Source organism: Phalacrocorax aristotelis, chromosome 1 (assembly GCF_949628215.1).
Source record: "Phalacrocorax aristotelis chromosome 1, bGulAri2.1, whole genome shotgun sequence".
In the NCBI taxonomy this organism is placed as follows: domain Eukaryota; kingdom Metazoa; phylum Chordata; class Aves; order Suliformes; family Phalacrocoracidae; genus Phalacrocorax; species Phalacrocorax aristotelis.
Genome location: NC_134276.1, coordinates 131,820,757 through 132,109,114, shown reverse-complemented (window position 1 = coordinate 132,109,114; position 288,358 = coordinate 131,820,757). Strand labels below are relative to the sequence as shown.

Genomic DNA, 288,358 nt, shown 5'->3' with positions numbered 1-288,358 from the left:
TGTTTTTCTTTACATCAGTTGAAATCAGCCCATAAAGAAAATTCAGTGCAGAGAAGCCTTTAGGTACTAAAAAGAAAATTTTAAGAGTTTTTTCATTCCTCTTAAAAATGCTAAAAACATTTTGCAAAAATTGTCTTTAGAAGTTGGGCTGGCTGGGCAAATAATTAAAACTCAAAAGGATTATTTTAATATTTCATATGTTCTCATACTGATCCTTATTTTGTTTGGATTTTATAGTACTGACACTGTTGAAAATAATTGCTTTGACCAAATTTTTTCCTGTTTTTACAAACACTTTTTTTCATAATTTCCCTTTTAAGAGTAAATGTATACTTTAAATTATTAACATTTTCCCAGAGAGGAAAACTGCTTTCTGTCAACTGCAGTTCTCACCTGCAGGGTTTAAAAGTTTCATGAAAAAAGAACTTCTCCCCTTAGAGAGTCTCTGTCCCTATCTCTGATGTGTTATCATCCAGATTGTCAGCTGTCTGTATGAATTCCATTCTCCCTGTTGCATTCAGTTGTCTGAAAACCTTTTCACTTTCAAACACACCTTATAATTAATTCCCCCTCTTTTATAAACCTCAATTGTGTTGTAACATGGCTTCTTTTTTTCCCAGACTGCCTTACAGATCTGTTCATGTGAATAATTTTCCTTTTTTTCTTTGTCTTCTGAGTACCTTCTAGTTTCACATGAAAAGTTCCCAAAACATGAGCAGAACAAATTGCAAAGAATTTGTTGAGAGTGGGCTAGACTTGTGGGATTGGTCATGAGCCAGGCCTGAGAAGAGGAGAAAAAACCACAAGAAAACCACAATGCAACATTAAAAAGTGGCAGAGTGAATGCATGTATTCTCAATACCGCATCTCCAAAAGTGCTAGCTGCCACTGGGGAAAAGACAAATCTATCCCACCAGTACAGAGAAAGGCCTGGCAAGATGGTCTCTATCCATGTAACTCGTGATAGGAGAGCACCCTGGCAGCAAACAAGGCTGATGGTATCCAGGGCTGCACAGACAGCAGCGTGACCAGGTGAGGGGAGCAACGCTACCCCTTTTTACTCAGCACTCTTAAACCACGTCTAAATAGCGTGTCCAATTCTGGGCTCCCCAGCGCAAGAAAGATGTGAATAAATTGGGGCAAGTTCGGTGGGAGACCCCCAGGTGGTGATGGGCCTGGAGCACTTGCACTGTGAGGCTGTGGGGGGCTCGCTTTGTTTGGCCCAGAGAAGTGATACCGAATTGCATCTTTCCAACACCTATGAGGAGGCTGTTGAGAAGTTGGAGCCAAGCTGTCCACAGCAGTGCGTGGTGGGAGGATGAGAGATGACAGCCAGAAACTGAAAGAAGAGCACTTCAGGCTGGGTGTAAGGAAAAACTTTTTCTCTGTGAGGACAGTCAAGCAGTAGACCAAGTCTCCCCCCGAGCGAAGCTGTGCAGTTTCCATCCTTGGAGGTTTTCAAGACCTGACTGTAGGAAGCCCCGAGCACCTCAGTCCTGCCTCAGAGCCGACCCCTTTTGGAGCGGGGGGGGCACCGAGGACCTCCCGACGTCGCTTGGTCGTGAGGCGAGGGGAGCCGCCAGGGGGCAGGCGAGGCGCGCGCATGGCACCGCCGCCCAACGGCTGCCGGGGCGGAGCGGGGCGGCCGCCGGGGCGCGAGCGGCGAGGGCGGAAGAACATTGATGTGGCATCGAAAAGGTAGCGGGGTGTCAGTGCAGCCGGTGAGCACCGGCGTCCTTTCCCTGAGCAAAGGCCGTAGGTCGTAGCTCGGGTCACCTCTAGGCGCTCCCTGCTTCAGGGAGGCTTGATGGGCGGGAGGAAGCTTTTCGGGGAAGCAAAGGAGAAGAAAGAGGAAATAAAGAGCCAAGTCCGGTGGCCTGACTAGGGACCGTCATTGTAAGACATGACTACGTTTTTCCTGCGGGTGTTCGTGTTGGGTTTTAGAGGGGCTAGTCACAGTCAGCCTCCCGAAACTCCCCTGCAGATGAATGTCCAGGATGTGATAACCCTGAATCCGGTTTTCTGCTCAGTTTTTGCCAATGAGAAGAAGCGAAGGAGTTGTAAAAACTGTCATGAGAAGATAAGTGTGTGCTATGGTTCCTAACTCTGGTTTCTGGGAATCAAAGAGCTGCTCTGCATTACTTTAGGGGAAGCTGGATTTCGATGTATCAGTGTGTTATGCTGATAGAGCATTTAGGTATTTTGCTGGATAAAGCCTACTCTGCTCCTGTACTGCAGTTGTTTTTATACAGTTTCTGCTCTGGGTGTGTGCATAATATTGAAGGACTTAGCCACTGACCCAATTTAAAAAAGCCTTCCTAGTGCTTACAGTCTAACTGAATTTCTATAAAGGCATAGGTCTGCAATCTAGTTTTCACTCCTGAGCACTTCTAACCCACTCCTCTATGATTTAAAAGATGTTACGCAATACCTTTGCCTTTAAGTATATTGATTAGCTTTAAATGTGGTTGACTTAAAGCAGAAGAAGGAATTGGTTGTTACTGAGATGTTCATTATTTAAAATCATCTTTTCCAATATATCTGGACAAAGATGACTAGCCATATGATCTGTAGTTATCCATCACAGCATAATTCTGCCAGTTTCAGCAAATCCAATCTCACCAAACGCTATCTGAGACACTCTCCACACAGTAGTTAGAGAGTGGATCTTGTATCCCAGACATAGAAAGAAAATATCTGAAGAAGGAAGATCTCAGAGGTTCAGAGTCCTTCTCTCCTGGATGTCTGATCTGATAGGAAAAGCTTGATTTCTACTTCATTCACATGCTTTGTTGCCATAGGCAACTTGAGTAGTGGAAGCTGTGACCACTGATAATTCTGTCAAGAAGCTATCTAGTGATGAGGGAATATGCTACTGAGCATCTTTTCTTTCCTTGGGTTTGTCTTGGCTTTTCTTCCCACATCGAGTCTCTTGCTAGGTGTCATAATTTTTCTTCCTCTAATATATTTTTTTTTTAAATTGGTCCCTTTTTTTTCCACAGTACAAACCCTTATTATATGCTGGCTCTTTCAGATATGTTCCAGAAACCTGCTTGCTCTGCCTTTTTTAACTCAACTTCCTTGTCTCCTTTCCATGCAGCAGCATGTGCTGGGAGCTGACAAGCTGGAAAGCAGCTTTGCAGAAAAAGATCTGGGGGTCCTGGTGGACACCAAGCTGAACACTAGCTAGCAACATGTCCTTGTGGCAAAGAGGCTAATGGTATCCTGGGCTGCATTAGGAGTGTTGCTAGCAGGTTATGGGATGTGGTTCTTCCTCTCTACTCAGCACTGGTGAGGCCACACCTGTAGTACTGTCTCCAGTTCTGGGCTCCCCAGTACAAGAGTCACTCAGCAGGAAGGTTCTCTCACATCTTCCTTATCTAACTGGTCATTCTAAGTGTTGGAATGCCAGACAGAAGCATCAGGTCCTTTATCCATCCATTTTTTTAATCGTCTGCATAGGTTGAACTCCATAAACTTCACATTGTAAACTTGCATTCTAGAGCCTTAGTCACTTTTTATCGCTTCTTTTCTATTTCTGATATTTTAACATCTTTTTTGAAATATGACTTATGGATCTGGATACAGTAATGCATCTAATAGTGCAAGGTAAAGAAGTAATCTCTCCTCTGCTTCTCTGTCATAGTCCCATTCCCATACCCGCAGTGACTGCATTAGCCCTCTCAGCTGTGAAACAGACTGCAGTTCTGGCAAACTGAAAGCTGTATGGTGCGTCCTAAGACCCGTGAGAAAAGTCTCTCTCAGACTGTGGATTCTGTAATACTTGTAGGACAGAGGGAGGGAAAAGATGAGAAAGGGTGTAAGAAGAAGTTATTAAGGTGGTAGAGAGGTTCTGAGTTTTGAACATTCTGAAAACGGAGAAGTTTCTCTTGCTAACAGCAATAGAATTAGGCTAAGGAAAGCTTTAGGATATTATTCCGAAACAAACTAGTTATGCTTTTGATTTAACTTCTGTGTTTCAGAAGAGGGTGGGCAATATACATAGTTCACAGCTGTCCATGCATGTATGTAACTGCAATTTGAGCTGTTCTCACATCATCTTTCCATTTTTTTCCTATTTCTATGCCCTTCTGAAATAATAAGCGCTGCTTATTAGGAATGGGTGGCTAGGCATAATTTTAATGAGTTTGTGTATGCAGGTCTCAGCATCAAGCCCACACCACACAAGTGCAGGAAAACTTGATCTTGCATATCTGCCGTAAAATTCACAAGTATGTAAGGGGGCATGGCAAGTCAAGAACTGTGAGAATATTCGGGATTTCAGGACTTCTGTGCAGAAGCTGTCCTCGCTATTGGCAATGGCAGACAGCTGCCAGAACCTATTACTTTGTGGCATATGTGACGCAGGGGGTTGTGCCTAGGCTCTCTACTTGATGCATGTGCATTTCCTGTTGCAATCCAGCCTGGCGTGTCACTCTTCCTTACACTTCCTCAGCCCTCCTTCATTTCTTCTCCCCACTTTCTTTTCTTTCACCAGCTTTCCTGCCTAATTTTATTTTTTCTCTTGAGAACCTTCTGGTAGCCAGCCTGAGATCAGAAAACATCTTCTATAGACCCTTCCCTGCCCCACTATTATGGCCCTTCCAGTGCTGAAGATGGGAAAGTGAAGAGAGACCAGTTATTAATTTTGACAGCCCAGCATTTCATCCAGTGTAGATAAGTATTTAATACCCATTTTTTTTTTCTTTTTTCCTTCTGAGTTTGGAAAGGAGGGAGAAAGATAATTTGAAACCGAAACTTAGAGGTAGTACACACAAGAACTAGATTTCTTTAATAGAATTGCAATATTTCTGTTGTCAAATGTAACCTCCAGTAGCAAATAATTCACCTGAAGAGGAAAAAGCCCACTAAGGGACGTTTGCCATGAGATGGTTTGTTAATGGCAATCCCCTCAGAAGTGACCATGGAATATTCTGGAAATGCAACACTTCACTGTCGCCTTGTCTGTTAACCACAGGAAAGTATTGCTTGTTGCAGTAGTGCTGGCTGACATTAAGAAATCTGCAATAAAACTAACTGACTTTCCTCTTCACTAATGTCCTGGATGATGGGAGCAAGTGTACCCTTAGCAAGTTTAAAGATGATAAAAAACTGGGAAGGGTGGCACACCAGAGGGTTGTGCTGCCATCCAGAGGGATCTCAAGAGGCTGGAGAAATGGGTAGAGAGGAACCTCAGCACAGGGAAATTCAAAGTCCTGCACCTTGGGAGGAATAATCCCGTGCACCAGTAGAGGCTGGGGCAAACCATCAGAAAAACAGCTTTGCAGAAAGGGACGTGAATGGCCTGGTGGACAACTTGAAGATGAGGCAGCAGTGCGCCCTCGTGGCAAAGGCAGCCAACAATATCTGGGCTGCATCAGGGAAAGCATTGCCAGCAGGCTGAGAGGTGATCCGTCCCCTCTACTTAGCACTGGTGAGGCTCCACCTGGAGTCCTGTGTCCAGTTCTGGGCTCCCCAGTACAAGAGAGATATCAACATACTGGAGAGAGTCCAGTGAAGCACCACAAAGATGATTATGGGACCGGAGCATCCCGCATTCTGAGGAAAGGCTGAGTGAGCTGGCACTGTTCAGCCTGGAGAATAGAAGCCTCAGGGAGATCTCATCAATGTGAATAAATGCCTGGGGAGGATGCAAGAAAGACCGAGTCGGGCTCTTTTCAGTGTAGCACAATGACAGGCCCAGAGGCAATGGGCACAAACTGACACCCAGGAGGTTCCCTCTGAACATAAGGAAACTTTATTTTACTGTGAAGGGTGACTGAGCCCTGGAGCAGGTTGCCCAGAGAGATCATGGAGTTTTCCTCCTTGGAGGTATTCACAGGCTGTCTGGACATGGACCTGGGCACCTTGCTCCAGGTGACCCTGCTTGAGCAGGGGTGTTGAACTAGCCAATCTCCCTAGGTCCATTCCAACCTCAACTATTTTGTGATTCAGTGCTGGTTAATCAGTGAACCTGAAACAATCTGTCACAACAATCTTTCAAGTCTGATGACAGGATTTTACCTTAGGGCATTGGATACTAGGTTAACACACCGTTTCCATTTCTTTGTTAGCATTTTCTGAAATTTGTAATGTTACGTCTAAAAATAAAGGAATGGTGTTTTTAAGTTAAGCTGTTATATGCCATGGTATGTAGCGGATATATGCTCATTTGTTTGCTTGCTATGTTTATAGAGTCACTAAATGACTGAAAGCATGCTGTCAAAGAAAAAACTACAAAGTGGGTGAGAAGATAGCCTGGAAATCTGAATGTATTCATATGGAGAACAAAAGTGCTGGCACATCAGCTATGCTTTTCGTGTGCCTTGCTACTGTGCTCATTACATTTGCTAGCGCAGAGGATTAATGCATTTGCACAGACAGATACAAACTAAGATTTTTCCCTGGAGCCCATCTGCTTTTTGTCACCTTACCTGTCTTTAATTGCAGGAGGGAATTAGAGTTGATTTTAAGAGCAAGAAAAGAAAAAGTAGAGAACTTGATGAGGTAATAGAAGGAGGTTGGCAGCCTAAAGTAGAGGGATGGCAAGGCAGGAAAACAAAGAATTCACTGATTAGGAACGAATTAAGGATGGAAGGGAGCTGTGGAAAGATAAATCTAACCCACCATGTGACTACTTCTACTAGCTACAGCTGCTGATAGTGATAGTAGACAGTGGATTGGGGTGAAAAGCCCCCTCAGAGGTACTAAGACTTGTTGCAAAAACTGATTAATTTCCAAGGGCTAGGAATTTATTTTTTTTTGTGCTAAGTGAATGTGCTAGAGAAGAACTCTGGAGTCCTAGCATAGGATTTCCAGATACCTTACCCATTGTGGACAAACTAGTTGTTATTTTTTTCCTAGGGACAAACATGAAAAGTAGTAATGTTTTTTTTTCCCCAGTGCATAAAGCTGACCAGATAAACAGCACATAGGGATTTAGGGACTAGTAAGAGAGTTCTGAGACTGAGAGTTCAAGAGTGTGTGTGTACATGTGTGAATCTAGTCATGTGGAAGACAAAAGACCCACAAGGCTTGTTGTTTGGGTAGGAGCAAAGTAGGGTTTAGCTATTGTTCTGATGACCTCAATGTGGGTATTTGAGGTGGATGACTTGAGTAGAAAGGGAAAATGTTGAAAAAATTAACTGAATTACAGCATATGTTTAAGAAAAGCAAGAGACCACATAAATCTAGCTAATGTCTACCTGATTGAGTATACCTGATAGTTTAACCCGTGCTTTATTTAAGGAACCAAATGTTAATCAAGATTTAGAGAAGATTGTGACCCACCTGTGATGTATTTGACAACCTGCAGCATAGAATCAGAAGGCCAAATTTTCAGACTGGAATTTTGTATGTACACTTTGAGGTGTATAGGTCAATAAACCAAGGAGGTATGCATACCCAGAGTTGTGCACATAAATCCAGCTCCATGAATGAACACATGAAACCTTCAGTTGTGCCATTCTTGGTCACTGCAGCAATATTGTTTTTATTAATTTGCTTCCAAGAAATAATTCTGGGAGTGTTTCCTCCCTAAGAACACCAAATGTTGGTATTCCCCAATATACTGCTTTAATGGCAAGAGAATAAAACACCAACACAGAAAAAGACATGTATTTTAATAAGTCATTAAATAAGTTTGCTAGCAAATATAAACTTTTACATTAAAAATAAAACCTTTAACTTTTAATAACATTTGAATGATATTAATCTGACTGAAAATATTTGGAATGTTAGTGTAATAGCTTAATAAACTGACTCCAAAATGGTTTAGCTAACTCAAAAGGACACACACATTCTCTCATGTACTTGAAAATGGAGTAAAAATGGAGGTGGAATCTAGTGACTCACAACATAATTTAACAGAAAAGAATATTTGTACCCAGCAGTAATCATAGAGAATTTATGTCCCCAGACTGCAACTCTGAGCTGAAATTTGTCTTGAGATTGTGATGCTAATGTCCCTGCTCTTGCTAAAAATGTCAGACCTACAAACACAATCAAGACCTCAGAAGAACTTTGTCTTAATTCTGCTGCATTCTTCCTCCTGAAAGATGTCAATGCTGTTGAAGAATATAAAGTGCAGAGATTGTTCAATATTGAAGAACTGGCACATTTTGAGTGAAAAGGAGAAAATTTTCTGAAAGGTAAAACTAATTCTACAGCTGAGCATACCATAGCATATGGATTGCTCTATCTTCAAGGTTTGAAGCAAAATTAAGAAAGGGAGAACGCAGTCAACCAAACTGGAATGTGACCTACTTATATAATATTTTTTCATCATCTGCTTAGCTTAATTCTGTATATTTAGATTTATACACACAAGTGATACATCATGCTTTCATTTTCTATCCCTGCATCCACCTGAACAACTAGTATAGCATCCAGTCAGAATACAGAGGAACAAAATGGGAGGTAATAATTGTCTAGTCATATTAAGCTCAGATGGTAGTAAAAAAACACGTTAAGCCAACCAGAAATTATGTTTAAAGCAAGTCTTTCCTCCAGGTGATTTCTAGTTTCAGATACCTGATAGGGATTGCACAGCTTTTCTCAGAAGGTGGGCAAGTGCCCTGAAGTTCCTCTTTCTGCTGTGGAGCTTTACAAGTAAGTTACTGGTACAAAGCCACACTGGCTCTGCTGAAAGCATTTGTGGCTCACGATTAATAGCCTGTCTCTGGTCGCGTTTCCAGGGATGGTTATGATTCACAGATTGTGGACTAACTCTTTCAATTTCTGAGACATTCCCTTCTATAACCCTTGTAGCTCTGCTTTCTTCATTGACTCAGGATTTTACAATGTCACAGTGCGTACTGCAAGATACAGCAAAAAGACAGCCATGTAGACAGGCAAAGTATCACATTTACTACCATTCTGGAGCAAAAATAAAAGCAGAGAACACTGGACAGTGGATTTCAGCCATCAGACAAAAATGTTGCATGTTGTTCTGCAGGATATCTGGGGAGGATTCTTGTGCTGGCAGAGCATCTAAGAGTATGGGACCTCAGGCCTTGCTATGTGCAGAGGTGGTTCCCAGTCAGCAGTCTGGCTGATGGCCTCAGTTTCAAGCTGGAAAGCTTCTAGACTGCTAGACTGACACCTAAAATAGATTAATATGTGATTTACAGGAACATGAGAAATAAAAGTTGAAAAAGAGTTGATAGTAAATGTCCAGTTATCTTAGGATTCAGAAAAAGAATGAGGTGGGGCTCAAGACCCTTGGCTGTCTAAGGAAACAGGACTGACTGTGAGGAATGCGTTTCCCTGTTGCTACAAGGAATGATAGATTCTGATGTCAGCATCAGGATCCTTTCAGTGCAGAATACACCTTGGACCGCTGAGACCTAGTCTTGGAACAAACTAGAGAAATGCAATGCAAAGATTGAATTCTGTTCCTAATACAAGATGATTCTTCTAGTCCAGTGTTGTGCCCTGTGGTGGAACAATGCCTTGATCCTTCAGCTCTGTGTTGACGGAGATACTTGCACCTGACATCTCATCCCACCCCCAGCTCCACCTTTCTTATAAATGGTGATGGACAAGGAGGACTTATAGAGTTCAATGATTTTAGGAGCTAAATCTACCAAAAAAACCCCACTCAAACCCAGAAAAAAAGGATGAAACTGCAGGAAAAAGAGGTAAGCTGGTGCCATGGCAGTCTCACAGAGCACAAAGAAGAGGGAGAAGTGGATCCTAGGACAAGACAGAGGATAAATGTTTTGACTTGCTGCTGGATGGACGAAGTTTTTGCAGGAACTAAATTGTCCAAGGAAGTTTAGCTTAAGTCCAGCGTGAAACCTAACTTTCTGACAGTGGCCTGAATGTAGGTAAAGGGATGATTACAAAGAGCAAAGCCTGTGACTTGAGGGATGGTATAGCTTAATTGGAAGTAATAACTTACTCTGGTTGGTAGATGAGATATTTCTGTTCTTCTTCAATATCACCAAACCCAGAAGAAATGTGATCAGTACAATCACAGCTATAAGTGGGCCAAAGAAATTTATCTTCGCTTGCTCCATTTCTTCCCTCTGTATCTCTAAATAAGAAAACAGAGGAGATACACACAGCAAATATTTAATTTGGTGACAATTAGCTTAAATAATCTATCCCAAAGTTATGTGAATTAGAAGTTTAGGGAAAGGCCCTCAGCATCCTTTGCTTTTACGCTGCTTTAATAGAGTCAGTAAGTCACTATCCACATTGCTTTATTTCTATTTCCAATAACTAGCAAAACTCCCAGGTCTTAATGGCCACTTCAGCAACAGCAGGGCAAAGTACTCTTTCTGAAGTTTGGGTAACATGTGAGAGATCAGCAACTTAATTAATACAAGAGCCTACGAGGCAGCTATTGTGCTAATGCTACTCTGTGCTACTGTGCAAGTTTGAAGAGCCTGAGATATGTTACTACTTGGTGTCTGTTGGAAATGATGTTCAAAGCCTAATGAAATGCTGTAAGGGATATGAAAATAGTAGGGAATGCAAAGGAGTTTCCCCTTATTTCTGGTTATTGTGCTTTTGAGATTCTGGGTGCTAGGGTTAGCAACTGATAGAGCGTCAGTTACCGCCAAACAAAATTTTTGTTTATGTGGAGTTCTTAGCTTCTTACCCACCATCGCTGCTTATCAGGTGGCTACTTTCATAAAGCCAGGGAGGAAAGAGGAGGATGCAGCACTATAGCTAATATAGCCATGTTAACATTCATGAGCAACGTGTAGAGCTGTGCAAACCTCAGAAGACTTCTGTATTGCATTTTAGTATCATTTAAAAATCCCAGAATGTAAGGACATCAGAGGCAGTTTGCCGTATCTAACATTGATGACTTAACCCTTTAGCTAAATTTATATGAAGAAAACTGCACTGTGGAACTTTTTTCAGAATGAGTGGCAAGCTTCTTTTACATCTGCAGTAGTAAGGTGCATGCCTGTACTACCCTAGTAGGCTTTCCTGCAATGCTACCATTCCCTCTTGGCTCCCTGTTCTGTCAGTTGAAGCACAGCTCTCCATCTTCAATGTTGTCTAATGGAGACATGGGCAAGCCAAACAAACTTGTGACCAAAATGGGAATTGTCTTTATTTTGATGTGCTTGTGCCATAGCTTATGAATAAAAGTATATCAAAGGTTTTCCTGTCCCAGGAGGTAAATAAAGTACAGCTTCAGTTTAAAGAAAGGATCAGTCATGTGGAACCCTGACATAATCCAGCAGTAAAGTCTTTAAAGTCTAATTGGAACTCAGGTCCCCAGCTGTTTCTTGCAAGAGGTATCTAAAAAAAGACGCAATCTCAGAAGAAAAAAATCCCCAAATAGTCATTTTGGAATGCATACTTCATTCTGCCAAATGATATGAAAACCACCAGGAGTGCCTCTAAGACTAGTCAAAGTTTCATGGCCTTTACACTTAAACTCAGCACAGTCTATTTGGCAGTTTGTGAGCCAAATCTGGTCCAAGGGACTATTCTTTCTAGCCTTCTACATTTCTGTGAGGAGTCATTAAGAATAGCAGCTCAGCACTTAGACGTCAGAAAAAAAAATTTTACTGTCAGGGTGGTCACACACTGGAACAGTTTGCTGAGAGGTTGTGGGAGATATTTAGAAGTCAACTGGATAAGGTCTTGCACTACCTATTGACCCTGCTTTGAGCAGAGCAGTTGAACTATATGATCTCCAGATGCCTGTTCCAACCTCAACAGTTCTCTGATTCTGTGAAGTGGCAAGCTCTTTTAACAGCTGTCACCTCCAGATACTGGTTGCTGCCTAATCCAGGCATCCAGGTTGCTTTGTTGCTACTGCAGCAGCATCTAGGGAGGGGATGAACAGGGCTGTGTTCTGGATTGTGTAGCAGTAACCTTCCTTCTCTGTGCCCTCTCCTGGCTCTAATAAGACTTCCCATATGAAAGGAGTGGGAATTTGGTGGCCGTGGCTGTTGGTGAACAGGATGGAGAACATACAGCCCTTGTAACCAACCCCTACTGCTACTTCAGTTTTATTCCCTGCCTTGACTATGCTGCTATCTGTGATCAGCTCTACTGCAACGTGCTTTGCTCCTACCCATGCAAAAATTGGAATGGGCAAATGGAGACTCACCTATGGCTAGCGGCACTGAGACAAGGCTCCCCAGCTGCTCTCCAAGGTGAAGCAAGCAGCTAATATTAGTGAGAGTGTTCATAGTAACTGGGATATTCAGCTTGCTAGTAACATTGTACAGCTTTGTTACAGCATCCTGTGAAACATTCATTTGAGACATAAGCCTGGATGTTGTGTTTTCCTGTGAAATTAGCCAAGTCATCTGCTTGGGCTCTGGATAACCTCCGCTGGAAGAACAGGAAAGATTCAAGTATTCGTTGGGCTTTAGTTCCCCAGTGTGCAGCCTTGCTATCTCAGGTTGACTATAGTTGGCTGAAATAGACCAAAGAGAAAGCATTATGAGTCAGACATACCACATCTCATGACAGTTCCTGCCAATTATTTAAGATTTTGAGGCAGAAGCAAGTCTAAACAATTTTCTTAGGAAAACAATGGGAGTCCCAAGAAGGGTTTGTTGTGGTTTTGGTGTACATATAGACCTGCTGCTCCTTGTCCTCAAGGTATTTCAAAAGCATAAGTTTGATCAGCTAGACAATGGACCTCTGTCTCTCCCACCTCCTTTCGATCCATTGACACCTCAAAATAATCAAACCTGGCCTGCTTGCAGGTCAGTGCTTAAGCACAAAATGGGAATGGGACACAGTGCTGCCTACTCTTGACCTCTTGATTAGGTAAGGGGAACACCACAAACTTATAACTGTGAAATGTAGAGAAAGACATAATCTGAGGGACTTCAGATGGGGTAGGTTGGAGGTCCAGTGCTGTCATAAGTAGAAATATCCTTGGTGTCTATCAGTATTATGAGTAAACATTTTGCAGTAATTCACTCAACTTTATGGTAGGCCTCCCTTAGCTCGGCTTTTTATGTGGAAGTGACTACAGTACAAGTTTTTTACTTTGTGTCATTGGATACTCATCTCAGTCAATGAAAACCAGACCTGTTGCTTTAAGAAGTCAAGTTTCCCCGTCAAGAAATAGTTAGTGAAACAGGATTGGAAAGAGTTATTTAAACATAAAATATGAATGATAAATGCAAGCTTTTAACAAATACTCTCTGTTAAATAATCTCCCAAATATTCTCAACCAGGATTTGTTTGGTTGAAAGATTATAGTAGAAATAGTAGACTATAATGGAAAAGGAGAAGGGGAGTATGTAGTCATAATACTGACTGCACACTGGCATACATCAAGGTAAAAAACAAACAAAAAAACCCCAAGAAACAGACTGAAGACTTCACCGAAAATGCTTCATTATTTTAGTGCCAATAAGAGTAAAGACAATATGGAGAAGTATTGGAGAAGGGGGAAAGGATTCTTAGAAAAATACGAGCCTAAGAGGGTCTAGCTCTTTTGCACACACACTCAATGTGTTGGATCCAGGCTCTAATCCTTGGCCTAGTGAATTCTTAATATGGATGGATGAAGAAATATGATGTTGCTTTTATTTGCTCTATCCCAACACACAGAGAGTAGGATTTGCTTAGTCACTTAAATCCCCAAGAGAGTCCCTGGCTGTGAATTCAAAATGGAAAAAAGCCCCACCTTTTTTATACCCCAAAATTTAGTTAAGTTGTGCCTCAGAAGAGCTCAAGCTTCCACTTTGTCCTCAAGATATGACTTGCTTAGCTGACTGCTCACTCCAGCTTTTGGTCTGCAGTATTTATTCTCTCCTCGGCATTTTATAGGGAGGGCAGAAATGAAATCTATGGCTGTGAAACTTGCCACATCTTCCAAGTGATTTAAGAGTTTCAATCTTACTGACAGTAAACAAGTGGAAATAGTGGAATATACCCTGATCAAAGCACTTCTGTTTTATGGCTTCTGGAACCTCAATTTACTGAAAAGTGATGTTGGTTGCATGCAGAATGTGGGCTACGTATATGTGAGCTTTGGACTGTCAACAGGAAAACATGGTTCAGGAAGTCTTTTGTATTTAAAGATAACATTACTTCCAAAAAGGCTTTGGGCTTAGATTTAAATACCTCAAGAGACAGTAATCCATCAAGCCCTTAATATTTTTCTCATTGGCTTAATCACTCTATCTGGTTTTGTTCTATATTCTAAACTGACAATGTGCCTTACTTCTCACTTGCTTCCAGCCACTGATTGTTTTTATATCTTCACTGAATTAATTAGCCATTTTTAAAAATATCTAGAATTCTATGTGTATTTCAGGTTCCCACAATCTGAAAACAAGACTCTTCTGAGTCTTCTGTATTATAAAGTAATCAGACTGATGTTTTAATGGCTCTAGTTGGACTGTATTTTTTTCCAGCCTTTGGATAACTCTAGTAGAGCTTTTCTTCATGCTTTTAACTTTTTCAACATCCCCTTTAGAATGAGGACTCAAACTGTTAAGTCTCTATTCTGACATCAGTTTCATTCACAAGAGTTTGAACAGCACATATTTTGAAATAGCTTCCCTAGTCTCACCTACTTCCCTTATTGATCCATCCAAAGGAAGCACTAGAGATGTTATAGCAGCAGAATTTCCAGTTAAACTGTTTGGCCCCATGGTCCCTACCTTGCTGTTTTAAGAGCCAAAGCTTTCTGTTGTGAAGCCCTCTGTTCTTTCTGGAGAAGGATCTGTGTTCATCATTCTCATATAAATCATCCTGTCTGTACACAATACATATAATACAAGTATATCTATTTATATATTGTCCTATTGTAATACATATAAATAACACATATAAACTGTATTAGAAGGTACTTCAGTATTTCTGAATGGGCTTAGTCACCAAGTGATCTAGATAGCTTTGTGTAAATGCCCTATCATTCTTGTACAGCACTCAATCTTTCCTATGTACATTTTAAGTGTGACACACCATACTACAAAAAACCCTCTATGTATGATATGAAATTCTAATTAAGAAACAGTAGGTAAGCACAGGTACATGTCAGCATTTGTATTTTTCTTCTGATTATATTATGATTTTTTAAAAAATATGATTTTATACTGTTCCTTCCTTTGGGAGCTTATGGAACAGAGAGCCATTTGGAACACAGCAGCACATAGTTTAAAACAGTCTTCCTAAGTTAAACCTTAAAAGATCTAGGAGAGTTTTATTGCCTAAGTATGAGACTTCAATAGCATGTTGCTCAGATGTTGGCTAAGCTGATAACTGATTTAACTGCTTAAAACAACTGAACAGTTGATGCTAAACATCTCCTAAATTGGAGGCCTTGATACTGAGTGCACATTATGAGTATCTGAGTTCTAAAACTTTTCTGAAGATACTTATCAAGTAGATTCTGGGAGTATCAAGATTAACAATCTAGGTTTTCTTTCTGTGGATCCAGGGAACACTTGCTGGTAGCACAAAGCTAAATAGGCTCAGACATCCTGGTACTTCATTTTTGGCTGCTGTTACACATGGCCTGTTCTCTTTTGAAGCAGTATGCTGAAGCCTGAAAACACCAGTGGAAGTTAGAAGCTGTTATTATTAATGACTAGCATTATCATAATGGCAGAGAGAACACAGGCATATGGACAAAGCATTACTAACAGAACAGTTTAAAATAGAAAAAACATTAGGAAAATATACTGGGAATTAATAAAAATATTAGAAAATATTAGGAAAAGATTGTTTCCTCACTTTCCTTTCCCTGTTAAAAGATTTGCTGCCTTTTCCTCTGATAACCTGCAAGAAACCAGATTGAATATCATCAACACATGTGTTTTTTCCTTCAGAGGTATTTTCAGTCTTTCTTTAGCTGAACATATGAATTTCTAATCTTTGACATGTGACTTGCTCTTTTCTTTATTTTCCTTGTGATTTATATGATCATAAAGTAGCTGGGTGTTTGCAGAAATCTTGTTATGTTTCAATTGTAATTTACCACCAATGATGATAACTACTGCTAGTTTTAATAGAAGGTAGTGCATCAGATGCAAATAAAGAAGTATATTTTCCAGAGTCCTAAAAGCCATAAAACTTGCAGGAGACAAGAGGAAGAAGGCAAAACGGTTTTCACTATAAAGTATGACAGGGTGGGAATAGGAATGATGCAATATTGAGCAAATTATTGCCTTATTTTCTTCTACTTCTGATTGCTTCCATATGAGCACTTTCCATTCAGAGCTGAGGATTTTCTATGGAGAATGCTTTTATCCATCTTTAGAAATTGTGCTCCAGTGCAGGTACATCTTCAGTGGCTTGGGGACAGCACCACACATTTCTGGACTAAAGAAAGTGGCAGAAAACCCCCCAGAACTCTCCGACCAGATGACAGTTAGAGGAGATTACTTACCAATGATGTGCAGTAAGCACTCAGATGTGTGTATGACCTTTGATGATCCTTTATCTTTCTGCTGTATAATACATGTATAATGTCCCTCGTCCACAATTCCTGCATTTAACAATTGCAAGGTCCATTTGTCTATATCCATCTTGGTGCGATTTATGTATTTAGGACTAAGGTTATCGTGTTTTTCTTGGCCATGGTATACTTCATGCACCACTTCCACAGAGTCTTTTTGCCAAAAAACTCTTAAATCCTTTATTTCAATTTCCTGAGAGTTTGGAAAATAGCAGGATAGGTATGCAGTGTGATTGAGAAATGACTTCACTTGATGCACACTGGCAGCAATACCTTAAACAAAGAGAGAGAAGAAATTAAGGTTTCCATCAGCTACAAAAGAATACCAAGTATTTGCACTCACAGAGGCAATACTTAACAACAATAGCAATAAGAACATCAGCCTTTAGACACAAATTCTCCCACTAGGTATGCCAGGACACATAGTTCTTCAAACTGACTCACTTAGTCTTGTGGAGTTCAGTCATAAAACTGTTTCTTATTTTTCTTCCTATATTTTACTTTCCAAGGAAGGCCTACGACACAGAGGTTGCAGGTGTCTGTATTTTAGAAGACTTATCTGCAGGGAAAAGGTCCAAACCATTCTTGTAGGTAGTATCCTGAGTTTAACAAGTCTTCCACAAAGGAGATAGTTGCACAATTTCTTTTAAAAAAGTTGAGTTCATTCTCCTAATAAAATAACACGGCATTGCAGTTTTGAAGAAAATGTGCAGTGCATGCTGTGTGGTAAATGTTGGTGACCAGACAGTCAGAAATAGGTGAACACTTTCAGTCTCACTGAAGAATTAATCTAAAATTTAATGACAAATTAAATGTCAGATTTAACTGTTCTGTAATTAATCTAGAGTTTAATGACAGATTAAATGTCAGGTTTAACTGTTCTGTTGCTGATCTGTGTCAATAAACACAGTTATGCCTTCATGCAAAGAAAGCATGAACTGTATTACACAAGGGATGATTTTTCTCCTGCTTTCATCAGTGCATGTATCCATTATTATGGGTGGCAATGGGCCGGGAGGACTGTCTTTTATTGGAATGAGAAATGCAGTCCTCTGTCCCAGAAGGTACAAACACCTCTGCTGTGTTCAAAAGGAGGAGGAGATTTACAGTCTCTCCTGGCGCAAAGATTTGACTGCTCTTCCAGAGCACCAGACTGCAAAATGATCTTTGCAGCTGCCTAAAACTCCAGTTGTCCCATATCAAACTGTCAGTTTTCAATTTAATACTGCTCTTCTCTGTAATATACAGAGGTGATATACACACATTTTAAAGATAGATTTAAATCGAAAATTTAAGAGCAACATAAAATACGTGTAATGTAAAGATATAAAGTTGAAGAGAGAAAGTACTTACTACATATTTTATAGAGTCCCTACACACAATTTAAATACATGTCACATAGGCTATATGACCTTGATTGCTCAACAGAAATTATTAATTACTGCTCAGGAATGAGATTCTTAGTGGATGAGAAAGTATCACACAGCAGGACACAAATAATCAAAACAGTTTTTACAATTAAAAAATGAGCCGTTTACCTGGGAGAAGTATCATAGCATAAAGGAAGAATATGCAGACCTCCATGACGCTGTGAGAAGGAAGAGTGAAAGAAATATGTTAGAGGTTGAAAATGCTCCAGTAACTTCTCCAGTGCCTTCTCCAGTACTCCCAAAGAAGTGGTAAAACAAGAAGTAGTTTGAGTGCAAGAGAGATGATTGAGAAAGTTAATCTCACCTTTTCACATGGACTGGTGCAAGGACTTCTGTGTGCTTCACAGCCTTTAGCAACAAGAAGCAAGCGATGACAGATGTCTGGTTTACAGAGAAGGTGATGTGGCACAAGAGTACTGCAGACAGGGTATGCCATGGGAAGAACACAGAGCCCCCGGGGTGCACAGGACAGGATGAGTACCCAAAAAGTCTAGTGCGGAGGAAAGAGGAATGGGGAGCATGCTTGGCCCAGCACTGTGGGGAAGAAGATGGGGGAATTGAAAGTAGAGGGGGAGGAGAGGGTGACACAGAAGGAGGAGGTGGGGGAGATGGCATGATGTCGTCAGCTACCAGAAGTGTGTGATGAAGTGTGTGACCTTCAGTTTTGTAACAGGAACCTATCCTTCAAAACAGTAAAAGATAACTGAGAGAAATCCTATATGGTTTAAAGAGTTGAGGCTAAACAGCACATAATTTATGTTCAAGAAAAACTGGTATCTGTTCAGAAAAAAAGAGAAGAAACTGTATGACTCATCTCATAAGCAAAACACTTCTATGGCTGCTTGGGTTCATGTGGTACAAGGGTTTATAATCCTGGTGAACACCCAAATGTAATTCCCATGACATTCCCATTTCCCACTGGTGAGAGAATAACACCTGCATCTGACTGGCCTGAGGTTGCTGTTTTGCATTTTAGCAGCACCTTTGTGTTTTTCCTGTGCCTTTTCCATATATTTTGAGAAGCCTCCACACCACCCCTGCCAAGGTCCTTCACTCTCCTCTTTTAAACAGCTCCAAATTTTATTGGAGCAGATGTAAAAGCTCTTCAGAGCTCTTCAGCTCTCATACTATTTTTAAACCAGTAAGATTGCTGTCTGCTGTCCTGACTACTAGTACAGCTTTCTGATGGTTTCCCATTTTTTGTCATGTTTTATTTTAAGCTGGTACACTTGGGGCTTTGCCTTTACTCCAGGTCTTTGGGAGCAAAAGTCTCTTCTGTTTAATACAGAATTCCCCTCAGTCCACTGATGTGTTTTTTGTGTGTGTATTGTAACACACAGAACTGTGATAGATGTTTTTTCCAGATCAGATTCATCCTGCCTTTTCTTAGGAAAGGGAAGAAAGAAGTCCAAATGTCTTAGAGGATATAGATAATTTTCTTTGTGATCCACCTGCTGTAGCAGAAGAGGAGGGAGGGCTTGTGGAGACTCCATAGTTGTAGAGGTCATTCGCTTTCTGCTTCTCCCACCCTACTACATGGTGAACAAGGGGTTTTCCTCCTAGGCTGGGCCCCACTGAATTAAACCACACAACTGATTGCCTAAATAAAATTGCCCATGCCAAGCCACCAAAAACTACAGAAACCCCTTCTCAGCAGTCATATATCCCTCCTGTGAATAAGAATTTTTTCTTCCAGTCAAGTAAAAAAACCAAAAGATAGCCTTATTTTTTTGATCCAGTGCGGGTTTGTAAGAGGAGAAATTAAAACAATTTAGCAACTGGAAACATAAGTGAAATAGAGAGATTGTACTGCAATAGCTAGGCATGTTTTGCATTGACTGCCTCAGCAGCAAAGACCAAAACCGGAACTGAAAGTAAGAGTGAGAGAGAGAAATAAAACCGAGGCAAAAATACCAGATAACACTGCTTGCCTTTCTTTATGGGTTGGATTTGGATCTGTGAGGACAGAAGTCTCAAAGATCCTACATGGTTTCCTGGCTGCAGTCTTCCAGGAGAAGGCATGTTGCTGGGGATGGCTGCATGAAGAAGCATCCTGTGACTCTGCAGAGGGGTGTACACCCACATTCCCTACTGGGGGAGGTAATTGAGTATGGCAAGCTGCTTCTCTTCCGTGAGATGCTTTATAGAGAGTTGCTGAATCATTAATTGGGCCACTAAAACTTCAGTGCTGCAAGCAGCTTCTCTTCCCCTTTTTTACAAGATGCGTTTAACCAGCAAATGCAAATCCTTGGAGCCCATGTCCAGAAGTCTGAGGGGAGGAAGGAGAATTGCACAGTCTCTGTGTTGGCTATTTACACCATTTCTTTGGCATATTCAATACAAATTCTGTGCTCAGTTCTTTTTTTTATCTGCAGGCCATTGAAATTCTGGTTATGTCCCAGAATTGTTTAGCAGTCAAAGGGGAACAGGTAAGAGAGGAAAGATAGACTTTGCTTCAGTGTACAGCCCACTGCTGGCAAATCGTGCAGACCAAACTGCCCTCTTCGTGGCCATGGCCCAGTTCATGAGCACTCTGCCCCACTTCAGAGCATTGTGGGTCTGTGTGTGTTTGTGCAGTTTTTCTGTTCACATGCTGGCAGCATCCAGCTGTGGAAATGGCACTTTTTCATTATGACAGTGATAACTGATGAGATGGGAGTGGTTTGAAGACCCAGGGCTTAAAAATTATCTCTGACATCCAGAATTATGGGAGGTCAGTCCATGGGGAGGTAACTGTTTTCCCTTGCTAAATAAGGCTAGGACTATGTGACGTGTCTTTCTCGCCTTTTGGGGCTTTGTCATCCATTTCTGGAGATGTCCCCATGACTCACAATTACAAATCATGTGTGGATGACAGAGATGAAAAATGGAGAAGTATATTAATTGAAAGGATGTCAGTATCCAGTCAGTAGTCACACTCAACCCTTTATTTACTATGTCTGCAGTCCAATCACTGAAAGGAGAAGAAACCATATGAGTATATGCACTTTACTGGCCCTATTCATGCCTGCTTTGGTTTGGCCCAAACCAGTCTGAGAAGAGTCATGAGGCAGTTCCCCCTTGGCTGAATACAGGGGGATTCCTTCCCTGAAGAACTCTAAGATCGGTATTCAGGAAAAAAGAGGCAACATCACTTCCTTTACTTTTGAGGGCAATTGCCAGGAAGCCCTGTGCAACTTATTTTGAGATTGGCTTGTGCTTTCTGTCTCTCATTCCTCCCAATCCAGCATGTGAATCCAGCATGTGAAAACCCAATACGCACAGTGAAGTGTGAAGGTCTTGGAGTAAACAAGAGCTTTCTATCTGGTATGCTTGCCTGGGTTTTCATTTGCTCTCTTTTTTCCTGTTTTCATTTTTGGATGTAGTCATCACCTTTTGAAAGACACTGTCAAATCTGTGCTCTTTGTCTCCTAAGTTCCTTCACTGCCCTTCAGTTCCTTTCAAAATGTTCCTTTCTTACACATTCTTACATGTAATTAGTTTATTTTCTTACATCGGGTACATATCTTCTATGGGAAGACTCTCCTCCCCCATGTTTCACAATGAACTCAAAACAAAACTGGCCACTGAACTAATAACCTACTCTTTTGACTTTTCTGGTGTAGGGAATTTTGCTAAAATTTCCACCCTGTGCAACACTGAATAGCTCCCTGAGCAGTGCTGTCAGCCTCCTGGAGACAGGACATCTGTGACTAAGACTTTCCACTCCTGACCTGAAAGCTATCCTAGAGAGTTTTAAATGAAATTCTGCTAAAAATACATTTACCAGCCTTTTCCCATGTTGTAAACACAGGTTGATTTGAACAAGTGTTATCAAAGGAAATCACAACTTAAGAAAATTCCCTTAACGTGGCAAGGTCAGAGAATTCTAGGATGCCCTCCACCCAAATACTAAGCCATACAACCACACAAATATGCAACAAGGGACACATTTTAAAAACATACCACTACCCGGGCCACTTGTATTTTCTATGTGCTTCTCCAGTTAGGAAGGGGAACTGATTTAATCAATTGCTAAACTTTTTCTATTGCTCATTTTTTTAGAACAATATTTTACTCCAAGTTACATTTAAAAATTCTGGGCTTGTTGTTTAATTACGTTGTTATTACATGAAGAAACCCCCTCTGTCTCCTTCATTTTTGATTTCTGAATGCATTTTGTATTCCTTCCCACCATCCCCTCTTTCAGTAACGTCTTTTTATTATATCTAAGATCTTCAGGAGAACTAGGACTGTCATTCTGGGATCGCTTTGCTCTAAAATTCAGAAAATCCTCTTTTAATAACAATTATACATCACCAATTATTTAAATAATACCTTTGGTCCAAAGATCATGGAGCATTCCACTGCCTCTGCAAGCAGGATTCTTCATCCACAGCTAAAAGGCAGGTATCTCTGAAAGAGAGCACAGCGACTGCCTAACGATGCACAGTCCCGCAGCACAGATGACAGGACAGGAACATGTACTCCACGCAAGTGAAACTGTGGGGGAAATTCAGAGGGGAAGAATGTCATTAACCAGAATGAGACATTTGTGGGGATTAGCTGTGGTGTTTATTCTGAGTTCCACCTAAAGGACAGGTCACGTTGACATATTTTCCACACTCTAAACTACACCTGGCCATGGAATTGGCAAGCTGGTTGAACCACATCTGCATCACAGGTACCACATCAGGTGATGCCTGTCCTCCTTCCCCAGCCCTCATGCTTGCCTCAAGGTTAGTCAAGCAAACTTGTCAGCTGGGAAGTAGCGATTGCCAGATTCACTTCTCAGCAGATCACTCTAACCTGTTTGACTTTGCAATGAAACAGAGAAGCAGTGTACCCCTGTTCCCACACAGGTGGCAATTTAGAGATGCCAGCTGATTAACAGATCAGTCATTTGCTGGAGTTTCCTCAAGGGTCATTGTACAAAAGAGGGAATTCAAATGACCACTCCCAGGTTGTCCCTCTTCTGAGCCTCCTACTTCTGCACAGGACACTGCCTGGAAATGGCAGCATGGCTACACAATGCAGTACAGGCTTAACCTCAAATAGCAGTTTACAGGGCACGTCTGATGGCAAGATATGTACTGTCCACAAAAGGGTGAATCTGTAGTTGATTCCAAATCTATACCCAAACACACCTAACAAGGATTAGCAGCCATGCTATATATGTTTAGTCCACATTCTTTATTTTCAATAAGTGTCTTTCAAAACCAGCTGGGCATGTGACACAAACCTCATACTGCTTCTTAAAGAGGAGGGTCACTTATCAGGGGCTACTTTTTCTTGTGAAAAATTGATCTCAATTATTAAATTAAGATATGATACTCAGAAGTGCAGTTAAATGAGCCAAGCCCTCCTGCTCTCAGTTCTAGTGCAGAAATCACTCTGGGGACACATACTGATTTTCTCAGTGTTTCTCATGGCACATTAACTGATTTACAAAGCTAAAGGAAGAGGTTTTGCCTTTTGGTTTTGGCTCCTCTCTTCAACCACCAGAATTACAGCAGTTTAGAAGAAGGGACCTGATTCTTCTACCTACTGGTGTAAATTAAGACCACCATCCTTATAACATGCATAATCAGAAAATGCCCTGCAGATCCACTTTGGTTCTTTTACCCAGTTCCTGAGTATAAATGTCCTGCTCCAGGAATTCAGGAAATAATTGTGCTGATGCCACTATAGAATGGGTCCCGGCTCATTCTGCTATAGATTGGTCAACTTGCTCCAGGGAATAAGGGATGTGTGTGAAGCTGGTACAATTAGCAGCTGTGGAGTCACTTTACTAATAGCAATTGCATTTTTAAAAATGTATGCTCCTAGTTGTTTATAGGAGCATTGTAAAGGCGTGGCTCAGTAACTGCTCAGATCATTATCAGACAAATAAAAAAAGCAAAACCATTCAATTGAAAGCATTATTACAATACTAGGGAGTACCTTATTTTTCTCTCCAGGCTTCCTGTCTCAGAGGCAGCAAAATACTCCAGTCTTGATCTTGACAACAGAAATGTTCATTCTTTCCTCTGTCCTCAGTGCCTGTCCTCCACCATATACAGAAAGCTCAGATCACAGAAAATAACCTCTTTCCTATCACAAATCCTTATGTGCTTCTTACAGCAAGCACTCTCTGTCCAAAATAAACTTCCTCATTTTAAGTTGAAATTCCCCTTCTTTCAAAGCAAATTTAACTCTCTCACAAGTCAGTGTTATTCACAGTGTCCCTGAACTGCTGTGTACCCTGGTCTTCAAGAAAACCTTTGCTTGGATTTTGCCTGAAGGAAATAACCCTCTTTGAATAGGCTTAGTTTTCATGGCTGGCAAATTCCATTTACTTTTGTCTGCTTAAATAGGTCTTATATTAATAGAATGGGAAATAGATTCATGGGCAAGGGCTGAATTTTCTCCAATGAGACTAGACAAAACTGTCTGTCCTTCCCCAATACTCTGCTGCTGAAAGTCACCAAGTTAATTTAAGATCTGATGACACAATAAAAATACAGCTGAATGGATTGTTATATAAGAATGGTGATATCAGGACTGATTCCATAACATTTATGGGAAATTAGAGAAATGTAAGTCTATACCTTTACCACAGCTGCCACGCTTGTCGTGTTCTAATTGATTTTTCTATATGACTGAGTAAAGAAGTTGTGCTTATGTGTTTGACTATTTGCATGTATAATTCTTTGATAAACTGATAACTTCGTTTTCCTGTACTGTCAATTTGTTTACATGGAATCTGATTTCTCCTGTAACCTCATTTTGATTCCACCAGCTTAGTAAAACCTGCAACTTTATCATCCATTAAGATTTGTTTTAAGTTGGCTTACGAGCATGCAGTGAGCCTCATAAAAGCCCAGCTTAATGACTGCAGTTGTGCTTGCCAGCCATAGATCAAACACTATTCACACCTGAGTTGTCTTTGTCTGAACCACACTCTGTACAAGGCATTCAAAAAGGAGCTGTCTGTGGAGAAAAATCCATTCTGCATCTATTAACTATTAAACATTACTAGAAATTAATTCCAAATTGGTTTCTCTACACATGTCTGTCTTTGCCCAGGACAAACTACTCCACAGCTCTGATTAAAAATGGAGAAGTAAGCTGCTATGAGTGAAAAAGGGGAAGTTTTTTCTCCAGTCTGTAGTAATCAGAAAGCTACAATTTGCTTTTAACTCAAGTTTCCTGTGAAAGCAGCCAAAAGAATAATTTCTTCAACTAGATTGATTAAAAACTAATTGGATCTAATTAAGTGTTTTCGAAACATGTTCAGCAAAATCTAAAACCTAGGAGCTTTTACAGGCTTCAGTTTTTTTACTTGCCTGCAACTTAGTCTTGTTGTTAACAATAAAAACAGGAGAGATGCATAGACTTTTCAGAGATGATAGAGTATCTTCCCCCCACTCTAAGATGTTACCAAAAGTATTGATGGATAAGACCTAAACATTGTACTGGAAGTAATCAAATTGGAAATGCTGAATATTCTTTGTTTTTCTGCCTACAGTGTCTCACATTTATACTGAATGTCACACAATTTTATTGAGTTCAGTTTTCATCTAAGTCAAATCACCAGTCAGCCGGGCTGGTTGCCATTGGATGAGGAGGTAGTGCCTTTTGTATGAGCCTGAGTAACTTTTGACGTGGTGGGATTTGGTTCCTTGCTCATGGTGAAAGTTTTGCTGTGCATTTATATGTTAGATTTGCCTATACTATTACTGATAATAACAGATATTTGATGCTGATATCTTAGTTTGCAAGGTATTGCCTGTGATTCTCTCTTATAAACTTGTTGAGCGGCATCTGAAATAGGAAACCAATGTGGCTAAATCAGAAGAGAATCTAAAAGGTTTGGAGCAAGACAGAGACAGTGTGTAGGCAAGGAAAGAGAAACTAGATCAGGCTTTAATTGAAACACGTAAAAATTACATAAGAAGACCACAAAGAGGCAGGGATTTTGTAGAATAGAATTAGGAGTTAGCAGCAGATAAGAAGGTTTTTAAGATGAGGTTAGTGAGACCATCCTCTAAGAGTTCTAGGGGGAAAAAAAATACTTGATAGTAAATCATGAACCAAAGGTAAGCAATTATTCAGAAAGACCATCTGAACTTGAAAGCCCAGGTTTAAAAGTGAATTTTCAGCAACTATTCAGCCACTTTTATGTCTGTTGCTGAAAGAAAAACCTTGAAATTGGAGAAACAATATGAAAATACAAAGTAAGGATTGAAAATAGATCTCCAAGGTAGCATACATAAAAAGAGCAAACACATTCTTTGTTGAAATAGGTCACAGTAAACATTGTATATATTTCTAATAGAGCACAAACCTAAAAGCTGACAAGTATCTGGAAGGATGCTTCCTTGCAGCCTAGATTCCACCTCTGTAGAGGCTTCCCCTGGAGACATGTAACAGCAAGGACAGGATGCTATAGACTGCACAGAGCCTTGCTGAAATTCACACCTGTGCAGCAGGGGTGCATTTGCCAACGTGGAGCTGCTTGTGATGCTGCAAGACACTTACATTATGACAAGATGATGTGCAAGAGATTAACTGAAGCATAGGTGGACATATGCCTGCCACCCACAACACAGGTGCGAATGCTGTGAGCAGCTCAGACTGCATCCCCAGAGGGCCAAAGTGCGGATGGCTGAAATCTTTATTATCATACACATAGGTACTACTTACCAGCTTAGTGTTATAAGCAGATTTTACTTATGGTAGGCAGATGTTTTGTAGATACTTGCCAGAGTGGGAAAAGTATCAGATAAAACGGTCAAAGGTAAGCAAATCTGGCGTACTGAATCATGTGAGGCTGTTGAGAGGTTTTCTCAGGAAGCTAGTCTTGGGTTTTACTGGGAGGGAGGTAAAGGACATGTGGAAGGCAGGGATCTTAGTGCCCTAGGAAATTATGTGGCCTGCAAGTAAGTGCTGCCTTCCTTGGGAACCCCAGAAAGCTTCCAGGGGAACTGTGTGATCCATTGCCTAAGGCTGAAGTAGCCACCAGGGAGGCAGGTGAGAAATCGCGAGCAGCCCAAATCCAGGGTGATGGCAACTGTGGCAAAGAGAACAACCCAGTTTATGGTGAAAGAAACCCCTCTGCCCTGTGCAGTATCTCAGTTTTCTGTTAAAGGCTTAAAGACATTCTTCATTAGCCACAGAATATTAAATGTTGATGTAGAAATGATGCTTGACTGATTTAAAAGTAAGATGAACTCCTGACAAAGGTATGTTACAGTAAAAAACAGGGAATTACCCAAGGTATTGTTAGGAGGTATCTGGAGACTCTGCAGTATGATTACGAAATATTTTCAGCACAGTCCCTTTAGAGTCTCTGGGTACCACTAAGACCAAAACCTCTGCTAAGCGGCCTGAGGGTACAAAGTACAAAAAGATTGAGAAACTAAACTCTATTGCTTATACTGCCTCAGTCACAGCTCATTCAGACAAATGAAAAGAACCCAGGCATAGAGTATTCCCCAAATGGCTCATATGGGACAAATTTTAAAATCTAGGAAAGGTGGTAATACATACTTTGCCATAAAAGGATAAGACAAGTTTTGTAGACAGAGAAATATCTTTTATTAGATCCAAATACTGATAGAGAAAACAGGAAGAGCTTGAAAATGCTTGAAAAAGGCCTGGCAGCCTGCTTTCTTTTTCCTGTTATTTGAGTTGCTCCAATGGAAAACATAATCTCTCTACAGATCTTGCTTCACTTAGACTATCCTGGCTACAGCAAGACTGCTATTGTAATGAAAGCTTTCCATGCCCACATCCAGAAAACAAGAGATGCTAAACAACAGAGTTTGCACAGCTCGTGGGGAGAATACAGTGCCTCAGAACAGAAATTTTGACAATTAGCATACTGAGGAGGGAGCCACCTTATGGGAAAAAACAGCACAAATACGTCTTCAGTCTGACCACTCTCTAGGATGTGGCTTTCTTATTCTGTGCTAATAGGTACCTGCTTTCCCTCAGGATTCACTGTCTAGAAGCTCCTTCTGCTAATAGGCACCTTCATCACCTCCTTTTAAAAAGAAGGATACATCACTCTATCAGAAGAGCGCAGGCAAATCCCGTTTCTCTTCTTTAGGATCCAAGCCACTCACTCAGGACACAGGAGGCCCAGGTTCATGGTCCTCATGAGAAGATTCTGACTGACTTTTTCACACTGCAGGACTTCTCTATGTACCAAGCTAAAGGCAGTCCTCGAGTAGGGCCGAATCACTTCTGAACCGGTTCCACTTTGCACAGAAGAATTACAAAGTCTCTGGGTCAGAGAAGGAGAAGGAGCAGAATGCCCTCCATTTTCTAGTGCTTCATTGGACACATGGGAGCTCTAGATTCATATTGCTTCTCCCAGGACTGTATTAAGTGTATCGCATTAATATTATTATGCCAAATTCTGTGGTGGCTTGGGGCTGAGAAGACCAAGGATGACCCCTGCTGTGAGAGTGCTCTCATCTACAGCTAAAGCAATATTCCCTCTTCCTACTTCACAGGTTCAGGAGAAGTTGAGAATTGCCATCTACCAGGGAATAGCTGTCTACAGTGCTATTCCATAATGTGAGAGGTGGAAGCATACAGACATCCCACAGGCAAGACTGGGAATTGGCCTGCACTCTCTCTACCTCTGCATGAGGGCTCTAACCAGTAATCAGCTGTAAAAATAGCCCAATCTAATAGGCAGAGAGAGACATCAGCCGAACCATATTTCAAAAGGAATAAGAGCGTGTAATCCAATTCTGTGCAGAGACTGACTCAATAAATATGTTCTGAGACAAACAACTATGTCAAGTCCATCAAACAAGACAAAGAGAGGAAAGGCTTTCACCTGGGTCTTGGCTGGGACTGGGTCTTGCTAGGGCCTGAATTAGTAAACCCTCTCAAAGCATCTCAAGTTTTGTCACCTGGAAACCTGAAACCCTGAAGGCCTATAGAATTTAGCTTAAGTAATGGCTGAGAAGGGCTTTCATGTTTGTCATTCTGTGTTTGGATGCCTTAAATCCAGCTCAGGAGCCATCTTAAGTACTGAGAAACTTTGGAGGATTTGGCCCTAACTGGACAGATTTTCTCCCTCCTCTGCCAGGGGCAGTTCCTGCATTGCTTTTGGTTAGGTCTTCGGTCGCTGGGGATTACCAATGCCTACTGAAAACACATCCTACACCTTCTTGTCTCATAGTATGGCAAGAACTTCTGGTGATTAAAGGAAATCTTATAGAAGGCACTTACTGCAGTTTCTAGGAGCAATGGCCAGTGGGGCCTGGCAAAATGCTGTAGCCCTCAGAAAAGACTGAGATTTAAAATTCTGCTGGTCCCAGGGCCCATTTCGGAAAGTCCTAACAGTTGCCCAAGAATGAGACCTGCATTAGAGCTCTCAGGCACACCCTGTTTTAGTTTTGATTCAGAGAAAGAAGCAGTTGCTATTATGGGGCAGGGGAAACTACATTTAAACTTCAGCCTTTAACACTATTTAATTGGCTGTGTCCTACAGAATGTTCCAGTTAAACTGGGAGCAAGGTTTATTTACTATACAATGCCTGAGTTCGTGAGATGAAGATTAAAGTATCCAGTGCATTTGGAGAGGATTTCTTTCTCATGGCTTCTGGTTTAGCAACTTGTTTAAACAAAATGTGAGTCTTTGATGTGGAAGTGGTGGTAACATACAAGGGAATTAAATATACCAAATTTAAATTCAGGTAATGAGCTTACAAACACTTAACCCTGTATACATGCTGATGTACTGAAGTGCTCCTGCCCATGCATCCTATAGACGCACTCACTCTTTCTATATTGTGCTAACTGAAAGAATTATGACATTTGAGACTGGAGCAGAGAGCATGTCCTTTTAAACTCAAGTCCTCCCAGAGCATAAGAGATTCTGGCATCCTCCTAATAAAAAATAAAAACTGGCTGAAAATGGAAGAATATGATTGTAGTCTGTTCTGCAGTGCAAGTCCACTGTGTAGAAAAGTTATCAAAAGAGAACTGATGTGAAACAGAAGACTTTGCTCTTAAATTATTTGCTTTTTATATGTAACAAAACAAACTAATTGCTGAAAAATAGAAATAATTATATAAAAGGTTAAGCTGACAAGTTACAATCACTTTTGTCTGTTTTTTTTAATAAGTATTGAGAATAACTAGTTGATCTTTGAAGCCATCGTTTGCAGGCAGCAGCAAAAATGTGAAATAAATAAGCCCCTTTGAACAAGGCTTGGGTGTTTAAACCTCTCTTTCCGTAATCTCCTATGCCATACCCTGCTAATGCTGTTTTTCTTTGCTTAACTAAATTTCTTACTAATGGAACTACAGACAATCCCCCAGGGGCAACCTTCCTCTAGCTAGGGTGAACAAAATTACTTTATTTCCCTGACCCTTAGCTGCTAATAGGACCAAGAATTATTGAAGAATTGTGGAGAGAGTACAACATATCAACAGGTGCACTGGGAGTATCAAAGAAGTCAGAGAAAATATTGGTGAATTAGGTCACCAATGAAACTAAGCAGCCAGAGGAAATGAGAGAAACTGGCATGATCATCAACTCATCTCTTGTCCTATATGGGATTTGATAAAAGAGCTGTGTGATAATGTCTTCCTTATCTGGAAAGCTTCATATTTTGAGACCCTTTTATCATTGCTTTAAAAGAGGATGCCAATATGCAAACTTCCAGCACAAGAGTTCAATTTTCAGGGTTTGACATGGGCTAAATTGAAGATAATCCCCAGAAGTCAAAAGGGACGGCAAAATGGGAGGAAACAGCGTATTTCAGAGATGTGAGATGTGACATCCCTGAATGCATTGGGGAGTTACAGAGAAATAAGGATCCCATCCACAAAGGTAAGCAGCATGCGTAGTTTCCTCTTGGACCAACAGGATGCAGACTACTGCTGTCCCGAGCCTCATCCAAAGCAGGCGACAGCTCAAGACTCTGCAAACAAGCCTATAAATTGCTTGCCTACTGGTGAGTAATTTTTGTAGCCTTTACAAACTGTGATTAAGTGTGTGCATGGTAGCTTGTACACATCCATATGTAGAAATTGCTGTCTTAAATCATCTTGCATTGTGAGGGTTGGAAATTCTGTTTGTAGGGTGTTAGTTTGCCAAAACGGGAAGCAGAGGGTTTTATGCCATTTTGAGCAAAACGAGAGAAATTAAGTTGAATAATGGAAAATTGCATAAGTTGCTCAATAAACAGCAATTTTGATAAGTCTAGCAGCTGCCTCAAAGAGACTGAAAGAAGGTTATGTTTTTTATATTACCGTTATTATGCATTTTTATGGCTCAGATGATAGGTAATTTCTCAATCTGAAACCCACTTGTTTTCATCCGAAGTGCAGTTGTTGACTTCATACAATATCTTAAAAATATATTAATTCACTTTATTCCAGTTGTAATGTTAATTTTGAGCATTATCTTGCTTGATTTTAGTTAGCTTGGTTGGAAATACTGTTTTATTAGGATATGAAAGAATTCTAAGCTTGTTTGTTTATTAATAGGTAATAATCCTTGTAAAATGCTCTCAGACATAGAAATGCAGTAAGGTTATAAAACATACAGTCACTCTGCTGGTAAATATTTGTCTCTACCTCTTGATGTGTACCCACGTTCTTCACAGTACATTATACACTTCCGTGTAAGACATTTGCTTACCTTATCTTTTAAGACCATTACATTAGATGCTTATATTTATCTGTGTGTGAGTGCGTACTATATTAACAGTGTATGAACCATGAAAAAAATTTAGTTATTTCTAATTGTATATAACTTCAGGAGGTTTGATGGACTGTTTGTGTAGTTACGGTCTCCTAAAAATCTATTTGGTCCACACTGCAGTTCCCGGTGTATTTTGTCATCCCTCATCATTAGGCTCCACTACTGTAACTCCTAGAACTCAAAGTACTTCACCCTGAAATTGCATTACATATACGAGCCAATGGATCTTGAAATATTCTTCAAGGTTATTTAATGTACTTCTGTTATCTCGTTACAATTCTGGCAAACTCAGGCGAAAAGCTGTGGACCTTATTAGCAATGCTCTGAAATATTTAGTCCACCAGAATGTACCAAAAAAGGATTATATAATCCACAAACATATTTTTTAATACATTCTAGATTTACATTTATATTGCAAAGGCAAGCTCTTCAAAGCTCAGAAACGCCTGCATACATTATAGGGCTCCACCTGCCTTGCCCAGTGCATTCATTTATGTGTGCCTGAAGGAGAAATGTACCAAAACTAGTATTGTTCAAGACTGGTATGGTCATAAAATCATAGAATCATAGAATGGTTTAGGTTGGAAGTGACCTTTAGAGGTCATCTAGTCCAACCCCCCTGCAGTGAGCAGGGGTGTCTTTAACTAGATCAGGTCGCTCAGAGCCCCATCCAACCTGACATTGAATGTCCCTAGGGATGGGGCCTCTACAGCCTCTCTGGGCAACCCGTTCCAGCGCTTTACCAGCCTCATTGTAAAAACTTTTTTCCTTAAATTCAGTCTAAATCTACCCTCCTTTAGTTTAAAACCATTACCCCTTGTCCTTTCACAAAAGGCCTTGCTAAAGAGACTGTCATCCTTCCTATAGTCCCCCATTAATTACTGAAAGGCTACAATAAGGTCTCCCTGCTGCCTTCTCTTCTCCAGGCTGAACAACCCAAACTCTCTCAGCCTGTCCTCATAGGAGAGGTGCTCCAGCCCTTGGGTCATTTTTGTGACCCTTCTCTGGACCTTCTCCGAAAGTTCCATGTCCTTGTGTTGAGGGCTCCAGAGCTGGACGCAGCACTCCAGGTGGGGTCTCACCAGAGCGGAGCAGAGGGGCAGAATCACCTCCCTCGACCTGCTGGCCATGCTTCCTTTGATGCACCCCAGGATACGGTTGGCCTTCTGGGCTGCAAGCAGACATTGTTGGCGCATGTCCAGCTTTTCATCCACTAGTACCCCCAAGTCCTTCTCTGCTGGGCTGCTCTTAATCCCTTCATCCCCCAGCCTGTATTGATATTGGTGGTTGCCCCAAACCAGGTGCAGGACCTTGCACTTCGCCTTGTTGAACCTCATGAGGTTCTCACAGGCCCACCTCTCCAGCTTGTCCAGGTCTCTCTGGATGATATCCTGTCCTTCAGGTGTGTCAACTGCACCACTCCGCTTGGTGTCATCTGCAAACTTGCTGAGGGTGGACACGATCCTGTTGTCATTGATGAAGATGTTAAACAGTACTGGTCCCAGTATGGACCCCTGAGGGACACCACTCATCACTGGTCTCCATCTGGACATTGAGCCACTGACCACTAGCCTCTGGGTGCAACCATCCAACCAATTTCTCATCCACCAAACAGTCCACCTATCAAATCTGTATCTCCCCAATTTAGAGAGAAAACCTTAAAACATCTTTAACTGAGACAGATATATCTGCCTATGTGTAGTACCATTCAAACACCTCCTTCAATGGAATATTTCTGTTACGTACTATTTTTATCCTACAAAAAGTAATTAGCTGCATTACAGTACTTCAGTACTATGGCATACTAACATTTGAAATAAGACATGTTTTGAAAGACTTTGTTTTTATGAAGCATTGGGTTTCAGTCTGGTGAGGAAAAGACCTGAAGAAATGGAACACCCTTAATAAAAACACATTTTAATTTCACTGACTTTATCAATGACATTGACCTGCACAGATGTTGATGGCATGTATGTAAATACCTCTGTTTACAATGTGGTTAAGAAGGATAGAGAGGAAAAACAGAGTTTCAGAGGTAGGACTATACAGGGAAGATACAACTACCTTAGTTTAGGCCTGTAGATCATAGAACCACGATATGGTCCAGTCGGCCAGATATGCTGACTGGACCCATCCCATAGGGAAGTCTGCTGCCTCCCTGGGGCAAGGATAAGAGACATTACCAGGAAGCTCCCTAGGCTGGTAAAAGCATCTGATTATTATCCACTAGTGGTTGTTCAGGTCAGCAGTGACAAGGTAGCTGAGAGAAGTGCAAAGACAATTAAAAGGGACTTTAGAGACTGGGGCGATTGCTTGAAGGATCAGGAGCACAGGCAGTGTTTTCCTCCATCCGATCGGTAGCTGGGAGACATACAGAAAGGAATAGGAAGTCCCACCTCATTAACACGTGGCTCAGAGGCTGGTGCCAGTGATAGAATTTTGGGTTTTTTGATCGTAGGGCAGTTTACATGGCCCCAGGCCTGCTGGAGACAGATGGGGTTCACCTGTCACAAAGGGGGAAAAGGATTCTGGCTCAGGAGTTAGCAGGCCTCGTTGAGAGAGCTTTAAACTAGATATGAAGGGGGGAGGGGATAAAACCAGGCTTGCTAGGAATGAGCCTAGGGGTGGCATGCCTGTGTTGGAGAAGAGATCAATAGATCAACTGAGTGCATTTACACCAATGCACACAGCATGGGCAATAAACAGGAGGAGCTGGAAGCCACTGTGCGCCAGGGAAACTATGATGTGGGCGCCATCATGGAAACATGGTGGGATGCCTCACACAACTGGCGCACTGCAGTGGATGGCTACAAGCTCTTTAGAAGAGACAGGCAAGGAAGGAGAGGTGGAAGGGTAGCCTTGTATGTCAGAGAGTGTTTTTACTGTCTAGAACTCAACGATGGTAATGAAAAGGTTGAGTGCTTATGGGTAAGGGTCAGGGGGAAGGCCAGTAAGGCAGATATCCTGGTGGGAGTCTGTTATAGACCACCCAACCAAGATGAGGAGACAGAAGTAGTACTCTACAAGCGGTTGGCTGAAGTCTCACAATCTCTAGCCCTTGTTCTCATGGGAGATTTCAACTTACGAGATATCTGCTGGAAATACAACACAGCAGAGAGAAAGCAGTCTCGGAGGTTCCTGGAGTGTGTGGGAGATAACTTCCTGACACAGCCGGTAAGCGAGCCAACCAGGGGAGGTGCCCCGCTGGACCTGCTGTTTACAAACAGAGAAGGCCTGGTGGGTGACGTGGTGGTCAGAGGCTGTCTTGGGCTCAGAGACCATGACATGATAAGGTTTTCGATTCTTGGAGAAGTAAGGAAGGGGGTCAGCAAAACCGCTACCCTGAACTTTAGAAGGGCAGACTTTGGATTGTTAAGGAGTCTGGTTAACAGAGTCCCTTGGGAAGCAGTCCTGAAGGGCAAAGGAGTCCAGGAAGGCTGGATGTTATTAAAGAAGGAAGCCTCAAAGGCGCAGGAGCAGGCCGTCCCCATGTGCCGTTAAGTTGAGCAGGTGGGGGAGAAGACCAGATTGGCTGAATAGTGAGCTTTGGCTGGAACTCAAGAAAAAAAGGAGAGCTTACTGCCTTTGGAAGAAGGGGCAGGTGACTCAGAAGGACTACAAGGATGTTGTGAGGTTATGCAGGGAAAAGATTAGGAAGGCGAAGGCCCAGCTGGAACTTAAACTGGCCGCTGCCGTTAAAGATAACAAAAACTGGTTTTATAAATATATCAGTGACAAAAGGAGGGCCAGGGAGAATCTCCCTCCTTTGTTAGATGCGGAAGGTAACTTTGCCACGAAAGATGAGGAGAAGGCTGAGGTACTTAATGCTTTCTTTGCCTAAGTCTTTAATAATCACACTGGTTATCCTTGCGGTTGTCAGGCCCCTGTGCTGGGAGATGGAGATACTATGTGGAATGAGGTCCCAGTTGTTGAAGAGGTGGCAGTCACTGACCTGCTCCTTCACCTGGATGTTCACAAGTCCATGGGGCCAGATGGGATCCACCCGAGGATACTGAGGGAGCTGGCAGAGGAGCTCACCAAGCCACTCTCCATCCTTTATCAGCAGTCCTGGTCAACCGGGGAGGACCTAGGTAACTGGAAACTAGCAAATGTGACGCCCCTCTACAAGAAGGGTTGGAAGGAGGATCTGGGGAACTACAGGCCTGTCAGCCTGACCTCAGCACCAGGAAAGGTCATGGAGCAGATCATCTTGAATGCCATTACGCAGCACATGCGGGACACCCAGGGGATCGGGCTCAGCCAGCGTGGGTTTATGAAAGGGAGGTCCTGCCTCACTAACCTGGTCTCCTTCTATGATAGGGTGACCCGCTTAGTGGATAGGGTGACCCGCTTAGTGGATGAGGGGAAGGCTGTGGACATTGTCTACTTGGACTTTAGTAAGGCCTTTGACACTGTCTCCCACAGCATTCTCCTGGAGAAGCTGGCTGCTCACGGCTTGGACAAGTGCACTCTGCACTGGGTTAAAAACTGGCTGGAAGGCCGAGCCCAGAGAGTGGTGGTGAATGGAGTCAAATCCAGCTGGCGGCCAGTTGCGAGTGGTGTTCCCAAGGGCTCAGTGTTGGGGCTGGTCCTGTCCAGTGTCTTCATTGATGATCTGGATGAGGGGATTGAGTGCACCCTTAGTAAGTTTGCAGATGACACCAAGCTGGGTGGAAGTGTCGATCTACTGGAGGGCAGGAAGGCCCTACAGAGGGACCTGGACAGGCTGGAACATTGGGCCAGAGCCAATGGTATGAGATTCAACAAGACTAAGTGCCAGGTCCTGCACTTGGGTCACAACAACCCCATGCAATGCTACAGGCTTGGGCAGGAGAGGCAGGAGAGCTGTCTGGAGGAAAAGGACCTTGGGGTGTTGGTTGACAGCTGCCTGAACATGAGCCGGCAGTGTGCCCAGGTGGCCAAGAAGGCCAATGGCATCCTGGCTTGTATCAGGAATAGTGTGGCCAGCAAGACCAGGGAGGTGATAGTGCCCCTGTACTTGGCACTGGTGAGGCCATGCCTCAAATACTGTGTTCAGTTTTGGGCCCCTCACTACAAGAAGGACATCGAGGTGCTGGAGCGTGTCCAGAGAAGGGCAACATAGTTGGTGAAGGGTCTAGAGCACAAGTCTTATGAGGAGCGGCTGAGGGAATTGGGGTTGTTTAGCCTGGAGAAGAGGAGGCTGAGGGGAGACCTTATCGCTCTCTACAACTACCTGAAAGGAGGTTGTAGCGAGGCAGGGGTTGGTCTCTTCTCCCTAGTAACAAGTGATAGGATGAGAGGAAATGGCCTCAAGCTGTGCCAGGGGAAGTTTAAGTTGGATATTAGGAATAACGTCTTTACTGAAAGGGTTGTCAAACATTGGAACAGGCTGCCCAGGGTGGTGGTTGTGTCTCCATCCCTGGAGGTATTTAAAAGAAGGGTAGATGTGGTGCTTGAGGATATGGTTTAGTGGTGGGCTTGGCAGTGATAGGTTAGCGGTTTGACTCGATGATCTTAAGGGTCTTTTCCAACCTTAACAATTCTAAGATTCTATGAATAATTTAGGCTGGAAGGGACCTCTGGGGATCATCTAGTGGAACCTACCTGCTCGGAGTAGGTCTAATTAGATCAGGTTGCTCAAGGCCATGTCCAGCTGTGTCTTGCTCACTTCCTGGGAAGGAGGCCCTCTAAGCTCTCTGGGCAACCTCTTCCAGTATCTGAACACTCTCAAGGCAAAAGCAGCCCAAACCAAACCAAAACAAAAAAACTGATGTATAATTGGAATTTCTCATGTTCTAACTTGTGTGTTTTCATTCTTGTATTATAGCTTTGTACCTGCAAGAAGCGATAAATCAGAATTGAAGGTTCCTAAATGCCTATTGACCAGTGTGCCAACTAATACTGTCTAGGAAAATACAACTAAGGTAGCAGGGTGGAAGGAGAGAGTAAGAGGAATATGAAAAGGGGAAACCTTTTATCTTAGAAGGGTTAAAAAACTAGTAATTACATTGATGAGTTACACCTGAGCAGGTTTCCACATGGGAAGAGTTTAAACCTGCATTGTTACAGGGATATTAAAAAATAGAAGATTTGCAGTTACCAATTAAACATCAATAGAGTTTCCTTTTTTGTTCAGAGACCTTCAGACTCTCTGGCCAGAAGGGACCTCCCTACCTACCTAGGCTGACCCTCCCTGTGCAGAGGCTGGATAATGTTTTTTCAGAACTAGATCAAAGAATGTCTTTTAAAAAGAGATCTAATCCTATCTTCTGCATTCAAAGGGATGGTGACCTAACCACTTTTTCAAAAAAGTTGGTAAAATGTCAATTACATAACTTAAAAGCCTTACCAGCATAAGGTAAATATTTTGGACTTCACTACAAGAAATAAAGATTAAATTTGCTGAATTGGAAGCTGGTGGTTACCAAGAGACCAGTGTTCATGGCCTGATTGTGTTTAGTGTAGCAAACCACAGGAGAGTCCCAAACACAGACAGCTTCAAAAGCTTGAATTTATCAAATCTCAAAAAAGTTTTAAGCAGAATCCATTGTGGAAATATATCCAGGCAGAACAATGTAAATGGAAGATGGTAACTCTTGAGGAGGGTTTATTTGCTGTCCAAAAGTCACTATGAAAGAAAAGAACGTTGGCCATACCGTTTTCAGTTGCTAAGGGAAAGCCTCAATTAGAAATAAATAAATAACTTATAACAAATGGAAAAATTGGAAAGAGGTCATAAGAATGACAAATGATGAATGAAGAGCCACAAATCCTGGAAAACTGATATGGGAAGATAAGACTGCCAAAGGAGGTCTCTGGCTAGAAGGTCAAAGGACAATATCAAGTTATTTCAAAGCAGTAGTATTATAAAAAACCCCAGAAATGTTTGGCCATAGCTAGATGCAGCTGATAAAGCTCCTTCTAATGGTGCAGAAAAGTCAGAATAATAATTTCTTTACTATGTTTGGAAGAAAGCAGTGCGATATATGTATGTCAAATTAGACTGATGAACTAATTTCTGATCCCTAATTATTGACATGTTAAGTAACAGCTGCTAACATTGTTAAATCTTCAGGCCCAAATTATTTGCTCCTAAGAGTCATAAAATAAGAGTCTGAATTGATTTCTGCACCTCTGATAATTTTTAACAAATCTTGGAATGATGGAAAAACACCAGAAAAACAATTCTCTGTTATAATATATTGTCAATATTCAAAGAGAATGAGAATGATACTCCTAATTATAAGTTAGTTAGCCTGATTCAGTCATGGTAAAATAAGGGAAAAGTGGTTAAGGGATTATCTGAAAAAGACCTGAAGGGTAAGATTATAATTAATGTCAGCGTATTTTTAGGGAAATTAGTCAGCTCAAACAGTTGTGCTGGGAAGACAGCAAGTTACACTGATAAAGACAACAATGTTGATATAGTATATATGGATGTTTATAAGGCAGTTGATTTAGTACCTCATTACACTGATCAAAGAGTTTGCACAGTGCAATGAGAAGAGAGCCCACATTAACTGGATTAATAACTGGCTAAATGACAGCTCCCAGCATCTATTTGCAAAGCAGAAGCTGTCACTGAGCATTTCATTACTCAGAAGTGAGAGCATCAGCTGGCAGTGGGCTTCTCAGGTGGTGTATGGTGCCGGTTCCTTCAAATCTGCTTTTGGGCAGCTGCACTGTGATTAAGAACGTGCTGGTAGGTGGGTTTGTGCTCAACAGGATTGTGTTGTGCTACAGCTCCATGCATGATGTGAGCAATTTTGAAGAGCCTGAAGACTCTCACCGTGATAACTTTAGCTCAAAACCATAGGTAAAATGGACCACAGCTTCCCCCAGGTGCTTTTGAAAGGAAACACCCACTTCCTTAGCGAAAGAGTGGAAGACTTTGGCTGATAGTCTGTGCTCACAGGCAAGTAGCTCAGGGGAACCTGGTGCAAATCAGGACAGAGGGTCTGATAACCATAAGCTGGCTTTTCTTGGGTGGGAAAGCCATCTTGAATAAATCCTGGCTGTGGCAAAAATGCCCTGACTACATGTGTCTAGCAAGACATTTTCAAAGTGTTGTCACTTAATTAAGTCAGAACTTTTCTTTTTCAACACATTGTTCAGGTTTGAGACGCTTTGGAGATAAGATTGTAACAAAACAGGAATTCCCCCCACTTTCCTGATGAAAAAGGCTGAGACTGTTTTTGCTTAAACTTAACAGTAGAAAATTCAGCAACTGAATAAACCAGGCATGGGAAATTTTTGTCAGAAGACAATTATGGGTAATTGCAAACAAGGGATTAGAATTTAAACCCTTATGCAGCCTAACCAACATAAGCATTACTGATTCAATGAAACTATATTGTAGATGATATATCTTCTGATTAATGTCAACTTTTCAACCTTTTTCCTTTTTTTCCAAAACAGGGCTCAGTGTAGGCACATATTTCTCTGCTTCCCACAACCTCTGTCCTGGAACACTGAGCAAAGGCCAACTAAAGGGAATTTTTGAAGGATTTTTCAAAATGAATCTTGGGTGCTTTCTTCTTAGGTGCATTTCTCTTTTAGTAATGATAAAGAAGTCCCACAGTGGAACATTTATTCTGTCCTGTGGGGAATGTGTCATGATTTGTTTCCTGCCTGAAGACTGATGAAGCTGCTAGCATATGAAATGCTAGTTGTTGGCCATGCTGACAAAAAAAGCATTTGTAGTTTTTAAGAACTGTCATTAATCATACCTCTTGTCAGGGAGTGAAGAGTGCAGCAGTGCCAGCACATTTCTAAGAAAAGAAGGAGCTGACGAAAAGGGAAGTGGGACTAAAGGATTGTCTGTGGCTGGCTGTGTGGCTATTTGGTGCCGTGTCCTGGAGGCAGAGTGGACTGGTGAGATAGGTAATGGAGGTGAGAATCTGAGCTGCTAATTCGGAGGGTAACTTTCACAATGCACATGCCTTTGGGAGAGGTGTGGAAGGTGAAGTAGGTTGCTTCCCCTAACTTTTCATTCCTTTGCTTCCAAGGGTCCATGCCAAGACTATTATGTACCTGTGTACCATGAAATTATTTTTAAAGTGTGTCAAATTAGTTTCCTAATACATTTCATTTGTTAAACAATGTCTGTGAGGGATATGAAATGTAGCTGATGTCAGAGAACATCTAAGATTTATGTGCTGTCAGCACTTCATGTAGATGAAGTTTAGTGCTATAAGCTGTACTTAAAAGCCTTCTATCTAATGTAAACAGTACGTTTCTTCTACCTCCTGGTAATTAGGTAAATATACATTAAAAAACCATGAAGTAGCATAAGCAGAACTATACCAGGCACAGATCTACACCACATTACAGATATTTGCATTATTTATTATGGGATATCCATGAGCAAGCTCTGTATCTCTGCCTTTGAGAAAAATTCAGCCAAAACTAAATTTCAAAGTCTTCCTAAAAAGAAATAATAAAACCTGAATGTGAATGCTGGTACTTTAACAGTAGCCGTTGAGCAAAAATGAATGGCTATAAATTAGTCCAACCAATTTTAAAAGAGATGCTACAAGATTTTAATCACTGAAGAATGAATTTCTGAGACATCCTTGCACACTGAAATGTAGGTGCAACCCAGGTTGAGTCAAATATAGCACAAAGGAGGCAGAAGATGTGGGCATGGGATGTCATAAACTCATAAAAATGTTGCTGATAAATTAAGAAGCTGATAAACCTAATGATAGGAGAATGATGGGTTGGAGAAGGTGTCAGTTTAGCCACAGGCTTTCTGCCAGAATTGCTTCTCTATGCAAAAGCAGGCAGAGTCGGAGTAAGTGTTAAGTAGAAACCAGGCCTGGAAATAGCCAGAGAAGTCTTTGTGTCTGCACAGAAATGTCACTGCCACAGAGCACACTATGAAAGAGTTTCATGAGGCAACATCTATCAAACACATCAGAAGAACAAGTCTTTAGTATTGTAAAAAATCTGCAAGTTATTCTTTTGTCTCTGAGAGGCATCTCTTTCCTGCGAGTACAACTTTGTGTGATGCAACTGGCTGCCTCAGATCTGGATAAGGTTTGTTAAGGAAGTTGATTTTCTGTAGTTGCATATACCTAGTTTAGGCCAAATACATGTGTTCCTCCTGGGATTTTGTCTGGGTATATTGCTGCACCCTTATTCCACCATTTTGCTTTTTCTTCAAATTGATGCTGCCCAGTTACTCAGGCGTGGAATTTCTCCCGCAGCATGGCATTTTACTCTTTGACATTTCAAACTTGTTCTGTGTGTAAATAATTTTACTTCAGATATTACAGTTTCTGCTTTCACTTTCCCTGATGATGTTCTGTCTGTTTTATACGTTACAGTATGAACCATTTGTGCCTGTTTCTATCAGGTATTCTCAGAAATTGCACATTCTTCCTCTATCCTGCTCAGGAGAAGCTTATTCCAAGTCATTCCGTCTTTAACCCTATTATTTTCCTGCCTTGTGTGAATATTTTTGTGAACTAGTTGGACTCACCACTACAGCTGCTGGGATTTTGCTTGGCATTTGAATATTTTCTATTACACCTGCCAGCTGCTGACTTGCTGACATTGTTTGGCATGTTTATTTCCTTTGCAATTTCATTTTCTCTAGTCTTTACTGTAACAGTTTAAAATGGGTTGCTTGGTATCACATAATCTGTGCCTTTTAAAGGCCTTTGGGATTTTGATTTGTGGTCTTTCAGATATTCCCTTCTTTAACGAATCACAAATTTTCTGATTAATGAATAGTCCTGATTTAAAAACAACAACAAAAAAACCCCAATCGAAACCACAACAAACAGCAAAACTCTGAAGAGGGTGGGTGGGGAAAAAAATCCTGCTTCCTCATTTTTTTTCTGAACTCTTACTGAGAAAATGGGTATCATTTCTTCCTGTGGAAACAATGTTCTTCCTACCTTTGCATTAGCATTTCAAGAAAATATTCCCCTTTATCTCCCTACACAAAATGCAACCAATACTCCCCAAAACAGTGCCATTCTTTCAGTTGTCATCTGTTTTACTAGCCCTAATGATTTGCATGTACAATAGAAAGTGCTGGTTGAATCTGAACTTTTTCAAGGTTTCATCAGCATCTCTCATAATTTTTAAAGCTGCCAGACCATTTACACAATGCCACCCCAGAGACTTTGGAACTTTGTTTTTATTTTGATTTTTTCTGTACTGAGGTTAGTAATTTTCATCCAACATCTTAGAATCATAGAATCATTTAGGTTGGAAAAGACCCTTAAGCACTGCCAAGTCCACTACTAAACCATGTCCCTAAGCACTACATCTACATGTCTTTTGAACACCTCCTGGGATGGAGACTCAACCACTTCCCTATGAAGCCTGTTCCAATGCCTGACAACCCTTTCGGTGAAGAAATTTTTCCTAGTATCCAATCTAAACCTTCCCTGATGCAACTTGAGGCCATTTTCTGTCATCCTATTGCTTGTTACTTGGGAGAAGGGACCAACACCGACCTCGCTACAACCTCCTTTCAGGTAGTTGTAGAGAGCAATAATGTCTCCCCTCGGCCTCCTCTTCTCCAGGATAAACAACCCCAGTTCCCTCAGCTGCTCCTCATAAGATTGTTCTCCAGACCCTTCACCAGCTTTGTTGCCCTTCTCTGGATGTACTCCAGCACCTCAATGTCCTTCTTGTACTGTGGGGCCCAAAACGGAACACCATATTCAAGGTGTGGCCTCACCAGTGCTGAGTACAGGGGCACGATTGCTTCCTTAGTCCTGCTGGCCTCGCTATTCCTGATACAAGTCAGGATGCTGATGGCTTCTTGGCCACCTGGGCACACTGCTGGCTCGTGTTCAGCTGGCCGTCAACCAACACACCCAGGTCCTTTTCCACTGGGCAGCTTTCCAGCCACTCTTCCCCAAGCCTGTAGCATTGCATGGGACTGTTGTGACCCAGTGCAGCTCTTTTTTCCATATTTATTGGGACTTGTGCTTTCCACTTTAAGGACTCCATTGCATTCCTGTCCTATTAAATGCAAATTTTAGGTAGTGAAAAGAAAAACATAAACAGTAAGCACAGCATTCATGCTGCTATCTTTCAGCCTGACTTTAGTCTCTGCCTCTATCTATGAAGGAGCATGTGAAAATCTAGTGAGGGTACAAAACAATAACCTGCCAGCGGTTATTTAACTATTGGATGGAACATAAACTTCTGTCACAGCATTTATAGGGAGGCTGGATAGGCTCTCTGAGGCATGAAGAGACTAGCTGTAGAATTCTGAAGACGTTCAGGTAAGATCAGCAGATTTTTATTCATACTTGAGAGAGAAGGGATGAAGCTGGCTTCATTCCTCCTGAGGGGAGATGGCTCAGTGTTCTTACTTGTCAGAGTGCATGCATGTGTGTGTTTGTGTGTTTCTGGAAGGGAAAAGAAAGAAAATGTATAATGATGGTGAAGGTATTTAATAATAGATACAGTAGAGCGGAAGTTCCCAGTCTAATCTCTGTGGGCATTTCCATCAACAGTGGCAACACTGGTCACTGGCAGCAGTAGCAACACCTTTTTTCCTCACCTGTTGTCACATGCTTAGATTTCCCCAGAGAAGCTCTGTTTCGGTATCCAGAATTTCAAACTTGCTGGAACTGGAGGATTTTTAAGTGTATCTAGTTTGTCCAAGTGGCTGCAAGTCTCCCACATACTTGTAGCTGGGCATGTGTATGTCTGGAAGTCACAATGGTTTCAAACACACACCTCACACAGTTGCTGGATACCTGTCAAGTAGAGCTAATGCCATGAGGATGCACTGGACTCAGTTACTATCTGTCTGCTATTCAGTCTGACCAGCATTTCCAGGAAATGCTGGATTCATCGTGTATGTATGACGTTGATCCACACCTTAATAAATGCAGTATGATCCAAAAGCTCAGGCCTACTACTCACACACACCTACAAACATCTGGGAAATTGCAGACCAGCAGTAGGAGGCCACTCAGCCTCACACAGCACAGCTGGAATACAGGCAAGGGTCTGCTGGGATTTCTGGCTAGAAAGCCTCATATAGTGGGAGTGGGGAGGGTATTAGAAGGTGCATAAACCATATCCTAGATGCTAACTGGAGGCACTTTAGAGACACCGTGTAGGGCCTTTGCTGGATAAATTTCCATTGCAGCTTCTGCAGGGAAGGCCTGCAGTGCTAGCCTAATGTTTGGGTATGTGTAATTACAGACCCAAGCACAAACTCAGTTCAGAGACTGTGGGAAGGAAGAATGGTGGCCACCTGAGGGCTGGGTGGCTTTACACAACTTAGAGGGAATGATGGGGGAGAGGGAGAAAGTATTAGATAAGTGAAGGGGGGATTATTGAAAAGTGCAATAGGCAGACTGACAAATCAAGAGGAGGCCTTGTGTTTGGGTGATGAATATAATCTTTCATGGAAAGCAGTTCCACTGGCTTGACTTTCCACCTACACAGAGGTGGATGGGAAATCTCTGTCTTACTGTTGCCAGTCCTGATAGACACCCTGATGGCTTCACAAGGTAGCAAGGATGAGTACAATGCTTGGGACACAGCAATGCAGCTTTCCCTGCTGCATGTCAGTTTGCAGTTAGCTAGGTAAATGCAGGCTAAACAACAGTATGCCAGGAATTTATTGGCTGAGCATAGTATCCATGCAACAAAGTCATGCATTTGCCCACTGCAGCTGATAATGGTGCCCGTGATCTGGCTTTTTTGATTCATTTGGAACAAGGGAGTATTGGTACGTGAACCTCATATAGTCCACGGTGTACCATGCGAAATGACAGCTACTGTGTCTGGTCAATTTGCCTTGATGCCTTCAACTCAGGCTTGAGCTAGCCTAGGAGATCCCATGTATAAAGGTAATATAGCTATAGTGTGGGAGAGCTTCTGTTTGTTTAGAGCCGTTCTTCTCTCTGGACCTGTGGCTGGGCTAATGAAGGGAGCTGCTAATGGGAGAGCTGGCCGTTATTTTTACATCAAGTGGTATATTCTACTTTAACAGCAGAATTCTTCACTGACTGTCCATGGACTGAGTCTAATTCAGTAGCATGAGCTAAATGAGTACATTTTACCTGAAGATTAGGCTTCCAGAGGACTGGCTTACCAGCTTGTTGTAGTTCTAAGGCAGTTTAGACTTGAATGGCCATCTTTCTTTAATGTTTTTTTCTCTTTCTAAAAACAAATGTATTTTAATGTTTTTTTTAGCATGGAATGAAGATAATGTAGAACTATCAACAATGCAATGATAAAATGTCAAATGGCAATATATGCAGGGGCCCTTCAGTTTTCTACATATTTATGACTGACTTTCTTTTAATAGAAAACATATTTTTTCTTTCAATGTACAGATATAGAATAAAATCACTTGAAAGCAAAGAGTGAAATTGGATCTCATTAAAACATGGAGTTAGTGAAATGGTGACAGATGGGCCCTGCTGGGAAGGAGAAGATCATTGAATGAGACTGGGATAAGTTAGTGAGTTTGCAATTATAAAGCATGTGGCTTTGTAATTTCTAACCCCCAGTTCTGCAAAGTAATCAGTGCAGTTGGGCCCATATTCCTGCAGGGAAGCTCACTGAGACAGGCATGAAGATCTGTGTAGAGGAAGAGACACATGCAGATATTCCAAAACATAGCTGTAAGGAAGTGAATCTCTTTTCTAGCCAAATTTTAATCTTCCCTCTCCGGAATGGAAGAACACTTCACTATGAAATATGAAGCTGATTTTCATGCTCCCCTGTAGTGGTTACCAGACCTCGGCTGGAATTTTAAGAAAAACATGAGCCTTTCAAACACTGATTGATATGCCACTGTTAAGTGTTGTCCATCTCAGTATGCCTGTGGCAATGGGTGACAGGTTTTTCAATTATGTTTCTAAGAGGACTCTGACTTGTTTTTTATGATGTTGAAAATCTTTATCTTGACTCATTTCTGTAACAAACTTTTGGCAACTGGAAGCTATAATTTATTTACTTAGAAATTTCTCAACTCCGTTATTGTAAAGATGTCTTAGCAATTCTATTTTTAGGATTGCATAAATGGGGCATAAATCCTGTTTATCTTTTGAAGCAGATTGTGCTTGGATGTAAAACATCAAATGTGTGAGATTTGTGTCCATTTGAATGATCAGCTTGGTTTTTATTTCCAGGGACAACCTCAGACATCAAGTCCCATCATATGCAAACCCAGACCACCATGCAGATGATATATTTAACTTCTTACACAAATCTTTCCATATGTTTAACAAGCTCAAATAATTTCAGGATGGCCCTCCCAGTGCACAGTACAGGCAACTATTTGGTTTCAAGGTCCTGAAGCCATGCAGCTCTTGGCCCTTTTTCCTGAGCATCTTTGGAAAACTTATTTTCACTTCCTCAGCCAAAGAATGGCAGTGCTGCTGCTGATCCCAAAGCACACTTGTAGATCTCACATTTTCTTTTACAGTCTGATATTTATGCCCATTTTGCGTCTCTCTACAGAAGTTGCCATGAGTAAGTTCAGTTTTCATAGCTGCAAATTTACTGGTATAGTCTAATATGCTTTCATGGTTCCCAGATTCCTTTTTGATGTGCAAGTCCTTTCATGCCTTAGGGAAGCACAGAAAAAATCATGGAAGTACTTGAAATAAGGTGTTGGAGGTGCTGGAGGCTAATATTATTGGCCAACTGGGCGTAGGAGGAGCTGGTGTCTTAGTGATGAATCAGCAATGCTAGGAGAGGGGGGAGGCATGTCAGGAAAGATTGGGAGGATACAAAGCTTGAAGTGACACAGCAAAGGCAATCACATACAAAATGTTGCCTTTCCAGAAGCGCTTTGAATGGACCTGGAAGGTGCAAGACTGCCTTTGTGAGACCCAGAGACAAGGAAGCAAGACAATGCCTAGGTAGAACAGTTTGGCTGAGAAGATGGATGGGAAAGTCCATATCGGTGATATGTTATAGAGAAAAACTCAACAAGGTGTGATTCAGAACTTGGCTGTGAGGACATAGGGAGAATTCAGAGCAGAAGACCATGCATGGGTTATGGGTCTGAATTAGGAGATTGTGTTCTCCACCTTGATCAAGAACGGAAATAGGAGAATGAGATCAGGGCAGTATTAATCATCCTGCTACAGCCACAATGAGGATGAGCAGGGCTAGTCTTCCTCACAAAGACCTAAGGGTAAGGGTTGTTTGGAACAAAATGGGATCTGAATTGGAGATGTTGATTCGTGAGTTGTCCACATAGAAATAATAGCAAAATGTATGTTTACACACATTCAGCAGCACAGTATATAGAGAGTAGAGAAATGGGCCAAAGACCAAAGTCTTGCGGCAAAGCTTGACTGTGGGTAAAGTCTCTTCCGAATAAGGAATGATTGAAAGGCTAGAATGAGAAACATGAAAACAGAGCCACAGGAACCACTAGAGGCTAGATTTCACACAGAATGTATTCATGGGACCCCAGTCACCATTGGGTCCAAGAGAATGTGAATGCTGTTTCGAGCTATGACTGACTTTCAATGGAACCCGGCGGCCAGAAGAAAGACTGGACAGTGTTTGGGAGAAAACTGAAGAAGAGGCTTTGCAAATAAGAATTGCAGACCATGTGCCCAGATTGTGATGTTAGAAGTGATCACTGCAATCATTTCAAAAAGAAAGAAATAATAGGTTGATACGGATCTGTACTTCCACAGGGCTTACTTTGTCTACCTTTGAAAAATGTAAACTACCCCAATAACTTTCCAGAAATGTTGGCTTATGGAAATACAGTGACTTTAGTGCTGATGATCAAGCACTTTTGCACCTCAAGCTCCCAGTTACATTAGTAATCGATCAAAGACAAGGCAGTAAGTACAGGAAATTCCTGGTCTTTTGAAAACCTTTAGGTTTCAGCACAAGACACTTCTGACAATGTTCTGGACATCTCTGAGAAAACACTAATAGATACAGAATCTATATAGTGTAGCACAGGCTCACAAAAACAAGTAATGTAATATATTTAATGTTGTTCAGCCACAGAGCAACAGCACTTCAGTGTGGAAAATCACTGGCAGACTTACAGGGATATACATATTACCCAGTATGACAGAACCAAAGGATGAAAAATTACTCCTAGACTTTGTTAAAGAGTAGGGAAATCAAAATATGCACAAAATTGTAGAAATACAGAACTTTATCATGGTTTTTAGACACATATGCTTTAGAATTTGGAAGGGTCATCATAAACTACAAAACCTCAGATATGTCACTTCTTTGCAATGAGCTAAACACAAAGAAACATTTTATAAAGAAATTGGAAGTTTCTGCTCAGTCTTGTAAAGCAAAATAAAAACTAGCAGTTAGCAGAGAAGAGTGAAGCAAAGGGCAAAAAGACTGAAGAACAAAAGTCTTCACAGGCTGATCTTTTTTTTTTTTTCCAGACTGTGTATGAAAGCAATTTAACAAGTGAAGACTTGAACATATTTGAAGGTATTTTACTTTACCAGATCAAAACTAAAAGACAGCTGAAATGGCCAACAGACCAGTTGAAGCCTGTTGATCCTGTAGTAACAACATAAAATGTTAGGTTTGGTTGCTATACTGGTTGGAGTGCATTGTAGGATCATTGATAATGCAGCTCTTTTTGTGTATGCCCTCTCTTTGGTATCTCTGTCCCACACTGGCTCTTTGGTTTTTATCACCCCATGGCAGAGTTTCTCACTTCATTCTGTTTTTTATTAGTGCAAGGCTAGTGAGCATGGTCCAGCTGTCTGCTGCATGGCACTGTTGTGGGTCTTCTTTCTAAAAAACAGAGAAGAGGAAGCAAAAATATGTTTCTGAAAGAGTTTGACTAGGTGGACAGACAGAAGACGCCATTATCTCTGATACGTTATACAAAAAGATCCAGCAAGGCGCAATTCATAGCTTGGATGTGAGGACATAGGGAGTGATCAGAGCGGATGAGTTATTCTTATGTAGAAGATGATGGTCTCCTTCACCTTGATCAGTTAACTTCAGGTAACCTGACTGACCCTAAGTGTTTATTAATCTGGATTTTTTTAAGTCACTCACACCTGTGCCACTACATTGACCATCAGAGGGTTTTTTATTAGCTCAGCTGCTTTTCCTCCCTAGAATCCTCCCAAATTAACCTCTCCTGAGGGCTTAATTTCCATAGTACACCACACTCAGACCAGAAGCTGAGCACTAACCTTCATTAACTCATCATGGCCAGCTGGACTTAGGATATTTTTTCACAAGCCAGCATAATTCCCCAAAGAAATAGCAAAGTATAAGACTGATAACAGGCTTAAATGCCTGGTATTACTGTTATCAAACCTGCTTTGTTCAGATACTGGCAGCTGCTGTGACTGGGATCAGGGGCAACCCACTCATGGGTATTGGCAGCAGTGGAAGCCACTCTTGGCCCTGTGCCTGCTCTGTCTGCCTGCAGGACACATGTCTCAACATTTCCTCTCCTGCTTTCTTTGTGTATTTACACCTGTAGACTGGATTCATCACCCGTTTGGAGCTCAGCTGGGGGGGTTCCCCGCAGGGAGCTGCTGCCTGCCACTGTTATTCAGTTCTCATCTTACCGGTCCTACCAGAGTCTGAGTATGCTGCCTTCCACATTGGAAGTCCTCTCCAGCACAGCTAACTTCTCTTCAGCAGGATAAACTGACCTGTCCTCTCCCCTGCCTTTATGTTTCCTCGGCTGGGATTCAGCCTCCTCTGCCAGGTTCACTAAACATGCTCTGCTATCCATAATCTGGGAGTACTCAAGGCTCCAGTGATCTTCTTAAATCTTTAAAAAGTGAAAAACATCCTACACTGAACAGAGCTGGAGATGCCACTCTTCTCCCAAACTTATGGACCTGCTTTTGTTCTTTTAACTTCTCTGAATCTGGTTACTGCATCTACCTTGCCCAGGCCTTTACCTGACCTTTCCTTTTGCTTTTGCATGAAACCCTTGACACCCTGGGAGCGCTGGCTCGTGCATGTGTGCAGGCAGCAATGCATGACTGAGCAGGGTAAAATGGCCACGTTTAATATTTGTAAAGGGTAATTCAGATATGTTTTTTGCCTGTCGTGTCATCTATGCCCCTTCTCATAGCCTGTCTAACTTCAATAGTGAATGTTAACTCCCACAGGTTTAAAGCAGCTCGGGGAGCTGGGTGGCTCAGTTGAAGCCACTAGACCTGGCGGTATTTCTTGCAGATTCTCAGCCCTCAGTTGTCACCGGACAGCTGCCCCAGGCAGTGTGCTCTGCTATCCCGGCCGACCCGAGATAAACCGAAACAACAACCACCCCGGGGGACGCAGGGGCTGACGCCTCCGCAGGGTACCGGTACGTGCTGCCTACGCTCACATCACAGCATGCCGGGCTCCCCCGGGACGCCGCTGCCGCGCCACGGGCAGGGTCCGCTCTTCCATGGGGAAGATGTTGAGAGCTCCCCAGGACAATTACGCGGCTGCGCGATGTTTTACAAAAGAAAAAAAAAAAAAAAAAAAAAAGAACCACCTCGGGGTTTTGCTGCCCGACCTGCCGCCCTCACCGACCCGCCCCAGAGCGCGGCCGAGAGCTACGCCGGCGCTGCCGCAGCGGTGCGGCGGGACGCCGCTTCCCGCAGAGGGCAACGCTGCGTCGTCGGGGAGGCTACTGGACTGGACTGGACTGGACTGGACTGCCGTGCCCTAACCTGCCCTGCCCGCCCCGGCCGGGCCGGGCCGGGCCGGGCTAGGCTCCCTCCCTCCGGGAACGGCGCAACAGCCCCGCCCCTGGCCCCGCCCCTCCACGCCGAAGGGGCGGGGCGCTCTTGGTAGCCGCTTCCCGGAGCCCTCGCTCTACCCAGCGCGCCTGCGCCGCCCGCCGCCGCGCAGGCGCCGTGGGGGCTGGGAGAGGGTCCGGAGTGGGACCGCGGTGGCCGTTCACGGCGCCGTTTGCCGTTCGCAGCGGGGCGGCGCGGCGGGGATGAGCCTCTGCCCGGCCCGGCCAAGGGGACGCGGGCGGAGGGACGCCGCGCGCCAGGTCGGGCCCCTAGCAGTCCGCCGCCGTCGTCGCTCGCCGCTACCGGCGGCGTCCCGCAGCCGAGCGGCCGCGGAGCTGAGGGAGCGCCGCTGACCGGAGCTGCCCGCTCGGGCCCTGCCGGCCCCGCGGCGTGGGAGGGGGGCGCTCAGGTAGCGGGGCCGCCGCGCCCCGCCCCGAGCCCCTGGGGGGGCGGGGGCCGTTGGGGCGGCCCGGCCCCCCCTCCCCTCCCGTCCCGTCCCTTCCCCCGCGCGGTGGTTCGGCGGGCGAGGGGGGGGACGCGGCCCGGCGCCCGCGGGGGAGGATGGTGGAGCCGCCCCCAGCCCCCGCGCCGGGCCGGGAGGCGGCCGAGGCGAGCCGGGCCCGCCCCGCCGGGGCCGCCCTCCGCAGGGGCTGAGGGGGATGAGCCGTGCCCGGCGGGGTGGTCGCTAGCGGAAGGATGACCACTCCCGCCCTGCTGCCGCTCTCCGGGCGGAGGCTGCCCCCCCTCAACCTGGGCGCCTCCGCCTTCCCGCACCACAGGGCTACCTTGAGACTCTCCGAAAAATTTATCCTGCTCCTTATTCTTAGTGCCTTCATCACCCTGTGCTTCGGGGCGTTCTTCTTCCTCCCCGACTCCTCGAAGCACAAGCGCTTTGACCTGGGCTTGGAGGATGTGCTTATTCCTCATGTGGACACCAGCAAAGGGGGCAAGAACCTCGGCGGCTTCCTCATTCACGGGCAGGGGCACGACGAGCACCGGCACAGGTAGGTGCCTTCGCCGCCGATAAGGGAGCAGTGAGTGGGTCTCCGGGGGAGCAGGACCCGGGTGGAAGGGAGACACATTAAAAAACCAGGTCCTCCCCATACTGCTGTTACTTCTGTCGCCGACATCCTCATGTCATCCCAACGCATGTCAACTTCTGAGCGCTAGCCTTGTGTCCTCCAGCTGCCATAGGTAGCTGTGGCTCCATGTTTTCTTTTCCAGTGTAAATTTAGCCTTCTGACTAGCAAGGGCTGGGAGGGTAAATATGAGCTCTCCTCCAGTGACTGATGTATTTTTCTCGCCCTAGCCAATTCCCTCTGTCAGTCATGGAAAAAGGAGGTTAAGTAATGGCATTTCTGGAGACAGTATAAGTGACTGAAAAACTGTTGTATCTTTCCTGTAGCTTTTATGTGCTTACTCCAAAACAGCTGCTTGTTGCTGAATAGTGTAGCAAGAACTTTGGTCTGACAAAGAATTCGTGCTGTGACCCGGGGGCTGTTAGCCTATGATGTGCAGGACACAAAACTAGGGTAGATAGCATAATTGCCTTTTCTGGCCCTTAAAATCACTTGTCATAATGTTATTCCAGACAATTGGAGGTGCCAGTGCAGTTTCCTTAATTGTGGTTGCCAGTGTAAAGAAATCGGAGATAAAATAGTAGTAAAGAGTAACATGGGTAAATGTCATGCTGTTGATAGCTTTTTGGGGCCACCTAAAGCTTTGTGTAGTACAAGCCTCTAAACGTTCAAGGCTGGGTCATGTGAAGTTAAGCCTTCAAAACTGTGATTCAGAAACTTAAATGAGGGTTTTACAGTATATTTGCTTACTAACGTACCTTAATTGCTTAAATCCTACCCTGGTGCCTGCATCATAGTGAAGCTGACTGATCTCTCTTCACTGTCAAAGATCTGTAAAATGTGATGATGACTGGTGATAAAATATATGCTCTTCAGTACTCAAATTAGTAATACAGTGAAATTTAAAGAAAGGTTACTTATACTGATAGTGTTCCTTTGAGAACAGTTTAAAATATATCCTATTGACATGACACAAGAGTTACTTAAAGGCTGCTTGTGCTAGATTAAAAGGAGAGCGTATAATTGCCTCTTTTTATTCATCTGTTATGGGTTATAAGGACTACCTGAATACTATGGTATTTTTCCTTAAGGCATCTTTGCTGTTGGATGTCTTGGGGCACTTATCATGAGCTCTTTCTCCCTAACTGAAAGGGCATGGATGCTTAATATTTGTCTGATGTTAATTGCTGGTGCTGTTAAATGTTGCACAAAATGTAGGTTTAGACACTTTCTAATATGCCTTTGAAGTTCTCATCTTTCACTGTCATTTTTGTGTGATCTTATTTCTTAGCTTCCCCGCTCACTCTGGTACATGCAGTCAAAATCAGATTCCGAAATAGAAGACAGATGAAACAAAAAGAGGTGTTCAGCAGAAATTTTCAAAACTCCAGCTGTGACTGTTATACCTTGTGTAGCCCAGTAGATGGACCACAGAAAAAGGCATTTGTTGATACTGGTGGTTCTGGAGTGATGCTCTTTGTTAACCTACTTATGTGGGTCCTTTTCAGGTTTCCTCTTTAAGTGTAATTACTGAGGGTGCAGCTTTGCTAATAATATGAAGTGCATTACTACTCTCATCTGTCATGTGTAGATAAGCAGTAACTTATATGTGTCAGAGCTAAAAGCATTTTGCTTGTTTGGGATCTGTTCTTAACTGATCACAGGATAACCACTTCTTTTAACTCTCCTATGGTTCCTCCATAAGCTATGAATGTGTGTACCTCCTCCTGCCCGCTCCCCCCATCCCCCTGAATTGTCCCTGTCATGTATGGTTTTTTTATGGCCACCTTTTGAGTTATTTGAGCAAGAATAGATACTATTCCTGTTTTAGCCCTGTGAACCATTGGATTACTCCAAGCATATCTTAACTACTAAAAAAGCCTGCCTGCTTAACCTGCTTGTAAGACACTTGTGTGAAAGTGCAGTATGCATTGTGAAGCAAGGTTATGTGCTTTTTGTGGAGCAACTTTTTTAGCTTATCACCACATAGTCTTATCAACAGGCTATTTGCTAGCCTGGTGCTGATGTGGTGACTGTTTTCCATAAAGGAGAAACACCTGCTGCCGTTTTCAGTGCTGAGTTCCTGCTTCTGGATTGCAGAGAAGTAGAGGGTCTTCAACAGTGAATTCTAGATTACTTGTTATCTCATTTTGGTATGAAAAACTTTGTTCGGCTTACTATCAAAGAGCAAAGTCAAGTGTCAGCTACTCTATAGGTAGTGTTTTTTGAAAGGCACTGCGGAGCCATGGTGCAAAAGATAAAGAGAAAATAACCTGGTAATACAAGGGAGGATGCAGTCTAACATGGGAAGTGTGATGATGGATTGACAAGCTGTCTTTCCAAGAATTGTGGGACTGCAGAAGAAAATTGGATGAAAGGTTATTCATATGAAGTATACACTTGATCATGAAATGACAGGTGTGTTGATTTAGTGGCTAAAGGAAAGCTTCTTCTGGAAATGCTGATATTGACTTCTATCGAACAGTAAAAACTGTGTATCATGCTTATGCTGCTCCCTTGGTATATAACCTATAATATTTTAATGCTTATCTTCCTCTACCCCTTAAATTTTGAGCTTTGTAGGCTATTGGAAGATATTAATATGTCTGTCGTCTAGGAAAATATAGCAATGATGTAGGTAGAGGGTTGCTGTGCAGTTATGCATTAGTTTTGGGTGTACAGACAATGGTTCTCACTGGACCTTCTCTGTATTCCTCATTGCTTTCCCACCTCTTCCCCGGGCCCCCTTGACGTTCTTGTGTTTTCATTATTATTGTTACAGTGGTTACCTCTTGGTGACATTGACTTTACATCTTCCAATAACCTGTTTTGTCTTTTTTTTTTAACTGTGCCTATCCTTCTTCCCTTTGCACCTTCCAGGCAGAAAAAGAGGGCAGGGGGAACTCCCTTCCTGAATGTCTGTTAAAGAATTACAATGTCCTTGCCTATCATCCAAAGAAAAACAACTTCATTGTAAGAAGATGGTTAAAATCTGGAATAAAGCTGCAATTTATATTTTGGGAAATGGATGGGCTGTAGTGGAAGTTAGTAGTAATTTGAAGCTGTTCATTTCATGGGTAAGCTCTTTATGTGTGCTTGCAGGATAAGACATGGGGAATGGGTTAGTAATGTTGGAAAGGTGTACCACAAAATTTTTCCTCTGGGAGGAGGGAGAGTGGAAAAGGCTAGTCCAGGACTTGTCAAGATATGTGCATACACATGCTTTTTAAAAATCAATTTCATTTCCCAAAAATTAAGTTCTCTCCATTTCAGATAGGATACTGCAGAGATTATGGAACAAGAGCAGCAGTTTTGAAGACACATCTTGCCAAACAAATTTGTGTGTCACTTAAAATCCGTTACAGTTTTAGATAACTGTCACTTCTCCCAAACTTCTGTGTCTCCCCAGCCACACAAAACACTTAAGGTGTTTCCTACTACCCAGTTACTTTCCAGCTATCTCAGGTATTCTATTCTTCAGTGCCACGTCTGAAAGGTAGCTTTGGAACCAATACAAAAAATTCCTATGGTTTCTTGGCATCTAATGCAGATGCCCTGTAATCTCCCTGATATTACAAATTTTTAAAAAAATAAGATTATCTGTAATATGTATATTGAGCAGACTTGTTTCTTTAATGACATGTCAAGCAGCTGCTCTTTATATTACTTGAGAAGTTAACATAATTTCTGTGGTAAAGATATACTAATCTTAGAGGCAAGGAATAATGTAATTTTATGAGCTCAAAGCTGCTAAGCTACTTTGTAACAGCACTCAGAATACTGTTGTGCCAACAATTCTGTCCTTCAGAATTTGCAGAGCTGCATCTTCAGCTGCTAAATTCCTGTGTATTGCTTCAAGTCATAATTCCTGCCTGTGCTAAAAAACCCCAAACAACCCTTATGTCATCTGACTGATAGCAGGTGCTGCTAATACAACTGACCAGCTCAGCTGCATTGGTCTTCGTGTGTAAGTAGGTATAGATCAATGTAAACCATGCCTTTGACTTTGTTTCTGTGAAGCTAAAGAATATTGACTTCTGTGTTATGCAAAGACATAAGCACAGTAGTCTGGTATGACCAGTTGTGGGTTAGCAGCTGTGTGGCTGTAGTCTAAAAGTGCTCTTTCTTCTGTTGCTCAATATGTGATTGTCTCTGTGGTGGTAGCAGCTGCTGTCCCTACTCTCAGGTGAAAGTAACAAAAATGATTCTGAAGAGCTTTCAGTCTTAATTTCTTCTTTTAAATCCTGCATTTTTTTAAAGCAACATGAAAGGCTTAATATGCTTCTTTTTCTTCTTCAGTGTATATGACTTAATTAACCACAGTAGAAGTGGACAGAGGAGATAATTTAACTTCTATTACTCAGTGGGATCAGTGTCTCCTGTCATCCTCTACCATGCCATCAAGTATAAAAGTGCAAAAAACCTCTTTGCTCTCCTTCCTCACCTTTACTTGAGGCACAGTTCATTACTGCAATTAAGAGTATTTGCTACTGTGATTCAGAGAACTTTTTTTTTCCCCTGAAAAATCAGGAGCCACTGTAGTGCCTAGGCCCCAACTCCTACTCTGTCCAATGTTTTGTTGTATAAAATTGAGCCTGTCTTCAGAGCAGACTCCCCAGTCTCTGTGGAATGTGGACTCTGAGTTTAAGCTGATGTGCTTGATCTAGAAGCAAGGGGTTTTTAGGGCATAACATGCAGGAGATGTGGGTCCTCATGGTGATACCTGTGGAGCTGAAGAGGGCAGGAATGGTGTATTCCAAGTCAGGGCTCAGAAACACCTCTTATGGCTAGGGCAAAGAAACTGTAACTGTCAGGTGTCAGTCTTCAACTATTAAAGCTATTGTCAGAGCACTGCCCATCTTTATCTGGAGTTTTTAGTAGCCATGTATTGTCTACTCTGGACTCTATTTTAGAAATGGTGTTGGTACTTGGAGATTTATAGAAATTTGATTTATCTTGCTTTCCTCTGGAGTTCCCCACATTATACCCTTAAACTCAATTTTAATTTTTCCTGAACCTGCTCGTATTATCTCTAAGGTACTGCTGAAATTAGTGCATTATGTTGTAGGTTGAGAAATGCTTTCATCTTCAAATAATAAAATGGAAGTTCTAGACCATCTGTGTAGATGTCCTCCCTCCTCCCTGCATCTGCTGAACAGCCTACATCATATGGTAGAGTGCTGCTTTCTTCGAGTTATCTTGCTGTACTCCAGTTTGTCAAGGTATTTGCTGTATTATGAAAGAGAGGACTCGAGAGCTGGTGTTCTCCAGTTCTTATTCCTTCCGGTTTAAAAAAAACCAACTTGTTGGTTTTCTGCATGATCTAGGCTTTGTCTGCATGCTAGAAGACAATCAGGTGTGGGAAAACTGCAGAAAGTCTGCTGGCTGGATTTAGGCCAGCTAGTGGGTGAGAGGCAGTAGCACTTTGGTTTGTTGGGAGTTTTGTAGACTAAAATCTCAAAAGAATTTTAGCATAAATGTGGGTTGCTTGATGATGGTAGCAGTGTAGGCAATAGTAAGCAGCATGGCTAGTTGTGGGCACATTGCATGATGAGAGTTCTCCCATCTTCTGATCCTCTCAATTTCCTATAGTAAATGCAAACATCTTGATCCTACTCAGCTAGTTCTGAGTTACGGGGTTTTGCTTCCTTACAACCAATGTATGTAAAACTAATTACAAGTTTGGTGACATCATGTGTTGTATGCGGGCAGGTTTTCATAACAATTGAACTGAGACTGAATGTGGGCAAGAGGAAAAATTTTGTAATGCCTTTCTTCTCTTCTTATGTCCTTCCCTAAGAAGCCCATAAAGTCCAAAACATGGTCAGTGCTTTTATTCCACCATCCCGCACTTTCATTACTGCTGCTGTCAATGTTGCAAAAAGTCTTGTCTGATGGGTAGGCAGCTGTTCTTCACAGTAGTTATTCATGCTAACAGAGTGGGAACTTGAGGGCACGTGTTTGTGGGATTTCTTCTCCCTTCATCTCCAGTTGCAGGCTCAAGTGACTGCTATCATCTGTCTTAATTTGTTAACTAATTATAATTTTATTACTAACATTCAGAATTCTGTTGCAAGTTAACTGTGAGGAGAGAAGTGTTCAACAGCACAACAGGGTGGTAAGGCCAAGAAGGGGGAAAAATAAGTACCTTTCCCCTGCTGCCCCAAATCTTGAACTAAAAAGTCTGAGGGCTCTGAATGTCCTGTATGATTGTAACTCTTCTGAAGTACCTGCATTTACAGTGTAGTTATTCACCTCTTGATCAATATGACTTCTGTTTGTCTTCAAATTCAACAAATAGATTTTACTTTATTATCTTACTGTAGTGAGAGGGAATACACTTATTTGTGGTGGTGGGGAATATTGGGAAAAGCTTGAGAACTGCTAAGTTATTGTAATACATTTTTTTCTCATAAAATTTGTCGGCTTTTGATTCCTTTTGTCTTTATATTGTTGTCTGATCTAGTGTCCTGTACAGAGCAAATTATATAGCTTAATCCATTCACTCAGATGAAGAAATGGAGGTTCTCTATCATTTGGATTATGTAATATTTGAAGATATCAAAAAATAAGAGAGAATTTTCCCTGCTAACTTCCATTCTTGTTTTTTGAGTACCCAACCAAGTATACTGATATTTCTAAAATAAAAAAAAATTGAGTACATATAGGTTATTTATTAACCTTTTTTTAAGCTAGAGATTGCTTTTTACAGCTATCTTTAGCCTTGTCTCCTAAGCAAACAAAGTTTATGTGGCTATGCTATATCTTCACCTGTAGCACTCGCTGACCCTGTTCTGTTCTCTGTTCCCTCTTTTTCCATTGTAATATCTATCGGCAGCAAAGGGTGACCTGTCAAAAATAGTATGTTTCTGTATCTTGTGCATATCTCGGTGCTGGGTGAGAGGCATTAATTAAGGACAGTGCTGAAGGAAGAATCACAGCTATGAGCCCAAGAGTGATCTGTGATGCTTGGTTGTCTGCTAGTCAAGTATAACTCTGAACCAGGCCCAGTATGTGTCCTCTGTTCCTCACTGATTTCTGGAGAAAGGTGGTTGGAAATTAATGCTGTGGCAGGAAAGAGCGGCGTGTTATGGGATGCCAATAGCAATGGGGTGCGTTACTGAGGTCGTAGGAGGCATTGGGACAGGAAGCTAAAGGCTATTGATGTATGAAATACGGGGCTATGCCAGTTCCGCTAAATCCTGTAAGGATTTATTTGCCCAAACATTGAATCATATATAGGATTCTGTCTTGCTGCCTTCATTTTTTTTTAAATACACTTACGATGCAAACCCATGAACTGGATTACCTTGCATATGGTATTCAACATTAGTTTCATTAATGTTTTACATGCTTTCTTACTTGTTAGTCACCTCTTAAACCACCAGAGGATTTTGTAAATGCTTCCCCAACTCCTTGCCATAGTGCTGCCATTGACGTTTGCGATGGACATAATGTAGTCTGATCAGTATGGCATGAGCAAAATTACAGCTTTAAGGGAGTGCATACGATGAAAGTCTTTTCTTCTTGTATAAAGATTTAAGAGCTCTTGAATGAGATTACTTTGTGTCTATTAACACCAGCATGCAGAAACATTGGTTTTCACATTTAATGTGTGCTGGTAGCAACTTGGAAGACTTTTGCAAGATGACATTCATCTCAGCTGAGGTTTAGCACTGTTTGTAGGTCAGCAAGGCATTTGAAGTTTACACAGGCAGGCTGCATAAGTAGCTTCCCCCTCTCAATAATTTATCATTTTTCTCTGGGACCTGCTGACACATTTTAACTGCTGAAGTGTACAGTCAGGCTGCTTATGAGCAGGTGACCATCAGTGGTAAATCAAACTAATCTGTTTTACTTTTTATTTGATCAAAGTGAATGCACTCACAAAGGGTAAGAAAAACATCTCATCTGTGGGAGTGGCATATCCCTTAAATCCTTCAGTGGGAAGGGGAAGATCACATCTGCCATGTTCTTGCTCTGAATATCCTGCTGGATAAGTAAACTTGTGCTGAATATACTGGGTTGTTTTCATGGTTTAAGCTTGGCTAGTAAGAATAGCTTACAGCATGTGCTGGTTCCTCAGAAAAATATGATTTTTCTGGATATGTTGCTATCTTTACAAATGTATTGCATTTTGACTGTTCTTTACTATTTTCCCTGTGCAAGTTAGGGGATCTGCTTTTGCTCCAGAATGCTTGCATCCTTTCTGTAGTATATTTAAAAAAATCATAATCTAGAGCTGACTTTCTGGACCACAAACTTTATGCTTGTTTTCATTACTTTTGTGAAATAAAATTTGCTCTATGCTTTATAAAGAAAACTAGAAAAAACATCCACCACTCTCTCTGGGCTTATTTCAAACGGCAGAAGGTAGTGAGAAAGATACTTCTTAGAGGGGAGTTTTTTTCCTGGATAAGATAAAATATTACCCTTCCTCCCCCTTCCCCCCTGATCCCCCTTAAAGAAAGAGAAAACTCAGTCCTGAAAAAGTGATAGTGTGAAATAGTTTGACTAAGAACCATGTGGCCTTTTGAATCACTTGTTAATCAGGTTTATCTTGGAAACACTGAAGACTCTTTAATTCTAAACTTAATAATTGCAGATGATGCAAGCATGTGTCTGTGTTCCCAGTGCTATAATAACACATCCTTAGTTTCCTAAAGGCATCTGTTCTGCTGTCGTTGTCTTCTATTTGAGTAGAAAGTGTTCTCCAAACTATTAAGTAACACATGTATTGAATTCTGAATTGCAACGCACAGTCTTGTGGAGAAGAAAATACTGCACAGGGGTAAGTGGGCTCTTCTGCATCATGGAGTTCTGATGTTAGAGTATTCAAGGAATTCAAATTTTTACTATTGTGAATAATCTCACCTTCTGGAGACAGTGGAATCCATGGCAATCAAATTATTAATGGGTCTGTGAAACAGCCATTTTCCAGTAAATAGGAAAAATCAGATGAATGAGAAATAGTGCTAAGAATCAAAGTTCTAATGTCAGTTTTATCACTATTTCTTGCACATCATTCTAACTGGTTGTTGTTACTCTGAACTGTTAAAAATACTGATTTAGGTACTGAATAACAGTCAAGGTGGATCTACTGGCACACTTGTTAAGCTGGTCCAGATCAGTGCAGTGAAAAGTTCATTGAATATGAATATTATGACTAGTTCTATGTGAAATGAATTACTAATTCACATCTCAGATGATGGAAGGGAACTTAACTACACTGCAATAGCTGTCACCATGATAACTGAGAAATTTTTTTTAGTTTTGTATCACATCTGGGAACTTTCTCATATAGAGGGACTGCTACTTATGGAAGGATACCCAGGTATCTGTATATGTAGTATCTATAAACCTGCTCAGTGAAGTGGATAATCAGTTGTTACTGCTGTCATTTGAACACTCGCTAATGAGGTGGCTGATATTCTACTGAAAGTTGTTATATATAGTTTCTGTTATGAACTTGGTTCAGCTTTTTCTTGTAATGATACTGGTGAACATTCAAACATTGGGAATCGTTCAAAGTTGTATTGCTAACTAAAGGAAGCTCTCTTATAAAACAACACCAAAACCCACTAAAAAACCCTACACAAAGCCAACCAACCCAAAAAAACCCCACCAAAACCCACAATGCATCACTGCATCATTCTTGATATTACTTGATGTGAAAAACAAAAACAACAACAAAAAGCAGTGATGGAAGAGAACGTGGAATCTTGCCGGCTGGCTTTTACCCTGTGCTGTGTTGGCATTGCAGCATTTGATGGCTGCTTGCTGGCCAGAGTAGGTGATGGGAACAGGTTATTGACTCAAAGTCAGATGCCTAAAGTTGACTTTGTTCTTGTGTGTGAAGCAACAGTTTTTGAGATTGTGTTACTTTCACTGTGTGTGAACCCCAGGTCCTTGGTTTGCTCTGTTTCTTTATACATCTGTAGTGTTTTGATATGTTTATTTTGGTTTCTGTAAATCACTTGAACACTAATTTTATTCAGATTGATATATTGCAGTTATGTGTAGTCGTTTGCTTGACACCCCCTCTCCCCTCTTTAGACATAACTTTCTCAGAATAGCATCTGGCCGTGTCACTACAGTGGGACTAGATCATCCAGTCTACTGCTATTACAAAGAAAAATGAAGTTTGACATATTTGTGTCAATTTGGCAGGATGCCTGAATCATTATGCTCAATGAAATATGTGACGTTTCAAGTGGTAATGTAACCTGCAGGAACACTTTCAGGAGAAACTTAAGGCACTGCAAAGAAAATAACACCCTTACTTGGTCTGGGAGGTTCAGATGCTGACACAGGTCACCTGATCAATCCCCAGCACAAGATTGCAACTTAGTCCATTAAGGTATGTAATTTTATTCAAAATGTTTCATAGTGTAGAATTTGCTGGTGGTGATCCTGGGAAAATTTAAGGTGCCTGTTGAGTTTAAAAGGAAAAAACCCAAGGGAGTATCTGTGGAGCTTCTTTTATACAGTAACAAGTAAACCAACAACCAGCCCAAACTCCAAAGTGGTGTGTATAATTTTTGAATAAGTCATAATTATTTGCTGTTCTTTGGTTCCCTAGCAAGTTTGTTTTGAACCATCATGGGTTCATAGTATGGAATTTTTAGCAGGCTATGTAATATTGTCTAGTGTTCTATTAACTAGAAAATATGTGGGAGCATAAAAAAATAAAATATTTAACTTTGCTTAACCAATTCATTTTTCTATCTGAATTCTGTTAATAAGAAAAAAAATCTGGAACCTGTGCAGACTGTAAGTAGAGTTCTTCCAAGCTCCCTTGAAAAATTGCCTTAAATTGCATCAGCCATAACCTTGCCTCACCAGCTTTCAGGTGTGTTCAGTAATGCTTAAAATAGAATGCCTTTTGGGATTTAGAAAGCCTTATATTTACATCAAACAGTTCAAAAACATTTGTGGCAGATGGTTTTTGGTTTTATATTTTACTTTCAGTTTCTGCTCTACCTCTGCTTCTTGTAGAGTCAGTCACTTATTTTTAGCAATTTGACCCTACTATTTTCAGTTCAGTGCTCAACAGTTGAAATAAACCAGGGCTGTGAAGCTGGCAAGTGCTATCCAATGGTTGGGTAGTCTGAGACATCTAAACCAGTGTCACCATCTTCTCTACTATGTGAACATGGGAGTTCTGGGAGGGGAGAGAAGGGAAGGAGGGGAGGAGTTGGATGGAAGTATAACGCATAGGCTCTTTTAATGCAATGCTGTTTTTCAGATCACTATCTGAAAGGTTGGGTCTTTGCCCCACAAAGGCTAGGTGTGGTCCCAAAATACATTGTGGTGACGGGGGTATATATAGTAATGTAAATTATATATAATACTGCCTCATCTTCTTTTAACCCATTAAGGATGACTGAAGTTCAACCCCTGAGAAGCAAGAGTAGATCAAAGACTCCATAAACCTTAAGAAATCCTCAAGCAGGGAAGCTACATTAGGCTTTGATAGCCATCTTAAATACCGTGTTTTGTGTTCTTTCTTTTTTCTGCCACCTCTTCTTTCTGGAATCCAAAGTAATGACTGAAGGTGACATAATGTTTATAGGGGAGGGAGTTAAGCCTCCATTTCCTAGTTTGAGTGCTTGATTTTGCAGCATCTTTACTTTAGGGTTGGAAAGAACTTCCAACTAATATTAAAACTTCCATGCATGACAGTGGCTGCAAGGATGTGACCTTTTGCCACAGCATTAATCTTCAGAAATAGAGTCTTTGTAAAATTGCCATGGGTATGTGTTCAGCATCTTCGAGCAGGAGATACACAGCAGTTATTTGCTGGCTTGTGCAGAGAGCCTAGCCAGTTAGGTTATTTACAGAGGATTAATGTGCTTACCAGTTCGATGAGTCCCTGCTGGCCTGGAAGGTGTAAGGTAGGAAAATATCAGCCTCCTTTAATTCTTGGAGTGTGCTGATTCTTAATCTTGCTGAGTCAACATATTCCACTCCACTTTTTTCTCATATTTTGTGCCCTTTTGAATCAATTTTTTTTCTCTTGAATTAAGTTAGCATCTCAGCAATTTTACTCTTAACTTTTGTGGCTTCCAGCTGTGAGAGTATCCTCTCATAATGTAACATTTTGATTTTGGTGGAGCTGAGCCCAAGCTCACACTGGAGTTTGGGTCATAAATCGTTGAATCTCTTGGGTTGGTGATCTTGGGACTGCGTGCTTGTTTATTCCGGACCAGGGTGTTCGAAACTTTGGGGTCTGAACTTCACAAAATAAACATGACTTTCTTGTCTATAGTAGTGAAGGAAGATGTGGGTTGTTTTCTAGTTTGAGTTTCCATTAGTCGAATCAGCAATGTTATCCTGTTTGAATTATCTCTTTCTTAATTATGTACTATTACGGATAATGTATTTATTAGGGAAATGGCTGCTTTTTCATGAAAGAGGTAAGGAAGAAGCAGGGGGTTGGATTGATGACCTCTGCAGGTCCCTTTCCACCTCAGCCTCTCTGTAATTCTGTGATGAGGACTGTATTATCCTCTGACATGCAAAAACCTGCTTTCTGTATTCATAAATGTACTGAGTATTGTGATCGTTGCATTATGGTTTTTTTTTTGGGTGGGGAGTTACTGATCCAGTGTTGCTTTTCTGGCCTTTTTCAAAAGGGGAAGAAACACAACATCCAATTATCTGTCTCCTGAATCAGAATTGTGTAGGTTATAAGCAGGGTGGATTATTTTAATGTGGAAACTTACTAAAAGCACCTGGAAGGCTAAATAATTTGTCACACAGTTGTCTTTCATCCTCTGATTTATTGACAAGATTAAAGAACTTGGAGTAACGAGATACAGCTTTGCTCTGTGGAACAGTGCAGATTAGACCGTATGTCATGATTTCCAGGTATTTTGTTGCTCTATCTTTTGTTACTGTTTTGGCTGATTTACCAAGTATAAAGCTTTGCTGTTCTTTCCTTCTAACCAGTCCTAGCAGTGCTGTATGGGAGAAGAACTTTTATAGAGTATTTTTATGTTAATTAATCCAATATTACTACTAAAATTATACCATGCTGCAGTCTGTCCTCTTATATGAAATCCTTTTGAATCGCAGTATAAGTACTATATATATATGTTTTTTCCCTTGAAGTAAATAAGGACTGTGTTTAACAACAGAACATTGCCTGCAGCTGCTGGGTTTTTCTCATGACATGTCATGAAATACCTTATGAAAGCTTTTGATATTCTGAGACTGAGTGAAAATTGTTTTTTTTTTCCTGTTGTTGCCCCATAATTCTTCCAGTTTTGGTGAAGCAGGACTATGTTTTGAACTGCTGCTACATAGAGGGAAGGGAGTGTGATGACTGGTGTGAATCCTGCCAATCCTGAGGTGCAAGAAGCTGATCTCTGTCTTTCAGACGAATGCTGCTGCCATGCCACAGGAAGGCTAGTTGACTAGCACTGATGCTGTATTAGCCAGGAGGGTTGTGCATAACTGTTTCTTGGTGACGAGAGGAGCAAGTGAAGAGAAATTGCTGTAGACCTGTGTTTGACTAAGCTGCACACCCCTAGTCAAATTGTTCACCTGTAATGAAGAGCTAGTTCCAGTCTCATACGGTAGATCCCAGGGTTTTCCCCCCTCTTCCTGTTCAAGCTCTTTGCCATACAACATTTTAGTGCATGTCTTATGGCACCATGCATGTTGACTACTATTCTTATTTTAAATGCATTGATATACGGGTATCAATTTACCATATAGCTATATGGTAACAATTATAGGTGGAGGAGGAACAGAAATCTGAGCAGTATGTGTGAACTTCCAATAGGGTATTGAAAGCACTGTTGCATCTGGGATGTGCAAAGCAACTCTAGGTGAGTGAGCAAAATAGCATTATGGAAATGTGGTAGCTTCTGTTGACAGAATATCTGTGTGAGGGCAGTCGCTTCCTTAGAGCTCTGTAGGACCTGCTAGAGGGTTTTCCATGCAGAGAAGTCTAGTACCATCTGCTTACCTGAAAGTTTGCTATCTCTGAGCAGATATGCTATATTCTACTTTTACTTTGCAGTAGCCTTTCTCTCATTATGTGTATTTTTGCTGTCAACTTATTTTATATTTAGACAATTGAAAATTTCTAGACTAAGACCATACTGATGTCATGGCTATTGCTTTAAATTAGTAACTTTCTCCAGCTGTTTTTCTTCAGTTGGTGAGAGTCTTGGGGTTTACCACTAGAGATCAGGCTGCTGAGAAGACTCATGGCGTAAAAGGAAGGAGCTACCATACTTACTGTGGTACCCCTTTTGAACACAGGCATCAGGAAGAACATGTTGCTTTAGTTAATATAATTCTCATTTCTCCAGTATAGGGGGTGGGAAAAGGGAAAGACGTACCCAACTAGGAACTCCTGGAGGGGGAAGTTGAGCCAGGGCTAGCAGAGGACCTTGGGTGGTGGTGAGGAACAGCAGTTAATTCCTTTCTTTGGAAGCTGGAGATGGGAACTGCACATGGAGCAAAATAAAAGGGGGTGGGATGACTGTGAAATAGTGCCTTTTGCTTTCCTCCCATTTTCCCTAAGTCGAAGATGATAAATGTTGTCTGAAGCATAAGAAGAGGTAGGCATTGGCTGAGTGAGATATCGAAGACTAATCAGAGTGGCCTTGGGTGGAGGGGACATTTGAAGCAAGCTGGTGCTCAGAAAGGCATAAATAAAATTTAGGATGGTAGGGAGTGATTCTTACCTGATAGAGGAAGCAATGTCATTGGGATGAACTACAGGATGGGAAACCATATGGCTGAGTAAGGGGAGAGAGGTGATGGTGGGGAAGGGAATGACTGGGGTTAATGGCCGTGTGTGCAGAAAACAGGATTTTTATAGCCTGGGTTTTAATTTAAGGTCCCTGAACGTGCAGGTCTGTAACACTCGAAGCTCATGTCCTCTTCTGCTCTGTTCCCAGCCACTTAATCTTGCCTATATCCTTGCCCCAACAGCAGTGTTTGGGCAGTCAGCCAGTTAGGAGACCTGATTTGGCCTGAAATGATTGGTGATTTTTCAGCTGGCTCAGCTCACCACTGGCTGACTGGCTTGTTGCCTGGTCTCCTGAGAACCAGCATAAGTAGTAAGGGAGCTTATTTCTGTAGGGCAACTGAAGCCCTGAAACTTTGAATGATTTGCACAGAGGTGGTGACTAACACAAGGAATATAGAGTTAAAATATAATTTATTACATAAAACAATATTCCAACTATTATTAGTACTATTAATGCTGCAGTCATACACAACCAATCTTTAACCTAATAAATCAGCAGCATGCTTGGACATACAAGCATCACATACATTCACATGCTAGTTGACTTGCTTCTACAGAACCACTAATTTTCTAGCCATCAGCGACTTGCTGTGGCAACACCAGGAAAGGTGTGTTCCTGTGTACTCTCTGCTGGTGATCAGAAGAGGGGACTCATGCTAATGGTGAGCAACTCTTACTCATCCATGGATATTTTCTTCCCAGTCCACACAAGTGGACTTCTCTACCTCAGGCATACAGTGAAGGTGGTGTCATTTTGTCTCTGATTGGAAGTCAGGTCTGCAGATGGGTCCCCTCTGAGTTTGTCAGAAGAACTTCCCAAAGCTTAACCTGCCATGGCTTGTGCTTGCATTGGTGATCTCTGCTGTAGTGTTGTTTGGGTTGTCCAGTCAGTTAATTTTTCTCACCATGATTTTGTTCAGTTGTCCTCAGTTTCCAGCAGATCCTTGCCTTATTACTGTTGGCTTTGACGGTTTACTTCCAGTTAGTTTCATTTCCTGTTACACCAGTCACCTTAAAGCTACAATTTATGCATTTGTCTCTGGCAGGCTCTATTAAGGGAAGGCTGTGTTGACTCATCCACAGAGGGAAGATTGCTCCTGCCTCTTTACTCATATTAGCTTTGGCTGTCACCTGACCCCACTATCAGCTAATTCAGGGAGCTAATCCCATGCAAAAAAAACCTCAGAACAAACAAGCATCCAGGAGAGCACTACCAAGCCCTCAGATAGTCCACAGTCTTGAGACCCTCCATCAGTTCCCCAGCAACTGACAAGTGCCAGAGCTGGTGCAAGGTTGAGTGGGACCTTGAACTTGACAGTAGCTAGGTATTAATCATTTTAAATATAATGTGAAACTGTAGCTGGAGTCTCTTTTTTATCTGTTGCAAGCTGATATGTGTGAAACCCTGTCAAGGTATCTTTCTCTTCCTCTGATGTTGACCTACATATTAACTGCTAGCAGGAGGCTGTCATCCTCTGTTACTCAAATGGTAGAGTCTCTTATGGATGTAAAGCTCCAACCTTACCATTTTGAATCACTGGGATGTTAAAATGATTGTCATAATTTTTAGTGATTGCTGCTTCTTAGTTTCCTTAAAAAACGCTCCCCTATCCCAAACACAGTTCTATACAGCAAATATCTTTTGGCAACTTGTTTTTCCTTTCCGGTGTATTGAGCTCTGTTCTTAAGGTTACTTACTTGACACTGTCAAAAGTTAGCCAAACATTACCGCTTGCAGTTGGTGTGTGTAACTTTTTGATTGTTATTTGAAACTAAATAAAACTGATTCTTTACAAAATGAAATCAAGTTAACTATATGGAAGTGGGTTAATAGAGGTGTTTGCTTGTTAGTTGTGTTGCTTGAAAAGTTCTCTTTGTTTAATGGTTTGCTTGGGTTTTTTTTCCAAAGTAAGAGTAGACCAGGAGTTATTTTCTTTCTATTATTGTTCTTCCTGGACTCACATGTTTAGTAGTGGTTTCTGGTGGATTTTTTTTCAATTATGTCCCCTCTTTTTCTTTCATTTTAGAACAAACTTATAATGTCCATGTGGAATGTCACAGAAGTGTCATCTGTCCTACCACGTGTGGAGAATGAGGCTGTCCTCGTAAATTAAGTATTTAGTATGTTCATACTTAGCACTTCCCATTGCAAGGAATTAATGCAGCTTTCTCTGTGACATTATTACGTAGTGATTTCAGCAAGCCTTTGAGCAAGTGTTTTCAAGCTATATCTTGTAAAGGTAAACAGGTAAAATCCTGTTTTGGGTTTTTTTTTTTTCAATATTCTCATATATTGCTATTCCTGTATCTCAGTTGAAATGTTAGGAAACTCTTCATAGCTTCTTAGTCAAACTGATATCACAGGTTCTGTTATTGGGCTGAACTACCTGAACAAGAGCATGCTATAATCAATAAATATGCTGAGAAATTCCTTTTCTTTACCATGTGAGTAAGCAGAAGGAAAAGGAATTTCTCAGCTGGCTGAGGCTCCTGCCTGAACCTTGTTTAATTTCTGGAGGCTATTTGGGTCCTCTCAGTCACTCCTGAAGGTTTTTCTGCATGCCTCCAGGAACCTTTTTCCTCCTCTGGGAGTATCATGTGTGAAAGAGGGAATTTGTAATTCTGGGGGCAATGATGAGAAGAGAAGGGAGAGCAAGTATGCTGTATAATGCACATATGATTGGAGGTCCTTTGTTGTTGCTTCATTATTGGTTCTGTTCCCATCTCCTCCCAAAATTTCTGTGCAGATCTAAGGTTATGAACCCAGCATCCCACCTTGGCACAACTGTCAGGCAGTGTAGCTAGTACAGAGGGTGAAGGAGTAGCAAGTCAGTACTGTAAGTGCAAGCTTCTGTAGAGCATATACTGAAACAGTTGCTGATGTTGTTGTACAAAAAGGGACTCATGATTAATTTTCTTTAGGTAAATTATGTTGGAATTACATTTAACCAAAAAAACCCCAACCAACCAAACAAAAAAACCCCAACAACAAAAAAATGCCAAAACTTTTCACTCCAGAGGATGTTAAAATGTGTAGGAATTGCTAGTTCTGCACTTGCCCATGCAATGTTAATATGGCTCTTCATGTGTTCAGAAGAGTGAGAATTAGGGTATTAGTGGAAACCTGTAATATTCTTCTTTTTCAGTAGTTTGAATCTATCTTTTGAATCAAAATTATCTATCTAAGTCTGGCTAGTTTTAGGATTCTGTTTAATATTGGGCAGCTTAAGCAGGACTGGTTTCCTGGGGAAAAAGTTGGCATCAAAGCAGGTTTGTTTTTATCATTGTGAAAAATAAGTGTATATATTTAATTTTGTATGGAATAAAGGAAAATAAACCACTTTTGTAAAGATTGTAGCATGATGACCTCTGAAAAAGATGAGCTTTGAGTGGTATGGAAAATAGAGTAATGCTTCTGACTCTGCAGCAACTTTTGTGATATATGCCAAATCATAGAATATGTAACTTATTTTCCTTCCTGGCTTGTGTCGCTGGGTTTGTCTCTTTGGGGTTTTTCCTCCCCACCATTGAAAACTTAGTTTCTGGCAGCAGTAGTAGACTGGACTTAATATTATAAGAGCTTGATGCTGTGTAATGGGAGTGCTCTGGTTCCATTTATGTCTGCTTGAGCATGTACTTCAGTATCTGATCTGTGCCATCAACATCAGTGGTACTGCTTTGTCCTATAGGCAAATGTGCTTATTTGTAAAGATGACTTCTTTAATAAGAAGCAGAGATGACACACTGCTCTTGCCTGAGAACCCCGTTCTGTGTAATTGCTTTCTCAGTATCATAGGACTAGCTGTGTATTACTCTCCCTTAATCAAACTGTCTGTTATCAATAAATAGCGCATGCAAGGTGTTTGCCCCACCGTCTTAGACTTGACTGCAGTGAGTGCAGTGTAAATACTCTGATACATTGCTAGATACATATCTAAACTTGTACAACAGTCGTGTTTCTAGCTACCGAGAGTGGTTTAGAGTAGAAAATTCTGTGGTTTGACATTATTAATTGTAGTAGGCTTCTGCAGTTTTGAATTAAAATTATCCTTCTATTTTCTGGAGCTGTTAGAATCTTGCATCAGAATAAACTCTGTGTCCTGATGTTTGTTCTTACCATCTTGCTCATTTCTAACTTTTTATCCTACTCAATTATCTTGTTCAATACTGATGTCTGTTTCTTATTCTGGTAGTCTATGTAGATTTCACTCCTGTAAAGTTCTTCCAACTTTACTGCTTTAAAAAAAAAAATCTCTCATCAGAGTGCTAATTGGAAAGGAAGAGCTGGTGCTCCAGTCAGTATGGTGCTGGGAGACAGGAAGCTATTTAAAAATCCTTTTACACAGAGCAGGCAGCAGCATTCTTCTCATTCAAATTTCTTGGTTAAACATGAAGGCATCCTAAATTTCATAAACCTTTAGTAAGATGTAAGCTCTTCAGTGTCCTTTTTTAGAATTAAGCTTGATTCCTAAAAAATGAGAACTTTTCCTCTATATTAATACTATAAATGCTTTGACCATCAGATTTAAGACCTTGTTCTGCAGAGGCTTAATATTCTGCACAGAAGTAATTAGCTACAGCTGTTAAATGAAGTTTCTTTAATCAACAAAAATTCTGAAATAATGCCTACTTTTGATTATATGTTGGTGCCTTGAGGCAAATCTAATTGTATCCTCTTTTACATCGTATAAGCAGGAAGGATCTAAATGAGATGTTTGATAGAGCTGTAGTGATTGAAGACACTACATTGTTGAACTTTATGCATCTACTGCATTTCATAACAAAGTGTTTTTGTACCTGAATTAAGATGCTAAAAACTGAATGAGTTTGCTTATATGTAGTTGAAAACTTGTGTAGTGTTGTGTAATTTATATTTTTTATTTCCTCTTCACTAATGAAAGTTGCATTCATTGCTGTTGTAGTCTTAAAAAGTATCATTTCTTCCTGAAATATTTGATTTGATTCTTCTGTTTCATCTGATATTGTAACTACAAAACTAAGAAATGTCATGTAAGCTTATGCAGTCTTTAGTGACCCTTCTTGGTGTTAACAAATGCCTGGATACCAATATGAACACAACTGTTGGAGTGTTTGTGGAAAACATCTGCCTTTCTTCACTAGTCGAACTTAGGCTGACTGTACCAGCTGTGACAGGCTCCAAGAAAGCCATTGACTTGGGCTTGGCACCCTCCTCCTTTTTTGAGTTGATGCTTGGGATTACATGGCAGCTGTAGACAGAGGTGAGGAACAAATGTCTTTGCTAATGGTCACAGCACTTGACAGAACCTCAAGATAAACTTTCCCAATTCTGTTCATGTTAAGATTCATAACATAGAAAGCAAATAATTCCCAAAGGATCACCACTTGCCTGCGTGGTTTGCTTGGGTTTTTAGTTCAAAAGTTTATACATGTCCTACATTTGATAGTGGAATCTGTACTGTTTTGTTCTTAACTGGGAGGTATGTTTTGTACTTCTTGTTTTCTTTCACAATGATAATAGAGATGTCTTCTATGTTAATGCTCTTTATTAATAAACTATTTAATTGGGTGTATTACTTCATGATGATTTATGAAGATTGTGGCTACGTTCCAAAATCTTAGATATCTAGCAATATTAAGGAATTTTTTGGCTTTCAGTTTTGCTTTCAGTCGTGCATAAGGGATGTGCTTCAACTCTTTACTCCCGTCTGCAAGTACTGTGTGCCCATTCAATCTGTGTTTTTGAAATTCTCTCTAAATATATTCCCTAAGGGTTTTCCTTGTCCTCATTCCAGAGCTGCTTCCAAAGGCCCTGCTTAAATTACAAGTCAAAGGAAAACAATTGGGTAGAGACAGATACAGGTGGAACAAGCAGCAGTTGCCTTTAAGGATCAGCATGGAAATCCATGAATTTAATATATCAGATATCTAGAAGTGGCCATGTTTTCTTTCTGTTGTACCTAGAAAAATACATATAATGAATTAGTTATTGCAGAGAACAAAATACAGAAAGGCAGTGTAAAGATGTAAGTAGTTAAGTGGACTGTTTCCCTAACAGAATTGCAGGATGAGCAGAACAAGATCAAGCTCTGAGGGTTTCTAACTGTATGGGTTAAGAAAGACTGCATTTAAAATACTAAGCAGAAAAATTTAGGTGTAGTCAAGTTCTAGGAAATAGGAAGAATGCCGAGACACTGGCAATCTGGGCAGTGGAGAAGTTTCCACTGCTGAACAAAAGATGTGGGAGGAAGATTAAAAGTTAAGATACAGTTCATTTGGCTTGAAGGTGATACCCAGCTATCCACAAAGAAATGTCAGAGACTGAGGTTTTGGTTTAGGCAAGAGGGTGGATCTGAAATGAGATCTGTGAGCTTCCATCATAGAGATAAGTGCTTTTGAGAACCGTGATGAAGGTGGCTGAAGGCCCAGATTCTTGGTTTAAGATTTGGCTGCAAGAGAGATCAATTAGGGACAACTTTTATTGCACAGAAGTGGAAGGAGGTTTTGTTTGGAGGAGGTCTATGTGGAATGTAAGAAGGGGTATTTAGGATTGAAGGAGAGTGCCTGTGTCAATGAGTCAATTCTCTCCTATCCCTAGTATTGTCCAAAGAAGTTGAATGATGAAAGTGAGGAGGATTGGTGTTCAGAGTGGCGGCTGTGCCTTTGTAGAAGGCCAAGGAAGCAAGCTAGCAGAGCCTAAGTTGGTACAAATTATAGTAAAGGAAAGCAGGAGATAGGAACGAGGAAGAGGTCAAGGGGAAGTGTGATGGCAGGAGGGAAAACTTCTGAAACTGGATGGAGAGAGGGGTAAGAGGACTTGAATAAGGACTCTGTCTAATGTTCCTTTTGTTTGAGGAGAGGTACACATGTCATATGCAAGCCTAAGCACTTGCTAGAAATAAATTCTACTGTCACCTTTGTATAAAAGAAACCACTCAAGGAATCTGCACTTTGGGTTAACTTTCTGGGCAGAGAGGGGGCAGTATATATCTCTCCAGTGCTCTTGTGTGTCATGAATGTATATTCTCCATATACTAGAACATGATGAGGTTGTAATATGCGCGGATGTTATAAAATCCTGTATGCTGCAAGATTGGAGGGAAAAGCAACATCCATAGTTAGTGTGAAATGCTTTCTAGGTGCTGACTCTCAAATATTTTTTTTAAAATTAGTTCCTGTTTGCTTCACTGTGTCTCTGAAAGTAGCCTCTGGTTGAAGATTAAACTTGACAAAAGGTAAAAGTTCAGAATTTCCACACAGCGGTTTGTTTCTGGATGTCAGACTTACACAAATATTTATGGTCTTTAACAGTTCTTGTCTATCTGCTGAGAATCAAAATGATAAAACTGGTTGGCCTTTTTCTATAGTGACTTAGTGCTCTGCCTTTTAGTGTGAGAGAACGGCTGCTGGTGGCCAGTTTTCTTGTCTTGACTCAATTCTAATTTTTATTTCCTTTTCTGATCTTGAATCTTATGAGGAAGTTTGAAAGCATTTTTGGTTTTTTGCAGTTCAGTTTCTAAAGAGCCTGTTGTGCCACAGCAGATAGGAGAGACTTATGTTAAAAGTCATTGTCTTGGCACGTGAAGCTTTAGTAGCTGTCAAGTTCAGAAGGCTCATTACTGCATGCATAATTAAAGCACATTAAGCTTTGGTTAGTGATTCGATTATCAAGTGTTATAATTTGTGGTCCTTTCTGAGTGACATTTAGACAGCTCATGGATGCTTTGAGTGTGCAATGTTCCTGCATAAGCAGCTGCAACAGTTAATTACAGTGATTGTTTAAAAAACTTGCACCTGTTTCTAGTTTCAGATTCTAATTATTAGGTCTATTTATGGTTCTTGCTGGCAAAAATAGTCTAATCACTGATTATTTTAATAATATTGCTTGTTTTAAAGTAGCTACTGCTGTAGATTCATGAGTTGAACCTCTGTCTTGAGACTTTAGGATAAGCTGTTGGGGTGACTAGAAGGAAGCAGCAGCTTTCTATTAAGTAAATTTTTTGAAGATTTACTCAAAACACACTGTATTTTAAGAGTGTGCTTATGTTGCCTAGAAGCAGGGGGTGGGTAGTTGGATAGGGAAACTGTGACACGTTTTGGTATATGTGTTTATGGTGGGATTCTTTCCAATCTTGTATTTTTAGATTGATCCTTTCTGAGGTCTCTTCTTTAACTCTTGAGTATTTGAATGTACTGCTAGCTATGTGCATTAAACTCTGTTAACTCTTTAGTATGCTGGATGGGGAGCTTGTTGGTTTTTGTATATGACTTGGCAAGGGGGTGCCAGCTGCTCACACGTTTCCAATCTTCTCATTCTCTTGACTTTATTCTGTGTTTTCAGTTCTTACTGCTTAAGAACTCAGAAGAAACATGTGGTATTGGTATCTAGGGGTGTGGCTTTTCTTCTTCCACTAGGGTCATATACTTGAATATATTTGGTAAAATGTATCTTCAGCTGGAAGGTAGAATATTACATTCCTTGTAGCCCATGCTGTCCAGAATTGGTAATTGCATAGAGAATATTTGTCTGCAGAAGAACTCTTACATTGTCTCCTGTAAACTCCCTCAAATACCTGTCGACCTTTCTCTTCATCTTACTGTTTTCTTTGTTTGTCTCAAAATGTCACTTCCTGGAAGACATGGAGCTGATCATAGAGTTAGTGCTAGAATTTTTCGTCTGAATCTCTGTATTTTCTTCACTTAGGTATTCTGCTGAGTGACTGAAGGAAAGTAGACTGTCATTCAAACTTCCTTAATGACTCTAATTGGATTATAGTGCTGTAGAAATCAACAGCTTTTGTATGTTTATATAGTGGTTCCTGCAGTGTAAACAGACGTGAGTTCAAAACTGGTTTTCCAATTTATGGCTGTTTCATGCAGTTTGACTCTAGAAGTAGATTAAGTTGGTAGAGTGATGGAGCTTTTATTACTACTGTTGTATGCAGCACCTGGGACTTGAAAATTTAAAGGAAAAGTAAAGGCAAAAATCTTCATGGCACTTGAACTGAATGGTGCAAAATCGTGAAGGTGCACAAAGCACATCACCAGTGACTCATTTTAGTGAGTCACACTCACTATAACTACTCAGACATCATTAATCTTTTTCACACAGGAGGATGGTATTTGGGGTCATGCATGTTAACCATAGGTTTTACCAAAAATACTTCTATTTATGAATAAAGCATACTCATTGTAAAGCATCCTTTTCAAATTAGGTTAATGTGGATATACCTTGAACATCTTTTTATTAAGGTCTGAGATACATGGTTACCATCTTTTTCTAGAGATTCAGGTTTTTCAGCAATGGTTGATCCTTTGCAAAAAGAATTTCAATATCTGTTAACAAAATGTTAGTAAATCTAGTTAGAAGGTAAAGGCTGTTACTTGCATCCAGAAACTGAGTTTTGAAAATGAGAAATGTAACTCCAAAATACATTATCCCCACACTAAAGTATTTTGATTCTTAAATGTTCAATAACACTTTCTATTTCTTGTTCTCTGTAAGCCATCTCTTTGGCTCCTCTACAGCATGCTGTCCCTTGGTGAGAACATGACTGTGGGGAATGATGTCTCATTCTGGCGACCTCGTTCTCGTTCTCTCTAGCTGCATCTTACACAGAGCTCTCTGCTAGAACTATGGTTTCACTGCTTTCAGTTGATAGAAATTTTCAGCTGGTTTTTTTACTGAATTGAGTTTATTGCTGCTGCAATAGAATGTGAGTAACTTTTACATCAATAGAAGAAAGTTATTTTCCCCCATAAATGGGTCATAGTAGAAATAAAAGTTATCCTAAATGGATTTACTTATTGCCACTTGGAAAGTTCTACAGTTGAGGGAGAGAAGGACTTCTGCTGTTCAACAGTGTTAATGAACTCGGATTTGGTTGTCAAAGTGAGGAGCTCAGTCTCTTTTTTTTTTTTTAACTGTTTGGGAGAAATATGGATGTGATGTGGGTTGTATTGAGAAAAGCAGCTGAAGAACTTCAGTTTGAACACCTTTCAGTCAGTGTATCTGTTAAAATATTGCATTGTATTTCTGGTATTGAAATATCAAAAGGTAATAATGCCACTCTGATTTTTTTTTTTTAAAATGCAAACCGAATAGCACTTAAGAAAAACTTAAGGGCTAATAAACACTCCTTGTGTAACAATGCATTTTGGGAGCATTTATGTTATAGTACCATGGTTTTCCCCCTGCATGTTATCCACATTGGCCTGTAAACTGGGAAGTTATTTTCTGGATGGCATGAAGTGATGTCAGACTTTCTCAAATTGAGAATAAAATATGTGCCTAAAAAATGTCTCTATTTGAGTGTTTGAGCACAATCTAAAGACTGGAGCAGAAAAGTGTGTAAATTTTACCTTAAATATACTGAATGTTTATGAGATAGCAGTCAGGGCTAGTGCACTGGGAGTTTGAACAGTGAATTTCTGGAACTAAAAGCTTGATTTATGGCACTTGGACTTAAAATCAGCTCTCCTTAGACAGAGGACTGTTACAGTCAAAACTTGCACAAAATTGACCAGTCTGGTGGGATTGCCCTGATACATATACATATGATACATCTGTATCAACTCTATGCAGGTTATTCATTACTAGCTTAATTCTTTGCCCTTTTTTTGTAAAGGTAAAGCAGTGCCCTATAATAGACAGACATGGCATGAGCTTGATCTGTGAGATTAATAAAAACAGTTCTGTTACACTTGCAAAGCACAGTAATATCTGTCCATATTGCCAAATATTCCATCACAGCACCCCAGCAAGTTACTTAAAATTTGCTTGAATGTCTGGAAATGTTATTGGTTTATCACAGACTTTGCCAAATATTCTTAATAACCCTTGTAGGAAAAATACCTCAATTTAAAAATGGAGATACATTCCTATTTTTGTTGTCAGTGTTTGGTTAACAGTTGTCAATCTTGTGTTTATTTTTTCTGTAAACTTTGGATTGGCTTTTAATTGTGGTTGAACTAGATGATTGCTGTAGGTCCCTTCCAACTGAACTCTTCTATTCTGATTCTCACATATGGAGTGGTTGCTCCTTTTCATAGGTACGTTTTCAGTATACTGGGAAAAAAGGTTATACGAGTCAAGTGGCTCAGTTACTCTTAAAGGCAGGCCAGGAGGCCAAGCTTGATATTTCTTACATGGCTTGCTTCTTGCCTTTTTTTCCTTTCCATTATCTGCTGTCTTCTTAATACTCTTTGAGGAAAAAGTATTTTTGCCTGGGGGAGGAAACAGAGGGAGTGTGTATGGTGGTTTGTTTGTTTTTTCTTTTTTTTGTGTGTGGTGGGTTTTTTTGTAATTAGTGTTTGTTTTAAATCTCTACAACTATTTTTGATTCCATTAGTCATTGAGCAACTCTATTTTAAAGAAGCTTGAAAAGGTGGTATTATATTGAGTCTGGTGTGTATTTTTCTGATGCCTTGAAATATTTTAGGACTAGAATGGGCCATTTTTGTCTGCCGTTAAAATAACCTCTTGTTGAACCCAGGCTTTAAAACAACATTCTTCATTTTGTGTGTGAATCTTGAAACTTTTACTGATCATTAAAGATCATGATGGAAGATTGTGTTTAGAACCAAGATATGTTGGTTTTGTTGACAGTGAGTTCAAAATCATGCTTTACTAAAAGCTCTTGTGTTCCTAAATGGCTTTATAATTAACTGCATTTAACTTATGAGGTTTATGGACAGTGTTCAAGATAAAACATGCTGTGGTGGGGTTTGCAGCTCTTGCAACTCACACCTCTTAATAAAAAGAGTGGCTGCAATTTTTTCTTTTTTTGGTAGTGGTTACTGCAGATCTTGACAAGTTATGTACTACGTATTTATAGTGCAAAAGAAGAGCCCTTCTGATTATTTTTTAAAACAATGATTGCTACATGTGCCTCTGACACATCCTGTAGCTGAAGTTGGGATGTAGGACTTTTCCTCTCTAAATTCTTGAGTAGACAAGCAAAGGTGCTGAGATATAATCGAGAAAACCCCTATGAAACATATTTCTACAGTAGTGTTGCTATGGTGTGTGTTGGTCCTTTTTGGGGGTTCATGGCAAAAATAGCGTAGGATTGTACACTAACAATTCAGTAAACTGTGGCTTCTTTTGAAGGTGCAGTTTGTTTATAAGCAATGTGTTTTTAGTAACAAGTTGCTGACTAGCATTTGTGTCTCTAGAGAAGAAGAGGAACGTCTGAGAAATAAGATCCGAGCAGATCATGAAAAGGCTCTGGAAGAGGCTAAGGAGAAATTGAAGAAATCGCGTGATGAGATTAAAGCTGAGATTCAGACAGAAAAGAACAAAGTAGTGCAAGAGTTGAAAAAGAAAGACAACAAGCCACTGCCCCCTGTTCCTTTACCAAATCTTATAGGGATAAACAGTGGAGAACCAGCAGACCCGGATATCCGAGAGAAGAGGAACAAAATTAAAGAGGTAAAGATGATTATGATGTGGTCTTACCTGTTCTTGTATCTGATAGTTATTTATATGGCATTTATTTGCTGGTTTTTTATATTAAAAAGAAAAAAACAGGACTACAACACATTTTAATAAACAGTAAGCTAAAAGTGCACATCAAGTGTTAATGGACATCAGCATTATTAAATGTTTTTTCCTGGTGTTGGGGTGTTAATATTTTACTGGATAACAGCTTGAAAATGATTTTAAGGATTTCTTCAACTTGTATGGGTTCAAAGTGAATTTGTCATTAACACATGGAACAGCAATGAGCAAGTCCTTAAAGCAAAGCTTGACTTTGTCAGTTTCCAGTCAAAGCATGGGATATTTTAGTGTGTCACAAGATATTTTTAAATGTTTAAAAAGTGGATTGAAAAGATAAGGGAATAAAAAGACATGCTGCTAAAATTTACGTATTACCAAATTGTCACATGCTTTTCAAAGTAAGTGTTAAATGGGTCTAAAAAACTAAGAGTTCATTTACCTGTAAAACACCCAAACTAAGATGTTGGCTTAGGCTTTTGATTCTGTGGCAGCTTATGCTATGGCAGTTGCTGTTCCTGGTCTTATCCTTTCCACTCCTGGTTGGCTGTGAGATTCATTGCCTTCTCTTGTCCTGGAAATAAGTTTCCTATTATCAAGTAAGCAGGAATGGTTCAGGCCAGAGGTAGACAAGCACAGGCTCTGTAATTAAAGAACATCCAGCACCACAGCACTTAGCTATATCAGCAAAATGTTCTTTTAAATTGTAATCTGCATTTAGTTAGCTCATAAAACCAAGCAAAAATAAGTCAGTCATACACCTGTCCTCATAATAGGAGGAGTTACAGCTGGAATATGTACCATGATGTGGGTAGATCACCCAAGTTGGAATTTTGAGTATTAATGATAACTAGATGAAATCCACTCTTATCAAATAATGAACAACTTCTTATAATACATGAATGATGGACTATGGAGCTGTATTACTATTTGAATCTCTCAAGTAGTAAATCCTTCTCCAGAAGGTGTGCCTATTCTGTTAAACTACTGCAGAAACACTTTTGACTGAGAAGTTGTGTGTGGAATACTGGACCCCCTCGATCCTGCTTTGTTAGGGCTGTTCCCCAAAGGACAGCACTGAATTGTGGATTGCAAAAGGATCTACTCCTTTTGAAAACCGTGTCCTCAAACATTTTCAGTGAGAATACACAGAGAATCTTTTCAAAATGCCTTCTGAAAAGTGGAGGTGAATGGTATGACCATGTAGTTGTTGACACTTCTTACTTTTAACTGCAGTTTACTGTATTTGAATACCTTTGAGTCTGCCACTGGTGGATTTAATGGGTAGAATAAAACTGAGCTGACGAAGTAATGTGAAAGCACAGCTTACAATTAAGAGCTAGCTGGAAGAAATAATCAACTAAAGTTCCTATAGATCAAGCCTGGAATTGGAGGGAGAGCTGAAAATTAGTATTTGTGTTTCTGAGGTTTTGTCAGAATGTAGACTATGGGAGGAGATGAGAAGCTATAGGTTAATACAAAGTGGCAGTTTTCTTAGTGACATGGATATGTAGTAAAATTGGGGCAATTCTTACTGATCTAAACCTGAAGGTATAGAAATTTGTAAGGAATCCAGTGTAGTTTAACTGATAGCTCTGGTGATCCTTAGCTGCAGTTGCCACAAATCCTGTGCTGCAAAAGGCTTACTCCTTTTTTTTTTTTTTTTGGATGATCAGCTTACATGTGAATCACACTGACAAGCTGTTTTTTTATTGCATAACTTGTTAATGGCTTCTGTTGTGGTTTCTGAAGTGTAGTTTTTCACAGCCAGACCAAAGATTTTATGGGACTATGTATTAAGTGGGTAAGTACTTCAGTTAGGATAATCATACCTTTGCACTGAACAGTCTTCAGCAGTGTGACTGCTGTACTTGAACAGTCCAGGATCATATCAGCATGACTGAACCTCCTGTCATGTGAATTACCTTCATTGAGTCAGTCTTGTTAGCACTGTAGCTATCAGATGATCTCCAGAATTTTTAAATTCTTTGATGTAGGGTGGCAGATCATCACTTCTACAGCCTGAAGGGCTAGAATACAGGAGCAGAAGGTCTGCTAGTGAGAATGGACAAATGATAATGCTGAAGAACCCATTGTTGGTGCATTTTTGACTGAGACAAAACACATCAAAAGTGTCAGATGAATAATATTTTGCCTGAAACCTGTTTTGACAGCATCAGATATATCACAGAAGGCTGCAGTGATTCCAGAGATGCAAACTGTGTTTTGAAATATGCTATGATCATCACCGAGGTCTTCTCTCACTGTTGGTTTTTTTTGTAATCAGTGTAGACTATTACTAATAGTCTTTGTAGATGAGGCAGATATGTAGCAAAAAAAAAAGATAACAAATTCTATGAATCAATATCTCTAACATAGGTCTACACCTAGCTTATGTAGTGTTTCTCACATTCAAGACATTATGGTTGCCTGGATTGAGAAAACAAAAAAGCCCAGGGAAGCTGCTAGCTCTTTGGAGGCTAGCTGTCTGGCTTCAGAATGCCATGTGGTCCTAAGAAGGCATTTGGCTTGTGCCTTGGTTTACTTTGAAGTGTCCTGATGCATATTTGAGGAACTTTACTCTCTCAAAACAGCTTTAGACTGCTTAAATTCACAAAATTAATTTATACAGCATATTTTGCTTAGTATCAAATGGTGAAAAACTCTGTAGAATTGGGCTACATGCTGTAGCAGGTACATTGCTCTTTAAAATTGGGAGGAAGACTGGAAAAACAGGAATCTTGCTTCTATCATTTTTACAGAAAAATTATTACCACCTTTTCTTTCCAAAGAGCAACTTGGTGAAGTCTTTTTTAACAGATCTTCACACAGAGAGTGGTTTTGTAGTACTCAAATATTTAAAAAACATATTTTGATTTTTTGAAAAGTACTTATTACTTTTATAAGTTGTATAATGGTCTTAAGAGAGCTTTGTAAAGCATTAGTAAGCTTTATAGAATAGGAATGTTCAAGAAGCCTCCCTCTCTGTGCTCAGTAAGGTCATGGAATAAACCAGGAGCAGAATCTGGATCTCTTGGTTTTGTTTTAGTCTTTGGTTCTGATATTTATATTTAGTGTTACATTGTATTCTCAATTGTAACTAATTCACAGAATTCTACAATTTGTCTATATGCTGTTCTAACAAGCTATTAAATCACTTATTTCAATAAGGACTATTTATGAGTTGGCTGATTATTTTGGATGCACAGCAAGAACTTCGAAGTAAAGGTTTTCCACCTGCTTACTGTACATGCTTTGTAGTACTTCTCTAGTATATTAGCTTGTTTTTCTGGCTTTTAAAAAAAGCTATGGTTTTTATTGAACTAGTATTTTAAGAATAAACACATCTGAAAATTATTCTTGCTGCTACACTTTAGCTTTGTATTAATATTTTAGTGGTTTTTTTTGTTGTTGTTACTAAGTAAAGATGAGAAAATGCTTTTATAAGATGGTAGATGTAATTTGTATAATTTTCAAAAAAAGATTAAGATGTTTCTTTCCATTGTGGTTAATGCAAAGAAATTAAGAACAAAACTCATCTTTTTGGAAGTCACTGTCTTCCTTTCCAAGTTAAATTAGATATAAATTGCATGAGCACTAGGAATTTTTGGCACTTAATATCCATTATTATGGCCTTTAAATGGTGTTCAGAATATTCATTTTTTCTGCAGTTAAATTGTAATTATTACAGATAGTGCTTTTTTTTTAATGAGTTATGTTTCCTTGAAGAGTTACATTTTACCCAGTCGAATAAGGACAACTTTTATTCTTTTCGCCATACTTAGGGTTCAGGTTTTCTTTCATTTAAGCCTAAGGTTTTGCAGTACTGCCTTACCTCCAGCATTCATTTCAGATACTCATTAGAGTATTTCACCCAATAATAGTACTAATCCCATGCAGGATAATCATATACACACATACCCCTAGTTCTAAACATTTTATTGCTTATTTTGAGGTCTTGGAGTGTTGAAGTCAAGAGGTCTTAGAGTGTTAAAATTATAGATGTATAAGTTCTACATACAAGTCAGTATGTATTGTATTACATACTTTATAGTTTCTGCATTCATACTGACTCCAAAGCTCTGGGGGTGATTGTCAGGGAGCTGGGGGTCTGGGTGGTGCTTAAGGTGAACGGGTGTGAGGAGGGCGGCTCTGACGATGCATGTCAGCAGTTGGTTGTGGACTTTGGCAATAAAGCTTTGGGTTCTACCACCATGGGATCCTGTTTGCAGGGTCTGCCTGGGAGAGATGGGATCCACCTCACTAAGGCAGGACAAAGGCGTCTTTGCTAGCAGGGTGGTTGACCTCGTAAGAAGGGCTTTGAACTAGGAACGATGAGGGAGGGAGAGACTAACTGGCAGCCCTGTGAGGGATTGACTGACAGAGTGGATGAACAAAAGGCCTGTGGTCATGGGACAGAAAGATCACAAAATCAGCAAAACAGGGCTTAAGTAGGATCACCTCTAGCGTTTGCATATAAGCAAGGAAGTGCCTATGAGGCACCATTATGGAGAAATCCCTAAAACCCTTTCTGGGAAATCAGCATGCAAGGGTACCTCTCTGAAGTGCATGTACAATAATGCGTGGGGCACGGGGACTAAACGTGATGAGTCAATCTGTGTGCAGGGCTGTGATCTTGTTGAGATATCATGGAGGTGTGGTGGGATGACTTGCATGACGGGAGTGTTGCACTGGAGGGATACAGACTCTTTAAGAAGACTCTGCCAGGAAAATGAGGGGGTGAAGCTGCCTTTTATGTGAGAGAGCAGCTGGAGTGCCTGGGGATGGATGATGAACCACTGAGAGCTTCTGCGTGAGGATTAAAGAGCAGACTGGTACAGGTGACACTGCTATAGGCTGCCTGACCAGGAATAACAAGTGGGTGAGGCACTCTACAGATAGGTTGGAGCAGTGTCATGTTTGCAGGCCGTGGTCTTCATGGGGGACTTCAACCAATTCAGTATTTGCTGGAGGCACAACACAGCAGGGCACAAGCAATGCAAGAGTTTCCTGGAGTGCACTGATGACAACTCCAAATGATAGTGGAGCCAATGAGGAGAGGTGCCCTGCTAAACCTCATACTCACAAAGGAGGAGGGGTTTGGGGATGTGAATTTCAAAGGTAACCTTCACTATAGGAACCATGAAATAGTAGAGTTTAGAATCCTGAAAGGAGAGAGAAGGGCAAAAAGCAATCTCACAACCCTCAAGCTTTAAGAAAGTGGACTTTGACCTCTTCAAAGATCTGCTTGTTAGAGCCCCTTGGTATAAGGCCCTGGAGGGAAGAGGGGCCTAAGAAAGCTGGTTAATATTGAAGGATCACTTCCACTAAGCTCAAAAGCTGTCCATCCCAGTGAGCAGGAAGTCAGGCAAAAATGCCAGGAGCTCTTTCAAAAGCAGACACAGAAAGGAAGCATACAGAAGGTGGAAACAGGGACAGTTAACTTGGGAGGAATACTGTCTGAGCTTGCAGAGCTAGAGTTAGAAAAACCAAAGCCTTACTGCAAGTGAATCTGGCAAGGGATGTCAAAAGCAATATGAAGGGCTTCTGTAAGTACACAGGTGACAAAAGGAAGATTAAAGAATATGTGGACCTCCTGCTGAATGAGGCAAGGGACCTGGTGACATAGGACATGGAAGAAGCTGAGGTTCTTTTTTTGCCTCAGTCTGGACTGATAATACTGGCCTTCAGAAATCCCAGGCCCTGGTGACCATTGAGAAAGTATGGAGCAAGAAGGACATATCCTTAGTGGAAGAGAATCATAGAATCGTAAGGAAGGCTCTGCAGGGGTACCTGGACAGGCTGGATCAATGAGCTGAGGTCAACTGTATGAGGTTTAACAAGGCCAAGTGCCAGGTCCTGCACTTGGGTCACAACAACTTAATGCAACGCTACAGGCTTGGGGAAGAGTGTCTGGAAAGCTGCCCAGCAGAAAAGGACCTTGGGGTGTTGGTTGACATCTGGCTGAATACAAGCCATCAATGTGCCCAGGTGGCCAAAAGGGCCAATGGCATCCTGGCTTGTATCAGGAATAGTGTGGCCAGCAGGAGTAGGGAAGCGATTGTGCCCCTGTACTTGGCACTGAGTGTTCAGTTTTGGTCGCCTCAGTACAAGAAGGACATTGAGGTGCTGGAGTGTGTCCAGAGAAGGGCAATGAAGCTGGTGAAGGGTCTGGAGAACAATCTTATGAGGAGCAGCTGAGGGAACTGGGGCTGTTTAGCCTGGAGAAGAGGAGGCTGAGGGGAGACCTTATTGCTCTCTACAACTACCTGAAAGGAGACACAATATACCCTCATCAAGTTTGCTGATGACAAAACTGGGAGGAGTGGCTGATATGCCAGAGCATTGTGCTGCCACCCAGAGGGACCTCAACAGGCTGGGGAAATGGACTGACAGGAACCTCATGTAGTTCAACAAGGGGAAGTGCAAAGTCCTTCACCTGGGGAGGAGCAACCCCATGCACCAGTATGTGCTGGAGGCCAACAATCTGGAAAAGAGCTTTGCAGAAAAGGACTTGGGAGTCCTGGTGGGCATCAAGTTGAACATGAGCCAGCAATGTGCCCTTGCAGCAAAGGTGGCTAATTATATCTTGGGCTGCAATAGACAATGTATTGCCAGCAGGTTGAAGGAGGTGATCCCTCCCCACTGCTCAGCACTGGTGAGGCCACACCTGGAGTGCTGTATCCATTTCTAGGCTCCCCAGTATGAGAGACACGGAGAGAGTCCAGTGAAGGACCACAAAGGTGGTTAAGGAACTGGAGCATCTCTCACCTGAGGAAAGGTTGAGAGCTGGGACTGTGTCCTGGATAAGAGAAGGCTCAGGGAGATCTTACCAATGTATGTAAATACCTGAAGGGAGGGTGCAAAGAGGATGGAGACAGGCTCTTTTCAGTGGTGCCCGTGATGGGGAAATAAGCAAAGGGCACAAACTGAAACATAGGAGGCTCCATCTGAACATTGGAAACCCTTGTTTACTGTGAGGGTGACCAAGCCCTGGAGCAGGTTGCCCAGAGAGGTGGTGGAGTCTCCCTCCTCGGAGATATTTGTAAGATGACTGGGCGTCATGGACCTGGGCAGCCTGCTTCAGATTACCTTGCTTGAGGAGGGAGGTTGGACTAGATGACCTTCAGAGGTCCATTACAAATGCAGCCATTTTGTGATAGGATGATGTTTGGCTAAGCCTGTCAGCTGGAAGAAAGCTTCTCAGAATGGTACACAAATGCAGTTAATTAAACTTGAGTGAAATAGTTTTTATGTTCTAGGTTTCAAAGTTAGACTGGAAAATCTGAGTTCTCTGGAGCTTTTGTCCTATTGCTTGTTCTGTATTTGTTGTGATACATGGTCATATAATTAGGCAGTGCTGATTGTACACAGACCTTTTTTAATTCAGCTCAAAGGAGGAGTGATGTCCACTCAAATCACAGAATCACAGGTTGGAAGGGACCTCAGGGATCATCTAGTCCAACCTTCCTAGGAAGAGCACAGTCTAAACAAGATGGCCCAGCACCCTGTCCAGACGACTCTTAAAGGTGTCCAACGTGGCCAAGTCAACCACTTCCCTGGGGAGATTATTCCAATGGCTGACTGTCCTCACTGTGAAAAATTTTCCTCTCGTGTCCAATCGGAATCTCCCCAAGAGCAATTTGTGTCCATTCCCCCTTTCCTCTCCATGTGACTCCGTGTAAAAAGGGAGTCTCCATCTTCTTTGTAGCTACCCAGTTAAGTACTGGTACACGGTGATGACATCCCCTCTGTGCCTCCTTTTCTCAAGGCTGAACAAACCCAGTTCTCCCAGCCTGTCCTTGTATGGCAGGCTTCCTAGTCCTTTGATCATCTTGGTGGCCCTTCTCTGGACCCCTTCCAGCCTGTCCACAGCCTTTTTGTATAGCGGGGACCAGAACTGTACACAGTACTCCAGGTGTGGCCTGACAAGCGCTGAGTAGAGCGGGATAATGACTTCTGTATCTCTGCTGCTGATGCCTTTTTTGATGCAACCCAGCATCCTGTTGGCCTTCTTGGCTGCAGCAGCACTCTGTTTGCTCACGTTGAGCTTCCTATCCAATAAGCTAGAGTTGTGAAGTGACTGAAGCTGCTAGCTGTATCATGCTTTCTTCTTGTGCAGCTTGAAAGCTGTTATGTTTAATGACATGGGATAGCAAGGAGATGTCTTGTTGCTTTGATAAGTTTTCAACACAGCAAAATTTTAGTTCTGTTCCTGCTTATCTTGCCTTTCTAATTAAAAAAAAAAAAATAGTGGAGAAAGACACTTAAGCAAAGCTTGTTGTGAAATGGGCATCCAGGGAGCATAGGGGCCACAGTTGAAGGTCACTTGCTACATCTGACACCTGCAGAATGAGTTGCTCTTACATTTGGATGCTGTGCACAAGTGAGGAGCAAGGTTCCAGCTGGGAAGCTGGGGATGGTCTGACTTGAATTCTTTTGCCAGTGAACTTATTGTGGCCTTCAGCAAAACTTTCATTGTATCCTCTCTTAAAATGCAACTTCTAATGTGTTGCCTCTTAGAAGGGAAGGTAGGAAGATAATTTATTTAATATTAGTGGAGGCAATTTTGGAAATATTTTAGAAATGTGCCAAGAGAAGTGATTAAAGTGTATTTTCATCATGGTCTCTGATTCTCAAGAGGCTTCTAATAATGTTGAGAAGTAGCAGGTTATTTTATAAGCAGTAAAACTAATGGTTTCCTATGGATTTTTGACCTAAATCCCTTTATACCACCTTCTGCTCCTCATTCACATGTTGCTGTGAATGCCCTCTTATCTTCCTGTTTGACTGCATGGGTTGCAATGTGTTCTGTGCCTGGTTTAGAGCTACCTGCATGCTAAATGCTGCCCCAGTGAATGAATAAAGGGTTGGAAACTGCCTTCCTCTCAGTTGGGGTACTAATTTGTGTCTGTCTACCTTACCTAGCCACAGATATTTTTTTTCTTTGCCCTGCCACCCCCACAAGTAGAGGTCTCAAGTATCTGGTTCCTGCAGCTCTCTAAAATCAGCTTTGAAATTAGAGAGTGGATTCAAAGACTACCAGAAATGTATGTGGCGAATGACAGATGTACAGTCAGCAAGATTGCACAATCCTTATTCTCTTAAGAAATCAGGTTAAAAATAGTGAGTAAGTGTCCTTTTACCTGAGTTCTATTTTGTGTGCTTATTGAGAAGACACTGTGCGGAAGAAATAATCATGTAGAGGTCTTTCTGCTGCATAACTCCTCTTGTCATAGTTGCTATTCACACACCTTCCACTGTTAATCTGATTTTTTTTTTTAATTGCAGTGTGTCTGATCTAGCCAAATAGGCTGCCTTCTGTAACTGGGGGACTCTTTTCAGCATCCAAAACCAGTTTAGAACAATTTTGTTGTTGCTGACACTTTACTCTTTGTTTTCTTGGTCAAACTTGCTTCGACTTCTGGTTGGTTAGGACATCAGTTTTTAGTAATACATGCTTATTGTGTTGAGTTTTGCACTGTGTTTTGTAGCTCACTGCTCCTGACTTTGTGCTTCATTCTTATTGGGAACAATAAATATTATGACCAATCTCTTTCAGTATTTAAGATAACACTCCCCAGCAGTGTGTGTTTGTCTAAAATATAATTGTGTATACATAAAAATGTGTTTGTATCTATATACGTGTATACACATAAAATATGTATACACATACATCATTTATTAAGTGGTTTTGTTTGCATGCTATTTGGATTTTCTGTTCTGGATTCTCAAATGTAATTCAGCATGTTGAGAACAGCTAAGCTGGCTTTAAATTAGTTTTACTGCACCTTTTTAATGCGTATCTCATTTTTACTGAATGAGTGAAATCTGTGTAAAGGAAGGATGGACTCTTTTTGCTCAAGCCTGTTAGTAAATTAATTTTCAATTTATATATTATAATAAAAATTGTGCAATTAACACTTTGGCCAGTACAGGCAAGTTAGGAATGGCCCTGCACAAAGTTGTGTCCCAGCATGTTGGGATGATTGTATAAAGAGCTTATTTTACATCTGTAAATCTTTAATTTATGCCTGGGAGAAGCTTTGTAGCTTTGTGTATTAATTTTGCTCGGACAGAATGGTGAAAATAAAGCTCCTGGTGTGGGTGGTGCAGTATTTCAGCTGCGCATCCTGAATAGGTTGCTTTGGTTGGTAACTTAAAATGATACTAATGAGGAATGCAAGTTTGTGTGTTTGAAGATATTTTAAAAAATGAATCATTATATTCAAGTTGTAGCAGTTAGAGTTCTCCACTGCTCTTGCATTATTGGAAGCATGTTAAAAATTCCAGAAGGTCTTCACTATTAAAAATAGCTTTTTTCCAGCCCATTGTGAAAAGAACCTGTCTTTCAACAATGAACTAGCACATTTGCAGTATTTAAATTCATAAACGCAAAATAAAATTAAAAAAACAAGGAAATATTTCACTTCCCTGATATAATCAGCCAAACAAAAATGAACAAAACACAGGTAAATTACTTATCTTCAGAACTGGATAATTTAAAAGGCTCCATGATATCTGATTGACATTGCTGCTGTTTTTAAAATTTCGTATCTTGTGCCATTTATTCCTGTACTATGGAAATGTTGGTGGCAAAAATCATGAATTATGGCTACATGGAAGAGAGCTCTATATTAAATGATACAAGATCTGTGATACAAGATCTATTATACAAGTGACAATGCGTGTTTTTGCAGCTATGGAGACTTTGGAAAGCAAGAGCATCCTCTTAAATATAGTAAAATTCTACTAATTGTTAGTCATCTTTGCATTTTTGATTTATGTATGGTGTCCCTTCTGTGTTTCCCAGAGCAACTCCATAGAATATATGCCAGTGTGTTTAACACAGTTTTCTTGATGTTACATCTCAGAATTATTGATATTAACGTTGTGGATACACAATGTGAGCTACTTGTAGTTGGTTAGTAACCTTCTATGTTGTGTTCCATTCAGACATGGACCATCTGCATACAATACTGAAATACGTGAAACTTGCAACAGTTTACTTTGACTTATTTTGCTCTGAGATTTGAGTTCTTGATTTGCATTGCTGGCATCTATTCCTATTTTCTGCTTTGTTATCAGGGACTGGAAGGTGGCTAGCAAGACATCAGTTTTTGAAAGGGATTCAGGGGGAGATCGAAGAACAGCAGACCCCTATGCCTGATGAATGAACTCTGCAGATTAACAGAAACCAGAACAGGGAATAGAATTGTTGAGCACACAGACACCTAAGATCTCCCAGTGTATTTTTAATGATGTCATGATGCACAAAGCTATAGAAGATCCCTGAAAGATTCAACAAGCATGTGAACAAGGGAGATATGATCATATACACCATTTTGCAAAAAGTGTTTGGCAAGGTTTATCACTAACAGCTGTTGAACTAAGTAGCCATGGGATGGAGGATTGTATCTCTGCCTGGAGAAATTGGTTAGAGGGCAGGAGATGGAGAGTACAAATAAATGCTGCTGGAGGCCATAGAGGATGTGTGATGGGAATCTAAACTATAGAAGTAAATTATTTAGCATTGGAAAATGGATGAATAATAGTATGACCAACCTTGCTGCCAACATGGAGCACTGGAGGAGAAAACTGAGGCCAGACTGAAGATTTGGGGAAAAGTCTTATGGGACTGAGTGATTATCTCCCCTTTTGTTTCTCATCTAAATGTAAGATCATGCATATTGGGGCTGGAGGGGGAGAAATTCCAACTTCATGCTTAATATGAAAAGTTGTGAGGTGACTTACTACCACTTGAGAATGAGAGTGTGTGTCATAGTTCCTTAGAAATGTCACTATAGCGCTCAACAGCAGTCAAAAAGCAAATATTCAGTATTGGAGAACAAAACAGGCGAGGTTCTTATGGAAGTGTATGGAGCTAAGCTGCTTCTGCATCTTGCAGGCTTCATGTAGGTCTGCTGTCTCGGCTTCAGGATGCAGTAAAACCAGCAGAAGTGCAAGGGTAAGCTGATGAATATTAGACTGATGCCTAAAATGGCAAGACTGGAAGAAGGCAAAAGTGGAAGAAAGGAACTGCTTTCTACTGGCTGATGTGTGGTCATGGTTGTTTACGGAGATGACCTGGGAGGTTCTAGTTTACTGAACACTGCAGGACCAGTCAAACCCATGACTACCAGTTTCTCTTGAAACCATGAGGGGACACAAGGTCAAAAACACTGATTCACCACCTTGGGGAAAAAAGCATTTGGCTTTCTTTTAAAAACTCAAGCAGTTGGTTCACTGCTGTAAGCTCTCCAAGTTTAGGCCCTTTGCATCTACTGTTCCAGTTCTCACCAGTCTGGAGTATTTTCACCATAGTTCCATTGGGCATCTTAGATTTCAAGTATTTCGTGCCACCAAAAAGTACAAGCTTCCCATTTTGCATACATTTGACAAACAGTTTTGTTTTAGTAATGGGTTTGTTACCAGATACATCAGTAAAAGAAAACACAATTTTCTCTGTGTGCTAGGAACATGTGCTAGGAATGTAGGCTTGCCAATGTGACACCCATCTACAAGAAGGGCTGGAAGGAGGATCTGGGGAACTACAGACCTGTCAGCCTGACCCTGGTACCAGGGAAGGTTATGGAGCGGTTCATCTTGAATGATCCCACCAGGCACATGCAGGACAACCAGGGGATCAGGCCCAGCCAGCATGGGTGCGTGAAAGGCAGGTCCTGCCTGACCAACCTCATCTCCTTTTATGGCCAGGTGACCCACCTAGTGGATGAGGGAAAGGCTGTGGATGTTATCTACCTGGATTTAATACAGCCTTTGACACCATCTCCCACAGCATTCTCCTAGAGAAGCTGGAGACTCCTGGCTTGAACAGGTGGAGTCTTTGCTGAGTAAAAAATCTGGCTAGACGGCCAAGGCCAGAGAGTTGTGGTGAACAGAGTAAAATCCAGTTGATGGCTGGTCATAGAGCAGGGTTCCCCAGGACTCGGTTTTGGGGCCAGTCTTGTTTAATATCTTTATCAATGATCTAGATGAGGGGACTGAGTGCACCCTCAGCAAGTTTTGCAGATGACACCAAGTTGGGCTGGAGTGTCAATCTGCTTAAGGGTAGGAAGGCTCTGCAGAGGGACCTGGGCAGGCTGGATCAATGGGCTGAGGTCAACTGTATGAGGTTTAACAAGGCCAAGTGTCAGGTCCTGCACTTGGGTCACAACAACTCAATGCAACGCTACAGGCTTGGGGAAGAGTGTCTGGAAAGCTGCCCAGCAGAAAAGGACCTTGGGGTGTTGGTTGACATCTGGCTGAATACAAGCCATCAATGTGCCCAGGTGGCCAAAAGGGCCAATGGCATCCTGGCTTGTATCAGGAATAGTGTGGCCAGCAGGAGTAGGGAAGCGATTGTGCCCCTGTACTTGGCACTGAGTGTTCAGTTTTGGTCGCCTCAGTACAAGAAGGACATTGAGGTGCTGGAGTGTGTCCAGAGAAGGGCAATGAAGCTGGTGAAGGGTCTGGAGAACAATCTTATGAGGAGCAGCTGAGGGAACTGGGGCTGTTTAGCCTGGAGAAGAGGAGGCTGAGGGGAGACCTTATTGCTCTCTACAGCTACCTGAAAGGAGGTTGTAGTGAGGTGGGTGTTTGTCCTTCCTCCCAAGTTACTAGTGATAGAACGAGAGGAAACGGCTTCAAGCTGCATCAGGGGAGGTTTAGGTTGGATACTAGGCAAAATGTCTTTACTGCAAGAGTGGTCTGGCATTGGAACAGGCTGCTCAGAGAGGTGGTGGAGTCACCATCCCTGGAGGTGTTTAAAAAATGTGTGGATGTGGTAGTTTGGGACATGGTTTAGGAGGCATGGTGGTGTTGGGTTGACCACTGGACCTGATGATCTGAGAGGTCTTTTCCAACCTTAATGTTGCTATGATTCTCTTCAAAACAGGCTTTTTTCATTGGCAGTGAATAAGATAATCTGTACGAGTTTTCTATGTTTCTTCAAAAATCTGAGTGTCTGTAGAAGGAAAATATAACTTTTTAATTTAACTTACAAGAAGTATTATCTGCAGACCATTGGCAAATGGTTATTAATTCTTAATCTGGCAATTGATCAGTAAACTCGTTTAGCAAGTCTTTGGTTAATTTTAAAAAGGAATTTGAAGGTGTTTTATATAACTCTCTTAAAATCATACTGTTAACCAATGCAGGTTCCTTTGAAAGCAAACCCTATTTGCTGTTTTTTATGCACATTCCTGATGAATAGCAAGAAGAGGATAGGTTTCTCATTTCTAGGCAAAACCAGTAAATACTGCCATTTGCCAGTGAATAATTTCTTTTGCTTATTTCTCAGGGCTTTTATTTTGTTTGCTAGGTGTCTGCCCTTTTTTGAGGAGTGGAAAGGGGAGTTTGAAACAATCTGGGTTGAATTATTGTTTTTAACATGCTGCTGTAGTCTCTTAAAGTCTCTTTTTCAATCACTGTAACCTCCTTTTACTGTTACAATTATTATTTTGTCCAAAGGCGACATTACCACTCTGTCTCTATAAAAGCCTGATTTCCCAGTGACTATAGAAGATCAGATCCTATGAACACATTCTAAAGTCAGTAAAAGCATCTAGATAACAGTGTGCCTACAAAAACAGCTGCATTTGAGACATGCCCTGCTTCTTGCCATTCTGGCTTTCTTGCAGCAGAGTCCAAATTAATCTTTTACGTAGAATTACCAAGCTGTATATGCAACAGCATCTTGCTGGCTGTTGTACATGGTGCATCCCCTAATAAGCATTTAAGAGTGGTATTCAATGGACCTATCCCCTATGAATGATTTTGCCTTCAAAAGCAAGATCAGTCTTCTGGCATTAATAGTGTAAGTAAAAAGTCCATTACTAAAACCATTTGTTCTCTCATGGACAGATTGTAGGACCTTCATGTGATATGCCATGAAGCTCCAAGCACTTTGGCAAACTGCGATCAGATATGGAAACCTCAGCTATGGAAGTCTACCCCTCACCTTTTTCACAATTATTAATCCATGCCTGGACCAGCTTGTTACTTTCACTCTACTTGAGCTTGATGCCTCTGTCATGGGTTCTTTAAGGGTTAGGTTTTTTTGGTGTTTTGTTGGTTTGTCATCGTCATTCCCCCCCCCCCCCCCCCGAGTTTTTAACCTTATTTCTATTATAATTAATCCTTATGTGCCCGTCAGTGTCTGAAACTTCCCTTTCCTCTTAAAGGCAAGGTTGGTTTTTTTTTTTTTTCCAGTAAAAGCTTATGTGTACTTGCAGCTATTATTCAGCTTTTCCAACTTTCACTATACAAATGCTATCTGGCATAACCATAGAGATCGTCTTGTTTTTCCAATCAGGAGTTCACATTGCTTGTACTTCCTGAGCAAAAGTTAAGTCCTTTGTTAAATTTCTAGCTGGCAGAGGCATCTATCTTCTCTTGTCTCTCAAAAGCTTCTGCGTGCACAACCGCTCCCAATAGTATAGGTGTTGTATCTATAGTTTATCATGCTCCCAGTTCTGGCAGTAACAAATCTCCATGTTGTTATAAGATCTCTTGGCGTATTATCCTTACAAAACTTACTATTTTATACAAGAGCTGTGAGGTTTCGCGCTTGCTTGTAACGTGCAGTTATCTGCTAACATGATATCATGAAGTCTGATCACTTTGTGGTAGAGGAGAGTAATGAGCTGTGTGCCAGAGTAATGTTCACTGTTCATCTGGAAAAAATTGGTTGACTAGTTAGTGTAATCAAGTCAAAAGTTTCTTGGTGAGTTTATAACACCATATTCTTTGTACGCTGTTTAGGGGAGGCAGAGGAGACAGCATAGACAGATGTTTGTGTTTATCAAAGTAGCTTAGTCTCCTCAAAATACGATTTCCTATCTCAGAACCTTAGATGATGCAGTCAGCTGTGTCTTAGTCTCTTGTGTTCATCAGAGTTTCTGGTCTCAGTAGTGTATTCTTAAGCTACTTCTGCTTTAATTCATGGATGTGGTGAAATCAATTCCTTTACAGTTCCTACCTTAATGACATTCTATCTTAGGTTAAATTTTATCTTACAGTCTTATGGATATATAAACATCTTACATTGTGATGTATTCTGTTTTAGCCCTTTGTGATTTCCATAATTTTCTTGGATTTCCTCAGAACAAAGTAGTCTGTAACTAAAATCTGTATCTTCCCCCTGAGAAGCATAGCAAATTGGGACAGTGAAATATTCCACGATTAACATTCTACTGTGAAGGAAACAAGTTATTGTTCTTCTTTTGGACTTAGCTAGTTTTGATCTATACTGGTATTTGCCTATATTTTGAGATTTTTACAAAGCTAAAATGTCAGTAGTCATGAAATGTCAGTAGTCTCCTTCATGAAATATTTAATTCATATATCCATATATGTGTAGATGTGGCTCTTGGGGACATGGTTTAGTGGTGGACTTGACAGTGTTAACGGTTGGACTTGATGATCTTACAGGTCATTTCCAACCTAAATGATTCTGTGATTCTATATATTTGAATTCAGAGGTCTCAGAAGCCCAGTTTCCCTTATGTGGAAGCAGGTTGGTTATATCTGCCATGTCACCTTATTGTTTAGGTGTCCATTTATTATCAAACACACAATGCTCATGGGTCAGTAATTCTTTAGTTTCATCCTCTGGTGCCTTTAAAACTATAGGTCTGTGTTTTCCCAGGTAGAGTTTTTAGGATTTGAAGGTAGGCTGGCAAGCTGTGAGTTAGAGCAGGACACTTCATGGAGGACTTGACTGACAGTCATTCTGACTGGAGAAAGCCTTAAGTCCACCCTGACTCGACAAAGCCTTAAGTAGTCCAGTCTGATCCCATGACTTGGAGCAGGAGGTTGAACTAGGGACACCCTGAGGTCCCTTCCTGCTTGAATGGTGCTGTGATTCTTGATTCTGTGGTCTTAAGTTAATGAACATTTTTACATTAAAATTTGTAGGTTGGTTCTGGATAACACAGTAAGAGGTCTTAGAGGAACTTCCACACTGCTTGTTATCAGGCTTTTGCTGCGTTTGTCATGCTGCAGTTTTCTTACCTGTCAAGTGAGGATTACTTTACCTGAGTCATCTTGATGTTCTAATAGCTATTAATTGGTCAATATGATAAGTGCTTTGTAAACACTAAGGAATTTGTGAATGCTAATGAAATGGCTTTTTCTCCTCTTCAAGTATATTTGCATCCTCCTTTTTTTTTTTACATTACAGGTTCATGACACTAAAAGAAACTATACAGTATTATTGCCTAATCAGGTCTCAGAATCTTTTAGTGTAACTACCAAAAGCAACGTGTGAGCTGATTTTGAATGACAAGTCATGGGAATGGGACCTCTGTCATCCTGAGAGGGACGTCTGTGCCTAGGTTGATGTCAGTTTAACATAAGGGTGCTTCCCAGCTTCTGGGAATGCTCCTGTGTATATACACCTTTGCTGTGATTCAGATTTACTCACTGGCCATGAGTTAACTGAGCCATGGGAAAGTTGGAGGGAGTTTAATTTCAAAGGAATTACGGCTGTGTAGGTTGAACAGGGATCTCTTGATGGTTGTAAGGAGACAGGGACATTGTATTGCATGTCTTGGCAGGCAGTTTAGATGCAGTTTGAAAGACTTGGGATTACCAGGTGCTGGCTTCCACTAAATCCTGAACTCAGTAAGAGAAGAGAGCAGCTTCTATGTGAGGTAGTGCTGGTAAGACAACGGGCTGCACCTCACTTTTTAGCCAGCATCTGCTTGTTCCCTCCTGTTTTCTATGTGTACAGTGACTCTGATGAAAATAAAATTCAGTCTTGTAAATCATACTGGAAACTTTACTTGTGCTGATATAGTCAGTTTCTTAAAGAGTTAGTGTCGGTCTGTTAGTTACATTAGCATAGTTTCTCCTCTTAGAAAGTATTTCTCAAACTTGTGGAAGTCATGATTTAAGTCCTATACATTTTCTTGACGTTTTTGTTTATATTAACAATATTTTAATACCCTTTTTAAGATGCAATAGGAAATAAAATGTGTAACATTGTGATTACAACCGCATGGCTCTTCTTTTAGAACAGGTTTTTAGAATCAGATTTCTTTGTTACTTGCTTTGGTCTGTTTAACCAATAATATTTGATATTAAAGTGCGTTTCCTTTGCAATTTGGTTGCTGTTGAATTTCTGTTGTATGCAAACAAACAAGGAATTAAAAAAGTTCTAGCAAATCCATAAAAACAGTGCTTAGTGGCTGATGTGCACAACTAATACTTATGGGTCAGCAAGACCTTTTGTTTTTAACGTAGTTCGCTACAGTATTTGAGAATGTTTTGTGGAGCAAATATTAATAATTCTATACTGCTTTGTCTATTATACTTTCTAAAGAGCAAAGCTTTTGGTATTTCTTTTGGTAGAGGCTGTAAGACTATATCTTTGTCGAGTAGGTGTTGCTAATAAATTTATTATGGCTTTTGCAAAATTGTTTAGTTATACTTGGATGCACCAGTGTAAATAAATTCCTTTATGCTTCATATATTGGTAGGTTTTTTTCCTTTTGGTTAGTGTCTTAGTCGCTAGCCAGTATTTTTCACCAATTCCTTATGCTTAAATGCATTCTGTATGCTTAAATTCTTAAATGTCTTTGCATATATTTAAGGAAAAGAAAGAAAGAACAAGAAAACATCCTTATGCAGAGTATTAGGCTCTATAGTTCAAGTCAAATAGACTTGAAGTTGTTTACAAATTTATCCATGCTGTATAATCTGATTTCTGTAAAAGAAAGAGTGGCAAGTAAGCTAGGGTGACTGTGAAAGATGAAGTCTCAAATAAGGAATAAAATACTGTATTCATACAAATTAGTTTTATAATGTAATTAAATCCTGTTTTTTCTGTCTCTTAGATGATGAAGCATGCCTGGGACAATTACAGGCAATATGGATGGGGACATAATGAGCTCAAACCAATTGCCCGGAAAGGACATTCCACCAACATATTTGGTAGGCTATATTTTCTTGTTTGGTTGTTTGTGGTTGTTTTTGGTTTGTTGGTTTTTTTTAAAAATATTTGTCTATACTGTCATCTTTGTAAGTCCACCCAAATTTCCTAGCAAATTCTGTTTTAACAGAAACCTTTTGAATTGTGGATGACAGAAATGTATTGACTATTTCAGCGGTACTTCAATGAATTACTTTACTAAACTATCTTTTTGGGAGTAATTTGTTGTTGTTGTTGCAAAAGCTAAGCTGTGTCTATGTGCACTGTGACTTTGTGTATGCACATATATATATAAAAAAGTTACAAGTTACAATGCATTGATGATATTTTGGGATGCAAGGAATATAAATTTGTTTTTTAAAAACCAACCTCATCTTGTCTAGATCTTTGTGTTTAATTCCATGAGAATGTGATGCAAGACAGAATGCATGTGCAAGATGCCAAAAAACTGCTAGTACCAAGATGAAATTTAAAGTAGCTTCTAAAAAAAATCTGGGTAAGGCAAAAGTGACATTGTTACTTGATGTGTGATTTGTGGATCCTGAACTTGTAGACTGGAATGAAAGAAAAACACAATGTTCAAAATACGGAAGTTTGAGAGTAGGGTCAAGTTTTGAAGAAATTCAAGGGATGGAGTGAGAATATTTGAGCAATGGAGTGTGAACGAGTGTTACAAATGATGCTTAGAATAGTATGAAACATAAGGAAGGTAAAGGTCAAGAAATTGAATAGCCTCGTGTTGCGTACATGTGATCAGAGTAGATGGCTTTTTTTCTTTGAAATACCAGTGATCTGCAGCAGTACTGCTTTTTTTTTTTGTGTACATGCACTGGGATGGAATAAGTACAATAGTGATCGGAAAGTGACAAGCATTTTACTGATACTCGAACCAGGAAAGAATCCCGTTTTGTCCTTGGTTCTGTAGGACTGATGGTTCAAAACACCTGCTTGTAACTGTTGAGGACAAAGCCCTACGGGTTCTCTAAGTTCATCCTGTGGTATAGCAAAATGCATAACCTTTGATGTTAGTGATTAAGTTTGAGCCTGCATTGGTCCAGGATGCATAGCACCTAAGATGATTGAGCCATGAAGTTTGTGCATTTATTTTGAAACGCACACAGGAGAGCTGCTCTAAGACTGGGTATAGTTTTTTTTAATTCTGTTCAGGGTTTCATAGGGTGCTTGTGAGCTCTCTGGTGTCTGAGGAAGGTACAAATTTATGGTAACTCCTTTTTACATCATGAATGAGTGTGAATATACTGTGTATATCTTAAGTATGTTAGTATTGGTTAAAACAGTTTGCTTGAAATAAAAGATTTTATTGGCTTTTATTGTAAGACAATTGGCTAATGACTTTGTGTGAGGTTCATTCTCAGTGTAATTGGTATTTGTTTATTTATCTTGCTTTAAACCTTGTGGATGATAGAAATACAGATTAGGATTGTGTGTCTGGTTTTCTGTTTAGTGCCTGAACCCAGAATAAATTATTTAGACTTAAATAAAAATCTGGTTAGATTTTGTTCTTATTTGTAGGGAAAAAGTAAACTCCCAGAGGAAACTAATTCCAAAAGAAGAGTCAAAGGACTTGTTTCAAAAGTATTGTGCTGCTTAAAGAGACTTCTAATTTTTTTTGCTCTGTCTTTTCTATCTATTCTTATCATACCAAATAAAAAAGAGATTTTTTTAAAATATCCAAACAGTTTTAAATCAAATTTATTTGTATGATGAACTTCAACCTTAAATAAGTGCTGGACATGGAGAAGAGAGAACTTTAGGCACACTGCTCTTTTCCTGTGCTCCCAGTAATGGAAGGAGAGCCTCAGAGTTAAATTTTCTGCAATGCTTAAAAACCAAACCAAACAAAAAAATTTCCCACAAATAAACCCCCTTCCCCCAAACCTGTAGTGCTTAGAAGCCTATTTAAATCCATAGGAGAATAATTTCAGCTTCTGTACAAGTTCTGTCTGTAATAAGGACTGTGCACCTTTATTGCAAGCAGACCCCTTGGAGCCTGATGTTGATGGCTTTTGATCATACCCTGGAACCTGGTTTCTTACACTTCAGTATGGTGTGAAGCCGGATACTTGTTTCACTTCTTTACAGTCATAGAATCATAGAATTGTTTAGGTTGGAAAAGACCCTTAAGATCATCGAGTCCAACTGTTAACCCAGCACTGCCAACGCCACCACTAAACCATGTCCCTAAGCACTACATCTACATGTCTTCTAAATACCTCCAGGGATGGTGACTCAACCACTTCCCTGGGCAGCCTGTTCCAATGCCTGACAACCCTTTTGGTGATGAAATTTTTCCTAGTATCCAATCTAAACCTCCTCTGGTGCAACTTGAGGCCATTTGATTCTTTATATTCCTTTATAAAAAGAATGACTGGGTCAGGTGGAGTTGTCTGGGGTGGGGTGGAGGGAAGATAGGCAAGTTAGCATGCCCAGGAGAAGAAAGCATCTGGACTGGGTGAGGAGTTTGAAGAGTGAAATGGAAGAGTTTAAGACTCAGCCACCATGGAGCATAGTGCAAGGAGAAGAGAGTGTGAGGCTTGAAGGGAAGACCAGAGCAGCAGGCTTCTGCTGTGACAGACAGAAGGATGTTTCTTAGGTTCCTGGAGAGTGTTGTGTAGTATTGTGTCCATTGGCACTGCTTTCATTTTTACCATAAAAACATCTTCCGAACATTCCTGTGATTTACTTGTATGTTATCTCTAATTCATGACTTTCCTTTATTTTTTTTCCAGCTGATTGAAGCTGGGTCTGACAGTAAGAATCTTTGTGAAAATGTTCACCTGTATGATTGTGTAGTCTTTGCTGTTCAATTTACATGCAGTTCTGTTGCTTAATTTGCCAACTACAACTTTAGACCAGCCTTGGTTTGTAACCCAGACTCTCAATGAAGTGCTGTTTTTTCTTTATATGGCAGGAAAATGTTTCTCTAATGTTTGTTTTTAATGTGACTGACACAATATTTTGAATTACAGTTTTACTTTACTCTTTTATTTTCTTTCCATTCCTCCTCTGCTTACTTCTAACATGTCTCTTAATGAGTCTGGAGGACTTGTACTGTTTTTCTCCCTGGAATGCTTATTTGGAGTTTTGGCATTGCTGAGTGAAAGAAATTGTAGGCTTCCTCCACATTCTAGTTTCTGATCCTCTTATTCCAGCTCACTCCAACAGCCAATTCCCGAAGTGTGTGTTTGTTTAAAATCCAGATGCTATTTTGTGCTGTTTCAGTTTTAGCCCTATCACATTGTTATTGCTCTGTTCAAGGCTATTTCATATGAAGAACTTTTCTGAAATATCTAGTCTTCAGTATATACCAAGTCTAAAATAGAGTAATCTATTGTTGATTTGGTGGGTGGTTGATGGGAAAGCGGAAGTGGGGGGGAACTGCTCCTTGTACTGAGGACTGTCTAGGCTGTATTGTTATTACTAGTACTTTACGAATCTCTATTGCCCGTAATGACACCGTTCCCAGCGCTATTTGCCTTTATATAGAAGCATTACATAGTTCTTTTTGAAATTTGATGCTATTTTTAATAAACCTGCTCAGCAAAGCATGTTTTTGTTATTCATCTCAAAGATGATTTGACCCAAACTATTTTCTGTCACTACTGTAGTCTCTTGTACTTCCATTTCAATTTATAGCACATCTGTGAGATTCGGCAAGGAGATGGTATCACTAGTTGAAACTGCAACCCTTTGCATGAATCTTTGGGAAATCAGGTTTACTGATAACTCTCTAGTGAGGTAAACGTGATTTAATTTAGAAGGCAAATAAGCCATTAATCTTCCCTGTTGAACTCCCCTTTTCCGCCGAAGCAGTGTATGTCTATACCTATGCCAAGGGTTCCCAGCATCGCGAGGTCTAGCAGGGTTCAGGCAGGGGTCAGAGAAGGGGAGAGGAGGCAGCCTGCTCTGCTCTCTTAAGTCTTAGTTTTAAGTCATTAAAAAAACAAGGGAAGGTGATAAAGTTTTAAAGCAAGATGGTCTGTGCCTCCTGAAGCATGCCAGCAAGAACATTTGTGGGCTGCCCCGATTATTAGTTTGACTTTTATAACACAACCTGCTGGGGTTGCATTAGTTGACCTGCAACTAGGAACTCTTGCCAGTCTTTTAGAGATGTCTAACCTGGTGACTGTAAAATGTAAAGCAGAACCTGCTGAAAGTGTTGCCTGTCAAACTGTGTAGTCAGTCAGCAGTTAAAATCTTGAATAATACCTCTTCAGCATGTGGGTCACAGTGTCAGTAGTATGGTGCTGGTTTAAGAAAGTATGACTGGGAATTGGTGGGCTTTTAAAGACGTTTACATTTAGGAGACATATGAAATGAACCATTATAGGTTCTGTGTTGGTGAAACAGGGTGATAACTTGCTCTTATTTTGGTGAAAGTAGCCTGTTTTTGAAAGGGCTGATAATCTCAAGATTTGTTATTTATTCCTACTCTATAAAATAACGTGTAAAAGGCAAGGAGAAAGTATAGCAGAGAGGTGTAATTTCTCTTTCCAGTTTAAATTATCACTTGCGGCTCTGCTGGTGGTTGTAGCAGCCAAGTTTAAGAAAAGTTAACTTTTTTGTTGGGCTGCTTAATTGCTGGAATAATCTGATGAGAGCTGCAGGGCATTATTGCAGAGGTGGGGTTTTATGAGATCTGGGTCAAGTTCTCATTAGAACACAAAGGGTTGAAGAGAAAAGGCTGGTGGAAAATGATGCCTGTGAGATAATGAGCAAGCATGACAAACACTGAGGTTATTTAAGAAGATTTTCTGGGTTTAGCAAAAAACAGAGTAGTTCATGGTATTGTCCAATTCTCTTGCTGTAATGAAATCTGATTGGATTTGCTTTTGAGGGTCAGAGTAACCATCTGAAATGTGATGTTTAAGGATGATTTGTCCCTGCATTTGTTTGGTGACCCCTAGGTGAGTATCTTGGCATGGAAACACCATTAAAATTACTAAGTGCAGATATATTTCACAGTTTTAAGCTATGTGTATTTGGCATCTTTAATTTCAATATGTTATGAACTAATTACTGTACCACAAGCTTTGAGGATGCTTTATTGTGAGTTAAATAGAGCAGTTTGTAATAGTGGGTTTGTATCAGTCTTCAATCTTTTTCTCTAAAACAATGTTTATTTGAGAACCTGAATGACTTCAAGAATTAAAAAAAAAAAAAAAAAAAAAAACCACAAATGAAAAAGACCACAATCGTGGGCTACTCAGAACATCGTTCTCAGCAAAACTAGAAATCATGGGTGGTCATCTTACCTAACGCTTTTTGAAATTAGAGTTCTGAAATTTGTGGTGTGGTTTTGTTTTTTGTAATGTTAACTATCTAAGGTGAAGATATACAGTTTGTAGGGTAATAAGTACGTGACAAAGTAATGATACAAACTATTGCTAAATTGTAAACTTCCCATATTACTAGCAGTGCATTTCTAAACCTGGCATTTGGATGTATTCTGTCTGAGGTAAGTTGCATTATGTGAAGATGATCTGATAATGTATACATACATAAACAGATATGAGTCTAGATATGTTTTCAAGGGTGTGTGAGGTGATCTTTCCTAAGGCATAATGATGTGGAGTTTTTATGTTCTAGGTGCTTGCATAGAGACATGCCCATACTCCTGCACAGATTTAATGAAACTGTTAGTTTGTATTTTGTGACACTAGAACTGTCTCACGCATCTATAGTACTTTCATGCCTCTCCTGTTCTCTTATCTCACATGCCATGCAAATGGTCAATTTAATGTGATGTCTGCAGGCTCTGTCTTGAGATGTATTCTGGGAGGAAGGGAAAATTGTCAATGAAATCACATTGTGCTTGCGTTTATTACCTAGTAGAGCCTCAAGGCTGCAATGCAGTGCTGTATCTCTTCCCTAACACATGACCAAATACAGTTGTTGTCGTCTTTATCAGGGATTTTTGTCTGGCACGTTCAGTGTCATATACCATAATGTGTTGCTATTTCATATGTATGGAAAATGAAACTTTGAGATTAATGAGGGTTAATAAGCATGATATATCTAAGGGAACAACTTGAGGATTCAGCTGTGGCAATTAGTGAGCTGAATAATTTTTTAACTTGCCAGTGGACTGCTTGGTTTCTGCCACCTTGTTGAGTGTGTCCTGTTGCCTGGCTTGTTATGCAGGTGATACGCAGTATTACTGATAAACCTCCGTGACCTGTGAGAAGGTTGCTGAGCCGGCTGCCCACTGCCGCAGCATGGGAGGCTCTTGCTGCAGATCTGTGTTGCTAAGCAATGGAGATATTGCACTGCATTTCTTTGCCGTGCCAGAGAGCAGGAGCAGCGATGCTCCCAAGCCCCATGGAGAAAATGCATTTGTCAGACTGCAAGGGCATGATGCTGTTGGGAGAAAGAACCAAGTCAGGCAAAAGAATCTGTTTTTCTAATACCTTTGGGAAGTACAGTATAGCTTGGAAGAGTAATGCGATTTCTTAGTCCAGTTTGTGGTCCAGAAAACAAAAGGGGGAATATTTCTTGTAAGCACTACAAGAAAATGCTTTAACAGATGTTTTTTAAAATTACCCTGGGAAATATTCATTGGTTTATTAGACATTTTTGTCATCTGTCATCTAACAGTTATTGGGCTGCCTGAGCTGCTCTAACACTATCATCTGCTGTCATCTGATTAGTTGTCACTTACTTTTGAAGTTCACATAATTGAGTGTCAAGGGTGTCAGGTTTTGTGGGGCTTTTCTTTTTCCGTTTTCTTTTTTTAGCTGCCAAATAAACAGTGAATTTATCAGCCCTGTGGAGACAAACACTTATCCTGGGAAGAAACTTGATATACTCTAAAGTAAAGACTGAGGGATGACCTTTTGAAAATACGGCTAAAAAATTCTGTTGTCTTCTCATTATAAAATCATAATGAGCAGGGAGACAGGAGAAACAACTGCTCAGCATCCTTTTTCTGTGCATGTTTTCAGCCTCTGAATCCATGTGGAGGATAAATGAAAACAAAAAAGTAATATAAGGTATATATGTAAACAAATATGTTCTTGACTTGTTGGATGAAAAGAAAAACCCAAACCATGGTGGGCAGTAATTTTATCATAACTGTGCGTACACAAGTAATTATCCATCGTTGCCTTTTTCTGTGGCAAATGAAAGGGGCAAGAAAATCCATTCATGCTAACTAGTAAAGAGGGGTAACTTCATGGTGCAAATTTCAGCCCAATCTCTGTATTTCAGGGTCTATTCAATTTTAAAATAAATGCAACTGGCTTTAGGACAGGCCTATGCAGGTGTGTCCTCTGCAAAATCAGTAATGGGTGACTACGCTGAGACAATGTTGACTGTTACGTGTACATTGAATATGTGTGTTTTCAGCCAGTAATACAAATTTTGGAAAGATAAAATTTTAAGAAAACGTAATTCTCAAGAGTTGCTGGCCGAATCTGGAATTAGAACAGTGTTCTGATCATGCAAGAAAAATTCCTTGAGGTTGGATGAAAGATCAAACATGGTCATTACTCATCCTCCAAAAATTGCTCATGTCAGGTACCTGGGGAAGAAACATAAGAGCAGGAAAAGCCTATAAGTGCGCGTTTCTGAGTACTTTCCAGGGTTACAAAGGTTTGTGCAATGTTAATGCTTCTGTGGTCGGAGGCAGAAGGTGTTATTTAGTCAGTTGGAGTTTATTTTTCTGTGATTTTTGTCCAATCTGCTTTTGAGTCTGTACAGACTTGAGAGCACCCACCATAATCCATTACTATATTCCATAGTTTGATTCAGTTCTGTAGAAAACTTTAAGTTTTGCAGTCTTACTGTCCTAGGGTGACTAGTTTTGGCATTTGAAAAAAAACAACCCATTATCCATCTCTTCCTTGCCATTCATGAGTTTGTAGAACTGCATATGCCCTCAGTTGTGTGCCTGTATGACATGGAGAGTCTTGGTCTGTTAAGTCATTTCTCATACATACCATTGAATACCCTGTATTGTTATCTGCTTTCTTTGTGTCTTCTTGTTCCTTATTTTTTTTTGTTAAGGAATACTAAAACTTTATAGGGTGGCAGTTCTGCAGTAGCATTCCTTTTCGAAATCCTCATCCACTGTGTACAGTATTCCTGATTTATTTATAAATATGATTTACAAATATTTCCAAATTATTTTAAAAATAAGCATGTGCCCAAGCATTCACCTCTCTAGGATCCTGCTGGTGGTTTCCTCTCCCAGTGATAACTGGTTGTTTATACTGACCCTGTTTCCTATCTTTTAACAATTATTCATCTGCATGAGAACAATTTTCTCTTATCCTGTGGCAGGTTGGTTTTCTCAGGAGTATTTGTTAAGGGATGTTTGTACATACCTTCTGTATATATTCTCTGTCCATTGTGTAAGTTGACTTATTAAAGACTAACATTGATGCTAAGTTTAACACTTGTCCTTACAAAATCTCTGACTTTTCCTCAGTTCATCTAATTTAAAGCTGTCCTCTGATGCTGCTAATTGGGCAAATAGTGTTTTGTAAATGCTATTTTGCTTCACTGCAATAGACATGGTGTTTGTTCAGAATATGGTGGTTCTCTAAAACTTGCAAATGTGTGCAGGCAGGAAGCAATCTGGCTGTGCGTTCCCTCTTAACTGTTTTACAGTACTGGTGCCATAGATAAAGACAACTGTGGTTAGCTAAGAATATTTTTGAATGTTACTGCTATTTCATCAAACTGTCACAAGTATGCCTGTGCATATCAGGAAGATGCACCTTGAGCAGCTGTTGTCTTCTGTTCTTCTATTTAATAATACAGTATTCCCACTGAATTCTTACCCCATTTGTATTAGCTCAGGTAAAACAAATTTAGGTCAGTTGTTCTCAGTGGCTTTTTTATATGTTTCTGAACTGATGATGCTAAATCCTATGGCATTATTCAGAAGACTGAAAAATCTGCCTTTTAAAAAAACGAGATGTACAGATGCAAAGTGGAATTAGATAAACACCTGATTTCTGTAACCTGTTTTACAGAATAGTGAGGTAAACATCTACATCAAATGTCAATGAAGAAATTAAGTCATATTACAGTTCAGGGCCCAGGCTCAAATTGAGACATTTTTATTGTCTCTGATAGCATCCTCTCCTGTTTTTCTCCTACAAACCAGATGGTTTACTCTGAGGAAAAAAAATATATTTGTTTTCCGTTGGGAAACTTTGGACTTACGTTTGTTTTGATTTGGGAGTCATTTAGACTGTAGGAATGCTATTCCTGAATTTAAACTTGTTTCGTTTCATTTAGAATTAAGAACAGAGGGTATAATAATGCAATCAAATTAAGGCTATGCAGTCTATTTTAGACTGTGTTAAAACATTAAGTAAATGGGCATGACAACTAAATAAGGGTTGGCATACTGAGCTCTAAAACTAAATATTGTAAGGAGAACAACGTGGACATGTGTACAAAGTGGGAGGCAGATGCAAGTATGCTTTGCTGTCATCTGAAGTCAGCCGATGTACAAGGCAGCCGTAGTTCAGAAGCAGTTTAGTCACGTGAATGGACCACTGCTTGTGCCTAATACACTTTCTCTTGTTCACTCAAGATTTGCACTATTCTGATTTAAGTTTTTGTCGTGGTTTAGCCCCAGTCAGCAACCAAGCACCATGCAGCCGCTTGCTCACTCCCTCCTGGTGTATTTTTGCTGTTTCCAGAAAAAATCCAAAACATAGTCCCATACTAGCTACTACAAAGAAATTTAACTCTATCCCAGCTGAAACCAGGACAGTTTTCTGGCTACCAAACTGAAATAAGCTCCTCTTCAGCTGTCTTAAAGAAAATTTAGAATGTGGTTTGGACCAAAGTGTATGAAAGTGCCCAAGCTTTTTGATCATCTAATGGTGGAAAGGTTAATGTGCCATGATGGCTTAGAGGTGTGTTTTTTGTGATGCTTTTCCTACCGTCTAGCTGACAAAGTAGTTTAGAATCATAGAATCAATAAGGTTGGAAAAGACCTCTCAGATCATCAGGTCCAGTGGTCAACCCAACACCACCATGCCTCCTAAACCATGTCCCAAACTACCACATCCACACATTTTTTAAACACCTCCAGGGATGGTGACTCCACCACCTCTCTGAGCAGCCTGTTCCAATGCCAGACCACTCTTGCAGAAAAGACATTTTGCCTAGTATCCAACCTAAACCTCCCCTGATGCAGCTTGAAGCCGTTTCCTCTCGTTCTATCACTAGTAACTTGGGAGGAGGGACAAACACCCACCTCGCTACAACCTCCTTTCAGGTAGCTGTAGAGAGCAATAAGGTCTCCCCTCAGCCTCCTCTTCTCCAGGCTAAACAGCCCCAGTTCCCTCAGCTGCTCCTCATAAGATTGTTCTCCAGACCCTTCACCAGCTTCATTGCCCTTCTCTGGACACACTCCAGCACCTCAATGTCCTTCTTGTACTGAGGCGACCAAAACTGAACACCATATTCAAGGTGTGGCCTCACCAGTGCCAAGTACAGGGGCACAATCGCTTCCCTACTCCTGCTGGCCACACTATTCCTGATACAAGCCAGGATGCCATTGGCCCTTTTGGCCACCTGGGCACATTGATGGCTTGTATTCAGCCAGATGTCAACCAACACCCCAAGGTCCTTTTCTGCTGGGCAGCTTTCCAGACACTCTTCCCCAAGCCTGTAGCGTTGCATTGAGTTGTTGTGACCCAAGTGCAGGACCTGACACTTGGCCTTGTTAAACCTCATACAGTTGACCTCAGCCCATTGATCCAGCCTGCCCAGGTCCCTCTGCAGAGCCTTCCTACCCTTAAGCAGATTGACACTCCAGCCCAACTTGGTGTCATCTGCAAAACTTGCTGAGGGTGCACTCAGTCCCCTCATCTAGATCATTGATAAAGATATTAAACAAGACTGGCCCCAAAACCGAGTCCTGGGGAACCCTGCTCTATGACCAGCCATCAACTGGATTTTACTCTGTTCACCACAACTCTCTGGCCTTGGCCGTCTAGCCAGATTTTTTACTCAGCAAAGACTCCACCTGTTCAAGCCAGGAGTCTCCAGCTTCTCTAGGAGAATGCTGTGGGAGATGGTGTCAAAGGCTGTATTAAATCCAGGTAGATAACATCCACAGCCTTTCCCTCATCCACTAGGTGGGTCACCTGGCCATAAAAGGAGATGAGGTTGGTCAGGCAGGACCTGCCTTTCACGCACCCATGCTGGCTGGGCCTGATCCCCTGGTTGTCCTGCATGTGCCTGGTGGGATCATTCAAGATGAACCGCTCCATAACCTTCCCTGGTACCAGGGTCAGGCTGACAGGTCTGTAGTTCCCCAGATCCTCCTTCCAGCCCTTCTTGTAGATGGGTGTCACATTGGCAAGCCTCAAGTTGTCTGAGTCCTCCCCTGTTAACCAGGACTGCTGATAAATGATGGAGAGTGGCTTCGCGAGCTCCTCTGTCAGCTCCCTCAGTACTTTCAGTGGAGTCATCTGTCCCCATAGACTTGTGAGTGTCCAGGTGGCTCAGCAGGTCGTAAACTTCTTCCTCCTGGATTATTGGTGGTTTATTCTGTGATCCATCCCTGCCTTCTGGCTCAGGGGGCTGAATACCCTGGGAATAACTGGTCTTACTGTTAAAGACTGAGGCAAAGAAGATGTTAAGTACCTCAGCCTTTTCCTTATCCTCAATGGCAGTGTTCCCCTCCATGCCTGATAGAGGATGGAGGTACTCTTTGGTTCTCTTCTTGTTGTTAATGTATTTGTAAAAACCTTTTTTTGTTATCCCTTACAGTTGTGGCCAGTTTGATTTCTAGCTGGGCTTTTCCCTTTCTCATTTTTCTCTTTGCAGGACCTAACAACATCCCTGTATTCTTCTTGACTTGCCTGCCCCTTCTTCCAAAAGTGGTAAACTCTCCTTTTTCTCCTGAGTGCCAGCAAAAGCTCCCTATTCAGCCAGGCTGGTCATCTTCCGCACCAGTTCTTAGGGCACATGGGGACAGCCTGCTCCTGTGCCATTAATGCTTCCTTGTTGAAGAATGCCCAGCCTTCCTGGGATCCCTTTGCGCTTCAGGACTTCCTCCCAAGGGACTCCCTCAACCAGTGCCCTGATCAGGCCAAAGTCTGCTTTCCAGAAGACCACGGTAGTGGTTCTGCTGACCTCTCTTCTTACTTCACCAAGTGTTGAGAACTCAATCATATCATGGTCGCTAAGCCGAAGATGGCCTCTGACCGACCACCACATGTCCCACCAGTCCTTGTCTGTTTGTGAAGAGCATGTCAAGTGAGGCACCTGCCCTGGTAGGCTCACTTATCAGCTGCGTCAGGAGGTTATCTTCCACACACTCAGAAAACTCATAGGCTGTTTTCTCTCTGTTGTGTTGTATTTCCAGCAGAGATCTGGTAAATTGAAGTCCCCCATGAAACAAGGGCAACAGCTTGTAGAATGCTTCATCTCCTTCACTCTGGCTTGGTGGTCTATAACAGACTCCCAGCAGGATATCTGCCTTCTTGGCCTTCCGTCTCATCCTTACCCATAAGCACTCAACCTTATCATCAAAGTCGCTAAGCGCTATACAATTGAAACAGTCCCTAACATAGAGAGCCACGCCACCACCTCTCCTTCCTTGCCTGTCCCTTCTGAAGAGCTTACAGCCACCCATTGCAGCACTCCAGTTGTAAGAGTCATCCCACCATGTTTCTGTGACTAAGTCATAGCTATCCCGCTGCACAATGGCTTCCAGCTCCTCCTGTTTGATGCCCATGCTGCATACATTGGTGTAGATGCACTTGAGCTGGGCTATTGGTTTCACCCCCAACCCTGGCATGCCACCCCTAGGCTCCTCTCTAGTAGGCCTGGCTATACCCCCTTTCCCCTTTGAAACTAGTTTTAAGCCCTCTTGATGAGTCCTGCCAAATCATGAGCAAGAATCCTCTTCCCTCTTTGAGATAGGTGAACTCTATCTGCTGCCAGCAGACCTGGTGCCATGTAAACCTCCCATGATCAAAACGTAAAATTTCTCTGATGACATCAGATCTGTTTATCAGGTGTTTATCAGGTGTGTTTTCCTATTCCTTTCAGTAATTTTCCCTGACACTGATGGGATTGAGGAAAACACTACCTGCGCTTCCCATTCTTCAACCCCAGTGCTCTGAAGTCCCTTTTGATTGCTCTTGGACTTCTCTCTGCAACCTCATCACTGCCCACCTGCATAACAAACAGCAGGTAGTAATCACAGAGCCATACCAGACCAGGGAGTTTCCTAGTAACGTCTCTAACCTGGGCCCCAGGGAGACAGCAGACTTCCCTGTGGGATGGGTCCGATCGTCATATTGGGCCCTCTGTTCCCCTCAGAAGGGAATTGCCTACAAGAATTACCCTCCTTTTCTTCTTAACAGAGGCAGTCACAATGTGTGGGTCTGACCAGCTCTGCTTAGGCAACTCCCTGGATGGACCTTCACCTACCCTTATTTTCCTGGCCCTTAAGTTCCAGAGTCCCATATCTGTTGTGTAAGGGCAACTGGGAAGTTGAGGGAGGCTGGTAGGGGAGTTCGCCTGCCCTCCTGAGCAGGGACCTGTTTCCGTGCCCCCCCTGTCTCTTAAGTCCCCTCCTGCTTGGTGGCAAGAGGGTAGGGGATTCTCTGCTTCTTGTAACTTCCATCTGCTGCCTTGGCCCTAGGGATGGTAGGGTGTGCCTCTACCAACCTATCTTCCTCTCACACTCCCTGATACTCCTTAACCTTTCTACTTCCTCCCTCAGCTCTGCCACCAGGCTGAGCAGATGATTCACCTGGTCACACCGAAAACAGCTGTCACCTCTGCTTGCAATTAGCTTACAATTTCTTAGAGATAATTGTATCTTTACTGACTTGGAAGTGTAGTACTTAGCTTGCTTCATGCATAAGATTTCTGCACTCAGATCACAGAACTATACTTGAGTCCCCATAAGATCTTGCTCTCTTATTTACTGTCAAATATTAATCTTGCTTTGCTTGCTAGTGGGTTTAACTGACTGCTGCCTTATTTAGGTTCTGCATACTTCTGAACCATCATTCAGAAGTACTCTTCACTTCAATCTTCCACTTTCTGATTTCCCAAAATGGAGGTGCTCTAGATCCGTGTTTTTGTTAGTTTTGATTGACTGCTTCATGGGTGTAGCTGATTGCCATCACCATTCACTTCTGACATGTTATTATTGCCTTCCTTCTGATACACTTCTGTCCTCCTTTTTACCTAATGTAATGTCGTCTCCTTGCCCTTGTTCCTTTCCTACTCTGAAGCTCAGCCTAATCTTTCTCTCCTGATATTGCGGCCTTTTGGTTATCGTTAGGTCTTAACCTTCCACTAACTCAGATCATAGTTCCAGCATTAATCTTAATTATGGTCTGCACACAGTGCACTCCTCCTTCCTCCTATCTACAGTAATTCAGTTTTGTGTTTGTGCTTACAAACAAAATGGGGGGTGGGGGGTGAAGGATGAGATAAAAGAAACACAGAAAAATGAAACAGTCTGGTATTAATACGCTATGTCCTTTTCATATTTAGTTTTGAGTATATTCAGACTTTGTACTAGAGGGACTACATTCAATTCTTGTTTGTATGAATTTTGAATTAAGCTGAAGGGCTGTGTAGGATTTAGTTGGAGAGCAAAGTGAAGCAATCAAGAGCAGAGAAGGTTTAGTGTAGTATGAATTCTTAGACAAAGTTTCTAAATTTGGGTCTTAAGGACATAGCTATTTAAGCAGCAGTTTGATTAATAACAGCTACCTGCAGATCCACTTTTAGATTCAAAGAACAAAGACTTAGCATACACTAAAATGCTTCATTCCCATTACTTCCTCATTTATAAAATTAAGGAAAGCATTACAATTGATTATTTAGTGTTATTTATATGCTAAAATACTTTACTGTCTGGTACAAAAGATTAGGAACTCTTTTTCATGTTGCCTATTATCAGCAATTTAACAGAACTAAGCAGTCAACATGTTTAGGTTTTTGTTCTGCTTTCTTAATTAGTTTAAAATGTTAAAGGCAATTGGTTTCTTCATGGATACTTAAAGGCTTATTCATTGCATTTTATGGCTGAGCTGAAATCATACATTGCAGTTTTGTTTTAAACGTATTGTTTCATTGACTAATTCTGAGGCACTTGTTTTCACAGTGGAATTAAACTCTGTTGTTCAAAAGTTTAATTCATTTTCTTAAACGTTATCTTGTTCCTTGTGAGTCATTAAGATATTTTACAAGTGGTATGCTTCAGCAGTGGCAGCTTTATTGCCAGAGCCTCATTAGAGATACAGAAAACTGGGTTGGTAATTGTTTGCTTTTAATTTTCATGTAATATATTTTTCTACAATGTCTGTAATTGTCTATCACTTTAAGAAATCCCGTTGCTGCAGAATTATTTGAATCTTTTTGAGTAGAAGTTGCTATATTTTTCCTAGATCGGTACAGTCATGTCCAGTCTGCATTTTTCAGCCATTCTGAAGCTGGCCAGGCAAGAATATCAATAACAAGAATATGTATATATATTTTTTTTTAAGACTGGAATAACTCTGTATTTAATGTCAAGCTGAGTTTATCAAGGAAGCATTTTCACTGTGGTGTTAGGGATTAAAACACCTGCCTATGTGAAAAATAACTGATCTTTTAGGTTCCAAGTGTGCCTGGGTATACTTCCCTTTTTGTTTCTGCGATCACTGCGATGGAATAGGGATGTTCTGCTCTATGCTTGGGCACACCCCAAGTGCCGGGTTGCTCTGGCAGTAGTGCTGGACAGCTCTGAAGTTCAGGTCAGAGGAAATTTAACTTAGGAATTAAGTTAAATTATCTCTTGAGACTTTGGTCCTCATAGATTCCTTTTGCAAATTGATCTTCCCCCTACCCCCAAATTAAATGCACCAGTAATCAAAGGCATTCTGCACCAGTGGGAGTAGGTTCTGCTTCCAGTAATTAGTGTCTGTCCAGGGCTCTGAAAAAAAAAACCAGAACTGGATATAAGTGACTGAGACAAATACTATTTCTGGCACGAGGTCTGTTTGTATCTTACGGTTCTGTCCATCAGTATGGTTATCCCATTGGCTATGGTGTTTTGAAAGTGAAAGCCATTTGCTTACATCCAGATCTCTAGTCTGTATGCATAACTAAGTATAGATTCCGTATTTGTAATGCTTATGAAGAAAAGTTGGCTTTCTGGAGTATAAAATAACTTATTTCCACATTTGACACAGAGATACTTGCTATTTGTATGATATAGAGGCAGTTGTCTTCAGTAACAACCCAAATGCTTTTACTGTATCCAGCTGCTTGGTTTTCCTCAAGCAATCTTGCCAATTCCCTTAGCTTTCTTCAAAACATAGCTGGTGGTGGTATCTGCAGGCTGTCCCTGTAAACAAGAGTAAGAGTCTGTATTAGATTCCTGTGTGATTTTGTCACTGGTTTAGGAAATTTTAAAACCCTACCTTGATTGTAAATGAACCAATGAGCATCCCACTTTTGGATCTTTCATATATCTTCTGCTTAATAATATTTCCTTTTCAGTCACTGCATAAGGTAGAAGAGTAAGGATGGTTACATGCACCTACGAGGCCTATTGTGAATGACTTTTCTTGGAGGCAGAGTGGCCTTATGGTAATTTTTCCACTTAGGCTGGTTTCCTTGACTTTGTAGCAGCCTTGCTGTGACCTAGCATGCGTTTTGGTAATGAGAGAGCCATTTGAATCGGCTGTATTTCCTTCAGGTTTGTTATTCCTCCGACTAGTCTCTGGATAGATGCCAAGTGTGTTGTAAGACACTGACACACTTGTAACACAAGAGTGTTAGAGCACAGGCAAAGAGGGTGAAAGGGAAAGAAGGATAATTCTTTCCCCAGCAAGGCAGAGCAAAAGCAAGAAAACCTGTGGGTTAAGATAAATGTAGCTTAACAAGTGCAGGAAAGGGATGAGAGGGGGGAAGTAATGCAAAGACAATCACTCGCCACCTACCACAAGCAGACTGAAGCCTAGCTGGTCCCTGAGGAATGGCTACCTGCCAGTCTAACCCCCTGCACTCAGCTTTTATCACGGAGCATGATGCTATATGGTATGGAGTATTCTTATGGTCCAGTTGGGGTCAGCTGTCATGCTTGTGTCCTCTCCCAACCTCTTGCCCACCCCCAGCTTATTCACTATGGAGGGGTGTTGTGGTTTAGCCCCAGTCAGCAACTAAGCACCACATTCACTTATTCACTCCCAGTGGGGTGGGGGAGAGAATCGGAAGAGCAAAAGAAAGAAAACTAATGGGTTGAGATAAGAACAGTTTAATAATTAAAATAAAACAGTAATAGTGGTAGTAATAATTATAATAACAATAATAATATAATGAAAAGGAAAATTATGAGACGGGGCAAAACTGGAAGGGGGCAGCAGCCAGGAATAAAAAACCAACCAAACAATTGATGCAGCTGCTCTCTAACTGCAGCCAACTCCCTGAGTTGCGCTTGCTGCTTGCCCTGGTCAACTGCCCCCATTTAATATACTAAGCATGACATTGTATGGTGTGGAATATCCCTTTGGCCAGTTTGGATCAGCTGTCTTGGCTGTGCCCCCTCCCCTCCCAGCTTCTTGTGCCCCTAGCAGAGCATGGGAAGCTGGAGAAGTCCTTGACTAGTATAAGCACTACTTCGTGACACTTAATATCTACTTAACAACAACTAAAACATCAGTGTGCCATCAACATTATCCTCATACCAAATCCAAAACACACTATACCAGCTACAGTGAAGAAAATTAACTCTATCCCAGCCAAAAGCAGGGCAAGGGGGTGAAAAAAAGAGAAAGTCTTGATGCTGTGCAAGCACTGCTCAGCAGTAGCCAAAACTCTGGTGTGTTATCAATGCTGTTTTAGTCACAAATCCAAAACACAGCACCATACAGGCTGCTGTAAAGGAAGGCCCAGTACACCTGCTCAGCCCTCAACTTGGGTTAATGAAAACCCCCATGGAAGTGTTTTTCAGAAGAAGTAATGAGATTTGTGTGTGGTATATATCTGTTGAAGAAAGGAGTAGGTATGGGTGATGTGTCAAAGTTTCTGTGAAGCACCTATTTGATGATTACTTTTCGACTCAGAGTGTGAGACTTCTGTTTGCTGGTGTAGTTTTAATTTGTCATCTTGTTCCTTATTTCTTTAATGTGTCTGTGTCTCAAATTTTCAGAGTCTTCTCTGATCATAATTGATCTATGCTAGTTCACATATTTTCTCTAGTACCTCACTGCTCATAGTCTCTTCTGCTTCCACATAATAAATACACTAAGCAATCCTATAGCTGGTATCAGACTTTCTAAATTGCTATACTTACCATTATGATATAATGAAAATGAGCTATTTATTTTCTTCATATTCCTTTTGTCACAGAACACATGACAGCAGTCTGCCTCCCTGTACTTTGATAGTCTCTGTGAGACTTTAAAATGGTATAAATAAACCAGTTGTTCATCTAGTGCTTCAGCATACAGAAAGAATTTTAGATAGGAAGGCAATTTTTCTTTTAATGGCCCTACTGTTTACCCTCAGTCATATGATTTGCTAGATACTTCAGACTGTACATTTATGTGCTATCAAGTAAAGGAATTATTTGTCTAATCTCAGGAAACTGAAGTCTACCTAAATATAAATCTGACTTACTATTTTGTAGTCCTTTGGAATAATACTCTTGCTTAGTGAGAGTATACATGATTGTTAAGATTTCAGCTATTCCACTGCTGAATTCCTTCCATTAGCTCATGATGGATGTTCTGTTGTATTTAGAAGAATAAGCATTGCATTCATTTGGCAAACTTCATTAAATTTGGAGCTCAATCAACTAGAACTATAATTATATAGAGAAGAAACTTCCTAATCTGACACTTGTAAAACTGAGCCCTTTTGGAATCAGTTATCTTATGCAACATGACCAACTGAGCCTTTGTATTGAACAGAGACAGACCCTGGGAGGAGTGCCTTCAGCTAGGAGAATTGTTATTTTCTATTATAATTTAATTGTGTTATAGCTTTTTTCACCACAATGAGACATCTGTTCTTTCTGTATCTAGAGCAGTAGTAGATCAGACTGGCTGGAGTGGTAGTAAGCAGTATATATTCCTCTAAATTATGTCATTGTTTAGGGTTACTTTATTAGTTTTCAAATTGCACCTTCTGTAGGTCAAGTCCATGAAGACTATCCTCTTGTCCTTTAAGACAAAATTTATGGATCCTAGCATGGCTATGAAAGGAAAAAAAACATATTCTATTATGAATGAATGTGACTTCAGACTGAATAGTTTGTATCAGCATCAGGAGGGGGAAGTATAGCTGCCTATACATTGTAGTCTGTTTTCCCTATAGCACCACATGTGACTCTAACACAGGCCAGTGATGTCTGAACACTTGCTGTATCTTCCTGCTTTAGATTTCAGTTGCTGCCTTGGTGGTAGTGCAGTGCATTTTAAGATGGAGGAAGACAGCTATGACAACATCATCGCCTGCTCTGGTTAGGTTGTGAACCTCAGCAGACATAGAAGAATTCAGCAGAAGCTGTTATTTAGGAACAAATTAAGAATGACATCTTCTCCACATAGTCCTCCAAGAAAGAAGCTGAGAGCAACTAATTAATTTTACTCTCTAACTCAGCCTAACGTAGCCCACAAATGGTTTAAATTGTACCTACTTTGCAACATGGGGCAGCCAAAGTATTATGTTAAGTCTGTTGTCCTCTGTGTTGTTTTATGTTCAGCTCTGCTCTGAGTTCTTGTAGGCAAAAGATTCTGAGTATCAGCTCTGCATTTTGGACTCTTCCCTCTCAATGCCCTGGAGGAGGGAATTAGCTTGCTTTGTGCTACCTGATTGACGCTAAAGTAAAGACGACTGGATAGACAATTGCAGACTGTTGCAAAATATTGACTTGTCATCTCTTGACCTTTTGGAAATGTCTTCAGCCAAAAAGCTTTAAAAAACAGAAGATTGTTCTTCTGAGTCTTTGTCAGTGAAGAAGTGCTGGTGTACAGTTAGGATTAGTTACCATATGTTTAAGCAGAAAAAGGAAAAATAAACCAAATTTGGTTGAAATAGCCTACTTATTCATAAGAAACAAGAAAAAACAAATAATTTATTATGGTTGGGGATATCAATGCCATAGTAAGACTCACGTGGAGTCTAGAAGCTATAACCATACTGATCTGCATCTCAGAAACACACACCTGTCTGCTCAGGGAAGAGGCATGTGTGAGCCGAACGGGCTTTGCTCAGTAAAGTTTTGTTGGATGTTTGTGGGTCTAGGAAAGATAGACATAAAAGATGAGAGAAAGGGGAAAAAAGGTGAGCAGGAGGGAGAGCTTGAACAAACTATCGGAGTGTGGCCCAGATAAAAGCTCAGAGTATGAACCTATGCATTTAGTTGACTCTTAGGGGCAAAAAAATGCTGAGCAAGTCTGTTTTGCTCTATCAGACTGCATTTATTTCTGTGGCTGCAAACAATGTGGAGGATCTTGTGTGAAACAGGTTGTCAGCCAATCCCCATTGGGGACTACTGGTTTAGGTGAGATTCCTGTATATGGAGTTATGGGCTCACTTTTAACACTGTGAAGATGAAAGCAAATTTCTTGTCTATATTTGGTGAAGTTGTATTGTTCGGCCACTATGGGGGTGCATTAGGAAGCCTATGGCTTTTGTTTTTGTTCAATTATTTTTGATCACTTGATGTTTTTGTTCAATTCTGGAGAGAGCTCTGAGGAGTTCTAGCCTTTTTACTCTCAGTCTCTGTCTGGATGCATCTACTGGATTTGTGAGATGGGAAAAATAATCATGGGCTTTTGCATTTCCATAGCCCTTCTTTCATGGTTCTGTGCAGGGAACTCCATGCAAAAGATTGTTAAAGTTTGTATTTTTGAAGGTATTTTCTAGAAGGCTGGAAAGCAGATATTCTTGTGCCAAACGTAGTGCTGTCCCCCCTTGTGGGCATTTGAATGTACTTCTGAGATCTTGAGACTTGTGGTTAATTGTACAGTGATCTGAAATTTTTTCTGGGATGGGGGGGAAAAATAACACTTTGATCCATCCCCATGCAATGTATTCTCCTCACCCTATGCCAATTATAGAATATGAGAGCTTACTGATGAGGTTATCACTATGTTTAAGGTAGAAGGCTTTTATTTTTCAAACTGTGATGAGAGGAGCATTCAGGATTTCCTAAGGCTATGTATCCCTACTCATTCAAACACCTTGTATATTTGAAAATGTTGTCAATATGGTTTAAATGAAGGAACAGGGTGCCATAGCAGTGTAACACATTCTACCTTTACGTCAAAAATATCTTGTCAGCTAATACTGAAGTTAGTCCTTGTGTCACGGTCTGATTTGCATATTTTTGAAGTGATAAATTAGATAACTGTCACATTATGCTTATGAAAAGGTACAAGTTAAGTGCATGCTGTAGCTGTGCTCAAAGCAACCTCCACTTCAACACAAGCAATGGAATTTGTCAGTTGGCTGGAGGTGTTAAACCTTATAGTACTTATGCACCACAGTGAATTAATTTCCTGAGAGAGTATGCCTGGTGGCCAATTTGTCAAAGAATGTCTTTTTAATTAAATCTTGTGAAAGGTAGTGTCCCCTGATCTGTACTTGAACATTCTTAACAAATATCACTGACTTAAGGCTTTCCATATCTTGTTTAAATTAAAACAGATGCACAGCTATTTTTGAAGAAATTAGTTGGTGATTACTTTGTCACAGTGTGTTGTGTTTAATATTTATTTGGGGAAAGAAATATCTGAAAATGGAATTAAGCTTGCATGTGAGTATCAGTCATTTAGGTGTGTAAAAGAAGTACAATGAGGGTAATGGCTTCATTCAGTTATTGTTATTCTTGAGGGGGAAAAAAAATTATCTAAACATTTAAAAAACAGAAATGAATTAATAGAATCTACCAATCAGGAACACTGCACTGCTGAAATTCTATTATGGATGAAAAGCACATTAAAAAAATTGGCTTAACTTCTTAGGACACTACTGTCATTTAATTGCTGATCATATAGTAATTGTACGGTTTAGTAGAATACTGGTATGAACAGTGAAATTAGGCTACTTCCTTAGCTTGTAGGAAGTTTTATACACACCGTGAAAATAAATAACCCCATGGTAATTCATGCTTTCCTCTAGAAACTAAGACCTGTGCCCACTAAGGGCAACTGCTTAGGTTGCAATGGCCTAAGGAAGTCAAGGCTAACATGGTCAGTGGCTCACCATCCCTTCATCCTGTCTCCCGTGTACAAACTGATGGTTCTCTCATCAATCAACTCTAAATGGCTTCTGTTTAAAGTGAATGGCGTTTTAGGGTAAAGCACCACTGATTTTTATTTGGCTTCAAACACTCCACTTTAAATGGTTACAGTTTGAGAATCCATCAGCACCTCATAATGTGGGTCCCTGCAGGCAGTGACATGAACATCTTGGGGCTGCGGCTTTATGAGTCAAATGAAGCTAAGCCAGGACATCCCTGCTCATCAGTCCATGCTTTCAGTGACTAGGTGGCTTTCATAATTGCAAAACTTGGAACATTTCAGCAGTTAATGTTGGGAAGAGCAAAGCATTACTGCAAAAACAGATTGCTTTATCTTGCATATGCTATTTTTAACTCTTCTGTCCTAGAATTCCTAATAGCTTTTTGAAGCTGAATGTCTTTCTGTCCTTTTTTTGTGTCAAAGTGCAGTTGCTCATGTTCAGGTTAGGAAACCAGATGAGAAGGATTTTGTTTTCTATCTTTAGCCTTCTTTTCTCCCCAGAAGCCAAACTGTGCCAGAGGACTGATGCTTTGAAAGAGAAGTGTGATCATCTTGTATAGCTGCTAATTCCTTGCTCATTTTGATTATTCTTTGTGCTGTCATCTTTTGTAGAAACTTTGCTTTGCTATTGCTTGGGTTATTTTCTCATGCTTGTGATGTTTAAGAGAAGTAATGAAATAATGACTTGTAATAGAAATCCTTCCTTTTGTGTGTAGGAAACTCACAAATGGGTGCTACCATAGTAGATGCGTTGGATACTCTTTATATCATGGGGCTTCACGATGAATTCAGAGAAGGACAAGAGTGGATTGACAAAAATCTTGATTTCAGTGTGGTGAGTAGAGCTTGCCCTGATATTTCTCTGGTCCTTTTCACAGTGTTCCTCTTGGCGGGGAAATGGAAGAGGTCTTTCAGCTGGAACTTAGAAAAACCTTATGATTCAAAGTATCTATCAGAAGTCCAGGCATAAGCTTTAGTGAAGTTCTCTATGTTTGTAAATTTATTTTGAAAAAACCCACCCCAACCTTTTCACACTTTAATTATAAGTAAAGATACATCTATATATGGTATTTTCAAAGCACAAATTATAACTGGGTAATGAAGAAAGGGAAAGTGATCAGTGAGAACCAACAGTGTCTCAGAGATGAAGGCAGAAAGATGAGGCTTTACTAGTCGATAGTATTTGGAAATAACTGAGCTGTGAAGCACAATTTCCCCCCATGGTTTCATGGTGTATAAATTATTGTACAATCTCTTCTTCTTCTTCCGTGTCCATGTTTTAACGTGAAGAATGCCTCTTGATTCATCTATCACAAGAATTTCCCATTTGGGAATTCTTTGTGTATACAGAGTTTGGAAGCATTATGTGGAAGAAATGGCTCTATTTTATCCTTATAGATTAGTGTTCTTATTACTAATTTTGGGACTGTCACAGACTGTGATGGAATTTGTATTTCAGTCCTTGGACTTGCCCTATGATTCCAAAAATAATTTTTCATTCAGTAATGCACAAAATGAAGTATAGGTATGCAGTCAGAAGTGGGCAGATGCTTAGTGTCGGTTTTCTATTATATCCTACACTTTAGTAATTATATGTTTGGTTTTCTCCTTTTGTTTTATATATTGACTATCTGGCAAGCATTACCAAAGTTCTACTCTGCTTTTTTCAGTTAGTGGTAGATAATTGTTCGGTCTAAAACTGAAGGCCTTGAGTATATCAGAGACAGTATAGACGTGGTACCATTATGAGGGTATACTAAATTATTTCCACAGCTTTTGTCTGACCTGATGCAGTCTCAATATCAATTTGCAGAATTAATCTAGGATTTGGGTGGAAGAAATTTACATGACCTACTGGGGTTCAATTACAGCTTCCAGTGTATCAAAAAACATTTCTGAAGGTTAATGAGTTGTCTTATATATACACCAGACTTGAGTAATTTCCTTATATGGTTTGAAGTTTATAAATAAACATATATATTTGTTCCTCTTGGATTCTTTTACTGGGAATTAGGAATAATTGGTTTCACTCTACACTGTAGCATTGTTTGTGTTATTCATTACATTAATATGTATTAAGTGGAATCATATGCTGCATTGTTGATATCTTTCTCTTATGACCTGCATGTGGATAAAAATGGCTTTTATTAAAACCCTGTATTTGGGAATATTTCAAACTTTTGACTTTTAATCATCAGTGCTATTTGAGGAAATCTTTAAAGTATTCATATAATCTTTCTGAAATAAGTAATATGTGCAAAATGCATTTATTTTCGATACAAGCAAAATGGATGATTCAACCGCAGGTGCCGTAGAAATAGTGTGAAAGGAAAGACATACCTATACATATAATAATTTCAACTGTGTGATAATTGGTGGGTCAACTTGTACAGTGTACATTGCAGTGACTTTTCTGGATAAAAGGAAAAAAGTCTCCCTTCTCTCAAAATCTTTTAATAAAACTACATTTCTTTGTTAATGGGTAGAATGAAGAGAAGTTTATGGGGGAGACAGATGGGGGGGTATGCAGGCAAAGGAGTGAATGGGGCACAGAGGGAAGCAGAAAGATGTTAAAACTATCTGGTTCAGCTTAATTTTTCAGTGGGTTAAATGAATCAAAAAATACTGATGAATTTAGCCCAAGGACATTAATGTGGAGGAAGGCAGTAAAATGGTTTATTTTGAGTTTCTCAGTGGTCTTGCAGTACTTCTTGTCATAATATTAAATACATAAAAGCTATTCCTAGACAGAGACTGTGTTAAAAGAGAGCTCTGAATTTTAGATTGCACATAGGTAATTCAGGTTAAGAAAGCACATTACAGGAGTTCTCTAATTATTATTCTACTTTATCCTGTAAACCCAGAAGATTTGGTGTTTTTCTTAAAAGTAAGAGAAAAGATGCTGAATTATGGAAATGTACAGTCCTTGCCTTCTTTCCCACTATCCTCAAACAACTCTGCACTTTGTGGTGATAATATGATTAAAGAGCAGGAGAAAAATGAGTTTGATTTTTTAAAAAAAATCAGTTGAAGCCGTAACTAGAAAGAATGCTTGGTGTTGTGAAGATATGCACAGAAATTTCAGAATGGACCTAGATACTGTAACAGTACAAACCCTTGCATGCAGGTTGGTTTAGGGTATATAGTTGCCCCGCCTTCATTTTTTTTTTCTTCTTTGATTAGGGAGTTGGTTAATTATTAACTCTTTCTTCTTGTTCTAGAATTCCGAAGTGTCTGTTTTTGAGGTCAATATTCGCTTCATTGGCGGGCTTTTAGCAGCATACTACCTTTCAGGACAAGAGGTAAGACAACTGGAAGGTGTCTGTGAAATTTAATCTATTCTAGCAAGCATTGCATATGAAGAATTTCCTAGGATCTTGCTTTCTTAGTAGTTCGCAAACTAATTTTACAGCAGTAAGTTGTCTAAAGTAACCAAATTCGTAAAGTATGGAATCTTTAAAGCTTGTTTCTGTGCAGGTCTCAGCCAATTTAGGACCCTTTGCTAGAGCTCCCTTGTTTCTAAAAAGATTTTTATGGCATCATTCTCTCCAATGCTTTAAATGCTCCAGGAATCCAGTGTTTTAAATGCTTCATGACTTGTGGTAGAAGAATATTCCTGTGAGATGTTCATATGTATTATTTTTATTTTCCAAAAGAAGAACTCTAAAAAATGCATTCAGACTGCATTTCTGTCAAAATAGTGTGGCAGATAGGACTGCTTCTGGTACCTGAGAGACTACTTCATTGGCCAAGTTGGATGGTTTCTCGGCAATTTGTCAGTGTTGGTAAGACAAGCAAGGGAACTTGAGGCTTTTCAGTAATTGAGCCCAAGAGAGAGACACCTGCCTCTAAGAACTCCTTGGAGTTGGAACCAGGTTTTTTTGTGATGTGATTTCCAATCTGGTCTTCTCTTCTGTTCCTAAGAAAGGAAGGTATTCGTCAGCTCAGGATTGGGGCACGCTTAATTTCTTTTTTTTGCTGCATTCAGACATGTGAGATGACACTTCTTAGCCACTGCTAAGACAGGCAAGCCTGATTCCAAGTGTTTGGATGTTTTGCCTGATCAGGTTGTGAACATGCACATGGGCTTATGCCTCTAGGGGAGTCTCTGTCTACTGGTAGGTATCCTTTGTTCATCAAGCTATTATTTACCTGCTCATATTCCCTTCCCACACCCTGATATTACAGTTCCTGTCTCCCTTCCTCCAAGCCTCTACTTCAGCAAGACTGTTGCTAGATACTGCTTTAGGAGGATTTTATACTAATTTCCATACTTTTGCATGTCATGTTTGAGGTATTGAAAAATAGGTCCAATACAATGAAGAGGCTGCTTGGTATTAGTGCTGGTTTTCCCCTTTTAATTTGTACGAATTCTGCTGTAGGTCCGCAACAAGAGTTACTGCTGTTTGGTGACAGTTATAAAAGCTGTTCTTAGTTCATTTTGACTCCTATCACTTAGTGCTGTTAAAGATGCTATAGTGACAACCATAAAAGAAGTCTCAGCATCAGCTGTGGAAGTGCAGTCATTTTTAAGTGTCCACATTTGGAGAATTTGATAGTCAGCATGGTTTATCTATGGTTTTGCCTGTTGTATAGAGAGGGTAATTGTACTTGGTAGGATTTTATCTGATTGAGTCATAATGGTAGATACTGAGCATAGTTTTTTTAAGTATAGTTGGCTCTTATTTTAGGTAAAATTGTTCTATTCAGTGCTCTTATTAGAAACATGCTAGTTTTTAAAAATCTAGCATGTCTAGTGGCATGATTCTGTGGTCTCCATGCTACATTTTAGCTGTCGTGTTACTGGTATAACTCAGAAGCATCAACTGTGATCAGGGTTTTAATGATACTGTTACAGTTGATAGTAAAACTGTAAACCTTTCATATCAAGATTGTGGGTATTTCTGTCCCTTCTTTCAGTAAGAGTTCCCTCTTAGTCACTGCAGTGGATGGGGAAATAATGAAATATATCTCCCTTACAACAACAACAAAAAAAGCTGCTGTTTTTAGCAACTGACAGCTTGGCTTAAAATGCTGTAGGCTTGTCCTGTCCAGTGTTGAGTCACAGGCCTTTCTTTGTTAAACATGGCACTTACGAATATTATAACAGCTCAACCTTTTACATGTGGCAATTTCTGCTGGACTTCCTTGAGTGATGGGCATGTAAAGCTAAAGTTTGAGGAGGATGCGTTGTCATGGCTCTCTGGCCCTCCTCTGCACCACTCTAATAGGTCCATGCCTTTCTTCCACTGGGGCCCCCAGGGCTGGAAACATTACTGGGATCTCTAGTACAAGTGGGGTATACTGGATTTTTTTTTTAATTATACTGTCAAACAAAAGAAAGAAAAAGAGACTTGATAAAAAGCAGAAAGTAAAAAAAGCATGAGATCTCCTGTGGGTGCTATGTCTGGGCAGGCTGTCTTATATTTTGTTGTATGACAGAGGTTTCTTCCCAGTTTCCGCTGAGCAACCAATAAAAAGTGTTTACTTCACTCGTTATTATTGCTAACTAAGCTGTATATTAATAGGCATAATCTCTAAGTATCTAAATCTCTAAATAGGAAGTGCAAAATTCATTGTGCCCATGTTCAATTGGGGGCTACTAATTAAATATTTTTGGAGGTACAGGGTTTAGGAGAGTTGCTTAGTAGAAAGTGGCTGGAAGCCATACTGTGAGAATAGGCACTCCTTTTTTCCACCCCAGGTTATGATAGAATGGATAAAATCTTTACATTTTGCATTTTTGATCAAAAAGAAAACAAGATCTTGTAGTTAAGGTGTATGAACTACAAGTTTTCCACCTTCTGAGTTCCCAGGCACCACTGTGCTTCCTCTTTTCAATCTGTCAAATGGAGTTCAGAAGCCAAATTAACCTACTGGTGGTAAAATATATAATGATCTTATCTAAATTGAGCCAGACTCTTTCTCAGTAACCCTTGCAACAGTCCTTTAACTCCTGTAGAAACTAGACATGGTCTTCATGATGTCTGGGGGGTGACTGTGTTATAGTTGATAATAGAAATAAGTAGAAATGAAATGTTCCACATGCCTGCTTTGGAGTAATTGTTGAATATGGCAGCTTAGGATGAAAATCAGCCTTACAGGAATTAAAAAAATAAACCACAACAACAAAAAAAAAACAACCCCTAAAGAAAGCAAAATTTTTTTTTCTGGTGGCTGCATTAAGAGATTTGTTTTCTCTTATGCATCATCCTGGCACAAATATAATTTTTATCTTTAGTTAAGAATCCATGTTTTTTATAGTTTTCAGTGATGGCTATCAAGGCATTTAGTGCTCTGAGAGGCTGTGGCCCTCACTTACAAATTAGAGTCCTTAAAGCTTCTGAATATTCAGCACATTTTCTGAAGTTAGATGAACCAGAAAAAGGAATGCTGAAGCTAGCGGTGGTCTCTGAAAACTCAGAATTAACTCTCTTGAATAGCATCTTATAGGAAGTCTATAATAAAGCGAAATACTGAGTCCATGGCTTCTCGGTTTGTCCCCACAAAAGTTCACCTGCAGCTGTTTGCAGCAGGATTTGGGGCTGTTTCTGGCTCCTGAGTACATTCTGTTTTTTAAAGAAGGTCAAGTGACTGAGAATTAGGATTAGTAAGTGATGCTTTGACTAGAGCTTGTTTGCTACCAGTCCATAAAGAGATTTGCAAGGTATGCAGGAGTAACCCGATCTTGCCTTTAGAGTAACTAAGTTATCTTATCTGTGTTGAAGAGCATTTGTCTGTTGAGAGAGTGCACAAGGTACCTGTTGACTGTTTGCTTTTTTTTGTGGAGTGGAGCTTCACAAATCATTAAAACTCATGGTGTGACTGGCAGTGGCAAATAAAACATTTTTGCTAGCAATAATGTGTGGAATGATAGAAGCCCGGAGATGGATAGAGGGTCGAGGGTCGGTTGTTGCACATAGTACATGGCTGTGCTTGAGAAATGGTGTCAAGTAAGGACAACAAAGTGAATATTATTCTGACGGCTGTTGTGTGATAGTGGCAGGAGGACACTTACACCATTTGTACAAAGTATTCTTGTCTGCTGCTGATTTATTAATACAATAAAAATGATAGCTTATTTTATTTTTGTTGAACAACAATATTTATGGTATTTGCAATATAAAAAAAAAGACTAATGATTTACTGTGTTTACCTTTGCAAGCCTTAGGTATAAAGCAGCTCCTTTACATGATTGTCTTTCTTACCTTTATAAACACCATCAAAATGACACATTTTTCTGGGTGAGATAATAATATAATTCGCATGGATGAATCCAGCCTGAAATCTGTCATTTAAAATCGAGAGCGAGGGCTGTTAAGTACTTGATACTCTATTAACAGATAATCAAACTAATCCCTTCCAGGAAACTGACAGGTAGCATTTCTTCTGTTCAGGAAGACTCCTTAGTAAAATTATGTTATATATGCCAGTGGAAATCCCCAATAACTGACCTAAATATATAAAGTATAGGTCTTAGTAAGCAAGACAATATATTTTGTGAACTCTTCACAGAAGTCTTGACTGTGCCTATGGACGGGTTTATCTAAATTAAGTTTTCAGAGGTTTAAAATCTCTGAAGAGATAACAGCATTGTGTACGCCTATTCCGTAAAGGTGAGATTTCAGTTTGTTGCCAGGAGATGAGCTGCTTATTCATAAGTGGTTGTGACAGCTCACCGGTCCCTAACAGGACACAGCCTGAAAAAAAATATTTTTTTTCTTGAGATTTAAAGCATCATCACATATTGGGGCATTGCCACTGCTTGCTGCAGTGCAGATTGTAATCCTTGTGCAGTTTCTGTTTACCAGGCTTGTACTAAATGTTTTCTTGACTGGCAAATGACATTTAGCCCAATTTATTGCTGCATCTTAGTACCACATGGCACCTGAAGAAGAAGAAAGGATGGGAAGACTGACTTAATTGCAATTTTGTACCCTCTAAGTCTGATTGGAAATAGGTTTGCCTGTTGGTATAATATGCTTTAAACTGGTGGAAATAAAGGACAAGCTGTTTTAACAGTAGAAAATACAATAACTATGCAGTAAAAGCCACTCTTAAAACTCACTCTTTGGTCATGTTCCTGGAGAGGGCTGTGCAAGCTAAGAAAGAATAGATCATTTGTAACTGCTCACATGCCATGTATCTCCTGACGACTATTAGTTTTGTGCTGATGGGCACCAGTGACAGCAAGCACAGTATCTTGCTTGTTATTTTTCCAGACATTCATTTATTGGCATTACTCTTGACAGAGTAATACACTAATTTCTACCCACTGCATTTTCCTGTCGTCTTTCCTCCTACATTAGTGTCTGCACTGAGGGTTTTCATGCTTGATCTATTCCAGAGAGGAAGTATGGCATTCTTTTTTGTAAACTGAAAACACAGTTCTTCCAGTAGGATTTTTTTCACTTTAAAATAAAACAAAAAAATTCAACTCCAGACATGGTAGCACTTTAAAACCAGACATCTTTGGCTGGTTTTGCCTTTTGGAACTTGTTTTCATTCAGTACTATTATGTTTCCCTCTTAAAAAGGAGTTTGAATGTTAAAATCTGTTTAGACAAGAACAGGTATTGTGAGAGACAAATGCCATGAATGCTGCAAAAAACTGCTAAGCGAAACCAGTGAAAACTAGCAAAAACACTAGCAAAATCATGTTGCCTCTAATGATGTTTTCACTTATCACATGATAAAGATAGTGAACTCTTCTAGTCTAGGGATCAAGAAGATGCTAAGCTGTCTGCAGTATTACTGGATTACCATTTTTTAATTGGAAAATGAGCTGACAAATCTTTAAAGAAATGAACAAGAAGCTCTCTAGCCTGTTAGCATTCATTTTTTAATGCAAAATATAAAATTGCGCATAAGTGCCTAAACCAGGAGAACACAACTATGTCCATGTTCAGGAAAGGTCATTTAAGATGACGTAGGTATCTGTGAACCAGTAGGTCTGATTTCAGTCCCCCTCCCCATCCCAGAAATTCAGATAATTCTATGAGATGATGATATATACTGATATGTATATATACTGATGATAAGAGATCATCAGTACAGTAGTGATTTGGCAATAAAAAATAAGAATTTACAGCTGACTGTATATTTGCTCATTTTGAAATGGCAAGTAAATAGAAAACTCCAGAGAAAATTAATTAATTCGTTGTCAGGGCCTGTAAGTCCACTTTAATGCTGCCAAAGGTGTAGAGGTATGCTTTAAGTTCTAAGAAAAAAACAACAACCCATGTTGGCCAGACCAACATGGGAACAGAACAAGGGAATATGTTTTGAGTAGCTGTGGCTTCAAGAGATGTGGAACTCACAAAAGGCAAGCGGCTCAGTTTGAACTTTTGAAATGAAATCCTGTGGCAAAAGACCTATGAGCATTTGGATTTATAAATAGGAGTTTTGAATATGGGGAGGAATTTATTTCTGTTTAAGTCATTAATAAAGGGTCACTGTTGGTATGCTGTAAACATCTTGGTTTTAAGAGTTGGTGGTCTTAAAAGGATGTGTAAAAAGGGGCAGAAGTGTAATAAAACCACGAAAAGATAGAGGACTGATAATTATGCATCCTGGAGACATTAATAGTATGTTGTACATGATTCAGTCCAGATATGCCTCTGGAAGAAATGTTTCACTTTAATATTACTTAATGACAGAAACACAAAGGTGGCTTGGTAACTATGTTTTATACAGCAGATCAAATTGTTGCTTTGTTGGGCTTTTTTGATTTTTGTTTGTATGGTATGAAGAATAAAATTTTTGTCATATTTCTGGTCCTAGGATCTAGAAATTATGCTGCAGGAGTTGAGAGTGTTTATCTTACCATTTTTCAAAATAAATGTCTGGTTTTCTTAAGTGCCTTGCAGAATTTATGCAACTGTGAAGATTTGCTGCTTACTAATTCATTACTCATAGCTTATGTTTGCCAACTAATTTTGTGTCAGAACTGTAGGTAAGCTAAATATGTCTGTAAATCTGTGAAAACAAGCTAGTTCATACATTCAAAAAAACCACACAAAACACTCTTTATTCACTTTCTTCAGGTACAATGTAATGAAATGTGTTGCACCTGACACTATGTATTTAAAAAAAATATTTTTTTTCTAGAATGTGGTTTTTGCATTGTAATCTGTTACATCATACCAATGAGAAGAGAGAGGCTGTGTGTTTAATGAGTGCACATAGTGTGAAACAATACGTAATTTCATCTCTGTTTAACTTTTTTGTAAAAGCAAATACAGAAGGGGGACTGAGTCATTTCTGGCAAAGTCTAAAGGGGAAATCAAGATTAATTTAAAATGGAAAGCCTGGCAGCACATTCAAGAGACAGGAATAACCGTGAAAGTAGAAATTGATACAATGTAAGCACAGAGCTGAAGCATAAAAAAAGATGACATGGAAGAGAAAAATATATGGGAAATTAAGGAGATACTTGACATAAGTGGAGAGCGCATTAGGAGCATATGTTACCAAAAAAAGCCAGTGTTGAGAGATTAATAATCAGAGAAGGTAGATAATTTTTATTGCATGAAAAGGATTCTCATAAGACTTGTAAGTATAGCACAAACAGCTTAATTATTTGACTTCAGAACAATTTCTTAGCATTCCTAATACACATTTTTCTTAAAAACCACAGAGAGACCGTATTGTCAGTTGGGTTGGGACCTTCAGGAACATAATGCAGCATGTTACTCAACTCAGTAGAACCGGTAGCAGCAAAATACTTACCAGAATCACTGAATAATTAAAAAAAAAAAAGAAAAAAAACCAACCCACAGAAAAAACAAACCACCAAGATTCATTTTTACCATTTACTTTGCCTGGGTGTGTTTGGCTACAAAGGCATGTTGAGAGGCGATATATTATGGTCAATTCTAGGTCTGAAGAATATATTCAGGAGATAAGAAAGCATTCTTCCCCGGCAGATTCCCCAAGATGTTCCTCATGCTCTTGTTCCTCTACAACTACACTCTTGGCACTCCCTCTGTGGTCCCTGGTTATGTCTTGTCTGCTTTCGCCCTCCATTGATTCCCTGTCCTTCCTTCTGATGCCTTTTGTTTCATCCCTTCAGCTCCTATTCATGTTCTCTTCTTTTAACAGCTTCTCCCTGGCACTTCACCTTATAAGAGGGTGGTGGTCTAGAAGCCTTATCTTTTACCAGTTTTGCTTCCCTCCTGGCAAAGCTCTGTACTGATCTTCTGTCTCTTGATGGCTCTTTTGTTTGGTTTCCTGATGGTTGTTCACATTTTCTCCTTCTATTTCTCTGTCGCCTTTTTTCCAGGCTTTCTAAGCCAATCTACCTTCTTGCTGCCAGCGACTAGTGCTTTTAAGCTAGATGCCAGACATTGTCTGAGCTCTCACATCTGATTCCCTGTGCTACAGTAGCCCTCAGCAAGAAGAAATCACCTGAAAGGAGAGTCTTTTAAAAACCCACTTACAACTTCGAAGCATGCTTAGGCATGAGTGACTGTGTTTGGTAGGTTGTGCAAATTCAAGATTGTTGCTTCTAGTCCTGAGACAATTTATTTACAAAGCTAACTAATTGGGCAGGTTAATACTGTTTGTGTAGGGAAACCTACAGTGAAGGAGTCAGAGATAGGAAAGAAGGAAAGATAAAGCACAAAAATGGCCTGGGTTGAAAGCAACTTTCTAATAATAATAATAATAGAAGAGAAAACTAACTCCAAACTGCCATGTTTTTTGGCTCAGTTAGGCAGAACAAGGAACAGTGTATATTATCTTCCTGGAATGATCAGATCAAGGAGGCATTTACATGCCAGATTTTGATTGCATTTATTCTGAATTTTAAGTGATCTGTGATGTTGGCTGACTGGTGTAAAGTGCCTCAGATTTTAAGGCCATTTAAAAATGGAGAACGTGTAACTTTTCTACTCAGATATGCATGAAACCCATGCCAAAGAAGCTGATACAGCTATTAAAGTGAATGGAAATTATGCAGTTTAATTCAGGTATTATTAGCCAGTGCCAGTAAGCTTAAATGTGATTAGCTGGATGTCCAGTGCATGCCAGATTTTTACGTTTAGATCTTCTAGAGCAAAAACTTCAAATATTTCTAGTAAGCTAATATATGCACAAACTTTCTCATTTTTCAAAAATATCAATAGTGTGAAACCAATGAATATTTCATTAGATCCTAAGATGCCTCAGTCAACAGTAACTAGATTCATCACGTCTGTTGTCCAGGAAAGCAGCTTTGGAAAACTTTACTAAAAGATAAAGATAGTATCACTTAAGAATTCTGTCAGCAAATCTTTACCTGCGGGTGGTAGAAAACCACCATAGTATTTATTATCTTGTATCAAGGAAGCAGCATTTGAACATGTAATTGTTATTTGTAAAAGGGAAAGTTGTAGTCAGGCAGATATCTGTCTTATCTGCATTTAATGGATGCAGCTTAAGTATTTTTCTGTTTATTTTTCTGCTGATTTGTAGACTGGAAATTGTGGTTGAACAATATGATCAGACAGGCATTTTAATGCTTTTCAGTACAACTCTAACTTAGGAACTACCACTAAGATAGTTTTCCTAGGTTGTCCAGACCATCCATATTTGTTGATAGGATGAGGTAGCTTCTTGTTGTCTTTTTTCCAGTCTTTTACCTGTCCCTGTGTTCAGTATTCTAAAGAAAATGTCCTTTTATTTTTATCTCAGAACAGTCTAAAGCTTCTAGGAAAAAGGAGATCTGGAAACTTGGGTGTATGAATGGACCTCTACAACCCTGTGGGCTTTACTGAGCTTTTTGTTTCAGAAGTAGAGTGCAGAGCGCAGTTGCAGCTTTTTCCTTGAAGTCAGGATGATTCTGATACATTGCATTAGAAATGTTTTATAAGCTGAATCTCTGAATCTCCAGACAGAGATACTAAGGATAGCTAGGTGTGTGAAGTCATGATTTGTACATCAGAGGCAACTGTTACATTACCTAATTTTATGCATTATCTGAAACTGGGTGGCCTTTCTTGCCTTCCTGCCATTCTTTCAAATTGTTAACAAAAGCGTGTATTTCAGGGAGGTATCCAGTGTGATTTTTCTTTCATGAAAATATTTGTAGAAGTCTCATGTGTGGTGTTACTGGCTAAAGACAATGTCAGCCTAGTCTGCATGTTTTGAAAGCTAAGGGAGTTTTCGAAAAATCTCTTTACAAAGGCATTTTTCTTTTAGTGAAAAAACAACAACAACAACAACAACAAAAACCAAACAAACAAACAAAAAAAAAACCAACCAAAACTGGTTTTACTTCATAAGCCTTAAAGGGAAGAGAGGCCTGGATCAGAATGGGTGCGGGAGGAGGCAGTCATAATTGTTCATAAATGTTCATAAATATTGACTTTCTGAGTTTGCTGAATTGGTAATAGTTTTTTTGTTTAGGGTTGTTTTCTTTTTGAAAGAAGGAACATTTCATGAAGCATTTATTGGCTCATGAAATGAATAAATCAGCAAGTTATGTAATATTTATGGATGAAGTACTATCTGCTTTATCCTGTCTTTCTTGAGAGACCAGAATTCTCACTGCACAGGAGGACTCTGCAGCAACAGTTGCATGCACAGATGTAACTGGTCCTGGACTTCTGGCAGGGTGAATTTGTCAGTGTTTTAAAATTCTGAAGGCTGTTAGAATTAAGGAGTTAAGCCCAGTTTCTTTCTCTCTGCCTGTGTAAATCTTCTGCATGTAATAGCTGCGTGCCTTACAGAAGTGTAGTAGCTTAAAAGGGTAAGGTTTAAATGACTATCATTGGGCACCAAAACTAATGCACAAGATGAATGGCATCACCCTTAGATCACTCCTACCTTCAAAAAGGGGAAGAAGGAGGACCTAAGGAACTATAGGCCAGTGGTCAGCCTTACCTCTATCCCTGGAAAAGTGATGGAGCAACTGATCTTGGAAAACTATTCGCTGGTCCATGAGTGACAAGGTGATTGGGAGTAGCCATCGTGGATTGGCAAAGGGGAAGTCATGGTCAACCAACCCTGAAAATCTATGATGAAGTGACTGGCTTGGGAAATGGAGAGGACAGTGGATATTATCCACCTGGATTTCAGTAAGGCTTTCAGCACTGTCTCCCACAAAGAAGCTCACAAAGAAGCTGGTGAACTATGGACTGGGTGAGCAGATAGTGAGGTGGATTAAAAACTGGCTGAACGGCTGGGCCCGGAGGGTGGTGATCAGTGATGCAAAATGTAGTTGGAGGCCAATAACTAGTGGTGTACCCCACTTATAGATACTGGGTCCAATCCTGTTCAATGTCTTCATTAATGATCTGGGTGATGAGGCAGAGCGTGCATCTTCAGTAAGTTTGCTGATGACACAGAACTGGGAGGAGTGGTTGATACACTAAAGCATTGTCCTGCCACCCAGAGGGACCTCATCAGGCTGGAGAAATGGGCTGACAGGAACCTCGTTGCAGTTCAGTGAGGGCAAGTGCAACCTCCTGCACCTGGGAAAGAACAATTACCTGTGCCAACGCATGCTGGAGACCAACAATCTGGAAAGCAGCTTTGCAGAAAAGTGGTGGATGCTAAGTTGAGTGTGAACCAGCAACATGCCCTTGCTGCAGAGAAAGTGAATGGTGTCCCAGGCTGCATTAGGAGGAGCGTTGCCAGCAGGGTCAAAGGAGGTGATCCTTCTCTTTTATTCAGCACTGGTGCGGCCACACATGGAGTGATGTGTTCAGTTCTGGGCTCCCCAGCACGAGACACGTATGGACATATGCAGAGAGCCCAGTGAAGGACCACAAAGATGGTTAAGGGACTGGACCACCTGTCACCTGAGGAAAGGCTGAAAGAGCTGGGACTGTTCAGCCTGGAGAAGGGAAGGCTCAGGGGGCATCTCATCAAAGTGTACAAATATCTGAAGGGAGGAGGTAAAGAAAGAAGAGCCAGTTGACACTATAGTCATTTTAAGTTGACACCATAGTAGATGTTCAAGTTGATTCCTGTTTTTTAACTCTGATCTTAGACTGCTGGAGATGGGTTTAGATTTTTCATTTCCTTATTAGTTTTTATTTTCTGTCTAAGAAATAGTAATATAAACTCAGCGAGCATCCCTTTGCAGGATAAGTCTTCTCTTGTTTAAAGACTTTCAGTCTTTTAGAAATGCTAAGTGTTGTTCATTAAGTACTTCGGTAATCATTACAGCTCACCAAAGGCAGCAGAAGTACCTTAGCTATGGCATTGCATTTTACAGTATCTGCAAATATTCCTTCCTTGAATATCTGCTATGACTCAAGAGACCTACAATGCTGAAGAGATGCTGTGTATTTACATGTGCTGTAATTTACATTATTTCACTACTATAGGTGGTGTAGTTTGTAGCTGCCTTGCAAAATCTCACCTGAACATGGATTTACATTCTCGAGGACCAATTCTGCTTGTGACATACCTCTTCAATCATCACTCTAACGTTTATAAAATATAGCTGAAGTGCTCTCCCACTCTCAATTTATACTATGATAGCTGAAATGTTAGCAGAATCTTATTGCATCCTCCTCATCTCACAGATGCTTTTGTAATTAAATGCATGGAATTTATTAGAAGCAAATATGTAAAGAGGGAGTGATATATCCATTTCTTGGTAGCAGGATGGCCTGCACTTTCAGTGGGGAATGCCCTAGGAACACTGTAAAACCAAGGAGTTCCCAATCTTGAAGTGGGAAAGTGTGTTGGGACTTACAGCTATTCATCTGGTACGCAGACATCATCCTATGCAGTAAGGCTTATGTATAAATAGGCTACAAAACAGCAGTGCTTATTAAGCTAGTTATCCCTTTGTGTGACAATGGTGCTTATCTTGATTTTTTCAGCAGTAAATCACACCATGAGCCTCTATCTCTGCTCATGCAGAAAGTCTTATCTGACAAGTTGAGCTTTAAATGGGTGGTTAGCCACAAAAGGGTGAGGAAGAGTTCACTACTGCAGACTGAACACTGAAGGTAAAAAGATAACTATTTTAGACTGGGCCAAGAAATACCAAACGTTTTCCTCAAGGGTCTGCGTATAGTATTGCTGTCAGATGCTGTTTTTTAATATGCATTCATTAACTAGACAGGTCTGCTTCATCGTCTTTGTGCTTAATGTTCAAAGAAAACATGTTCAGGATTTGGTAGTAATAGTAGCACTGATGGAGAGAGAACTACATTTTTGGGAACTTGTGCAGTATATCTACTTTGTCTGATATTTTTTTGAGGATCAAGTTATCAAACCTTCAGAACCAGCCCCATTGCATGACCATGGATACTCACTAGTTAGTAACTATCAGATTAAGCAAAAGTCTGGCATTTATTACTGTTTAAAGAGAATGATTCTGTGCACATAAATGAAAGATTATTTGTATAAAACATATATAATCCCCCTCAGAGTTAGGAACAGAGGCCATTTGAGGCTGTTTGCCATTCATAGTGCTGGAAGGGAACACCTTACAACAGTATTAGCATAATATAGTTGTCTAAGAGTTTCAGCAGTGCATCTCAGTTCAGTCTCTGGGTACATCAATAAGGCTTTTGAAGAATTGTCTTAATCGTTAAGGCCTTTTCTGCTGACTGTTTTGGCCTTACTTGGATTAATAGGCTCAGGAACAAGCTTTCATATTGTGGGGTGGGTGGCTGGTTTGATATGTTAAGCATCAATTTAATGGATGAAAATGATTCAGGCTCACAGCTGGTCTGCTGTACACACTAGTTTGTAGATACTGATTGATGTTTTAATCTTAATGAGGGATCCACTTATCTGATTTGGGGTTTAGGTTCTGCTTCTTTTTTTTGCTAATTTTCACTCTCTCCCCTTCTAGCTGTAAACAACTTGATTTGTTTCTGATGGGGGGGGGGGGAAGTCCTTCCATTGCTTTACAGCATTTGCAGAAAGAAGCATTAGCCTACCAAAGGCCACGTAAATTGATGGATTTAATGTATTAGATTTTACTGTGTAAAACAGAAATACTTCTCCAAGTCTATGGTGGCTTCTGAAACTTTTCTGAAAAATTGTCTGTATCTTGAGAATGGACAGGACAGCTACTCTGGGATTAATACATGTTTACCTAGAACAGTATTTTTGCATCTTAAAAATAGGATGTTACAGGGTCCTATACTTGGAGCCTGTGCTAGGAAAGAAACTTGGAGATGGATGGCCTCCATGATTTAAGCACTAATTACAAAGGTGCTGTATGGGCCTAAAGAGTTAGGTACAAGGTCCTAAGAGAGACAAAACACTTTCCTCTTACATGTATGGAAAGTGCACAAGCCATTTGAATAATTGGCAGTGTGGCTGGAAGAGCGGTAAGAAAGCTGTGTAGTTCTCAGTTTTTCTTCCATTCCCTGGCAGAGTTGAATTGTGTCAGTTTTTGTAGTTGCAGATGTCGTGCAGTGCATTTTTGAAAGCTGTAGTGCTGATTATGCAGCAGCCAGTCATGTTTCACTATTAGTTACTCTTATTATCAACTTTTCCCTAAAAACTGGCTTACTTTCTCTTGCTCTATTTTCTATTCTCCACGTCCACAGAAGAATTATTTCCTTTTCATTGTATTAGCCTTTTATGTACTGAAAAGTCATTATCTTGTCCTCTCTTGAACATCTTTTCTCTGGACTAAATAACCCAAATTCTTTTACTGTTTCCTAATGAGCTCTATTTTCAAAGCACCCATTCATTTTTTTTGTTTGTTTCTCTGTTCTTCTTGACTGTGTGTTTCTTGAAATGCATTGCCTGTCAACAGGGAACTGCCAAGGCTGAAATAGAATCTATCAGTTCAACCTGTTTAAAAAAAAAACAAAAAACACCAAAACAAAAAAGCCACAACAACTTACTATAAGTAACCATATTGTCTGATGCCAGCACATTATTTAAAAGCTAGAGCCTGGGGCATTTAATGTTACTCTTACAGTAAGTCTGAAACTTACTAAAAGAAGTCACTTTAATGAGCTCAGCAGAGCACTCTTATCACATCTACAGTCTCCCATAAACAGCATCTCATCCAGCACCACTTGTTATATTTTTCTTTTCCCTACATCTCTCCAAATACCCTCTTCTGGTCACTTTGATAAAAAACCTATGCAGCTGTGTCTCAGTTCTTACTCCAGTCTGCATAGGTAAACACTGTATCATGCACCAGGTGGTTTTGTTATCCAGAAGCAGCAGTGAGATAGGACTGAGATGCCAGTAATAGAAAGTAAAGCAGTAATAGAAAGTAAAGGCATTAGCTGATTTTTTTTTTTAAAGTGTTTCCTTGGATTCAGTCTTGCATGAGAGGGATATAGATGTAGAGTTTTACTTTCTGATGCTAAATCAGTGGTATGTAGAGTCCTCAGGCTAACAGAGGTGACGGGAGGGTGTCTCTAATCACCGCAAGTTTTCGCAGGCGCAGCTAACATTGACAGTTGGACTAGACAATTGTGATCCTTTCCAACTGAAATAGTCTACCCTATTCTAACATGGTTGTCTAACTAGCAGTTACTGCTGCCACCGTGATGCTCTGCTTTGATCCCATGCTAAAACGGGTGGCACAATGACTGTGTTGCTTTAACTGCCCTTGTCTAGATTCATGCACATTTAGATCAGCTCAACGCTTCATATACTCTTACTAAAAACTGCTTCCAATACTATAGTTGGTTCCCCAAATCATCATAGTACATTTCAAATTGATTAAAATCTGGATAGTGGCATGTAAATAATTAGCCACTAGGAGTATTTTAGTGAGGATGTTTCTAGGGATGTTCTCCCATTGATTATTCTTAGCTTAGCATTTCAATATCTTTTAGTAATGAATAAGACGGCGATGCGTAGCACTTTCAGAGGGTGCACAATCCAAGAGCTAAACCAATTCACGCCACAAATGTCTTTCTGAACTATGTACCATTTAACTGGAAGTCCTCATTCTGTTTTGGATTAGGTGTTGAAGCTTATCTGCACTGTAGAGGAACTCCCTTTACTCCCTATAGGTAGTTTTATCTGGTCTTGACCCATCTGCTACTTAAAAATCTAAAAGTTCAGCATGAATTTTTGACGTGTATTTATCGATGCAAATCAGGTAGTTTATATGTAACTGGGCCAAGACAGAGCTTTTAGTTCTCTTCAGGGTTTCTTTTTCCCCAATTACCATAGACTCAACCTGTATTATACCTCTTATTTATAAAATGCCTTCCTCTTTTGACTTGGTTCTTTATTCAAGGTCAAATGTTACCTGAATTTTACTGCTAAATTTCTGCATACACTCTCAAAGACTGTCACTTGTCAGTATCTTTGCCAAAAATCGTTCAAGCCGTATTGCCTCTGTTACTTCACAATTTTATCAAATCATATTCTGAGGTATCCTCTTTTTCAATTTAGACATATCCCATCTTACAATTCATTTTGAGTCCTCCTGTAAAAGTTCTTTTTCCTGGCTCATTGCTTTCAGATCCACCTCCATCTCTCCATCCTCCACTGCATCAAATACAATTAGATGTCATCTTTAATGTTCTTTTCTGTTTTATTTCATGTCTCACTAGTCATCTCTTCCAATATTAAGATATTGATCTTTTCCCACCTTCATATCAAAATGAGGATGTTCTTGATTGCTTGTTTTTCAGCATGCATCTCCAGCAAGCATCTCTTCAGTTTTCCTCCTGTAGACTTTACAAAAGGGAGAAATCCTTTTTACTTCCAGCAGAGCTGTCTTGTAGTCCTTCTTAAGGCTCTTATTTCTCTCGATTACAGAGTATTTGTCAGGTAGTCAATGATAACGTTTCTCTAGTATGCCCATGTTGCATAACGTATTTTGGGGCATGGTAGTAGCTCTTCATCTTAAGTGCTAGTGCAGTGCTTCAAACTGATGAATAATGTTATCTCCAAATTAAGAGGATACTTTTGCACAAATGTACTGAGTACTGACAATGAGTTAATTAAAAATGTATTCTAGCAACTAGCTAGTAAAAACAGTTTTACGTCTTGGAGATCTACCACATATGCCTTCTTGGAAAAGATGCTCCCTATAGGCTTAGAAGGAACTTTCTCCTGGTTGCTCATTTAAGTAATAAACGTCAGGCTCTGAATAAGGCTATTACAGATTTATGTTCCAAAAGTAAGTAGGAACAGCAGTAGAAATGCAAGAGATTTTGTCCTGTCAGTAATGTCTATGAGTAATCAGACTTGAGAGGGAAGATTAAGCCTAAAATTATTTTTCCTTATGCATTATCAATGAGGAAAAGCTACAGGAACTGCATGTATATATGGTTTTGCATAGATAATGTTCATAAAAGAATAGGAATTCTGTCTGCACTATTTATATATATTGTTAAAAAGAGATTGGAAATTTATAGAAGTTAAAATACTTGTATAGGTGCCAGGGGAGTTGTCTCTTGATTTAAACTTCAAAATATAAAGTATGGTTTAAAGACTGCTTCAGAAAGTAGTTGAAATTCCTAATATTCGTGGAGGGAGGTGGGAGGAGAATTTATATTCCTCTTTGACAGGAGCCTAAGCACTATTGCTGGAGAGCGTGGAAGGAGAGAAATGAAAATTACAAGTTTTCTTTTCATGTTCAAATCTTAGTGAAACTTATAAAGTGAACAAGTGAAAAATAAATGGTAAGTTAACGTGTTTTTTTTACAATGTACAGCTTTTCTAATACAAAGAGGTGGGTGGGGCAAGGAAATTTCAGTCTTTATAGTTCTTGGCAATAAATCAGACTTTGTAACTATTTGCAATTGATCCTACTATCTTAGGTTTTCAAGATCAAAGCAGTCCAACTGGCAGGAAAACTTCTTCCAGCCTTCAACACACCTACTGGTATACCATGGGCAATGGTGAATCTGAAAAGGTAATGAATTTTCTTTTGTGGGGAAGCGTGTTCCTCCTGCTCCTTCCAATTTAAAATTAGTAATGTCATGTGTTAGTTTTTCTTAGTACTGGAACTGTAGAAGGTGCAGATAAATGGGCATTACTGACACTTGAGAATAATTTTAATAGAGTTCAGAGCATTCTACCTCATTAACTGCAAGAAACAGTGACCATGACTTTTTTTCTTCTGATTCTGCAATAAGAATTCAACATGCTGTTGGAACATGCCCAGTGTATTTTGCCATGTGTTTCCCTTAAAGCTTAATTGTTGGTTCTTTAATCATTGAAGAAAATTGTTTGTTGGCTATGGTTGAAATTTACTGGGTTTTGTGTGTTGTGTGAGCTGTGTGTAACCTTCAGCAGAGTCACGATGTTTGAGGAGATGCTGGGACTCTGAAGATACTAATTTTACGGTTCAGCTTAGGTATAAAGGCTAGTGTACTGAAATCCACTATGGTCTGTAGAGACGGAGAGGCTCCTTTCAATTGCTGTTCAGGCCAGACAATGAACTTAAATAGCCTGCATTGCCTGGTGGAAGAGAATTGCCTTGCCTTATTTATTTTGTATTGCTTGTTCAATGCTGGTATTTCGCTCAGATTTCGAGTGTTTTTGATGCAAGGCATTTTAAAAAATTTTATTAAGTTTTTAAACAGTAGCTGAATTAGGTTGCACGTCTGGATCATGTGTACACCTAAGCAATTTGGGATAGTAAATAGCAGAGAATTTTTGAGATGTTTTAAATTGTTTTCCACTTAGGAGAGATGCTTGTTGTGCTTTGTTAGACTGAAGAGGTTTAAGACTACTTCGAGAGCGTTAGCCTTATGTGCCTTTTTGTGATAGGAAACAATCCTGACTTTGGTGTTCCTTCTTGGGTGAAGACCATGGAGCTGTGGTTCACCCTTCTGTTGGCGCAGGGCCTCACCGCCTGTGCCTGGTTTTGTGCGCTTTGCCTATGCTGCACTTTCCCCATTTATTTGACCTCTGTGCAATTAGTATTGTTGCATTAAATTTCCCCACACACTTTCTACATGGCTTTATGGTTTCCTCAGTCTTGTGTTCTTTCTGCAGTTTCATATGGCTTGAAGTTCCTCTCTGCATAAGTTGGGTTTTTTAATTTTATTTTTGCTTTGTTTAGCCCAAGCCTGCACTGTGATTCCAGTATGTTTGAATGGTCCAGATAGTCGTAATCCTCAGGAAGCACAGGTGTCTGGTTCACTGGCTTGAGCAACCTAGATGGCAAGGTTTAAGAAGCTGCAAGCAATAGAGACATGGATACTTATCAGTAAAACATGGAGGCCTATCGCGTAGGTCAGGTATCAGAGCACAGTCAGGAAGGCAGGACCGGACAGGGGAAAGGATTGGAGCGCCAGAAATTTCCTGCATGCCGCTGTTTATGCATTTACTGTGTCACCCTCTTGGTAGTGTACAGAACCCACTGCAGAAAATACAGTGGCTGCCATGGCAGGGGGCAGTGACAGCAGCAGGCATATATGAGAACACTTGTCATGAGGCTGAGATTGCAGTGAAAGACAAGACCTGAAAGAAATATTTGGAAAACTAATGACTTGTGTTTTATTAGCTTTTTTTATTCATAATGAAGCACTTAATTTTATCTTTTTATGATAGGTGTACAAAAAATCCCCCCAAGACAAGCTATGATTTTCTCTCTACACTTTCTAAACAGTGGTTACTGTGTTTTAAAAGGTGGTTTTCTGCCTCGGGTCAGAGCTACAAATAGTGCTCCATAACCAACATTTTTCCTTTACATTTCCTCTTTTTAATTTATAATTTTAAAAATAAGTAAGAAGACGTTCCTAACTGATTGTACTCCTACTGATTACTTCTACTTCTTCTCATAAAAGATTTCAGTTATCTCCAGGAAAACATAGTTAACTTAAGAAATTAAAAGACCCATTCCTGGAAGATGGTGAAAACTCCCGAGTTAGATTAAAGTAGAGGTAACTTAGGAGTTAGGACTTAGCAATACGGTATCTCTTAGGGTGCAAAAGTCATGTGGTCTGTGATACTTTCTGTTGATTCTTTGTGAGCCTGAGGAACTCATACTATTCTGCCTACAGCAAACATACTGTTTTCCTGTGTAGGCGCAGATAGGGCCCACTCCCATCCTGCTCGAGAGCCTAATATTGACCTGACGCACATCCCACACAAGTATAGGGAACACCACAGATGTTTGGCAGAACAAGGAAGTGAACGCTGCCACCTTCGGAAGTATACTCATCTCGTCTGATAAATGCTTTTGATTCTTGTTCTTAGGAACATGCAGTGAATAAACAACAACCAAGATTGGGCCCATGTTAGGACATGATATTTCTGTGACATGAAGATATTGTATCTTTTAGTCACAGGACTTTTTGTTGATGAGGTTATGGTACCTTTTTATCAAAAACACCCAACCAATGAACCGACCAACCAATCAAACCACAACTCCTATAATCTTGAGTATAGGTTAATATTTTTCTGTTACTTGTTTAATTTACTGTGGTGGTTGTTACTAGTACTGTGCTCAGTAATTCTGAATTTTTTGTTCTTTTCCCCCTTTTTAATGCATATTTGATGGAATTCAGTGGTGTGGGACGAAACTGGGGCTGGGCTTCTGCTGGCAGCAGCATCCTCGCTGAGTTTGGTACTCTGCACATGGAATTTGTCCACCTCAGCTATTTGACAGGGGACCCTGTATACTACAACAAGGTGGGTCTCAAAGTCAGTTTTTTAAAAGTGTCTTTTACAGTGCTTCATCATAAATTGCATTAAAGGGGAAGTACTTTCTGTATTACATTCTATTTGCATTCTTGGTAGCAGGTAAATTTTTTCATACTTGTATTTCTGTTACCAAATAGGTGACTTTTCCAAATAGAAATTTATGACAACAAAAGCTTTCTTATTTGTTTCAGCATACATTTAAAAATTATAATTTTTAAACATATTTATGTGAGCAGTCCTTTAAAAGCAAAATGTACTAACCTGCAGGAAGCCCTCAAGAAAGCTTCTGCATTCAGGTTAAGAAAACTTACTGCTAACAAAAAAAAAATTAAATGTGCAGAGAGCAGATGAACGTTGCTAGTGGTGATCCTGATTCTTGATTTAATTTAGGTCATGCACATTCGGAAGTTACTTCAAAAAATGGATCGTCCTAATGGACTTTATCCAAATTATTTGAATCCAAGAACGGGCCGGTGGGGTCAGCGTAAGTATTCTTATTTTATTCATTCCTTCTTAAAGATCTGCTTCTTATTTTGTTGCTGAGTTGGGTATCAGAAAATTTTTTCTGTAGGGCATGAACAGCATTGCTTGAAAACATGCAATGCAGAGGGATTATTTAGACTTGAGATCTGCTGAAACCAATTTTTGCCTATCACTCTCTCTGAAGTCAGGTAGCTCGATTTTTGTGGTACTTTCTGAAAGCAGCTTTGTACCAAATCTTATGCTTATCCTTAGTTTTACCAGTCAATAAAATCTGCTGTAATGAAGAATGAGGCTGAAAATAACGTCCTCATTTTGATTTTGTTCCTGGTTTTGTTTTGCAAACCATCTGGTAAGTGGATTACTGTAAGCTAACGTAGAAGTAATGCATGTTTGTGATGGTTAAATTTGAGCTACTTTACCAGGTGTTAGGGACTGACATTTACAAACATCATTCTTCTACCTAGTGGCATGTGAAATGGCATGATGAATTGTGCTGTTATCAATGTGTCCCCCATTTAAGAAAAAAAACAACAGTGTTGGAACGAAAAGAAAAAAAATCTTGTTGCAACAATGTAAATAGAGAGATAAAACACAAAAGATGGAGACACAAGTATGATTCTTTTTCTTGAAGTGGTTCTTCCAAGAAAAGTTGAGTGGTTTAGTGCTTTCATAGTGGGAGTAATAAAAGAGAATTCTTTTTCTTCAAGGTTTCTGTTCCTATTTTTTTATGAATGCAAGTTTATTTAGGAAAAACAAGCAAGATGGTCTATTTCTGTCCTGTTTGACATCATTGACAGGTTTTGGGGATTTCAGCGGTTGGCTGTAAATATCCAGGAGAACATGTTCTGGCTTGCAAACTGAGAATTTGCTTCTGGCTTTGAGTCTGGTATATGAGGAAAATGAATGCAGCTGTCACTGCAGTGACTGTGAAGAGAGTTGTCTAATCTGATCGTTAAGGCCAAAATTCTCTCCAAAGTGTCTGATATCTTTGAGTGAATAGTGACACATTCTGAGACTGACACATGGATTGATAGATAAATTCTTCAGATAAATTTAGGTTTAACAATGCATTCAGAAAAAAGAAAGTGAGCAAATACAAATATTCACCAATTATTTGTTCAAAAGACAGTTTTACATTGTTCTGAAATATTTTCTATTGCTTTTTTCTATTCTTAACCAATTGTTCCTGCTACTTTTATCAAAAGTAGTCTAATGTGCCAAATCACCAGGATTGTTTAGAGGCTTTTTGTCAGCTGTAATAATAATGCTCAGAATTAGCAGCTCTTGGGAAGAAATTAAACCTGGTCACTGAGAATAAACATACAGTGAAAATTTTAACTTTTCAGGAGTTTGAGCTCAAACGTACCATTTAAATGAATTTTGAAAGATAATACTTTTGGGACTAAAGTTTAGGACTACAGGCTGAGACTTAAGTTCATCGGATAAAAAGAGATACAACTTTATAAAGCCTTCAATTTTCTGTGCTGATCATTAACCACAGACTTATTTCCCCAGATTTGGTGGTGTATGGGTTTTGGGGGTTTTTTTAATTTGGTTTTGGGTTTTGGTTTTCGATGTTTGGGGGGGGGGGGGGGGTTTGGTTGGTTGGGTTTTGGTTTTGTTTTGGCTTTTTTAGGGGGGTTGTTTTTCAGGGTTTGTTTTTGGTTTTTGTTGGGGTTTTTCTGAGCAAATAAGCTTCCAAGGGCAGATACAGATGTTCTCATAGTGTTTCTAAGATATCTCCAATGCAACAAGCATTTCTAAACCTATCTTGAAAAGTTTTGTGGGGACAAGAAAGCAAGTATCCCTAATTCTGTTTTTCCTGCCACAAATGATGAGAAACTCTCTTTGCTGTATCCCTGATAGATCACTCCTCAGTGATTATATTTGTAGAAATTTAAGAAGCTACAGTAAAAGCTACACATGTACTGAAACACTGGACATATGAGCTGGACCAGCTGAGGCTTACACAGGAATTTTTCTTCTGATTATTCTGAAGAGGTTGCATCCTGCATCACAGCAGAAGTCAGTTAAATAAGGGCAGCGCCTTCACGCACTGCATCTCAGGTCACTAGAGGACTCGCGTCAGAGTCCGCAATACTGTTACAGACTTGAGTCACATTGTTAGTATTAAGGGCAGGTGAGGCTTTTATGTCCTCCTCAGAAGGTAATTTCAAAGAGCATTGTGTTTGGCTTGTTATGTACCTTAGTACTGGGAAGACTGAGACAATGGGAAGAGTACCAAAGCATAACTTTTCTTCTTTCAGCTTCTGGGAAAGCTGCCCTTTTCGTCTTTGCTGTGACCTTTAGTTTGATGCATCTTATCTTGTACAAAGTACTTTCTCCAGATAGTTTCTGAGAATTATTTCAGAACTCTCTATTTGCATAGATACATGTAACTCTTGACTCTGACCTTTCTGGGTTCTTTTTTTTTTTTTCTTCCTTTTAACATTTTTTTCCCCTCCTCAGACTTTTTTGGCTTAACTCTAGTTAGGTTTTCTGTTAATCTGTACAGTGTTCCAACTAGGTCATGAGGGGTGTGAAATAAGTAAAATAAATCTACAGAAATACATACATATACACTGTTGAAGAAATACGGGATTTAGCAGCATTATAGCATCATTCTAGTAGTGGGTTTATTTTCTCTTTCTATACCTGGCGTCCTAGGAGTGACTATATTCTAGTGGTGGGTACCTTTATTCAAAGTAATAAAAATACCAGTGATGTGCACATAGCAGTCAGACTAATTAATTTTATTACTACCAGATGATTATCCAGAGAGTATTAAAATATGTAATGGAAGAATCCATTCAGGTCAATTTTTCTTGGTAGTTATGTTTCGTCTTTACCTTATAATTTTTTTTTTTTTAAGAAAAAGATTTTATATGAATAAAAGAAAAAAGATATACTTCTGTGTTGTTTGTTTAGTTTTGTTCTAACAGGCTGATAGGTAAACTTGAATACTTAAAGACCATTCCTATTGCAAGATAGATTTGTGGAAGAAGAGAGAAGTCTCAAACATTTTCTGTGGCTTTGGTGTGCTCCCATAGGACTGTAAGCTGGATGTATCTCTACTTGCAACAAGAATTTTGTGGAAAATTCTTGGTACCTTCTACCTTGACACTTGATGTGGTATTTTTATACGTTAGAGGTATCAGGAGCCTAGGCACATCCTCTTGTTGTGTTTTTAACAAAAATAAAAACAAACAAACAAAAGATACAAAAAAACCCCAAAACCTCCAAGGATTGCATCTACTTTATTTGACTTGCAATCCCAAGTATTAAATATTAGTGTGAGCAACTGATGTGCCTTTAAAATACCCCATTTAGAAATTTTTCCTTCCTTCTTCCTCTTTGCTCCAGAGAGGTGTGCAGTGATTTATGCTGCCATATAAGTCACTTTTTTGCACATGTAAGGTCTCATAACATACCACCTTTATTTTTTTGAATCTCAAATTTTGCATAATCTAAATGTCATGTTGTCCATCAGAACCCTGTATGAACTGGATATAATTCGCAAACATTAAGATTATATCTCAGCTGCTGGTGTTAGGAAATTAGAGTAATAAAATTCAGTGCTAGGCCTTATGGAAGGGGAAGGTGATATTTCTTTACAGAGTCATTAAGCCAGCTGACTTTCACCTACTCACTTTTCTCATAAGTTTAGTTCACTTGTACTCATAGTTATTAAGATGTGTCCAAGTTTTCTGGACTCAGAGAAAAAGGGATACTGCTATGCTGTCCTCTTTATATGTCTAGGATTCTTGAATGATAATGATGAGCTAGTTTTTGGACAGATCTTTCAGGCCTTTCAGGGATCAGCAATTATTATGGGGTTTTTCTATGCCTCAGAATATTCCTGTCTTTAGCCTCCATGGATCTTAGGCCACGTTGCTGTGGCTTGTCTGTTTTTCCTCATTTAAATGTATGCTTAAAATATATGTATGTGATCTGTTCTCTCCTTGAGTTAGGGGAAGGGGAATGGTGTATGTAATATGCTGCAACCTTATCGCCATCCTTCTGATGTTAGGATGCAGGGTCTAATGAGTCATTCCTGTTGTGGTTTGATTTATCAGAGTGCAGCCCTTTTGATCTTGATATAAACAGCATGGCATGCTATTTCACTGCTAGGGAACAATGTTCTGGGGACATGGCCCGGGATGTACAGACTGTTTTTTTCACTCCTTGTTCTGCTGCTTCTGCTGGTGCTTACAAAGACATGCATTTTCATTCAAACCCATTACCAGTTGTTTCTGTTACAAATGCCTAAAAAGGTATAATCAGTGAAGTAACGTATCAGTCAATTAGTAATGATGGTTTTTTTATAAAGAAGGATGTGACCGTGGCTCCCAGGTTCTTAACAAATTGGAGAGATGAGTAGAGTCATATAGTGTGCCATTAATCTATAGCCATGTCTTTAGTGTTTACATTTTTATGAATATGAATTTGCCTCCTAAACAGATATAATTACTAGAATTTTGATTAAAAGCAAGAGATTTCAGAATTATAGAAATTAATTTGTACTGAAGAAAAATTATTTTTAAAAAAATGAAAATATGTTGAGAAAATTTAATTCTAGTTTGCATTTGCAAACAGGTTAGATGAGAATACCAACTAGAACAGCAATAACAAAGAAAATGGCAATCTGCATGTTATTCCCAAGTCAGGACATACCACTTGTTTGCACGTTTCTTCCTTTCTACTTTAAAATATCAAGAACGAATTATTGCATTTCATCTGGTTCCAACATCTCCTACAAGTAATGATGTTATTGAAGGGGAACTTAAATCACTCTGGTTTCACATCTCACTTCCTGCAGTTGGACTACCTATGGAGTTACCTGGCTTGGTTATGTAAGAAAGTTGCTTTCAGATTAACTGAAATTGGTTTTTAGACTATATATGGCTTCCATATGCAAGAAAATAACCAGAGATCTCTCTTCTATGTTAACCTTCTGTGTTTATTGCACCTTGGTGATATGTGAGCACAATAATAAGTTACTGTAGAGTAAGCTGGTATGTGAATTTATGGTGCACGAGCTGAGCGTTCCTATTAGGAATGTAATAGCAGATACTGAAATTACCATTGCTAAATGCTGGTGTGATGAACATTGAGACTGCAGTCTATTCTACCGTGCTTTGTTCACGTCTCCTTGCTGAAAACAAGCCCTGTTAGTATGATTTGCAAGTGGACTAAGTTGAAAGCCTGGTGAGGGGTACTCTGTCAGCACATTTACAGGGACTTGCCAACAATGTGATATTGGTCTGTGTATATGTGTTTAATGCACTAAATTCAAATGCTGTTTTTCATGCACAAAGTGATTACGATCCTCTAAAGATAAATAAGAGGCTTCATACAGGTATTTAGCCTGCCTTGTTACACTCACTGCCTTTAGCACCTTTAGGTGATGTTCTCACTTTCTTGCAGTTCCCTGCATCTATTACTAGAGAGTAAGTAGAGGCACAACCAAGGTGGCTGAATGGGAGAAATGTATATGATCTGCTTCCCAGTTGTTTGTGCTGTAGACTAGCCTTGAAATAAACCAAAGCAAATGCTTTCGTGGATGTGCATATTTCACTTTCTTCAGGTAGTCTTTCATTTTCAACAGCAAATGCTTAAATTAAACCAAACCAAGCACTTTCAATTTTAAAATACTATTTAGAGAAGGCTTCTATGGATTTAATTTAATTGGATTAGATTTACACTTCTGTTAAAATGGTGCCATTTTCACATGTAGGAGAAGCAATAAAAACAATTTTAAATTACTGTCATTAAATCAGTGCAAACATTGGGTGAATATTCCTAAATTTTTATGCCTGCGTGTGCAGCTGGTTTTAGTCTAATGCTCTTGGGCTGAGCTAGGTAATTAACTGAACTGCTTCATTTAAACTCTTGCAGGTAATAGACAAGCCATGAGTAATACACCCTATCTATTTTCATTTGCGATATGACATTGTTTCAAATACATAGCACCATCTGTCTATATTTATTTGTCAGTATGTAAAGGAAAATTGAAAATAAATTTGATCTAAATGTTTGTAAAGCACTTTGTTAAAGATGTTAAGAGCATCGCTGCATCTAGCAGACTCCAAGACCTGGGGATTCCTCCTTCCCAGCTATTGAAGCCCAGCCAAGTACAGGTCTCTCCATCCCAGTACAGTGTATGTGGCTGTTCCTGTTCCCATTTGCAGGTTTGGCCAGTAGTGAGGCTGAGGACATATCCTAGAGAGGTGTGCATGTACTCGAAGAGGACGCTAATGTGGCTACCCACACAGGCACTGCCACTGACGGCACTGCCCTTGTAGCACCCACACATAGTGTTGCCACAACTCAAATAAAACATAAAACAGGTAGCCAGGTCTTGCTCTTCCTCTTCCTGTTCGCTGTCAAATAGATGCATGTACTTGCACACTCTTCACAAGCACCCTCACACTCACAGATCCTTCAAATGTTAGCAAAGGCTCTCAGTCTACCTAATACCTGTGCTTGAAACCTGGACCCCTTATGTAGCCATTGGCTCAGAGCTAGGTCTTTTCAGATGCAAGTCTCCTACACACCAGCTCCTCCAGCTTGAAATTTGCTGATGGATTCCACATATGCACATGCACTTGGGATTAAATTCACTGGGAAGAACAAACATATGCGGGTGTTTCCAGTTGAAGACACACAGAACTAGGGCCCTGTGATGCACTGTCTTTTCTCCAGCCACTGCCACCTGGACCTGCCAGCCCCTGTGACCTGCAGCCCCTTTCTCTAGTTGCTGGCACGCTGACCTTGCAACATGCATCCCAGTACCTCCAGTCACTGGCGCCCAGACCTCTCTTGCACGCTAGTCTCTCCAGGTGCTGCCACCTAGACCTACAGGCTCTGTGACCCATGGCCTCTTCTCCAGCTGCTGATGTTTATACCTTTTATGGATTACATGCAAAAACTATAAGGTTTAATAATAAGATAAGGCAGTTGGTGCTGGTAGGGTGCAGGGCTCAGGCAGACAAGTGTGTTGATTGGCAGCCTGTTTACGTGCAACCAGGTCCTTTTAACTTGCCTCCTCTCACATTTTTCCCTTGCTTGTTCCTTCCCAAGCCATCCTGATCCTTCCTTTTACCTCCCTGTGTCCCTAAGTAGCCCACAGTAAGCTTTATCTAAAGCCACAGGACCTTTCTGCTGTCCCATATATACATTTTGCACAGTCCTACAAGTCCCCTCAAATACCTCATAATGCTGGTGACAATCTTGTTTCCCCCCTTCTTATCAGTGATAAAGCTCAGGTTGGCTCGCTGGGGCTGTGGCTGAGTAATTCCTTTAACGGCCTATCAGTCAGTAGCTGAAGAGTTTTGGTCTGTGTTATTGTCTGTTACCACCCGCTCCTTAATGTCTGTGTATTTAATTTACCAGTTGCCTTGTCATTTGTTATTTCTTTTATACTGAATGGTCCTTACCCACATAACTAGATGAAGAAGGTGCTCTCACACTCAGTGTATCCCCATGCATCAGAATGCTAATACTGAGAATAATCAGCGTATCAGCTGAAGGATACTGTCCTGGGAGTGTGAGCTCTATCTAATATATAGGAAAAGTGTCTCTCTTGAATGCAAACTTTTAAAGGAGCTGCAGAAATTGATAAATAAATCACTATTTGAATGCTTGTTATCAGGACTTTCACTGTTAAAATTAAGGAAGAAACCAATTCTCTTAGTCTTTATATCCACCTCTAAGATTAAAACCCCTGCAGACTGCAAAGGGAGGTGAATAATACTGAAGAATGAAACAGTGTTTTGAAAGATCGCAAATAAATATTTCCGATTAAAATATATAATCGTAGCATAAATTTGACAGGTTGATAGTCTAGTTATGGGTAGTGAGAAAGATGCTAGTGTTGGAAAATTCCTGTTTTTGCCAGCTGAAGCTGCTAGCGTTCTCCTTTAAATATGAAAGTACTTTGCATTTTCTTGCCCCCACCCTTACGTTGTATGTTTATTTACTAGGTGCCTTGTTTAGCAGAAGTAGTCTCTTAAATTTAAGGTTGGACTAGATGATCCCTGAGGTCCCTTACAACCTGTGATTCTGTAAATTACGTCTGTTAATACCCCCACATGCTATAGGCAACACTAAGAAACCGGCAATGTCAGGAGTTGTGAGAAATCAAATTGTGAAATATAATGTGAAGTCCTGGCAAAACATCCGTTACCTAAAAGGCAGTGGAGGGAATTGTGTTAGGTAGACCTGTATTTTCCAAAAAGTATTTTACAAAACTTTTCAGATAACTACCTTAAATTTGGGCTTGTGGGTAATAGTTTCTAATAATTTAATTCTTCAGGGATTTTCTTCTCCTTTGGGTTAAGGAAAAGATTTTCTCTCAAATAGAAATGTTGCAGGATTAAAATAATTAATTTTACTTGTTGTAAAAATAGTTGTAGTAGTTGTTGCCAACCTGGCTTAATCTTTGCACGTTTATTCAATTTAGCAAGTAGATTTCTTTTTTGATTTGTGGTTGGAATGACAGTTATGGAACTGGAGATACATGATCTGTGTGATGATTAGTTTGGGGATTGATGCAGGCATTTATTGTGGTGGGGTTTTTTTATTTCGAATCTGCTTTCAGTTGAGTATGTTACGAACGAATGAAAATACGTGATTTCTAGACTTCCAGCAGTAGGCATCCATGTATCAGTTGCAGATGAGGAGGTGGGGGTGGTTCTTTGCTCTTTCATTTTCTTTGCTGTCTTGGCAGATGTCCTTAATTTTTCTCTCCAAAATATTCTGTCTTGTTCTGTATTTAGGAACATGCATGTGTTTTGAATATAAAATAATCTATGTAATCTCGGATGGGGAATTCCCCTTGCCCTTCTGCTTTACAACCACGTACAAATGTAATTAACTCTGTTCCAAGAAAAGCCTGCATTCAAATTTCATTATTCATTAGGATCCAAGAGCAAGTTAATCTTTAAAACTTTGTTTTAATGAAATACAGCAGAGCTGTGCGTTACAGGGAATATGCTTTTGTAAGTCTGCAAGGTTAAGACGTTTTGCTGGTCTGTTGAGCAAGATGCTGAAAAAGCTAAACAAATAAAAGCTTTGTTTAGTGTGTTAAAGATTCTAGTGCTATTGGAAGGTTAAATATGTATATGAATAATGCATTTGAAAGGGAGTGTCTATAAATAATTCCTAAAGATAGGATTTGGATATGGTGTAACTGGGTTTTGAAAGTGCTTGCATACATTGCTGTGGAAAGAGATTAATATTTTATTTTGCTCTACCACCAAATTGTACTTTTAGAGCATGCATCAGTATCTAGAATTTGAAATCTGTCCTGCAACAGCTTTAACATTTATTTTCCTGACTGTAAATTCAGTAAATTAATCTCTATTAACAGAGTCCAGCATGTCTTGAGGTACTGCCTGATATTCTTGAGAATTTAAATTGTTGGCTTTGAAGACAGAGAACTTAAACTGATTAGAAACTAAAAGGGTATCCTTTGACACATGATCTGTGAGGTTTTTAAAGTTTGAGCACCTGTGGAATCTCATTATTTCTTTAACAGTTGCTTTTTGTACTACGGTCTCTATATATCTAAACGGTATTTTTGAACTGTTCTTGACTTATCAATTTACTATCAAAGTCCGACTGCAAACTTGTTACAGCCTTATTAGTTATTTGGTTTTAGTTTATTCCTTCTATATCACTTATCTGTTGGCTTTGCACTAAGCTGTCTATATCGATGTTCTTTAGACCACTAGTAGATTTCTGATGACCTATAATAGTCCATTTCTTTCATTCTGTCTTCAGTATGTAAGACTTCATATTCTAATTTATGTGTGGAAATGTACCTTCTGGTGGTCACGTGATAAACACTTCCAGTTTTGAGGGAAGAGGGTCTATAGTTTTGTTCAGTGGACATTGAATGTATTTTCCTGGGAGGTTCATTCAATCATGAAGTTCCACTGGGAGCTGGACTGTCCTGTAGCAGGAAGGTGAAATTGGATCTCATTGGATCTCTCTCATTTTGGAGACCTATGTGAAGACATAGCAAGTCTTTGACTGCAGATCACACTGGAGCACTTTTTGGCCTATGTGGTCAAAAATAACAGAGGGATAGTGATGAATGCAGCCCAAATGTAGGGTGTGGTAGCTCAGTCTCAGCTATAAAGCACGGGCTGAGTAAGTCTTACAATCAGCACAATTTCCTAGCAGCTACAAGAGTGACCAAAGCTTCAGCTAGCTTTATGTGCAATTTCAGGCATCTGTCATAAGAAGAAAAATACGAGCCACATAAACATAAGTCTAGGAGAAAGAAACATGCAGAGTAGCCTGGATTTGTATTGCATGTGGTGTATCCATAAGTACATCAAAAACAGGGGGTGTCTTTTGTTGCTCTTTGAGTCTCTTTTTGACTGTCAGCATTCATGTTATATATGTGTGTGTGTGTATATATATGTATGTGAACTACAGTATTCTTGACAGAGCCTCAAGGGAGAGGATGAAATTGTTGACAGTGGTTTTGCTACCTAATTTTGCATAGATGAATGTTGGCTAGATTTAATCTAATAAAGGTTTTCTCTCTCCCATTTTTCTTTTTTTTTTTTAATCTGTAGAGGAGAGACCTGAGGTCTTATAGGAAGACGGAGGTGAATAAACTAAAGGTTTTAATGGCATTAAGAGCTTGTCAATCTCCCTGTGTAGAAGCATTTACTCAAAAGGGACTCTCTGACTTGCGGGCACATACCTACAGCAGAACTGGTTGTGGCAGAAGGTGTTACCACCGCTTAGCTGTTGTTTTCACAGCTACCTTGTCAGGTTAAAAAAAAATATCAGAGGTAAATATGTACCTGCCTTCCCATCAATCCACTGCAAATTCCAGCAGCTTAGTTAAAGCTGCCAGCACAGGTGGGATTTACAGTGACTCCAAACTTGGCAGAGAGGCAGGTGTGCTTCATTCAGGTGACCCCATGAGTGTAATAATCTGGAAAAGAAAACGTCAGGTGATAAAAGGCAACTTTACTTTTCAGTAAAAGCTCCAAGGTAAAGGTCTGATGTGTTTTTAATTTTCACACTTGGACTTGATGTATTTAGTTGATTGGTCTTTAATTCGTGTCTTCTGAGAGGTGACCTAAATCTTTACAGAATTATAAATAACAGATGTAATGTTTTGAAGTTCCAGGGAAGTTTGAATACAGAAAGGAAAATACTCGGGCCAGCTGTGAATTCCTGAGTGTGAAAGGAGAGCCTGTTGTAAGATATCACGTTAGGATACTCCTTTGACGTTACAGAATCATGAACTACATTCAGTTTGAAGATGTGTTTTGGTTCTAGCAACATGAATTACCTAAATATATGTATTAATTGGACTAGTTGTCCTTGCTGGTCTGTTTCAAATTATTTCTGTTGTCTTTGCACACACTTGAATTGTGCAAGTTTGAGAATTTTAATCTTTAGTTTGATAATCACTACAGTTCTAATGTTGAAGAAACTTAGCTAACATTGTATTAGGCCAAGATGTTCTTCATATATGTTAAAACTAAAGGACATTAAACTATCTTTAATTAGAAGAACAGACATGCAGTATCCTTGGAGAAGGAGTGAGAAACCGATAAAAGGAAAAGCTCCCGCCTCAGATGAAGTCAGTATCTTTAGCCAAGGTCATCCTGGGACAATTAGACCTTACGGAGAAAAACTAATCAGGATGCTTTTATGTATGTTGCCAACTTCATAAGGACTAAGTGTCCTTTGGGTAAACTATCCTCATTATAATACTAAAAATGATGTCAATATGCCAGAAAACCCCCCACTTAAATAAGCGCCTTACTCACTGAGCACGTGTAGTAAATTTAAAAGGAGCTGTACCTTTAAGATGAAGTAAGAAAGACACTAACCTATGACTAGCTGGGGGGCATGATGAATATTATGTGTTGCTAGCGCATTTAACTGTACCTACTGCGATTTTGACCACCAAGCACCCAGGCTTGTGCAACCCTGAAATAAATAAGCATTGTCTCTCCTGAGTGTGTGATTATGGGCTCCTTGCACACTGGGCAACAAATCTGCTTTTCAGACAACACTAGGAAGTCATTTTGCTAAACTTTACTATACAAGAAACTCTTAGCACTTACCATTAAGATTGCTTAATACTTTCCATTAAGTGACTGTGTTTTCAGTTTCTTGTAGCTGCTGAACTTCAACTCTTCCAACTGGAATACTCTGTCTGCCTCAAGCTGTTTTGTTGATTTGGGTTTTGTTTTTTTTTAAACAGCTTTGACAAAATGCTTCAGCCATTTCTAATTGAAGTTAGAGGTGGAATGTGATTCTACCTAGATTAAATTCTGGGTCTTTTTCTAAATGTACAGTTAAGAAACTCAAGAACCATCTTGTTTTGGATATGAAATACTGTGGGAATTACTTGTTTCAGGACTGCTTGAGTTGAAAACTATATTTTTCCAAGCCTCTGAAAAATATTCACATCTACTTTGTCCATATGGAGTACTTAAGAGTTCAGCTGCTACATTCCCTAGAGTTGTGTGTGCTGAGCAGGTGTGATCACACATCCCCAGTTTGGGAGGAGCTAAGCTAGGTTTTTCATGTTGCTTGAATCTGTTGTGGCACCAGACAGTAGAACAGGAAGCAATGTCTGTTCAGCTATCTCCTACCTTATAAATGCTTGGCTTTGCTACCTTAAATGTTCTTTTATTGTAGTTCTGTTATGTGGCAACCTGCATGTTTTCAGAAAAATTCTCATGCTGGTAACGTGTTCCTTAGTGATAAATGATTCATAGCTGAGTAAAAATTGCACCTCCACCTCCTTTTATCAGGGCTGCTTCTGCTGCAGTTAATTTACAAGTGTTTGCACTTTTAAGCCATCCACTATGGCTTATGGCATCCTTAGGTTGAATTTCCACTATGAATTGCAGCAGCTGCAATTTCTAGGGCCTCAGCTTTCTGGATTAAAGGATTAGAAAGGGAACTTGCACCTATTTAGAGCAGCTGAGGGCCACTAAGCCCAACTACATGAAGTAAAGATTGAACTGAAATTTCATCAGAGCTGCTCTGAAGACAAACAGAAAAGAAATTCTTTAAAAGTTTCCTACACAGAGAAAGACAACTCCTGCAGTGTAAGGCTAGTTGGTACCCAGAATGACTAATGGTGATGGGATGTGTAGATTTCTCAATGAAAGTTAGCATTAGCTTAATCACTTCACTGCTTCCCAATCACTTATCTTTTCCACTCTTGAACTCCTTTGGTGACATATTACAATAGCACTTTATCAAAGATACGGTGTTTGTGATCCTTACGGAAAATCAGCCTCCGCTTCTACTACTTTGTTCTTTTGTTGCAAAGTAGTATAGCACTGTAGGCAGGTTTAAGTTTAGTTTTCCTTTTCTTTAGAGTCATAAGTAACAACTCCAGTTCTAAGACTTGAGTTTCTGTTTCATATTGCAAGATTTCTAATTCTTTGCTTGGTTGTTCTTTAGCTGTTTGTTCTTTAAATCAGTGTTATAGTTGCAAATTTGTGAATTAAAAATACTGTCAGCATAGTTGATTCTCGTCTCCTGCGTGTGCTTATATACTGGTAGAATGCTATCTCACCACACCACTTTTCAGCATGGCAGGCTGTGCATGCTAAACATACTTCTGCTCAGCATTTTATTTCATCTTTTTCATTCTGTGTGCGGTAGGTGATGTGTAAGCTTTATAGACGCAAAGCAAGGATGGGAGGATGTGCCCTGGGGTCAGGAAGGGGCAGTGGCTGACTACCCATCTGCTCATGGGTAACACCAAGGCTCACCCTCAGGTGTTGTGACTGCAGCATCAGTTCTGGCATGATGTGCTGCTTTTAAAACAATGCCTGGCTTCTTTCTTTATTCCTGCTCCTTGCCAAGAAATGACAATTGAACAATTAAGGCACAAAGCAGATAAGGTTTAGCAAATCATGAACTGTTCTTAATTTGCCTCATCAAGTTGCTGTTAACTACTTAAATCCATCTGCTTAAAAATAATTTACACATCTTAAGTTTGCTCTGGAGAGCAGGTAGACCTTCATTAGAGCAGGTTTTGTTATTAATGTTATCTTTAGGGGGCTTTCAGCTGTTGTGGAAAATACTTTATTTCTCACTGAACCAAACTTTCCCTGTAAACAAAAGGAAGTAGCACATGTTTGCAACTTGCAGTCTGCTGCCATAAACATATTCTTGGGAACCACTGCCGTTCATTTAGAAACTGGCTTGCTGTGGAGGAGGTTATTTACAGCGTTAGGTAGGTCTGGCTACAAGAAAGGAGAATGAGCTATGTGAATGCCTAGTATCCCTATTATCTACTACTATCCCAAAAAATTAGTCCTGGAGAGGAAGAACAACCAGATCTGTCACGCAGTGCCTCAGCTGTATTTGAGGAGGGGGAACCCTGCTGGCCTATGCCCTGAGGAGAGAGCTGAGGAAAAACAAGTTTATTTGTCTCCCCAGATTTGTAAAGAAACAATTTCACTTACAGAGAACAAATCACCAGAGCGCCACGGTCTCTCCCTCCTATTTCAAGCTGAGTTTCATTGTCACTTCAGTTAGATAGCATGTACGCTTCTTTCTGACCTGCTGTGTGTTTCTGTGGTTTGCTGTGAAACTATTGTCCTGGTTCTTGTCAGAGGGGACTCTTTCAGCAGTGAGCTAATGGGTTGCTGATACGACTAAGATCATTTGGAGTACAACTAGCTTTAGAAATATTAGTTAATGACGGTGTAAGAATTTAAAAAAGGTCTTCTACTCAGTCTGTGGGAAAGAGGTGGATATGATTTTTTGGAATATTAGCTGAGACACAATATTTGACTAAATATAGATCTTTATCAACAAATTAAAAACTCAGTAAAATATTGTTAGGAAATCAATTGGATTTTTTTCAATTGCATGCCATTTATTAAGAAGAAAAATTCTAATATCTAACAGGATGTTAATACTTTGAAGTATCTGAGTGAAAATGTTGCTATGAACTGTAAACATTGTCTTTCTAGTAAGACTTTATTTGGCCCTTTCTGGCAAGGAGGAAGCCTACAAACAGGCTGACTGCACAGGTTTGCACACAACATGCTTTCAGGTGTGTGACAAACCAGAAAAAATACAGGGCTTTTTATAATTGCTTTTGGCTGCAATAGTTGAAGGTATTCTTTGCAACTGCAACTACTCTGCCTTTTACTTTAAAATAAGACTTCCCAAGGAGTCCTTGACTGGAATGCTTTTATATTTGCCCAGTCATCTGGGCCTACATTTTTAAAAATGGGGAATGAAGAAAATATCTTAATGTGTCTTGTTCGGAAGGAATGGCTGTTCTAAAAATGTATACATATCATTGAACAGAATATGTGGCTTCTGCCGTATTTAATATGCCCTCATACTTCTGTTCTTTTTGCTATATTTGTCTTTATCTGGAAAGAATTTTAGTTCAGGATTTCACTGTGAAACACTTCTTCACAGTGAAACTTCTAAATGACAGAGTTACTTAAATAATCCTTGATCAAGTATGTGAAAATTAAATACATTTTTAAATTTGAAAAATACTCAAAAACATTTTAAACACAATACTTATCTTCACAGCTGTCTACTGAGTAGTACCCAGTGCCAAGACGCTGTTGTAAACTCAGTTATTCAAATCACGAGTTGTTCCTTTTTAGTACTCTGGATTGACATGCAAGGTTAGGGCTGATTGAAAAACTTCAAAATATTTTACGTGCAAAACATCTTTATGAGCAAAACAATTTGAGTTGAGCTGAATTAAATCTCTGAATCCATCTGAGCTGTAGCTTAAATAGCAGCAGAGAGTGCTACTCATCGTGGACCTTCCGATGATAAGCTTGGGTAGGGAGCTTTTTTTAAAGGAGAGACTTACATGTGATGACCCAAATCTAAAGTTTTCACCACCTATATATTTGCTAAGGAATCTTAAAAATATTTCTTGAGCATTTCTACTCTAGGTACAAGCAAGTTGTCAAGGCATTGTAATCGGTCACAAAAAGTGTTTTAATTTTCAGTCATTTCTAGTTACGGTCCTTATACAAAATGCAGCAAATTCTGCTTTAGTGACGCCTTCTGGCACTAGCAGAAGACCTGAAGATGATCTTACCAGGGTGCAGTTAATGCAGCTGTAGAAGTTGGAAAACTTGCTGTGCTTAAACCTCAGTTCAGCTACTGCAGTGGCCTCCTTTAAACTTCCACCCTCTTTCTGCTATTTTTTGCAGACGGGGAGGGGTCAGGGAAATAGAGACAGATGTATCTCAACGCATTCAAGCTCCCTTGAAATACTGCTTCCCTTCTGTGTGAAAGATATGTCTATGATGTCTTATCATGTGTGACCACCAGAAATACTTCATCTGTCCCTTTCCTGCTGCTCAATGTCTGGCTGCTGTCCTCCTGACAGGTCTACCCTCTGGTCTAACTGAAAGGCATCAGCTGGGGAGTGGAGGAGCCTGCTGTTCAATGAGAGAAGAGCCTTGAAACCTCCTAGTAGTTAGGCTTTAGGGTGAGGGATGCGAAACAGGAATAAAGACGACACTGCTGCTGGGAGCTCCAAGGCCCTCAGAAGTCCTTAGGCTTACCATGTTTGCTTCTCTCTTGCTGAGTGGGACGAGGATCTGTATCTGAGAGGCTTTTGCAGCTCTGTTCTCTGAACGCATGAAGAAGGTGCAAAAAAGGCTCTCAGGGGATGACTCTGAGTCCTGTGTGTCCCAATGCTACTGGTTCCTGCCTTCCCTCTGCTTTCATCTAGGATGAGACGGAATGTGGAGGAGGAGAAGAGCTGTTGACAGGAGAGAAAGACACTTCTCAAATGACTGCCTGAAGAAGTAGATGTGAAGTGGGGTGTGTTTCTGATAACTGACTTTGGAAACTCACCTGGAATGTAGATTCCTCTGTTTAGAAAATAAACCTTTGCTACTCATCTTCCTGCTTTTTCCTGCCCCTAACCCACCTGGAGCTGCTACAAGATGAACTCTGCTGAGGGTTCAGCAACCCTGTCCTAGTTGGGGACTGAGTGCATCTGTGAAAGAAATCTGGCAGAGGAGCAGCGCTGACTCAACTGGGGAGTCAGAGCTCAACTGGGGAGGAGGTAGCAGCTTAACAAAGTAGTTTTAAACCGTATCTCTTGCGAAGACAGTCCCTGAGTTGTGCTGACATGAGTCGTAACTTTGAAGTCCTGGGATGGTTTGCTTATTTTTTGTGAAAACCGCAGACCATTAGTTCTTATGTCTGCTTGAGAACGTAATTGTACATTGAAGGAGTAATTTCTAGCCCTTGCATTTGTGGAAGACAGTGACTCGTGACCTGAATGCCCTCCTACTGCTCAGAGCTAGAAGGCTTATGAAAACTCATTGTTTGTAGTTATATCACTGAGTAGCTGGGTGTGAAAAGGCTGTCTAGGAGATACTGAGATACAAGAGATGGGCATGAAGTAATTTGCTCCAAATTCTCAACATGAAACCAAATGGGAAAGCCACAGTCTCTTTACTTGCTCCTTCCTTTGTTTAGAAATTCTTTGGTAAGTAGCAGAGGGGTCAAGAGGCAGCTAGAAAAGTTAGGATAGAAGCATCTGCCAGCTCTAACCTCCTACTCGCATCTTTAGAGACAAGCAGACATGCTGGGACAGGACAGTGCTTGGAGGAAGAAGCAACAGAAGGAGACCTCCAACCTCTCTTTTATACCTTTATTCCAGACAGACTGGATAATACCACTTTTTTGAGGTACTTTGGAAAAGGAAGTACCATATATTTTCTTTTTTCCACCCAGTAAAAGGGAACTTACATGACTATAACAGCCATGCTTAGGGCAGTGAATTTCTGGCATTGTGACAAGTTGGTTTTAAACATTTCCTTCAGCAGGCTAAGACTGTTCTGGTGCCAGCGTTTTGGGGGCTGTAACGCTGGGAAAGAAAAGGTTATGTGCTGTTCTGGTTGGAGTCACTTATTAAATCTCATAGAGTGTACTGCTTTTTGAATGAAGGGTCTTCTGAGGGAGTGCTTACCATGCATGGTTGGAGCAGGAGCTCTGAGACTGAGTCAGACCATCAGTAGGCTTTTACGTGGGGATGTATGATAGTTCACCCAAAGAGAAATGTAGATAGGTTCTTATGTGGTCTGTCAGCACAGAAAGCACTGACTTCGCATCTGAAATGCAACTTCTGCAAGAAAAAATGTTACAAAAGAGAAATCTGCGTGTTGGGGGGTCCAGTTTATGTGGTGGTGGATTCTAATAGTCAGGCAGCCTTACCCTATAGCACGTGACATGGCTCTGCATGGCTGCTCAGGTACCATGGAACAGAGCAGGGCTTTATTTGTACACTGCAGAGGCAATTTGCCTCCCTTTTGACTGGAATAGTTTAAATAAGAACATTTACTTTGAGAAATTCATTGATCTGTTAAGTAACTACCTTGTTGAAAATTAAAATCTCCTGGAAATTTTGGATTCTCTGTAGTTCATGGCAGTTCATAGCCAGCCATGTGACCTGGTTGCATCCTGGATACAGAGATCTCATGTTTTTTTATATATACTTCTTTACATATATTTTAAAAAAAACAAAAAACAAACAAACAAAAAAACACTCCCAAGACCTAGCAGCAAAACAGTTAGGTTCTGTGGAATGAAGTTAAAAACAGAGGTTAAATTACATTTTTGATATGAGGGATAGCCTGTGCAAAAGGACAAGCAGCAAAAACATACAGTTCCATGTTTATGAAGTAAGTTTGGAGGGGATAGGGAATACAGTGCAGCCTTGTCCTGCTAAAGGCTTAAAATATTGATAATTCTACAACAGTAGACCTTAAAAACCTAGGTTTGTATTTTGTATAAATTTAAGGTGCTATTATATAACAACTTCAATTTTTTTTTTTCCTCTTTCCCTCCTACAGATCACACATCCGTGGGCGGGCTGGGAGACAGTTTTTATGAATATTTATTGAAAGCCTGGCTTATGTCAGACAAGATGGACACGGAGGCAAGGAAAATGTACGACGATGCAATTGAGGTGATTATAATTCATCGCGTTTTCCCATACAGTGAAACTTAAAAACCATCTTTAATACTTATTAAAAAAAACAAACCACAAGACTGGTTTTGATTATGTAAGTTTTAAGAAATCAAGTGATGAATAATACTAGCTTTCACTCTGAGTACTTTAAAAAGTATTATTGTGGAACACATCTGATGCAGATTATTGTGCTAAAAATAATCAGCTTGTCCAAAATGGTATCATGTAAAAGCCCAAGCTGTAAGAAAGAGATCTAACAACCCTAAGATGTGTGCAGAGCGACCAAGTGTTCCGAATCATTCTAGGAGACCAAGTCCTGAATTGTTTTAGTCTTTGAATTATTTTCTAAAACATTTGGATGTTACATTCCATATTTATCTTGTAAAATGTAGTTCATACCTATTCCTTGCTCTGTGGTTCTTTTATGATATGGTCTTGCTCCCTCTCACAGATCAAGTAGTGCTTGCCCAAGCAGGGCATTATGACAGGATGGTTCAGTGGGATTTGAGATGGGGGCCTTTTTGTGGTGGCTCTGAGCTTTATGCTGCCCAGCTCGTATTTTCTTAGTTTCCCCATACACAGGCATCTTCGTTCATCAGGCTCACTTGTGCCCATATATGCCAGTATGACTATGCTACTCTTAAGACACATAGAGAATAACTAAGCTAGTTTTATTCGAGTTAGCTGTGGTACCAACAGCAGCAGTGACTGTGTAGTCTTGTCCAAGTGCAGATACGTGCTTGGTGCCTAATTTGTTCCATGCTCTGTGCATGCTGTGTTTCTTTCAACACAAGCTTTTAAAGCTTAGTTTTAGTGCAGTCAGCCTCCTAAAGGAAAACACCTGGTTTTGGTATTCTCAAAATTCACATTTTAAAAGATATATAGTGAAAGTTCAAGTCCAAAATTGCTTTGAAGCTGTAACATGTCTCATTCCTGACCTGAATTTGATTAATTTGGCTTTCATCTACTTGAACTTTTTCCTTCCCTACATTGTTTTAAAGGGTTATCTGCATCATGTAGCTGGTTACTAACAAAGACACAGTAAGCGTTCTCTCCTGAAGGGGAGATGCGTTCTTTTCTTTAGTCTCACAATATAAAACAGATTTTGAATTATTTCTTAAGCTTTTTTCCTAAGTACTTTCCAGTGTCTTCAGTATGGAAACAAGAGTGTAATGGTTCTTCTAATATGTCATTGCCTGGTTTCTTCTCAGTATTCCCCTCTTTACCCAGCCAAGAGCTGTGTTTGCACTCTTAACCTTTGCCTCACACTGTCATCCACTTTCCAGTTGCTTTTACCCTGAAGTTGGTTGTAGTCTTTTTGATTTACTGCTTTCCTGCTACTGTGATTTACATTCCCAATTCCTCAGTGTGTGGCCTTATCTCTATTAATATACAATTGTTCAGTCAAAACCCATTTTGTCACCTGTTCTGAATGATTTTACAGGACTGACCTTTCCTTTATCACTGTCTATAGCTCCATCAAATTTTGTCATCTGCAAATTTTTTTAGCATTTATTTCTTGCAGATCATTGGTAGAAATGCTGCTTAGCACTGAATAAAAGTATCTTTGCAGAATCTTGAAGGGCTGAGGATTTTTCACTGGTTTTTGTTTTACTTTGAACTGTTCTAGAAAGCCAACTTTTAATCCACTTCATATGTACTGCCTTGAGTTTGTTTAGAACTAATATTTTGTACAATACCCAGGAAATTCCGGAAATTCCTAATGTTCTTAATACCAGCACGCATTTGTCAATCAAACATTTATTTTTGCAACCACATCATTCTTTTTATATGGTTGTTCTATTAACCTTTTAAAATACTGTTAAAGCATCAGCTGTTTCCCAGTCCTTTTGAACTTCCTTAGCTTTCCATGGTTTACTAATGTCAACATCAGTAGTTCAAAACATTAGTTGAGTACTTTTAATAGACTAAAATACAGTTTAGTAGGTCCTGTGGGTTTAACATCCATTGTGGTTACTGTTGAAATATTTTATCTTGATTCCTGAACTGTGAGCACTTCAAAATTAGAGGAAGTAAACCATGCTTTTCATCCTCTTCACTGTAAGCCCAGTCTCACGAACATTTTTTTATGGGCAAATCTCTGTCTCTTGATGGAGACACAGCAAAGTAAATTTGGGACCAGATGAAAACACACTGTAGATAGGAGGGAGAAAGAGCTGAGCTGCTCCAGCTTCATGTGTGATATGACCTGCGGTGCAAGCATCAGGTGGTTTCCTCTTTGGCTTTCTCTCAGCTAAACCCACCCATGTACATTTGAATCTGCATGAACCATACTGATTTATGCATTGTGAAACATCCTTTTGGTTCACGGTTGGTGTTTATCCCAGGTCCTGCTTCACATTGAAAGACATGGGCAAAGAGTCAGTAAGTAGGATTTGTTTTACTTAATTGCAATTTGAATTTTTATTTCAAATCTTAAAATATTTTTAAGATCCCATGCCCTTACCGTTCTTTTGTTGTTGCGCATAACATAGGTCTTCCTCCATAGCTGACACTTCTTACTCTTTGTTTTTCAAAACTTGGAGCAAAAGCTCTTTGTGTTGTTTATGCAAGCAGAAGGGGAAGGGTGTAAAATACATTCTTCCCACTCATAGCACAGAGTTGGAAATGTTCTCAGCACCCACCAGTCTAAAAGAAGGTCTCTGCCCAACCACACTTCACTCCCTTAGCTTGTTACAAGGGGGAGAGTGGAAGATAGACAACCATACCCTCACCCTCAGGTCTTGCAGTAGGCGGTGATATCCCATTACTTGGAGGTATTAAGAGGAAGAAAGATGACAGCATCTCTTTTTCAGATGTTATGATTTCCAATCCATGGATATGAAGCCTTACCCAGGTCACAACATACTCAGTGACAAGAGTATGAACAAGTTCTGTATCCATGACCTCTCCATGCTACATAACATTAGTGAAGTCTTCCACTGTAAAGGACACTTCATTTCTATGTCCTGGTATGTAGATTCACAGCTAAGATAAAAGCTGAAATTGTGAGAGTTGTTGAGAGTTTTTTTGTGATGATAAATATTGAGGACAGGCCTCTCAACTCTGCTTTCAACGTCATCATGTGGACCTCCCAGATAGTCTGGTTTAAAGTGTCTTTTCTCCTTCTCACATCAGCTGGAGGACAGGGAAGCTTCCTTCTGATCTGTTGCCTTGAGTAGTCTAATGTCTTCCGCTCACAAATTTGGTCCTCACTCTTTCTTACTGCACAGTGTTAGGTAGCTAAAAGGATTCAGCACTGTGTTTGAGTATTACAACAGAGCAAGTACTGCTGCAAGGCAGCTCAGAAAATGCTGGGGTTTTGTAGTCATGAAAATCACAGAAAACATGAACATCAGATAGAAACATTCTGTTTTCACATCATGGTCTATTGTTTTGGGCATTTCACAGAAAAAGGAAGCTTCTTCTAGTAGTTAATCTCTTAGTTGATGTGAACTAAGTCTTTTCTTTGGCAGCTTAAGTATACATGTCCACTCTAGTGCGTGTATACTACTCAACGGTCCAGCTGGACGTGGCTCTGTGGGCCCAGGCATCCAGCCCAGGATACAAATGTCACATCTGTCCCAACCTGCTCAAGCTTTTGTTGTCCACTAGGCAGTGCTCCCAGTGATGCCCAGCTGTTCCTTGTTAATTATTGTCCTTCTTATACAGTTAGCAAGCAGTGGGTGGTTGTATAAATGAAGTATTTTGAGAGGGTTGCATTTATTTTCTGTTTGGGGATGCTTCCTTTGTGACTCTTAAGATGTAACTTACTAATTAAGTAGCTGACAATTTGATTTTCAGATTTCAGAAACTACCCCTTATACAAGACAGTGACATTCAAGTTCAGAAGATGTGTTATCTGTTCAGAAGAAGGGAATGTTGCACCTAGATGATGTTCTGCAGTCAAACCCTGAAAGCAAGTCTAGAGTGAAGGAGTAGCTCATGGAGCAGTGTGTAAATTTTGCCTTTTCTGGCTCTCCTGGTGTCAGCCACAGCGATTTTGTCCCCCTGGAAATGCTTCTGCAACCATTTACTCTTCAACAGTTACAAAATCATAAAAAGATACAATTCAAAAGGGAATGTCATACAACATTTGGAAAAAAAAATGTTTCCTCCAGGAAACAAATAATCCAAACCCTTTTAGGCCTTCTTGCACTTCATAGTAAAAGTGGCTTTTCTTTCAAAAGGACTCCTCAACTTTTATGTACCATATGGTGAAAAAAAATCCTATAATCATCATAATGTCAGTTTTGCCACAGTCTAGGATAATTGAATCAACAGAGCTAATGCTACAGTTCTTAGTATCATCTTCAGTAGCAGAATTTTTGGCAGACCCAATCTTTCCTATAACAATACTTTCAGAACAAATGAGGCTTGTACAGGTGACCACATCAGGCTCCCAGCAGCAGAAGCCATGGTATCATGCCAGTCCTTGGTGCCAATTTGCATGATTATTAGACAACCACTCTGGCAGCTGTCAGAGACTTGTGAGTTTCTGCTCTGTCAATTATTTCTGTGTTCTTGCTGGATCCTGCCATAAGCACAAACTTCAGATCTGTCAGTGGTATTAGTGAAGAAATTAACCCAACAGGAATGCAGACCAGCACTTCTCTTTTATTACCTTCAGAATACCCAGGCTCAACAGAGGACAGTGGAGAAATTTCACCATCCAAATGATGTCTCAGTCCACAGTGCAAGTAAGGAGCAGGGCCCTACTGATGATATTGCAATCTTCTCCCAGTAATCCACTGCACTGGCTTTTAGCTAGTACATTCACCTTGGCCGTATGGGGACTACCACACCTCCACTGGCTACATGGCTGAGGAGTAGATTCACATCACTGTAACCATTCAGAAAAGCTGCTGTAAGCACTGCAGCATCTCAAGTCAAGAACATGTCCAGAAAACGATACAGAAACTCATACATATTCAGAAACATGACTATTTCAGATTACTGTTTATATTATCATCTTCCCCAGATAAGGCTCCTAATCCTAAAAATTCTGCCTTTTCTAACGGCAATTTCAATTATTTTGTTTTTAGCAAAGTTTTTTGTTGAAGAAAACTTTGGAAGTCTGTCAGATGTTATTTCAGTACCTGGATGGAGGACTTCTGTGTTATCAAATATCGCTGGATTCAATACAGCTGCTGTAACAGTCCTGTATCACTTAAGCGTCAGCTTAAAAAAAAAAAAAGTTGAAATACCTACTATAATCACAGAAGAGCTTGAAGCTTTTCATTTGTCCATTTTATTGGGAACAAAAGACAGTCTCACATCATTTTTTTAGTTACAGGGAAAAGCTATTTCACTGTCCAGTTTTAAACCTGAATTACATGTTGCAAGCAATTAATCTGTGTAGTTATTGCTTGAATCTGTATTGTAGCAAACTGCATAGTTTGCACTGCATAGAGAGCAAGGAGACAACTGTGTGCAGCAGGCACAACCTTCACATCTTTAACTGTTTTAGTTATATGCAAGATCCTCTGCCTGTGTGTTCTCAGTACATCTAGTTTTAGTGCAAAATACAGTTGTGGACATTTGGAGTGTAATTTGTTGTAGGTACCAGGAAAGTAATGGAGGACGGTAGGAATTCACTTCTGTAATAGATCTTGTGGGTGGTGAGGAGAGTAGTAAATGCTTTTTTAATGGCACTTTAATCCTTCAGCTCTAATCGGCCTTGGAGTACTCTGACGAGTCATGGGTCATGCACTTAGAAGGAAGTTGTAAACCGATCAGATGGTTATGTGTGGAAGTACAAAGATTTCTGGAAAGAAGATAGGAGTAATGTCTCCATGGCAAAGATGATAATTGTCTTTATTATTATAGGACTCAAACTGTAATGAGATTCTAGTTAAAGAAAAACTGCAATAGATTGGTAGGGATTGTGAACCTCTCTGAAAGAGGCTTAAGTAAATGTGTTGCTCCATGTAGTTTACAACCTTTGGAAAGTTAGGTCAGCTATTCTCATTCTTACTACCAGAAGAATACCATTTATAAGTCACAAGCGACAACAAATGTGCAAAGAAAAAGCAGCAGTTGCCTCACCTGTAAAAATAATAATGTTTTTTTGTGAACAGCTGCTCTAACCCACACCCATCCTTTGACCACATGCAATCAGAAAGCTGCTATGGAGGATCAGCTAGAAGGTGGCTGGAGCATTCCTGTCACTTCCTATTAAAGACTGACTGAGAGTACCAGTGCTGCCTTTACATTTGTGGCTGACCAAAAATTTCTAATGTGGATATATTTTCTGAGTATGTATAGACTGTACAGCAGAATAAATAGGTACTTCTTAGAGATAACAGGTAGACAAATATTGTTTAGCCATAAAATATGTGTTGAATTCTCATCTAAAAGTGCAGTGTTACCTATGTCATGATTTTCCTATGTTTGATCTCATTAGCATCGTTTGGCAGTTAGGATTTTTTTTGTGCGCATTGAAATTATGTTCTTATAGCTGTTTGTTCCTGTCGTGCTCAGAAGTGAATTTGAAAGATGATTCTTTTTGTTTTGAAAACAGTACTTTATTCTTTGAAGGAGAGTTGGCATGTAAAACTTGCATGTGAAATAGTGTTTGAAAGTCCTCTTAATCTTCTTGTAGGCCATAGAAAAACATCTCATCAGAAAGTCCAATGGAGGACTGACCTTCATTGGGGAGTGGAAGAACGGGCACCTTGAGAGAAAGATGGGCCATTTGACCTGCTTTGCAGGGGGAATGTTTGCCCTTGGCGCAGATGGTTCCAGAGATGATAAAGCTGGACATTATTTGCAACTTGGAGCTGAAATTGCACATACGTGTCATGAGTCATATGACAGAACAAGTAAGATATTTTGCTAATCTAGTTATTTCCGTAGTTGAAATACAGAAATTGTTGTAATTACTTTTAAGATTTGTTATGGACCTATGCCTTGTCTAACATGCACTGTTTTTATACCAGTATAATTTTTTTAACATCTGTGTATTTACTTCAGATCTACATCATGGTGAGTAAAAGTAAAACCAGACTTTGTGGTCCCTTCCTGCACATTTATCTCTGTTTTTGCATCAGTCAGCTAAGATAGCTTATATGGATGCAGAGAAGAGGAAGAAATGTGTGTGAACTCTTGTCCTCCCAGATATGTAAGGCAGTTTTAATTTCATATATACTGTTCTACAGTTATGTAGAGTGAAAAATTTGTAAATACACCTTTTACTCGTTTTAGCAGTAGTACATTCTGGGTAAGTACAATTAAACTAGAGAGGATGAAGATTAATATGCAGACTGAGATGGCCAAAGACCTGACTAGTGAGGAGGCATTATCAGACTTCGTTGTTGGGCTGGAAGTTTCTCAAGTTTAGTCTTTTGGACCAGGTTTAATTTACATCTTTAATAGTGACCTTGATGCATAAAGTTGAAGTGTGCTGATTACACTTAGAGTGGCTGTAAAGTCATAAGGCACAATTAAAACAGAAGAGTCTCAGAATACTGAACAGGAAGATCTTGAGGACTGGACTGTCAGAAATAAGAAGTTCACTGGAAAGAAGACAGAAGCTCTTTCTCTAAACTAGGAACTGAAAAATGCCAGTGCAGTCCTAGTCTGTATCAGGTGAAGAATTTTCAGCAGGGATTAGAGAATATTAACACTGCCTTAGAAGGCATGTATAATTTATCATCCAGAATACGCTGTACAAATCTGAATTTCAAGCAGAACAAATAAAGAGAAGGACCAACAGAATGATTAGAGCAACAGAGCTTTTATCTTACAGTGGGAGAATAAGAGAGGTCGGCCTGCTCAGACTACAAGAATAATGCTAAAGAAGGGAATAAATTTGTTGTCTTCTCAAGGGGTAAACACTGAAAAGAGATAGAGTTATTTTAAGATATAAACAACACAGCTGTACCCAGAAGAAGATTTGTAAGCTCACCATGAATAAATGCAGGTTGGAAATTGGAAATAGCTTTGTGTAGCCATCAGAGAAGTGAGCTTCTGAAATAACTTCCTAGAAAAAAAGTAACGGTAACTAAAACTCAAGCAGTTTTAAGATGAGAGTTCATGCATTTATTCCCAGGATTACATAGTATCATTGTATAATTGCCTGTCATTTTAAAGAATTCAATCACATGAGTGATACCTCTACCTGGGTAGCATCAGCATGAAAAAAAAAGGAGAAGGAAAAATATTAGGATGCTTAAGGAAAAAGGTAGGACATAGTAGCCTTTGTTGCATTATGAAAAACTGCATTTAAATGTTTAATACACGCTTAAAAATAAGCAGTGCTAAATTTATAGTTGTTTGTGCAGTCCTAATTTTATTCCTTTAGATGTTGATCTTGTACCCTAAATAAGTCAAAAGATAGGGGGGATAAAAGTTTTGGTTACATATTTAATGACTGTATAAGAACACACGCATGCAAGAAACAGACTGGAAGTTGTACAGACAGCTATAAATTTGCAATGCCCTAGTTTTGTTCAGTCATGCAGTCTCAAGAATGTGGATTTTGGTTGGTTGGTTTTGGGTGCAGGGGTATGTTTTTCTTTGTGTTGTGGTGGTAGTGTTTTGGGGGTTTTTTTTGCCTGGAGTGATTTTTCAGAGAAAACAAAGAACTTCTATGTGCAAAATGTCAACTTCATTATGCTTTAACAGCAGGATTTGAGACATAATTGTACACTTTAATAACAGAAATAGCTGGTTACAGAAAAACTCACTTTCAGAGGGCAGTCAGTCATCCTGGTTCAGCTGATAGGTTTACGTTTCAGTCGGCAAAGGGGAGAACCTGATCTCTTTCTCCTATAGCCGTGGGAGAACTCTTGACCCATTTGGTGTCCACAAAGGAGACTCCAAAGTGCTGAGGCTTTGTGTTGAGGATAGAGAGCTCTTCAGATAAACCAACCAGAGCTGTCCTTTCATGCGTCTTTCCAGGGTTGCTCATAATAAGCTGCAGTATATGCCTGGGTGTATAATATTTTGGTATAAAAATGCTACTTTAAGAAGTAACCTAAATTTCCATAAGGGATGAGCATGAGGAAAAAAAATGCTGTTTCAAGGTCCAGTGTCAGCAAGATCTAAACAGAATTTCACAGAATAAAGCACTTCTGGAAAAGGGCATTATATTGCCAACTCTTAACAACCCGTTGCATATACTGCAGGTATGAAACCCTGTTTAAAAAAAAAAAAGAATTTGATATTTCAGAAAGCTTCAGGCAAATTAAATTCCGATTTTGCTTCTATCTTTACAGTAATGTCATCTAAATCATGGAATACCATCTCCTAAAATTCTGGTTTGAAATCATGCTTTCCATGTCTTGCATAAATAAATACACATTGTGACATGGCAGATGATTTAGGGTCCAGGACTTCTGGGTTTTCCGATAAAGTCCATTAGAGTAACTTTGATCTGGACAGATTTTACCGGGGTGATAATAAGTAAAATACTCTTGTCTTGCAGTGACAGTCCACGTGACTATTTAGCATTGAGGTGATTATCTGCCATGACACATGTGGCTGGAGATTCTTAATGTATTAGGATTTTTTTAAGGCAATAATAGTATCCTCTCTGGTCACTTTCCCCTCTCATCAATTACTCTGTTTCTTCAAACTCGATCACCCTCTATAAGGTGGAACATTTGTGGTGACTTCAGTCGTCTTTTACAAAACAAGCCTTCACATAGTTTGTCAAGCTAATATAGCCCTTTGACTAGTTCTTGTCTGTTTGCCTCTCTTCTTTATTTACTTGTCTTTGGGACTGAAGTTATTACAATTGATGTTAAAAGTCACTTGTTGAATTATAATTGCCCAGACTCTCATTGTTTCTAAAACCATCTCTTTGGTCCCTTGGATGCATTTGCTTCTATTGATGGCTTCTAACACCCTTGAGGTCTTAGACAGTCCATTATGAACTCTTCTCTGCCTTCTGGTCTACCCCTTGATGTCAAGTGTTCCGTCACCATCCAGTTTGTGCTCTCAGTAGCAGATCTTAATGGTGTTTAGGAGCTGTTGCCCTAGCAGACAATAATACTCTCCCAGCTGACAGGTGGAGGAGCAGATTGTATTGCAGGAGTCCTACATAAGCCTAGTTGGGTTTCAGTGCTCCCAAACATATCTAACCAGTTGCCCAACTCAAATACTCCTTTTAGGTGCCCCAGACACATGATGAAAAGATGTGTGTTTTGCCACAAATTGTTTGGGGAAGATTGAGGACCACCCTGCCAGGTACAAAAGCATCCTGCTTTTTCACCTCTTCACTGGTGAAGAAATATACTGTGCTGCCCATCCTTTCCATTTTGGCAACAGCAATCACTTTGCCATGTAACCAGCAAAAGTTGCCACATGGTTGCAGATCTGCACATGTTGCAGACTGGATTATTTGTCTTAGCCTTGGCATCATTGGAATAAGAGCTTTCCACTGATACTTTGGGTGTTCCTTAGTCCCCTGGATTATGTATCAGTGATCCCTTTCAAGTTTTTTGGATGCTCACACTGCATCACTGGGGTTGTTGAAGATTTTAGGACATTTCTTAACTTGATTGGAAATGTGGCACACGTTAAAGCACACCATCACCTTTTGGACAGGTTGTTGCTGGCCTGACACTATGCCACATCTCCCAACATATAAATAAGGCCAACCTCAGATCTGTGAAGCTACCTTTGAGAGGCCAGAGCCTATTGCACCTACATGTCTTGCTGGGTCAAGCAAGGATATTCTATCTCGGCCCACACAACTCAGTTTCTTTGTCATTATAGAACATCATTATCGTTGGTAGTTGCTGCTGCTTTAGTGAGGACTAATCTATACCAAGATGAATAGTTTTTTTCATGGAGAAAGGGTGAGACCCCATTTTGGACTTACGAAGACTGCATGTGTTCATACATAAGCTCAGTTCAGAATAGTGATGGAGGAGATGATCCCAGCTCTACAGAGAGGAGAACTTCTGTCTCTTGAATTCAAGGATACCTTATTCTACATCTCAGTCAAAACAGATAACAGGAGGTATGTCTCATAGAAATAGAACCATTCCAGTTCAAAAGTCAGTTGCTTGACTTCTGTACAGATCTCAGGTTTTTCATACGGTACCTGGCCATTGTAGTAACCAAACTTGGGTAGAAGTATCTGCTTTTGTTACCCAAGTGACTGAGTATCACAGAATCACAGAATGGTAGGGGTTGGAAGGGACCTCTGGAGATCATCTTGTCCAACTCTCCTGCTTGAGCAGGCACACCTAGAGCAGGGGGCACAGGACTGCGTCCAGCTGGGTTTTGAATGTCTCCAGGGAAGGAGACTCCACAACTTCTCTGGGCAGCCTGTTCCACTGCTCTGTCACCCTGTAATTAAAAGTGGATTAATCATTCCCTTCAGGTAAGCTTGGGGCTTTTTAGCTTTGGACAGTTAAACTGAGTCAACACACTGCTGTTTTTTGGGAGCAAGTCTTCCAGACCTAACCCCTGAGAAAATTTTGCTATCCTACACACGCTGTTTTCTCATATGAGGCCCAAGTCCCGTTATTCAAATGTAAGGTTGCCATCTACATGTGATGGCCTTCTCTTATAAGACTTATTACAGGTATTGCCTTAATCCTTCTAGATGTTGCTACATCCTTTGTGTTCCCTTTACTGCCATCACTTAAGGTACCCATTTCATCTGTCATGATGCTGTCTGCTCCCCGGTGCTGATTAGTACAGAGAAGTTGGAAAGTCCTTGTGACCTTTCCTGCTGTATTTCCATGGGCATTATGTCCCAGTGACAACTGGTATCACTGCCATGTAATTAATGCGAAGTTTATGCAAGGGCACAGTCTCTCTGATAATCTGATTCACCTGTCAATGTTCTCCAGGAATATCTGAGAGGAGACCTCAGGCTTCTGAGTTGTAGGCTGGAGAAGTGACTGGAGATATCCTGGGAAGCTCAGACCCTTGCCCTGGCTCTGTGAAAATCCCTGTAGATTCTGCTTAAGCTGAGGATCAGTCTATAGCACTCCCTGTAGGATGCCTTTCTAATTCACCAGCTGGAGGAAGCTGATGGTCTTTCGAAGATGAAGGCAGGGAGTGGAAGTGTCATTCTGATCTGCCTCTGAGCAAGGGACTTCTGCTTCCAGGATCCATTGAAGTTGGCATGAGACACCCTCAAGGGTCTTCCTTTCTTTGGGAAATTGTGAATGCATGTGACACTCCTTGGAAACACCAAGGATTTGAAAAGGATTATTGACGGTCAAATATAGTATAGTTACTGTAACCAGAACAGTCTTGTGATGTATAATCTTCACATGCCTCTGCTTCCTACCTACTCTGCTTTTTTCTGTGCCATAACCTATTGATAGATTATTGCTGCAGTCACCCTAAATCTCCTGTCCTACAACTGGAGATTTCAAGATTTTTCTATAGTTCAGTGTGCTCTTGATTTGGTGAGAAGATTGAGAGAACCAAAGATAGAAGGCATGCTCTGATCTGTCTGCCCATGTACTGGCACAGTACAAGGAATTATAATGCTATCAGTGAGCACTGGTAAGGTTAAAAGAACACAGCTTCATGTGCTTATGGTGCAAGGTTTCTCAACACTTAAGCTGCACATCTTGAGGTATTCCAGTTACTGGGGATTAGTTCTTTGTTTTAGATGCGTAACATGTACCACTGAGAAACATGGCAAAGACATAAAATAACTGGTAATGCACAATCCATAAACAGTTAAAAAAAATCTCCAATGAAACTGAAAGAATAGAAGGACAACTAACAAATCAACCTGAATAATTAGCTTTCACGGGTGTTGTAGAGGTTAGATTAATAAGCAAAATTATCTATATAGATGGCAGCACGTGCTGATTTAGAGCATACAGTGTTTTTAGTAAAATACACCATTCCCTATACATACAAATTTTTCCAGCCATTAGCTGCTGGTGTGTAAGTATTGACTGACTCCAGGCAGATTATTTTAAGATGAAGTTTTTTGCACATCTTTAAAGTTTCTTGGCAAGAACTGTCCTCAGAATCTGGGTACAGCTTTAGCTGTTTTTATATGTGTGATAATTCCAGTGCAGTTCCAATGCAGAATAAGCCAGATGACTAAGATTTCAGCTGAGACGCTGTAAGGGTATGAGTAGATGCTGTCGCTGTCCCAAGATTCTCAGTAAGCAGCTAAACAGGCAATGATGAAGAAACAATAACTGCTTGTTTGTGAGAAGTATAAAATAATGATGTATGTTGATGGAATGGTTTACAGTCTCAAACAAAAGTATCCTGGAGGTCTCTTCCTCAAATTTTATGTGAGTTAGAGCCTAGAAATTATTATTGTAAGTATGAATCCTTTCTAACTTTCAGGAAATTTATTGCTAGATTGACTGTAGTCTTTAAGGAACACACAAAAAATTAAACACTGTGTTCAAAATTATTTCTAAAATCAGGTATATGAATACTTATCTAGAAGTCTGAGGATTTGCCCTTATTTCCAGCAGTGCTAAATACAGATCTTATTGAAGTCAACTTTAAATCAGGTAAAACCTCTTTTAAAATGGTACTGGTTTAGCTTTGTAATTTTGCACTATGATGTGAAATTGTCTGTCATCTGCTCTCCCTGTCTAGACTATAGCCTATCAGCCCCATTAATACTAAAATACCTGGATTAAAGCGTGCCATTATAGCATTGTAAAACAGCCGTAGATGGTTCTTTGCTTACAAGAATGCTCCCCTGAAAGGTACTATGTTCATAGTAGCTTCTTTACTTTAGTCAGCTCTTAGTAGAAGTGCTGTGATTAATTCTACATCCATGGTTTCAGATGAAAATTCAGTGATATGGTCACAATACGCAGGGGTCACCCATCCTTGAGTGGTATAATTTCTTGGAGTGCCCAATAATGTTAGAAGTAGATACGAGTAAATAATTAAAGATTTAATACACTAGCAGGCTACAAAGCAAGAGAAGGTGTCCGAGTTTCTGTAGGTGATGCATCACCAGAACTGCCTGAAATCCAGCTGCTTTGGTGGATGAGAGTAATACAACTGACATGGTTTACCTGATTTCCAAAAGGCTTTTTCAAAAGTTCTCTAAGGCCCTTTAAGGATATTAAGCAGCTACTGCATAAGCAGCAGGTACCTGCATGGAGGGAAGAAATGGTTGTAGTATAAAAAATATGGTGGAGGTAAATAGTCAGGTCTTGCAATGGACAAATGTTGGTTAACCAGTGGTACTCTGATATATTTGATATATATTTATACACACATGTATATAGATGTATGAATGTATAGTATATTTACATGTTATATTTTAATATGTGTATATAAGTTTATATAAAAATGATATACATATATTAACATATATAAATTATCAGGAAGAGGGCAGGAACAATAAGGTAACTGCTGATAATTAAAAAAAAGATATTCAGAATAGCAAGGATGAAAGAAGGCTGAAAAATTACACAAGAACGTTATAAGGTTGAGTATTTTCATAACAAATTACTAAATTAAATTGAGTGTAGTTAAATGTAAAATAAGGCACGTATGAAAAAATTATTCCTAAGCCCACATATAATTGATGAGCTCTTAACTGACCATTACAACTTAGGAAATTGGTCTTGAGATTATGAAAATGTCAGCTCAGAAGCAGTCAAGAAAAATAAAGTAAGAAAGAGCAAAATAGAAAATGTCATTATGTCACTGTATTAATCTTGTCCAACGCTTTTAGTGCTGCATTCAGGCTGGTGCTCTCATTTCACAAAGGATATAGTAGAATTGGAAGAGTCAAAGAAAAAGGCTAGAAGGAAGACTAAAGGCACGCAACAGTTTCCATTCAAGGAACAACTGAATTGAATAGTATTCGTCAGCGTGGAAAAGGGACATTGTAGGTAGGATACAACAGGTTTGCAAAATCACCAGGGGACTGGAGAGAGTGGATAGGAATCAGTTCTTGACTCTCTTCTCCAAGACAAGACCTAGAGATTATTGAAAGAGTCTAGTAGGAACCAAGCTGAAAATGGAGAAGAACAAAGAAAGTGGTTCTACACCAAAGAGGCATTAGAGATGTGGAACTCCTTAGCAGAGGTTGTTTTGGATGCTTAAGGCTTACACGGGTTTAAGGAAACACCAGATAAGCACTTGGGAAACAAACCTGTTAAGAATTACTGACCACATAAAAAACTAGGTCTAGTTTGGGAAAAGCCTTGATCTCAGAAAAATTGGAGACTGGTAGAGAAGCTGCAAAAAGGTATCTCATATACTTGGCCTGTTCTTCCTCTTCCCCATCCTTGTCTGATTTTGGCCGTTGTTGGAGACGTGATACTGGGACAGACAGAACTTCCGTCTGGTCCAGTATGGCCATTCTTACCTTCTTAATTTTGGGTAGGTAGAACTCTGTGTCCAATCTCAATCACTTTGCAGTAAAATTTGTAAATTTTTTTAACTGAAACTGGTAAAATGGCCCAATTTCAAAGAAGTATCATAAACATTTCTTGATGGAGTTTTCCTTACCACATGTGTGGCTGAAGCAGTGTGTTCTGCTTTTTTCTGTTGGCATCCAGAGGTGTACTGCCTTGAAACAAAAAGATTAAGGAACCTTTTTTTGAGATTTTCTGCTGGGACACACACTGGGAGGGGCTTGTATTTTTCATTGTAGTGTTCTAAGGTTCCCCTTTCAGACTCATGAGACCATGGTTAACTTGAGCCTCTAGCCCACAGGAAATATGTGATTCATTGCTTTGATAATTTTTAAAGCTGGAGTGCAGCTTCAAAGTTCAGCGCCTTAAAAATCCTCTGCCAAAGCAAAGGGTGGGGTGCAGCTGTAGATAAGAGCGCATTATTTATGTCAAATTTGAGGAATAATGTGTAGCTGTATAAAAAAAAAATGTAATTGCATCTTCCTATTCTAGACAGTTTTTCTACAGGTACCACCTTCTTATATGAATAGTCTTCCAGATGCTGGCACAGGGCCATTACAGCTTCCTTTAAGGGCTGAAATAGAGGATCCCTCAATTCAGAGATTTATTTTCAGGTGTGGCTAAGTTTTCATTGCCTGGTTGTAAACCGTTTACTTCAGGATCACGTTATGAAGCACATCAGTTACGGTGGCCTGACAGCACTTCCGTAAACCAGGAGAGTTTGGATAAGGATGCAGGTTATTTGAGATGGTGGTACCTGGTTTTGTTCTAAGAACTTTTCTTACCATGCTGGGTGGGATCAAAGGACATCAAAACCTCTGACCCTTTCTCTCTTTTTTTTTTTTTTCTTTCCTTTTGCTTGTAAACGACTGATGTCGGTCACTTCAATTTTATCCTATGATTGAATGTGTTAATGTGTTTATTTTCTTAGTGTTTCATTAGTTTTCAAGAGGATTACTGTACTCCTGTCAAGATAGGTAGTTTCCTCACAGGAACTGGATAAATTATTCATAAGAAAAATTATAGGCCTCAACAATAGGAAATATTTATGAGACTGCTTAAAGAAAGCTAGTTTCTGCTTTTCTCGCATGCTTAGGATATAGCAGTCTCCTAGCCACCCTTCATGCAAAGATTGGTAAGGAATAATTTTTTTCTTTGTTTCTTTTGTGGTTGGTTTTTTTTTTTCCTTTCCTCTGCAGCATTAAAGCTGGGTCCAGAAGCCTTCAAATTTGATGGTGGCATAGAGGCGGTAGCAGTACGGCAGAACGAGAAGTACTACATCCTAAGACCAGAGGTGATTGAGACCTACTGGTATATGTGGAGATTCACCCACGATCCCAAGTACAGGCAGTGGGGCTGGGAGGCAACGCAGGTAAATGTATTATTATCTGTCAGCAAATAAATTCTATGTATTTTCCTTTTGTAGCCACATTAATTTCGTGGTACTGAAACACTTCAAATAGTGATTGATTTTCACGACTTCCTGTAAACCAGGGTACGTATGGGGGTGCATGCAGTTATTCCTGTTTTGCAACTGCTGAATCAGATGCACAGATGAGAAACATGTTCAGCGTTATACAGCTGATAGGTTTTAGGCACGAAAATAGAATCCACTGGTCATGACTCCTACTTATCAGTAGTCCACAGCCCTCAAGAAAGGTAATTTATCCTGGAAATTAAAGCGTATTATAAATAACTTTGTTAAGCATGTGTTAGCACTCAGTTTAGAGTAAAAGAGAAAGCTATTCTTATGGTTCCTTCTTGGTCAGCTATTAAAACACAAGTGGTAGGACAACACTTTCTCAGATGGCTTGTAGACTAGATAGCATGTACACATGCATATGTGGTTTGGTATCATGGCTCTTTCTTTTCCTAGTTGCTTGATTGAAAGGAAGAAAAATTGCCAGTCTGTTCAGATTTACTCAGTCGTAACAAAAAATTGCATTACCAGAAGCAGACCAGAAAGGGAAGTGAAGAAGTACAGGCACATAAGGCAGAACTTAAAAATTGTTGCTAAGGTATTTTAGAGATTATTGTGGTTTTGTATAGCTGCTTTCCTGGGTTTAAATCTAGTTGTTTTATGTCTTAACCAAATTCCCAAGTGTGAAAATGCTCTGAGTCTTTCTCATTGGAAATCCTTGTAACTGGTCTACAGGAGCCCAAATTCATTGTAAGACTCTCAATGCAGATCTGTGCTCGTGGCCTTCCTTCATTCATCCTTTGTACACAGATGGATAACTCCTTTGTCTAATAGTCATAGATTATGGGCTACATGAATAATTAGGCTTCATTACAATGTAATATTCTAATTGTAAAAATTATCTGTAATCCCCGAAAAACTTCTCCTTTTAAATGCTTCCTAGGGTTGAACTTGTGAGCCTTTCCTGGTCAACTGTTTCTCACTGCTTTCATCTGCTGGTCTGTACTGGGGCCATGCAAAACTCATTTGCTGGCCAAGCAGTTTCTGGTCATCTTCAAGTTCCAAGTGACCATTGGACTACTGCAGCTCCTCCGCTTCCCTGCTACAGCTCCAGCAGTCCTCAGAAATGCAGCTCAAAGCCAGCTTTGGAGATGAGAATAAACATTAAAGATAACAAGACACTAATGAAATACTTTTAATAAAGCCAAAGGAGATGAGGGAAGGGCAAAGGAAGGGATGAACCAACAGCCTGGAGAAACTTTATTCTGCAGGTGAAAGCCAGTTTTGCTCCAGAGGCAAGAGACCCAGAAAATGTGCTTGGAGCAAGAGATCTGTTGAGAAGTGTGGATCTGTTCATCAGGTGGAAAGTAGTTAAGACAGGTTCAGAATATTTAGCTGAACTCATACCTGTCCTTCCCTTAGTGCAGCTACAATCATGTAGAAGAGTCCAAGGACTCTAAGATTGTGTCATAGTCTTGGCTAGGTTTTGCCTTGTACATTGTTTTGTTATAACCAATATTATGTTATTCTGCGTAACAGAGGTTCCGCATTTGTCACATTTGTATTCTAGAATGCATTGCTGCTCTGTCCCAAAGCATCAAAGATTGAGTTACATCGTCCCTCCTGCCCAAACTATGCATGTTTCTAAAATGACAAAGAAACAGGCTTAGTAACCTACTCCTTGCCAGTGTGTGTACTACAAATGCTTGCTGATCTCATGCCAGCTCCTGTCAGAAGCTATGGCTGGATGATCCAAGCTGAGATTGGGTCCTTTGTACTAGGTTAAAGAATTTACAAATGTAAATTTTTTCAGGCCAGGATCTGTCTGTTAAGCACACTGCATAGCCTGTCTTTGAATTGCATTTTGCTCAGTTTTCTCCACTTGCCTTCATACCTTGGTCCCCATTAATGCTTTCAAACCAAACCCTCCCTTCCTCCTCCCCTGCCTCCAATTTTCTCTGTGTGCAGGGTAGGATTTTATTTTACCCTTCTGTCAACCTGCATTGAAGTTGTGTAAATCAAGCAGCCCATGTGCTTAACTGCCTCTGTCCTTGCAGAGCACCTTTTTTTGCTTGCTTTCTCAATAAAGAGTTTCTTTATCCAACATAGCTGTAAAATATTTAATTCCTAAATGGTTTTGCATAGCCCTCCCTCCCACAATTACAGATTTTCTCTCCCCCACCATCATACTAACACTGAAGCTTGGGAAGCTTTTTGTTCCCTGGGGTTTCCTGTTCCTTGCATATAGATAATAAGTTCTTGTCTTTACTCCTCACGCCTACTCACTACTTTCCCTTCTTCCCTACCACACACAGCTCTGGTTTTGTGTATTCCTCCATTTATAGAGAATAACCTGGTATGACACACAGAGCAGTTGGCTTGCTGCTCTTCACAACACTGTCTGTATTTGCTTTCCTTTTGCCTTTCAACTGCTGAAGCATACTTTGGAATCGATATTAGACTTCTCGTGGTGAATGATAGTTTCTTCATCAGAAGTCTGGTAGTTCTTTTAAATTTTTGGAGAAATTGAGTTTTGTTTCTGAGTTCTAAATGTCCTTATTTTTATACATTGAACCTGATGTAACCTGATGTTCAATGGCTGAGTACTTGGTGATGGTCCCCGTTGTTTGCTTCTTTGAATGGATTGATACGTCCCTATCTGAATGGATTTGGGTTAGTTCACCGATACGTTAAAGGTCTGCTTCTGTCATTTTAAGAACTCTTCAGAGATGATCCAGGATACATTGCAGAAACACCTGGCTTTTAAGAATACTGTATTACTACTACTTAAGTTTCATTAGCACTCCCAGCCCAAATCTCTCTCTGCCTTTTATCAATGGGAATTTACATAAGGGCCTGGATTGTGTGTGTATGCAAATCTTTGTACTGTACTTTCTTTATCTATTTCACCACTGGCAGCTTCTTTTTGGCTTTATTATCTAGATTTTTGGACAAAACTTGGGCATTTTAGTGCAGGTGTTATGCTTTGACCAAGGCCTGTTTTGTCACATCTCTCCAAATCCGGTGTCTGTGGGGAAGTTGAATCTTATATTCCCTCAGCGATCATAAATCCCTGTGACAGAGTCTCTATCTCTTTCCTAATAAAAAAAGGCAAATTTTCCCTAACACTATACTTAGCACTAGAGACAACATCCATCTCAATTTTATCGGGCCAGCCAAATTGGATGATGATATGCTGCAGGGCTGGCTGAAGTATTACAGAAATATGCATGCAAGATATTCAGGGTTAATACAAAAAATTACTAAAATCCTTTTTAGGCTAATTATTTGAAAGCAATAAGAGCCACGACTTCACAATAAGCATATAAAGCCAATTACTAATCTTAAGCTGTGTGAATGAAGGGTTCAGCTATTTGCTGGGGACTTCTGTATCTGACTAAGTAGGATTGCACCACAGAGGCTGCAGAGTTCGTTCAGAGTTTCCTCTTACAGTGAAAATAATATACAAGACCTCAAGTTTGGGGTAACTTCAGGCAAACTGAAGATGGCAGTAAGATGGAGTGGAAAGACCTATAGCTCTCTACTTAGGGAAGCAAAGTAGACAGAAAAGAGCCAGGCACAGGTTGGAGGTAAAAAACATGGGTTCACAGTTCGTTGGTTGGAAGCTGTGAGTACCATAGAGAGGTGCTCTGGGGAGGTAAGCTGGTGAAGAAACTGGCACAGTTTTTATGAGAATGTTGTTGGCATAGTCAAGAAGAGTCACACGTGCAACCACAAAAACAGCCTCAGAGGAACTGAGGGAGCTGGGGTCTGATGTAGAGGCACCTCCAATTTTAGTTCCAAAGAACTTAGATCAACTCTGACCTCCCCATATGTCACAGGCTTGGAATGTGACTTTGCATCATTTCTGAGCCAAGACACATGTATTCGATATTCTTCTGTTCTACTCTTGATTTGAATAAAGGGAACTGGAAAATCCACTTATTTGGGTAGCTTGTTCCATTAATTAATTACTTGTGCTTTCCCATTTAAATTTGTCTAGTTTCAGCTGTCAATCACTGGATTTTCCGATGATTTTCTATACAATATTAAAATGTCTTTCATTCCCCCATGTTTTCCTTCCAAAGTGTTTTCATAGATTGTAATAAGCTTACTACTGAGTCTACTTAAGATGCGAAACAAATTGTATTGTCTCCCACTGTAAAGCATCATCTCCAAATGTCTGCACCCACATCAGTTCATCATCCTTTTTTAAAAATGAATTTTAGAACTGCATATTCCAGTTTTGGCTTTATGCACAGCCCTGTGCAAAAGTAAAATTTATATCCCTGCTACTGTTTACTATTCCTGCGTGTGCACCTGCTACAACATCATAGCAGGAGCTCATACTGGATTGTCTCATGTGGCCACTGAATTCTTCTAAGTGCCTCTACTTTCCAGGCTAATCTAGTTCTGCAGTTACACAGCCTTTATGTCTAGATTTAGGATTATGTGCCTGGTTATATGAAACTCATTTAGTTTGGGCCCCGGTTACTGCCAGGTTACACCGACTGCTATTATTTACCTATGTCATTTTTGCCAGCAGCAGTGTTGCAGTGATCGATAAAATCTCAGACTGTTCCTTGTGGATTTCTGTCAGAAGCAGCTCTATTTGTTGATAATTTTACATTGCCAGTTTGTTCTTAGAGCACTGTCAGTCAGTTTTAAATTAAGATAGTGATATTGATATGGTATAGTGCTGCTTTGTCTTATAAAGTCTCACAGTATCATGTCAATTGCCTTAGAAACTTTTAAGTTTATAACATCTCTGCAGTTACCTTTATTTGCCAATCTGTAGACCTCAAAGAATGAAATCCAGCTTGTGAGCAAGATAGTTTTCTATAAAACTATGCTGATTGGTGTCAGTTATCCTCTTCTATATTTTATGACATGTGTTTCTGTAATTTTTTGGGACTAACATCAGGTATGCCATCTTAAAATTATTCAGCCTGCCAATACCTCATAATGGTAGCATTACCCCGATTCCCTTCCAGCCATCTAGGACTTTCCTGAATTCTAGGGTGCAATATATTTAGCATCATTTTATCAAGAAAACTGGTGTTCACCTCTTGAGCGAAAGAGGATCCAGGTGGCAAATCAGATGCTTCTACACCAAGTACTTGGAGAACTGTGTGAAAGCTGAACATGGTGAATCTCAAGTGCCTTTTAAGCAGCTTGTCTACGGCACCAAACTTTTCAGACAGTGTCCTGAAGGTCTGTATACCTTTGAATCAAGGACAATTTGTTTATCCATATTTGGATGAATAGCTGTATTTCAGAGGAATTTTTCCTCTACAGTTCATTACTACTTGCAGTGTCTAGATCTCTGATCAGCTAGGATAAATCCTCAGCCTATCCTGAATTCCAGTCTAGCCAGAGTCTGTCTCCCCAGGGAGAAATTTCTGAAGATACAAGACTACTTGTCATTGTAAGGAGGGGAATCAATATAAATCACACATTTTCTTTCTTCAGGCTTCTAGGCCTGCTACCTTCACCGGTGTTGCACGTAAAACTACATGCAAAACTACTCCAAGCATGAGACCTCAGTGCTATCTATTATCTACAATCTCCAGAATGAATGAGTTGTGTCTTTTATGCTGAGTTGGGGTTTTAATTCTCGAGGAGGAAGGAGATAAAGTCCTAACAGTGATACTGTGTGTTCCTTTTTTCAGTTTTGCCACAATCACTAGCAGGTTTCTCCTGTCTGAGCTGTGGCACAGTGTTTACCAGAATCGTTGACCAGAGGAATACCTGCAAGATCAAACTCTGCAAGCTAGAAATTCTGGCAGGGTTGTAACCGTTGGAGATTTTCCCCTCTTCTTGCCACGCTCCAGAACAGAGGCAAGGTTGTGTTCTGCAGTATTATGAAAAACGGGATAGTGGTAAGATGAGGCACTTCATTTCCTGCCTAGAGAACAAAAGTGCTTTTGCTCTTGTTTATTCATGTAACGCCTGCCTAGTGGCTATAAGACTTGTGGAGAGGAACGTGTAAATAGTTCCATAAACAGTGTATGCATTCTTTCTCAAGAAGTCGGCCAAGCAATTAATTGGTTTCTCTTCCTTTTTTTTTTTCTTGGCTGGCACATGATAGTTAGCATCACTTGTGGTGTGCAAGAGTGTGCAAAGAGATTGTCATGCATGTGACACCAGATGTGTTACATACATCTTTCTCTCCAGACTGTAGAGAAAACCTGCTCAACCCAAATACCAACATGTTAATAGTCTCAGTGTAGTCCTAGCCCGCACCAATAACCAGCTCTGAAAAGAACTCATCCAGACACATTCTCCTTTTAGGCTCAAATCCCACCAAAAAAGGGAGCATTTCCATCTGAACTTGGAGACAGCTCCACTTGACATAAGGAATTACAGCGAGAATTAGATTTTCCCAAGAAAGACTGTACCTTTCTTGGCATAAGCTCAGGCTCTAGAGCCACAGCAATTCCAGTAATATCCTTTTGCCAGTCTCTCCTCTTGCTTCTTTAAAAATATTGGTCTTCAGAAATTTGAAAGAACTTTGTACAGTTTGGATTATTCTTTGGTCCATGAACAATGTCACATTTCCACAGGGTAAGAGTGTATACTAGGCAGATGTCGGCTGTAGTAACTGATGTGCTGTGACGTACTGTCCTAGGTACCTTGCTCATTTGCCTTTTCACTTTTCCTCCTGATTTCAGTGATGGCATCTGCCAGGATTCTTCATGCATGTGTCCAATGGAAAATTCTCCTTTGTTTCCTGGTATTTTCTAGTATGCAAAGGCTATAGTAAGGACCTTGAAGAGTTAATTTTGATTGAATTTGTTTTCTCTGTGTAAAAAGGGACATCATTCAAAACTTATTTGCTCCCCTGCCTTGACTCCCCGTAGCTTCTGTTGAGCATAACTAGCAGAAATCAGAATTACCGAAAATCTGGGCCTAAAGCACCGTGTGGAGAGAAACTTCATACAGACTAACGGGCTGAATCATAGATCACTGAACTACAGGTAGCTACATTCAGTAGTTGGTAATGACAGACATCCCAAGCCAAACATTTTCCTTCATCACTGTGCCTTTTCTGTCCCTGCATGAATCTATTAAAAGAGTTGGTGTCTGCTGAGGAAGCACTTCCAGAGCAGCGGGGGAAGCACAAATAACCTGTGAATCATTTCAGAGTCATTTCTTTGGGACAGTTTTAATGGCTGATATCCTTGTGTGCTGTAAGGTCGTGCATGTGAGTGGAATAATGAAAACGTAGGCAAGAGGTGCTCTGAGCTACTAATGCATTCTTTCCAGTCTCCTCCTCTTCCATTGTGCTTTTTGCAGTACTGTGTTGGAGCTAACTAGCTGGGTGATTTGTGAATCACGGATCCATTGGCCCCTTTCTGCATGGAATGTTTATGGATTTAAACTTCATGCTTTAAAGATAAAGAGCTCTTCTGCAGTCCAGCACACAAGCTGACTTGAGTTTCAGCTGTATAAAGGGGAAACAGAGAAGAGCACATGTAGGAGATGGAAATGTGGGGAGAAAGCAGCAGCTAGGAGAGTTTATAAGATGAAATCAACAGTCCCTAAAGATGAGTACAGTATTTTACTCCTACTTGCAGTAAGTCCCGATGACTAGCTGCTAGTTAAAGAGTTCCTGTAGCTCTTCAAACTCTTCCAGCTGCAAAATCCAGGGACATTTGGCATCTTCCTATGCACCTCATAGCACATATTGTGTTGATTGACTGATGGATGTTCTATTCAGTGTTACCTATGAGAAGCCATACCAGCTCAGAGAAGTCTGCTGAGTCCGTGTCCTGTCATCAATATCAGTCAACAGCAGATACCCAGGAAAGAAAGTTTTGTTCCTCAGAATACTTTCTTAGCATCTAGCAGTTTGCCAAACGTGGTGTTATTAGTGGCACTGGAGGGGTTTTACTTCTGGATGTGTCCAGTTCCTTTTTATTTTTCTTCTTTTGGTCAGCATGAACTGTTAACATCCACAGTATCCTCTGACAAGGAGATTCACAACAGAACAATGCATCATGGAAAGAGCTACCTCCTTTGTTGATCAATCCCGATCCTTTAATGTTTCCAAATTTTGCTCTACAATTAAATTCTCCTTTTCTTTTGCCTTCCCCTTTGCAGGCAATTGACAAATATTGCCGAGTCAGTGGCGGCTTTTCTGGTGTCAAGGATGTCTATTCCTCATCTCCTACATATGATGATGTACAGCAGAGCTTTTTCCTTGCTGAAACTTTGAAGTAAGTTCTCTTCACTCTTGCATTTTCCTGTAAAAGTTAGTATCTAAATTCTAGAAGAATGTGGTGGCTCAAACAACCTCTTGTCTTGTCAGAGTCATTTATGGTTTGGGCTTTCTCTTTCTCCCAGCTTTAGGGTCCCAGATCAGCTAATTTTACCAGCAGAAAATACAAGCGGAATTTTCCATACACAAAGCTTATGCTGAGAGAGCTTTAGTTTTTAAGACTTCTATTTGATTTCTGGCATCACAGCAGAGGAGAGTTTATCTCCTTTGAAGAGATTCCCTTTGCAAAAGATGTTTTTTTAGATACACTGACTTGGCATGTCCAATACAAGTATGTGCTGTGCTCTGTTATTGTAAAACCTGTTTGCCTTCTGTCTGTCACTGGAAGGGAGTAAATGCATGGAACAGAAGTCCTTCATGCCCTTGGATGACTTTTCTGTGTTTATCCCACAACATATTTTTCTAGAATGCTTTTTGGTGTAAGCAAGAATATCAGGCACATTTTATAATCTCTTACATACTTAAATATTTTAAATTCAGTCAAATCAGTCGCACACCTGTGGTCCACCCTGCAGAAGCTAATGCAATCTGTTGCATATTTGGTTCAGGGTAAAATGTTCAGTCGTTGGTCTTCCACCCTGTTTATTTTTAGTTTATAACAAAAAATGCTATATTAGAATATGCCATAACCTCTAACTTATGGAGATGATACATACAATAAGAAAAACTAGTATAAAGATAGGACTACATTATGGGGATTTTATTAAGTGACCTGTTTTTAAAACTGAGCTATCGTGTTATGGCAACTCATCTCCATCATCACGGGCACAAACCAGCTCTCAAGGGCATTCCTTTCACATGGTTGTGATCGCTCTGGGGTTTTGCCTGTGAAGCAGTATCTTCTAATGTGTGACAATTTTCTTGATACTCAAGTTACATCAGCAAATTTGGATATATAGTTCTGGCACCGAAATCTACCAAGATTTCTGTCTTGGTTACCTACCTGAATTCTTGTGAATTGTCTGCTTTTGGGAGAAAAGTGTCCAAGTTGGCTATGTCCCCTACCCCTTTTTTTTGCTCCTGCATAACAGTTTGGAGAACGTCTTACTTGGTTAAATCCATAGACAAAGGCCACTGCAGGCACTGTGAATGAGGCCAGAGCTGCTATTAGGGGATGTAGTTGTCATCTCTGCTTACACTTTCTGCCAATGTGTGATGGAAGGGATGATACATATGTAGTTGCACAAACCTGTCAGCAGCAAAGACTCATTAAGGTGCTCTTTTTGTCGTTACAACCCAGTGATATGACAAAAAAACAGTTGTAATCATTTGGCAGCCTACTATGGCATTCAGGCTTTGCAGAATAAACAGGGTGTCTGTATAGTAGCAGAGTTTACAGTATCAGCAATATCAGATTTTCAGGTTTTAGCTGTAGCTGATGTATATGAAGATTGCTTTTGTCTATTGGGAGCTCAAAATGCAGTGGGGAGAAAGCAGGCCCTGAAAGTGGCAGTACTACTGCCTGCTTCAGGCACCACAACGTGTTTCACTAGCAAAGAAGGGGTCTCTGAGTTCATCACATGTGAGGGGAGAGTCTGGCTATCCTGTCCTCCTGCTGGCTCCTTACCAAATTCCTCTGCATAGTCACGATACTTTGTTTCCCCATGTTATCATTATAAAAAACAAGTCAGCCGCTGCTACCTCCTCTGTTGTCTTCATTAATTTTATTTTACTTACTCCTTCAAGTTAATTTTCTGGAGACTAAAAGCTATACTCCCAAAGAGAGAGGCAGCAGTTTCAAACAGGTCCAGTCAGAGAAGCAATACCTCCCCAGGAGCTGATTTTATATGATTGATTTGCCTATAAAAGCCAGATCAGAGAATGAAATCTGTTCCTGCGGGACTTCTGGGGTGACATGCCTGACCTCTGAAGTATCACCAGAATCCTGTCTGCATCTTAAATAATCACAAGGAGATCTGAAAATTCACTGATGCATCACTCAGTAACTAGACATACTATAGTGCAAATGTTGCAAAAGAAGGCAGTTCTAGGAAGGAACTCAGAAATTTTTATTGGCTTTTGATTTGGATCTATTCCCACTTGTGGGACAAAATATTGTATTGGAGAGCTGGATATTACATGTTTGACATTGATGCAATTGGCACGGCCAAACCAGAAAGTGGTATCACCTTGAGATAAAATAGAGAACATAAGGTCAGGATAGCTCAAATGGCTGTGAAAATAAAGACAGAAGGGTTGGACGCAATGCCATGAGGAAAATGAAGATGTCCCTCAGAAGAGGGACGTAAAACGAGCATTATGGAATGCCTGCTATGATCTTTTCTGCTGTTGTTGACAACCTCTGCATCTTCATTCCTCTCAAATTTAAAATTGATACCTCTCCCAAACATTGTTGCTGCTCTGATACTTTGGCTCATCAAAGATACTCCGCAAATTACAAGAGTTTGGGCAGTTTGAGTGGCAAGAAGGTAGCCGTTGAGTGGGAAGGAGCAAGACATAGAAATAGGTTGCTTAAGTTATTCAAAGGAACAAGTGTGAATCGAATGAGGAAGGTGAATTTCAGTAAGAGGAAACGTTGATGCTGTGGTGAAAAAGTTTAGAAAGCTGCAGAGTGAGGGATAGCAAGGTAGGATTGAGGAGGAGAGGAAAGGCATGACGCTTTAAAGATGAATGAAAAATGTAGAGAAAGAGACTAGACATGTAGGACAAAACTAAAGCTGCATCAGGGGAGGTTTACATTGGATATTAGGAAAAATGTCTTCACTGCAAGAGTGGTCAGGCATTGGAACAGGCTGCCCAGAGAGGTGGTGGAGTCACCATCCCTGGAGGTGTTCAAAAAACGTGTAGACGTGGCGCTTCAGGGCATGGTTTAGGAGGCATGCTGGTGTTGGGTTGGTGGTTAGACTTGATGATCCTAGAGGTCTTTTCCAAACTTAATGATTCATCTCAGCAAGAAATTTTTATCTGTAAACAGTTAATTGGTGAGGAGTGGGAGAAAAAGTAGAGCTTCGCTGGCTGGGTTGTGCTGTGGATACAACTGGCAAATAAAGGCAGTGGGAGAATGATCAGGCAGCGACATAACTAGTAGACACTACCAGCCTCTGTCTGAGCGAGAGCAAAGTAACGGCAGCCTCAGCAGAGCAAAGGCAGAACAACATGTGTGCATGTTCTGGGTGTGACAGAGCCCACTAATAGGAACAACACCCCTTCCTTGTCAAGTGCTGCAAGACCTGTCATTTTCTGGATGGCAGGAAAGCAAGCTGAAGCAGGAGCTGAGAGGTCCTGTACACCCATGATATTACACTTGCACTCATACAGTCAGCTTTTCTGAAACAAGGGAAATGCCTTTTGAATTTTAGCAATTGAGTTTGGAAGCCTTGGCAAAGATCCCTACCACCAGTAGCCCCTACAAAGTGTAGCACAGCCACATTCAACGATAAAGGAACCAAGAAATACTCTTCTTCCGCATATGTCCAGAAACCTTAATTTTGTTACACGCTTCATTTGCTCTGCATTGCTTTATGATGTACAACATTTATGAATCCCCTCTGCACAATATATTGGCCCATTTCCTCCCACCAGAAGCTTAATGAGCTTCTAGCACGGTGATGACAAGTCAGATATCTGGCATGGTTTAGTGGCTTGTCTTGTACTTCCTTCAAATCTTTGATTTGGATTAAAGAGGATTAGTCATTTCCAAGTGGGTTTACTCCATTGAGAAAAATTTTTTGCCAACTTCCTCTCTGCTCCCCTGCTCCCCAAATCCTTGTGCTTGGTGTCTTGATGTTTGTTTCACATTGCAAGCCTTTGAAAGGAGTCTTGAAAAGCAGAAGTTACTTAGAAAGATTCAAATGCTATCTTTATAACAAATTTTCATTGACGGGGTTGATCATGATAAAAATCACTCTTCAGGTTGTTATAATAAGGGGGGTTGTATGGGGGCTGTACAAAGATTGAAAGTAACTGACTTGTTTATAGCTGTAGCTGCTGACTGGTGGGGCCTGAAGCTGCTATGTTGCCCCTGCGTGTTTGTTGCTCTGCTTTAATACCTACCATTTTTCCTCTCTGTCTTGATATCTAGGTATTTGTATCTGCTTTTCTCCAATGATGACCTCCTACCGTTAGACAACTGGGTTTTTAACACAGAAGCTCATCCTCTGCCTGTTTTACATTTAGCCAACACCACACTGTCAGGAAATCCTGCATATCGATAAAAACAGCTCTACGAAAAGGAAGTGAGACTGTTTTCAGATCTGTTTTGTTTACATGGACCACTTGAGACTTTAAGCAGGAGAGGAGACAGACACTTGATAAAACTAGACCTCTGAGTCAAGCAAGTACCGGCGTGAGAAATGAAGCTCTTCAACATATAGATAAGTTTAAAGTTTTGTTTTATACATGACCAAAACACATTAGTGTGGTATTTGCAGGACAGAGACTTCATGTGCTTTGAACCTTAGCAAGACATGGAATCTACTCTTTAATATAAATGCAGCAGCATAAGGAAGAAGAGGCTTTCCTATCCAGGGAGAGGAACTTCCTGCTGTTGCAAGGAACAACACACCAGTCACCTCTTCAGATCGGGTGGGTTCCAAATACCTAGATTTTATTTTTCCTGGTTTTTTGTGTTTGATGATGGCATGAACAAAGCAACAACAAAAAGCAACATCAGTGCACCAGCAGCATCAGGATTTGAATTTTTTTCTGTACCTGTCTGAATTTTCTAAGGAGCATCTGTTTGTCCAGACTGGCAGCCATTCTCAGGACCTCTAAGCTACTAAAACTAAACTCTAAACTATAAAAACTATTGTCTCCTCACTTTCCCTTTTCAAAATAATGTTGAAAGATCTGAGTTGTATGCTTACATCCAAAAAAAATTAGTAAGCACTTGGTTTGTAGTTCACTGTCAGCAACATGGGCTTAGCTCATTTGGCAAGCTACAGTCAGAGTCTGGGGCGTATTGCAGGAGCCTAAGTTTCCCCTCCTGTCACATGGAAAAAAATATTCTCTTATAAGTCCCGGTTCTTTTAGCTAAGTAAACAGAGATGACAACATGAGGAAAGCAGTCTCTCATGATTTATATAACAGGAGACAGTATATGGCACTTAAAAATGCCCCCCTTGAGCTAAGCAGCAGGATTTTGTTGCTTTATATTTTTCCACACAATCGGGATTTTTCCTAAAAGTTAAATTTCATTCTTTGGATACTATTCATGGAACCTTCTGTGCAAGGATGTGTATGACAGAAGCCCAAAACTGCCTTTGATTTAGTTTACAAAACTTTTCTTCTTGTACAGTACAAAGCCAACATGATCTTCTTTGGAAAAAACGTAACATCTCTCATATATGAGTGGAAGAAGAAACTGAAGTGTCTCATCTTCCATATTTTATGAGAAGGGCGATGCTGTTACCTGTGTGGTTTCTTTTCTGAGTACTCCTAAGCTGGGCTGGACAGTATCACTTAAATGAAGTCTGCTTCAGTCTTCACTTATTTGCTAAAAGAAGTTTCGCCTTTTCAAGTATATATCAATCTCTTCTTTTTATACTGTTATTCCAGAACCCTTACAGCTCAAATTATTGTTTTTATTCCACTTTATAGCTCTTGAATCCTTCTGCCATGGTGACTGGCCCCTTTGCTGAAAAAGAGCTGTGAGGTGCTCCTTTCCCTCCTAATTAATGCACAGGTTCCATCTTTAAAAAATCTTGATTGTGTTTTCATACTAAAGTGAACTGAAGACCTCTTCAGTACAGCATCAGATCTAAAGGGAAAGAGTGGTATTTCTCCCCCTCAAAAAATGTTTATATGTGGAGTTCTATATATAAAAGCTTTTCTCTCCATCCTATTATACTTGACTATACAGTATAGTAGAATTTCCCCCATAAAATTTTTCTTCACTAGTCTTTGACACTAAGCTAGACACAGAAATCATCACGTGATTTAAGGAAAAATGCTATCAGATGCTTTTTTCCAGGCAGTTACTTTAGTTTAGGAGGAGGAAGACATAGAGCTTGGAAAAAAACTCCAATCTCAATGTTTTTACCTTAATACCAGTTACTTAGTTGCTGTAGTTTGGAGCAGTATCTTAAAAATTATTTGAGACTGATAAAGTAGTTGATATAGTAAATAATACTGATTCAAGTAACTGTTTATTTTAAATCAGAAGTTGCTTAATAAATTACTTCTTCTTACTGGTCCCACATTGATTTATTTTTCTGATTAGTATTCACTGACTTATGAAGAGCTAGTCATTTTCCATTTTCCAAAGTTCAGATATGTTATGTTTCCAAATTGAGTTTTTGCCATCCCATGAGAACTTTTATTGGTTTAAAACTACAGTCGATTGCCTTGTTGTCCTAAATCTCTCTGTGTACAAATAAGAAAGAGGAAAAGCAGACTCTTGTGTTTAACAACCATGAGGAAAGAAAGGAAAGAAAAAGTGAAAAAAAAAAAGGAAAGGAAAAGTGAAAAATAAAAAGGCACTTTCCACCCCATACACGCATCCCCATACACCTCCTGATAAATGCAGATGTAGAATGGCCGCCAGTCTGTTCAGAGAAAGGTCAAGGACAGAATTCTGGAGTCCCAGAAACAGCAAACTTCTTATCATTGTTTGCTGCTCTTCCACCCACCTGTTGTGGATTAAAGAGCGACCCTTCAAATTAATTCCTCCATGAATCCCAATGGGTTAACTCACTGCCACAGGAATGCTTGAATTGAGGACCTAAGCCATTTCATGTTATGGGATGGTATTTTTCTCAAAGCAGATGTACAGTACTGCTATTTCTTCTTTGTGTAGATAAGCAGCAGGTACCAAATAAGGACACTTGTTTCTCATTTTCCAGTTACCCCAACGGCTGTCAGTTTCTACTCTATCACTCCTTAAAATACAAACTATCCTCTTTCCTCCAGAAGCTACTGATGTGCATAGTCTATCAAAAGATAATGCATTTTGTGGACTAATTGATGTGTTGTTCATGAATCTTTCCATCCTGAGATTTCCTAGACCAAGCTAAGTTTGGAGGTAAAGGGTTCTGAGCGAGGTGGGTGCATAATAACCAAGCGCCACAGATGTTGAAACTTCTGACTGAAGTGATGCGCCCTTGTTCCGAGTCCTTCACAGAGAAGTGGGTTCTGATCTGCAGAATGGCATTATCTGCAAGCCCAAAGTTGAGACTGTTTTCCCTCTAGGTCCATAAGGTACAGTAGAATATTGCCATTTTCATTCTGTTGCTGCTGTCTTACCTACTTTCATGAAGATAGAGTGTAAATTTAAGCACAAAATGACTCTTTAGTCCTAGTTGTTTCCAAGTCTTGCACTGTATTCTCTAACAAAACAATCCTCGTTTTCTTTAGGTAGCTGTCCCATTTTAGCAATTTCTACAATACCCTCCCCTCTTACAGGATGAAATAAAGAACAGAAAATCATGTTCGTATTTGGCACACTGGATTTGGGCAAGAGCCTGGAAATCCCAGAATTGTCTGTTTCCTGTTTGCATGCAGTCAAAACAAGGATGTTCAGTTCTTTTCCTAATCCAAGCCTCAAGCTTGCCTGTTGGTCAGGATCTACTAGCAGTACTTTTTTTTCTAACACTTACAGCCTGACTTTTCAAGGAAGCCAGATTTCTGCAGCTTCCATTGACCACCATGGAGCTGTGTGTGTCCTGCAGTCAAGAAGTCAACTTCTTAGCATTGTCCTCTAAATAAAAACAAAACCCTTGAATGATATTCTGGGTGTTCGTTTTGCTGCACAATAGGGTTCTCAATGCTTAAGAAAAGTATGAAAAATAGTGAGTATGCTGGAGTAAAGGGAAAAGCAGGTAGTTCCCTGTGCCAGTCGCACCTTTGAGGCTCCTTTAGCTCCCTACTCCAAATTTGTGGATCAGTGTCTTCTACCTTCCAATCACTGACGTATTCCCACCCAGTATCTTCCAAGATTTGAATGTTAAGTATCCAGGTTCTGAAAAATGAAAATAGTTACACGCTCCCTGAAATACCATCCTTTAAGGTTAAAGGTCTACCCTGTGCTGACGTATAGCTAAGCAAAGCCCTGTTGGGCTGTCTTTTATGATCCTCTCTCCCATCCCTCAGGAAATGATACTACAAAACTTCATAATGTGACTGTCCCTAGTTTGAATGGAGAAGCAGTTAATAGGAGTAACATCGAAAGGATCAACAATGTAACCTGACATCCAAAGCAAATGGTGAGGCAGTTTACATCTCAGGGATGTAGTAACAGGCTTTTAGCAAATTGAGCCTGTTATGTACATTAATAAGTCTAGTCCATGTTTTTAAGGGGACAAATAAGAAGCAGGCTTCTTGTTACCAGAGAAAAGCAAGCTCTTCATTCACGCTATAGTTCGGAGATCTGTTCACCCTAATGAGACATCCCTCCTTTACTCCTTGAATTTTGAGAAACAGTCTTCTGACTCAAGAGTTGGAGTTGCCATACAAAGAGGAAACCCAAGCCCTTTTGCAAGTTCTGTGCGTACAACTGTAGCAGGGATGATAAGCACTAGCTGCTTCGGCTGTCAGCCCTTTCTAACAAACTGCTCTGTAATTGCCTGGAAAAGTTGGGAACCACCGAAGTCGAAGGAGACAGCCTGACTTGTTACGGTGAATTGCTGCCTTTAATCCTAATCGCTTGGTGGAAGAAGGATTTGCATTCTGCCTTTATTCTTGCTTTGTCTAAAACTGACAGATTATTTTTCCTCCAAAATTAATAAAAGGGCAAAAGTCTATCTTCTGATGTGAAAACCTTCTGCCTCTGACCTGGAATCCTGCATATGTACTTTTTACAGATTAAAAATAATATTGTATATAAAAAAGATTGAATAAAGAATGTCTTTAAGCGAAAAAGGTGCGTTTTGTGTCCTTTGTCTCCAGTAGCAACCTCCTGTAGCATTGGACTGTGAAGCTGATCCTGTTTCATAGGCTTGGTGGTGCTGCAGCTTTTCTTTCCCCTGAAGCTCTACTAGGGACTTTGACAACATAAACATGGATCAAGTCCCCCTGTTGCAAAACTAAACCCCTGTACCCCTTGCTTGCTTTTAACAGGTCACTGTAGTGTTTAATTTTTTCTCAAGATGTAGCTAAATGTGCAACAGTTTGAGGCTGGGTTTGTGTGCTGTTGTGAAAGCCACCAAATCTCACAAAATTTTGAAATTTCTACCCTTTTGTTAGATTTCTGTGAAAGTGGCTAAAAGGTTCAAAGAATCTTAGTGATGAGGGTAAAGGGGGCAGGCAGGCAGACAAGCAGTGCTACTAAATAAACTTAATTTTAAGACCCCAGGTTAAAACCCCACTTTGGGGGGGCTAAAACCCCAACCATTTTCTTGATACTAAATACCCAGTGAATTGGGCAATTAAGTCTGCACATCCATTCCTCTGCCCTCTATGAAAAAGAAGTTTGTAATGGTTAAATGTTGTTCACAGGGAAATTGGTAGGAGGAAATTGCTTCGAGTGAGCCCGTCTTCCTCCTGTACCTTTATATTCACTGGAACTGCTGCTGTGGCTCTCTGTTTTGCAGTACAGCAAGTGAATAACCAGACTTGCTTTCTGATTCACATTAACTGTAGATAATCGTTACTGTCTGACATCATATTGCTCATACATGGTACCTTGTTTTCATGGCATGCCATGACTGCCATCCTGTGCATCCTGTTTCAGTGCTTTAGATCCAGTGCCCAACCTTCCCAGGGTTCTTCTGCCTCAGGATGCGGTGACCTCCTTCAATATTACTTAATCAGAGAAAACTGCTTCCAAAGTGCCATAATTCAGTGCAACACATGACACCAGGCACACACCTGCTGTCCTGGTATGCCATCCATCTTGAGATTCAGTTACACGTTCAGCTGTTGCTCCCTAGCTTCCCACACAAGCGCTGCGTGTTCATGATGCACCCAGCTTCCTACCACAGTGCTACTAGCAAAGCAGTGTGTCTTTTGCATCCATTGATCTTCCTGTGGTGTGCTCAGCCCTTAAGCCACCTCACTGAAATTGACTTCTTGCATCAAATCATGTTTGCTACTGCTATCCACGTCACCATCTCAGCCTCTGAGCCCTAACACACAAAACCTTGCCTCCTGCTCTAGTACTATCAAGCTAGCTGTCCTTGTGTACAACATTTTGGCCAATACTGAAGGCTTTGTTACTGTCCTCGCTGCTCTTCAAAAGGGATCCTGTTTTTTTGCGGTTGCATTGCATTGTCTCTGCCTCTTCAGTAGTGAAGTGTTTCACCCCTCTACCTCTACCTCTTCTGAAACAGGTTTTCTTTGCACGTCCTCTCTCCAAGGATATATTAGCAAATATCCTCTTCTATTTCCCCCTTTGGCACTCTGCCTGCATGTGACCCTGCCCCACTTCCCTTGTAGACTCTGTGATTGTGTGTCCTCCTTCCTGGAGACCATGTGCCTTTCCTGTGCATATTAATTAGCTGTACTTAAAAATCCTGAAATTAATCCTTAATGGGTTATTTTTAGCCTTCATCTTGTAGCTCTGGGAGTTGGCTTCTCGCAGTGCAAAGCCATAGATATTCTGCGGGCTTTGGAAAGGAAACGTTACTCTATTTATGCTGGTTCACGTGTGGGATGTGTGAAGGTTGGTGGTAATGTGCTTTTTTTTTTTTTAATGTGAAGAGCAAGAGTCTTTTTGACAACAATATTTCAGGCTGAGCAAACTCTCATGTGAAAGGGTTTGAGAGGAGCCGTCACTCACATAGCCAAACTACTTGCAGGTAAAAATTCAGGGAAGGAAGAAAAAAGCATTGTGTGTCCCATGGACACACAGTTTCTCTGTTTTCTTTCTTGTATGGTTTCCATTATACAAGTAGTTCTAGGCAACAGCTATGGTGTATGTCTGTTGCTGCATAAACCAGAAATGATGAGCTGCTGCATGACTGAGAAAATAGCATCATGTGTTGTATGGGATCACCTAAAAGCCCCATACGATCTGCATTATGATACATCCACAAAAAAGGAAAAATGTCCCTAAGTCATTTCTTCCAGAAGCTGGTGCTGGCTATGTCTGCATACCCATCTCTTCACCAATCCATGCTGAAACCTCAGCAAGGAAGTCAGTGGAGGAAGCCCTAAAGAATATGAGTGGATGTCAGCAGTCTGCTAAATCACCGATGACAGAGGCCTGTGCGTGGGTTCCAGGAGGTGAGGTGCAGGAAGATTTCTCATGTGGACAGACAAACCCATCCATGACTGGTGTGTGGATCCTGCCCAGCATTCCTGTGAATCCCTCTGCAGAGCTGGCTTAACTGGAACCATCTGTGAGGCCACAGAAGGTACTTTGAAGAAAAGATGCAGAATTACTTGGGATACCAAAGACAAAAGTTTTATAGGCTAACCAGACATTGCTTTTTATGAGACCTATCATTCTCCAGGCGAAGGATGTATTGTACATCTCATGTAACTGAACTTCTGTAATGTATGCAGTACTGCATCTTGATTAATTTGTCTTGAAAATATGAACTTGAACACAAGAGCTGCACAGTGGATAAGAAACTGGGTAGAGGAGAAACAATGAAGTATAAAATGGAGGAGGAAACTTTCAGGTGTCTTAGTGAATGTCACTAAATCCTGGTACTAGGACAGATCTTCTGTAACGGCAAGAAGAATTTGTTTGCAGCAGAAGAAAGTTAGGAAGAATTGTCAATAACGAAAATGGAGGATCAGATAATGTTGAGACCTGGAACACCAGAAGGCAAAAGAAATTTAAAAAGTCAAAAGGCAAACTTGTTCCTCCAGGGACTAGGAATAAAACCTTTCATTCTAATCAGGGATGTTGTCAGTCTGAAATCATTAATGTTGAGAAAGACCTGAACGTATAGTCAGCTATAATGACAGAAATCACCAATGCAAGGTGAAAAAAACGCAAGTGAAAATAACAGAATGGCTGTGCTGGGTCAAAACTATGGTCTGTCTAAACTAGCATCTTGGCTCAACACTGACCTAGAGCAGATTCCCACAGAAGAGTAGAAAAATAAGTCTATATTGATACTTTAAAAATGTACTGCAAAATGTTCGGCAGCTCCCTTAGCTGTAGGTGGTATCTTTGTATTTAATAGATCTTGACGTACAGGGAGGGGGGGATGTCCTTAGGAATTAGTGCAGTCACATACTGAATCAATGGCAACCGTTAGAACAAGCTCTGCCAAAGAGCCTCATGGTGTTGGCAAAGTATGCATGCATCAAAAAGGTATTTCTGATGAAACTAAAAAAGTATCAGTGTTGTACAAAGCAGGATGAACACATCTGAGATATGGCGTATGGTTCTGGTCACCCACATTAGGAGGGCTTGCCTCAGTGGAACAGGTGCAAGGCAGGAGTATTTAGGCTTACCAGGGAGTGAAGAGTTTGTGTCAAGAGGGGTGAGAAGAATAGTTTAGCCTGGCAAAATGGAAGGCTGACAGCCCATATTTGTATATGCAGATTTCTGTCATAAGCTCATCTTGTCCTTTATTTGGGTACATATCCCATTATTACTTGAGGTGCTTTATGTCTGAGGGTTATTTCTAAATAATTAATGTTTATATTAAGGGATTTCCCTGACAGTTCTCTGGTATTTTTCTAGAATCATAGAATCGTAGAATCATTAAGGTTGGAAAAGACCTCAAGATCAAGTCCAACCATCAACCCAACACCACCATGCCTCCTAAACCATGTCCCAAAGTGCCACATCTACACATTTTTTAAATACCTCCAGGGATGGTGACTCCACCACCTCTCTGGGCAGCCTGTTCCAATGCCTGACCACTCTTGCAGGAAATAATTTTTTCCTAATATCCAGTCTAAACTTCCCCTGAGCCAGCTTGGGGTCATTTCCCATTATCCTATCACTTGTTAATCTGCAGAAGAGACCAACACCCACCTCCTTTCAAGTAGTTACAGAGAGCAATAAGGTCTCCCTCAGCTTCCTCCAGACTAAACAACCCCAGCTCCCTCAGCCGCTCCTCATCATTGTTCCCCAGACCCTTCACCAGCTTCATTGCTCTTCTCTGGACACGCTCCAGCAACTTGATGTCCCTCTTGTAGTGAGGGGCCCAAAACTGACACAGCATTCGAGGTGCGGCCTCACCAGTGCCGAGTACAGGAGCACGATCCCTTCCCTTCTCCTGCTGGCCATACAATTCCTGATACAATTTGCAAGCGTACTCCTAGATGTAAGTGTACTCTTAGATCTGCACTGATACATAGTTACACATTTTGTACACTTTAGCCAGGCAAATGATTTCAAAAAATCCATACATTATTGCTCTTAGTATGCTCACATTTCAGAACCAGTGTTACTTGGGCAAATACATATATCAAACTAATACTATAGCCTCCTAAAACCTTAGGGCAAGCTCCTGTAAACTCGGACTCTGTATTCCTACTTGTGTCACAGCAAGGCTAGGTTTTCAGGTTCTCATTAGATTGTTTTCAGCTGAAGGGAAATTTCCCCCAGGAAAAGAACCCCCAAAATCTTTGCATACCCGCCAGTCATCAACTTGTTGGATTTACTGCTTTCCTCTGAAGCAGACTTTGATGGATTCAGTGACAGAAGGGGAAAATTTACTGCCACATCCAGGAGACAATGTTACACTGATTTTTTATTAGATTAAATAATACACAAAGACTGCTTTTCCAGGTGTGCAGTCTAAGTAAACCTTTCTATATACTGCGTGTGATTTCCTCCAGTTACTGCTCATGCTATTTCTTACAAAGCAAGACTAAGTCTATGGGGAAAACATGTCAACCCCTTCACAGAGCACACAATGTAGCCCTGGAGATGTTCCCTCTGAACAGGTTATGTTCAGTGCCGGATGCTTGTTAGCTCCATCAGACAGGTGCTCTGCCCGTGTCCATATTTTCCCCCTGCAGCAGAAATTTCTCTGCCAGCTTGAGCTGTCAGGGAAGGGCACTCGTGGCTGGGTGTACTCTGGTGCTGGCACCACCTTGCTCACCTCTCTGCTTGCTGCTGTATTCTGTGTTCGAGGCATATCCTGGCTAGTCAGCTCAAAATTTGAAAGTCATGATGTGGTTTCAATAGTAGTATGAGACTAACTTCCAAGATGGGGACATTTGGAGATTAGGTTCAAATGCCAGACACTCATAGTCTGTCTCCCAAATGCTGAACCTCCTTTGTCCACTGGCATGTGTAACTCTGGATGCAGCTGAGTCACAAGCATGTGCAGAGTCCCCTGTTTCAGGAGCCAGCAAGGCTCAGCCAAGCGCAGGGGACACAGCAGTCTGCCCTGAACAGATTAGGAAATCAGCACAAAGGATGGCAGCAAGTTTGTGATGTAGGACATGAATCGTGACTGTGAGGAGCCTTTTTCCTGAGAGAGGCAAAAATGCCTGGTAGTCTCTGGGGACACTATGGGTTTCAAATGGCTCCTGTTGAGAAAAGACTAGTTTTTAGCTGCTTGACAACCCCAGTTCTTCAAAAACTCTGAGGCAGGCTGCAAGCATTATGAGATTGCTTCTAAATTTTGAGGATCTTTTTCCGTGTCTTCAGGGTTTGTTTGGGGTTTTTTATCTTGAGCCTTTGGGTCACTCATAGTTTAATATTTCCAAGCACTTCCCTTCCCTTTTCTTCCAGAATGATTAAAAACACCCTTAAAAATAAAAGAAAAGGAAAACTTGGCATATCTCCCAATCTGGCAGAGGTTCCAGCACTTTATACCAGCATCATGAAATAATCAAGAGTGGGGACTGCTGCATTAAGCTCACCCTGAGCACTGCTACAAATGCCAAAGTAAGGGCTTGCTTTTTGGAAAGCAAAATTTTTTGAGCTTAAATCTGATACAGACACGGATCTTCATTCCACAGACATACGAGGCAATTTCTCCTGTTAACTGCTCTGGTTCAAGCACAGGCAATTAGCAACATCCTGTTTTTAGTGAGACATCTCACAGTAGCCAAGTACAAAACAGCACTGAATAACGTGACACCCCAAGTAAAACGTTCTGTGATATAAATATGAGTCCCTCAATTACCTTGGGTTCTTGCACTGATCTTTATGCAGGCAGGTTTATTTTTCCACTCCCAAGTGAATAATGAATAGGTTTCATACACTTGGCCTTAACTCCATCACCTGTAGTTCTTCCACCACTCACTGCAGGAGTGCTGGAGGGAGAGGGGAAGGAAGACACTTGGATTTAAACCCTGTACTATAGAGCTGTTGGTATAGAGTGGCCCGCGCACACTTCCAGTGTATTAACCAATTTGTCCTTAGGCAGGAATGGAAAGCTAGACAGCTGGGTTTGGGACCAAACATCTGGAGATGCTATCTGGGCTGTGTTCTGGTCGTTCTGTTGTCGTAGCTAAACATGGCATTGCTCCCATTCGAGCAACCTTTAGAAAATGAACCAGAGACCTTTTCTTGAAATAGATGCATCAAGCCATTCCCCTAAAGTAACACTGAAATTTTGACTTGTAAGAGGGGTTGCAAAGCACTCAAGGATGTTAGCAGGAGAGGAGGCGAGATGAATACTTGCATGAATACTGGATGTGGTATATCAGAGTTAATCCTTTGGCTCTGTTCATCTGACACCCGGTAGTAGGCAGCCTGCACCAGCAACCTTGCACTGTGTTATTTGTGATAAAGTGCAGCTTTGTGAATACAGGAACTCATCAGTCAGAGTATTGGGCTTCACAGATCGAGGGGAAACTATCGCTCAAGATACCATCTTGTGGTAGTAAGAGGCACAGACCAGGAGAGCCAGCAGATTTAAATCGTGTGAAGCAAGCATCAATCCCATTGAATAGCTAGCTGATCATAAACTCCTTCCTTTCCAAGCAAAGGATGCCACCGGGGAGTAAGTGCTAGGCTCGGGTCTCACGCTGCCCGGTGTGTCCTAGCGCAGGAGCTGCAGGGAGGGGACACAAGAAAAAATCACAGGTTTATACTGCACTCACCCCACCCAGTGGTCGGTCCGTGACAATCCTTGTCCAAAACACCTTCCCCTGTGAAAGGGTGACGAGATCAAAATGCAGCCCTGGTCCTTATACTGGGGTGTCACCCGGATCTGCCTGGTGCCACCTTCCAGCTGCCTTTCCACTACAGCAGGAAGCTTTCCCTCTGTACCTCTGCCACCAGCAGCCTGGACCCTGCTGTCCAGCACGCGTTCCAGAGCACAGCACCTCTGCCCGCTCCCTGCTGCTCCCACAGCCTAAGTCCAAGCACAGAGACACTGACCGTACAGCTGGGTGGAGGAGACCCCAGCTGGGGTCTGTGTCCTGCAGTGGGACCTGGGTCAATTTCCAATATACCACGGTGCATGTTACAAGAGCTAACCTGTTGTGACATTTTCTTATTTTCCTTCCCTCGTTTATAGCAGCACCATGAACAGCGTACAAGGTAAATGAGATCATCATAAAGGTAACTACTTTCTCTCTGTAAATATATAACTAGTAAATTTAAGAGGGCTGAGGAAAAGACCCTAGAAGCAAGAAAACTTGAACACTGAAGAACTCCTGCCTCGACCACTTCCCACAGGCACCTCCTACTGTGCTGTGCTCAGCATCGAATGGTTTTCATGTCTTGATTATTCCTTGTGGCTGGCCAGAAAGGCCACATTTCTCTAGCAATACCTATGTGCCAGAGGTTATTTCAAGAGCCTCATAGACAAGATACACTAGTTGCAAGATGGACCAAAAGAAGCCTGCCATGAGAGTGACTGTCTTGAACATAGCGGTGGGTATGCACTGTTCCTTGTCATCAGCATTTAGAATTAAAGTACGTAGAAAGCCCAAGTACGTGTAAAAATCCAGTGTGCTTTTGATCTAGATTAATTACAAAGCTTACATACCTCAAGTTGCACATGGGATTAGCAGAAAAAATGTGTATCTAGCTCCTGATGAAATCACCGAACTGACAAATTTGAAATGCAAGTATATTTGAAAAAGAAAATAGCATGTAATGAGAAACTGGAGATGGACCATTGATGTAATTTTTTTTTACGTAAAAATATGAAGGGATGAGGTATATACCTTCATTGGGAGGAACTTCAGAGTTCTCAGAAACTTTTTATTCTAGTAGAGAAAACATAACAAGAAATCAAAAGCCAGAGACTAAACCTTGACAAATCCAGACTGAAAAATAAGGTGTACATTGTTAACAGTGAAAAGGCTTAATCACCAAGGAAAGTAATACATTCTTCTCCCCTTGACACCTATGGATGAGGTCTGGATACGGGTGAGACACTGGGTTTGGAGTGTAACAGTTGCTGAACAAGCTAGGCAAACTCTCCTGTGTAATAACACCTTAAAACTCCTTAATCATGTTGTCTTTTACAAAACCTGGGAAATACCTATGAAGACTCACAGAGGCAGATGTATTATAGCTGTTCTGTATTAGATGGTAAAGGGTCTTTTGGACTGAAAGAAATTGATGAAGAAATGCCTCTCTGCACCTTTTTTGGAAGCTCTGTGTGAAGCTGCAGCATGCTGTGCTTGAAGCCGATGCAGTTACAGAGTGAGGCTGTGCACAGCTATTCCGGACATCTAAGGCTATCGAGCACTGCTTGCACAGTTCCATGGATACAGCTTTCTTACCAGCGTGCCACCTCCAGGTACCAGCAGCAATGACAACTAGTTTGCACCAAGCTGCGCCAACAGGAAGCAGTGGGAACAGTCCACCTGGAAAAGAGGTCAGCTCTTCTAGTTAGCACCAGCAGATACACAAATTAATGACTAAATGGGCCGCTGAACAATTTTTGTGGAAGCTTTGCTAGCCTGTGCACTGCTGGACTGTCCCAGTGTTCTTCAAGCAGAAGTGTTAAAAAGTCTTTGGCAGTAAAAACAAGACCAAACAAATCCCTCAAAATGCAAAAGAAAGTGATCTGAAATGTTTGTAATATCTGCAAAATCTTCAAAAATACAATTAAATTACTAATATCAAATGCAAAAATTGCTTTGCCTTCATGCATTTTCTTTTAACTGTTTAGGTGGGCTTTCCACATCTTAATGCAGCAACAAAAGCAGTCTTTCTTTGCCTCAGTGGTCTTCTACAATGCATATTAAGAATTTTGATGGAAAATACTATATAGTGTAAGTGCTGTTGCAGGGCAGTGCTTAACTTTCAGCCCTCATTCTCTACTGACCTCTTTCCCACCGATTCCTGTGACTCCGCAGCTGTGAGAGAAGTACATCCATTGATGCCAGGTGTACTGGCAGAAACCAGGTTTGTAGACATACTTTTGGTGCCAAAAAAGTTCTCTGCATTTTTTTAATATGGGAGATGAACCTGACAAGAAAAGCCTAACCCCACAACTCCCCATTTCAAACCAGTCTGTTAACTGAGCACCTCTCTGTTGGGAACTTCTGGCTATTTGACAACAGACCCCCTACCTGCTTGATCATCAACACTCAAAAAATTGAGTGGCACCTGTTATAGGATCAAGCTGGAGTTTTAATATATCTTCTTTATTTTTGGTTACTGTTCTTTTCGCTTTTGTAGATTGGTCCTCAACTACTTATTATTCAGTGCTTGCTGCTAGCACTGGAGATGCACGTTTTATTTAACAAATGTGAGAAGTTTAGTTATGTGAGTGAGGAACTTCTAGAAATGTCAAACATTGGTATGAGAAAGAAATCTATGGCACGGCCACACATGAATTCTAGTTATCCAGTGATTTTTGAACTTAGATGGAGACGCAGATGGAGAGCTTTAAAGAGAGAGAAAAGCATCACATGGGTCATGACAAGAACTGGTGAAATTAGGATGTCTTTTTAAATGCATCCTACTGTAGTCCAACTTTCCAAATTAGCTTTACAGCAGCTATAATCTATTATATCTAGATGTATAAGTGACTGATTTTTCAGGTTAAGAGACCATTGGCACTCTGGTTTCCTGCATAGCAGGGGCTATACATGTCTCACATTGTGATTATGCACCAAGCCTATTAATTGAGCCATTTAAAAAAAACTGTTTTGAGCCTATCAATTGAGCTTTTTTTAAAAAAAAAAAAAAAAAAAGCTGTTTTGATTTAAAGAACACAATTGAGAAAGTTAACATTTATTTTGTGATTTTTATCAGTTAGTCTGTATTTATTCATTTAACATCATAGGGTAAAATGACAACTTGTAAATCAAACTTCATCCAATAATAAATCAAACTTATTTGATTCTGCAGTTATTTGAAATCTGCAGTGCACTCACATGCTTGTCCGACAATTCGGATTCTTCAGAAAAACATGCTCATTGGCATATACTATCCAACTGTCCTCCATTGACTGTATCCTGTATTAATGATATCAATGTCAGGCTTGTATTTCCAGTATTGACATGATAGCCACCTTTGCTTCTGTTCCTCTGGAGCTTCTTCAGTGTTCCTAAATTTATTAAAAATGTACATTAATAGCTTAGATTTCCAGGTCCATTTTAGCAAGCAAAAATCTGTTCCTCTCTGGCAACAAAATATTTAACAACAAAAGGTGGCCTTTCAACTTAGCTTTTGTACCTGCTGGAACCAGAAGTAATTAATTTGTCTGTAGCATGTAGGCATATCTTTGCTACTTCCCCCTTTTCTGCATGCCTGAAGGGTAAATAAACACCTTTTCAGCAAAGCAGACTTAACATTTTTTTCTTTTCCAGTGTCTATAATTAAAATTCTTCCTACTGGTCCTGTTGACAGTGGAATTTCATTGTTAACCAATATTTTGCTTTACTGATTGCCAACAAACTAAGTTAGAAGAATGTTACTGGTCAGTTAACTTAAAAAATAGTAAGGCTCTTACTGATTGAGCTCATTTTGTAGCCACTTTGTTAATTTGCCAAGCATAAGAGTAAAGAAGATACTGCAAAGTAGACTAAAGTGTAAACTTGCAGCAGATCAACTGCTTCACAGTAAGCGTGCCTGTTCTTCTTCTTGGTATCCCTTGAAATATCTTAATTGGCTTGTGTTTGCTATCGGGTAACAACACACACAGCATGTTTAGGTATCCATCTCTTCGGGCTTTCAGGACTTTATATTGCAGACACTCTGTTATTTTGGGCAGTACCTGAAGCGAGAGACAACACAGATGCAAACCTGAGGGTGCTGGGGGAGGACGGTTGCCTGGGTCCACCTCTCCTCCTCACCTTCTGCCACCCCTCCCTGCGCCCTGGCACCAAGAAACCCAAACAAAGAATTAGAGGTGTGAAAATCCCCACCGCACCACAAAAATATAACTAAAAATAAATAACGGAGACGTTATTTTTCTCCTCCTTTCCTGCTATCGGGCATGTCTTACACCAGCAGACGCTCTGTGGGGCAGGGTACAGCTCCACGGGGCAGGGGGCTGCGAGAAGCTCAGCACGGGGGGCCCTTTCTGCGATGTTTCGCCGCGTTTGGGGTTCCGCTCTCACCCCGAGGCCGTTATTCACAACGGACACGAGGCCCTGACCGGGGCGCTGCGCTGCGGGGCCGGGCGTGGGGGCGGCTGCTGGCGGCACCGGGCCCCTCACCTGGCAGACCCCCTACCTGGCAGACCCCGGCAGGATCGGGCCAGGCGGCGGCAGAAAGCGCTTTCTGCCTCACCCCCCTTCCCTCCCTCCCTCCCTCCGCCGGGCGGCGGCAGCAGCGCTGAGGGGAGAAGGGGAGCTCCTGAGGGGAGCGGCGGGAAGGGTGGCCCAGGCTTTTCCCCGCTCGGGTGCTGGGACGAAGGGTCCCCCTCCCTGCCCTCCATCCCCTGGCGAACACGGGGACTGCGTCCGCCATAGAGGGGATGCTCAGCGCAAAGTTAGCAGGCGGTGAGATGAGGGACGGGGTAGAACCATAGAACCACAGAACGGGTTGGGTTGGAAGGGACCTTTAGAGGTCATCTATGTCCCCCTGCAGTGAGCAGGGACATCTTCAACTAGATCAGGTCGCTCAGAGCCCCGTCCAACCTGACCTTGAATGTTTCCAGGGATGGCGCCTCCACAACCTCTCTGGGCAACCTGTTCCAGTGTTTCACCACCCTCATAGTAAAAATATTTTCCCTTATATCCAGTCTAAATCTACCTTCCTTTAGTTTAAAAGCATTACCCCTTGTCCTGTCACAAGAGGCCTTGCTAAAGAGGCTGCCCCATCCTTCCTTTAGTCCTCCTTTAGGCACTGAAAGGCTGCAATAAGGTCTTCCCGCAGCCTTCTCTTCTCCAGGCTGAACAACCCAACTCTCTCAGCCTGTCCTCATAAGACGGGGTAGTGTTCATGCTAAAAGGTGGCTCCCTGGGCTAGCCTGTAGGGCCAGGAGCATTGTCCCTACGCAGTGATGTGCAGCTTCGTTCAGGGTCCATTAGCAGGTGGTGTCCAGATGGAAGGAGAGAAGGAGCTGTGCGTGGCTGTTTTCAAGGAGATCTCAGGAAGGGATCTCCCCACCGACATCTCCAAATGTGAGAAACACACCAAATTAGTTCAGTATCTCCCTAACATACAGCCAGTAAAGTCACTTCTGTGTTGAGTTTACAGCAAAGTGTTCAGGTCATCATTAGTCATCAGGGATTCAGGAATTAAGGATGGGAACAATCCTCAATCTGTGGGTGAAGACGGGGTGTTGCCCTCTGAGTCCAACCTCAAACTAGGGATTAGTAAAGTCTCACAGTCTCTAAATCCCTTTCCTTATCTCACTTTCCTGCTGAGCATTCATGTTGACTTCCCTCATGTTGATGATGAGGCCAAGAGTGGAAATGGAGATGACAGTCCTCTGGCAGATGGTCCTGAGAATGTGAAGCAATATGAGGCATTACCAGAGGCATTTAAAGATAATGCTTTCCAGAGACGTAGCAAAGCAGAGGCGTATGAGAGGCAGCACATATCAGAAATGCACCAGAGGGACCTCCTTGGGGATTGGCAGGATGACAGCATTCATCTACAAAAGGCCCCTGAGAGCCTCCACAGCATCCTTCTCCATCCAGAAGATGCTATAGGAGATGATCACTCTGGATACAGTGAGTGTGAGGAAATCAACAGTCAGATAGCAGATCTTCAGCAGCATGAGGCATCCCATACAGAGAAACCCCACAAATGTCCCAAATGTAACAAGGCCTTCAGGTGGTGCTCTGATTTAGTTAAACACCAGAGAATCCACACAGGTGAGAAGCCCTTCATGTGCAGTGAGGGTGGGGAAAACTTCAGGGTGAGCTCCCACCTTATCTCCCACAGAAGAATGCACACAGGAGAAAGGCCCTACCCTTGTCTTAAATGCAGGAAAATCTTCAGCCAAAACTCTCACCTTAGAAATCATCAGAAAGCCCACACTGGTGAGAGGCCCTTTGAATGCATGCTGTGTGGAAAAGGCTTCAGTCATTTCTCAACACTCGCCCAGCACCAGCGAACCCACACAGGTGAGAAGCCCTATATGTGTTCCCAGTGTGGGAAATGCTTCAAACAGAGCGCTCACACCAATAGACACCAGCGAGTCCACACCAGAGAAAACCCTTTATGTGTAATGAGTGTGGGAAGTGCTTCCAAAACAAGATATACCTCAAGCAGCACTGTAAACTTCACCTGAAATAGACAGCAGGACAGCATTTCCCTTGGGTCTATGGGCATTGGTGCCTTGCCTTTAAAAAAAAAATTATAAATGTGTGATTGAAAGAAGGAAAAACCCACCAAGGGGAGGAGAGGATCTCTGTCACAGTACAAGTAGGTTGCTGATGAGGTGGGAGTAGGGTGGCAGGGTAGGGCAGAAGTGGAAATAAGCTTCTTGTCAGCAGGAATGGCTTGTCCTGAGGATTGAAGGAAGAGATACAGTAACAAGAAATAGGGAGGTAGTTCAGCAAAAGAGGAATTTGGTTCTTAGAAATCTGATTGTTGGGAGATGGCCCTTGGAGAGATGAAAAAATCCCACTGTCTTGCTGAGAAGGCAACAATGACAAAGCAGGCTCCGGCAACAGAAGCCTGCATTTGGGAAATGAGTCACTTATTGAACTGCAGAAGAAAAGTTGTCCTGTATTCTCTCTGGCAGCATCTGTAGGTATTTTAGGAAGTCTATTAAACCTGGGCAAAGATGTCCCAGTTTTCTGTTATGTGTTGTAATGTTCCAGCTCTTTGATGTGTTAAGTGCCTTCCCTTATTAAATAGCAGCTCTGCTTCTGTTGTTCTCCCTCTTCCTTTCCTGCTCTATTTCCATGTGCCTGGATCATCCTTTCTACTACTTGAGTGACAGAGCAGCCATGGCTGCGGCCATCATTGGTCTACAGGACATTAGGATGAAATCTCACTAGCCTAGAAAAATAATGGGTGTTACTGTTTGTTAAATACCTTTTTGCTTTTCTGAGAAGTATTTGATAGCCGCTTTCAGCAGTATTTTGTCTTATGCATCCTGAGAGCCTTATTCAACCCTGGAGGCAACTAAGATAACCATGTATATGTAACTATATGGAGCTGATTAGTAGCTTTACTAGCAGCACTCAGAGGGCTGTGAATTTTACATAATTGGGAGTCTTTTGGATGGTTATGACCGGCACAGAGCCTTCTGCATAGACACAAAGTGCAAGTGGGCAACTGGGAAAGGAGCATGAATAGTGGTGACTGGAGGGAAACAGAAGGCAAATGGAGGAGCCCAGAGTGGAATGGAGGTGGAAATAGAACTGGAGGGAACTGGAGGGGAACAGGGTATGTACAGAGGGGAATGGAGAGGAACCATCTGGTGAGAAAAAAGCCAACAATGCAGGAGACTGGAGGGGAAAAGAACATGAATGTTGAGGCTCAAGGAGAAGAAGGCATGAACAGAGGGGCTGTATCTAAACAGATTTTCATCAGAGAGATCTAGACAGAATGAGAACATGAAGACCCAGGCCCACTCCCTTTCCTGTGCATGATGTCTCTAACCACAGGAGAAGAGGCCTCAGCTGTGCTTGGCCAGTTTTGCAGATCCTCATACCTAACCTTCCACAGAAGTTCACAAGCTGCAAACTCCTTGGTTCTCCACAGCCAGACAAATGGCATGCCTGGGCTTCTGAGGTCTCAGCTGTCGCCTGCCCTCTAGACATCTGGCTTTTGCTCTCTCCATTGACCTGCCTGCAGCCCCAGAGCCCAGGGTAACTAGGGTAATAAAGTTTTTTGGGATGGATCACACTGAGACGCTCTGCTCCCTGGCTGCTGCCTCCCTCCTCACCTCTGTTCAAAGGGTGGGGAGATCCTGGACATCTGCATTCCTGAAGCCCCAGGAGGGCAGTAGGGTAAAGGGGTTAGAGCAGGAACACAAGACTCTGGAGGTTTGAGTTCTGTCCTTCATGGGCAAATCATTCTCACCAACAACTACTCTGCAGTTCAGACACCTGTTGGGTAGAGAACATACTTGGTTTTAGCAGTGTTTTAGAAAGAAATTTTAGGGCATATGAATGAAATTAAGTGGCCTAAAAGGGGTCCGTAAGTAGACACTGAGACATTTGAAATGGGCACAGCAGCAAGGCAGAGGCATACTGACTGTTTCTCACACCTGTGTGCCTTGGGTAGTTGGTGGCAGCTGCCTAACTGCTGCAGTTGGTAATGAGTGGCTGACCGATGTGGGATTGATTTGACCTCATTTTGGTCAATTTTGCAGCCTGGGTTTAAGCAAAACTGGAAAATCAAACAGACAATTGGGCTAATTGCCAAGCTAAGCAGCAGGGGTTGATCCTTCCAGCAAATGCCTGTGAGCAGGAGACCATCTTAAACCACATTTTATTGGCTCCTTTTCTGGATAGGGCGACCACCCAGCTTATAAAATATTTTGTTTAAAAATGTTGTTGGCCAAATTATGTCCAGACCACAGCAACTGCTAAATTATTCTCCATTTTTCTGTGATGCACGCAAGATTTGTGCCTGGGGTGGTTCCATGCCACCACATTGCAGGTCCTTTGCTCACTGTCAGCAGCATGCTTCAGAATGCTCTACAGTTAATAGGAAAATGGGAAACTTTGGCTCCTACTTCAGTGAGCAGCTGTGACAGAGAAAGGTGCTTCAGTCACAGGTTTCTTGCCCCAGTGTTGGACCAAAGACAAGAAAACAGCATGTGCCCAGGCTGCCCTTTTGTGTGGTTCTGCAGCTTATGCTGAAACACTGGAGCAACCTGTTACAATGCTTAACCACTCTTTCAGTAAAGAAATTTTTCCTAATATCCAAACTAAACCTCCCCTGGCACAACTTGAGGCCATTTCCTCTCATAACTTGGAGAAGAGACCAACACCCACCTCACTACAACCTCCTTTCAGATAGTTGTAGAGAGCAGTAAGGTTGCATGGGGCTGTTGTGACCCAAGTGCAGGACCCAGCACTTGGCCTTGTTAAACCTCATACAATTGGCCTTGGCCCATCGATCCAGCCTGTCCAGATCGCTCTGCAGACCCTTCCTACCCTTGAGCAGATTGACATTCCCAACCAATTTGGTGTCATCTGCAAACTTACTGAGGGTGCGCTCAGTCCCCTCATCCAGATCATTGATAAAGATATTAAACAAGGCTGGCCCCAGTACTGAGCCCTGGGGAAAACACAACTTGTGACCAGACACCAATTGGATTTAACTCCATTCACCACAACTCTCTAGACTCAGGCATCCAGGCAGTTTTTTACCCAGTGAAGAGTATGCCCATCCAAGCCGTGAGCAGCCAGTTTCTCCAGGAGAATGCTGTGGTAAACTGTGTCAAAGGCTTTACTAAAGTCCAGGTAGATAACATCCACAGCCTTTCCCTCATACATTAAGGAGGTCACCTTGTCATAGAAGGCGATCATGTTGGTCAGACAGGACCTGCCTTTCATAAACCCATGCTGAGTGGGCCTGATCACCTGGTTGTCCTGCACATGCTGGGTGATGGCACTCAGGATGATCTGCTCCACAACCTTCCCCAGCACTGAGGTCAGGCTGACTGGCCTGTAGTTCCCCAGATACTCCTTCTGGCCCTTCTTGTAGATGGGTGTCACATTTCCTGACCTCCAGTCTACTGGGACCTCCCCAGTTAGCCAGGACTGCTGATAAAGGATTGAAAGTGGCTCAGTGAGCACTTCCACCAACTCCCTCAGTACACCTGGGTGGATCCTGTCCAGCCCCATAGACCTGTGTGTGTCTAAGTGGTGTAGCAGAACACTAACCATTTCCCCTTCGATCATGGGGGCTTCATTCTGCTCCCCATCCCTGTCTTCCAGCTGAGGGGGCTGGGTACCCAGAGAACAACTGGTCTTAATATAAAAGACTAAGGCAAAGCAGGCATTAAGGACCTCAGCCTTTTCCTCATCCTTTCTCACTATGTTTACCCCTGCATCCTATAAAGGATGGAGATTGTCCTTAGCCTTCCTTTTGCTGATAATATATTCATAGAAACATTTTTTATTGTCTTTTATGGAAGGAGTCAGATTAAGTTCTAACTGGGCTTTGGCCCTTCTAATTTTCTCCCTGTATAACCTCACGTCATCTTACTTGTTACTAAAGAAAATGTTAATATTTGCACTGGGACTATCTAATATTTAGGACACTGAATAACTAAACTCAACACAGACTTCAAGGTGCCAGCATCTCCGGAAATGTGATTTATTCACATTAGGACTAAGTCAGGAAAAATGTTTCTTTTCACACCACCCTGAACGTAACAGAGAAATTCCCGTCTTTTAGAGCTGTTTTCAGCAAGTGAGCTGTATGTTTAAGAATCACACCTATTTGTTCAGACAAGTTCTACATTTTTGGCCCAAATGTCAAGTTACACATTCTGCAGGAACTCATATGGTCATAAGAAGAGCACAGGGACAGCACATGTGAATCTATCAGCTAAAGTTAGCCTTTGTTCCCAGCTGAAACCTGGAAGTAGCAAGATTTTTTTCCCAGCACTTTATTTTCCTCAGTGTTCACAAATATCTTGACTCTGCAGTGGAAACCCTTCAGTGAACAAGGCTGTCTTGCAATATTTTTCTGCTTTTCAGCTTGTTGAAGCTGTTGTTCGGCTGGGCAGCCATCAGGTTTATTGCAAAATTGGTAACTAGGAAAAAGAATGGATGAGGAAGTCTTCACCTGACCAAATCTCCCCCTTCTCTCCCTCTGCAAGCCATCCTAACTAAAACCATGTTGCATTTAAGTTGTGCTTTTGGCCTTGCAATGCTTACAGTGCCCAAATTTGCTCTCAAGTTCAACTGTCCAGTGAATGGCATACGAGACTGGACAATGCTCTTGAAAAAGTGACCCAGATTTGTAACAGCTTTTGCAAACAGGTGGCTTCTACCTGCCGTGTGTTTGGTAAGGCTGGCAAGAGCTGAGTGAGCTGAGTAGTATTTGTAAAGTGTAATCATAGTTCTAGGATGAATTGTGCTTTACAAAAGCCTTAAAGGCAGCGTGGAGTGAAAAGAAGGGCTGATGTGTTCACACAACAGACTGTGTGGAGTCTTCCTAAAATAATTCCTTTCTGCTGCAAAAGCTGTAGAAGTGGTTGTGGACTACACAGTAAAGTTACCCTGATCAGCCTGTACTCAACAAACAAATGAACATTTATTTATTCTGAGTCGTGGCAGGGAGGGTGTAGGGGGGAATCATGGGGCTGTTACACAGAGTCTTCATTTAAATGCTTTGTAGTTATCTGCTGCTGCTATTCACCCAGCTCTCCTCTGACTCAAGGCCCTACTTGTTTAGCCAGGTCTCAGCTCCTCTTAAGACTTAGGCAGCCTTGCTTTTCAAGAACTCCCTTCTCTGTGGGACCATGGAGGCAATCCACTGACCAGTGCACTGCTTGGCCTCTTCCCATGTGTAGCGGGGCATGTAGCCAAAATCCTTCTGTGCTTTTCTATAAGAGAAGGTGAATGGGGTGTTCAATAGAGTGACCAGGTGACGGTTGGTGGAGGGGATATATCTGACAAAGGGCCTGAGCAAGAAGCTTATGATCTCCAGCATCAGCGAGAAGTAATACAACATTTTCAGAGGCATGGGGAGCCGGGGCTCGATTCCAAACCCCAGGTCCCTGGTCAGCTCATAATTTAGATCTGCATAGCTCATATGAGGAGTATCATCTGAGATGTAGTAGAACTGCCCCCTGATATGCTTGGCTTTCTCTGGGACCTGAAGGGCTTTTGCTGCCTGCACATGTGCCCAGGCGATATTCCCCACATAGACGGGGTTCACCAAAGCCTCCTTCCGGGAGATGCGCAGGTAGACATTTTTGTTCAACAGACACTTATCCAGATGACTTTGAAGAAATGGGCATCCTTCTCCAAAAATGTACATGGATCTCAGGGCACAAGTCGTCAGCGTGCCACCATCCTTTAACACCTGGCCATTTGCTTTCAGCACAGAATCCTCTGCCAGTCTCTTACTCTGGGCGTAAGGAGATTTTGATACACCCTCATAAACTGTATCTTCATCACCATTGAAAATTGGGTCACCTTTGCAGTTTGGGCCTGCCGCTTCTATGGTACTGGTGTATATGAAGTGCTGGACGTTACAGTGGACACACGCTTCCAGCAGTAGCTGAGTACCTTCAAAAGAGAAACTTGCAAGTTAGTCTAGAGCTCTCCAGGCAGGGAAAAAAGTGAGCTTTTTAGATCAGAAACAGCATCTCTGGCCTGAGCTTGGCCAGATCTCCCCTCTTCGCAGCTGGAAGAATACTGTCCCGAACTGGGCAGCATGTTCAATGAAACTGAACCTGCTCTGAATCAGTATTTAAGTGGTACCAGTGCACCTGCTGGACTTAAACAAGGATGAACACTTGGTCTTAATTACATGTTGTGGCGTTTTTTATGCCAAGAGTCAAATTTTTCTCTTGCTTAGGCTAGCATGGATGCTGACCACAGATTCAGGGGCTTGTGCCTGTTGGGTTGACTTGGCTTAAGGCAGAGACCCTGCAGAAGCTGCCCCTCTCATTAGGAACCATCCATCCTGTATGCTGAAGCCCCTTGTTTCCATACTTGAGGATGCTCTTGGGTGGTTTGATAAGCAGGGACAGAATTAACGTGGGACCTGAAGGCTTGCTCCAAAATCAGCTTCACCCAGTGGGAGTCTATCCACCACTCGAAGTGGCTTTGGAGGAGGGCTCAAAGAGAAAGATCTTACGTCAGAACAATGCATGATACTATGTAGTCAAAGATCATAGACTAAAGTGCAGTGAGCAAAGTGATGATTGTGTAGGTATGCCTCCTTTTTTGGGGCATATTCTGGATTTTACTTGCAATAATACAGAATTTCTTACTCTCAAAATCATATTCTAATGCTTTCATGAAGGAGAGCAGAGGTAAACTGGCAAGTTCAAGGTCTTCCAAGCATCCAAGAGGGTTAGGCTAGGAAAGCACATTCAGGGAGAGAATAAATATTTTAATAAACTGGGTTGTTTTAATTACAAGTGGAATCTTTTGGGTTTTTTTTCTTCTGAGCTTTGAGGTAAAAATTGCCTTATTTGTTGCACATGGTGTAATGAGAGAGATTATGTGTGAAAGGGACAGTGATTTTGGAACAGAAGATACAGCTCAAAGACATTTGAAAATGTCTTCGGCAAAGGAACATTTAACCAAACTGACTGATATATCAGAAGGGTGTGGCCTAAAATCTAGGGGCTAAAATCAAACACTAGTAGTGAGGCACATAAATGATTTATCGGGCCTGCACACTCTGTTAACAACTAAAGGCAGCACAGTGCAGAACAGGCTACCATTGCTAAAGAGAATATAATGAATAAAAGAGGTTCAGAGGACCAAGGAATATTGGCAGCAAAATATGGACCCATTAATGAGTGACGAATGGGAAGAATTATTGAACTGAATATTGTTAGGGCATCAAAATTCCTTTTTCAAGCTTGAACAAGAAACAGAAAGAAGTTGAAACAAATGGAAAATAGTTCTGGATGAGGCTTTAAGAAACACTAAAGTGCAAAGAAAAAAGGTTACACGGTCAGAAATAAATTTACATGAAAAGTGAGTTCATGCAAATCACTGTTTGGGTGACACACAAGCCAGGGTCATCTGGAAAATTAATTAATTAATTAACTAATTAGATTATTTTTAAAACTAATAGCTTAATTCTTGCCATCAATGTTGCTTAGAAAGTGAGGGAAAGTAATAAAGTGCAGAAGGGCTAGAGAAAATCAAATGAGAAAGTAAGTTTTAAAAAAAGCAAACATGAAATTATCCTGGCAGTTGGTATCTGTTCAAGATCGATTTCACCCAAAAATCTGTTTTATTTGCAAATCAGAGTTGTATGTAAAAAGTCAAAAGGTTCTTACAGTAATGGGTATTTGAGCATCTTTCACATAGCATGTAATGAAGTAAATCTTCTGTGGAGCAGGTCTCCAAGTTTTGCTTGCACACAAAGCCCTTCTGTTTGAGGATCTGATTCACAGAATGCACTTCTGTTTGGATTATATTTAATTATTTTCTTAATTCTCTTCCTCCTACAAATTTGCTTCCCTTCCCTTCCTAAAAGGATGTTTTTGCTCTGAGGCACTGTGTGGCATGTGAGACAGAGGAAAGCCCTGCACCATGGCAAGTTTAACTTGTTTGCTTCTGTTCTGGTTTGTGAACATCCACATCTGATTCTTTGTTTTCTAGGCGAAACAAAACTTTCATCCCACATGTCTATGAAGTACATAGCAGTGTCTTGGCAGGTCAGGAAACCAGAAGAGCATCAGAATGGAAATGGAGGGATATAGGGAAGAGGACAGCAGTATTTACTGACTGACCTTAGGGTCAGTTTGCTCTAGGAGCAGGACTGGTGTGTGCTTTCATTCTACCAGATGTTGACAGCTAACGTCACTGGCCCTAAGGGCTTTTTTCACCCATGGGCAGACTCCGTTGGAGGTTGAGGGTCTGAAAGATTTATGAAAACCTAGATACTTTGTGCCTAAGTCTAAACCTGCCGAAAGGAACGACGGGACTTAAATAAACTCTAGCTCTGACTCCACCTCAGAGCTAGAGAGTTTTCTGCTTTTTGGGAATGCTTTTTAATATTTGTTTGGTTTTGGTTTTGTTTTTTTTTTATCCCCCCATGGGTTTAGACAACTCATTCTGCTGTGAAAAACAGATTGTAGCAGGACTACATTCATAGATAGCGAGTTTTACAAATCCTCTCTCTGGACTACCACCCATGTATATTTCTTTTTCATACTACCTGATGCACAGGTGTACAGGAGCTTGCTGTTCTGCTCTTCCCTCCTGGCAGGAATGTAAGAATCTGCCCACAGGGCTCTAATTTGTGGTCACTGTCAATTTGTGGCTTTGACTGAGCAGAAATGAAAGGGTCTGGAAGCTGAATGTGCAGGCATTGAGGCAGGCTAAAACAACCAAAATGCCATCCCACTATTTTTAAGATGCACGCAAGGGACAACTCAGCTACAATGAATGCTCTCTTGCTCTGGACACTGGTGAGTAGACAATATTTGTAAAAGTGGTGCCTGTAGAAACATGTTCCTGATTTTTCTGTGAGGAAGCCCTGTATCATTGGCAGAGGGGAACAAAGGATCAGGAAAACTATTCATGTAAATAAGAACATCTTCCCCAAACCCTCACCAAGGAGCTGAAGCAACACAGCCAGGGAGGTCAGTGTGCACGCAGGTTAGGCAGTACCAGTACTCTGAAAGGCATAGAGAATTTTGAGATCAGAGGGAGGGGGATGAAGTTGTTCTTTTAGGAAATATATTTAAGTTTCCCAGCAGCTGTTGCCACACAGGTCATTTCCAAATAAAAACCTTCACCCTTCATCTGATCTTTTCATGAGAAACAGGGGTTCCATAGTAGAAAATGGAGATCCCATCCCTAAACGAGAGGTCACTGAAACTCCTCCCTCCCATAGCCTTGTGTTTATTAGAGGAATTTTAATTATAAGCTCAAGGTGGGAAAGCATCTGCTCCTCTCTCTGAACTGCATTTATGCACACACAGACATAATGGCAAATGGGAGGAAAAGAAGTGGAGGAAGAAAAAGAACAGGAAACAGAGAGCCACAGGGTTTGGGACATTAGCAGTGCAATTTTGCTGTAATTGCAGATAAAGCCTCTAGTGTTTATAAAAATCAAAAAACATACACAGGCAGCGATGCTACATGGGGAGGGAGAGTAAGATCTGGTTTTCTCAAATGTGCATTGGGATTTCAGAGGTGAATTGCTTCCAGAAAGGTCCACTGAGCACGGGATTATGGCTGTCCCCACTGAAGGCAGAGCCTGTGCAGATCTCAGTATGGGCATATGTGAGTGCTGACAGGAGTGAATGATCCTGCAGTGCCCTGCCGTGGAAGACAGGTGCGTGCTGGGTGTGGAGAGGGCCAGAGCTGCATAGGGCTGCACATATGCATGCTTTGCACTCACCAGTGTGGCTGTGCAAGATGCAGAACAACCCAGTTAATCTGGTTTAAAAAGAACACGTCAGGTGCTCCTTTTCCTGAGCCGAAGATGATCAGGACATAGTAGACACGGGTTTGAGAAAGGTGCTTCATCTGCTCACCTGTTACATTGACTTCCCAGAGCAGCTGCTTCTCTACAAGGCCCAACGTGTCAATAATAGAAGCCGTGTGGATGATGAGAGACACACCCTGACAGGCACGGTGCAGGAACGTCACATCTCGGATGTCCCCTTCCAGGATTTTCACCTCAGTCTTACCCTGGAACTCTGCAAGGGCAGCAGAAAACAAAGCAAATGACTTTACAGGCATCCTAAGGAGAGCACTGAAAGGAGCAGTGAATGGCTGTGTGGAAGCTGATGCTGTGCCCGGGAGGTGCTGACCGCTCAGGCACAGGAGTGATATTTTAAGGCTGGCAAAACAGAAGGTGTTTTCCAATGGCTATATTGTCAAGTGCTAATGACAGCGCTACAGGAGTCTATGCTGTATTACCTACTGTATTTTTTGAGCCAATATTCAACATGGTTATTTCTTTCTTTTTTTTTTTGTAAAGAGAAATTTTTCCCACAGCAAGCAAGGGCCTGAAGCTTCCTTCAGGTGTGAATATTTTAAAGTTCACAGGGGGAGTAGCTTTAGCTATGCATGTTCTGGTGACTGGCTATTTATAAAAGTGTTAACCCAAGTATACTGAACAGCCAGGCACTGCATGCTCTGTCTTCAAGGTGATGAATGACCTCTCTCTACCCACAGCATGTGTGCTCAGAGCTGTGTTCACACCTATTTTCTGCCCCTTGACCTTGCCCATATGGCAGCTCTTCTAACACATTACTTAAAGTTCTGACACATCTTTTTTATGTACCTCAGCCAGGACTTACTGTGCCTCTTCTAACTCCAGCTCTGACTCCATTTCAGCATCTGTGCTGTGGGGTAATTTTTAGCATGCACATCTTTCTGGTCCAAAGCTGAACTCTCAAGGCTGCTCTCCTGAGCTACCTCAACCCTGACTTGTTTTAATTCCTTCTTTTTAAGCCTTCTCCCTCCCCAGCAGCTAATCTGTGTGACCCTGGTGCAGTCCTAGGTCTCAGAGCCACCCTTTCCCTAAGTTTTGCTGGGCAGAAGCATCCTCATACGGCCCAGAACTACACTAACAAAATTGAGCCAGTACAGGATGATCACCTGGAGGAAATTTACACTCTGAGGCAACGCTACTCTTCTGGGAAACCTGCTGGCCTGTCTGCAGCTATGCCATGGGAGAGGAAAGGACTTTCTCAGCATGACTTACAGATTTTTAGGACGTGGTGTCATTATAGCAAGTCCTCCTGCGAGACTCAGCTGTGGCTGCACTAGAGGGCTCCCCCGGCACAGCTACCGGGAAGGGACCCTGCAGAACAGGCAGATGCTCTGTCTTCTTCCAGCGTAATCAAATGCCCATTTTAGATAAGAGAAGACCCTGATTAATTTATACAGCTTATAGCCGCAGCCATGACTGAAATCTCATGTATCCTGGTGCTTTTTTCACCAGCTCCAAAGCAGGCAGTATCTCATCCTATGTCTTTAATGGAAAAACACTAGTCTTTAATGGATAAACACTAAGAGAGACTGCTGCTGGGATCTGGAACTGAGTGGGAGTATCTTTTAAAATGGTTTTATCTCATTAACTCTGTAGCATGCTAAAATGAAAGCCTGTATTAATTTAACAATTATTCTGATGCAACAGGCTTGAGGGCCTTTTTATTTTTCATCAGTCAGTTCCTCTGACTGTGAAATTTGTGAAACATTTACAAAACTGTTACTAAATCTAGAGTTACTGCCCTCACAGCATAGTCACTGCCACATGCTCTCTTATGCTCTTTTACTTTACAGAGTGCATTCATTTCCTAGGGCTCTGTTTCCAGAAGGTTTACACTGACCTCTACTTGTATGGTTGCACAAGTGTCAAACTATGGGGCTAGGCTTTTTGTTAAGCACCTGGCAGTTAGATTTGCTCTATGAAACATTGGTCTTTGTACAGCCTTTAGGCTGACGTTCTCCATGAATAAGGCTTTGTGGATTTGCAACAATCCAAAGGACTGAAATACATGGTTTTCAGAATGTAAATTCTGACATGCAGCCCCTTCAGAGTGACCACTGTGTCTGGCAGGGGTTAGGAAAATAGAACTTTTTACACATGCAAATCAAAGCTCTCAGGAAAAATACAAAAGAAACCTGTCCTTTTTAAAGCTGATCACAGGGATAGTTGGTATCAGTCACTAGAAAGCTGCTGCCTAGCTGCTTTGTGCCCTGTTGGGCTTGCAATTTAAGTTGTGTGTGTGATACAAGGCAGGAAAGCTGCTCCTCCATTCCACTTTAGCCAGCAGAAGTTGCCGTGGTAAGTACAACATGAGCCTTTTTCACTTTACCAGCATCAGCTAGATGTCAGGATTCAGCAGATCGATCTTGTTTTGTGCTTGGAATTGAAGAGAGGAAAGATGAAATGATTGACAGACAGCGGTTTCAGTCTGAGATGGACAGCAGAGAGAAACTTGATTTCCATCTGCACAAACCATTGCCCAGGCATCATAAAAGCATGTGTCCCCAGTGGTAGGGGGAGGAAAAGAATAAATTCATCTCAGCACTCCATTTTTGCATCCAGTGATTATGAGAAAGTACCTACCCCCTGGGAAATCTGCTTCTACTTCACCAGTGGTTTCTGTGTCCTCTGAGCTGTAAGCAATGCTCCCTGCTTGCTCTGGGGTAGTTTTTGCTTGGAAATGCAACGATTACTCAATAAAATTCAGTGTTCTGTTGTGAGGAGTGTCTGACTTAGCAGTCTAGTCAGACTATTTTCCCTGAACTGTCGTCTTCTTTTCTATGTGTTGTTTAAAGTTCAAGCAAACAGCAATGTCTGTGGGACTTAGCTTGAATTTATTAGTGTTCTTTTAAAGAGGTCCTAACAGCTGTGGGGTAGATGGTGCGGAAAAGCACTCCTCAAGAGATCTCCACTTTCCTGGTTAACGGGGTGGTTCATAAAAATGGTCTACTTTTGAGTATTCATGGGAGAAAATAAAAAATTACATCTTATTTTCATTTATTGTCTTCTTTGACCCAGGGAAGCTGAAATGTTTATAATGTTCCCATTTCAGCTACTGGTGTGTTCTGTTGCTACTCTGCCATTTTTTTTGAATGCAATAATAAAGGCAAATGAATGTCTGCAATGTTGAGCAAAAAGCCAGGAGGAAGTTTCCCAGAGCAGGAATTTCCCCCCTGCAAAAGTCAAAAAAACCCCTTTCCTTCTCCCTCCACTTTCCTTCTCTTTTGGAGCAGTACTGGGTTAGCAGTTGAAAAACACTCAGTGCTCAGGCATCACACAAGCTATAAATGTCTGTCTCTGAAAAATGACATGAAATGAGGGTTCAAGGGGAGAGAGGGAAGATGTACAGAAGGATGAGACAAGGGGGAGTCAGTGGTTTGAAATAGTGAGAAATCCTCTTGAGGACAACCTGTGAGTTTCCAACTTTTCCAGAAGTGCCAGTCCAATAGTAAACAAACAAACAAAAAAAGTTGCATAAGTGGAAGCAGAGGAAAGGCAGAGAGATAAATTTGAAGTGGGGATGGGAGGTAGGAAACCCAAGGCACCAAACTACCATGTTCAACATGACGTACATTCTCAACCACACAGTGTAACTGGGGAGAGTCCAGCTCACAGCACTTGACATTGATTGGATCATCCTGGACTCCCTAGGGCTGTGGAAGACCGCAGATGCCACTGTTTACGCAGACTGAGTGCAATGGTCAAGGTCTCAGCAGGAAAGTTGTTTGGCAAAGGAGGAGTGTCCCTGAGTGTCTCCTGGCACGAGAGCTGTAACTTGCACATACTCCTCCATCTTAACTACCCACAGCCCTGACTCTGCAAGTAAAGCTACTGCAAGTAAAAGGTGCTCAAGAGCTTAGTGAGGAAGAAAACCACTCAGCTCTGCCCCTGGCCATTCAAGAAATCCAAACAACATATGCTAGCAAGTGGAAGTCCCTGCAGTAAAAACAGTGAAGACTCTGGCCTCACAGTTTTTGAAGCAGCAATAGGAGTCACTGTGCTAGAGAAGGGCTTGAAAGGGAATGGCAGGACAATATTTCAAGTAGTGTCAAGCACAAGCGCTGGCAGGACACTTGAAGACAGGTAGCTCTAGAGGCTGATACAGACAGAGGGACTGCTAGCCAAAGTGCAGGGCCTTAAGGCAGTTCAAACACATCTGAAATGCCAGCCTGTTGTTCCTACTACCTGCTTGTGGGGGTAAAAAGCTCTGATAACTGATTTTTCCCTTCCCCCTGTGCTGGTCGGACAGGCAGCAGGAATATTGCAAGAATAGTATGGGAAGTACCTGGGCAGTGTTCAGTGGAGGAAGGAGGGAGGATAAGGAAAGAGGTCCTAGAGCTTTTCTATTAACAAAAAGGGAACCGCAAAACCTGTGCTGCAGCCCAGCCAAAACTGTGCTCACATAAACAGTCGTTTTCACTCCCCAGGAAGCTCCATTATCCCCACAAAGCTCTTCTGGCCCTAAGCAGCACTGATGCTTCTGCAGCTGCCCTGCTGCATCAGCGCTAAACCACACACACTGCTGCTGCTGCAAGCGCTTCAGCCTACTGCAGCTGCAGGTTCTGTCACTGTGGGAACTGCCTGGAAATTGGAGCAGGAAGGGCTGCTGGAAGGCAGAGCAGGAAGGCTTAAGGGCATCACGCAAATCCTCAGTGAAACGCTAATGAGATTTAATAAGAAGGAACTCTGACTTGTATAAAACCATCCTAAAGGCTTGTGCAATTTGCACCATGTTTATGGTGCACTGTTACTATTCTTTGCTGACACTTAAGCACTTTATAGCAAGATAGTGACTCTTTAGCAAACTCTATGGAGATATTGCATAAGGGCTCCCATGTAGTTGTTGTATAGAGGAATAATAGTCTTGAGGTTAAGATGTGATGGAGGAAAGCATTGTCAAGTAAATGTGATGTAGGGACTTAAGAACGTGATTGAATTTAGGTTCCTATCTGCCTTTTTATAGATATGCTCAGGATACAAGGAAATGGGACATTTAAAATTTAATACTCCGAGCTGCTTTCCCCACCACAGACCATTTCTGACACTGGGCATATCACTCACTTATGCTGTCTCCAGTCCATTAAAGAAGCCAGAGTCCTGTCTTGCCCTTTGCAAATTCGTCCTGCCTCTTATGTACATAGCACCAAAGAGCTCTGCTCTCCAGGCAACTGTGATAATTTTAATAATCATAAAAAGAAATTTTTAAGGTACCTCCTCACAACTCTCAGCGAGAAGATCACTATTAACCAAACTAATCACAGGTTGAAGAAAACCATTAGCATTTGCACCCGCAACGTTGCCACTGCCTTCTAGTCTAGCACATCAGAGCCCAGGACAGTACGCTCTGGGTTACACTGCCCCCCACTCCCCCAGTACAGCAGTGCTTGTGTTTTCCTTCCCCCCAAGCAGAATTGTGAGATTTTTGCACTAATTGTGCTATGTGGGTTTTGATGTAAAAGAATATAGGTCTCTCTTCCAATCTAGAGAAGCCTCAGGGTCTGGCAAAGAAAACCCTTGCTTTTATGTTTCACATCTGATTTCCATGCTGGAGGGAGAGGAGAGGATAAAGCAAGACTTCTTTGAAATAAAACCTCTATCTGGAAATCTGGTTTGGATGAGAAGTAAAGATTTCCAAGCTAGCCACATGAGACAACAGCATATATACCCGCAACACATAGTCCTCCTGAGATGGTACTTACTGCCAAATCTCCCGAGTGCTTCTTTGCTAAAGGCTTTGTCCAGCAGTCGGATCTCAGCCAGCGCCTCTTCTTCTTCCAACAGCAAGCGGACAATCCTCTGACCAAGAAATCCTCCTGCTCCTGTCACCAGACAACTTACCCCAGCCAGGGACATTGCTCTGAGTTGTTCCTCTGTGGCAAACTGGCTGTCTCTTGAGTTTAGACTGGCTGGTTCCCCTCCTGCTTGAGGAAATTAACACACAATATCAACCTCTGGAGTCTTTACAAATCAAAGGGTGTTACCAGAAGGAGAGACTACTGGAAAACAAACTCTAACCAATTTTAAAAGCATGTCTTACTCCTGCTAGCTATTCCTATTCAGAAGTAGCCTACACATTTTTCCACGCAAAGAAAAAACTATTTACAAACTACTACAAACCAAAAAAATTAACAAATCTGAAAATGCTCAGAATCAACTTTAATGCCAAACAAACCCCACAAAAGTCTGCCTTAATCCTTGGTTCCACCTCTCTAGCATTCAAAAGGCTGTGGGGGAGATTCTCCTGTATTTATAGACCTCAGTCATTTTGCTTCCCCTCCCTCTCAAGTGCCTCCTTTGCTGCAAATGAATGTGGTGCTTCCACCTCCCCCCACCCCCCTCCTGCCTCAAAGAGGAAGGCTCTCGATATGATGAGGTCTAAGCCTAGATGCAGTCCTGCATGCCTAAATACTCAGAAGGTAAACCCTCATGCCGGTAATTCTCTGTAGCTGGGCTTGCTTGTATAACATAGTATTAACATGAAGGCAGACAGCATTAAAATTAAATGTAAGTAGCAGGACTAGCTGTTTATAATGGTTTGAGAAGTGGGCCCTGCTGCTGTAGACTTTTTTGGCTACTGCACTCCCACACACAGCATAGGTTTCTCACTCTCTCTGTGCAAGATCAAAAACTAACCTCTGGGATTTTGTATTTGCTCAGTATACTCAAGGCATTTGAAGTGATTAAATGGTCTAATGTACTATTAAAGTTAAATTAAAGCTGTGGGAGAAAAAGATTCACCTCTGAAATGTCTGGTGTGGGAGGACCTAGCTAAAAGAAGGCTGTGGCTGGCTGTTTGTGCTTTTGCAGTGAACTGTGTCATTACTTTTTACATCTCCAAAATACAGAGAAAATGCCCAGGTGTTTCTCCCTAGGGTTTCACTCCAGTTCTAGCAAAACTCTTTTCTAAAGTGTGAGACCAGGACAGGGCTTAGGCATGAGCCTGAAGCTCCTAATATCTGCACTGCCTTCCCAGGTGTCACGATCCACTGTTGGTCTGACCAATTTGGCAGAGGTTAAACCCCCTTGCTTTCCAACCAACCTCAGGTAGCTCAGGGTGGTTGGGGGCGGCTGGGCTTAACTTCTGATTAACTCCAATGTTTTATCGTGACTTCGTTCCTTTTACATTCTCAGAAACAGAATTAAGACTCAAAACGGAGTCAAGTGACAAGTCACTTTATTTGGCCAATAAGTAGGCAAGGGAAAAGGACAGAAAGAGAGAAAAGAGTGAGAAAGGGAGAGAGATAGAGTTGTGATAGCTACCACCATGGATCTGTGGCATCCCGTCAGTCCGATGTATCTTTGAATCTGGTGGGAGAATGTTCTTCGTTCTTTGTTCTTCTTTCTTCTTTCTTCTTTCTTCCCTTCCCGCTGGTCTCCGCTGGTTTCACCTTTTATAGCGTTGTTCTCAGAACTGTTTTGCATACCCACGCCTCCCATTTGGTGATGGGGATGCACGCCCAGTACCGTCACTAGAAGGTCTAGAGGGTCTGAATCGCCCATATGTGGTCAGTTGACCCTGGGCCGGGCATATGCGCAGAGCACTAGGGCTATGTCCTCTGAGGCAACAGGATGCATATGTGTTCCTGTCCGGTCAAACTATCCTGGCTGCTGTGATGATGAGATTTTGGTGGTTAAACTGTTCTGCTCAGTTGCCATGGTGGTTAAACTGTCCTAGTTGCCCTGGTGGCTAAATCTGTCCTGCCAGCAATGTTGGCCCTTATACCAGGTCTGTGTACTGTCAGGACACGCTGGCTGGAGCTGTATTTTCTCTCTCTCTCTCACACAGGGATAGGCAGAAATCCCTACTGAAACAAGACAATAAATACTTAAGTGCCTTAAGTGAGAGGGAAGTTACAAAGAAGCCCAGCAACGCAACTAACTAGGCTGAAATCACTGGAAAGGGAATCACTGATTTCAGGTACAGCTGGAATGGATCTCTAAAAATGCTTTATTTGCATTCGTGCAACTAACTCCTAAACTCCCTTTTTTGTTTTGTCATGAATTTTGTTCAGTCATTAAAGAGAGCCCTGGAGAAAAGCTAGAGAAGCAGTACCCCCATACTGTTACTTTTTTAGAGCAAAACTGGGCCTGCAAGTGAAGAGGAAAGCAAAACCATTTCTGTTGGAGGAGAAAGGTTACTAGCTGACACAGATGACAAAGTTTTGGCAACTGTTTCGATCACAGCGTCCTTGAAAATCCTTCCCTTACCCCTACAAAGCTTTAAAAAAATTGTTATCAGTGCTTCTTTCCTTGGCTTCTCTCAAGCAGGACCTTGATGATGTATGTCCTTATCAGAAGCTGCTGCAAATTAATTTTGTGCAGTGCATGCATTTTGCAAGGAAAATAACTGACCAAAGCCTGCCGCTGCAACCAGTGTTCTCTGAAACAGTTTTTACTTTTTACCTTTTTACCAGTTTTTGCCTTTTTACAGTTAGAAGGAAAATAACATGCCTTAAAGAGGCATTATAAAAACAGACAACACAACATATCCTCTCAGGTAGAAAACACTCTCCTACACCAAGCTTGCCTGTTAGAATGACCAAGTTTAGCAGGGGTAGTGCTTTACATGAGAGTATGAGTGCTGCATAGGGGACTGTAGGGAGGTTTATTGCTGCTGTGCTTTTGTCGTCTTAGGTACCACTGGGCCAAATGTTTGGCTTAGTTTGAGGGAATTTTATGCATCACTACATAGCAACCTTCATTTGAACTGCTGCTTGTGGATGTCAGGGATCAGTCAGCAGCAGTTTGCTCAGTTCAAGTGCAGACCTGCTGGTGCTTCCGGCAATCTCACCTGGAAACAACATTTTCACCTTCTGTTTCTTCTTGACATTGCTGTGGGGGGATGCTGGATGGCACGACAGCTCCTCTGTACTGCAGACAAGACTGGCTCTGGTGTTCCCTGAAGGACACAGAGGCAGATGCCCCAGAGCAGTGTCAATGAGCAACAAGGCCAGAGCCCACTGGTGGTGACTCTGACCACCATAGAATCGTTAAGGTTGGAAAAGACCCTTAAGATCATCGAGTCAAACCGCTAACCTATCACTGCCAAGTCCACCACTAAACCATATCCTCAAGCACCACATCTACCCTTCTTTTAAATACCTCCAGGGATGGAGACACAACCACCACCCTGGGCAGCCTGTTCCAATGTTTGACAACCCTTTCAGTAAAGACGTTATTCCTAATATCCAACCTAAACTTCCCCTGGCGCAGCTTGAGGCCATTTCCTCTCATCCTATCACTTGTTACTAGGGAGAAGAGACCAACACCTGCCTCGCTACAACCTCCTTTCAGGTAGTTGTAGAGAGCGATAAGGTCTTCCCTCAGCCTCATCTTCTCCAGGCTAAACCACCCCAATTCCCTCAGCCGCTCCTCATAAGACTTGTGCTCTAGACCCTTCACCAACTACGTTGCCCTTCTCTGGACACGCTCCAGCACCTCGATGTCCTTCTTGTAGTGAGGGGCCCAAAACTGAACACAGTATTTGAGGCATGGCCTCACCAGTGCCAAGTACAGGGGCACTATCACCTCCCTGGTCTTGCTGGCCACACTATTCCTGATACAAGCCAGGATGCCATTGGCCTTCTTGGCCACCTGAGCACACTGCTGGCTCATGTTCAGGTGGCTGTCAACCAACACCCCAAGGTCCTTTTCCTCCAGACAGCTCTCCTGCCACTCCTGCCCAAGCCTGTAGCATTGCATGGGGTTGTTGTGACCCAAGTGCAGGACCTGGCACTTAGTCTTGTTGAATCTCATACCATTGGCTCTGGCCCAATGTTCCAGCCTGTCCAGGTCCCTCTGTAGGGCCTTCCTGCCCTCCAGTAGATCGACACTTCCACCCAGCTTGGTGTCATCTGCAAACTTACTGAGGGTGCACTCAATCCCCTCATCCAGATCATCAATGAAGATACTGGACAGGACCAGCCCCAACACTGAGCCCTTGGGAACACCACTCGAAACTGGCTGCCAGCTGGATTTGACTCCATTCACCACCACTCTCTGGGCTCGGCCTTCCAGCCAGTTTTTCACCCAGTGCAGAGTGCACTTGTCCAAGCCGTGAGCAGCCAGCTTCTCCAGGAGAATGCTGTGGGAGACAGTGTCAAAGGCCTCACTAAAGTCCAAGCAGGCAACGTCCACAGCCTTCCCCTCATCCACTAAGCGGGTCACCTTATCATAGAAGGAGACCAGGTTAGTGAGGCAGAACCTCCCTTTCATAAACCCATGCTGGCTGAGCCCGATCCCCTGGGTGTCCCGCATGTGCTGCGTAATGGCATTCAAGATGATCTGCTCCATGACCTTTCCTGGTGCTGAGGTCAGGCTGACAGGCCTGTAGTTCCCCAGATCCTCCTTCCAACCCTTCTTGTAGAGGGGCGTCACATTCGCTAGTTTCCAGTTATCTAGGATCTCCCCAGCTGACCAGGACTGCTGATAAAGGATGGAGAGTGGCTTGGCGAGCTCCTCTGCCAGCTCCCTCAGTATCCTCAGGTCAATCCTGTCCAGCCCCATAGACTTGTGAACATCCAGGTGAAGGAGCAGGTCAGTGACTGCCACCTCTTCAACAACTGGGACTTCATTCTGCATACTATCTCCATTTCCCAGTACAGGAGCCCGACAACCCCGAGGATGACCAGTCTGACTATTAAAGACTGAGGCAAAGAAAGCAGGAACAACTTGAAGAAATTCAGAGCTATTGCACGGGTCTGGGATTTGCAGACTAAAACCTAATTTAGCAGCATCTAAAAAGTTTACCAACTCTGCATTCTGTGTCAAGGCATAGTCCATTTTTAACTATGTTGTCATCTTCTCTTTGACTTTATTGTAAAATGAGGCCTTCATGTTCTGATATTTTGCTGTAGAATGGGCTGCATGTCTAAGAGTATCATTTTAGAAAATCAGAGCTTGTAAATTTTGGCTTGTGCTGGAGAATTGCTATACATGGACTAAGTGGATAGCTTAGTATATGTGCAATCCACTATGCCCCATCACAGCCGTGTCCCTAATCTGCTGGTCCAGAAACAGTGTTGATCCTCCAGCTTTATTGATGCTTTACTGTAACAAAGATACTTTGTGGCAATGACTGGCTGGTGTTAGGAAAACACAATTTCTTAGCCTTGTCACAAAGAGAAAAAGGGATTGGGGCATGCAGTGGAGATGAGAAGACAGTATGAGAAATAGTGAAGGGAAGATTCCCAGCACCATTGAGAACAAACTGTATCACGGTACTGGAATGAATAAATCAAATAACATTGCAGAGCATGGAAGTTTTAGGTAGGATAAAATACAGTTTTACAGAGGGTGATCCTGTTTAATTGTGCAATCAGGCAAAAAGAAGCTAACCGGGAGTAAGAAGAGAAGAGAACCTTTTGCCCATAAAGGATGTCTGATTTAGAAAAGAGGTTTCCTGAGTCTGACCTGTTGCCCAGAATGATGAGAACTGAAGCAGGAAAAAGCAAAGGCACACTCATTATTTAACTGGACCTTTTGCTGTCTAAACATAGAATAATTATGACCATAAAGCCACAAAAAATCCATGTGCTTCTCATATGAAAAATTAATGTGTTTCTTACCACCGTATGCCTGTAAGCTCAAAATGCTTAGATGCTGGCAGTTCTGGGTAAAAGGGTGTACTTTGAGATGTAGATTTACTCTAGGAAAGCTGCTCCCCTTCAGGGTAGGAGGCACTGTTCCCTCCTGGAAACGTTTTCCTCTCTTCTGGTTAAGTATTGACAAGAGGCAACAAGATTTAACTAATTAACTTCTGGACAGCTGTGCTGAATCAAATTCTGAATAAACATGACTTCTTACAGCAGGGAACAGTTTTAAGACACTTTAACCAAGGTATGAAGATAACCACCTTAAGAGGTCTCAATGTTTCTGTGTATTCAAACCTGACAAAGAAAATATCTCCTACTTCAGTAGTACCAAAATTCTTTTGGTGGAAGGGATAAAGCAATTGCAAAATTTATTATGTGATCTTCAAGGCCAGAAAGACTTACTTCTAATATTCATTGCTATATTAGACAGCACACGAGTTGGGCAATTAAGTAGAAACAAACATGTAGTCTCATTTTCCCTTTAGTTTTAGGTAGAACTGTGTTTCCTCAACTGAAATTGATGAGTGAAGTATATATTTAAAGGCCATAGAAATTTGCACCATATGCCAAAGGAAAATGTTTATATTTGCATCCATTTTGTAGGTAAACTACCCTTGTAAATAGACTGATTGCCTGTCCCTGCTACATCCTCCAGGGATGCTGGGAAGCAGCAGGGTTTGATTAGTCCTTAACCCACGTGGTTACAATCTCTTCGGGCATAATTTTTTTGGAAGATTTGACCTTGCTTGAATTTGCATCAGAGATATTCACAACAATCAAATACAGAAAGCAGGACAAAGTGTAGAAAGGGGGCACAAGGCTTTGGTACACATTCACACAGGCTTAATCCAGATCACAGAAAACTTCCAAAGTCTTGGAAAAGTTGTAGGATAGGCTCAGGACCCTCAGCCTGGTCGAACCCTGTGAGCTCTTCTTCTAAGCTCGCTCACCAAATAGCTTTCTTTTTCCCTCAGAAAATGCTTTCTGCATCCTCTTTCACAGAGATATAGGTGCAGTTTAGGTTGAAAGGAGCCTCTGGAGGTCCCTGATCCAACCTCTGCTGAAAGCAGCATCAGATTAGACGAGGTTGCTCAGGACCTTGCCCAGGCTCCATATCTAAGGTTGGAGATTTCACAAACCCTCTGCTGTATCTGACCACCTTCAGGGTGAATTTTTTTCCCACTAATTTCTAACTGGACTTTTCCTTACTCCAATTTGTGTCCATTGCCTTTCACCCTTTTAGTGCACACATCTGAGAAGTTGGGCTGCATCTTCTCTGTTCCCTCCAACTGAGTAGTAGAAGATAGTGATATGATCCCTCCTCCCCTTATCTTTAGCCTTCTCAGGACTGAGCACACCCAGTTGTCTCAGTCTCTTCATGTACATCCTTGAAGTCCATCAAAGTGTGCAACGTGGTATCATTCCTCAGCCTTATCTGCTGGGCTGTCAGTCTGCTGGCAAGGTTTATTATTGCTGGAACAGAGAGGAAGGCCTCCATGTGAAGGCCTCTGGAAGATCACTGCAGACACTGTTATCTCTGCGACAAATTCAGGTCTAAACAGAGTGAGCTAACAGGGCTAACTTCTCTTTTCTGCCTCCTTAAGGCCAATTTAAAGTAGGGTTTATGCAGAAGGTCACTTCTTGAGAGTGTGGCTCCTCCAACACATGCCAGGGAAGTGGGCAGCAGGACAGCTGTCAGTTGCAAAGCAGGCTGTGAGATGGCTCTTTGCCCCAGAAGTTGTACTCTGCTGCAGGCAGTGGCTTGCCCTTGAAACTTCAGCTGAAGAGCAGCTTTATCATTTGGCCCCAGGATGCACATGCCCAATTCTGTAGTGGGATGTATCATCCCTGTGGCATGATACTCGTGCAAACCTGACCAGCAAAATCTTCCCTTCCCCTTACTCCCACAGGCATGCAGAACTACCCAAGTGTACAGGCATTGCCTCAGTTTTGGAATACATGCAGATCTGAAAAGGGAGAAGGGGCTAGGAGGATATTCTATATCATTGTATAGTTTGAAAAATCAGATAGAAAAAGTGTATGGCTGTAAAGGGCCAACAGCAAGAGACAGGATAGGAGAACACAATATTTCAGCTCCCTGATGCTGCTCATTCCAAATGCCTGCAGTCCTGGACCCTTACTGACCTTCATTTCACTTGCAAATTCTCCACGCCTCTTCAGATCTGGCTCCAGATGTACTCCACTAGACATCCAGATCACAGGAGTTGCAAATCAGTGGCCTCTGCAAACATTTCTGGTTTAAGATGTTTATGCTATCTTATACAACAAATCTATAGAACAGCTGGATCAAAGGCTGCAGTTTGTCTAGGTAACTTTAGTAGGGTTCACAGGTCCTTCAGCTCCACCTGCCCTCCTATTGTCCATCCCCTAACTTCAGTGTCATGGGAAAAACAGGGAAGGAGATCACAAAATAAACCATTGTACTTGTTTTCATGATGTGGCATTACCTTTCCTTCAAAACAGATTTTGATTTCATGGTACTCAACAATGGAATAAATAAGGCTACCACAAGTAAGCTCAGCAGTGCAGACAATTTCCACCACAATTGTTTCAGCTCCTGCAGATGTCTCCGAGTTCCTTAAGATGGCTTTCTTTATCTCTCTAGCTCCTTGAAACATTTCCTTCACAAGTGTAACAACAACATGCTTTCCAGCATCTTGTTTTGTTGGCTTTAAATGAAAGCAGAGACTCTGGAGCCTGAAATGAGAGGCTTTTGTGTCTCACCAGAGCAGCCTTGAGCACTACTTCTGCTCCAAGGAGCATGGAATGCTGTGATGAGCAAATCAGCCATGCCATGGATGGAGCATTGGCAGAGTCTGACTGCAAGTGAAAAGTATCTGAGTGCAATGCAAGTGAGAAACTGATGATTTTTCAGTACCTGAATTTCTCCAAACAAATTTCTTTCAGTGGATAGGAGTGTAGAATAAGGAGCAAAGGCCTTGATGGTTATCAGGGAGAGAGAGGACGTAATTTTCATGGAAACAGAGTTTAAATGCAGTTGTCCCAGCCCCTCAGCATCTACTTTCCCATTTCACACCATCAGCTCCAGAAGACAGCAGCTAAATTCAGGCATCTGCTCACTCTCACACCCTACATGCCCATGTCTAGGTCTCCTAGATCATCCAGAAACAAATGTAAAAGAATCTAAATGCTTAGGGGGAAGTCACTAAGGTGTATCAGAGGAAGCATGCTGGAAATCCTGCTCCTCTCCAGAGTTTAGCCACATATCTCAGGTCTGCCAGCTTTCTGACCCTTCAGCCACTTCCATTTGCATAAGCTGGAAACCTCTCTTCTAGCATGTTTAGGACCTAATGAACCTCATTTGGTTCTTCTAAGACACACGCAAAAGGAGATGTTGCTGCTTCCCCCCCCTTTCCCTTGTACACCGGGAGCCAGTGGGCAATGTGCTCAGCAGGAATTGGGGGAGCACACATGCCTTCTCCTGTGCAGAAAAAGCAGCACCTCTTCTCTGCCAGGAGAGAGCCTTGACCGAAGAAGCTCGTAGGCAGTTTCACGGGAGGACAGCTGACACTTTCTTGTTGAAACTTGGCCACACAGCACTCCAAACCAGGGTTAGGCAACCATGTGGCCCCTTGTGCCAGCAACGCCTGTGACATTTTCCTCCAAGTAATTAATGGGTGAAGTAATGACCTCATGCCACACAGCCGAGGGTATGCTTCCTCATGGGGAGGCAAGACCCATGTCCCAAGAAAAATCTCGGACAGGGAAGGAGGCATGAGCACACATTTCTGTTACCTTGAGAGCAAAGCTTTATGCTGCTCTATGCTGGCAGCAGGTGCACCGCTGCCTCTGCACCATCTTCTGAGAGCAAAGGCCACATGCTGCTCAGGTGGTGCCAGCAGCTCCTGTCCACTCTGTCAGCCTCCGCTGGCCATGCACATCCGTTATTTATGCTCTGCCACAACCTTGTGCTGTGCTCTGAGAATGCATAGGTGCTGACCACTGCTTGGACAAGTTTGCCATGCAAATTAATTATGTAGTGAAGGAAAAGGCTCTCTCAGAGGGAGCACAGGGTGATGTTTTGGTTACTAGTGATTTCATCGCTCTGCATTTAGAAGCAGTGGGCAAGAACTGCCCCCACTTCCAAAGGGTAGCTGGGGTGCCTGTTAGCTGATGCGTCTTGTTTCTGTATCTGCTATGAATACATCCAGGAAAGCCCAAGCTATGGAAGATATCAGCCACAACACTTAATGCCGCAGAGCATGAAAGGTGTGTAGCTTGAGTTGCAGTCAGCCTTGGCAGGACAACCAAGGGGAAGAAGCAAGAGACATAGCTTTCTGTGTCTGGCTGCCCAATGTAACAGAGCCTGGGAGTAAGGCCCAACACAGGGAACATCACAGAAGAGCCAGTTTAAAGTAGATATATTTAAGCAAATAACAATTACCCAAATTGTTAAAGAACTCATTGCTCTCAATAAAAGCAGAGAATGGCCTTTGCTAACACAGAGCCTTTCTTAATCTCCTCAGAATTTTCCTGAAGACCTTATCAAATACTTATTGCACATGCAACATTTGCACCTCCTTTTTCTCTCCTCAGTCTGGTTGGGACCTCAGCGTGAGCTGCCTCTGGTGGGCATTGCAGGAGGCTTCACAGCTTTGAGAACTGAACGAGGTGTCGGCCAATCTCTGAGACACTGGCACAGCCTGAAATAAATACAGAAATTAAACATGTTGGTGAGAGAGAAAGGTCTGTGGATGAAACTTGGAAGGCCCCCTCTCTGGATCACGGTCTAGTCTTGTATGAGCCATGTGGGGATAGGTTGGCATCTCAGCAGCTCACTCGCAGGAGCCCTACTCCTCAATGACATTCTTAGCCTTGAGGTTAGGCACTGGGCTTCATGCACAAGAAGAGTTAGAAACATGAAAAAAAAGGATCCTTATAACAAGCTGAGCAGGGAGCCATGTGATCCAGCCAGAAGTGAAAGGTAGATAGAAAAGACAGCAGGGATTGCTGTGTCATGTGACTGGAGGTGTGGAGATTTCCCTTGCCATTTCATTTGGTCAAATTTGGGTGGAATGTCACAGCCCTGCCGAAAAGGTCACAACCTGCTACTCTTGCCAAGTTCAGTGTCCTTTTGCATGTAAAGAAGTGTGAGAGTCACCTGGAAAAAAAAACTTGTAGGAATCTTTACTAATTGAAAAAGTAACCCCAAACCCCAGCCTGCTAAGAAATGCCCAACAGGCTTTCAGTTTCAGTCTCCCAGTCAGCATTGCTTTCCACTTGAGTTCATGGTTGCTAGAGCATTAAAATCGTTAAAACATGATTTGAAGTGGGATAAGACCCTTTGCTGGCGTCTAAATAAATACTTCCGCACTGGATCTGCATGTCATACTTGTTCATGCGTGAAACTAGAGTTTGCACTGGGTTGTGCAAATTTGCTATTCAGTGAGGGGGAGTCAAACATGGCAACTACAGGTAGGAGCAGAAGTGAGAAACACAGAATGAGGAACAACAGTAAAAGCTTGGAGAGACACAGAGGCATGTGGGAGGCAGAGATTTGAACCTGCACCACCAGACTGTGTTCTCTAATACATGGAGAAAAATTCTGCAACCATTTTTTCCAAACTTTCCATGCAGCAAAAAAAATTGTTTGCATTTTATGCTAGTAAACATTAAATTAAATACTGAAAAACATACGCTGCAATTCCCAGCAAAACAGAAATTCCAAGTTTTGCTCAGCTCTACTTAGGAGTTTTGCAACTCTAATTGAGTCAGAAAGCTGCTTTAACTTATTTGCAAGCTTCATTGCTATGGCACCTGAAAAGTCAAGTGGTTTCACAGGAAGCAAAGAATCACCTTAAATATAGCAACTGGAGCCAGCACAGCTTACATGGATTCCCTTTTTGTGACATATCCATCAGACTTCCGATTTTAGATGGCTTGCATGCAGAAAACTCTGTATCACCAATTACAAACAACCTGCAAAATGCTTACCAGCTAAGGCCATCGCCAAACGAAACTCATCCTGCAAAATTCTCAAAACATCTTGAAGACCTTCTTCACCCTGCTCCAACAAAGAAAGTAGTCAGGGTAGAAGGAGCACTGGCACAGAGCAATGCTGCAGGATGCTTGCACTGTGAGAGCTGGGACAGTCCCTTAAGGCCATGCCAGTTCCAGTCTCTCATACTGATGAATGACTAAAATGATATGATGGATGTGCTCAGTTCATCACAGATTAATTTAGATGCTTTTCCTTTTGTGATACATCTGAACAGGGAAAGAAAACAAAGCTGTTTTTCACTTCTGACATTTTCTAGCTGGTTTTTTTCTTAGCTTTCAGTTAACCTCCACCAATGGGTTTGTTTTAAAATGTCAGGCCTTACAACACTGACAGTATTTTATGAAGTAACGAGAGTTTTATATATGGTACAGCTTTAAAAGCTTTAGTTTACTCAAATACCAGACTGAATCTTTAAAAATAGTACACTGTTTGCTTTCCTCCAAGCAAGTGACACCAAGAAGCTCAAAATCCAATAAAATGTACATATGATTTTGATCTTACTGTAAAATATTGGAGGATTGTTTTTCTTTTTTCTCTTAAATTCTATTTTTAGTTCTTGCAATAAAGAATGCTTTGGGTGCAGACAATGTCAGTGCTTGTTCATGCCCTTCCTCTCTTGTATGCTAGGGTAATGGCACTGACATACATCTTTAGGAATACTCTATGGAATATAATACCAAAGCACAGTTGAACTCAAAAAATCCCATCTCTTGTCTGTTTGCATTGTGGAAAAAATGCATGCAGGCAGCTCACAGCAACACCCTTTTCATGTTAGACCCTTCTTCTCTGTTTACTGGCAACAGAAACAGTGCTGCCAACTCTTCCAGGGTTCTCAGAAGATTTAGGTGATTTCCTGCTTAACGCCTAACTACTGGAATCCATAGCAATCACACCACTGGACAGGAATCTCATTTAAAAGATAGGAAATGTTTCTAGGATATAAAAATAAATAGTTTTTCTTCTAGAGAAAAGCTTGAAAGCTCCAATCCAGAGGCTAAAAAGCAAAACTTCAGACAAGCAAACAACTGGGATAATTACTTTTTAATTTTAATTATGTTACATTAACCTTCTGCATCAGAGGCCTAATTCATTACTCTGGATCATAGAAATATGCTAGCAGTTAAGAAGCAGCAAAGCCAGAACTGAGGTAGTAGTGGCACGCTCAGGCGCCTACGGGACATGATTGTTCTCAGTCTTGTCCAAAATGCTTCAGACATCAGTGGAGTGGAGTTCTATATGCATTTCTGAAAAATTCATTAGATTGCTATGAAAATTCTGTATCAAAACCATATATTGTTTCCAAGTAAGCTGGCAGCAAATAAAATTGCCAGACTCACCTTTGTGGCAAATAAGCCTGCCTCCAATTTTCAAAAGCACTGATGGTCCTGACTCCTACAGTATTTTAGCACCAAACCACAATACCAAAAAATCAGGTCCCACAAAAAAGTGTTACCAGCTTCAAAATCATATTTAAAATCATAAAATTCAGTAGTATTTTTAAAATCACATAAAATGTCTGGTTTTGATTTAATTTGGGGTGCTTCCACTTAAAATTCAGCAAAAGAAAAAAATGGGTAGGATTCTTCACTGGTGAAAACCGTCTCTCTGACTTTTAAATAACAACAACAGAGTGTTGGGAATATGAGAAGTAGACATAGAATGCACAGCTCTTTACTCACCTTGTAAGCCAGTCCCCATAAAGCTGGTCTTCCAATAAAGACACATTTTGCTCCCAGTGCCAGTGCTTTTAACACGTCACTTCCTTTTCGTATTCCACCATCTAAATAAACTTCGACTTTGCCTTGCACTGCCTCTACAACCTCAACCAGAGCATCAACCTGCAAAGAAGCATCCATTCTCACCTTGAGCTCAGCTTTTGATTCCAAGAGACAGAGGAGACATTCCAAAGAGATAAGCAGGTATGCAGTACTGTAATAACATACCTTCTCAAAATGTGGCAATGCATCACAAAAGCATCAGGGGAGGTTTAGACTGGATATTAGGAAGAATTTATTTACTGAGAGAGTGGTCAGACATTGGAACAGGCTGCTCAGAGAGGTGGTAGAGTCACCATACCTGGAGGTATTTAAAAGACACGTAGACGTGGCACTTCAGCGCACAGTTTAGGAGACATGGCAGTGTTGGGTTGACAGTTGGACTTGATAAGCCTAGAGGTCTTTTCCAACCTTAATGTTTCTATTGTTCTATGAAAATAGCTCGGCACCAAAAGCTGTAGAATAGAGTGCAGGTCCCTGTTCTGTTTGCCAGATAGTTAATTCCATTTTCCTGTGTTTTGCTAATACAATATTCTTTGCTAGCACTTCTGATAAGTAAAAAGTAACATATTCACTTGCTTTCTGAAAGATTTTAAAAATAAATTTCAATGGAAATAGCTGTCATTAATATCTTACTTTTATGTGAGATAATGATGAATGATACAAATGTTTGTAAAAAGGGCTGATGTCAAACTTCTCCCTGCTACTGTCCAAATTGCCTAAACTTACATTTCGACCTAATCCTGGTGAACACCTGTCAAAAGCCTCCTCAAACCTCATAAAGCAACTATGCAGCATTTAATTTGCTATGTAGTACAGTCAACATAAGATTTCATAGAATCACAGAATCACAGAATGTCTTGAGTTGGAAGGGACCCACAAGGATCATCAAGTCCAACTCCTGTCCCTGCACAGGACAACCCCCAGATTCACCCATGTGTCTGAGGGTGTCCAAGTGCTTCTTGAATACAGTCAGGCTTGGCGCCGTGACTATGTTCTTGAGGAGCCTGTTCCAGTGCTCCATCACCCTCTGGTAGAAGAATCTTTTCCTAATATCCAACCTAAACCTCCCCTGACACATCTTCCTGCCATTCCCTTAGGCCTTATCATTGGTCATCAGAGAGGAGAGATCAGCGCCTGCCCTTCCTCCTCCCCTTGTGAGGAAGCTGTAGACCATGATGAGGTCTGCCCTCAGTCTCCTCTTCTCTAGGCTGAACAAACCAAGTGACTTTAGCTGCTCCTAGTACAGTTTCTCCTCTAAACTCTTCACCAACTTCATGGCCCTCCTCTGGACAGTCTCTAGTAGCTTTATATCCTTAACGTACTGTGGTGCCCAAAACTGCACACAGTACCTGAGGTGAGGCTGCACCAGCGCAGAGCAGAGTGGGACAATCCCCTCCCTCAACCAGCTTCGGTGCAGTGCTTGATGCACCCCAGGACACGGCTAGCCCTCTCGGCTGCCAGGGCACACTGTTGGCTCATGTTCAGCTCGCTGTTGACCAGGACCCCTAGGTCCCTCTCCGCAGAGCTGCTCTCCAGCCTCTCATTCCCCAGTTTCCTCCAGGCTAAGTCTTCTGATTCTCTAAGGTCTTTTCTGTAGAGCACAGTGCAGTGCCAGGGCAGTATCACACAGAGATGCTGGCTCTGATCCCAAAGGCAGTATAATCAGTATCAGGACACTGCACTAGACCTAATTAACTCTGTTTCGCAGGAAACCCAAAGGTCTCTTTTCTGCAGTCTCCTATACTCTTTTGCCTTTTCGTCTTTTTTAAGTAGAGCAGCTACTAAGTAGATTTTTCCAATTAGTCATAATTTTTTTCAGAATTTCAGATGGAAAACTTTCAGGCTGAAATTTTCCAGGAGCTCACCAAGAGCAAGGACCATAGCTTCTGCTGCCAGGTTTGGTATCAGAGGAGTATCAGGGCTGAACTGGGTATCAACTGGTTTGTCTGTGTATGTAAAGAAACTTCTAAGGCAGAAGAGCAGTTTAATAGGGATGGCATTTCCATTATTATGTCTTTAGCATTTAGATTTCTTTTTAATCATTATTGTCAGCCTTGACACAGAATAGAATTCCCTGGTGCCTGTTTTTATTTTACAGAGGAAAACAGAGAAAAGAAAGTCTGTAAGATACTATGCAAGACAGAACTGTAAAAGCAGAACAATTGGAAAAATTGACAGAAGCCAAATTAAAACAGTGAAACACATATGCGCCTAAACAACACGCAATTTCTTTGTACAGATTAAAAAGTGGGGGAATTTTTCTCCAGATAAGTTATCCTTTTTCTGGCTCATAAATTCCCATTTAGACTTGAGTCTGTAAATACGCAAGCAGACCTCTCGCTAAATCCAGCTGCATTGTTTGCGCATGTTTTGGCAGATGTGAACAATGAGAATACATCATGCTCTCATTTGTACATTTTTGGTTCCACACTTCGTTTTATTTTTGCTGCAGTGCGCAAAGAGTACGTGTGCACTGCACCAGCTAATGGAGACATAGGCAGAAACCTTTTACCAACTTAGGCCAGTAGTTTATCTGCAGTTATGTGCATTCAGTGCTGCTTACAGAACCCTCCCAAGAAAGTGAGAAAACACTTCAGTGGGTAGCCCATGCCAAGGCATGCATCATATCAGTTTAAAGCTAAAGTACCTCTGCACACATCCACAGTCATGCAATGAACACACAAGTCCACCAGAAGCCTATATACAAAGACGAGCATAGAGATACCAGGGTTAGCGCAAATGTGCATACAACAAACACAAACGGACAACCGTTTTCTCACTTACAGTGGCAGGTCCTCCATCCAGTTGCCTTCCACCATGATTAGACACAACAATTCCCTGAACTCCATGTCTCACTGCCAGCTCTGCATCTTCTTTTGTCAAGATGCCTTTGATGATGATGGGCAGGTGGGTCAGGCTCCGCAGCCAGTAGATATCATTCCAGGTGACCGAAGGATCCATGCTGTTGGGTGGCAGTCCATACTCAGAATGGTCATCTCCCTACAGCCATAGGACAGAAGGAAACCTCATCTGAGCTGTAACAATAGAGAGGCCAATTGATGTCTTTCCCTGCCCTAGAAAAGATTAATTACACTTGCTAAGAGACATGTTCATCAGCTCTGGAAAGCTCTTTGGAGGAGAACAATTACAGTGGGGATGGAGATCAGTGTCTCTATGGCAGCTGGACTGGGGTTTTGAAGCCAGAACCCAGGCTGGCAGGAGGTCAAGCCAGGATGCTGCAGAACCAGAAGGGGAGAAGATACGCCCTGCGTATAGCAGATGCCAAAGCAGCAGTTACCCGGTGGTTTTTGTCTCATGTGGTACATGCCAGTGCAGTGAATGAAAGGATGGGCTAATTTTACAAACCTCAAAGGCTCCTTCCAAGTTCTTCAGTTTCATGTGGGGTGGAAGGCAGAAACCATTGCGGATATCGTCACGTCTTTTGCCCGTGTAGGGCAGATCTGCGGTGAGGACGAGGGCCTGGAAACCCAAGGCCTCCGCCCGTTGGACCAGCTTCTGGGAAACTGCCCTGTTGCGGTGAATGTAGAGCTGGAACCACTGGAGGCCGCCGGGGGCGGCCGCAGAGATCTCCTCCAGAGTGCAGGTGGAGTATGTGCTGGCAATGTAACAGGTGTTCATCTCTTTGGCCGCTTCAGGAGGTATTGGAAAATAATCAGAATCGAGGTCATTTGAACAGTCCTGTCAGTCATGAGGTACAGAAATTTTTTATATACAGTTTACAGAGAGGACCGAACTCCTGTTTTACTTATATCCTACCAAACATGGCACTCTACCAATTGGCAAATATGCCCCCACGGTTAAAAATGGCTATATTTACCATGCACTGCTGTAGGATCTTGGTTAAGAAAGCAAGAAAGGGAAAGGCAATTTACTAGGTGATGCTTTCATTTTGCAACTATTTTTTAAAAAAGCATGAACTTTATGGCTCTGTCCTCGCAGGAATGCACTGGCAAATGCACTTGGTGTACGCAGAAATACACACAGGAAAAAAGATATTTCCAGGGGTCAGGTCTCCAAACCCACTACAGGATTCGGGAAGAGAGGTTATGCTTTTCTCCAGGGGAGACACTGTTCTTATCAGTAACAAAATTTACAGGCTGAGTCCTATCCACTACCTTTATGTCCTATCTAGAGTCCACAGCACTGAGGACCTGTGTGGTCCTTGGTGTACACCAGGAATGTGTCCACAGTTCCACAGTCTCTGTCTTAATTTTGTAGCAGCCTCCATAGGCCGGTAGCTGGAGAAGTAGAGCAATGTCTATATGGCTTCCCACACACTTTGTGTCTCCAGATTCAAGTGGGTCATCCACAAAAAGGGGTGTCAGGAAGTGGGAAAGGATTTTGCCCTCCAAGCCTGAAGATTTTGCTCAGTTGCACTTCAAGTCATCCTAACAGCTTCTTAAGGCTTTTCCATAAATCCCTTTTTGCTACACAGCAACAAAGCAGAAGAGTACCTCTGGCTGTGCTTTTCTCTCCATCAGGCCATGCTAGCTGGTGGAAGCCAGTAGGGGCGATTCCTACAGGAAAGCTGATTTCAGACTCTAGGACCTTAGTCCTAATGTCCATTGTAGATACGTCCCGCAGCATACGGGGCCGGAAACGAATTCTGTAAGGCAATAAAACCCCTTCAGGATGGTAGCTGTCCAGTGGCTTTTCTGAAGTTTCAGGGAAATCAGGTTTTCATTTACCTATTGCAATGCAGGAATCTGAACCAATAAAGAAAATACCATATAACAAAAGCTCTTTGTCCTTTCTGTTCACTTTTAGAGGTCAATTCAGCCAGTAGTTCAGCCACCTGCACTTTTCATTAATTCTGTACTTCTGCTCACTGGCCACAGTATACCATTTCTGCATTTCCCACTTTAGCTCACCAGCTCTCATTCTCCCACTGCCCATCCCACAGATTCCTTCTACTTGCAGCCCAGTGCCAGGTCTCTGCCTTCCACTCCACCATTCACTGTACATTGTGCCTGCCCTCACTGTCTGCAGCATGTTCCCCAAATCCCATACTACTTACACATAGGCTTCCTACTGTTCATCAAATGCTCCCCATTGCATCTCATTCTATTATAGCCACTCATCCCCTTTCATGTCATGTCATACCATACCATTTGCCTGGACCCTCAGCATCCCTTATGCCTCATACGATCTATGTCATATTCAGACTAGCATCAGAGCATACAGTGTATGTCATTTAGGTAAGTGCCTTTTGCTTGGGGACCACCTTGAAAGGGCAAGGTGTAAGGAATCTTGACTTGTGAAGTCCAAACACTTGCACAAACCTTAGTTTAAAGCCTTCCAGTACAACACCCCTCATTTCCACCTCACGTTACCTTTTATATGCCAGGACATTTTCATCTCGGGTGCTACAGTCATCTGCTCCAGCTGCAAAAAAATCCCAAGCAATCTTGGGTAAATACTTTTTAGCATAAGCTTCGAAGTCTGAAAGACACACCATAGCCATTGCTGAGACAGGATCTGGGAACCTTGAAGAAAATAACAACATGGAGCAGAAATTAGATCCCTGAACTGTCATTCTCTCCTCCAGGGACAATAATGTCACTTAATGCAAACCTTGGACCCATCTGTCTGATAGAAGAGCTGCTGAGAGGTTGTCTCAGACTATCTTGCCATTCATCCTCTCCCCTAGTATAAGGAAAACTTGCAGATACAGCCATAAAAGTAGGAAGAAGCTTGCATCTCTGTGCCTCTCTTTATTCTGTCTTAATGAACAGAAACCCAAAGAGGACATTTTCGGTCCTCTGCTATTTTAAGACACAGCAGTCATGTAATTCTGTCATAAATTCCATCTTAAAACTAGCTGGGTTATTTGTTCCACTAATTCTCCTCAAAGTTTGGCCCAAAACATCATTTGCTGGATTGCCCCTTAGGATGGCTCCCTGACTGAACAATTAGTTATGGAGTGCAGTGATTAAATGCAAGCTCATAAAATCTGGAAGCAAGTAAATACGGAGGCTACATCTAACCTGCTCCAGCATGAACACATTGTAAAACTATGTCCAAACTCTGAGTGCAAGTCACTGTCAAGGCCAGGGCTGTGGAAAAACAATTTTCTACAGCTCTTCATTTCTCTTTTGTAACAAATATCTTCTGGGTGTTTGCATTACATACTGCAGCACTGATACATGCTAAAAAAGGAACATACAAAATTTGGACAAACTATGAGAAAATACTGGCAAAAACCAAATCCCACAACATGAAAAATGGTTCGAAGAACTACCCTCCATCTTTCAGGGAACGGAAGTGGCGTTGTGTGACCCAGATGTCTAATCAAACCAACATAAATGCTGCCTAGCAAATGCCTGCACTTACATGTTTTTCAACCAGCCAGGACTAAAAGCTATGCAAATTAATGTTTTTAGCAAACCATGCCCGTGTGTGAGGAAACATGTACAAAACACAGACAAAACCAATTTGCTATATCGTTTGTTGCAATTACTTCCACAGCTCTGATTAAAATAGGCATTTTGCAAGGCATATAAAAACATGAAGTTTTAAAACAGCTGTGGTTTGGGTCTAATTTTTCCAAAAATGTGCAGGAAGAAGTAAATATCATAATTTTCAGGATTAGCCTCCCACTGCAGATTAGCAGGGGCTGCAAGCTTCACCAAAACCAGTCCCATGTGTCCAATGTTGTACGATTCTGGCACAGATAAGCACATAGGTTACATACACAGATGCACACTGTCAAGCAGCAGACATGGCTATGTCTCACTGACTGACATGCCTGTGCAGACACTTGAAAATTAGTACTTATAATTCTCTGTTAGCAAAGAGATAAAGATGAGGGGCTGATTGGAAGATGAAGAAGTGTGTCTGATTTCTTCAGTATTTTTTTGCGTCCTCTGACAGGCATTAGGTAGCAGGTGGTAAAAGTATCCCAAGCCCTCTCTGTATGCCTTCAAGACATCAAGCGCTGCTGATAGCACAACTCATCTTGTCATATGTCATACATCGTGATATATCGTAACCCACATATCACAACTTCTGCTTTTGCAACCATTAGAAAGGTTAAAGCTGGCAAGCACAAAAAGATAAACCAAGTCCTCTCATGGCAGAATAACGGAGAATTTTAACCCAGGCCCAGTCCTCACTGTCTCCAAATTCAGACATCATTCAGACTTACTTTGGGTTTCAGGAAGAGCTGCAGGATGTGAGATACTCTCCTTCAAGTTTGCCCACAAAGAGGATGTAGAAGAGGTGTTTTCAGTGAGCAGCTGCTGTTTTTTCTGGAGTCAATAAGCAACCACCAGAGATTAAAGCTCAATCCTGCAGTAAACTTTGTACTGTTTGTATAACACTAACTTTGCTTTGCTATCAGATGATTAAAAGCTCCTTTCAAAAACATACATCACCTTGTCAGCAACACCATTGCTTGGGACACAGCACTGGAGCTGTGCTTTTCAGCAGTGGCTGAAGGGAAGCAAAAGTATTTCAGCGGTTTTGACTGAATTCCTAAACTGTTGGTAACTTGCTGCTGAATGTGCTACAAACCCCACCAAAATGGTGATCCACAGAGAGTATGAGTTGTTACAGCCCACAGCTACAGAGCCTTGAATCTTTACCACCATGTGTGGAAGAGACACTTTTCACTTCCTGCAGTATATGAACAAGTCAATTACCCTTTGCTTTCTGCCATTTTTAAAGGGCTATGAGTGCTGTTGTGATCTGGTTGCTCTCCCACTGGGCTTGCAGACAACCTTCCTTTGGCTCCCCACCCAGCCATCTCCCATGAGGACCATGGGTCCTCTCCCTTTCCTGCGCTTGGAGCTGGTGAGACTTCCCTGTGCTTCCTCCATCTCCCCTGCTAAGCATTACAAACTGGGACTGAGGTGCCACCAGATTTACGATGTTGACTTAAATTTGCAAGATATGAAAAGTAAACACTGTACAGTTTTATTTGTCTTTTGATTTTTTAAGACTTTAGGGTTCATGTTTTCAATTTTTCCATGCAAGCATGAGCACTTGAAACTTCGATCTTTTAGTAACTGAAAATTGAGATATTTTTCTCATAAACATGTGATACCAGGTGCAAAGGGTGAGGCAGAAACTTGTGAAAACATTTCCAAAGTTCTACCAGTATTGTTGCCCTCCCAGCCCAAGCAGCCCAGCTGGGGCAGTGAGTGAGCCAAAGAACTGGGAAAGAGCTGGAAGCTGAACAGATCTGCAGCCTCAGGACCTGGTGTCCAAGTGACTGGTCTGATCCAGGACTGCAGATCTGATGTTCCTGACAGCAGAAATCTAGGTCACCAACACCATCTGTGCAGCAGTAGTCAACACCTATTCTTTTCTTAGATGTATTCACATGACCCTGCCCAAACTCTACCAAGCATGATAGTCTATACTATCACCTTTTGAAGCTTTTTTAAATTCAGCCTTCAGAGCTCATTATCTGCCAACAGCACTGTGAAGCTAGCTTCTGGCATCTGGCTACAGCTACACGTGTCATGAACGAGACAAGGTGTGCACACTTAGCGTGCCCGTGAGCGCCTCGGTTCACTTTCCTGCCCAGGACAACCCGTGGAGCAGAAAGCCTTCAGGTCACTTCTGCAGAGAAGAGCAAAGTGCCATCCCTATCTGCACACAACGAAGTGCATCCCTGGGAAGCGAAGGAAAAGCCTGACCTCATTCTCCCTCCACTAGATGTCAGCTTTGGGTCATATATATCAATCTGTGCTGGCAATAACAACCGAAAAAAAAAAAATCTGTTCCTGATGGCCTGCCAGGCACTACGGCCTTAAAACTGATATGATCACATCACAAGAGTGCCTGATAATATGTTTGGAAATCTTAATTCCCTGTGTTTTATTCTTAACATTTTCTGGTGCACAGCATAGCAATAAATGCAGCGACATCTGGTCTGGCCTGATCTTCATTTCAGCTTACAAGTTATCTGCAGGGTCCTCTGTCATATTTCTCATTATGCTGATCTCAGTATGCGCCTATTTTGGGGAGGCACATCGCAGCCAACTCATCTAATGATAAAGTTTATGGTTTCATGGTTATCATAATTTTACATTAATTAAAAATAGTCTGTGACTACTGTATTTTGGATCAGGAGAGGGGGAAAAATCTCTGCTTTTGTGCTGTGGCTTTGCATCTAGATATTTTGTCTTCCTCCAGCAATGGACTCAGTTCAAAGAAGCAGTGACTTCTTGTCCTGTAAGTAGTATTTTCTCTGATAGTAGTTAGGCTTCTGATTTAGCTATGAAGCTCTAAAGTTCTAAGGAAATAAAAAGTTGCCACAGAGGTAATACCTTTTATTAGAGCCCTTGCTATATACTTGAAAAAAATGGACAAGTTTTAAATTTCTGGAGCTCTTCTATTGGAGTACAATAAAAGACTTGAAAAGACTCTCTAAAAACGTTGCAGGAAACCTTTCTGCCTTCTTTTGAGATGTGAAGAAAATACTCACCCATCTCGTCCTTGCAGGTAGAATGTCAAGCAGTAAACAGCCAAAGCTTCATTTTTGCACAAATCTGCACAGCTGGGGTTTTGCAGTTGCTTACTTTTCAATACTAACACAGTCAAAGGCTCATGAGTCCAAACACAAAGATCCTGTGTAAATCTGTGCTCCAGTTCCTATTACAGTCACGATGCTCATTACTCCAGTTGGTTATATTTGTTTGCTTTTCACAGATGGCAAATTGCCATGGGTCAAGCTGATATCTATCTCACTGATGCATCCACTAGTGGTGGGTTCAGTCTGGGACTTTACAACACTTCGGTGAAGAATCTGGTGAACTCTAAGCAATGTAAATAACTCAGATCACGTAACAGTTTGTATACTGTCACCACTGGTTTTCCTTATCAAATGTCTTTCTTGGGCATGTGCCCCATGTTTGGAAGGAAAACTCTTTCCTTGCGGGTAAATCATGCAAGAAAGTTTTCCCAAAATTAAGTATTCAAATAGCCTTCTCTCTATTATAGGTGGAGATGGCAACAAATCTTATATTTAACATTGCATAACATTTTCAATTATAAGATCCAGTTTTCAGTTGCTTCTAATTTTGTCATATTTTAATCATTCTAGGCTGAAATTTTCCATCCTTCATCTCTATGTTGGGTTGATTTTTTGGGGGAACATTTCACTGAAAGCCAGTCAGCAACTTCCAAGAATGAGGTTACTGAAAAATACGGTGGTTGACCCATGCTGAAAATGTCTTGCATTGGTTTCACTGCAGTTCAGTGCTTCATGCAGGAGCTTGAAATTAGCAGGGGATGATCTCTGGGGGCATCAGCCTATACTTGCTGGCCATATGAAAAACCAGCCACATCTGACCTAGCTGTAAATCACTGCTCTGTGCTTGCACATGCTCACCAGAGCTGTCGAAATCCAGATGTTATCTTTACTGAAAATTTGCCTAGTGCATATCATGCTTCTGCCCACGGCCACAGGAACTCAGAAAGCCCCAAATATAAGAGGGTAGAGAGCTGGCTGCCCCCCAGTCTCCTAACCCCCATGCCACCTGTGCTTGGATTCAGCCTTAAACATCACTGGTAGGTAGAAGAAAGAGAAAAATAATGGCTCAAAAGATGAGCTGCAGGATAGCACCTAGGGACAGGCAGGGCAGGATGTGCAGAGGCAACAAGGTCAGAGACAGAGAAGATGGGAGTAAAACAGGACAGGGACTTGCTGGGATGAGGGTACTTCATGGGGATAGAACAGTCAAGAGAAGGGAACAAAACTGGGGAAGAGGCAGAAGGGGACAGCCTGTGACACACTGGGCAGAAAGAGTTCTAGGAGACTACCAAATATTTGGCTGTTCTTTCTGTAACCACCTCTGCCTCCAAAACCCAGAAGACAGCTTGATTTATTCTCAGCATTACTTTGCAGAACAGCAAATAGCTTCAGAGCCCTTTGGGAAAATATGTCTCATCTACTTTCAGCATTAGAGTCTCAAAAAGGAAAAGAGTTTCCCACTAGCAGATGACTCCTCTAGCTCATGCAGCAGGACTCTGTACGGTGTGCCTCAAAGTCCAATCACATGAAGTCTCACATCTCCTGTGCACTATCACATGTGGTAAAATGTAATTTCTGAGCCTTTCTTTCTGGCTTACCTAATGTGCCAATGTCATCTAGCTACAAGTCTTCCCATAAGGTAGCTGCATTCCACTTCAACATCTGCATCAGCACTAGAGAAAGGGTCAGGTCTAACTAGCGTGCATCAGAGAGCACCAAGCAAAGATCTGCTTAACCATTGACAACAGGGCATAGTGAAATCACAGGATGCAAAAGCAGATTGGATCTGGAAAGAAACACTGAGGCTGGTGATCCACAGCCAGATAATTGCTGCTTCCAGTCTGTAAGCATTCAGAGCTGTTTTTGATGTTATCACCACTCTGGTCCTGACCTCTGTGCCTGCACCCTTGGCTCTAAAATAGCAACAAAGTAATTTCTATGTAAAGCACCCATTCAGGACTATTCTTTTTTGGCTGGGCTCTGCAAGAGCTAGTGGACTTGGGTTGCCTGAAATAAGGCAATCCAAATTCATCAACATGTTGGGAAAACCGTGCCTCATGGGGTCCTATCTCAGTTGCCTCATACTGCCACTATGGCCCTGTACGTGGAATCTCTTCTTTTTCCTCGAGAGAGCTCAGGTCAGAAAAACAATGATCCTCTTCCCTTGCGAGGTGCAGGGATCCCTTCTGTCCTCTCAGAAGGGGGGAGAATCAAGCACAGTGTACTTTCCAAATCACAGGCTGGATTTCCCACTTCATGCCAACCCAAGCCACAGCAGGACCTTTCAGCTAGCAATTCCTTTGGTGTGTAGGAGTCTACCTCTCTCGCACACCACATCTGTTTTAACCTCCCTGGACATGGCAGCTCATAGGTGGAGCACAATGTATTCTGCTGTCCATCAGTCCGAATATTCCTACATCTCTAGATTCTCTCAGTAACCTGAATTTTTGTAGTACCCTTTCTTTCACCTCATCCTTACCCTTTTTCTTTATTCTTCCTTTTCTCCCTAACCAAAAAAAAAACCCAACAAAAAAAACACGAACAGGAGAAACTAGGAGCATGCTTCTGAGTCCTGCTGTAGAAGTCTGTGCCCTTGCATGTCTTTAAGTGAGGGAGGTCTGTAGTGCTTTGTGGCACCAGAGAGAGATGATGCAGTCTTTTCACCAGGTTACCCCTCTTCATGAAGATACTGGAGCCACAGACTCTGACAGGCCTCTTCACCAGCAATGCTGGAATCAAGCCCATAGGGTGGGAGGAAAGATCACATCAGGGTCTGACAGAGAAGACTCACTGTTGTGTGAGAAGTCATGGGCTGCAGGTAGCAGGGAGGGGAGTGCACAAGCAGGGTCATGGACTGAGCATACAACCATAAAAAAGAGATTTCAGAGACCAGTTCCAGGGTCATTTAATTATGGCTGGGAAATGCTGAAGGAGGGAGGACAATGACTGTCTGTTCTCAGTATGAAAACATACAGCACTGCTCATCTCAGAAACATATCTAAGACTACCATCAAGCAAATAGCTGCTCAAAAAGAAGTGTGCATAATAAGGGTAAGGGTGTGAAATGAGCAAGAGTCAAGGAAGAAGGGCTGCAGATGCTGTGCTTCCCAGAACACGCTTTGGTTCTCACTAGCTGCTGCCAAAGCTGCCTCCAAAGACACTGAGCTCATGCAAGGTAGAGCAGCACAGGAGCTCAGGCAGGACTCAGGTTTGAGTATCCCCTTTGACTTCCATGGGCAGCTGTCCCTCTTAAAGCCAGGGAGACAGAGGCACCTAGATATGACATTAATCATGATATGCCCTTATGTAGGGTTGGCTTAGATTATTTTGTCCATAACCTTATCTGGCCTAATAGGCTAGCTAGGCTTGTGTAGACATCCAGCCTTTCTCTTCCTTCTTGTTTTTTAAAATACCATGGTACTGGCAATGAAAGAAGTTGCTCACTCAAATTCACAGACACAATAAAAACAGAAACAAGAGGTACCCAGGACCTGCCTGAGATGAAAAGAACTCTGGGCTTGATGTCTCTTCCATTTTATAAGCCGGGCAAAGTCCTGGCAACTTTCATCTGCAGTGGGAGTGATGCTGCTATCTGACCACTATTTGAGAATCAGTGAGGACTAAGTTTTTATCTACCATTGCAAAACAATCACAGAACAATAGAAAAGTAGAACTGAGAGGAGGCCAGAGAGGCCATCTAGTCCATTCCTCTTCCTGAGATCAGAATCAGCTACACCTGTGCCCATCTCCATTCATGGAGAGTCCACATCCTCCAAATAAGACCAGTTTCATTGATTTACTACCCTCAAAAAAAGAAAAATTTACAGATGTTTCACCTGGATCACACTTCCCGTAATTTAAGCCTTTATTCACCCATAGTGGGCATGGAAAAAGATTCACTCCTGTTCTCTTTATGTCTATCTTTAAAACATTTAAAGATCATTGCTGGTCCACCACCTCCATTATCTCTTTTCTAAATCAAGCTGTGCAAATTCCTTCAGCCTTTCCTTATGAGCCATAGTTTCTAGACTTGTGGTCAACCCCAATTCTCTTCTCTGACTCTCCAGCTGTTCCACATTCTCCCTTAATTAAAGCACCAGAAACTGGACATAATCCTTTAACAGAGTCCTCTCCTGCCCCTATCTGGAACAGAGCAGAAAGAATACGCCAATACTGCTGTTTATTCAGCTGTGATGATAGAAGAGTATTTTTGTGTTCATTTCTCTGCAGTGTGTTCCTTGCTCATTTCTTCAGATGTGCCATTCCATCCTGAGATAAAGAAAGGAGCAAAACCCTTTTGTTCACCTCTTCCAGACAAAGAGGTAGTCTCATCTTTTTCCAACTAGGACAACAGGTCAGGCTAAGGATAACAGAAGTCTCAAACCCCAGAGATCAACCACCAAGCAAAGAACTCTCATTTTTTGCTAAAAATGTTGCAAGAAAATAGATGTCATAAAAAGACTCCGTTGTGGTTTAGCCCCAACCTGCAACTTCAGCCCCACACAGCCACCTGCTCACCCCCTCACCAGCAGGAGTGATAATAACAATAATAACAACAAAAATAATAATGCAATGAGAAAGAAAATAACTAGAAAGAGGTGAAACCCAGGGCAGGGAAGAGGGAATGAACAACCAAAACCAACAGCACATGACACAACCACCTCCCTGCATGCCAACTGCCCTGGTAAATGTACTGGTCATGGTGTCACGTGGTATGGAATACCCCATTGGCCAGTTGGGGTCAGCTGACTTGGCTGTGGTCCCGCCCCTCCCAGCCTCCTGCCCACGTGGCAGAGCATGGGAAGCTGGAAAGGTCCCTGACTACTACTGGTGCTGCTTAGCAACACTGAGCTGCTACTTAACAACTAAAGCATCAATGTGCCACCAGCACTTTACCAGCTACAGTGAAAAGAATTAACTCCATCCCAGCCAAAACCAGCACAGACTCCATCCCAAAACCACAACATAGACACCCTAATACAGCCAGGATGTCTCCCTGGAGAAAGAAAGACAGAGAAAACCTGTATGATATACGATACGAAAGAGGCCTTTGAACACCAGTGTCAAGAAGAGTCTGTTATCCTGAAAGATCCGCCTCAGTCTTGAGATTTCGTGATGATGGAAGGGCAGAAAATAAAGGAGATTTTCACAACTCTCAGTCTGAATAAGAATGTGCACTCAAAACCATAACTGAGGGGCTCCTTTTAGATTTGAGATGAATTAGCATTTAATCTGAGCCTAGGACTCTGGAATACCAGAACTGATGCCTTCAGGAAAGTAAAACCATACTAGTGCCTTGGAAGTTGGCTTGTTTATTATTGTTAATATCTAGACCCCCAGTACAGTTTGAGTCCTCTCATGAAAGCAGAGGATGTGTTCTTGTGAGCCCACAGAGTGGGATCACAACACTGCCGTGGTCCCAACGATCCCAAGGTTCACCCACTTTGGAGGTAGTCCTGTGGCTGACACTAAGTCTAAGAGTCTAATTAGGAGTCTAAGTCTAACTAAGACAGCAGGGAAGCAGCTGAGTTGGGGCAGCATGAGCCTGTTTGCACATTGATCTGCGACAACCTTTCACTGAGAGGTTTCTCTGTGTTGTAGCAGCACTTTTCAGCTTGGGACACACTGCAGCCTCCATATTCCTCCCTGCAGTGCTACTCTTTAGCTCATGCACAGCTGATGATTGATAGCTAAAGGCAGATGTCTGTCCTAATAAAACTGCACCCTAGCTTTTCCAGACTATTTCTCCAGTTTGTCAAAATCATCTAAAGTAATTGCAACCCCTCCCAGTTCAACATAATATGGAAATATAATAGATTCTCTATTCTGTCATCCATTTGATTAATTAAAATGTTAGCAGTAGAGACCTCAAGCTAACAGTGGACTATCAAGAACTACTCTCTGAATATACTTTTCCACCAATATTGCACTCACCTGTTAAAAATTGTACAAAGCTAATGTTTCCCTAGCTTGCATCTGAGAAGCTCATACAAGACAATGTTCAAAGCCTGACTAAAGTTAAGATACGTTTTTCTGCTGTTCTTCCCTATCCACAAGTCATCTCAGAAGCATATTATATTGGTTTGCTATGATTTGTTCTTGATAAATCCACACTGGTTGGCACTCACCTTGTAGTTAACTTCTGGAGGCTCAATGATTGCTTCCCCTGCCCCCTCATTATTAGAAAAAAAAAAAGTAAGAGGCAACACATTTATCTCTGTATTCCATGATTCCTCAAAGATAAGAGCTAATAGTTCTGGCATTACTTCAGACAATCCTTCCAGTATCCTAGCAGGAATTTCATCAAGTCCAGCTGATTTGAAAACATCCAATGTATCTAATTCTCTACTGTGATATTTCTTGGTCTTGCAGCAAATTGAAAACATTCTCAGGCATTCTTAGCAAAAGGAAGGCCCTAGAAAGTCATTTTGAAATGAAAATATTCCCTTACTGGCTGAAAAAACCAAGTAGTTGGGGAGAGCCGACAGGAGTGGAAAAGCCCCAGGCTCAGCAGGAGTACCCTTATGAGGGAAAAAAATGGTAAAGTTCTGAATCCTGAAGGAAAGCACAATCCAGAAGGTGCAAGTAATCCAGCAGGGAAAGGGAAACAAACATACTGGGGTTTATACAAGGTGCTAATAAAGAACCAAAATAGTGGTACACTCACTTCTACACAACATTTGAAATCTAAAAGATAAGATGAGGAACCAGAATTTCTGATCCAAAATGCAGGCATTGATACACCAGACATATTGGAAAACTGGGGAGAAGGCAGCAGTCAATGGGACAGTAAACCCAGAATATAAAGTCTATAGTAAAGACAAACCGTGCCAGAGGCAGAGCTGTGCACTGCCTTATTGACAGCTTAGCATCAAATAGAATTTACAAGCACACCAACTCAATGAGAAACATAAAGTCTGTACAGGTTGAAATTCCAGGCCTAAGTAGGAAGAATATTGTTATAACAGATAATGTTACTGACCCAGGGTAGCAAAATGCTTTGAATTCAATAAACTGAAAGAGATCAGAGAGGCAGTATGGGCAGGAAAAACAGTAGTAATGGGAGACTTCAACTGTCCTCCTGTAGATCAAAAAATGTCATGCCGGGACATGAAACAGAGATGACATTTTGGGCCTCTGTCAGCAATTATTCCATGGAGCAGCTGGTTTGAGAGCCCACAGGAGCAAATGCAGTCCTTGGCTTTGTGGCTGTAGCCCTTCCAGTGGAAGCCCCACTCTGTGACAGTCACCACAGAGGACTCAACTTCACCAGCTCTACAGGAGCACCACAGGCCAAATATGCCACTGCCATTGTCCTCAGCTTCAAGACAAGCTATGCAGAAACAAGGAGGCTTGTTAAAAAGAAGCTAGAAAGGTCAGCAAAGAGAAATCCTAACAGGCAGCATTGAAACTTCTGAAGAACACCAGACTGGAAGCACAACACCGCTGCGTATGACCTATTGAGAAAGGCCAGAGAATGGATTAAAGGAGGCCAGCATGCATAAACAACCAAGCAAGTTTATTAGCACTAAGAAGGCATTTCTCAAAAAGATGCCTATTGTATCCAAACCAGTAAAATGAAATGAATAGTGTAGTCCAGCAGATTAAAAGCAAAATCCTAATTAGGAAAGCTAAAAAACAGTTTGAGGAGAACTAGCTAAAGGAATCAAAACTAGTACTAAGTCCTTCATCAAAAATGTAAGGGGCAAAAAATATGCTATGGACTCTCTGTGGCCAGCTAGTGATAAGGCAAAACTCAGAGATAATGAAGCCATTCTGCACTGCTGTTCATTGGGGTAAGTTTTCATAACAGGGAAAAAGGCAGAGGATATATCTGAAATAAAAATAATCGGGGATGAGATTGTGTTTCAAACAGACACAGTGAAAACTAACAAATTGCTGGAGCCAGATGGTACCTAGCAGAAATCAAGGATGGAAACGTTAAATTACTAATTACAGTGTGCAACCTCACACTTGAAACCTCCTCAGGACCTGATGACTGGAAGGTAGCATATACAAAGCCAATCTTTAAAACAGGTCCTGGTAAGGCGTCCAGGGAATCAGAGGTCTCATGCTTTATACTGTTTTTTATACCTGGAAAGGGGAGCAGTACAGCTCCAGGAGACCAGGGTGTGTATGTGTGAGAGGCGAAGTTCTGCTCTTGACAAATCATTAGCACTCAGTAGAGAATCCATTGATATGTGAAGAAATAGGATATCTTCAGAAGAGTCAAAATTACTTGTGTAAAGAGAAGTCCTGTCTGAGAGGCTTCCTTGATCATCTCTGAAAGGATGAGCAGCAGACAGGTGAAGATGGCCCTGTAGATAGAATATGCCTTAAAAAGTCCCTTGCTGAAGGCTGCTGATTACACTAATCAGACAAAAATATAAGAAGGAAATGTCCTGAAAAAGAATTAACTGAAATAAAGGAAATAGAGGGTAGAGATAAACAGTCATTTTTAGAACAGATGGATGTCCCAGAGGAGTTGCATAAGCGTCTGTGTCGGGTCTTATGTTCAACATACTCAGAAATGACCTGAAGAAGAGCATGAGCTGTCAGGTGACATTAGCTGATAGTACAAAGATATCCAAGTTAATGAGGATTAAGGAAGACTGTGAAGGATGATAGAGGGATTTAAAATGACTGAGTAATGAAATAAATTGGCAGGTAAAATTCAATGCAGATAAATACAAAACAACACACACGAGGCAAAGTTGCCTTTCCTCATACGAATTGATGTCCGCATGCTGACCGTTGCCACTAAGGAATGAAACATGAGCGTATAATGCCATGAGGACATTAGCTCAGTGCTCAGGAGCAAGTAAAAAGCAAATCAGATGTTAGAGGCTGGTAGGAAAACAACAGACAACAAAACAGAGAATAACATCATGCCCATGCATAAGCCCATGGTTGGCCCCAAACCTGAATCTGTGTGCAATTCTGTTGTTACCATCTTAAAAAAAGATATAATGGAACTGGAAAACATTCAAAGAATGGCCACAAGGATGATCAAAATCATGGGATGACCTCTGTAGGAGGAATGACTCAGTAGACTGAAACTTTTCTGCCTGGAAAAGAAAAGGCGTATGAGAGGCTTCTGCAAAAGTCTGAAAGAAATGGTGATGCATTATGATAGACTGTCTCTTCCAACTCAAGAACTAGGGACAAGAAAATGAAGCTAGCAGAAACCAGGTTAAAAAAAACGGCAAAGGAAAGTGAGTTTTCATACAAGTAATAAAATTGTGGAATACTTTGCCTAAGGATGATATGGATACAGAAAATCATACATGGGTTCAAGGAGAGACTAGACAAATGGTTGGAAGTGCACTTATATCAAAGGATACTAGAGAAAGAGCATCAAGATCAGGAAGTCTCTGGAGCTAAATTTGTTTGGCAGTTAGGAGAGTGTCATTAATTCCTCATCTGTTATTACCCTTCTAAAGGCATCTGCTATGGTCATTGTTGCAGAGAGAAGATACCAGGCTACAAGGGTCCTCGATCAAATCCAGGAGAGCAGTTTTCATGCACCTCTTTCTACATAGCTTTTAGTGACTAGTCTAGGGTATGTGCTATAGCAACAAACAGCACAAGGGGCATCTTCTACCTTAACTATGCATTATCAAAGGCTCCCTTACATTCAGCCTTTTCACTGTGCATTCATTGTCTAAGTATGCAGTAGAAGGTACTGAGCTGTCTTCTCTCTAAATAGACTTTCAAACTCCTCTATTCTGCATTTTTAAATAAAGGGAAAGATAAATATTCTTCTTAAACATGAGCTGCACATCTAGTTCCTTAAATAATGACAAATACTGTAGCAGTTTTTAGCACACGTCTAGGCACAACCACATTTCTTTGTTAAGCCTGCACTAGGATAATTTCTGCTCTTCTTCTGCATTTCTCATTCAATTTCATCTGATCATGCCAAGGTGTCACCAATATGGTTCCAGACCTAGACCCCCTTCTACTTCACCATCCAACTCCTTCTTGACCCAAATCTTCCTCTCTTCTTCATTTTTATGCATAATGTTTATGAAAAAAAAATTGGCTGTCAAATATGTATACTTTCATACTACCTCACAATGTTATATTATCAGCCCTGAAAGAACAGAAGGAATTCCTTGGGTTTAGTTTGTTTGGTTGAATTGATTTGCTCCATTAAAACAGAGCACGAATTGCTCCATTTGGCTGACTCTCCTACTAGGTTATTAAAGAACTCTTTAGAATGTAGTATCTACTACAATAAGAAATTTGAATGACTGCAGCATTTCCAGTGTGGTTTTGATTTTTTACATGCACCATTTATTTCTCATCATTTTATTTTAGGGCAAATGAAAGCTTGGGAAAAAAATAAGCAATCAGTCTTCCTTAATTAAGGGATATCATTCCCTCTGGTGAATTTGTGGAGAGCAGGAACAGAATAAATTTATTTTCATTTCCTCACTGGGAATATTAAATGCAATGCAGTTAATTTGTCTGTGAATTAAATTTCCAGCTTTTTTTTAGCTCTTCAGTGCTGCTCTTATCTTTTATTGTACTGTAGCAGAGGAAGATGCTGTAATATGGTAGCTGAGGTATAGTGAAGGAAAAAATCTTTGTATTCTGGTTTCTTTTCCTGGTATTGGATTTCTTTAACAAAGACAGACACACACAGAAAATAATAAATGTAGTTGCTCTAGGAATCAATTTCTTATCAGTCTTCTCAGCCTATTGAAAAAAATAATTCTCCCTTAGACAGCCAAACTTAAGATGAGTTTGTCTGACAGGAATTCTTATATTTCTAAGGTAATGTTCTTCCTCAATTTACACATATTTCAGCATGACATTTCTGCTGTCTGTGGCTGTAGCTTTAAAACCAGCCTCTCTGAAAGCATTTCCATGCAGGTCTGGAGCCTTGGCAAGGTTTTTGTGAGGGGGCTGTTCGGGGCAGGTGTCGGTGGCTGTGAAAGGGATCCTCAGGCTGGTCTGAAGGACACCAGAGCTTCTTTGCTGTGCCTGCATTCCCCCCAGCACCTCCAGCCCCGTTCCCTCCAGAAGCAATGGCAGTACTATCCCTGATGAAAAGGATTATTTCTTTAGAGCAAAAAACTTAAAGAATAAAGAGGTTTTAATCTATCTGCTTGCAGGTTAGAACCCACTGACAGGCCCATACATTCATCTCCTCTGCCTTCCTCTTCTCCGAGGGCTTTTTAACTGGTCAATGTCTTTTCCAGCTGTGTCACTTTTGAAGCCCGAAATTTGGCTGTTGCCCTGTTAGTTTGGAGGTTGGTTGGAAACGTTGCTTACTTGTTGGCTACTGCATTGCTCTCCTGCTTACTTTTCCTCCAGCAAGGCCAATTCTTTCCCCAGTGAAAGCATTATAATCTCAAGTATAGTAAATCATCTCACTAATAATGTCACCATAAAATGATTATATCTCATTATTCTTAATTAATGTGCAGTGTTTCCACATTTTTCCCCAAGCTCCATGCTGGAGAGAAGAGGATATACAGCCTTTCTCAGAGAGTAATTAAGGATGCACTCCAAGAAAGACCCTAGGGTAAATTTTAGTTAAAACCAAGATCCATTTTTGTCCCTACTGTCCCATACTTGGGCTGTATTTTACATGTGGCAGAGTGGACATTTAACATGTTTATGCCAAGTTTAGCAACTCCTTGACTGTTACTGAACAAAAAAAGTAAGACTAAACACATTTGTTACATTTACATGTGAATCAATTGTATAAAAAATTTCTTGCCCAATTTACTGTAAGACCTTACTAAAAACTATATTGATAGGGAACTTGGTATTTCTGTAAGCAGCCCTTCTATGATCTCTTCCACTTTTACACTTATATCTGCCTGCTAAACAGCTAATCAGATAGACTATGCCAATAAATGTTTTTATTATATTTTGCGTTTGCAGTTCTACTTGAGCTACAGTTTTCCTTTACAAGCTTTCTTAAAGGGCTGAGGAAAGCAAGGAGTTTTGTGGCTAGGAAAAGCCTGCAAAGCATAGGTTGTGATTTCCACACTCTCCTCAGGCACCAGCAGGCTAGGTGACCTTGAGCAATTCACTTCTCAGCATGTTCTTTCACTTGGGACTTCTATTTTTATCAAGGGACAATGTCCTGCAGGATATGCTATTTATGTAATCCAAAGAATGGTGTAGGACACTTGACAGAATGCTGTTACCATATATTGACAAGTAGTTGCCTGCTATTTTAATTCTCATTTTCTTTTTCTCTCCTTATCGCTAGAAATATTTACACATATCCTCCTGGCTGGCCTGTCCTAGACCCAGCACACCCTCAATTCTAGCCAGCCTACAAGGTGGAAACTGATGCAGTACTGGTGGATGGTCTGCTGGTAAAGCAGAGAGAGCACAGATCTATCCTCGTCCTCTGCGCTCTTGTGCACTGTTCCAGTGTCTCACAAGATACCAGATGAGGGTGATCCAGGGCCTCTCATAAGATGTGGGTAATGTGGGTAAAGTGGGCTGTTGTTTCCTGGAAAGATGCATTCAACAAGCAGTGGTGGGAAGCTGCAGCTCCACAATTAGCCTCTCTACCTCTGGAGTCCATCAGACGTTTTCTCTGCTCTACCTGCTCTTCTCAAAGTGTACACATTCAAGGTCTCAGTCCTTCTGGCTGTACCCTCTGCAGTCTCAGTCCACCATCCCACAAATAATCCTGAGAACTACAGGGCAGAGTCATGTCAACAAGACATCATCCTCAGCTGAAACAGCTCCTAAAGCCTTGTGAAAAATTGGGAAGAAAATGCCTTTTTGTATTTTAGAGGAAATGAAGAACAAATGAAGGGTAAGGCCAGTCAGCAGTGCCCTGCTTTGGAGGAACTATTTGAAATGAAGTCTGAATGCGTCTTATGCGGCTTAACACCTGGTAGAGTGGAAAACCTGGGTGACAGCTTTGGATCTAGGTCTGAACAACATTTGCATGTATTGCATATATTTGATCTTGTTAGGCTCTATGGCTTAGACTAGAGGATGAACCAAAAAAAAAGAAAAAAAAGAAAAAAAATTGAGCCTGTGTCTATTCTCTGATATGTTCAGCACAATTAAAGTAGCTGTCTTATCCTTTGATAAAAAACATATATGTATTTGAAGTCCTTTTCTCCACCTATCCTTCCTCAAAGAGGCAGGGTTGGGGTTTATCATTTCCTGCTACAAGCAGGCCTATGACACAGGAAGAGGGGCTCAAAAATCCTGTTCAGAAAATAAAATAAAAATGCTTTAAGCAATCTACCCTCCACTCATTACAAGGAATCCACATGCTCTGAGATACAAAGCCAGCCTCTTCCCTTTTCTGATTCACACAGAGGAGGTACACAGCAACACAGCATTTAAATATAGTGAACACAGAAGTAAAAGGCATGAGAGCAACAGTGGACAGCTAAAGCCCCAAATCTCTTTTGTGAAAACACACATGAACAACATCAAGGTTACAGCAGAGCAGTTGATACTGGCTAATACAGCACAAGCCTACTCTCAGAGTCTGTTACTCCCTTAGGCTTAGATCCCTTCCATTTCCACAGCTTGACAGTATGAAGACAACTGATGCTGGAAGAATATGGGCTCAGTATGTCAGCCCAGCAAAAGGAGATGAATAAGTATCATACAGATGGTGTGTGCTCAGAGGAGGGGACAGGATGGAGACACTTTCCTTATAGCTGGCCCAGAATTTAATCATCTGTGCACCTGGCTTCAGACAAAGTCAGAACAGAGATGTGGTTTTAGTTAGGGATGTAAGCTGCATCACAAAGGCAGAATGTCTATTAGTTAATGGCTAGTATCAGTTTTCATGCCTTTTAAGGCCATAAATATTTTAAATATCAAGGCCTTTTTCTTTCATGTGTATATCTATTTCTCTTAAGTGCATTCCACTGCTGTCTGTCCCCTTCTCCTCTGCTCAGCTCTGCAAATATTAGACATGATTTTGTCCAAGCCCTTGTCCAAGCCACGGAAGGTGTTCCTGGCTCACCACAGATCATTTCAGATTAATCCATAATTATTTCATAACTCCTATTACCTTTGAAAGAGGACTTCACATTAGAAGACTGGACACTCAGTCTCACAAAGATGTTGGAAAATATGACTCACAACAGGGATCAAACACTGCTCTAGGAGATATGGATTAATTCAAGAAAGGTAGTGTGAAGCTGTAGCAGAGTTAATACTCCACCTGCCCAGGTGGCTGGGACTGATACAGAAGCACAAAAGCAGGCCTGTCTGACATGGTCAGAACAGCTTCTGAGAGCCTCCAAAATGCAGGGTGGAATCTGATATCTGTGTCCGTTTGATATGGAGAGTTACTGTTTGATTTGCCAGATGTGCTCTCCCCCACTTCACTCACCCATCATCTCATTTCCTCTCCATCAGCGATTGTGGTATTTGGAGTGTGTTTCTACATATAAGGGATTTCTTATTTGGTTCTGTGCAGGTTTTATCAGTAAGGCACGCTGTTACTTTGCCCCTATGATGGGCAATACATAGTTCTCTCCTCTGCCTTCCTCAACTTTGTTCTTTTTCCACTCCCCAGTCAGCTGGCATGACAAGGATAAATGGACTTGCCTCCTTTTCTATGTATTTTTTCCACTTCAGAGAAAACGCTTGCTCTTTGCATTCATTAGACATCGATATTAGTTAGTGATGTCTTTTCCCGCTGTCACACACAATAGACATCTCCAAGTGAGGAGGCTGACAGCACAGGTGAATCGTACAGTGATGGAGAGAAACACTGTCTGTGAATCTACCCCTTGAGAGAACTGTCCACCTTGTGTACCACAGGGTCAACGAGCTCTGGGGATATGTCCAAATCTCCTGAGAAACACTCATGTAATTTAATTGGAATAGAAAATTCTAGCTCCTCCAGCTTAAGTTTTTGTTTTAATAATGCCAGATTTTAGTTAAACTAGCAGACTTTGTGGCTGCAGAAGTAACAATAGGACCTAAAGAGTACCTAAATCCTGGCTCGAGGATGTTGGCATCAGTCAGATGGTGTAGGGACTGGACAATTTTAGGGACAGCATAGAGGTAGCTCCAGTATTTTTATTCTACATGTGTCATACAAAGATGAATAACCCTGTTTTAACCTCTGGCATCATCTGGTGGCAACAGAACATGACAGAAACTCAAGGGTTTGCACCATATGAAGCTTATCTGTCTTTAACATGGTTTTTTTGAGTGCATACTTTATAAGTTCTGTCATTTTCTGTGAATAAAAGCCTCCCTGCGGAATTGGTCATATATTCACATTCATCTGTGTATGTGATGTGGGTTGTCTGTGTCTCTGATGGTTAAGTGGTCAGATTCTCCGTTTAGGCATTTCAGCATTGAGACTCTTCTGCATTATGATCACCTGCAGCATGAAAAAATCTCTACTTTTAGCAAGGTTAATGAATAGGTAACTCTGTAATCACTTCTCTGCTGCTGAGGCTTATGTTTCCAAAACTAGATTAACTCCATAACTTCCAGAGTCATATGTTTAGAGGTGCTTAGCTAAACTGGCTTCTTTAGATACACTAATTGTTGCTTTCACGTTGTCCTTTAAGAACAATCTGTTAGACCTCAAGCAGCTGGGGTCCAGATTGGAAAGAAGATGCCTACAGCAACTGAATATGTCATTTAACATCGTAAGCTTCACAGAAGGTGTTAAAGGGAGCTGGCATGCAAGCTATGCAAGGGACATAGGGATTCAATCACATGCTGTGCAATTTCAGACAACCCAATTGGAAAGAAAGAATGAAGTGAAATTTGTGCTATTATGTAGGAATGGTCCAAAACACTTTGAAGTCCATGGAAAGATTTTCACTGACTTCCAGAGCTGTGGATCAGGTCCTGGCCTGGATAGTCTTATACAGAATGACAGGGAACTTTCATCTCCAGGAATTCCTTTCAAGGGACATTGCATTAAATGGCCTTTACTAGCTGTCAGGGTCAGTGTATCTTTAGATAATGAAATGGAAAATGTTTGGATCTTCATGGCAACTTCAGCTGTTGTCCACTAAGCAATTCAAATCTAGACACCTACACTGAGATGTATACATCTATATTTAACATCTATATAACGGAGGTCAGACACGCGGAGAGGACAAGCTCTTAGTACTTGCCGTTGAAGTTCATAACAACTGTGGGTGATAATCAGATCTGAAAAATTGGTCTCTTGCTGAGGCCTAAATACAGATTAATCAGAGTGATACATCCAAGAAGAGACTCTGTATTTAACAATGGATACCCATGGTGGCTTTTTTGCAACACACCTTTGTTCTTATGCAAATGTCTGCAATCAAAGACCAACTATTCCACAAACATCCTCAGGGTCTATATACTGAAGGGCATCATAGCTGCAGTGAAACAAGCCAGCTCTTTGGAATTGGAATAAATGGGATTTCCCAATGTATGAACATTCCTCATATAGAGTTTACTTAATAATTTGTGTGTGTGTGTGAGTGTGTGTGTGTGTGTCAGCCTTACCACTGCTGTCATCATTTCTGTTTCTTTCCACTGGCTTCTTCCAATTTGTCAATAACTGCCTAGTAATAAGGCAGCTATAACCAAACACAACAGGCAGATGCTCAGCTGGTGTTAATTGGCACAGCTCCACGGACTTCAAAGTCCCTGAAACTTTCAGGTGTGGTTGCACTAGGCATGTAGAGAGGGGGTTTATTATCATGTTCTCTGATGTGGTACCTTTGTGTATGCAGCCCAAACTGCATCGCTGACATATTGCAAACTCATGTCTAATTTACTGTCCACTCTCAAACTTAGGTCTCTTTCAGCCTGCCTATTTCCACAGCTCCCTTGGTGAATAATGTGTTTTAGATCATTTTCCCCATATGTATTAGTTTATAATTTTTCCCAAGAAGTATTTCACTTTGTCACCCAGTGACCTAGTTTCTGATTCTTTCACTTCTTCTCCAGTTTTGCTCTATTCACACTACTCTGAGGTACCCTCCTGCCTGCAGACACGATGAAGTTGAAGCTTACCCTCTTTTCCATTTTGAAAAAGCTAGAAAACATCAAAATTATTACTCAGTGTGCAACATGTTCTGCAAACTTCTGGAGAACTATCGACTGTAAACTGGTTTTCAGGCAGTTTTCACCTTGCCTATTATTGACAAAACATTTTAAGTTGTGCTGCTAAAACCAAAGGCCCAAGTCTAGAGCTACAACATGATTGACACAACCCTAAAAATAAGACAGGGCAAAGCAGCTTAGCACTGTCATACCTTAGCAGCAAAGCATTCTCAGCAATTTTCAATCTGGCTGCCAGGCCAGTGCCTCCTAAAAGCTAAAACTACTTGAAAGCTGCCATGATTCATCTCACTGACCTCAGGCAGGTGGAAGCCAGACACAGTGGGGACAGGAAGAAAGCGAAGGTGACATGTCTGCATTGGAGATCTGGAGAAGGGATAAAATAGAAGGTGGTGCAGCTGGCTTGCTGCAGTGCAGAACAGGAAGGGGGGTGCTCAGGGGGCCACATAAGGCACATTTGAAGCTAGCTCTGTGCCAAAGATCATGTGTCGGACCTTTTCCACCTACTGCTCTCCCTCTTCCCATTCATCTCACTTATTACTAAAACCTATTTTGAAAACTTTTGTCTGACAAGGTCTACCTACTTGCTCTTCAGGCTTCTGTGACATGGATTCTGCTGCCTACTTACTCTTTAGCAGGTGTGATCAGACACACAGGATCAGGGCTCAAAGAGGGTTTAGGCAGTGAAATGATGCACACACTGGGGAGCATGGGGATGTAGCTGCAGCAGAAAGCAAGAGCAGAAGCACATAAAGTTTGCCAGGAGCTTTTCAGTCATAAGGAGGCGCACCCCAAACTGCAAAGCATGGTCACTGCTACTCTCTCAGTCTGAATCCATATACCAGTCTGGTGCATCTAGACCATAAAACCACAGAGGTTGTGGTGCTGCACCGCAAATGACTGGCAAACAGGGCTCATGAGTAAATATTTTTAAACAAAATAGAAATTAAGCACATTGGACACTTTCGTTATTCTCAATAACATTATAATTGCTTTCCTCAGGTTTTCAGTATTGTCTCTGTTGTTATGAATCATGCATAAAAACTACATTTGCAAATGGAATGGAAACTTGCCTGCCAATAAAGCACAGGCTACATCTACTCTACTATCTACCCTAAATATTAAACAACACCCAGGTCCACATAGTAAAACTGGTGCTCTATCATCTCCCTGTTAAATCATTGCAACTGCCTCTTGGTACAACCTCGGTGTAGAAACCTCTAGTGGAAGGGAAGATGAAGGGACATTCTGTTCAAAGAAGGGACAACACAGTGTATGGGAAGGTTGTAATCTTCCTGGGTCAGGGTAAGCATGGTGAGGGAACGATGTGGAAGGCAGAGACAAGACAGTGGTTCCTAAGTACAGCAGTAAGGGCAGAAGGGTTGGCAAAGTGTGAGGGAGCCAACTGGGAAGGTCAAGCTGAAGAGACTGAGACAGGGCAGAACTCTGGGGTATTTTTATACTGCATAAGGGGCCAGATAGCAAGTTATGGCCAAACTGTACTTGGAAGTTCAGTGCTCCTTGCTCTTGCTTTTATACCCACCCATTGAGGTAGGTAGGAAAGGCAGCATTCACATTAAAAATTTAAAAAAAGGAAAAAGAAGTCTTATCATATAATTAAAGAGTTATGGAACATAAGCAAAAGGCTGTGGATGAGTAATCTCAGCTGTAGTATTCTGTGTTCCGTGCCTGGTTCCCTGACAGCAGACTTCTGCTATTTGTAATAGAAGAAGATTTCCCTCTTCTTCTGCCTTTTATGGGTGCCTCCATGTTCATTTGCACTCTTTCTCTTCTCTCCTTACCTGTCCTATCTCTTTTTCTTATACAGCACTCTGTGAATCTCCTTCCCCCCCAATTTTCTTTTGCCTCCTTCTTTTCCTGATCACTTGTTTCTGTTTCTCTGTCCAAGCCCATGATTCCCATTCAGGCTATTCATATCCTGCATCCTCTTCTGACCCATCCCAGTGTCCCACCTTACAACAGCTCCCTTTCTTCCCCACCATACTTTGTTTTCTCAGGAGTTCCTACTCCCTCTCTAGGACACTCTTATTTTGAAGCTGCCTGAGCACTGCAGTCTTTCACAAGAGTCTGCCTTTGCACTTAGAGTTAGCACTGTAAGCCCACCAACAAAAGCTACAGTCTTCCATACCTGGCTGCTCCTTGAGCTATGTCCATCCATCTCTTCTCTCTGCATTTCCTCACCCTTATCTTTTGTTTCCTGCAGTCATCTTCAGTAACAGGTACTCTGATAGCATCCACTTTCTTTTGCTTTTCTTCTCTATTCAGTCCTTGTTGCCTTTCATCATGTAGTCAGTTTGGTGCTGTTAAAGAACTGCTGAGCTCTTTATCTCTTTCACACACCTATTAACCAAGCTGCATGAGGAACTGTTAAGAATCAACATAAATATGAAGTCGAGTCTCCTCCATGTCTAGGATGAGACTGTAAGAAAGGGTAGACAGAAAGATCCAAATGGCCTCATTCAATACATACACATCCTCACAAACCACATAGCACTGCTAAAACCCAATTCCTAACATGAAACCTGTAGCACAAAGAGCAAAAGCTACACGTATCTCAAGGAAAGAACTGGTGATATAAAAATATGATATCAGGGAAACTTTGATGGAAACATTTTTTGCAGATCTGGCTTCAAATTAAAAAAAAAATCATGTTATTGGCACACTGGCAGAGATCTAAATTCCAGAATGTCCTACAACCTGATGTCTGTCAGGCTTTGAGAACAGCTCGTGCTCAGCCTGAGCGTAGGCCGCATACAGATTGCCTCCTGACTTCATAACCACAATGTCTGAATCCTTGTAAGATGAACTTCAGGGCCTCTGCCCCAGATATGCTCCATTTGCCTAACTGCAGCACCAGAAGGTGAACAGGAAACTGCACCAAATGCCAGAAGCTCAGCAGGTAGCCATGGGATGCAAGGCCCTTCAAACACCAGCACTGCCTGGGGTCCCTCCATTCCCCACATCAGAAATCATGTCAGAACTGGTCAAACAGACGTCCAGCAAGCAAGTAATTTTAACAGATATTTCCATAGCCCTAGCCTCAGGAATGTTAGCAATATAGGATCTGGGGAGTACACACATTTCTTCTATGCAGGCTTTGGGCCCGAGTACGAATGTCAGCAACATTTTTGGCTGAATCTGGAAAATTCTGCCACGTGTGGCTCTGTTGTGGATGGATGGGTGAGTTACCTATGGTGGCAGGAATCTACCCTTTAAATAAATAAATACAATTCACCTGTACAGACTGCCACTTCTGTATCTCAACTGCAATGCTAGTTGCATCACCCTACAACTGTTCATTGCTGTTCTGCACATGGACACAAAAATATTCTGTGAAAATAAATGCAAAATATCACTGGATAAACAGCTTGTAGCTCAACGTAACTTACATCTCTGTGTTCCCAGATCTCGGTGTGCCAGATATCCTGCAACTGCAATACCATAGGCAAAAGACAATTGTTTTAATTGATTCTTATTGGCAGAATCCCCATCTGCAGATTGAAATTCCTGCATAAATGGTAAAACAGATCTCTTGGCAAAGGACATAGAGATTGATTTAGCAACTGGGAGCTAAGAAAGAGGGGAAGAAACTTCCTCTTGAGAGAAGAAAACTGGGAAACAAATCTAAAACTACGTTAGAAAACTGTTCTCCACAGGTACCAAAACAAAAATCAGTCAGATGTCCCACCTGCCTCCTTCCTCTCCCCTGTTAGGGACTGAGAGGCAGGTATACTCACAGCAATTACACTTAAGTAAACAAAACAAATTGGAGAGGTCATGAGTGTGTTACCCAAGTGTAAAGAACAGGCCTCTTGCATCAGCATTTAGTGGGCCAGCATGTGAGGATGATGGATGGAGAGTCTGGGGGAAGGGAGATAAGGAAGTGTCCTCGCTGTTGAAGCCCCTATTGAGTTTGATTGGAATATGTGAGCAGGAGACTTGCAAGGAATATGGAGCTGATAATCAAAAACATGACAGGGAAACAGATGTTGCCTGCTTTGGAGACTCTCCTTGCACATTCAACACAATGGAAAGGGCTCAGATAATAAAACAGAGAGGATCCCAGCAAGAAATATAGCGTGCTGACACTTTTATGACCTGAGATGCTTACAAAATACAGAAATGGCGTTTTGTTTGCTTTCCATGCGCAGCTTGATATCACATGCTCAGCTCTCTCTCCTGCCACTCGGAGTCAGGAAGGACGATATATTTTCCTTTCCAGATAAACCTAGTGATTCTAGTCAGGTGCAGAAAGCAAATAAATTACATGAGAAGACTTTTTGTATCTATTAATCAAGAGGCTTGTCATTTTCCAGGCCTTGATCCACATGAAAGAAAGTGAGGAGGGGGAGGGGGACCTAGGAGTAAGGGAGGGTGTGGAAGGGAGCAGAAGGAAGGTTCTTGCTGGAGCTGCTTGAGAGGTTTCTTATAGCACGAAGGACCACGGCTTAGACAAACACACTGAAAAACAACTCCCTACCCCCTCCTTTTGGAGCTTTCCTATGCAAGTCAAGGGGATGCAGCCCAAAAGGAGGAATGCATAAACCAGAAATATTCCATTATGCTTTTGGGGCAGTTATTCTCACATTTCCTCCTTCTTTCAAAAGTTGAGAGAAAAATATCCTGCTGCTGAAAAAACATTCAACACCTTGTCTTCAAGGATATCCCAACAGGCTAAGTCACATACTTGGAGGTTCCTTTCCAGCACATAGGTAGGTATTTGTAGGGTATAGCAAGGGACTCATGAAGCGACAGGGTTGGCTACTTGCACAGGTAAAGGAAGAGATAATTCTTAGTGTGGACTGCAATAATTCTAATATCAAGAAAAGATATGAGGGACTCAGTAGTCTGCATGAGAAACTGGCTCTATTTCACTCTCTGCAACTGACTTCACATGCAGCATTAAAACAAGACTCAGAATAATCTTATTAAGGCTGTCATATTTACTTTCTTCCTTGGATTGCTGTGAATATAAATCAATGAATATTTATGGCATTTTTGAGATCTTCCAAGAAAACAAACTAGGAAAGCATAAAATTACTGTATGGAAGGACTGAATTATTACTGCAGCCCAAACATGAATCAGAATAATATCCCACATGGAGAACTGTCAGGAAAGTTCTTGAACCAGGAACCTGGTTCGTGGCCAAAGAGTAAATCTGGTTCTCTCTGAATCAACTGCCTGAGAAAATCTGTCTGCACCCTGCTAGATAGGCATGTAGCAGCGATATGGGCAACGCAGTCTTATGTCTGAGGCTTCTTACAAAGGCTAACCTTGGCTTAGGGAAGCTGGTGTCTCTAAGTTCCCTGTACCACCTGTGACAAGAGAATGGCTTCTCCCAGAGGCACCTTGGAGGACTGGATCTTAGGCTCTTCTGCACTGCTTCCTGGAGCTGCCTATACAACCATGTTTGTCTCATCTTTCTAATTTCAGTGCAGAAATAGGCAATGAAACAGTTAATGCCAACAGCTAAAGTATTATTGTGATTGGAGCATGATTCTAGTTCTGGTGTCCACACCCATGAGAGGATGGTAGAAATTGGAAGGTGTTCAGAAAATAATTTAATGACTAATATGAGGTCAGGAAAATTTCTGTACAGTGAGGAATGAAGAAAGATAAACCTACCAGCTTATCCAATAGACAATTGAGAACTATTTCAGTCTTACCTACAAATACCTATGTGGGGAAGAGATATCTGATAAGGAAGAGCTCTGTAGTTTAGCAAGAAAAAACTATGAGAGTTACAAATTTGGATTAGAAAGCATTTCTAATTAAATAGTGAAATCACCTACTGAGAGACATGAGGGATTTTCCATTACAAAAATGCTTTACAGCAAGACTGAAAAGATTTACAAAGGATATGCTATAACTCAATCACAGGCTACTAAAGTAGCTGAAAAAAATTCTAAGCCCTTTTGTTTGATGACTTCGATCTTAAATCCTTTAAAGGCCTACAGTTTTTTGCAGTCCTTCCAGTAACTTCTCAGCTTATTGGCAGTCTCTGTTAGGTATTATTATCAACATATTGAAGATTGACCAAAGATGATTCTGTAATTTTTACTCCTACTCTAGCATCTGTTGTCAGACAGTCAACAGGAACACTGAGAACACTAGCTAATGAACATTCTTCTGACATATCCCTGTTGAAAGCGAGTCCATAAGACAGCCATCAAGTCTTTCATAATTAACGGCAATGAGGTAAAGTTTCTTAACAGGGTGCCTTGACTCCTCAGACAGGGGATTCATCTGTACGATTTACATTGTGACTTGCTACATTTATAAGTTCTGTGGGTCCCAATAGTTATAACAGAATATCAACCACAAAACTTTCTCCTCATCTGGATTTCTTGTAGATATTTTGTCTGTTTACTTTCAATTAAGAAGTGGTGCACTCACTGTCATTCTATTTCCTGTTCTGAAGGAATCTAGCTACTTGGTTAATAAACCTCTCCTTTAACATTTTCTTCTCCCTTAGGAAGGTTTTCCTGAAGTAGTCACTTTAATATAATGGCAAAGTATTTACAACATATCATCCCAGTTCCCTTCTGTTTGGAGTTCATATAATTTTATCAAGAAGGGAACAGAGGAGTGGCTAATTGCTGCGTTGATCTGGGTGTTAGTACCTTTCACAAAGAACCGAGAGGGCAGTGTTTGAAGACAGCCAGCAGCCAGGCATCCCTCAGAGCTGCTTCACTCCCCAAGCCAGCGCTGTGCGAATTTAGCCTCAGCAATGGCATTCTGGCTTGCAGAGTACAACCAGGCTATGTGACCTGCAGATGCAGCCAAACTGGACAACAGTGACCCACCTTTCCCCCAGCATGTTGGATATCGAGATCTTTGCAGGATGCAGCATTCTGATTCTTCATCAAGCTAATTACTGGTATGTCTAGAAGTACCAAGTGTCGTTCAAGATGACAAGTAATATAACCACTCTGTGGGACTCGGTAAGGTTCTCAGCCTACATCTTTCCAGTAATCCCAGCTCCTCACTCAACTTTGCCTGCATTTTCTGTGTGGCTCACTAACTAACTAACTAACTAACTAACTAACTAACTAACATGCTGTGATGGGAAGATGCATGATTTGCAGTGTAAAAAAAATCACTTTGTAAAAAGGTGTGAGAATTTAGAGATGAGATCTGTGACATTACAATGTGAATTTGTCGGTACAGTGAGCATCAGCTTTCAGGGCTGACCACACAAGTTTGTTCATTTTGCATGTACTGCATGGTCCCAACAAATGAGGATAGCTTTTTTTCCTGTCATCCTCTTCACTTGCAGGTTTTACCAGAATGTTCTCTGAAAGACAAACAAATTATCCAAAACGTTTCTCTCTACACCAGTCCTGATAATCACCCTTTCCATATGCTCAAAGGTTTCATTTAAAGTCTTCAAGTACTGGAAAATCAACCACGTACCTAAATAAGTCTCTTCAGTAGTTACTCACTCCACAGCCATGCACGTGCTTCATACCCAGTCTCAATTTGACCAGATTTAGCTTTCAAACACTGGGCCTCTTATGCCAAGGCTGTAATCTGTCACATAATGTATAGCTCTATTGATTTTTAAAAGCTAAATTATATTGTTGTGTCTTGAATCTTAAACTAATCTCTCAGAAGATTTAGCACCTCCACTGTATATATGGAGGTTGATGCTTATTAAAAAGGATGAAGGCTAACAGGATTTTTTGTAGAAGACTCATTTTTCTAGAGGAAGTCTTCATAAATTTGAAACGTGGTTAGGCTAATGCTGCTCTGGCTGTCAGAGGTGTCTATTCCAAAGAGGACTAGCAGTCAATATTGTTGCTGATTCTGAAATTTTCTTGGCTAACATATGTGGACCCAGCACTAAGGAATCTTAAACTTTCTTTTTCTTCTTCTTCTTTTTTTTTTTTTCCCTCAGGGGAGCGCAATCAGGCTGTTGCAGCAGTGAATAAACTCATCAATTCACATTAGCCATAAACCAATGAAGTCCAGAAAAGCAGCAGATACCCATACAAAGGATGCAACTTACGCATCCTCCACATCTGATGTGCATTCCCAGATCAATATTTTTCTCCTCTCAAGGGAACTAGCCATATCTATACCCAGGTCCTCTGCTGGACGGCCACCGGGGCTGGGGAGAATTGTATTTGAGACTTGATAATGATCATGGAGCATGATCTAACCGTGTTTCAAAAATGTTTATTTCCTGTTTGTTTCTGGGTTATGAAAACAAGTTCTATCCGATGTTTAGGATACTTTTACAAAGACACTCCAACCTTTTAGAATCACATTGCATCTTGATAGAAAGATGTCAACTGACATACCGTCCACCACAGAACTGTAGAAAGTTATGTTTCAAAAGGAACGCCAAGTGTTCCCATCACTTTTCATATGAAATTCAGTGACATGGTCTACTTCACAGCAAGAAAACATCATCCTGGTTAATTTATACAAGTGGAAGTTTTGTGATGCAATCCTTAAAAGTATGTTCATGGGGATTTCCAGCAAAAGACAGATGAAAGTAAAAAGAAATCCAGTGATTGGAAACTGAAGTAAAAGCATTTCAGGGTATAAATGAGATACACATTCTTGTCCATTAAAATAGTTGTTCAAACCACTTACCCAAACAACTCTTCATCAGTTGAGACTTTCAAATAAAAAAATCAAATGTACTTCTAAAAGCTAATTTAGAGATAAAGCAGAAGATAGCACTCTATTGATGGAAACACCAAGTGCAACTGCTTGGCCTACCTTACGGAAAAGCCTAGACTGCAGTATCATAGTGGTTCCTCTGGGCTTTAAGATCTCTGGAAACATCATCAGTGCCTTGTGTTTACAGGGGTCTAGTCTTTGGTTTACCTCTTCTGTTTTTAATAGGCTGATTTTCAGCTTTCAGCCACATGCAGCTTCTTTATGTCTAAGTGTCTCTGTTTCTGTGTTGAGCAGTCTCCTTCCTTCTGTGTACAGGGTGTCATCAATGGAAAATTTTGCTCTTTTTTAAAAATACTGATCCAGACAGAGAGCAAAATATGGTTCTATTTAGCCCACTGAGATGATGACATTTTCTTCTCACATAGCTTTCTCAGTAAGTGATGTTTCAACATCCTCCTTTGACAGAAGAGGGAAAACAAACTTTCAGAGAACCTGCCTCTCATCAGCTGGCAGATGCCCAGTGAAAACTGGGTTGGAAAGCTCACTGTGGCTTCCTTGAACTACAAAAGGACTGGCGGATGTGGGAGTGCTGAGTGACTGAGGGTGTGTGTTGTATGTTCAGAAAACATACAACATGATTGTGAATATGGGGGTCGGGGTGGTGCCTTTATTAATGTCTGAATGGGTTAGACATAAAAAAACCCCAAACCTAAGGGTCACCATTTGGGAGCTAGAACCTGCCGTACCAGTGAAATCAAAGTGTGGGCACTGTAAATGGCAATCAAGAAGCACTTCTTCCCAGCAAGACCTACAATTTTTAGATTAGCGTGGACTCTTGAGCTTTGCTGGCAAGGTCAAGAGAGGCCCTATATCCCAATAGTTCAGCATCTTATTCCCTGTGTTGTGCTGCCTTACATCTATTGTCAATGTTCAAGACTATGTAAAAGACGTGGAAAATGTGATCACTCGTATTTGACAGCATTTGATGTGTTTGTCTTTACATCCCAGCTGCAAAATAGCAATGGATTGTTCCCCATAATCAAAGTAGCTTTCATAAAAATAAAACCATTCTCCTTTCTCCCCATCCACCTCCACCCTAGTAATTTCTCTACCTAAAGATTCAAATAGTAAACATCTGAGAGAAATAGCTTTCCTGACTGGGTGAGAAATGTGACATCCAAGTTTTGTTCTGTTTCTGTCAAAGTCTACAGCTTACCTAAACAGTTTGCAATTACCCCAACTAACACCTCTGGGAAGCTGGAGCTAAGGTTGCATATGTTGCCTGTAATTTAGGAACTTGATAAAAATATAGATAATGTTGCTTAAATAAAATGAATCTGAATTGTAAGAAATGGGAGGTAAGATTACAGATAAAAATATGCTGGGAAGGACAGAAATGCAGAACTAGGAGGGAATGCAGCATTCTCTGGAGTATGCCTTTGAATATTGTGTATCTATGCAGGAGATCACAGCACCTGCTAAATTTAATACATATTAAATCTTGTCATATCTTATATATCTGGGCAAATGTAGCATACCTTCATATTTTGCTGGCAGCTTACAACTCCCAGATTTCAGTTTATGTTACAGAAAATATGTAGTCAATTCCCAGTGAAAAGCTGATTTAAAGGGCACCAGTGGGGATTGTAAGAAGATTAAATTGTTTTAATATTTTCAGTACATGGAAGGGGAAATTTAAATGGGAAGCTGGGAATCTTTGTTCCTTATGTGAAACATAGAGGTCAAGATTTTGCCATAGATACAAGAGTTGGAAGATAGTTTCCAGTTGCATAATGTCCATATGTCCTGGGTGGGTGCTTAAGAGGTCCTTAAAACACATATGATGCACATTGATGGCTCATCTCATCTACGTACAGAGGATTGCAAACCGATGGGTTTTTTCATTACTATTAGTGGAAAATGTGCAATGAGACGAGAGCAGACTAAAGGTTGTTCAGATCTTGAACCTTCTGGGGTTTTAGATTTTTAAGTTACCTTGATAAATGTCCCATTAAACCTACTTATTTTAAACTCTAGTCTTTCACCATAATTTTTCACTCTTCAGATATGAATAATATTTTTTATTTTATTTTAATAATTTAGATTGTTGGAGCAATGGCTTTTTTTGCAGAAGAAATGTCACCTCTTTCTAGAATAAAATTAGTCTTGTGCAAAAGGCCAGCACAAGACCTGATTTTAATTCCAGGGTGGGACATGAAATCTGTGTTGGCCACTGTGGTCATATTCTGCCCTTACAATCACACTGTTTTCCTAGTACCACTGCACCACACTGCCCATCACGGCCAATTTGTCCATCATAAGAAGTTCATGCAAGCCTTGCTTCTAGCTTAACCCCTCACAAAGCTCTAGCCATATATAGCAGACTATATCCACACTACTCATGAGTTACTACAGTTTTTGTATGAGAGAAAAAGAGGAAAAGAGAGGAAGAAAAGATGGAGGGTTTCATCACCACTCTACTTACTCCCAAGATAAAACAAATCACATTTTATACTATTTTATTCCTTATTTTTAGCATACTGTGTACCCTCTCGAAGCACCATTTCCTCTATTTCTGATAGGAACTGATCAGGCAAATAATAAAAAAAAACACTCATAGCTTACTGTTTGCACAGAGGGAGAGCATCTGTGGCATGAGTTCAGCTACAGCTGAGTCTTCTGAACCTCTGGATTGATGGCATTGTCATGGAGGAAAATTGGATATACACAGCTCCCAATCACCCCCTCAGTGTTTATCACTGCTTGAGTATATTGCTCCACACCCACTGAGAATTCAGCATATGCTGTATCCAAGAAGGAAAGCTACACAAAATTTTAAATATGTCATAGCTGCCTGGGATGGGCTTCTTGAGGCTCATAAAAATCATCAAGCAAAGTTCTTATAGCATCCATAGGTTTTCTTCAGCTTAGCTAATAAACTTTTACCAAACTAGTCATAGCCACCAGTCATTGATGAGATCATCAGAGAAAAAAAATGCAAAATGGAGCTACAAAAGTTATTGGTATAAATAACTAACATGTTTTTCCAGAAAAAAAATATAGTTTGGAGTTAATCAAAACTACTCACAAATTCATACTGAATTTAGCAAGTCTACAGAGATGCTTTGGGGAAGAGAGGGAATAAAATGACTGACATTTTTCTTTATAAACATTTTGGTTTTTCTCCATAGTATTTTTTTTGAAATTTGCCTACAGATAATATTTTTAAGAATTAAAAAGCAATTCACAAAATTTAAAACCATTATCTGCTCTGATAATAAAGGGAAAAAAGGCATCTTAAAACGATTTTTTATTTTGCTGGGAGAAAAAATTCACTTTGCAGTAGCAAAAACCATTTGTTTCACTATTATCAACTCAGAACTCAAGCTGAAAACCCACCTATTGATAAAGCACTGATAGGACACCTTCAACAACCAGCATTCAATAATCATAAAAACGGTTGACATTGAACATGCATGGACTTGGCTCAATTTGGTCAGCAGTTTCCCTGGCCCCTAACCCTCTGTTTCTGCAATTGAGAGGTAATGGTTAATTACACGGGAGCTTGACCTTCAGTGCACATCACAGCTCAAACTGGCGGCCCTTCAGCAGGCAGGGAAGGGAGAAAGATAACCAACCAAGAAAGACTGCCCCTTTTACTGATTTTACTCTCTAGGTCCCTAGAAGAACCTGAAAACCTAGAATCAGTGGAGAAAAACAATGGTCTTGGCAGTTCTGGAATTTTCCAGCCCATGTTGCTTTTGAGTCATGACAAGCCAAAAAAGTAAAAGAAAAAGAAAAAAAGAAAGAAAATTTTTAAAAATTCTGTTTAAAAGAAAGCTTTGGTTTCTATATGAATCCAAAAATGCCTCATCCAATCTGTCTCAAATTTTCCAGAAAACTTGTGCTCTGACATGAGATCATATATATGAAATGTAAGACAGACTGGTTTGTAGTTTTGGCAAAGCTGGGAGAGAAGACAAATTGGATTGTATTTTTGAAAGGAGAATTAGGGTCTCATCTTTGAATTATCACCTATTTAGGCAAGTCCTGCCACTCGTCACACTTTAATCATTAGAAATTCTTTAAAAAGCAGTAAATACATTACTGGGAACTACTTTGTACTGGCAAAGAGATCATAAAGTGTTTAGGAGGAGGATGAGGCACAAGGAAAACAGGGATGTGTGGGGAGACCACAGAGAATAAAGAGGAATGAGTTACAAAAACTTGTGAAGATTCTGTGTGCAAGTAAGAGCAGACAGGGAGCTCATGGGACTGTGTGGTGTAGTAGGATTTTAAGGACCATAGGGGACTGTAAAGTACAGAAGAAAAAGAACAAAGAGATGCTGAGAGACTGGGGAGGTGAAGATCCTCCTGAAGAAGGAGAAAGAAAAAGTAATTTTCTGAGAGAGGACGGAGTAATTGGAGTTGTCTCAGATCAGAGAGAAGGGAAAGCCAGTTTATGTCATTGCTGGAATAATATATATATAAAAAAGCGGATGGGCTCATTACTTTGAGTGGGCTTGGGAACATCCATCTTCCCAGCATTTGTACTGCAGGAGAGCTCCAGAACACCACCACCCACCTTACTGTCAGCTCCTTCCGCACTGCAGGAGAATCACCAGCCCTCCTCCAGAATGCACCCATGCATGCATTGTTAAAGATTAAAGTCACACAAAAAATTTAATTAGTAAACCATGTTCTCAAAATGCCTTAGAAGTGGCTTACACTGCTTGAAACATGCATAAGGTTACCTGGCCTATACAAAATCGGGTAAGATCATCCAGTTTTGCTTTCAGCATATGGAAGGTCACCACCTTAAAGAAATGAAACACTTCTAAATAAAATACATAATGATAAACTACAGCACCCAGTAATAATCTGCAACAAAATAATTCTGAGCTAGAAACTCCCCCAACTCCGGTCTTAAACTCCTTGGAATGCCTTGAGATGATGGCTTTTATTATTTTTTGTCACGATTTCATTTTTCCTTTGCAAGGAAGAAAATCTCTGTTACTCTTGGAAAGACACAGGAGGGAACCTGAGGTGTCATGCAGCTCACTGCCAGAAACACATATGAAGGCAGCCTATTTGGCAGGAGCAAAACGACTGGCCCTGCCTGTCAGCCGCATGTGTTTCTCGGTCTTTATTCTCCCTAGAATTACCACATGTCACAAAGTACATTACAAAGCATTAACAGGAATTGCAGGCTTCCCACACAAACAAAAACACAAGAAAACAATTTTACAATTAAGTATCCATAACAAATTATGGACCCTGAGGATGGGACATTGCTCCTGAGTTAACACAATTCATTAAGACTTTTCACTTCTGCACTTTTTTTTAGGGGTAAAGAGAAGAAGGGAGGAGGTTTAGTTTATTTTTTCCCTAATCATTCTGCCTTTTGAGGGGAGAGCCAGGACTATGGGCATTTAGGTGATGTCATATGCTAGACAGCAGCCATATGGGCAACACGAAATGGAAGTTTTCTACCCAGCTTCTGGCAAACCTGTGGCAGATGCCACGTGACTGGGACCAGAGAGAAGAGCTCCACTGAGATGCAACAGGCACGATCCCCATCCTTTAAAATGTGCAAAGGGGCCACTGGCACAACCCATGTGATTGATCTGTGGGCAGACATTTTATCCCAGGAACTCTCTTTTAGCCCTCGTTTCCTCCAAGGGCTGGCATCCAGGGAAAGACTATGTTGGCTGAAAGGAAACAGAACACAGGACTGTAATGAACCTCTTGAGTCACCAAAGCAGGCAATCACATCATGTAATCCCTTTAAAATATTTACCAGCCCTGTCTTAAAGATTGTTCAGCTTCCAGTTTCCATTATTTCTACTGATGCTTTTACTCACTTTCCCAATTCACAGCACACATTTGCTCAGAGCCATTTGTTCTCATGCCAGGATGGTCACTCAGCTTATATTGGTCTTCTGTACCCCAGACACTTGGCCCTGAATTATGCATAGAGAACATGAGTATCTTCTTCCCAGTCTTCTCACTGCCAAGTTAAAAAAGACCATTTGTTTTGGTCTCCACACATAAGACAGGCTTCCTATTCACAGCCACTCCAGCAGGCATCCTCTGCAATTTTACTTCCAGTTGAGCCTTCTCAGTGTGTTCTCACTGAACTCTTATGTCACTATGTTAAAAGTCAACCTCTGTTAGAAATGCATCAATACACTGTAGGATGACATTTGTTTTCTCCATGGTCACCTCACAGTGGCAACTCACAGCCAACCTGCAATCAAGTAAGCAACTCCAAAACAACTTGTTCTGAGCAAACTTGCCATCCCCTTTCTATGCACCAATATTCACAGCCATCTGCTTTTTCCTGTGTGAATCATGACCTTTTCTATAGTGATGATTTCCCCAGCCCTGTGCCATCAGCAAAAGCTGCCAGTGCTTTCCCACATTTTGTACATTACTGAAAACTTTAGAGGAGATCTGTCCCATCTCCATAGGCACCTCCCACACAAATCACTAAGTTTTGGGTACATTATGGAATGATGTTGTCCAGCCAGAGAACCCAGTCCCCAAGAGTGAATGAGAACTTGAACTACAGGGCCTATAATGCAACACACAAGCTTATTTTAATAATGAAATATGGCTCAAAAAACCAAAAGAAAACATAATTCAGGAATGTTGAAATGTTGTGTTTTAGGTGAAGACATCAAAAAATATTACCCTTCTGGGTAAAGCCTTTCAGAACTTCCACTCTGCAAGAAGGTGGATGCTCCACTTTTGGTATGCTAATAGAATCATAGAATCATTAAGGTTGGAAAAGACCTCTAAGATCATCAAGTCCAACTGTCAACCCAATGTCACCATGCCTCCTAAACCATGTCCTAATGTTAAGGCTTATTTTTAGAAAAATATGCTACCTAAAGACTTATTTCCAATCATTACTAAAATTCAAAATGAAGGTCACTTTCGGATCAGCCACATGAGACTCAGAGAGACTCAACTGTAAGACAAATATTAATGTATTTATGCACCAAATTATGCAGGTGACAATTTTCATAGTTATCATTTCATAAGCAGAAACAATGGGGAAACGTAGGCTAGATTGTAAGGTTGCCAATTGAGCAAAACACTCTCTATCAATAAAATGGATTTTGTAACAAGGAGCAATATATGTTGGGATTATGACCCTATTCTCTGTCATAGTAGTTGAACTTTTATCCTGCTGGAGCAAATAGAGAAAAGAGCAAATGTCTGTACCTGTAGCACCCCTCTTTCTTGTTCTAGTATGTAAAACTCATGGAATTAAGTTGGTTGTTCTCACATCTGCCCGTGTTCTCATTGTGGTGTTCCCCACTATTGTTAGTCTGTTTACCTCACTCTGGGTGAGAATAAGCCATGATTTCATCCTGAATTTAAAACAATACTACAAAAACAATTACATGAAACTATAGACATGGGAGAAAAATTCCATAAATATGTTTTCTGACTTTAAAAAATGTCAGGGTTTTTAATCAAACCTTTCCAAATTGACTTTGCAGAATAACCATGCTATGCAAAATACATCAAATTCACTTCTGCAAAAGAAAAGCAAAATGTCTTTCAAATGCGCAGGTTGGCTTCTTTTATTTTAATTTCCCATATTTTGCTTTTTCTTTAGGAGACTATGTCAAAGTGAAAATGCTGTATAAATTATTGATATGATCTATGACGCAGAACAATATGTATAACATGCCTTTAAAGTTATGTAATGCTGAGAACAGAAATGCAATTAAAGTATAGAGGAGAGGAAGTTCTGCACTCCGCAGAGCGTGCTGTCTCATCTTTTAAACGATGCAACATGATGGAAACCAATAAATGTTTCTGCAGAGGTGACTGGTTTCTCATATGATGTATTGATATGGGAGGAGTTGATCTCAAAGATGCATTTTTTCAAAATCAATTTTTCAAATTCATTTGGGGAGAACAATGACATTTTCATTTTCTTTGTAAGGAAAGTATGTGCTAGCTTCCCCATATGTTCTTGGAAGAATGCAGGCAAAAGAGGGCATTTGGAAGTTATTTTGTAGTTTATACCAAATTATTTCGCGTGTTTCAAAAATAAAAAGCCATGTTTATATGCATGGATATATTTTAGAGAGAGACAGATAGCTTCTCAGAAATGGAAACCCAAGATGACAGTGGCATCAGAGACTTTCTCAGGATGTCAGCTGCACTAGAGAGGTCTCATGTTTTCCACTGACAGAGCAGGGGTAATTAATTTCATAATTTCAGTTTCACAAGAGATTATTTTTATTTATTTGCTTTTCCTATAGTGACTTAAATATTTATCCCTCACTAGTTCCCATCTGCCACATTCTGCTTTATGCAACTGTTTGTTTGTGACTGATAAATACCAGAAATGTGCCAAGTATTCATCTGTGTAAAATGCCCATAGAATATCAGGTATCGGAATCATTAGCCCTTTTCAAAACATATCAAATATAAATTCAGTGTCATGTCCCAAAAGTTCCTCGCCACATAGCTACCCACTCTCTTTGCCCTCTAGTGTTCCAAACAGAGGGAAGATTGATCAGAAGAGCTGACACCACACAGCCACATAACCAGTACTGCACAGCAGTACCAGCAGCATTAATGACATTCCTATCAAGAAATGTTAGCTTGCATCTATGAAGAGTTGTTGCTTTGGTAACTCATGCCGCTATGCCTTTCTAGTATAGTGCCCTAGATAACGTCTTAATGCCCTGCCATAATTGTGCACCAGGAAAGGATGGATGGTAAGAGGGGTGCTGTGTGAAACAGTAGCCTGACAACTAGGGACAAGAGAGGCATCAAGTAACCCATATAAATAAGTACACTTCAAATCTTAATTTCTGGGGACATGTTGATTTTTTACTGAAAGGATCCAAGTTCCCTGGGAAAATGCCCAAATCAAATAAAATTCAACACTTTCCACCCTGCTGTAGCATATAAACAAAAAAAGAGGGCAAAATCAGAGAAAAGACATCCAACTACAGTAATTTGGAAGTGGTTTATACTTATTATTATCTCATTTGCTTGATTTTCTTTTGGGGGCTTGTTCTGTTTGGGGAATATCAATTTTGCCTATTCCTGTATTATAAGAGCAGGGTGTGTATGAAGGGAACTGCAGATCAAAGCCTGAGGACACAAAGAAAAGATGGCACAGAAATGAAGAGGAGGAAAGAAACAGGGTAAGGAACATGGCTGAAAAGTTGAGAAGGCTGCTGGTTATTAATGCCCTCTGAGGGTCACAGCCTGAAGGCATCACCAAAGGTGATGTAGAGAGCACTGGGGATCACAGTTGAACTTGGCTGTCTTTCCTCCTGCTCCTTTTATCTTCCCAGACATGATAGCAGCAGATGAATATGTTGCATCAGGCTTCAAGTGCTATTCCAGACCATTCCCACACACTGGCTTTACATGGCAAAATATAACAGAAATTTTATTTTTCTAAGTCTCCATGTATATAATGCACAAATACACTTTCCAGAGAAAGGGCTTCATAGAACATCCTCTTCTGTATTAAGTAAGGAGGAGCCCAAATCCTGGGCTGATTTGGAAGACAGTGAAGAAAGATATTTAAGATCTTGTACATTCAGGCCAATTTAACAGGAGGGACATTACTGTTGATCACAAATTCAGTGGTGAGAGATCTGCTCCTCATACATTTTAAAATGCGATCTTTCTGTTAAGACACTCAGATCTGGCAATCCTATCTCCTCAAACCCAACCATGTGCCTTCATTGAATCTGTTCACCATGCTCAAGCATCACCAATGGCTACACTTGTATTTCTCCCTCACAGAATTATATGGACAGACTGATACTTTTGTAACAACTTTAGAAATGTGAAAATATCTAAAAGAGAAATTTGATGGGAGAAAGCTAAATTTAGCATTTTAGCATGTCAGACAAGCCTCATGAGACCCTCTTTTAAAAGGATATAAATGCACCAAAATGGACAATTCATTGCAGCACATTAATTGTGATGAAAACATTCTCACTGTAGTTATTTGTTATTATACCTTGATTTTGAACAGGATCTTATGAACTCTGACCTATGTATTTTCCTCTCCAGTAAAGGCTATGCCACACTTAGAAGTGGGATCAGGTTAGATTCTTAGGGGTATAATTAGTTATTTAAGGAGCAAATATAGAAGACAAAGGTGGTGTTCTGACCGAAGCAGGCTTCAGGGACCCAAGGATTAGCAAGTGAGGACTGAGCCATGTAGATACCCGATTGCACCCTCTTACCAGGCAAAGGGGTGCCAGAATTCTGTGGTCTTCCAGGAGTCTGGATACAGTGCCAACAAACTGTAGGCACAGAAAGACAAGCCACATGCTACAGATCTGAGCTTACCTTGCCATGCTGCAGAGGTTTTGAGTAACCATGGAGCAGCAGATGCATCTGGTGACTTGGAGTGTGAAGTCAGGGCTACTGCTGTCTTTGCCCTGCCTCATTAAGTCTGAGCTGGGAATGAAAAGGGTGCGCATAATATTTTTAACATTTCCTTCTTAAAAGTCTAGAACTGGGAAAAGAAAACAAGCACACACATTTTTGAACAAGTGACAAAGCTGACAAATTCTATCCCCAAAGTACTTAAGCTCAGAAATGGCACTCTGAAATCTGGGGTTTAGGTTTTGAGAAGAATACATAACAAATTAGATAAGATTATTTTGAGGCATCTTCTATTTTCAGTAAAAACGTTTTGGTTTGTTTTTTTGACAACGTAAAGTTTCAATGGACATTTTTTAGCTAGCTCTATTTGCGATCAGATACATGTCGTAGCTCTAAGACCAGCCATGTGGGCTCCTTTTGCTCTAGTAAAATATAAGCTATTCTTTGACTTCACAGATATTAAAGGAATCCAACTTCTTACATTAGACTTTTGTTTTTCTCTTTCTGCTCTTCAGGACAAGTGAAGAGTTCTAAAAAATAAGCTGAATTAGGGGCATGCACGCTAAATAGACACAACACATGCATGCCATGGTTCCAGAATTGTAGGTCATTATATTTGGTAATACCTCTCAGAAAACTTCAAAACAAGAGGCAGGCAGAAATAATTTTTATCGAACACTCCACTTTCTACATTGCCCTCCTCCCACTAAAAGAATTATGGATATCTGCATTAGTACTGCTTTGGTCTTCATTTTGTTTTTTTAAGATGCCCGTGTCCTGCTGTTTAGTTCTCACTGGGATCACAGATTTCCTCAGAGCAACCAATAGCGATGTGATAATATTGGACTAATCAGGACTCCTGACACTTGGGCAAAGATCAAAAAAGTAATAGGCTATTTTCTTGCAAGTACTCTGAGAAGTGTTAAAATTTGGAGCCAGAGGGAGAGCATATAGGTTAACGAGTGGGCTGCTAGTTCTGCCAGCCTGCCAGATCTACTTTTGTTAGAGTTGTAATAGGGACAGGCCAAACAGACCAGGGGCCACTTGTGCTAGGTCCAGACACAGAGATAAAAAAGCAGACTCTGCCCCACAGACCTTATGCTACAAATGCCACTGACATCCCTGAAATCAGATTAACAGGGGTGCCTCTATCCACAGAAGAGAGTTTTTTTCCTAAAAATGATCTAGCCTACTTGAGTTCAGTAAGCTGCTTGAACACAGTATTATGGCAGTCACTGGAGTAGTCCCTTTCATCTTAATGGACTACTCACATGCTCCACACATTTAAGGATGCTCCAAATTGGAGTCTAGAACATCACATTTCTGTGCTCCCATTTGATCTTTGCTCCAGAACTGTGTTCCTGCACAGTGAAGTCACTTCTTCATAACTGGGTTGTCTCTGACTAATACATATAAAATGTTAAATAAAACATCATAACAGGCATTTAGCAGGCTGTGAAAAGAGACTGGCGGTAGGCATGGGTCCACACACGGTATATCACGTGCCAGTGCCTGCTCTACAGAAAGAACATTCATGGAAACCAAAGGCAAGATGGAAAATGTGTTTAAAATGTAACTTCACTACAAAATTAAAACAAAACTCTTATCCTGTCTTGCATTAGGGGAGAATGAAACAAGAATAGGACCTCATTCCTTTGTTACAGCAGCCCTTCCTAGACTGTACTTAAAATTCTCCTTCAGGTTATTTTCAAACTCTGAGTTCATTTAGAGCTGGTTCCCAGATGACCTCCCTCTCCCAGCCATGCAGGCTGGAGTTCTCTGTCTACAGGGCAGGTACAGCACCAGCAGATGTACCATGAGTTTCTCCACCTATTCACAGAGCACATCCATGGAAAAAGGACTTTGTTTACAGAACACACAATTGCGCTCTGGATCTCACTGCTCCAGGAAACTGGTATGGCTCAAAACATAACATCAGTAAAAAAGGACCAGATATTTATGTGGCTCTCAAGAACATCCACAGTTGTCACAGGCAACAGCAAACATTTGGTACTTGAGGGCTAATGCCATTTCCTAACTCCTGGAGAACAGAGTGGCACTGGGCAACAGGGTCAAATTAGCCTCTTCCCTTTTCTTACCTACTGCACCACAGGATCCTCAAGTCTTCCTCTGAAGACTTTGTTCTAGATCACATGGGATCTGGACACTGGGCTGGATGAGCAACAGTCCAATAAGGCCATCAGTTCCCTTTTATCTACATCACAGAAGAAGGACAAGGGGAGTTCAGTGGCTTGATGTTTTTCCTTCTTCACCCCTTTC

The 288,358-nt window shown here is 41.0% G+C and overlaps 5 protein-coding genes across 6 annotated transcripts; 2 read left to right on the top strand and 3 right to left on the bottom strand.

Annotated features, from left to right (window-relative positions):
* Positions 1-7,601: 7,601 nt before the first annotated feature.
* CD86 (CD86 molecule) lies at positions 7,602-18,224 on the bottom strand. The gene is made up of 6 exons (XM_075108396.1): positions 18,143-18,224; positions 17,947-17,996; positions 16,340-16,681; positions 12,086-12,397; positions 9,905-10,039; positions 7,602-9,103 (listed from the first exon to the last, which is right to left on the bottom strand). Exons 2-6 carry the CDS (start codon positions 17,990-17,992, stop codon positions 9,084-9,086), a joined length of 855 nt encoding a protein of 284 aa, XP_074964497.1. The 5' UTR covers positions 17,993-17,996; positions 18,143-18,224; the 3' UTR covers positions 7,602-9,083.
* Positions 18,225-51,793: 33,569 nt separating this feature from the next.
* Positions 51,794-195,297, top strand: MAN1A2 (mannosidase alpha class 1A member 2). 2 transcript variants are annotated; one of them, XM_075107946.1, is made up of 13 exons: positions 51,794-52,235; positions 79,240-79,495; positions 98,404-98,500; positions 121,480-121,598; positions 123,985-124,065; positions 141,471-141,565; positions 144,171-144,294; positions 144,697-144,790; positions 163,662-163,777; positions 170,385-170,604; positions 180,318-180,490; positions 188,645-188,760; positions 192,865-195,297. In XM_075107946.1, the coding sequence occupies exons 1-13, from the start codon at positions 51,928-51,930 to the stop codon at positions 192,995-192,997; spliced, it is 1,932 nt and encodes a 643-aa protein (XP_074964047.1). In that variant the 5' UTR covers positions 51,794-51,927; the 3' UTR covers positions 192,998-195,297. The 2 variants fall into 2 exon arrangements, with proteins under 2 accessions (XP_074964047.1, XP_074964050.1); XM_075107949.1 differs by lacking the exons at positions 188,645-188,760; positions 192,865-195,297 and adding an exon at positions 181,482-181,591.
* A 15,262-nt stretch (positions 195,298-210,559) lies between these two features.
* Positions 210,560-211,206, top strand: ZNF697 (zinc finger protein 697; the record flags this gene model as incomplete). Its single annotated transcript, XM_075081853.1, is given in 2 exon segments — positions 210,560-211,163; positions 211,166-211,206. Coding segments are annotated over 2 exon segments (645 nt in total), but the record flags the coding sequence as incomplete, so codon positions are not given.
* A 5,063-nt stretch (positions 211,207-216,269) lies between these two features.
* Positions 216,270-227,017, bottom strand: LOC142063892 (3 beta-hydroxysteroid dehydrogenase/Delta 5-->4-isomerase-like). Its single transcript, XM_075108267.1, has 3 exons — positions 226,782-227,017; positions 221,117-221,281; positions 216,270-217,169 (listed from the first exon to the last, which is right to left on the bottom strand). The coding sequence occupies exons 1-3, from the start codon at positions 226,933-226,935 to the stop codon at positions 216,355-216,357; spliced, it is 1,134 nt and encodes a 377-aa protein (XP_074964368.1). The 5' UTR covers positions 226,936-227,017; the 3' UTR covers positions 216,270-216,354.
* A 10,045-nt stretch (positions 227,018-237,062) lies between these two features.
* On the bottom strand, positions 237,063-247,768 carry HAO2 (hydroxyacid oxidase 2). The gene is made up of 8 exons (XM_075108355.1): positions 247,666-247,768; positions 245,852-246,004; positions 244,973-245,124; positions 243,864-244,147; positions 243,282-243,497; positions 240,399-240,557; positions 238,653-238,722; positions 237,063-237,361 (listed from the first exon to the last, which is right to left on the bottom strand). The coding sequence occupies exons 2-8, from the start codon at positions 245,980-245,982 to the stop codon at positions 237,306-237,308; spliced, it is 1,068 nt and encodes a 355-aa protein (XP_074964456.1). The 5' UTR covers positions 245,983-246,004; positions 247,666-247,768; the 3' UTR covers positions 237,063-237,305.
* Positions 247,769-288,358: the final 40,590 nt, after the last annotated feature.

Excerpts from the sequence above, each read along its gene's own strand:
- CD86 (XM_075108396.1), bottom strand. The coding sequence starts at position 17,992 with ATGGAGGTCTGCATATTCTTCCTTTATGCTATGATACTTCTCCCAG. Across the intron at positions 16,682-17,946 it reads TGCTATGATACTTCTCCCAG|GTATTGCTGCCAGTGTGCAT; the intron begins GTAAACGGCTCA and ends TCTTTGTTTAAG. Across the intron at positions 9,104-9,904 it reads TATCTCATCTACCAACCAGA|GTGTCAGTCTAGCAGTCTAG; the intron begins GTAAGTTATTAC and ends AATCTATTTTAG.
- MAN1A2 (XM_075107946.1), top strand. The coding sequence starts at position 51,928 with ATGACCACTCCCGCCCTGCTGCCGCTCTCCGGGCGGAGGCTGCCCCCC. Across the intron at positions 52,236-79,239 it reads CACGACGAGCACCGGCACAG|AGAAGAAGAGGAACGTCTGA; the intron begins GTAGGTGCCTTC and ends TTGTGTCTCTAG. Across the intron at positions 188,761-192,864 it reads TTCCTTGCTGAAACTTTGAA|GTATTTGTATCTGCTTTTCT; the intron begins GTAAGTTCTCTT and ends CTTGATATCTAG.
- LOC142063892 (XM_075108267.1), bottom strand. The coding sequence starts at position 226,935 with ATGTCCCTGGCTGGGGTAAGTTGTCTGGTGACAGGAGCAGGAGGATTT. Across the intron at positions 221,282-226,781 it reads AGCACTCGGGAGATTTGGCA|AGTTCCAGGGTAAGACTGAG; the intron begins GTAAGTACCATC and ends CTGCCCTTGCAG. Across the intron at positions 217,170-221,116 it reads CTGGGAAGTCAATGTAACAG|GTACTCAGCTACTGCTGGAA; the intron begins GTGAGCAGATGA and ends TCTCTTTTGAAG.
- HAO2 (XM_075108355.1), bottom strand. The coding sequence starts at position 245,982 with ATGGCTATGGTGTGTCTTTCAGACTTCGAAGCTTATGCTAAAAAGTAT. Across the intron at positions 245,125-245,851 it reads AATGTCCTGGCATATAAAAG|AATTCGTTTCCGGCCCCGTA; the intron begins GTAACGTGAGGT and ends ATTGCCTTACAG. Across the intron at positions 243,498-243,863 it reads ACTTGGAAGGAGCCTTTGAG|GGAGATGACCATTCTGAGTA; the intron begins GTTTGTAAAATT and ends CTATGGCTGTAG.